This window comes from Anomalospiza imberbis, chromosome 15 (genome assembly GCF_031753505.1).
Source record: "Anomalospiza imberbis isolate Cuckoo-Finch-1a 21T00152 chromosome 15, ASM3175350v1, whole genome shotgun sequence".
Lineage (NCBI taxonomy): Eukaryota > Metazoa > Chordata > Aves > Passeriformes > Viduidae > Anomalospiza > Anomalospiza imberbis.
This window is the reverse complement of record NC_089695.1, coordinates 8186880-8446215: the sequence shown is the minus strand read 5'-3', so window position 1 is coordinate 8446215 and position 259336 is coordinate 8186880. Positions and strand designations below refer to the sequence as shown.

At 42.0% G+C, this 259336-nt stretch overlaps 2 protein-coding genes and 3 long non-coding RNA genes across 28 annotated transcripts; 3 read left to right on the top strand and 2 right to left on the bottom strand.

The window, feature by feature from the left end:
- Positions 1 to 53717: 53717 nt before the first annotated feature.
- LOC137482995 (uncharacterized) lies at positions 53718 to 57216 on the top strand. Its single transcript, XR_011004303.1, has 2 exons — positions 53718 to 54811; positions 54878 to 57216. It is a non-coding gene; the product is annotated as an uncharacterized lncRNA (long non-coding RNA).
- Positions 57217 to 57616: 400 nt separating this feature from the next.
- RAPGEF6 (Rap guanine nucleotide exchange factor 6) lies at positions 57617 to 181172 on the bottom strand. Of its 21 annotated transcripts, none has more exons than XM_068205708.1 (31): positions 180930 to 181172; positions 152075 to 152145; positions 151403 to 151459; positions 150405 to 150488; positions 138477 to 138546; positions 132820 to 132963; positions 102138 to 102269; positions 95291 to 95474; positions 94332 to 94468; positions 93673 to 93831; positions 93303 to 93455; positions 92608 to 92772; positions 91620 to 91727; positions 91070 to 91273; positions 90281 to 90389; positions 88339 to 88582; positions 87590 to 87747; positions 86443 to 86457; positions 83545 to 83785; positions 82130 to 82513; positions 79738 to 79949; positions 78716 to 78839; positions 76329 to 76352; positions 73457 to 73677; positions 71219 to 71410; positions 69812 to 69946; positions 68350 to 68463; positions 66099 to 66324; positions 63815 to 64326; positions 60590 to 60901; positions 57617 to 58864 (listed from the first exon to the last, which is right to left on the bottom strand). In XM_068205708.1, the coding sequence occupies exons 3-31, from the start codon at positions 151453 to 151455 to the stop codon at positions 58839 to 58841; spliced, it is 4842 nt and encodes a 1613-aa protein (XP_068061809.1). In that variant the 5' UTR covers positions 151456 to 151459; positions 152075 to 152145; positions 180930 to 181172; the 3' UTR covers positions 57617 to 58838. The 21 variants fall into 21 exon arrangements, 19 of the variants coding, with proteins under 19 accessions (XP_068061809.1, XP_068061799.1, XP_068061803.1 ...); XM_068205698.1 differs by lacking the exon at positions 180930 to 181172 and adding an exon at positions 177241 to 177379; XM_068205702.1 differs by lacking the exon at positions 180930 to 181172 and adding an exon at positions 162551 to 162677.
- Positions 141917 to 144799, top strand: LOC137482997 (uncharacterized). The gene is made up of 2 exons (XR_011004305.1): positions 141917 to 142289; positions 144619 to 144799. It is a non-coding gene; the product is annotated as an uncharacterized lncRNA (long non-coding RNA).
- An 8403-nt stretch (positions 181173 to 189575) lies between the features above and the next one.
- LOC137482994 (uncharacterized) lies at positions 189576 to 195121 on the top strand. The gene is made up of 2 exons (XR_011004302.1): positions 189576 to 189616; positions 189716 to 195121. It is a non-coding gene; the product is annotated as an uncharacterized lncRNA (long non-coding RNA).
- FNIP1 (folliculin interacting protein 1) lies at positions 192572 to 257201 on the bottom strand. Of its 4 annotated transcripts, none has more exons than XM_068205718.1 (18): positions 256992 to 257201; positions 230012 to 230138; positions 221374 to 221517; positions 217067 to 217167; positions 216743 to 216817; positions 216157 to 216248; positions 213617 to 213700; positions 212552 to 212623; positions 211589 to 211724; positions 210855 to 211056; positions 210386 to 210471; positions 204092 to 204238; positions 202002 to 202171; positions 199270 to 200695; positions 198747 to 198915; positions 197066 to 197263; positions 196619 to 196734; positions 192572 to 195803 (listed from the first exon to the last, which is right to left on the bottom strand). In XM_068205718.1, exons 1-18 carry the CDS (start codon positions 257078 to 257080, stop codon positions 195725 to 195727), a joined length of 3513 nt encoding a protein of 1170 aa, XP_068061819.1. In that variant the 5' UTR covers positions 257081 to 257201; the 3' UTR covers positions 192572 to 195724. The 4 variants fall into 4 exon arrangements, with proteins under 4 accessions (XP_068061819.1, XP_068061820.1, XP_068061822.1 ...); XM_068205719.1 differs by lacking the exon at positions 256992 to 257201 and adding an exon at positions 256540 to 256975; XM_068205721.1 differs by lacking the exon at positions 256992 to 257201 and adding an exon at positions 236675 to 237064.
- Between the last annotated feature and the right edge of the window lie 2135 nt (positions 257202 to 259336).

The window sequence follows — 259336 nt, the reverse complement described above, 5'->3', positions numbered from 1 at the left end:
CAGCTATTTCCAAAGAAGCCTGCAAAACTCCTAAGAGTTATCCCCTGCTCCTGTAACAAATTCATATCTATTTGCAAAAACAAGCTCAGAGAGCTGCCTAGTTCAGATTTCAGGCTTTTCTGTACACTGCTCAATTGTTACAGCAAGCCTTTCAAGAGAGAAGGAAACTAAATATGGAATAAAAGATGTGAGAGATATAAAATTCATACGGTTGACTGAAATCAGATCATGGTACCTAAATTGCTTTTTTAATGCTGCTGTGGGTGTTTACAATCATCTTTACAAGACACACAAAAAAAGCACCACTCAGGTGGGTTACCATTGAAAGTTTGACCTACTCTATCTTGTCATTAGCACCAACACTACTAAAAAATATTGTACCAGCCACCCCAATATTATTGCACTTCAGAAGTGTATTTGAAAAGTAGTTTACATGACAATCAAGCATCCATTTCAGGCCAAGTGAATGCAATGAATAAGGAAATACAAGGAAACGTTAGCTGGCACTAACAGTAATAACAGAATTACTTTGGCCACATTAGTTTAGAATGAATTGAAATAGAATAAAATATTCAATGGCTACATAGATATTACTTGAGAATAAAATGGGGGGAAGCATGAAAGTCTGTAATCCCAGTTAATTTTATTTTTAAATAGCAAAATTACTAGCTCAGGTGCCCACACATTGCTGGTATCTCAAGCCTATAAAATTTACTGTAGGAACTGTAGGAAACCAGTCTCTGATTCAAAGCACCTCAGCCCAAGATAGAACCCCAAGGTATAATGCTCAAACCTAAACCCATTCACATTCATTCCACATGAGCTGAGCACTTGTTCACATTGCAGTGATTTTTAAGGGGAATTTAGATACAGGCTTCAGCACTTTGCTGAATCAGCTCTTAGCAGATCTTCTGGACTTCCAGTCTGTAGTGTCAAATCCAAGAAAGGGTTTATGCAGTATCTACAATGTCTAAGTGCAAAGAAGGGACTAGGGGATTTGGTATCTGAATCCTGTGGGGCTCGTCTGGGAGCCATCACCATGCCGTGCCCATAGCCCCAGCCCTGGGTGCTCTGCTGCTGCTGCCCAGCTGCTCCTCAGCATTTAGTACCTCTTTAAATTCTTCTGTTGAGCCAGAAGATCCTGAGAAGGAACAAGTAAATATTTAATCTACTGTCTGAGTTTTAACAGGTAGTTCTGGGGAGAGCTATTGAATTTTTATTACGAAAGATGATTTGTGCTCTGACTACCAGAGTGTGGTTCTCACACAGGGATGTTCAGAAAAGCAGACTCTCCCCAGAAATACTCAAATTACCAACATTTCAACTAGGTTTTTAATGACTCTTTTCTGAACTGAGGGGACTTTGTCAGTATTCATGCAGTGGACCTGTCGAGGAAGCTGCAATAGTATCACTGCCTTTTCAAAGCCAGGAATGAAGTTGATTTGCACCGTTCAGTCACCAATAGCAATATCAAATACAGTTTAATCAATAGTAGCTGACAGCACTGGAATAGCTTTGGTAAGGCAGACGTGCAGCCCAGCACAGGCTCTGTCAGAGCATCGGTTATCAGCACAGCCTGTGCTGCGCTCCCGCCGGCTCAGCCTCAGCCACATTAACCTTCCAAAGGACAGAGGAGAAGAGACTCCAGACTGAACTTCCTAATTTTTAATTAAGTTAATTCTTCAGGTTACTTTAATTGAGTAATTTGTATTTAATTTCCTGTTCAAGGGGGAGAAAGGATCAGGAGAAACAGATGTTGCCCCCTGCAGTCTGTAGAACAAAGAGAGCCATGAAAACTCATCTGTCCATCTGACTGCTTTTTTTATTAAGTAACACAGATGCTGAGAAGGTGGAGAGAACTGAGGCAAAACGTTAACTTCTGCTTTGGGTTTTTTCCTCATTCTGCTTTGTAATAACTAAGATGGAAAGTAAAGTAGTAAACCTGCTTTCTCTTTCAGCCTTTGAATACACAACAAATATCTGGTTTGTCTTTTTTTCTGACATAAAAGAGAAGTGCAGCTAGGGGCTTTTTGCAATAACACACTGATTTTTCTGAAGAATGTTTAAGCAAAGTTTTATTTATGTGTGTAATCTGTACAGGATGCGTGTTTCTGTTTCTTGTAGAAGTTCAAAGTCATAGCAGCTAAAAAAGGTGCAGAAAAGATTTAATACAGACTGACATAAACGTAAGTTTTGGTCACGCTATTTGAAAACTTGTCAAATGGTGTAGTATTGTTATGTATCCTCTGTGTAGCTCTGTAGGGGTTGCAAATGCAGAAAAATGCCTTGGGTTGCAAAGCAGAAGGAACAGGAATGCTTCTTCATGAGAAACGGAGGAAAGAGAGCGGAAATTCCTCAGATCAGTTTGGTTTTAGCCATTTTGTCAGATTTGTCAAACACAATAATATTCAAAGGATGTGGAATTCTGTAGAAACATATATAGAGGTTGCATGGGGAATGGCCTCTTCTGAACATGAAAATCTATTAATCTATTTCTACAGCCCTCTGGCCGTGATCAAATGAGTTTAAGGTGGTACAAATGGGATTGCAGGAGCTGTCCTTTGATTTCAAGTCCAGTCACTGTGTAATGATGGCAGCTGAGAGCCTGAAGGCTCAGCCTAGAGGGACCATTGGGGGCTGATCCTGCAGCAGAGAAGCCTTGGCCATCATTTTGGGTCAGCTCTGTGTCACTCTCCCAGCTTTGCTCAGAGCTTCCCTGCTCCAATTTCTTCACCAACTCAGCCATGTCTGGTTTAGAGACTGCTGTCAGCAAATTTGGCTTAAACCCTCAAGATCACAAAATCACCTGGTTGGAAAAGGACTTGAGGATCATCAAGTCCAAACACTAATATCTCTTTACTGAACCATTTTCACTGAAAATATTCTGACTGCACTTTTACAGCTAGAGGGCATGTCAATCCTACACCTTGTCTATGTAAAGATCTTTTTATCTACTTGGATTTCACCAGTCTGAGAGCAGAGTGAGCTATACTTACCCCCAGCTCCAGGGGATCAGGGATGCTCAGACCCAGAGGTTTGCAGTGGATTTTCTGGTGAGAAAGAGGAGAATACACCTGGAGGCGCAGTCTGCAGGCATTAAAGAGAAGGAGAAAAGTCATAACCTTGCCCTGGGAAAGTGTGCAAGCATCATATTTTTAGGGAAGAGATTGTTCTGCTGGAAGAAAATGATGCTGTTTTCTTCAATAAAAAATGTATTTCAAATTACTAAAATATGTGAACCCTTCCCTTATATTCCACTAGCTTCAAACCATAAAAATTTATAGCTGAAGCCAACTCCACATCAAGCTGATGCTGGTAAAGGAGACTAGACCATGACTTGTTATGTAAATAAGCCCATAAAAGTCTTGAGATTTTACATGAAAATCAGATCTGCAACAACAATTCTGCCTTAGCTCTCTGGATTGTTTAATTTGTATGTACATGATTATGCAGCGTTTTTATACAGAGAAGGCAGTTTACAAACCTTTAAGTGATCAATCAGTTAAATAAATAAAGCATCTCTGGTGATGCTGTACTAACTCTTTAGGCAGTGCCTCATCCTTCTGTCATTAACATAATCAGCTTGAATAATGTTTTCACAGCAATTACCACCAGTGGGTCAATGTCTGCTATTAGCAACCTTTCCTCCATGGATCATGAGCATAATAAAGCATGACAGCCCCAGAAGACACTGGGTGTCAGAAGACTTTCTCTAGTACCAGTGCCAGGCTGCTTTAATGTGCCACATTTAGGGACGATAGATTGTCAAGGATCACTCAGTGCAACAACGATTTGCAGTCTCAGTGGGAGTTTTCTTGTTTTGAGAAGTTCAGCAAGTGTTATAAATCTGTAAATTATATCAGACGTAAGAGGAAACCACATATGCAAAAGTGGTTTGGCACAAATAAAAGTTGTCCCTGCTCAGAAATGGCTTTTTCAAACTGGCTTTTCTCTCCTCGAGTTGTTACCTCTTGGCATTAGGTCACATGGGGTATAGCTGGCACCAGCATTCAGGCTTTAAAGCAGCTTGTTGCAGAAGAAATGCCAGTAAAGTGTTTTTGAAAAAGCAGTACTTGGTCACTAAACTTAATTAAAAGCAATGTGCTTTAAGCCTTACACCCCAAGGTTACCTGAGGATTCTGGAGGTTAATTGCTATTGTTACTGTATTACTTTCCAAACTCAGATTTTTCATGCCTTGTATGCTATAAATGCTGCAAAGTCAGGTTAGAGAACTCTACACATAACACATGCATCTTGCTAATTCAAATACAGCAAAGTGATCTACAGACGTTCAACAGCTTCCAGTAGCTGGGAAACGCGTGTCATAGATTGGTGGAACAGATATTGCAGACTTCATGCCAGACCTCAGGGGACATGAGGGCAAGTGTGGGAGCAGAATCCATCTGTCAGTCCCAATGAGCACTCCAGAGTTCTCCCTGGTCCAGCAGAAAGGTGTCAGAGCAATGGGGTGACTGGAAAATGTAACACTTACATCCAGCCTAGCGGTTCAGATTGGTGACTGGGTGCTTCACAGTAATGTCCTCCCTTCTTTCCAGCATCAGCCCTTGCAGAGTGAAGCCATCAGCTCCTCCAGGTTGGGAAAGGGATCTGGGGCTTTCTGCAGGTGAAAGGATTGCAAGAGCCAGCTCAGCCTGCATGGTGAACAATACTTCCTTGGTAGTAATGTCAGATTTCCTGAAATGTGATTCTACTGAATAAGCTGAGGAAACAAACAAACAAAACAAAACAAAACAAAACAAAACAAAAAAACAAAAAAAAAATAAAAAAATACAAGCTCCTACAAGCACATGAGTAATATCTGAAGTCTTGATTTGAAAATAGATTTTGCCTTATTTTTAAAATTCTTTTCTACTGCCATTTTGAAGTAAAAACCATGCAAGTCTCGTGTTTGGTATTATGATATACAGTAAATTATTGTATTTGGTCTGCAGAATTTAACATGATTGGTGTGATCAGGAATTTGAAAAGCAAACCCCACCTCTGTCTCCTCTTCTTGGAAATATTTCAGCTATTCCCAGTTTCAATTATTTTCAATTCCACCAGTGTGATCAGTATGTTTAAAATTCAATCAGCCTTCTCATTTAAAATATTTCATGTGTGTCTCACACTAACAATCAACAACAGTCCCGAATTTAACATCTGTTCCTAATAGCAAAGAGGTTTAATTTGAGAAATGAAAAAAAAAATAGAACGTAATTACTAGGCATTCAATCACAATGAATAATGTGTTTGCTACCAGCATTCTGTTCTGTCAGCAAAAACTCTGGAAAGGCAAAGCAGCAGAAAAGTGGAATTGCTGGAAACTGGGGGGGAAAACATCAAAATACTCAAATGGGAGAAAGATGCTGTTGTGCCTTCCCTGTGGATCACCCCAGGGAGCACAGGGGTGGCTGCTGGGAGATGCACACTAGCCAGTTTGTGAGCACCAGTGATGCTCTGCTGTCTTCATCTCTTCACACCATCCCTCTGCCCTGCTTGACTTCTGAAAACAGGATGGATTTGTCACCACAGGTGGGTACAATGGGTGATGCCATGCCCAGCCTTGTTTGTGTCTGTGTCCCCCACAACCATGTTTGAAAAACCACTAACAGATATTCATTTTACAAATTTACAATAATATTTATTTCATCTGGTTTGTTTCCTGTTACTCAGGTTGAATACTAGGAAAAATTTAATCACAGAAAGCATCGGAACAGACTCCACAGGGAAGTGTCACCATCCCTGGAAATGTTCAAAAAATTAGTAGATGTGGCACATACTCTCTCCTGCAAATATTACTGATACCATTTTCACTGAAAACAAAAAATGTCAGTAATTCCAGCTCATTGGATTGTACCCAGAAAAAAAAAAAAAAACATATTTTATAAAAGCATGTTCAGAGGATTCACTATATATTGAAGAGGAAGAGCAAATTAGAGAAGAAAACTTCATAGAATTAAAGACTATTCTGAGTTGGAATGGATCCACAAAGATCATCAAGTCCAACTATTAAGTGAATGGCCTATATGGAGATTAAACCCACAACCTTGGTGATTTCATCACAAGGCTCTATTTGGGACACCTTCCAAATTATTGCCATTCTACTGGTGTCAGATTAAAGCAGTGAGCTGTCAGATTGATTTGAAGTATCTAGAAGTAACATTTTTTTTCCCCAAAATTATGTTTTGTTGAGTTTAACACAGGCATCTTTTGTTCATCCCTTAGAAATACAGAAATGAGATCACATATTACTTCAATCCTAAGAATTAGGGCTTAGGAGGTGACACAAGAGTGACTGAATTCTCTCTGTGACTGAACACATTTGGTAATTCACACTCAATAAGAATCCATCTTTGATATTAATATAAATTTTTATATATTGGCATTAATAGCCTAAATCCCCTGCAATGCTGTCATCAGGCAAGGCTGTCCCTGGCCCGGCTATTGTCTCCAAGTACACCTGGAAATGGAGTAAGCCATCAATGTAGAGATACTGACATTTTTCCAATACTGCTTGGATCTACATTTTAGCACATTTTCAGACATGGGAAAAGAAATGGAAAAAAAACAACAACTATTTTGAAAAAATTGTGACGTAGAAAATATATGTTTATTTCTTTTTGCCTCAGTAGTAGAAATGTACTTCACTACTCATCTTTTTGGGCAATGCTCCATTCAGTTCATAATTTAGATGCATGATTTTGTACTTTGGATGTGCTCAGTTAGATGCACAACACAATTTTAATTATTTCAAAATTATTTAAATGGAATAATAAATCTAGTGTTTGATGTAACATGGCTGCCTGACCCAAAGAAATATGTGGGTAATTATCATGTTTCCCGAGTGGATTTTTTGTTCCTCAAATCAGTCACTAATTAGCAGCCCCATTCCCAATGATGACTCAGAGTAACTATGATGTTTTGCTGCATTGTTTTGGACAAGAATAAAATAATCCTCTTAATGAAAATAAATTCACAGATTTTTTCTCTTAGGCCAAAATGCAAATGTAGTTGGTCTGATGGTTATGAGCATAAAAAACAGGGTGACTTAAAAAATATAAATGTTAGGATCTTGCAGCACTTATTTTCTAAACAGGAAAACTTGGTATCAACCCTTGGTACAGGCAGTGTGGGCAGACTCAGGAGAGACACCACATTCTCTTCCCGATGGAAAACCAGGGTACCCAGCCTGAGCTGCTCCACACTGCAGAGAGCTACGCTGGGCTTATTTGTCAATAATGAAACAGTTATCTTTGAATTAATGTTATCTTTGAAAGTATCTGCAATTCCATTATCATTGCAGAGCACTTAACAAGGTCACAATGAAGGGAGGTAAATGTAGATCAGTCTAGTAATGAAAGGGTCTAGCCATGAATGAGGACTTTTGGTTAGAAGAGGAAAGATCAGTGTGCCTTAGGGATGCTTTTAAAACTTTTCTGTATAATAATTCCTGTGTGCTGCACCACCATTCCAAATCCCATTTTCACATTGTAGCTCAACCTTCTAACATCCATTGTTAGGCAGCAACGTCCTCTTTAAAGGCCAACAACCTAAATTAATAATAACCAGCAGTAATAGTGTTGATTTATCATCTCTGGAGCTATATTTTTCACATGTGTCTAGTAAAACTTTGAGCAATCTCCTCAATCTGGACACTTTTGCTCTTGATGCTGTTACCCAAGTGCAGGCTTCAGCTGCTCTCAGGGCTCTAATCCATGTTTTATCTTTGACTGCTCTGGGAAAATTAAATAAAAAATAGGTTGCTGAGGCATGGAAAAAGGATAAAGAGAGCCAAGAAAAAGACATGAAACAAAAACTCTGTCCCAAATCCTGCTTCATTTCATAAATCCTTGATTATATGTGGAGAGGGTGATATAACGTCAGAAAAATTTCCTCAGACTTTTATGGCATTTCAGATAAAAACAAACATTCCTTCTCACTTTCCTTTTAGTCTGAATATTGCTTCTTTATTTACTGCATGTGCTTTTTAAAAAAATACTGCTTTACCTACATGCTATGGCATACCTGCATATTATTTTTTCATTCTTTAATTGCTTTGTATAAATTTGTGTGTAAACACAAAAAGAAAGGGGAAGAACTGCTCTGCACACAGTCCTGCCTCTTTATCCTGGGCTTCCCGTATTGTTAAATTGAAAATGTTAAAAAGTGCTTAATGAAAATAAATATACATTAGGCATTACCTTCAAATAACTGCCATTTATGCATGAGTGCGTGTATGTGTGTGTGTGTGTATAAACACACACATATATATCTGTGTGTGTCTGTGTGTAAATGACAAGCTTACCTGTCTACATACAAAGAATAATGTATCCTAACTACAGACTCTTTAGGGGAAAACTTTTCCAAATCATAACAAGCAAATCATTTTCATAAAACCTGGAGATATTATCTTCTGTGACAACCTGGAGCAGTTTGCAATGACACATAGGTAATTCCTTCTAGGGAACTGCACCACCAAAACCAGCACAGATATTCCCAGTTTGGCTGCTTAACCCAGGGAAGAACTAACCAAGGGATATGAAAAAAATCATTGTGGCTAAGGTTGTTTTGCTGGAATTTCACAGGATACCTCCTCCCTGGAAGGATCCCTCATTCAGCTTGGATGGGTTTTGGAGCAACCTGGTCTAGCAGAAGGTGTCCCTATCCAAGGCAAAGGGACTGGAACAAGACAAGCTTGAAGCGTCTTCCAACCCAAACCATTCTGTGATTCTATTAAATACATGATTATAAATGTCTCCCAAAACAAATTCCCCTTATTTCTTTTAGGTTTACTGCTTGTCTTTAAGGGTAAGAGAGCATGACCTAATTACAGCAGCAATTACCAGCTGTTTTAATGACAGTTTTAAAGACTAAGTGGAGGGAAATGAAAAGGTTAATTTTGTAACTATTGACCATAAGCTGGTTTTCTGAAGATTCCTCTATGAAGCTGTCCCTGGCTGGCAGTGAAGGCTGTGAGCTCCTGCACCCTGTCCCCACTCAGCCTGGACCTTAAAACCAAACCACTGCCCCTGGCCCAAAATTACCACTGCTGCAGAGGACAGCACTGCCCCAGTACATGCTCCACATCTCTTTGCTATTCCACACCTTTTTTGAGTGCTTTCAGGTAGCAGTGAGTTGTGCTGATCTTTCTCTTATCAGCAGTCACCAGGACTTTGGATGGTAACTTTGAATTAGCACAATGAGTAATTTCACTGGTCCTTTGGAATAGTTTTCAGCAAAAGCTGCTGTATGAAATTATTCCTTTGCCACTGCTGTCAGCAGTTCTTTTATTTGCCATGATTTTTCTGTGCTTTATTCCCAGCCTTAACATTGACCTTTAACTCACCAGTTCCATTCTATCCTTTCCAGAGTCCCCAGAAATCCCCATTACTCTGGAGTGTGGGTGCTGTGTGACAGCAGGATCCTCTGCTCTCACTTCCCAGCTCCTGGGCTTTAGGTCAAGTCTGATTTTTGCATGTCTGCATACACCAGAAGTACTGATCCATGGGAGCAGCTGATCATCCCTGCAGGACTGCAGGAAAATGCTCCCAGAGTGTAAAGGAGAGATTGGAAATCTGGACGTGCACAAAATCATAGAATCGTGGGATCTCCTGAGTTGGAAGGGTTCCACAAGGATGGTTGAGTCAAGCTCTTGGCCCAGCACAGAACCCCAAGGCACACCACCCTGTGCCTGAGAGCATTGTCCAAATGCTCCTTGAGCTCTGTCAGGCTTGCTGCTGTGACCCCTGCCCTGGGGAGCCTGTTCCAGTTTCCCAGCTTCCCTCTGGGGGAAGAAGGTTTTCCTAATATCCAGCCTGACACAGCTTCATGCCATTGCCTCAGGAACACGAATGCCATATAGACAACATTCAAATCTTTACAATGGCAAACGCAAGCTGGGGAACTCAGCTTGGTCCAGTCCTGCCCCTCAGGGCATCCTGTCTCAGCTGGTGCAAGAGGCCCTGGTCAGACAGACAATTCCAGCAGCACTGATTGCTGCAAGCACACCCACATGTCCACACCACCATTTAAATGAGTTTATCAAACACATTCACGTTCAGTTCCCACCTTGCCTGGGCTCCATGATTGTGCCAGTGCTTTGTGGTTAGAAGATTTATAAAAAGGTATTAAATTGTTTCTATTTATAAAATAATTTTCAATGAGATTATAGATTCCTGGCTTGGATTGACTGCAAATTCACCATTCTGTGACTTGATTAAAATGCATTATGAAGGGAAGATGGCAGGAAGGTAGCCTGCATTTCGAGGCAGAAAAAAAGCATCCAGCTTGCCCTGCTGAATGTCCTTTGAGCAGAGTCGTTGCTTTAGCAGACAACTGCATCTTTGCTGCATGCTCAGATAAGCCCAGCTCCAGAATGCCACATTTTCCATTCCACATTTCCATTTAAAATTCCTGTTTCACATGTTTTTCTGAGACCAGTTACTTGCAATCTGGATCTTAATGCAAATATTTAAAGCTTAAGACAGAACCAGGAACAGCTAGTTTGAGAACTGACAAAGCATTAGAAAGCCTTTTTTCTTCCCAAGTTACCATTTCACATTTGATTCAGCACAGTAAGTATTTGTGTACAGGCCCCTGTCTGTCTGCTCATTGATGAAAATAAGGACAAAAAGAGCAAACAGCTGAAATAAATTTCACACAAAAATGCAACTTTTTAGTGAATGAGAACACTCCCCAGTGCTCAGCCACAGAGGACTGTGGGTACCAGGGAGGGCTGAGCTGCAGGTGAAGGCTGCAGTGACCCCCAGATTGCCCAGGGACCAGTGGGACATGGGAAAGTGGGACAGGGCAGAAAAGCACAGGAGCATCACCACCAAATATTTTCAAATTTTTGTGTGTGTATATATTTTATATACACAAAATAATTTGTTGCCATATGGATATCTAATCTTCCTGGAATCTGTAAATATAACATTTCAGATATATAAGAATTTCAAGAGGATATTCTTGTGCTGTATTTTCTATTTCACCCTCCCTTGCAGAGTTAATGGCAAAATGTCCTTAATGTCCCTTTATGGGGATAACCAGAGAGATGTACCATAGCAAATCTACCTCTAATAAAATGAAATGTTTGAATTGAATTAAATGAGATTCTGTTGATATCTTTTGGTGGAAAATCAACCTCTTTATTCTTAAATTGACCTATCCTTTAGTCTCTGAACACCTAATTGTTAATTCCTGGGTGTCTGCTAATAGATTTGAAACGTGAATGGTAATTGGAATGGTTTAAATTCCTTCACATTGATTTTTTTTTAAGTCCTTACTAGCTTCTTGACCGTAGCTGTGCCAGTGTGTGTGTGAATGTGTGTATGTGTGTGTGTCCTCTGCAGATATGTGCACACACACAAGTGCCGTGGAATTTGTACCCGTAAATACACAAGACCCAGCCTGGAAATGGCAAAGTCACAATGATGTTCATTCAGCCAGTGCTACATTTCTGTTTGGTGATTATATTCTCCAGGTCTGTCAGAAAAATGTCTAAATATTATGTTTTCTTGGCATTCAACATTTAAAAATCTGTCAGACTCTAATTTTTACTGGCCTGTATGTGATTGTAGCATGACAGGGGCTGTGTTATAGGAGATGGGAAGCTGAGCCACTTGAGCTTATTCTGAGGCTGTGATTTGGGGTTGGTAGCATCTATAATAAGTATCCAGTGCTGTACTTTATCTTCTTATATTTTAACCCCTAGTGCTAAAATGTCACTTGCTTCTGAGCTGTCTCTAGCTCCAACAAAGCAGTACCTTTGCCATGTGATTATTTCTCCCCTTCAACTCAATCAGATCTTGCTAAATAAATCATTAGAAAAATGACTTTAACATTCCAGTCATACCCATCTCCTCATCTGGTTTCAGTAATGCCATCTAGGTGAAATTTATGCTCAGTGTAATAAATCCAGAGAGTTTCCTTCCATGATTAATTCTCCACCTGATATTTTGATTTGGTGTTAATTCTGCTTCCTCTTTTCCTCCTGCTGGTTTGTCACTGGGGTTGACCACAGGGCCAGTAGTAAACAAGCCCTTGCATTGGAGCTGCCCACGGGGGTGGCTGCCCACTCCTGTGCCCTGCTCACTCTGTCACTGCCCTTCCCCAGACAACACCAGGTCAGGGATCCCACCACTACAGATGCAATTTCTTCTCCCTTTCCAATACTTGAAGTGTTGCCTCCAAGAAGGAGCTTCCAGTCTATTCTCTCCTCTGTTCATTCCCTGCATGGCATATTTTAATTCATATTTTAAATAGCTACCTCTTCACAGAAAGACAGAAATCATGTATTACAAAGGCTCCTAGCAACACTGGTACCTCTCAGACCTACACACACACAGAAACAGTGGGTTTATCTCTGTGCAGTGGTGCATGAGAAATATTTCTCTGCTCAAATGAAGAGATACAGCTGAAAACCAAAAGATATAAAAAAGGTAGCTCTTCTAACACCCAGTGAGATAACAACAGTGTCATTCATGCTAACAGATATATTGGAAGGATTTGAAAAAAATCCCACAATTTGTCTCTTCTTCCGACAAACAGAATGCTCATCATCAGTTGCAGCTGTGGGTAGTGCCATGACTGTGGTCTAGACCTCAGCACCATGTGCAGAGGCCAGTTACCCCAATGTGGTATTGCACCTTCAGAGTGAAAACAGCTTCCCTCTGTTTCTCACTGTACGGCACAATCAGCTGCAAAAACCTTAACTGTTCCATATTGGTCATGTTGGTGATAATTTGCAGGAAACCTTTAAACAAAAGTGCTCCTGTACTTTCTGAGCATTATCCTCCATGTACATGAAGATACACTGCAGATCTTTCCAGCCATGGCTCCATCCATGAATCCAATATTAACTGAAGGTTCAAACAATCCCTGTTTTAAATGCCCCCTTTTTAACACTGATCTTAGCAGTCACTAGGAGTCTGACATCTCACACTATGCATCACCATAGCAAAACAGGATGGGACAAGTCAGTTCCCTCCATCTGGGATTCATGAGGCAGATGGATGGACCATTGCTGTTTAGTAATTTCTGGGCAAAATTTGTTATAAATCTTCCACAGCAATGAGGGGAGAGCAGCTTTCAGACAGGGATCTCCACATCTCTTCAGCCACACTTAGCAGCATGTGAGGTGAGAAAACAGACATATTTTAAACTGATCCCAGACCATGTGCTTCAGGAAATATCTTTTTCCCTGGAAATCTTAGAATCATTGAATGGTTTGGATTGGAAGGATCCTTAAAGTTCATCCAGTGCCAACCCCATTGCCATGGGCAGGGACACCTTCCACTGTCCCAGGTTGCTCGAAGCCCCACCCATCTTGGCCTTGGACACTTCCAGAGATGGGCAGCCACAGCTGCTCTGGGCAGCCTGTGCCAGGCCTCCCCACCCTCACAAGGAAGAGTTTCTTCTCCATATCTAACTTAAATCTCTCCTCTGTCACTTTGAAGCCATTCCCCCTTGTTTTGTCACTACATGTCCTTGTAAAAAAAAAAAATGCAGTCATGGTTCTCTGGGGGTGCTGAGATCCTGGTGGGGTTTCATTTCCCCCTCCTGGGGCCAGCACACAGCCCTGAGCTGGCCCAGTGTGTTCATATGTCATCCAGATAATTTTGACACCAAACCGAAGGCAAGTTCAGTCTCACACTGAAGCCACGCATAATGTACAGTGCATCACATTTTGAAGGATAAAATCTTCATACCCATTGGTTTTAACTAAAAATACTGTGAGTGGGTTTCCTGCATCATACTGAATTAGTCCTTGCAGGTCTGCTGCCAAAGCCTTTCTGTAATCAAACAAGGTTTAAAGAAACCAAATTAGTGTCTCCATCACTGGAAATAGGAACATTTCTATGCACTCAATTTTGTCTCACTCAAGGCATGCTAAATAATTTTTATTAGATGATCAGCAGGCAGTAATATTTTGATGCTCTGATGCTACTAAAATAAAGACATCACAAAAAGCACACTGTACAATTTTTATCTTGAGAAAATCTAATGCAGTATGCCACTTCAAATTTTAGTTAAGTGGTCTTACATCAAAAAGAACAGTTGGTATTTTGCTCTGCATGGCAGAAGCAATCTTCCAGGTACAACCTTCCCCAGCTGCACTTCACTCTTACCTTTTTAAATATAGTGTTATAAGACAAATATTAGTACAAAGAGCTTTAAAATCTTGAAAGTTTAGACTCTTGGGGAATACAGCAGCCCCTGAAGACACTAAGCATCACCAGGACGAAGAGCAGAACAGACCTTCTTGCTGTGTCAACAAGTATTTTAAATCCTTGTTGAAAAGCTGCACAATTACATTATGAGGGAAAGTATCTGAAGAAGTAAATACTCTCTGATTTCCCCTGGTACAAGGGCACGCTACCTGTGAGTTGCTGAGACATTTCAAAATTACTTTGCAATTCAGGCAGGAGCTGATGAACAGCCCATGACATGTAATGAGGAAAAAAAATCACCAATTTGAGAGCTGGAAAACCTTCCGGTGGGAAAATGTTCTTTTCCTGTTATCTTACAAATGATCCCTCACAATGAGGGAGTTAAAGAAGATGGCCCAGGACACACATGCAGCTTGTAGCAGTGCCCTTCTGTTGCTGAGAGATTATCTATATCAAGCAAAAAATATTAAAGTAACAATTCCCTGGACTCTAGGGAAGAACACTTCATCTCACTTTACTTGGAAAGAGAAATCTTCTCTTATGCCATAGCTCAATTATAGAGAGAGGTCAGAGACACAATGGTAAGAAGGACAGAGGGGAAGGAAGGGGAAGGGAAAGGTCACAGTGTTCATGGGATGAATCCATGTCTTAATACTAAAGAGTTCTTCCAGATGGGTATTTTGTCACAGACCTTTCTTCCTGCTCATAATGAGAGAAAATAAAGTTGTGGCTGACCAGTTAATACTGCTGGGGCAGGGATACCATTACAGAAATAAAATCCAAACACAAAAAACCCAACCTGATGGCCAACTAAAACCTAATACCTACTAGTATTGCTGTCAAAAACAGCTACTAGAGCTAAAAAGGAATGGAGATTTATGTTGTTAATCACTTTGCTAACTGCCCTTCACTCCTCTACAGTGAGGCAGCAATACTGCTCCTTGCAAAAGTCACATGGAAGCAGCTAACCTCACCTGAATCATCATTTTTGGTGATTTAGCTGCCCTTAATATAAGAAAATTAAATTAAGTTAAATACAAACATCTAACACAGCAGGATAAGAATCAATTTTGCTTTAAAATGATTACACAAATCTGGTACTGAGCTTATATAAGCAAAACTTTTACCAAGTTCTGCACTTTTCCTTCTCAGCCCTACCCCTGTGAGGATTTGTGCCTCCCTACCCACTCACAGTCCCATAGTTGGGCCAGGGTGATGGATCCAGGTCCCTGGGGTGCCCCGAGTACCAGGGACAGGCACAGACCTGCCCAGGAAACTTGGAAGCATTCATGCAAAGACATTTCTGAAGCCAAGTATATGCAGCAAATTTTTCTTCCAAGGGTTATGGTCAATCAAGGAATAAGGGGTTGCCAGGAGCCTGGCACATCCCTTCTGCACTCAAAGAAATATCTTGACATTAAACAGCCACAAGAAAATCTATACAGATTTGAGAAATTATTTAAAGCTAACCAATGCTTTTAAAAGCAACTTTTCTTGGTAGACTATTCACACACAATAAGTAAGATGGGATTTGTCAAAAAAATTGTGCACTCAACAGAAGCTGCTGAAGCTCCACAGGTTACCAAGCTGTTTTTAGGCTCCTAAGGATGCTTTATGAATATTTCTCTAAGCTGCCAGCTTTCCAAGCAGCTGTACTAGAGCATTGTCCCACTAGATGAGAGATTAAATTACACAGTGTGTTTAGATAATAAGGATTGGGATCATTTATATGAAACAAACAAGACAAATATTTAAACAAATAAACAGTCTGTGGCTTTATGAAAAGATGATGACTGCATAATGAATTCTTAGCAGGCACTGCAAATTCCTGCATGGTTTGAGCCTATGTTTTCAGAGTGTGACATTTTAAAAAAGAGGAGAAAAAGTACTGGGGTAAAGCTCAGAAGATTGCCTTTCATGATGTTGGTGCCTTGGTACTGCAAGCAGCCAAGGTGACTTGATGGGTACTTGGGAAAACTCCTACCCTGTTCCTCAGCATTGTCCAGGCACCTGCATCCCACATTGCTTACCAGAAGGGAAAGGCTTCCCACATCCTGAGGAACTCAGAGGCCAAATGCTGAAACACACCCAGCATTACAGCTAGAATATCTCCTCTCCTATCTTTCACTTTCTCATCCTCCTGAAATACTGACATTAATGACTTTGCAAAGTCTGCCCAAGCATTCTCCTCTAAAACTTCCACTTGAAGACTCCCCTTTTCCTCAGCCACTTCCACATGACCCAGTCGCTGGGACAGTAAGCCCCATTTTGATCTGAAATGCTTCATATTAATAATGCCATATGTTACATTTGATAGTCTCTAACTGATTCTCTGACTTCCATGGGGCGAAAACTTCTGGCAGTGTTATTGGCTTTGCCTTTTTGATTAACTGCTCTAGCAGGCAGTGAAATCCCCAGCAGAAGTGGATGCTCCTGGGGGAATTTTTCAAAGGTTAGATCCTCTCATGTTGATGCAACGTTTTTGTCATTATTCCAGAAGACAGATTAATCACTTAGGCCTATATCCTCATCACAGTAGGGGAAAAAAAGTCAGGTGCTTAAAAAAGGTTCAAGCATTTAAATACACTTCACGAATTTAGTCCCTGGTAATCAAGCACTGGAAGAGGGAGAACAGCAAGGGGGAAAAATGAGACAAAAGAACAGACAGACATTCATTGCAAGACCAAAGAGAATGAAGCAATATGGCATCAGGAATGGAAAACCTCACTGGTGAGAGGTAAGAGACCATTTCTTTTTCTTAAGAAGGAAATAGAGACTAGGACAGAGTACTGGCCCTTGAAATGCAGTAAAAAGTCATAATTCACAGCTTTTGAGGACACTGAAGCTAAGGCCTAAGTCACTCACAGATGACTTCTATATGCTATATTTCCAAACAGGTCCATAACTTCTCCAAAACACATAATACTGTACTGTATTCCTATTGCCGAGGAAAAACACACGGGCCAAGAAAAAAATTCACACTGGCCAGTAACTTTGAATTTTCTCCATGTCTTCACTCTACACTTGAGGCTGAAATCTGTCACAGGTAGTGAAACCTCATTGATTCAAACCTTAAGTAACATCCCTGAGATGGACAGGGAGGGAATAGGTATCTTGGAACAGATTCTCTTTGCCAAACATACCTCTCCACCCTAGGCTATAGTGTCCAAAAGGTGTTTATCCTTCTTACCTCCTGCTGTCAAAGGGCAACCCGCCCTTTCCTTCACTCCCTGCTCCACAAGGCCAGGTGGGGGAGTCCATCTCCTTCCTCCAGTTCCCTTCCAACCCAACTCTGGGTCATGCTCAAGGTCTGCTGTGCAGAGCAGCCCCAGCCTCCTTGTCTCTTTGAGGGCAGCCTGCTCCCCTAAGAAGTTTATCTTTCATCATACTGAATGATGCCAGCTCAGAAACTGTGTGAATTTGTATTTTGGCAGGTGAAGTATATTTCCTTGTTGCTGAATCATGGTGGAGCTCATCTGCTCAAATCAGCTCCCAGATTGTTTACATCCCTGTGACAGAGTCCTGTTCATCATGAAGTCACTATCAGGTCTGATTATCATGGTCAAATGACTTCAGGCCTCCATGTGAATTCCAGATGAATGAGCAGAGCTGCTCTCATGGGGCTTGCAGGCTGCACTGGTTCAAGGCCATGTACAATTCCTTAAATACCATTGCTTTATCCACCCCTATTCTCAGTTTTGTTGCACAACTCTTTGTTCAAATTACATTTGGCTGAAAAAACATATTCCAGTTCATGCACAAAAATGCTCAAGGTGTCATCCTGTAATAAGCTAAACTGCAGAATTACTAAGGTTGGAAAAGACCTCCATGATCATGAAGTCCAACCTTTGACCTAACACTCCCATGTCCACTAAATCATACTGCAAAGTATCCCATCTATTTGTATTTTGAACACAAGGGAGAAAGCAAGAGGAGAAAGAAAGCAAGAGGAGAAAGAAAGCAAGAGGAGAAAGAAAGCAAGAGGAGAAAGAAAGCAAGAGGAGAAAGCAAGCAAGAGGAGAAAGCAAGAGGAGAAAGCAAGAGGAGAAAGCAAGAGGAGAAAGCAAGAGGAGAAAGCAAGAGGAGAAAGCAAGAGGAGAAAGCTTCTCTTCAATGACACAGCTCAGAATGGCATTGCTGAGGAAGGAAGGCTTTTGCACTGCTCTCACATATATATGAAGACACAGAAGGGTAGTTGCTTTTGTAAAGTAACTAAAATCGCAAGAAAAATGTTGGGACTTTGCTTAAGTTCCCGTATTTTAATTATATCACATAACAAAGCTGACATGATTTGTCTTCTTTCCAGACATTATAGCAGTAGCCAGAAATTTAAACCAAATCATTCAGTACTTGTCAGATTAGTGTAAAACCTTTCCTAATATGCAGGACAGAACAAGCTTAAAATTAATAAAAACAAATGGGAGGTTGTACAAAGCTGCACTTAGAAAATATATTTAGTGTTTAAAGGGCTGATACAGTCTCTATTGAAATGTTCTTAATAACTTCATTAGATGTTGCATCAAACTCTTGGACTACAGTGAGACTGTGCAAAAATGGACACAAAAGAGCAGCTCAGCTGTCTCTGATGACTGCTCAGAACGGACTGCCTGGCATATTATGGGAAAATGTACATTTTAGGAGAATTGATAAATCTTTTCAATTTATAGATTAGTTCCTAAAAAGAAGAATTTATCACATTCAATTGAAAATTAAAATCTTAGTACCTTTTCATCCGAAGAAATGAGAAAATGCATTTGCTCTTTATTCTGCAAATCTCCTTATTTCAGGAGGCAGTACTTTTTAAGTGCTGCTGTACATTTGTCATGGTGAAGGCATTTCTTTTTCAACTTCCCAAGTATATGCTCTTCTTTCTCCTATTGTCCTGGGGATATTTTGTACTGGGTACAAGGGGAAATGCATTTCCACTCTTCCCTGAGGAACTGAAGGTATTTTACTTCAATAGCTAATCCTTTCCCTTCCTAAAGCACACTTTGTCCCTGTATAGACTTTCACTCTAATATGCAGAATTTAGAGAGCAGAATCTGTCCATCACCATGGTGAGAAAATTTCAAGCCAAGAGTCACCCCATGTACAACGACACTTAAAGATTTAATCGTGAAACACAGCCAAGTATTCAGACTAACTAATGATTTATTTGCTTAAAAATGCTCAAGAGATGTTGAATTTATTCTTGATATTCCCCCATAGATAATATGTAAACATGGCATGCATAGTCAATGTTCAAGCCTTAATATTTGGACTGTCAGTTAGTTACATAAATCATGCAATGTTACTGCTTTTCCTTCATGATATATGTCACTAAGCAACAAATCATGAATTCAAACATTAAAATTATTGCATTCTGCCCTTTCTGCAGGAATAAGGGATCTCAGTTCAGCAGGAAGTCATGGGTCATGCTGTCCTGAAGGCAGAGAATCAGAGAAAATTGTCAACTCAAAATCCAAATGATACTGCTTGTTCTGGATTAGAATTTACATAATGAGCATTATTGTCCTGGCAAGGTTCAATTTCTCATTTATTCAAAAAAAAAAAAAAAAATTTATTCAAAATACCAAGAATAGGGTCCAGCCGGAATTTTGATGAAGATGCAGAAAGACCTACTTGACCATGGCGGACACTCATTGCTGGTTGTAAATTTCCAGAACATCTATAGAATTTGTAATAATTACTGTAGTTAGTTGTGATCAAAATGGAATGTGGTAACACAAAGAGCTGGAAAAGCAGGGTGAAATGACAAGATTTCTTCAAAATGGCTAGAAGAGATATGTGTCATTTAAAACAATAATTGAAGACTTTTAAGAGAAAAAATGGCAGAATAACCTTAGAGTAAGAGGTATTAAGATACTAAAGGGAGTAACCTTTAAAGCCTGCCTACAAAACAGATCCCTGAAGTCCTGAATCATAATAGTAGAGGAAAGGAAGCATTGAAATACATGAACATTACCTCAAAAATTTCCCAGAGATGGGGAGGCGAGCAGAAGTTTCTTGCTAAAATATTCATTTCTGAACTTCTAAGTAGCATGGAGTGCAAGAGGAAAGGAGAAGAGAAGGATAATAGGAGGGGAAATAAATCTCTTCCTTTAAATAAATTTAGTGGTGTAGCGATAGGGGTAGGATAACACTCAATTACATCTGAATGGATAACACAGGCCAGGATATTATCTGCAGTTTTCTTAAAATCTCCTCTGAAATACAGCTTTAACACTTCTTTCTGCAACAGCAGTTTGCTCCCTAACTGTGCCATTTCCCACAGCACTCCACTGCTCAGGTTAACCCTCAGGAAAATGGGTTTTATGGTACAGCACAGAAAAAAAAAAAAAAAAAAAGTAGTTTAATTCCAGGGAGAAATTGAAGTAGTGAATAGGGTGGCAGGAGTCCTGAGCTGGTTAATTTGGGGAAAATTATATGAACCACTTGTGTAAAACTGCAGGGATCCATCAGTAACACACATAAGCTGCAGCTGCTGTTAACCAGACAGAAGAGACAGAGGGCATTGCAGGAAGACCTACCTAAAAAATCAGCTATTTGCTTTCACCTGCTTTGTGCAGCCCTTGTGAGGCTGATAAACTATTCACTGTTATGCAACAGCAGGTTGTAAGTGTAATCTTGCAAATCAGCACACCTCAAGTTGTCTGGCCCAGACAGGTTACAACTCCTGGCTGCTCCAGTTTGCTGCCATGGTCTAAAATCCATGAGACCCACCACCACAGGGATGAAGAAATGGGTGACCCAGTGACATTTTGGAGCTGTTTGATTTGAATTTGCCACACATTCACTTCAGTGAATGCCCCATGGAAGGGTTACACCTCCTGAATCTCTCATCTTGCTTCATGTTCACTTCTCCTTCTGCAGTTGCTGCCCAGATACTGGACTGAGACTGTTTTATGTGATATAGTAACATATTGCCAAACATGGGATACAGAATAGATGGAGATTAGTTCTATTTTTTCTGGCAAACTTCCTACTGGTGCTTAATTAACAATATTATAACAGTTAATCACTTGGTGGCTCCTACCTCCACATACTTTCTCAGTGACACGAGGGCACACGACAGGGGTGAGTGGCTGTGCCATGTCTGCTTGCAATAATCCCTCACTTCATGAAGGGCTCTAGTGCCATTAATTGGGTTAATTGGGTTCAGAGTTGTTGCCAATCCAGACATCTGTGCTCAGCTGCTGACACTTAAGAAGAAAAAAGAAGCTGAACACAAGTTTCTTGAAATTTTGATGATGAGAAACTTGCCCCCAGACAGCTTTTACATCCCAAAGGATTCCTGGAGAGACAGAGGGTGTACAGGGGAGGGCCCTCCTTTCTGGAAAGATGTTCTGAGTTTCAGAAGTTATCTCCAGAAACACAGTTTCCAGAATATGAACCCTTAATTTCTTACAACAGATGTGGGAAAAAATCTAGTTAAATAGGACTAGAAATGTAAATGTGGTTTGGCAAAGGGAAAATGCCAAGGGAATTATTTTAGCCAGCAAAACATTTATTTTCAAGTAATCTTCAATACTGGAGATATCTCAATTCTTCTGTAGTGACTTTCTCAGAAAAAAAAAATGCTGGGAAGAAGAAGTTATTGCTTTCTGGCTTGGAAAGAAAGGAATGCTATCACCTTCTTCCCAGAGGAGGCAGGCATAGGCTGAGGAAGATTTAATGTCTGTGGGTAACAGAAGAGTTACAGGTAAATGGTAATTTAACATCATACATGCATTGAATTAGACAGCATTTTCTAAAAACTCACAACTAGAAAGATTTTTATGAGTGAAATTGAGAGGTTTGGGCTTTTACTTTCCCCATAGCTAAAATTTAATGTATAACTGTTCTCGGTGATTGACATTACATTTGAGATGAGGGTTTTGTTTAGGGTTTTTTATGTACTCTAGAGACTGACACTGAGTTATTTCATGGGATTAGTGATTTAAGTGATGTGAGCAGGTTGGTTGTCAAGATCAGCAGAAGCTAAAGCAGAGAAGCATTTGCTAACTGCAGAAATTTCAGATTATGTAGTCAGCCAGAGCAGCTTATTAAATGTATAATAAGATAAGGAAGCTTACAAAAGGAATCAAAATTCCATAACACAGGCAAGCAAAGTTCCCAAGTACCAACATATTCCTTTGAGACTCTGAGGTGACATAAGATTATTATAAAATATTTAGTGAACAAATTTCTGATCGAACACATGAGTAGAGAAAAAAAGAGTTTAGTGCAGTGTGGTTTTCTGAGAAGAATTTCACAGTCTGACTTAACCACTCCAATCATTGCGGCGCTGCCAACCTGCGGGTGTTGGAATCAGGTTCTTGTCTTTCACTGCAGGCCATGTTTTCCAGTCCCTAAAGTTTCATCATTTGAATCTGTACATTACTTCTGGAGAGCTTTTTTGGCTTTTTGCTATCTCCTATACTTAAATCTTCCCAGCATCAAAATATTCCCATTTTAATCAGACCCTGCTTCGATTTCAGACATGATCCTCCTGAGTTTGCCCTGCAGACCTTTCTCTCTGCATCTGTTCTCACTGAGAAATCTGAGCACTCCTGCCTGCAGCCTACACCTTTCATTTGATGGGTTGCTACCGACCTGCAATGTAAAATAATAATGGTTCTGGCAGTTCTTAATCTGTGGACTTCTACAAAACACATATGTTCACCTGCACCATCTTCCTACAAATGCACCACTTCCAGTAGAGTCAGACTTTGGCTGGATGGTACTTACATGCTGTGTCCCCAGAGCAGCACAGATCTTGATCTCCAGAAAGCTCTGTGTGCTGGTTAAATACAGGGTGTGTGGGTGGGTGATGGAAATCTCAGCAGAGAGTGGAAAACAATTAAAAACAGCTGCAGCCAAGTGAGTGCTGTACCAAGGGCAGCTTCATCAAGGTTATCAGCTGGAGGGGTTCTTGCTGTCAGGCAAGAGACTCCTCATTTCCACCAGGTTACCAACCTCCCCTTGCTTCTCCAACCCAACTTTACATCTGTTATTGAGTCCTGCTGCATTCTGATCACGCTTTACCATTATAAAGTGAGTGTTGCTCCTGCCTCCCAAACTCCTCCCACCTATTTGAGAGCACAAGGCAAAATTCTACAGAGGATAGCAATGACATTTGGGTTGTGCCATCCTCTGGGGAGGTGAATCATTAAGTTCAACCTTTGACGAAATACCACTTTTCCCACTAAACCATATCACAAATTGTCATCTCTACTCCTTTTTTGGACACTTGTAGGAATGGTGACTCCTCTTTTTTTCCTGGGAAGCTTGTTCCAATGCTTAATCAGTCTTTCAGCATAGAAATTTTTCCTAATATCCAGCCTGAACTGCCACTCCCAAATGATTTTGCTGTGACTTCTGCCAGCACAGGGGTCAGAGGGCACACAATCAACACAATGTGCCACCAAAGCTGTGGGAGCAAGGCAAACAGGGCAGCACAGCACACGAGCAGCAGGGGGAAATGCGAAGCATGAAACTTGCATGGTGCATTAGCAAAACTTGGGTCTCTGCCTCCACTCCATTCCTTAAATACCTTTCAAAATTCCATCCCTAATGAAATTCAGGTGCTGAAATTGATGAGGGTCTGCAAGCAAAATGAAAACAGTACTTTAGCCCAGACTTCATAGCATTGTGCTTATTAGGCAGTTTTCTGATTTGGGGACATAGCAGCTGTCTCAGAGGGTGTTTGACCATTTTTCTCCGATAGCAAGGAAAAAGTTTTTTCATTTCCTTTTGTGGAGAAACATATACAAGCTAGGCAAGAGGAAGGTGTCTGCTCATGTAAAATGTAGGAAGATATAATGGAAGTTTCACAATACCCTTTCAAAGTACCTTAACACACATCAGGCAGACTATTTCAGCTGCCGAATTCATTCCACATTTCCCTGCTTTCTGTTCAAAACTTGTGAAATATGGTGGTTTTATTATTGAGGCACTGTCATTTATAGGTATGGCTTCAGTCATTCGTTTAGCAAAAAAACTCTTTGTCCTGCCAAAGAGAATAATTTAATCTCTGTCCAGTTGGGTAATATCTATTGATGCTGTTTGGCTGCAGCTGAAACTCGGGGCAGAGCATGCCACTCATCTTTTACTTTCATCTTATTCCTTCCAACCCATAAACTGAAACAAATTATTTTAAATTAAACACCCTAAAGAGCTCATTCATTGGCAGAAACTGGAAGAAAATCTTGCTTTTGCACAGGAGACATTGTCCCAGAAGGGAAGTAGTAAAAAGAGACCTTTACTATTCAATTATAGACCTGCTCACATGCCAACAAAGGCACTGCAAAATTCTGTCCTGGATTTCATTGGGAAAGGTGTGACTAAGTGCCTCAGGGTGCAGCAAATATAATATAGACTTCCTTGTTGGGGCCTTGAATTCAAGCCAGATCAGGTCTTACTGCAGTGAAATAGTAGAGATTTTATCATAAAATACACACTACACCCTCTCCCTGGATTTATAGGGCATTTCAAAGAAATCTTACACATGCTGGATTGTAATGATGGTGAATTTTCATCGCCTTGCTCCAGATCCTCAGGTTTGGATTGGAATGCCAGCAGGAGCATCACAGGAACAAGAGACAGGCTTTGGCTTGCTTCTCCAGAGGGTTTGTCTTTCCACAAACATAGTGGACTACACACATGATTAAAAAAAAAAAAAAATCCTACATTTGGTTTAAGCTGAAAAGAGAAAAAAAATATTTGGGTTAACAATTTTTTGCTCCTCCTGGCTGCAAACTCTCTACTGAGGAAAAAGTACGTTCAGAGGGTAGTGAATTAGTTGGAAAGGGCAGATTCTGACCTGATAAAATTGGCGTGGCTATTTAGAGAGCAAGATTTCATTAGAGTTGCTATAGCAATTGGAACAGTTTGACAAAACCTAATGAATGATTATGACAGAAATAGAGAAAGCTATAAGCTGTCAAAAGCTACAGGAACAGAAGCTTCACAGGTTTCTGAGCAAAACCTCTCTGGAAGTACCCTGATCTCCCTGGAAGATACCACTCATTTCAAACAGTTCTCCAGGGTATTCATTGAGCACTGACAGCAATAGAAAACCAAGTGCCCTCTCCACTGCAGAGTTCCTCATGGATTTTCTTCTCTGAGAGGCACACTTGCTTATTAAGTGCTTTATTATATAAAAGTACTTGGCACTTGTGTGGCACCACTCATCCCAGGGCACTGGGAAGCTCCTCCTGATGCTGCATTAACCTTATCCAAGAGGTACTAGACAGTCCTGGCTGAGTAAACATGAAAGGAACTTTCCAGGAACCAAGCAGGGAAGCACATGATGGCCAGAGCTCCCAGAGCCCAAACAAACCTCAGGCTCATGAGCAGGGGGGACCTGCAGAGCACCCCCACATGAGGTGCCCCTATGGCAAGCAGTTGCTGCAAAATATCTTCTGGGTTCAGCTGAGCTCCTGCTGCACTGTGTTGCCTCTCCAAGGCATAAATCAAAGGTACTGTCTGGGGGGGCTGTTCTCTACTCAAACTCTGCATGACGCCAGAAGGGTTTTCAGGGGCTCCATATACATACATACATACATATATATACACATATACACACCTTTATTCCAACAAATAATTCCCAGCACAACTTCTCTCACTGGGTTTTCCCTCAGGTCTGAGACTGAGAAAAAATTGCCTTCAGGTCAACAAAACAAGTCTTAAAAAATTCTCACCCAAAATAGAATGCACCCGGCTGGTCCATGCATCACAAGAGCGAGGAGGAAGCAGGGTTCCTGTCTCACCTCCAGTTGCCAGCCCCTTCTTTCTTTTGCTCTGCCCTTATGGTCAGAGCCCTCATTTCCAAAGGTATCTGCAGACCTACAGACCTTTAGCCAGCTCTTTGAAGGAGGACAGCACTGTTTTTAGGTTGTTGGACGTGTTGAGTGGTGACACTTGGACTGACCTGCTCCATCACTGTTCAGAGCTTCATCACAGGATGGATCTTCAAATGACAGATATTCACCTGTAGCAGGAGCTGAAACAATTTTTTTCTTTGTTAGAGATGTCTGAATAGTGTTTTTACAGCATAAAAATCTAAACCAACAACAAAACCTGTCCTTTAAATAGTCTGACTGATATTAATGGAGTTAAATGTAACAGAATTTGATTCTGGGCTTTTTAAAGCTGCTAACCCTAGAAGAGTCCCCAAAGCCTCATAGGATTGCCCAAGGATATTTTAAATTATGACTTGAATTAAAAATAATTTTTTTCCCAATTTTGTCAGAACTGGGCATTCAGATCCTGGGCCAGCCAAGCCCCAGGGAGCCATGAGGGATGGCCAGAACAAAGCAGCACAGCAGAGAACATGTAGAGCTTCACTCTGCTATAGGAAGTAGCAGATAAATCATGTTTTATGTTTTCCAAACATTTCTGCTAACAGCTGTATATATTAATTTTCTCTGTTTGTTCAGATGTATCAGTCTGATGGCGAGTGTTTGAAACATGCCTAAGCATCAAAAAAAAAAAAAATTGACATTACCTTTGTTACTGACAGAAAAACTACAAAATATTTAACACATCGGAGGCCTTGATATGTTGGGGCAGTGTACTAATTGTGCTGTGGTGACTCTCATGCCTGAAAAATTACCCTCAGAGTGCTTTAGTCAGACAGGCACAAAAGCAGAGTGTTGGTTCTCTGGTGTCAGTGCAGAGGGCACAGAGGGCACAGTACACTTGCCTATTAACTGATTGCTGTGTTAGACCTCGTTTGCTCAGCATTGCAGTTGATGCCCCACTTGCACCACAGCCATTAGTCAGGTGCTGTGTCTGTGCTGGGTTGGAGTTTGTCAAGGGCCTGGAGTGACAGGGCAAGGGGGAATGGCTTCAAAGTGACAGGGGGCAGGGTTACATTAGAGATTAGGAAGAAATTCGTCCCTGTGAAGGTGGGGAGGCCCTGGCACAGGCTGCCCAGAGAAGCTGTGGTTGCCCCATCCCTGGAAGTGTCCAAGACCCAAGGACAGGTTGGAAGGGGCTTGGAGCAAGCTGGGATAGTGGAAGGTGTCTCTGCCCACAGCAGGGCATTGGAATTAGATACATTTTAAGGTCCTTTCCAACCCAATCTGTTATCTGATTCTATGTCTGTTTACCCCAGAAAAGGACAAATACAGACTTATATTCAGACGCATGAGCTTTTAAATCTCCCTCCAGAAAGTTTTTCTAAAAGTTAACCCTAGTAACACTGGTTATTTCTCTTTGTCATATCAGATAGGTAATCCCCTATCAGGTTCAAGTCCTCAGTCTTAATTCTGCACACGGCATTTCCACTTAGCATTTAGACTAAAGACTCAGCACTGATAGAGGGATTAGACATTTTATATTGCCATGGTTCATATTCTAATATATTTGAGCTCAGAAAGTGATTTCCTTTGCACACTTTTGTGTTGCTGCCTTTCAGTTTCAGTGTAAGCTGCTCAGTACTTGCACAAAGAGATGGGGAAATGGCATTTTCCACCCAACGTGAGCATACACTGTGCTCTTGAGCAGGAAATGGAGAAGAAAAGACACACCTTTTGCATTATGCATTCAGCTTCAGTGGCCACTGCAAGCACATGCAGGTGTAGGAGGGAGCTCCTACCACTTCTTTATCTGTTTGTCTTGCAATTGGTCCAGCATGGCTCACCAGGGGGTGCCACTTTGGAAGTGACAACTGATAATTTCTGGTTTAAAACTCAAATCTGCTTTGTTCAAAAGGAAGGTGATAACCACAAAAGAGGTCCATAATCTAATCATTTATACAGAAAGAGACTTAATTCATGCAAGAGCATGAACAAGCCTTAAAGATGAGAATATAAAATTATAGTGGTGTGCAAATGGAGAGAGTTGTACGCTGATGATCTGCAACATTTTATACAGAGAGATTACAGTTTGGTTATCAATTATAATAACCTGCCTTTCTGAATTAAAATTTTTGCACAATTATTACCAAGAAAATAGAAAGATAATAATCACAGCACATTCCAAACACTTGTCTTCATTTTCCTTGCTGCAGTCACTTGCTAGGCTTTTCTCTCTGCTTCCCTAACATCCACTCCTACACTTTCCATCTCTTTGGGGTCACTGTGGAGTAGCTGACTACAATATGTTTGGCACAGTCTGAAGTAACAGGGGTCACAACATTCGACTGTCATTTTCTTAAAATTTAAAAACAGCCTAAAAATAAGAAGTAGCAGCATTTGGGGAAGTTTTCAACATATGGCCACATGAACACATTTTAAGCATATGGGCCATCACATTCAAGATGTGTTGAAGCCCATCTAGTGATCCCCAGTCAAATATTACGTAAGATGAAGGACATAGATGCCTTTTTCAGTCTCATGACTAGTCTATGGGCCCTTCATCTGCAAAAGAAAGATTATAATTCATCCTCACTTAAAGGGTATTCATTCAGTTATTGCCTGGGAATTTGTACAATAAGAAATTCACCTTTGGGATTTGTCATCTTTGGTTCTTGTACTAAATAATATCCTTTTGCAGCTAAAGAAAAAAAAGGACCTATCAAAACATGTATTTAAAATATGTATTTAACTTCATTCAGGACATGTAGGTGAGCTGGCTCATCAATCCTCTCTTAAAAATGAAAGCAATAGTAATTATTGTTGATTATATTATCCCAGTGGGAGGCAGAAATAAACCTGAATGGAGAAACTTAAATCACAACTTGCAATTTACTAAAACAAAACAGAACCAGAAAGAAATATATTCTATTTCTCTAGAAATATCCAATGTAAAAATTGCAACTGTGACAATTCATAACGATAAAGAAATAACTGATGATTGTAGATCTTTTGTGATGCTAAAAATATTTTATATAAAGCTGGAACATTTTTTCCTCTAAGAACTAAACAGCTTCCTTTTGTCTTAGGTATTAGAGTGAATCAAGAAAAATTTTTCTTTGAACAATTGAACTAGTAGGTAGGTTATAAGAGCATACCCCTGCCTCTTTCCTGTAAGTTAATCCAAATAAAGATGTTCATGTTAACTGACACAACAGATACTTACCAAGAGAGCTGCAAGAAGCCAGGCTAGCAGTGTCAATTCATTATCATTTGTAGGTTATTAATAACTAACTAAGAGAGGCTGCTTAGCCTTAACATTTCTGTTACTGACTTCAAAATAGAGAGATTTTCCCTTTTAGTGTCACTCCATTCCCCTTTCATTTTGCCTTTGTCCTAGGACTTGCCATCTGCACCTGGCAGCATCCTCTACTGCAGTGGATATTATCTTATCCTTGCCCTTCAGCTCAGCTCGGCTCCAAGTGCTCTCTATGATCACTTCAGAAATGTCAGCTGTGGTGTTTATGTCAGATCTAGTCAATCAAGGGAGGGAACAAAATTCTGAGTTTCTCCAGAAGCACACTGAGATGCACTTCTGGAAACCTGATTCTGCCCAGAAAATACTCATAAACTGGTTCCAAAATCTGACTGTGGGAAGAGCAGTTGTGCAGTCTCCCTCACTGGAGATCTTGCAGAACCATCTGGCTGCAATCCTGTGCAGTGTGCCCCAGGGTGGCCCTGCCTGAGCAGGGAGGCTGAACCAGCTGACCCTGCTGTGCTCCCTTCCAACCCCACCCAGCCTGTGTTTCTGTGAGTATGCTTCTGTGGGGTGGATAAAACTGGGCTCCCCTCCTGGGCATCAGAAAAAATACTGGAGGGGGATTGAGGGCAGTGACCAGGAGTTTAGAAGAAAAATGTGAGAAAGAGAGAAAAGAAGGCATTTTTAAAAGGAAACATCATCATGTTGGAAGGAACCTAGTGCTCCAAGGGTAGCAATCCCTTTGCAAGCATCTCCCTCTGCAAGCACCTCCTATATATCCACACCAGCCTTAGAAATGGAAGAATCTTTCAGCAAATAGCTATTTCTGCCAGGTTATCTTCCCCTAGGAGAACAGCTGGGGCTTGATAGACTTCACTGAGCTTTTGCTTTACAAGGTTCATTAACACTTACAGAGAGTGCATAAAAGTTTGTGTTTCACCTCTGACAACCTGCTCATGGGCATTGCTGGTCCCTGCCAGGCTGGGAGGAGGAAAGAGCTGGGCTGGCAGCTGAAGGCTCCTCAGTGCTCCCATGAAACAGGACAAACAGCACAGACAGTCTGGGATGCACACCTGGGCTCTCCAGCACCACTCGAAGGACAAAGTGAATCCAGAGATTGTCTTAAGAGCAAGAGAAAAGGTGAAAGGTCAGTTGGATAGTGAGATAAACATTAGGCAACATTCAAAATAAATAAGGAGGGAGAAAGCACAAGAAGCAGCAGCACCTTGAAACAGATTGCCATGGTAGAAGCAATGTTTAGGGAGAAACAGCGTAAGGAATTGTTGGTCAGAGCTCTGTGGTGTTCCCTTTATCAGCAATGTTATCCAGCCCATTCCTGAACTCCAAGACCTTTGATTTATCTTCAGTTTTAAGCCATCTCTTGGGAATCACTCTGGCTGGGCAGCATGTGTCTGGCACAGCCAGGCATTCCCGTTTGCTTTCTGCCTGCATAGCTGAAGCTCCTCATTCGTGGGACCATCAGCATCACCCCAGGAGAGCAGGTTTCACGTGTGCCAGGTCCCTGTAGCCACAGTCCAGCTGTGGGTCTTGTTCTGGGTCTTGCTCTGTGTCACTAAAGGGCCCTGCAGGCCCAGCCCTCTCCTCACACACACAGAGGGGCTGCTGACTGATCTCCATGTCCAGTGCGCTACCCTTGTGAAAGAGATGAGACGTGTTTTATCCCTTGGCCCTTAATGCAATGAAATGCATTGTGCTCTCAGATTGAAATCTGAGCCCTGGCTGAATGTACACTTGTTATTTTTGTCTGCTTATTTAGCCTGTCATTCTCTCATCCACTGACTTTCTTTTATCCTACCCACCGTGTGTGTAAGAGGCAGGCTTGGCTGAAGGGCATTTACGCAGGATCTGCCAGGCTTATTTAAGCCCAGCCCCTCAGTATGTCCTTGGCCAGCAGCTTTCAGGGGTCTCTGCAACGTCCCCATCACAGCCCTGTGCAGAGCCAGGCACAGGGGAACTCCCCCTCCATCCCAGGCACTGAGTCCCTGGCTTGTGTCAACATGCAAGGGGAAGATTAATATGCAGAGGAGACACTTATAAGGGTAACATGGAAACTATCAAAGTCAGTGGTACTGTTCTTTCGCAGCAGAAGTCTCCACTGTGGAGAGGCTGGGAAAAAGAAGCAAAGGATGTGTTGCTTAGTAAAGGAAATTCTTTAGAAAGTCAGATTTAATTGAAGTCCTTGGAAGCCCTTAATTTTTGAGAAGTGGGCCACATATTCCTAACACTGAAAACAAAGAGCTATGTAGTGGAAGCACGAAATACAAAAGTCAAAAAAAGGACTGTAATATATAGTGAGTGCAAGTAGCTGTAGAGTTCATTGGTAAAGCAGAACCAGAAGGATGTTTTTCTCTGGGAGCACCTTTTCCAGATTGCCTGATTGATCTGATAATTATAATTTAAACAGCTACAGCTTCTGGACATTACTACAATTCACATTAAGTGATTTGAACACCACATGGTTCACAAATAAATCTAAAATACTCACCTGGACTACGACAAATTTGTTTGTGAATAAAACACAACAAAGAAAACACCTAAGGCAGGAAAGCCACAGAGTGCTGGAGAATAAGAAAGACCCTTCTGGCCTCAGGGTTTCCATGTTACAAAGTAATTGTTGGCCAAATTATAGCCAACTTGGAACCACTTTGGTTAAAGCATTGGAAAGAGTTTTTGCTTCTGCAGGCAGCAGTCCTGGGGAGACACATTGGCTTGCACACCATTAGTTTCACACCATCCCTGGTACAATCAAAATTGGATTCTCATATCATTAGTTAGATTATTAAGATTAATGAGTACACCTGAGTGATGAAGAAAAGCAAGGATGGCTACCCCAGCCATTCCCAAAACATTTGCCTGCCCATGATGGAACCAGATTTTGGGTGTGGCACAGCTGGATTTCACCCAGTGCACACTTCCTACAGCTGATCTTTTTCTATTGTCATCTATATTCAGAGCAATTTATCCCTCGTCACCCTATTACTACCACTTTTTGGACTTTTGGCACCTTGAGGCAATGAAGTTTTCCATGTGCCAACCAAAACAGTGCCCAGCTTGGCTGTCCTCCAGCCTTTAACATAACACAGAGGAGTTTAATAAATATCAACAGCTTTCGGCAAAACACCACCACCCACAAATGCCCAGTGATTCTCTCTGCAGACAAACACAAACAAAAACCTTTATGGCAGGACAAACCACATTCTTTATTCTTTGAATGTGCTTCATATTATAAATCACCCATGAGGGTGATAAATGTGCACTTGAAACAAACTACATACACTGTTCAACAGGGGTGTTCAGCATAACAAAGCTGCCAGAGGGCAGCTGAGCTAAAATAAGTGTATTGCTCTTATTGACATTTTTGGGGTCTAGATGAGTGTGCAGCAGGCAGATTTCCCAACCCACCATGTGGTTTCTGCTTTACCCTGAAAAGTCTTCCTGCCACATTGACCAGAAGAAGTGCAGAGGGCAAAGGGCTGGGCAAGTGCCAGGCAGGTACATCCCAACAGCCAGGTGGTGGGATGGGGTTGTGTTTGGCACACAGACTGGTTCCAGGCAGTTAGTGACACTTGTCATTCTGTCACACCAACTCCCTTCCTAACACCTTCATCTCATTATCAGGAAGGTTATGTTTTACAGACAGGATCATTATCTGATTTTGTCAGCTGCTATTTGATTTCTGGGTTCTGTTCCAGCGAGATTTTTCTTATAACAATGACTTTGTTAATGGACATCCCCCTGTGCTGCCCATTTATAACACCTTTCCTGTTATACCTCCTAGATGAGATCTGGCACTCACCACAAACATTGTTGAATTAAACCTCAGCTGTAAAGTAAGCAAGCCTTATTATACCCAATTTTACAGTTGGGTAAACTTACATACTGGAGACATTTAAATTACTTTCCACAGCATTATAGAAAGAGCCAGGGAAAGCAGAGAGCCTAGAAAAGTCCAGCTCTCAGTCACCCGCTGCAGGCTCCACTTTGAGAAAACAAAGTTATTAAGCATGTGTTTAATGTTAAGCTTATGAACAAGGGGGCATTAACCCATTACAAAGCTTGCTTCCATCAACATGCCAAAAACCTGCTGCCAGCCAGCAACAACAGGATATTAATCATGTCTTCCACTGTCTCCATGGTCTGAAGGCAGCATATTTATCATTTTGCAACAGCAGGATGGGCCATTTGCAGCTTGTGACACAAAGTGGAGGAAAAGCACACTGAGTCAGGGGACATTTGGGGCCCATTTGACCCCAAAACTTACAGGAAAGCTATAGTAAAGCAAGCAAAGTAATAAAAAGTGATGCTGTTGTCAGAAGCAGGATGGAGTGTTTTGCAAAATCCACAAGTCTCTTATAGAGATGCCAGTGATCCCAGGTCTGCTTTCCTTTAGAAGCATCAGCATCAGTCTCCAAAGATGAGCTAATTGGTGTAGACATCAACAGAGTCAACCACTCAGAGGGGACATGCCCATGGTGGCCTTTGACATTCTACCAGCCAGGGGGTGCCAGGGACCCTGGTGGAGCCCAGCCTGAACCTGCAGCAGAGGACAGAGACTCACCTCCATACTGCTCACATTACCAGACTATTAAAGCCACATTTTTTCATTTTTCTCCTTTCTTGGTTACTCGACTGTCTGCAAACAGGTACATTTTCCCTTCTCAGTGACCAATTGATCCTCTCAGTTTCATTCCACCATGCTGCCATTGCCTTTTTCACATCACAGGTCACAGAGGCTGCAATTACCTTACAAACATTGGATTGCCACTGCTGGCAGAATAAAGCAGAAGGAGCTGGTGGTGGGAGGTTTTATTCAGTAATAACCAAGGCAAATGAGTAACTCCAGAGAGAATTTCACCAAATGCAAGTGATGCAGTGGAGAGAGGATGGGTTTTGTGGTGTAATATGTGATTTTCAGGGTTTGGACGGCAGAGCCTGGTTTAGAAAATCAGCTGAGGAAAACAGTCTGCAGTGAAAAACAAAACTGAAATTACTGCAAGCCCACAAAATGGAGTCACTGCTGTATTTGGAAGCTCCTTGAGTCGGGAAATTGTTTTCAGCTTAACCTGGAATTTGCCATCAAGCAACACACATGGAGCTCTACTCTCACGCCTTATTTTAGCAATAATTAATAACTCGAGAAATTGGGGAAAAAAAAACTAACTTAGCACTAAGAGAAGGGAGGCCAATGTACAGTTGGGAGTAGGAACAGCAGGCCTGAGTAGAAAGGGGTTTGGATTACCAATTCTTAAAATCATCCTTCAAGATGTCCCTTCCACACCAGGCCCCAAGGCAACCTCTTATCTGTAATACCTTCAAAAAGAGGTTGTGGCCCAGGAGCAGCTTTTCTTCCCCTCCAGCACTAGCTTGTTTCTTCCCCCTCACCCCACCCTACCTTACTTTTTCTGTCCTGAGGGTTTTATTCTTCCAGAGGAAAAAGAAAAGGGCAAGACAAATCCTGGCTGCCTTCCAGGAAGTTCTAGTCATTTCAACTTCATCCTGAGATTTAGACCCTAAAATGAGTTATAAATAGAGCGATTTTACACTGCTTAATGGAGGCTTGTACAAGGCAGAGTGGGAATTCCAGGTCTCCTGCCAGATGGGACAATAGCCTTAGAGGTGCCATGCATTTCATAACTTGGGGAAAATTCATTTGAGATTCCTTATCAGTAAATTCAAGGTGCCCACAAGCCAGAGTCCTCTCACTCCAGAATAAGCCCAAAATCCATTCACTGACCTTTAGGGAGGGAGAGAGGGAAGGAGGGAAAGAGCAAGGAGCAACCAGGTCATGGAGATAACTCTGGGACTCTGCAGATGGGCTGTCGTGAACGCCCCCCCTTTTTTTAACTAAACCCAAATGTAGATGGATAAAGGATTCTGATGCAAACACCTGTACAGGACTTGAGCCCTCCCTTCTCTTTCCATAACAGTACCTGAGCTGGGTCTAACATCTCCAGAATGTCACAGAGCAGGACCACGTGGGATAAGCAAGGACACTACAATGTTTTAAAGAGAGCTGCATCTTTTGTCTGAAGCACTCACTATTCTCATAAACTTCTGCCAGATCTGCAACCCTAGGACTTCAGAAACAATCATGCCTAAGTTATTGAGCCAAGGACAGCTGCCCATCAGGTGGGACTGGCTCCTTTTGTCCCTGTTTCAGCAGCAGATGAGGAAGGACAAGCACCAGCACACTTCTTGCTCACCAAAACACCCGGGGAGAACTCTCCATCCTCACTCCAGATGGTATTGCATCCCACAAAGTTGTGATATTAAAACTTTCTCAGTGCATGTCACACAGAGGTAGAGGAATGAGCTGTGTTTTATCACATGAACTTAACAGCCAGAAAAATCCAGCACGTGTCGGTACCTCTGTAATTTCATGCCCTCTCTGGTTTCCACAGCATATGGTCTGATGGTGCTATTCCATTTGCTTTCCCTGGGAGAGCAGTTTAAAATGGAGAGAAATAGCATGGTACATTTGAGTTTATGGGGTATCAAAAGGGCTATAGTGGATGGTAGCCAAGGCACCAAAGTGAATTATTTATAGTGCAATTGCACTTTCTTCTAAGCTACCCTTCAGATGGGTCAGGCCTTGGACACTCATATTAAGGTCTTGTTAAATTAAAATAAGATAAGATGTATACAACAATGCAGATACACCAGTTTTACATTAAATTATGCTCAAGTAAAATTCCTTCAAAGTAGCACTCTGTGAATGACATTACTTGGTTCTTGGGTTAGAGGAAGAGACATTTTTTACATAAACCTCCCCTCATCTAATTTTATTGCCTTTTTTGTGTGGGATTTCCTAGTGTATCATGACCTCTACATTTTCAAAATGATGACACAAAGCAGACTTCCTTTCTTTGCACAGTAAGACTGAATAGAAGAGTTTGCCTGAGGATATTGTTGAGCTCAGGTACCAACTAGGTCCATGCAAACCTTATTTGCACAGAAAAATGGCACCAGTTCTGCACTGCAGAGCACTGCAGTGATTTGCTGCATCACTTTTATGTTGTTGTGACATAGTCCTTGTGGTCTGCAGGAAAAGGCATTAGCCTTCCCAGCCTGCCAGTGAAGTTTTTAGCTACAGGAATTCTCCCCAAAGCAATGTAAAATCCAGACACTGCACAGTATCCTGCAGAGCCCTCTTTTGTTCTGGGTAGAGTTTGACCTAGCAAGATGAAAGAAAATCAAAACCTAAAAAACTAAGAAATTAATCAGGGCTCTGTGTGACAAAGGTACTACAGAGAAGGGAACAGAATAAACCCCTAAGCACAGTCAGGATACAACTCTCCAGGAAACACAAATACTAAAGATTTACTTCTTAATCCACATTTTCTATCCAATTATGGCTCCTAACAGCTTGTCTTGCAGCCTGCAGGCAGGTGTTTCAGGTCCTTTCTTTGGGGTGCAGTTTCATGGTTAGAAGAGATGAGATTGCATGGTCAGATTCTGGAGCAGGCTGGAAATCACAGAATCACAGATTGATTGGGGTTGGAAGGTACATTAAAGCTCATCCAGTTCCAACCCCCTGTCATGGACAGTTACAACTTTCACTGAACCATGTTGCTCCAAGTCCCCTCCAGCATGGCTTTGAACCTTTCCAGGGATAGGGCAAGCACAGTTTCTCTGGCAACCTGTGCCACCACTCTTACAGGGAAGAATTTCTTTCTAATATCCAGCATAAACCTAAACCTCTCAGTTTACAGCCATTTCCCCTTGTCCTGTCACTCCATGCCTTTATTAAACATCCCTCTCCAGACTCCCTGGCACCCAGCACAAGCCCCCTCCCCAGCTGTGCATTCTCAGCCCAGAGGATGTGAGCAGGACGTTGGTCACCTGGGCTCTGGCACTGTGGGAAGGTGGCACCAGTGCTCCCAGTGCTGGGCACTCCTCTCTGCCTTGGCTAAAAGCAGGCTGAGCAGAAATACAGTCTCAGCAGAAAACTAATGAGTACATATTTTTATGAGACTCAATAGCCCTTTAATTGATTTTATTGCAATTTATGGCATTTGCATAATGATGTGAGTCAGTATGAAGACAGTGAAGCAGGAGGTTATAAAAAGCATTCCAGAGTCTTGTTCTCAGGAAGCTGAGTCCAATCCCCACATTTTAACATTTCAGTTCTCTTAATTTTGGTAACGTAGCAGTTTTGCATAACCTTCTGAAGGAAGCAGCAGCATTCTGACATGCTGACTAGCAATAGCATCTGATTGTGCTACCTAGGAAACACCTGATATCAAGTGATTGAATTAAATCTCTAAGTACACAATTTTTAAAACCCCAATATTCAAACAAAGAAATCAAATCTATGTGGTTAAATCCCGCTATCAAGGATTTCTCAATCAAGCTAGCAATCTTACTTAGTTAATAGTCACAGAAGAGATACCCCTTGTTTAGGCCAGCTCATTGCATTGCTCCTTTTTCCTTTGTTTTCCGCCTTGAGGTGGTGTCACTGTCTCACTCCAGACAATCCATGTGCCCTCACTGCTACTCCAGCTGTCCAGAGCACAAGGTGCAGAGATGATTCACAGATGATAATTTCAATGCAATCCAAGGTTTTGTTAGCTGCAATTCTGTAGATTAAAGAATTTGTGTGTTGAATCAACACAATGGGGTTCCATGGGAATGGAAGACTTGCAGGTAATAAATATAAGATGATCATAATTATTAGAGGGTTCTGTCCAGCACTGATGCACAGCAGTTGAGATCTATAACTGCATCAAAAGTGGTGCTCAGTAAACAAAGTTTGGCCAGCTTCATGCAAAATGCCTGTACATATGGAAGCAGTTGCAGACACCTCGTCCAGCAGTATGTTCTATCTTGGCAAAAAACAAACACTTCTCCAGGGATCAGTTTCCCTGACACATTGCAATCCACTGGCTTCATTCCATTCACTACCAACAGGACTAAACCAGGAGATTTTACTTGCTCTCCTAATAGACTCCAGCAAAGTGAACTGTTGGAGTGACAATTCAAATTATAAAAACATGCTTTTAAAAACTTGTAATTAAGGCTTGTTAACTAACTTTTGAAAGCAATTAGGATACCATTTAGCAGAAAACATTACATTGTCATTGCCATTATTATTATTGTTATTACTACTATATTATTATTAGTAGAGCCTCCTGCTTTTCTCAGGATAGAGCTCTGAGCAGCCTGGTCTAGTGGAAAGTGCCAGTGCCCATGGCAGGGGAGCTGCATGATCTTGAAGGCACCTTCCAATACCAAACCATTCCATGATTCTAGGATAGCTGGAAGGACATACAAAAAAGCAGTCAGTAACCCATGGTTTGCTCTAATAGCAAAATAACCCATTCTCACTTTGCTTGGCTCTGCAATGGCACCAGCTGTGCAGCAAGAAGTTGTCAAAAACCACAGAGTGGGACTCATGATGTCCATGGGTAAGAAAGTGGGGCAGTAGGAGATCACAGCCCTCCCTGGGAGGAGGAGTGGGGAGCAGCAGAGCCCAGCAGTGACCCCCAGCTCCAGCAGCCCCCTGGGAAACCCCCAGGCAAAGCACAAGCAGGGCTCAAGGTGTGGTGTGGGGTCACAACCCAGCCACTCCTGCAGGCTCTCAGGGCTGGGGCAGAGCCACAAACTGGGCAGGGTTTGTGCTGGGCCAGCTCGGCCACTCCTGCTCTTGCAGCTCCATATGATCAAACTCTTACCCAAATACAGTTGCCATCTTAATTAATTACAGAAATTGAGTAAAGACCAGAACTAATACCAGTCAATACTTGGACATTCTTTCAACTGGCAGTCCAAAACCACTTTCAATTCAATAATCCTCACAGCAGTTGTGTGATCTAAATGGGTTTCATTGCACTCCTTTTACAGATGAAAAAGGCAAGGACAATAAAAGAAAGTCACAACCTCCCACAAGCCCGACTTCAGGTCATTTGGCAAGGAAGGCAGCTGGGGTAGAAAGCAGAAACCCTGACCAAGAGAGAGGGAAAATCCAACCCATAGATCTGAGATGGAGATTTTCTCCTTCCTGCCCCTCAGAGGGGACAAGAGGCTCAAGTCATTATATGCTACAGTTGGGGGTGCATGTACTCTGCAAGATTAAATTTCATCTACAGATGGTCTAGACAAAAAAACACTCAGCTAATTTTAGCTTAGACAGAATCTCATGTGTGTATCTGGGGGAATAAAATTAGATGCACTTTACATACTTTCTAAATTATCAAGAAGATCATCCTCCATAAATAAATATCAGCCAAAACCTAATCTTATGCTCAATACAAGGCAGTATTTAGGGTTTTTTTCCATGAAATATCACAAGTAACAAAAAATCTGTATCTGTTTTTGTACATCTACAGACATTTACATCAGAGTACTTTTTGTCTATCTTTGTAAAATCCCATTATCGCACAGTAATGTGTCCCGAGTACCTTTTATGGATTATTTTTCTGCTTTCCCAATTCTGTTAAATAATTAGTGGTAATTGCCCTAAGCAAATGGTCACCCAGCAATCCAGTACTGTCAGTAAGCAATTTGTGCTTTTGAGATGTCCTTGTCTTCATGTTTGTGTCAGTGATGCCCAGAAGAGGACACCTAAAATGAATATAAGGGCTCCTGGGATGGGGACCAAACCATTCTATGATTCCATTATTCTATAAAACTTTTCAAGCCTGTGCCTTGGAGAAAAACAAAAAAAAGTAATGTTTAAGGCTATCAAGTCTTTATGCCATTCCACACAGTGCAAAAAATGCAGGCTTACCTGTAACAGCTCTTGTCTGGGATTTTATTTTTATTATGGGCAAGGATCTCCAGGTTCAGTCTCAGGAGTCAGCAGGTGTGACTGGCAAGTACAGCCTGTTTCACTCCAGACAAAAGGCAATTTGCATCTTTGACACAGTGGTTTGCAGAATAATGATCTTGTTTACGATATTCAGCACCTTTCATATGAAGTTCTTTGCAGAAAAACAAAACCCAGTATTTTAAGTTCTTTGCAAACAGTAACTTAAAATGTGTGGACATTTTACCTTCCAGGGGGTAAAAAGCTGGTTTGACTCCTTCAGACAAAGCTGCAAAAAGTGATGATGACTCTGCTTTTATGATATGACTCTGCTATTGTGAGGCCACATTGTGACTCATGCTCCCAGGAAGATTTTTTGAATAATTAATATTTTATTATTTATTAATTAATATTTATTAATTCTTGCATACTATCAGTTACTTCATGACCTCTTTTTCCAGGGCTACAGACTCTCCACTCCACACAACACTGTTTAAGGGTTTACTAAAATGTAATTATTAGTACTTATATAGCCTGGATGTTCAGCACTGCCATGTGCTGCTCTGATTTATGTTTTGACCCTTCAGGTCTCCAGAGATGAAAATCAAAACCTTCTAAATCACCTGCATAAATTACTGTCTTTGTAATAAAAATGTGACTAATATAATTCTAGTCAATTCTGAAAATTCTGAAGAATTGCTTGAGGTACTGCTTCTGGATAAAAATAAATGTTCAAACAATTTCATATTTGAGCATAGGGATATCTTTGTGATGTATCATCCTGGTTCCACATAATCATGAAGTAAAACTAAATTATATTTTAAAATACTCTTATTTCTCATGTATGTAAAAGTCTCATCACTCATGCATGCACGATCCCTGTAATTGCAGAATTGGCACGGTAGCATTGCTGTTTTGACAGGAGATTCTAAGCAATTTTTCATTCTTAGATTTTTTTTTTTTTTTTTTTTGGTGGGGTGGGGAGTACAAACTTATTAACACATTTTACATTGCTTCCAGCAACATTCAAAATATTCAGAAACAAGTAAAGGCAGAGCTCCTCAGCACTGCTGTTGCTTTCACCAAAGTGGAGATGCCAAGGTGGGAATGAGCTAGACTAAGGACAACCAACCCAGCAGACCTCAACCTGCTCAGACCTCTGAGTAAAGCCACTGTAATGCTGGTCAAGACAAATAAAAAACAGCCTCCCCTTTCACCCCCCAGAAATAAGGAGGTAGCAAGGCCCTGAACAGCTGCCCTTGCACCCACTCAAACATCCTCAACCCCAGGGCCAGCATAGAAGGGTGCCAGGATTTGGGCATGTGTCACTTGGATACAGTGATCCCTCTAGTCAAACCACCCATCTGGATTGGTATTACCAACAGCAGCCCATCAGGCACAGAAAGTGAGCATTACTCCATGGTGACAAGTATTTTACAGCTATATGTCCAATCTCTCTTTTGGATTTCTGTAATATCTTATCAAAATAAATATGTCATTTCTGTGCAGGATCATATAAACACTCTCCACTCTGTCTTCCTGAGAAGCTGACAGGCTATATTTGACTCTCAGTTATCTAGATAAACAGATTGCTAATATAACCAGTGGATGCGAAAATATTCCAAAAGCCATGTTTAACAAAAGGGTGAAATTGTTTGACCCAAACAATTCCCAATGCATTACTGCTGATAGAAATATTTTCTTTTTCATTTATGCTAAGGCCTCTTGCCTTTGCATAAATGAAAAAACAACTGCAACAAAAGCCCTTAAAATACATTAAAAAAAAATTGCATATCTCCATAAATTACTTTCTCACTAACATGAGCAATTTTGACCTCAGCATATGTTTGAGACGTTCTGCTTCTCATTTTAGGAGCTGCTCACATCTAGGAGCTCCGGTTTTAGCTGAAGTTTGATGTGCCAGATCAGGCTCCAGCTCACGCAGCATTAAGAGGGAGATTTGCAGAAGTATTTAGGTGCCTAAAAATGAAGACAGGCACCTCATGGGATTTGAAATTAATGCAAACGAGGTTATTTTTGTCAACCTCTTTAAGAATGCATTTGGGCTTTGCAACAGCCAGTGGCACAAGTGACATCTCTGTGACATTCCAGCCCCTACCCTTGGCTGTGTGCTTGTGTCTGTGTGTCCAGCTGGTCCTCTGACCACATGGCTTGGCAACAAAGTGGGAAAACATGAGCGTGACCCATATCCAGCAGTCATCCAGCTTTACCTTCTCTACAGGAGGTGACCAGAGAGGCCACTACCCCTGTAAAATAGAAACCCTTGAAGATGCGCCTTGCACACACAGATCATCAGCTACACAAGGTACTTCACTCACAGAATCACAGAATGGTTTTGGTTGGAAAGGGCCTTAAAGACCACTTCATTCCAGCCCTCCTTCCATGGGCAGGACACCTTCCACTAGACCAGGTTGCTCAGGTGTTCTGTGGTTTGATGACACGTTAATCTCTTGACCAATACTGGAACTCCTTTCACTTCATCCAAAGACATGCAGACAGCTTTTAGCCTGTCAAGATAGAGCAGAACACTGGCTTTCTTTTCCATCATCCCTGACCTGCTACTTCACACTCCTGCCAGCCAGCACAGACTTCACTTGAAGTGAGCCATACAGAAGGTGACTCCAGTGGGGCAGAAGTACTGAAAATCCCACTGCAGCTTCATGTGTGAATCAGCTCTGAGAAGAGCCTGACCAAGTCTTCAGCAGGAATTATGTCTTTGTGTGGCAAACATAAAAACAATCACTACTTACTCATGGTCCCTTTATCAGTTTGTGTATCAACAACGCATAAATCCTCCACTGCCCTTCCACTCCAGCGGGCATTGTCAATCACAATCAGCTAAAAAGAATGAGATGTATTTCACATGTATTAATGAGATCTATTTCACACGTATTAATCTCATTTATTTCACGCCAGATCTGTTCCCTGCCCTCTGTGCCCAAAACCAACCTCAAAATATCTGCTTTAGGAGATGTCTGTGTCTGCAACTCAAAGCCCTTCTCCCTTTTCTAATTGCTGACAGCAGGTCTGTGCCCAGTCCAGGTCTGTGCCAAACAGCTCCGAGTTTGCATTGCAATCAGCTGGTCAAGGGATCTTTATTTCTGTTTTATCTTCCTCACAATGTGTGCCACAGTCTAGAGACAGAAGACGGGCAGGAGGAGCTCTGCATCCCAATCAGGGCTGACACACAGCACCTGTGTGCAGGGAATCCTGAGCATGGGAAGCAGGACATGCGAAGTGTGATTAACCTTCCCTTTCCCTACCCCGCAGCCTCCACAGAGGCAGATTTGCACATTCTTAATTTTAATTAATAAAATCAATATGCATGCACTCACACATGTGCCACTGCAAATTAGCTTTCAAGAAAAAAAAAAAAGGAAAAAGAAAAATCTGTGACACTCTTCCACACGAATGGATTATTGGAAAATATTTTCACTGGCTGGTGTTTCTCTGAATTTATGAGACCTCCCAAGATATTTGGCTGAAATGTTCAAGTTCAGCATGGACAGTTCAATTCCAGATTTATGTTTAGTAAATGTTCTGGTGTTTTAAAAGCTAAAACCAAAAGATCTCAGGATTACATTACAGGGCAGCATTTAAGTGAAAACACAGTTTTTACTAGTGCCTTTTTTTTTTTTTTTTTGCCATTGTAGTGAGTATTCTGTATGAAGGGTTTTTGTCCTTGGCTTAATAATATTTAATAAACCATAATGTCACTAATTTGCCTAGGCTTTTAAATGAGGCTGCTCTGAAAAGCTCTGTTCCTTTATTCCTGCATTTTCTTAATGAAATGAACTTTGTTCTCATCCTTTTGTCTTTGCTGGGGTCTGCTGTTCTGCTATTCTTGATCTTTTCAGCCTATTTGATAAGCTGCAATATAGACACTGCCAGATGAAATGTATGCTGCATTATCACCTCCAATTAAGCAGCTGGGCTAAGTGACCTCACCAGGGAACAGGAGTCTCTTCTGATCACTCAACCCAGTGTTACTACTCCCTTCTGCTTTAAATTTTCATTTCTTGGGCTGTATCAGGCAGTTATAGGGACTTTATGAGACAAAAATACTGCCATTGGTTATCCCAGCCACAGTGAGGAAAGCCATGCCATGTCACAGCTGCTTCTCCAGGGAATGCAGGCAACCAGAATATCCCAGTGCTCCCCAGACACTCGGAGGACCCTGCTCCAGACAGACACGATGTCGTGATTATTTCCCTCAGAAGAAGGGCAGCCAAAGTGCAGCATCAAAGACAAGTAACATACCATGATCGAGTGTCTAAATCCTATGCTGACCCTAAATAATTCATCCCGCTGGGTGGCCAGAGGTGAGGTGCTGTGGGACCCGTGCTCAGCTCTGGCGCAGACTCCTGCCTTTTGCTGAGAGGAAGGAACCTTTTACACTGACCTGAGGATCAGAACCTTCACCTGCAGCAAGACCTAGAGTCTGCCTTAGCTAATACCTGAATTGCTTTAAGCTGAGGACTCTCAGGGCCGTGCTCCCACCTGGGGGAGCCCCTGAATGCACCCTGAGCTTTGCTCTCCTGTTCTCGGGGATGGCAGCACTGCCATCTGGTCCCACATCTGATCCCTCTCCCACAGCCTGCAGCTTCCATTCTTTAATATTAACAGGGAGCTTAAATATTCCAAGGATTTTTTTTTTTTTTTTTTTGTAAAATTTATAAAATGCTGGTTGAAGTACCATTCATGCTGAAAAGCTGCCTCTCTCTATCAAGGCCTCTTGGACTAAACACAACAATATAACAAACATTGGCCATTAACAATAGAGAAAAAGTCTTCCTCTGTGTTATCATTCATCAGGATGATGTGTTATTAGTTTATAGATATATATTTTTTAGCTGAGGTTTTTTTTGGCAGCAATTTGGCCTTCAAAATAATGGACTGTGCTGCATGTAAAGCCTCAGAAAAATAGTGGTTTTGAAAGAAGTTCAACAGTGAATGAATCTGATTTAGAGAGGAATTTCCTTTAAAGTGAAATAGAAAAATAGTGCCATCTTTTGGTCTGAGCAGCTCTGCCAGCATCATGGCTGAGGGCAAAGAGCCCAAAACCACTGGCCACATCAACAGCTGGATTTAGCTCTTGTTATTACTGTCTCTGAAATTCTTATTTTTACTTAAAACCACAATAAATTCTGGGTTTAGTATACATGCAAAGGAAAGAATGTTTACCCTGGAGGTCAGGGCTCCTATTTGTAGCCCTGCTATGCCTAGCTGCATCCATACTTACACCTTATACTCACAGTTTTGCCCTGGGGTCTCAATTACCTGATATTCCAGCTGTAAACTGAAAGGGCAGATGCCATCAGCACTCCTGCCCCTCCTTCCTCCATGCAAGGAAACAGCTTTGGGGGATTTAAAACTGCTGATTTCCAACCCTAGTTTGACAAATTGCCAGGTTAATTCTGGAGCAGGAATCTGAAAATCAGGGGAGAGAATTTGAGCCTCAACTAGTTCTACATTCAGTTGTAGACTGATTAAGGATAGTATTAGCTCAATAATCAACTACATAAAAGGGTTACACTCCCCCACACAACATGCCACACCAGCATATTTTGCATTCCTCTCATAAGGATGAATGTAGCTTTTAATCAGTATTTTTGTCTATACATCACCTTTTCCTTTCTGATCTCACAAATGAGAATTCTCTAGGGCTTTTCCTTTTATTTTACAAAACTGACTTACTGGAACAATTTGGTAAATGTTTCGTTGTGCTGAGAAAAGGAACCACCTTGCAGATCTTTCTCCAGAAAAAAATGAACATTACTCTATACCACTGCATCTCAAAATGTTATTTTTCTTTCCTAGGGCCATAGAGAAAACAATATTCTAGTTTTGTTCCAAATATCTCAAGTTTATTTGACACAGAAAATACCATCCATGAGCCAGGACCCAGACATGTCCTGCAATTAAGATCTCGAGTTATTGACTTTCCATTGACATCGGGAAGTCTATTAAATGCTGCTGTGGGCAATATGTATTTGACATTGTACAGGTGCACAACACACTGGCAAAGCATCCAAATGAATGACAAAACCCCACAGAGCTGCTCAAACCCCCTCAGGCTACCAGAGCAGGACAAGGCTACATCTTGATTATTCAGCAAAGGCTGCTGGTGGTAGGGATGGAGAAAACCTTTGTTCACAGGCAAATGACATCCATTAAAATGCTGCAACATGTCAAACAAATACCTATGTATTGAATTATAGAGGTATACATTTAGATAGAGCTTGAAGACAAAACAACAAGGACACAAGTCAACCTGTAAAGTCAACAACAGAGTAATTTCAGCTGCTGAGCTCAGTAGTGACACTCACATTCCATGGGGAAAACAGAGACATTCTATCACCATTTCACTACCCAAACTTCCCTTTTTATGCAGGCTTTTATTATGTTGTTTCTTAGGGCATCAGGGTTAGTTTGGCTTTTTGGTTCAGTATTTTCTTTTTCCTTCTACACAGATAAGCCCATACAGGGAGTTTCCTCTGACCTTGGAGACATTACGAGTAGCTTAGCAATCATCTCGGATTTTATTCAGGCTTTAAAAGTGAGCAGGAGTGTTTGCACAGACTTCACTGGGATTCAGAGTCAGCTTCTGAAATGTTTTTCCTATAAAGACTCTAATGACATTGTGCTGGTTTTACTACTGCTACACTAAACCTTCTCACAAGTGACACCAGACTTTTCTGTCTGTAATGACTGTCGTCTGCCAGCTCTACTCAATGCCTGATTATCTTGCTTAACTTTCACTTCCCAGCAATTAGCAAAAGCAATATTAAAATTCCTCCCTAGGCATTTGCTTCCCAAAGCCAAACATTTGATGCTTTAAAACCACTGGTAGTTTTTAAAAGAACAGCAATCAGAGTAACTGAAATGGAAAAGGAGGAAGAGGAACCCTAGGCTGTAACAATAATTTAACCATTTCAGGTACAGCAATTTTATTTGTTCTTTGAAGAGAATATGTTCAAAATTTACATTTCTTTAAATATCTTTCAGAAGAGGCAGAAGAGGGTTTAAGAAGCAGTTACATTGGATTAAATGCAAGACCTGGAATAAAATCATGAAGAACACCCCTGTAAGCTCTACATCTTTGTGCCACAGGATCTTTGAGCTCGACTCACCGCACATATGGATTTCAGGAACATGAGCAAAAAAAGGTGTTTCTTCTGGGAGATGAAAAAAATCACAGATAGAGATTAAACATTATTCTGTTGCATAGCAAATATTATCAGCCTAAGTGGAAAAGGAGTTTCCTGTGGATCCTGGCCATAAGGCAAGCAAATTCCCTGCTGCTCACAATGGATACTGCAATGTACAAGGATTGCATGCTCTATCCAGGGCTTCTTCCTCTGGGAGTTTAGGAACCTCAATTCCTATTGGACTGGAAGTGTCCCTGCCTATGGCAGGCTGTTAGAACCTGGTGATCTGTAAGGTCTCTTCCAACCCAAATCTTTCTACATTCCAGTCCTTCCTACAGCTGGTACATGGGCAAAGTGACCAGATACGGCACTTTGGTGGAAACTGGTCCCAGCTCCCATGTCCATTCCCCAGCAGCTGGCAAGTCCAAGTGTTAACATTTCCTTTTCACCTTTCAAAGAGGCCACACATTCTTCCACAGCACTTTGTATTCACGCTTATAGCCCTGACACAGTGATGGAGCTCTGCAATTCAGGCCCTGGTGTTCTTCGATCCCTTGCAATACACAAAACAGCAGTGTCGGGCTTAATGCTATTTCCAAGCACTCAAGCTGCCTGTCACTGAGTTATTGATCTGAAGAACTCAAGCTGGCCACACATCATTTGCCCAGTGAAAAGCCTGGCTGGCTATTGACACTCCCCACACGCAGTCCCAGCAGCCAGCAGTGACAGAGTGGCAACCCCTGCCTGGCACACAGCTGCTCACAGGGCAGAACCAACCCAAAACTAAAATCAGTGGCAGCACCACAGGCAGATCTGGGTTAACAGGCACCGTGGGGTGTCCCCTGCAGTCACTTTGCTAGTTTGACAGGATTAGATGAAACATATAATGACACCTCCAAGTCATCCATGTTGACATAACTTCTGTAAACACCTGGTCCCAAACTGCTGGCACACAAACCACATCAATGAACTTCTTGATCTGCCAGTTCAGCCATCTGTGAAATAATAATTCAGATTTTAAAAAATTAACTCAGCACATTTCTAGTCCTCCCCACCTTTGCTGGTCAGCAGTGGGTTCTCCAGCAGCATCACTGGCCCTTGTGGATTGGCCTGGTGCCACACAGCATTCCCCTCCCATGGAGTAAAAAGTCCTCCAAATAAAACACACCCTGTGGGGATTGACACACAGTGACTCTGCTTATGCCAGCCAAGCAAAGCCAGTTCATTACACCAGTTTACCAGTATTTATAGGTCACTACGTTTGTACAAAAATTTTCCACTCAGACCCCCTTGTCCCACTCCCCTTTAGAAACACAATCTTCTTCTAATCCCTCTTATGCTAATAATGTCCTTGTTAAACTCTTTCCCCATCTTTCCCCTATCTCTTCTCTCATTGGAGCAGTCACCATCACCAGACATGATGTCTTCACTTCTGTTCTTGCCTTGAGTTAATCTCTCCCTCAGCTTTCACTGCACCAGGGCCAAAAGGTTGGCAGCACTGTCCAGCTCAGTTTCTGTAGCTGCCTGATGTCTCACAGCACCCCACAGCTCCAGGGCTGTGCTGCACATTTAATGCCCCATGAGGGCCCAGCTCACACCTTCCAGGGTGACGTTCATGCATTCAAACAACCCAAGGTACCCAAGTGCAGGTGCCAGTGCTGCCATCCCTCTTCCCAGGGCTCTCATCAGCACAGGGCAACTCCCTCTGGCCACAGGTGATGTTTCTACATGGCAGGAAAGGGCACAGGTAGCAGAAGCATCAGCTACTAAATCTCTTGGTTCATATTTTCTCTAGGCTGGTGGAGAAGAGCTGTGACCAAACTGAATCTTTTTAATTGGCAATTTTCAACTGACCATGTTTCTGCACTTCTGAAAACCCCACCAAAGGCCTGGTTTTCAAACTGTATAATTTCCTGACAATTAAGTTACTTTTAATAACTGCTTTAGTCAGGAAGGTCTCTACAGCATAGCAAAGGTTTTACAGCAAAGTCAGGAGATGAAACACCATCCTCCTCATCCCACTGTGAGGAGATCTGCAATGGAACAAACTCCTCCAGAGACATGGCAGCAGGAATCCAACACCTTCCCTAGCTTCTGCTGCTGCTTTAGTTTTTAAAACCTTCCTTTACTGATGAAACAAGGTACTCGATCACCAGCAGTTTTCTCCCACCTGTTAGTGGCAGTGTTGTTCAATTAAGCCAGGGCAGAGGTGTGTCCCTGGTAATGGACACCACCAAGGGAGCCCAGGTAAAGTCACAGGTTCACATCACACACCACATTTGCATGTCCTTGGTTACTTATTAGTTTTTCTTGATGTGAAACATCTCATTGAAAAAAAAAAAAAATACGGCCTTGTTTAGAAATCACACCTCCAATTACATTTAATTACTATTGCTGTAAAATGGATGGTGACTTCTACTAAATTTAATTACTTCCCTCTGCAGACAGTGAAGGCCAATAGCCATGGTGTCTGCCAGGCTGGTTGACAAGAGGCACAGCCAGGGCAGCCACATGATGATATGGGCGAGGGAAAGGAGCACATAGGAGATGACAACCTGTGCAGGGGGCACAAAGCCTGCCCAGGCACCATAGCCCAGCACAAAGCTGCAGAGGCAAGAAGAGCTCTCAGCATCCCACCATGAGATAGCTGGGAAATCAACAGCAAATCCACCTGAACAGCACCCATGAGGACCTGGGGGTGCTGCAGCTCCCCAAAACCTCTGAAACCTTTTTTGCCTGCAGGAGCAGCCTGGGAATCCCACACTGGATGGCACCTGCACAGCATCTCCCATATAAAGCTCATAAAATTCATCTTATTCTACCCCTCGCCATGGCCAAGGACACCTTCCACTATCCCAGGTTGCTCCAAGCCCTGTCCAACCTGGCTTTGGACACTTCCAGAGATGAGGCAGCCACAGCTTCTCTGGGCGACCTGCGCCACACCACCCTTGCAGGCAAGAATTCCTTCCTAATAGCAGGACCTTCATCACTCCTTTGGTCCTCCAAGCAGAAGCCTACCCCAAGTCCTTCCCCCATACCAGCTTCACTACCAACACTGAAAATAAAATGAGAAAAAGGAGGGGAGCTATCACATTGCAGCCAAGCACTAGTGCTGTATTTACCCAAAAATACAATACACTGAGGTGAAGACAAGGTGTGCTCTCAATCCTGGGCGAGCAGGTCATGAAAGCCTCCATCAACCCCTGACATGCTGCAAGAGTTTTTCCTACATAAAACACTGTCACCTTCCTGCAAGGGCCATCTTCCTCTGGAGCCATGAGTTTTGCCATGTAGTAGCATCCTGCTGAGCAGCCAGCTGGAGATCTGCTGCTCCAAACACACTGTCCTCAGGATCATCACTCTGTGGAGTTGTTCAACCCAAGTTCATGTTTACATAAATAAGTTTGAATTTATAATAAACTTGATGGTGCCTAACTGATAGATATAAAAATGAGCCAGTTATGTAGCACTCTGCTCTGATCCTAAACAGATGTTTGAGGATATAAAATTATGTTGTGAGCTTTGAAATTGCATACACAATTACAACTTTCATTTTTATTGCTACCCCTAAATGTTAAATGCAACTATATCTACATTGGAAGTTCACTTACTACCATATTTCTCCCTCTCTCCAAACCAGGACTGACTTGCAGCACTGTGACACCAGTAATTATTCTCCTCTTCTGAAAAATGCAGGGGAATGAACAGAAATTTTTGTGGAGCCCATTTAACATTCATCTTGTACAAACAACTTGGTTCTTCCTTCATTTCCAGGAGTGTTGGCTCTCTCAGACAAATAAAAGTCTTCAGGGCAGTACCTTGGGGAAAGATATTGTGCTTTTCTGTTGATGGGCTGTGGGAATTCAGCTTCAGGAGCCAGCAGCTCAGTGCTGATGAGAGCCAGGAGCAGGTTAAATCAATATAGGTCTTCATTTCCTTCACTTTTCTTTTTTTTTTTTTTTTTTAAGAATTCTTTTTATAGTTTGTGTTTTCAAGGTTTTCGTAGCAACAAGAGCTGCTTTACATACTCCCCCCCACCCCAAAATGTCATCAGTTCATGTCATCACGTGCCTCCCAGACCTGGATCTACAGGAAAGATAAAAATACTGCAAATTCTGCGTCAAACCACAAGAGCTGATGCTACAGCCTGAAAGCACATAGCACAAACACCACAGACTTGAAGTACTCCTCCTGAATTAAGGTTGGATAAGGAGAAATGCATTTACTCCATCCTCAAAAGTGCAGGAATTCAACCCAGAGGGAAGAATGGTGCAGGGACAGGTTTTAGTCCTCCTGGTGCTCAGACATGGTCTCTCCAGCACATTTTACCCTCTTAATAAATGATGAGTGGCTGAAAGCACTGACTGACCCTGCCTGCAGAGTGCTCCTGGCAAGTCCCCAGGTGGTGGGGACACCTGTGGTGGCTGTGACCCTGCTGCTGCCAGTGCAGTTCTTGCCTTCTTCCTTGTGGCAAAAAAAAAAAAAAAAAAAAAAAAAAAAAAAAAAAAAAAAAAAAAAAAATCATGTTTCCAGCAGGCAGCACCTGCTGGGCAAGAAATCTTCTGTGGAGGGAGAGAGAATTCATCTCTCTTTTCATATTTACTTTGGAGGGACAATTCTCAACTTCTTCATGAGCAAATAACACATGGCACTACTGCAGTCTACCTCTTCCCAATGAAATCAGATTGATACTGACTCTCCAGCAGAAAATCAAGAAAAGCCTTGGCTGAGTGCCCCCAGGGAATACACTCAAGTTTAGGTCAGCACCTATTTGATGCACTGAGTGCAGCTTCAGAAGCCCTCAAGCACAGGGAATATGAAGCTCTGCCAAAGCAAAAAGCTTCCACCACTCCAACAGTGCCAGGTCTAACCCAAATGCTTGGACATGGAATGCGAGGATGGGAAGTGATGCTGCACATCGTGTGCAGGATTTTCACCATCTGGAAAGAGAAGGGGAAAGAGAAGCCCAAAATCCAAGTAACGCATTAAGTGGATTGCTCACTAATGACACTGCTTCTCCTCCATTTGATTTTACACAAGGAGTTGCTGGCTGCAGTCAGGCCATCCTGGCACTACACCTCACAACACAATCTGAGAGCTACTTGCTGCCTTCCCATACTGTCCCACCAGCTGCTGATGCTTCTGCACAGGAAGAAACGCTTCACTGCCTCCCTCTGGCACAGCGGATGGAGAGCAGTGGAGAAAAGGACACGGCTTCCCCAAGGCAGGATAAGTGTCATGGATGAAATCCAGGCACATGAAGGAGAAACCAGGACCAGGTACCAGCAGCCTTGGAAAGTCCTAAATGCAAAGTGACCTGCTAAGACCCAGGTCCTCCTGCACCGCATGGCTCCACATTGTCCCTGCAGACATTGCCAAGGGGCCCAGGGCAGCCCAGGGCCGGAGAGCAACAAGTGAAGGCCGGAATGTCCCCAGTGCCACCTGTGCCACCTGCCAGGGCGCTGGGTACTGGCTGAGCATGGCAGCCACAGCGAGCACAGCCCCTGCAAAGCCTGCACGAAACCAGGGGCTGTGCTGGCCTCTTGTGGCAGCTCTGCTCCTTTACCCTTCTTCAAACAGAACGGAGGTTTTCAGAAGTTAAAAAAAAAAAAAAATTCAAACCCTTATCACCTCCCAGAAACTGCTGTAATTCAAAGATTCCCGGGAACAAAGCCAGGCTGGGTTTAAAGAAGGTTCTGAGAACAAGGTGGGGGTGGACGGGCTGTGATCAACCTGGCTGGTGGAAGGCATCCTTGCACATGGCAGAGGGCTGGAACCGGGTGAGGGTTAAGGACCCTTCCCACCCAAACGATTCTAGGATTTTATGATCCTGTGATTCTAAAACTGAAAATCCCACTGGAGTGAGTAAAATAGTGAAGTTAAAACTCAACTCTTACCTGAGCAGCAGAGGTGCAGCCACATCCCCACATACAGCACAGGGAAAGGGGCTGCACAGCGAGGAAGGGAGAAAAATGCCATGTGCACTGGGGAGCAAAGGACAAGAAGCTGCAGACTCTGCTTGCCAGCAAAGAACCCATTACATAAATGCCCTGTCCATTAAAAAAAAAAGTCCTTTCCCATAAAGTTCCCTCATAGCTTAGCTTTAGTGTTATCGGTACACGAACAGAGGGGAAATGCAGTCAGAAGTGGCCCTGCCAGCCAGGGCAGGGGGGCCCAGCACAGCCCCTGCTCCCCTTGCCCATCCCACCCTCAGCACCACACTGGGGTGCCTGGGGGCCAAAGGCCCTCTGCGAAAGTAAGAGTGGGGAAAAGAATTATTTTAGTATTTTCAGCTGAGAGGCTCCACCCTCAGTGCCAGCACACACCTCCATCTGTATGTGTTGCACAGGGTGTGGGCCTGGAGGCACCACACGCCTCCCAAGGGCCTCAGGCTCTCTCTGGTCTCTGCCAGCTGATGCTGAGGCAGCAGCCACAGCACCTGGGGAAAGGGAAAAGATCATAGAATTACAGAATGGCTTGGGTGGGAAAGGACCTTTCAAGGTCATCTAGTTCACTGCTGCCATGGGCAGGGACACCTTTCACTGTCCCAGGTTGCTCCAAGCCCCATCCAACCTGGCCTTGAACACTTCCATGGATGGGGCAGCCACAGCTGCTCTGGGCACCCTGTGCCAGGGCCTCCCCACCCTCACAGGCAAGAATTACTTCCTAAAATTGAAACCAATCCTGCCCTCCTTCAGATTAAAGCCATTTCCCCTTGTCCAGAATCCCTCTCCAGCTCTCTTGGAGCCCTTTTAGACACTGAAAGGGGCTCTTAAGTCTCCACCGATCCTTTTCTTCTTCAGTCTGAGTAACTCCACCTGTCTGAGCCCGTTTTTACAGAAAAGCTGCTCCAGCCCTCTGAACATCACATGTCTGTATTGTCCTCACTGTCTTCACTGTGAAGACACAACAAAATCACTCAGTGGTGGCTCCTCTTTGATCCCGGGGTCAGCATCATTCCCACCAGGCTCTTCCCAGCTCTCTACCACCTCAGCTCCATCCTCCACTGGCTGCCAGAAAACAGCTGCTGAAAACAATTAAATACATGTTGATTGTTTATTGATTCCAACATATTAATAGATTGGATAATAAACAGTACTTTTAAACATTCTCTTAACCAAAAATATAACAAATATTTACAATCACTCAGTAAAAATACAAAAAGCATACAGAGGCACTGTCTTTCTAAAAGACATAAGTGTAAGAGGTATCAAAAAATAGGAGACAAACATTGCTTGTTACAGAATACTTTACAATCACTGACTTGTGCAGTACAATTGCTATTGGAATATCATTACATCTGTGCAGTTTTGCCAATATGCTCCATATTTAGAATTTAATTAATACCAAGCTAAACTGCATTCCAGGTATATCAGAAATAAAGATAAAACAATAAAAAGCACAACAGAAGCAAAAGCTGGGTTGGGAATTCAAGATAGATTACCCTCTATACAAGCGTTCTAAAATATAATGTGTAAAGCTTTTCTAAAGAGAGAGTATCCCTTTTTTCTTTTCTTTTTGCAAAGGCAGTGGTAAGCTTATCCTTCAAATATTCTGATGTTTTATAAAAACTTAAATTACAGGGTTGTATTTCCACTGTTGCCTGCAGTAAAATTACTCAGGACATGATGAAAGATTTTGGAAGAGCCCTGTCAGGGTGTTCACAGGCCCCTCTACAAGTGGCATCACTTCAGCCCCTGGGGACACCCTCTGCCTCTGGCAGGTGCAGACAGCCCCCAGCACAGCCCATCCAAGCAATGGGCTCTGACCACCTTCCAGTGAAGCACCACTCACCTGGCATCACAGATCTGCTGAGCTGGGGGGGACTCATCAGGATCATCAAGTCCAGCTCCTGGCCCTGCACAGCACCATCCCCAACAATCCCACCCTGTGCCTGAGAGCCTTGTCCAAACACTTCTTGAGCTCTGCCAGGCTGCTGCTGTGACCACTGCCCTGGGGAGCTGTTCCAGTGCCCAACCACCCTCTGGGTGAAATACCTTTTCCTAATACTCAACCTAAACCTCCCCTTCAGGCTTCACAGCTTCAGGCCATTCCCTGGTGACCTGTCACTGGTCATGAGAGCGGAGAGATCAGTGCTGCCCCTCAGGAGGATGTTGTAGATTGCAATGAGGTCTCTCTCCCCTCAGTCTCCTTTTCTCCAGGCTAAACAGACCAAGTGCCCTCAGCCATTCCTCATAAGGCTTCCCCACTCCAGACCCTTCCCCATCCTCGTGGCCTCCCTTGGATGCTCTCATGTCTTTTTCATATCATGGTGCCCAAAAATCACACACAGGACTGAAGATGAGGCCACACCTACAAACTTATCTGAGTAAAGGCAAAAGGAAGGAGCCAGGAAAGTCCCACACTGGCCATTGTTGGCAAACACTCAAAATTTGTCCACGTTGCAAAAATGTGAACTGCACACATTCACAGCCATTATCATTTCATTTTTTTGTGTGCTTGGGAAATGAACCTGATGCTCACAGGCTCAGTGATCTCATTTTCCCCTTTCTGCAACTGGAGAGGCCAATTCAATTTTACCAAACTACACCGCTTTCTCAGTAATTATTTGGAAGTTTAAGATTTATAACAAAATACTGTGTGCTTAAATCACAGAAATCTGAAATGCATCTTTCACCAACAAGTAAGAAGAAAACAACGAGCAGGAAGTGAGCAAACCCAGGTATGGCAGTGGAAGAACATGACATGAGGCACCTTAACTGTTTATCAGCATCAGAGCCCAAGTTAGAAGAACCTAACAGAGGTACTGAGTCAGGGATCTGTGGTCCAGAAAACATCATTTCAACAAAGCCGTGTACAACAGCTACTAACCACCATATTGCTTCTGTCTGAATTACCAAAAAAAGGGATAATGTCTCTTCAAACCCACACCAGACACTCTACATTTGGCTATTGGCCCCAATCAATGTGATCGGTTGAGTTAAAAACAAACAAAAACCCCAGCAAGGAGCAGCAGAGAAGCCACATTGTGCGAGGCAGGAGTAGCAGGAGTAGCTCATCTGTCCATCATTTATGCATTATTTATGTACGCCAGCTGTGTTGGCTATTAGGAAAATATTATTAGTGAGACTTTCACTCATTCCAGAACTTTTCAGTGTCTGCCAAGCCCTGTGGAACAGACGGATGCTGCTGATGTCCAAACACTACCAAACACCATGTTTGGATAGGTGATTAATGCAGCTGCTCTTGCTGACTGCCAGGAGACCCCAACCCTGCTCCCCACAGGGGCTTCCCTGCATCCTCAAAGGCAGCACTATTGGGTTTTGGGGTAAAAGGAAGCCACTTTAGTAACCCCCATCCCCTATACTTTTGTTCAACAGGCTGGAATAAGCTGCAGCTCCCTACCAGGGCCAAGGAACCGTATGGTTTCATTCACCTGGCACAATGCAGAGGATTTCTGGTTTCCAGAAATCAAAAACCTCTGGTTTCAAAGCAGAAGTTAACAAAGCCTCTGGTTTCCACACAGAAGTTAACAAGCAACTACAGCTGACAATAGGATGGCAGGACCTGGATTTACATCCCACAGGAATATCAGTTCAAGAGTTCTATTACCAATATTGCATGTGCTGAAAACACTCACTCTGCCCTGCATTGCTTTGACACATTAATCTTTAGTCATTAAGGCCTGTGCAGGTTCACTATAAGCATTAAGGCCTTAAGAAAGCAAAATGCATGTATTACGCCATACCTCAAGTGGATTTTAATGTATTTTTTCAACTATTTGCTTCTCTGATACTTGTGCCAAAAATTCATACAGCCAACCAGTGAGTCATAAATTAGGCATCCTCTTCCTCAGCATCACTGTTCATTTACACCTTCCCAATTCCATTGGTGACAGGTACATTCCAGGCAATGCTGAACCTGGAACTGCTCTGAAGGCAGACACAGGCTGGGTCATTCTCATCCACCTGGCTGCATCAGCCCCTAGCTACTATGGAGAAAGCACATCAAAGGCTTTGGGTTGTTTTTGGTACTTGTGGCATTTTCCAAAAATGTTGCATTCACCTTGCACCCCTGCACACATATAGGTAAAAAAAAGAACCTTAAAGCTCTCCACAACTATGGATATAGAAATCAGTTTTGAGGCACTGTAAAAATGACAAACATCATCTTTCTAGCTTAGGCTGTAAACATCACAACAAAGATTTACAATTAAATGCTTAAATACATATTCACACATTCATGTCTGATTTTAACACTAGAATGGGGTGTCATGTATGGAAAGAAGGAAGGGAAGAAGGAAGGGAAGAAGGCGAAAGAAAAGAACCTGCAGGCATTTCCAGTTCTACCCCTCTGCACTCTGGCTGGCTAAAAGTAAAATCAAAGAAGCAATTATTTTGACCATAGTCAAACTAGAGGATCATGGGTTAATACTGGCTGGCTGTAAGTCAAAACTCTCATTGACATCAACAACACCAGGATTTTTAATTAGGATTTCAAAAAAAGTAATTTGAGATAATCTGTATTTTCCAGATAAAAACAACAGGGTTTTTTAACCCATCATAAAATGCATTATGTTCTTCTATAAGCACTGTGTCATTTATTATTCAGTTTCACATATTTTATTGTGAAATGTAGGTGATAGCTAATTCTTTTATTATTTTTTTCAAAGATAACCTTTGCACCTAAACCCTGTGCAACTCTGGGAAAAGGCCAGGACATGAGATGATCTTAAAAACCACAACACACAGCTGAGTTTTGAGTTTTAGAACATGCTTTGCATGTTGAACTCTGCAAGGCAAAACCTGGTTAAAACGTTTTTGGGAAAGCTTCAGATCTCCCCAGATGCTCCCCCCTTAAGCTAAGGCTTCCACATTGCAAACATTCCTTAACAGGGTAGGAGAGCACCAACTGTTGCCTTAGTTGGCTGGCAGCTAAAACAATTTCTAAAATCCTTGGACAGGTTTCTGCTGTGTCCATGTGGGAGGGGAGCAGCAGGAGTGCTGCCTTGACAGACACTGCTCTGCAGGGCATTGGGCTCTACTCATATTAAATCTAAACCCACTCTAAAATCTATACATTTCTGCACCCGTTTCTATTTTCTGTGTTTATTTCGAGAGCACAACAGTTGATGTGTAGCTAATTTACTGTCACATTGACTAAACATTTATATTAGCCAACCAGAGCACTCCCAATGCACATAAAGGAAACTCCCATTTAAAAATATTAAATTAATAAATTATTTTCAGATATTTCAGCAACATCCTTTGCTTTTGCTGACATTTTGATATAATTTTTTTTTGAAGTTCATAAAATAACACTCTCAGAGTTCTAACGGTCATGTAGAAAATATCGACAATGGAAACTACCAAAGGATTATATGGTATCATACAGAAAAATGCTCCCAAGTTTCAAGTGGTGCTGACAACTGGTCCTCCCCAATGCACGAAGCTCGGTCCATCTCTGGGTACCCATGTTGGTACCCAGGCAGTCAGCACATTCCTTGAACAGGATTTTCTATTTCATGTGTAGAAACAGCTTCTTAGGTGGTGGTGGCAGAGTGAAGGAAGGTGTGAAGAGGTGATCCAACCCGTTCCATCTCATCTGGGACAGAGGCAAGGTCTGAGGGCAGTAGCAGCAAGTTGTCAGCAGTCCTAACAGAACCACGAGACCTTCTCCCACATCCTTTGTGTTGTGAGTGGTTCATATTAATAGCCCAAGGGTTAAACTGCTGATACTTGTTCATCTTCTGCAAAACAAGATAAAGAAATAGGCAGTTATTCCACCAGTCCCCACTTCAGGCAGACAGGGCACACACCAGCACCCAGTGAGGTGATAACAGTGAGACTATGACAGCTTCAGCCCTTCAGCAGCATGTTTTCACTGTCTTTATCATTGATCACTACACACTCCATATCACCATTTATCAGATCCTCAGGCAGTCACAGAATGGTTTGGGTTGGAAGGGACTTCAAAAGCATCTCATTCCAACTCCATGCCATAGGCAGGGACACCATCCAGGTTGCTCCAAGCCCCATCCAGCCTGGACTTGTGCACTTCCAGGGATGGGGCACCCACAGCTTCTGCAGTCTGAGGTATGACGGTCATACGATAAAGACATATTGAAAAACAGAAAATCCTAGAGCCTCCAAAAATTATCAGCATGCAGCTCCCAGTATGCCAAAAGCTATGGATTTGGGAAAAAAGCCAGCAAATTTCCATGCAGTGAGCATTTTATCCCAAATAAAATTAACCAAGCACTTCAAAAATAGTAAAATAGGTGCTTCTAAAAGTGTACAGTTAAATTTAGCTTAAAAAAAATTTGATTAAAAATGTTTGAAGCAATGACTTCCTTATTTTTACATCAAAAGCACAACAGAATTAATGCCAGGCAATTTTATGTTTACTGTAAGTTTGAATTGCAGTACTAATACATATTTTAACTACTGCTTACACATTTTGAAGGGCCAAGATATACTTCTTTTGTATCCGAAATTGTTTTAATCTAAATACAGGCTCATTTTAAAATCAGACTGAAATGGAAGGAAATGATCACAACATTCTAACAAAAAGAGAGTTCACCAGCAAAAGGTACAAAAGATCACATCGGTGCACAGAAATTAAATCAGCAGATAAACAGTTAAGTAGAAATTCCCCTGACCTGAAGTTAGCTTTGACACAATATAAGAGCAGTCTTTATTGGAAAATCCTCTCACATTTTGGTCACCCTACAAATGCCATGCTTGGCAGCACTGGCTGTTGCTTCAAACAAGATCATGAAAAATGAACTGGAAGAGACACTGTCAGGCCAAGATAGGCAGAGAACACAGGTTTCATCAAATGCACTCTCCATAAGAACAGAAGTTCACTATTATTTTGTTCAATATTTTGAAACTCGATCTCCAAAAATATCTCCTGAGGCATAAGGCAGCTCAATGCCAGTACACCTGAATACAAATGAAATAAGTTCACTCCACCAAATCCAAATCACTGATTTTAGACCATGACCCTGATGCCAGCCAAACGACTGGGACACCATTTAATCAGCCCAGGGAGGCTAGAGTTTTTCCACATGTAGCCTGTCAGTGTCCCATCACTGTTTAGGAGGGGAACGATTTTAAAGAAAAAAAACCAAAATCTACATGCTCTTAAGTGTGTCAGTCAGCTGTACTTTAGGAGATTTTATATGCATATTTTTGTATATTTATTTATTTACATATTCTTTGAGTTTGTTTGGTGCCAACATGCTTTTTCTAAGGGGAAGGCGTTCTTCTTTGCTTTGAACATGTATGTACATGCACACAGCTATGCATGACACACAGAGCCACGCATGTGCATACAGCCATACAAACACAACTGTGTATTCAGAGATTAATCTGCTTTTAATCTCCAAGGATGAGCCAAGAGAAAGCCCAGAACACTGCTGTGAAGTGCACCCTGCACAGCCCCGCTCCCGAACCAGGTGTTCACCTACCATCCTCTTCACTATCTGCGTCAGGCAACTCTGCTACTCTGGGGCTGGACGGCTGCCGGCCGTGCCACTGAGGCATCCTCGAGGAGACACAGGCCACCGCGTCACTACCGAGAGCAGCTGCTGGAAGTCTAGAGAGGTCACTGTGCAGCATCTTTGACCTCTGCACTGCCACACTATAGTCTGGAGGTTTGAGGTGTGGGTGGTGGGGCGATCCTTCTTTAATGTCCGCTAAAGAAATCCCCATATATCCCGGAGGGGTGGGCGGTGGCTCCCTATACCTATCGTCCTTCTTAGGTGAGGTGACACAGTACACTGGGCACAAGAAATAAGCAATGGAAATGTTAAAGAAGAAAAAGAAAGGAAACAAAACGTTAAAAAATCATGAAATGTTACAATGGCAAAACAGAAACTGATAACAAAATGCAAATGCAGAAACACTGGTTATAACGACAGCAGCAGGTATTTATGCCTTCATTTCTATTTTCTATTTATTTTAAGAAGTCAGAGTAACAAGAGAATCCATAAACTCCCTAAGTGAGATGTCAATTGAGTGGAAAGAGGACTCTAAGCTTGTCTGCATTCAGACTGCAATTAACACCTTTTATTCCAGTCCCTGCTCCTGTGGCCTTCCTGCACCAGGGGATGCTCTGGAGCTCTCCAGCAGGATGGAGAAGCAGCACAGCCAAGTCTGCTGCCACTGTTACAGGCTGGGAGACTGAAACAGAAGGAATTAAGGCAACCAGCCCAGAGTTACTTCAAGCAGCATGCTGGTGGTTTGACAGTAAGAACTGCTGGTTGACTTCCAACACCCATTTCATCGCCCAAAAGAGGTCAGTTGCTTAACACAAATTCATTATAATAAAACATCACCATATCAACTGATGTGTATAAAGACATGAAACCATCCAGCCATGCCATAGGAAGAAATAAAATAGCATCATTTAAAGTTTATCCTATTAAGGCAGACTGTGTATTGAGCCTGCATTAATTATTTTACATTTTCCCAGAATGAATAATGGCTTATCACACCCATACTTCTGATTTCTTACTTTTTCCCTTGGTTTTTGTTTTGTTTTCTTTTATATCCTTATCTTAAACTATGTTCTCTGTTTACAAGTGAGAAAAAACCAGGAACAGTTATTGGAACAGCCTTTGGAAGGGCTGCATTACCCCTTGTGCAGTCATGAAAAGGCCATAGTCAATGTTATTTGTTTGCAATGTCCATGCCTCATAATTCATCTTCTCCCTTCCTGCCCTGTTCAGCAGTAGTTCAAGTCACAGAGGCTCTCAACCCAAAATATAACTCTTTTAGGTTGCCTCCCCTCCTCCCACCCCAGGTCTGGGGCTTATGTGCATGTTAAATTGGGCTTTTTTCCATGGACATGTTGCAACAGGGGAATTTCAAAGCCAGGGTAATTTTTTAAATCTCTTAGTTAAGTGAATTTGCATTCTTCCTGTGGATCCATTTTAAATAGTGCATGTTCATTAGTTTCATTTATTTCAGCAAATGTAATAGTTTCTTGTCTTAGAAGAATGTGAAGGGATGAAAAATAAAGGAGTGTTTCTTATTGTGTTGTAGACTTATGAGATTCCAGGTTTTGGTATCAGGAACACAAGCTGGTTCATACTTGATGGCCTCAGCTCATGCTTGGGCTGACAGTAAAACAACCAAAATCAAATTCAGTCAGTCTGGGGTTTAGCAGATACACGTGGGTACAGGCAGAGATTTATACTATTTAATTACAGGATTTCTTTTCATTTAACTAGCACTGAATGAGGTCTCTGTGAAAAAGCAGGGGAAGTGAAGAGGATCTGCTCTTCCCTGGAGGGATGGGGAAGGGCTGGGTCCTCACCTCACCTTCAGTTTTGGTTGGATTTGCAGGAGGAATGACAAGGGTGGGTATGCTCTCCTTCAAAGGAGAAAGCTTCAGGCTACCTAGAGCTCACCTTTAGTCTACTGTAGCAATGCAAGTATAATGTGTCCCTTTGTTAAGCTCCAATTCGTAGTATTTTACAAATGGTGAAATAAAGTGAAGATATCTTTGGCACACTGTGTGATGGCAAGCAGCTAATGGATTTGCATTTGCAAACCTGCAATTACATCCACCCTTATCAGATCTTTCCTTGAGTAGACACACTCATGTCCAGCACTCTGTGAGTGCTCCTCACAGCTACATGGTGCAGAATGGAAAGAGAATTAAAGGAAGGCAAGTGCTGTCAGTAAAGACAGCATGTACTGAACAGTGAGCCTGCCATCTCCTCATACAGCCCAGACACTCATGAACAGCTCTGAAAGGCTGCAAGGGCAGAGCACAGGCACAGCAATGAGCTGGGAGCAAATTTTCTGCAAGGCTCCACCACAACTTCTTTTCCAAAACCAAGAAGGAGGAACACAATCCAAGACCTCCGCCCTACGTGCAATGTTTATTCAGGCAATTACCTTTGATAACAAACCCCTCCAGCAATCCACTCAATAATTAAACTGCATTTCAGCTGCACCCTTGCCTCACAGTCTTAGAAAGCTTTGCATTCCATGTTTTATCTTGCTACTAACCCAGTTCCTTTAATTCTGGCTACTGAACTCACTAGGACGGGGGAAGAACATCTTGCTTGATAGAACTATGCATATTTCAAAGAACGTTTTTGATTTTTTCTTCTTTCATAAGTAGCCAAACTGCAGCCATATAATCAAATAAATGGCATCTTAAAATAGCAAAGACAGGAAAGGAATCTGCTTTGCCCTTGAGCTTTCGGAGCCCAAAGCCCTGTGGATGAAAGGTGCCCCAGCTCCAAGAGAGCCAGGTGAGCTCCACACTACTCTGCAGTCATGCCTTTCCTCTGGGTTCCTGGGAAGTCTGTATTATAAGGAGTATGGGATCATTGACCCCTGTCAAAAGAATAACTACAGCCATGAGTATACCTACAAAATCATTCAAAAAAGCAAAATAGCATACTACAGAAAATAACTGCCTGACATTCTCCTGAAGAGAGCTTTCCTGCAGACCCATGAAGTGATGGGGAAGTGCACTTGTTTAGTATCTTGATATTCCTAATGCAAAAGAAGGTGGCTTGAAAACACACTGTGTAGTGCTCTGGTTACAACCACGTGCGAAGCTGAATTCAACATGCCAGGCAGCCCCAGACCTGTTGATGTCATTTCTTAACAACTTAGTACGAAATGAAAAACAGATGTAGCAGCTTCCACGAGCTGTTGGCTTGGCTTACCTATCAGGCCTTTTTCTGTACTCGAAGTAACAGTTTTGTAAGTTGTATCAGCGCCTGGTTTAGAGTCCAAAGCCTCCGTCTGCTCCGCCGTGGAGTTCTCCAGCCCCCTCCGCTTAATTGTCCCATAGTTTGTCTCGTAAGTGTCTGACAGGGAGCTGGAGGATGCCCAGCTCTGCCGAGACTGGTCGAGCTCCACGCTGGCTTTCGACTGCCTGTTGGCTTTGGAGAAGGCTTCGGAATACAAATAACCTTCCTCAGAGTAACAGTTTGTGGGCTCCACTTCAGCTATAGGTCCGTCCAGCTGGGTGTGACGGTAAGAACTGAGGAGATCCCAGCTCTTCTGGTTTGGGATATTCTGGAAATTGTCATGAGAACTACTTGAGCATGAAGTCCAGCTTCCCCGGCCGCTGTCTGCTGCCTCTACCGTGATGTGCTCATGGGAGATCTCCTCGCTGCTCATGGAAGATGTGAATGCCATCCCTCTGATCAGAGCAGGCCTAGTGATGGACCAGCTACATTGGAAAACAACAGAAATGGGGAAAAAGACACTTGTAAGCTTTTACAATAAGAGCAACCTACTCAGAGCCAACTCTGGGTTTGTATCAGGTGAGCAGCAAGCTCAAGGCACGAGGGAGCACTGTCAAGAGACACTGTTACTCCCAAATCATTACTGCACCCAGCAGCAAGGAAGTTATTCCCAAGTTTGCAACATGCATTTCCAGGTTGCACCCCAGTTCCCTAAGTCTGGCCCACAGAAGCTCTGCTCTACCAATCACAGAAACATTGCCTTACAGAAAGCAGAGGAGTAAGTTACCTCTTACATTTAGTCTGCTACCAACTTTTTCTTTACATTTATAAACTAAAACAAAAATAAATATATAGAATAAAATCCAACCCCTTCACTGGCAGCAACATCAAGTTGTTCAGACAGAGTGGAAGCAGCTGAATTTCAAGAACATCTGGAAATACTGGGCATAAGTAACATTTGTGGGAACAATATGGAGGGACAGATTCTGAAACGCAAAGTCCAAAATGTCTTTTTTAAAGAAATGTCTGCTGAAAGCTCTAACTGCACAATTAAGGGGGGAAAAATAAAGCCAAGTTTGTATGAATTTAGAATAGAGGAAGATAGGATTGCTAGACATTATTCAAGTCTCCCAACTATTTCTGGTTGTGTTAACAAATGCATGGGCAGCACAACATTAAAATTCAACACCCTCCCTCAGCAGTTTACTGACATGTTGTGAAATCAAGGAACGTTTTTTAGGTTATATGCAAGCAAGGGGTTTTATTTCCTTCCTTTTCTATTTTGTTAAGTCCTAAGATAAACTCCACTTTCTTCCCTCACAACTTATTGAAACTCAGGAATAAAGGAACAACCACAAAACATGAACTCAGTGTATATTATGCCTTCAAGAAAGGGAATTATTTTCTTTAATGAAGCACATCTTTAAATTCCCAATTTAATCCTATGAAATAAACTGAATTACTCATTTTTTTCCATCCCTGGAAGTGTTCAAGGCCAGTTTGGATGGGGTTGGAAGCACCCTGATCCCTGCCTAGAGAAGGGGGGTTGGATCAAGATGATCTTTAAGGTCCACTGCCACCCAAAGCATTCTATGATTCCATGGTCTGGAAAAATTAGAAATGTAAGGAGCATCTCTCATTTAGCTGAATCCATGACAGCTGAGGACAAACAATGCTATCTCAAGATATATTAGGAGATGTTACTTCCTATGGATCAAGGTGCTACGTCTAGCAAGAAAAATCCAAAAACTTCCAGTTCAAAGCATCATTTCAGCACGCATTCTCATTGCACTGAATTAACAAGACCTCTTGTGTGGAAACTGTCAGAAAGTCAGTGGCAGAAAGCTGCCAGTCTGCCTAAGCAACAAATGATAATTAGAAAAATCCTTACAAATCACATTAGAGCACGTTAAGTAACTGGCACTGCTGACTCGGAGAGAATTGATCATATCCTGCTGTTCTTTTGCTGTCTCTCACCACGGCATTAATTTGCTAAGCATCATCCTGGCTTTTAACAAGCTTCTAGTCTCCTGCAAGAAAAATCCAGCTAAACCTCACCAATGGGAACAAGCTGTTGTCTCCCCAAGTAATACTGTAAGCTTCTTATGGAAACAGGCTCCCACACAGCAGCCAGTGCTCCAGCTTCCAGCAGAAGCTTAATAACCACAGTGGAGTGCACAACTGTGTCCTGGCCAAAGCTTCCTCACCCCTTCTGACAGCAGAACACCAAGCCCCAGCGGAAGCAGCTGCACCTTACCCTGGGCAGGGCTGGCCGTAATCTGTCAGTGCCTGAGGATGCTCCTTCCTCTCTGCCCCGCCTGAATCCACCACGATGAGGGACTGGGACAAACTCCTCTCGTCCTGCAGTGCTGCTGACATGGAGTCCACGGAGCAGTTGCTCACGATGCTGGAGCGGGATGAAATCTCACTGTGACTGGAGTCTGAGAAGTTGTCGGATTTAGTGGAAGGTATGAGGGCATAGCCTAAGTACAGGAGAGGAGAGGAGAGGAGAGGAGAATGTCTCGATCAACATACGACAACCAAGTATTGACTCACACATTTCAGAGAGGATATTTAGGACAAAAGCAACCAAACCCTGTTTGCATACAATCAGTCCACTGAGGATTTTAGGGTACTAAAGCTTTTAACATCTATCAGCATCTAGCACTGATTTACTAATGCAAGTCCAGGAACACCAATAACCCACCTACAACTCCACTACTCTACAGAGCAGCAGCTTTAACCTGCTCAACCAGAATCAGCAGCCTACTGCATCACAACTGGGCAGGCAGATCAGATCTTTCCAATTCTGCAAGTGCTGACTCCTTCAGTAAAAATGCAGCACACTTCCCACTATCCCTCTGCCATACTGCCGTGCAAGACTCAAAAAAAGATTCTGGCAGTGGAGGAGGAGATGCTGACTAAGGTGAAAGACAGCTATGAGCACTCAGGGATTAGCCATATGATCCATTTCAGTTTTATTGTCTGCTCCAAAACTAACAGAGAAGGAAGCAAAGGCAGGAAGTACAACCTTGGCAGGAGCTGGACCAGACTCCAGTGTTGTTCCCACAGAAGGGAAGCAACTGAAGACCCCACCAGACTCAGAGCATAATGTCTAATACATTTTTTTTTTCTCTGCTTGGCTTACCCTCAAATAACTTCTTTCAGACACAAATAAGGTATACACCCCTATATATCTAACACCTCAGACAAACTTTTTTTTTCCCCTAAATTTCTGCACTTGCGCCTTTTAGTGGGACTGCCGCATATTTACATTGATTAGGTGAAGAAGTGAAATGACAAGACAGTGTAAAAGCCAGTGATACACACAACCTAATACAGAAGATGGATGCCCTTAAATGCATAAACAATACAGAGATGATACAGTATGACATGTGGAGACACTGGCATACAGCCACTGAGCATAATGCTCATAATTTGAGATTTCACAGCTTAACTTTGATTATTTTGTAAGATTTTAAGAGCAAATATGAGCAGTAAATATCAATATTATCAAGCTATAGAACTGAACCTTAAAATGTACTTAAGAGCAGCCTTTTTAAGATTAAATTTCAGTTTCCTTTCATTTGGCAATAACTAATATTTCATATTCTTTACACTTTTAGGGACTTTTTAAATTGACCCAACTACACTGCAGTAAGAAATGTCCTCACAATGTTCCAACTATCTGGAGAACAAAGGGCCTCTTCTTCATTAAAGAAATTAACTCTATCTGAAAGCTGAGCTATAAAATAACAGCACATGTGTATGAACAGACTAAGTATTCGCTGGGCTGAAAAGGACAGCAGAAGATGTGACCAATGGAATACACACCAATGCTGGCAGTGAGCATTCCACTGACACCATCTCAGGGCCTCTTTAATTAACAAATGCTGCAGAACTTACTTGTTTCACTGGCATTTGTGACACACTGAGTAACTGAACTGACACTGTACCTGTTCCTTGATTCTCTAAACTTCACATTATTGTCTTCACTGCACTGTAAGGGTGATTAGCTATAGAGAACTGACACAAACATCTGTAAGGGAAGCACATTAAACATCTTAAACATGTAAATGGATAACGCTGAAATAACTCAGATAAACTCAGGATATTGGACGCAACATGGATATCAGTCTTCCTTCTAAAAATACACTATATAGTCTTTCTCCTTCTTCTAGGCCTTGTGCATAGGCAGAAGGATATGTACACACTGCTGTTGGTACAGATACTTGCTGTACTCAGAATATCAATGTCCTTGTCCTTCTGGTTTCCACTGCTTTCTAAGGCTTCAGTGGGCTCTGCTTCCCTTTTTGCAACAAAAGCTGTTCTTTCCCTGGAGAAGCTTCTTTCCCTAAGTCTTCTAAACTGGAATCCCTTTATTTTTGTAGGTTCAAGCTCAGCTTCTGCCTTTCTACTCTCTTCCTCTCTGTCCATCTTTGCACTTTTCTCAGAACTCTTTCCAGCTTGGCAAATCTTCTGAATTTGCTTTTGTAAATAAGCCCCACCTATTCCATAGCTGCGCTGTCCACTGTTCTTGTTGCTGGTTTCACTGGCCAGTGATGAGGAAGAGCCAGAGAGATTCATCTGACTGCAGTTATCCGACCTTTGGATGTTGCCAACTACAATGAAGTAGACACAGACAGATGTTGATAGATGATGAGATAAATAACAACAAAAACAACATCCTAATTGAAAATCCTTTTTTCTTCAATCCTATTTTGTATATCACTTGGGTATAGCTCAAAAGAAAATGAAATCTAAGATTAAGTGGAATGTGTTCATGCCTAAAATTATGTCTTTCAGCTGTCTGTGAAGCACCTAATTTTAGATCAATGAGCTGTTAGCACAACACATACAACAAAGTACAGATCACCTCAATCAAATGAGAGCAGTGCTGAAAGTAAGGTGAATTAATGAAACAATCCCTAAGAAACAAAACAGTATTTTCAAAGAACCAGGAAAAAGTTAACAAAAATAACATATTTATAAGCAATGCTCAGTGGAGCAAGATTTGGCAACCCAAGTATTTAAGCTTTTTATGCTGTGTTTAAGTAAAATAAGTGGCATTCTCCTAAAGGAAACAGGATCTTGTGAAGGCAGAAGTGGATGGACCAGCCTGATCTCCCACTGAGAGGGGTGAGAAGATGCAGCAGGTCACTGTGCCATGCCATGCCAAGGCCGTGGCTTTGGGCTGTCAGTGAGTCAAAGCAGCACAGAAGGGAGGGAGAGAGGCCTTACGCCATCCAACACCAACCACCCGCGCTGGCTACTGAGAGGTGTTAAGAGATTTCAAATGAATTTCCATCCAAGGTTGACTAATGATGAAGTGATGCAGGTCTTTTAAGATGAAGACATCAAAAATAAAGGGATTCTCAGGGCATCATGAGAGACAGGGATGTATACAAAGCCCTGTGCACAAGAACAAAAAATATGAACAGCGACTCGAGGATGCAGATGGATCCACTACTTCTGCAGCAACCTAAACCACCTGTCCTGGAGAACTATGACACCATTCCATCTCCAGCTCTATCTAATCACCTGGTATTCCAACTGCCTTGAGCAAGACCAGAAATTATCTCAATAGCTGCAGTTTCTGTCCAATACTGTCATCTTCAAGAAATCCCTAAGTTTGAGAATCCCATTCATTTAAGTGGCCACCTAAATCTGAACTGGCATGATGGCAGGTGTCAGCACTTCAGATCTATTGGGAATTCTGCCAAAAGTACTTAGGCAGTATTTTAAGAAAACAACTGTTCCCCCTTTTTTTAAATACTAAGTGATTTAAAGGTCCAAAATATACAAATACATTGGAAAATCATGTCTATTCATAGAAAAACGTGATTCTATTCTTGACATGAATATTCTAAATTACTATTTCTCTTACATGCCATTACCAACAAATATTCCTGCCACTGCCCACCCTGGTTTAGGCTCCAGTTCCTGGGACTGATGCTGCCACACACGTACCTTTGCGTGGGGAGCCCTGAGGAGAAGCAGGTGGGCTGGAGTGCAAAGAAGATGCCATGGACATAGTGTCTTCTGTTTGTTTCTTACTACTTACTTCCTCAGACAAGCTTAATGACTTCTGTGGAGAGCCTGTACCTATGAAAACAATGGGATCAGTTACTGCATATTATTCTTCTTTTGAATTACTGATTTCTGTTTAAACTACAAATAAGCACCATGTTGAACAATCAGAATATTCAGCAGAGAGGAGCAGATGGTCAGAGAATTCTGCATGTGGAGGCAGTCTCCATTTAAATTTAGATCAGATCAGCTGTGGCCACTGCTACTGCTGGCTGCTCATCTCAACTGTGTTGAAACACCCATATCCCAACAGGAACCACTGCAATGGATACATTCATTGTAGTTTTGGCAAAGGACTATGTAAAAAAAAAAAATCTGGGTGCAATATAAACCTTGGAGGAAATCTTTGTCCATGGCCCTGTTGGGACTGTTAAAAACCATGTGTGTCAGAGCTACCAGGTCAGTTCAAGATCTTCACAAGCAGGAGTTCTTAAATCAATGCTCACGGGCACTATCCACAGCTTGGCCAGTTTAGCCAAACCAGCGTCCCACACACGGTTTGGTGTTTCTTACTCGCTCATTAGACCATCCTGCAGAGGACTCAGTGCTGAGGAGGTATTTCAATTTCTTGCTAATTGTTAGATCAGCATGGACCACCACACACAAATGAAGAAAAACCTCTGAGAACAAAGTTTCCGGAACTTACCAAACTGCACAGGCTTTTCAGAGGAGAACTGAAATAAATACTAACTAGAAACAGTATTTTATATGCTGTAATATACTGTTTTCTAAAGCTATTTTAAATTATGTTGATGCCTGATATAAAATAATTTCATATCAGTTATTGACTTCATTTAATAACCCACAACTGCAGCTTTCAAATGATACAACAGTTATGTAAATAGTAGAAAATATTTTTAATAAAGAATATACTGCTTTGCAACTAGCAAATTTAGAGACAAAAATATTATGTTCACTAGAGCAACTAATAATATATGTTGCTCCATTTGACCATAATGTTATTAAAATGGTGTCCCAGAGGTTAAAATATTAAATGTCTGTGATTCGTTTCAATTATTTCACCCAAATATATTAGACTTCATGGAGCAAGAGCGTTTTTGGAGAGAGCACCTCACCATTAACTGTTTTAAGGAAAGTTATAAAAGACTGTGCAAATGACTAAGCACGCTCTCTTAAAACAGCAATATGTATCAGCTGTTTTAAAATGAATTAATTTAATGAAGCACAGCAGTATCTCACATAAACCACTCAGCTACAAAAGAGCTCCTCCCTCCTGCTTACTTACATCTTTAAACATCCCCAGCCAGGTGAACCGAAGATACTCACTGAATGTGACATGATCCTTTGTCAATCCCTTTTTCCTGCTGGGGTACAAATTCACAGTTGGGACCTGAAGAACTTGACTCATTCGGTTTTGTTGATGCTGATGGGCTTTTGTGGTTTGGCCGATTGATCGCATGGGCACTGGAGACATTTCAGAGGATTTCCCTCCTCTTCTCTCACTTAAATTCTTTGTCACTGTTAGGGAAAAACTGCACATAAATATCGAGCACTCTCAATTGAAGGATTATTGCAGTACCACTGCAGACAAAGGAGCCACTCTATAAAGAAGATAAACTGTATTTTAAACCATTTCCAGTCCAAACATTACGATCCTATCACACTGAAGATGATGTGTGAAGGGCTTTAAAAAAAAGCCCTAAATTCTTGAAAGTGCCATAGCGGTACTTAATCAAAAGATCAAAAGATGTTGTTTATTTCCACCACAAGCCTGTATTTTAAATGTTTGCATGCAAGGTGCAATTGTATAACAGCACTTCTTTCAAAATCAGGTGGTTTTGCAACTGGCATCAAATGTTTCACTAGGTGGCACAAGTGATTTACAGCACAGGGCACTGCTTCAGCTTCTGCTTTAATCACACAGCAATTCACAGACTGCTCCTCATCTGATTTCTCCTTAAATTCTGTTGGAAAACTCTGGATTGCAGTGTCACTACTGCTCATTCCTACCACAAGCAAGGGCAGAAGCTTATGACTGAGGTAAGAAATGGGGGAGCTGAACCCCTGAATGTGGGTAATCCAACCAAGTGCAGAGACATGTCCCTGGACAGGTCAGTGCTCTCACTGCACCAGACCTAAAACCACGAGGGGCTGGCAGCTCCCTCATGCCACACATCACTCCTCTATTCTTTCTCCCAGCTCTGTAATGAGGATCATCTCAACTGAATCTACTGCCTGTGGGTTTTGGGGCTTAGGGCTTTATCCCCAGTTTTTTAAAATGCTGCTTTTAATAATATGCCAATCTACTATATATTTATTTGTGTATCCACTTAAACTTCATTTTCCTCTCTGATGTTTAAGAAAATATGGACCTGATTTGCCTAACTACATGAAGTAGAACAGTCAGTATATAGTCCCTGTTTTTACTTTCAAATATCTATGGCTAGCACCATGCATATAAGATTTTAATTTTTTTTTTAAACAAATAAAAAACAATCTGATAACATTTATGTTTTTCTCTTGGCCCTGCTACCTATGATTGCACATAGGTCATCTATAAAGAGTTCAAACATGAAGGATTTAACGTTTTTTAAACGGGAGTTAAATGTGGCCATTTCCAGATTTCCTGCTTCAGTCTTCAGTGCTACTTAAAAGTAAAAGCTACAAGGAAATTTGCATGAGACGGCATCTTAGGGAATAATAAGGATTTGCATTCTTAATATTGGATAACAGCAATTATTTGCTGTTAAAATTTTAATCTTCAAGATGCCATCTCCTAGTCATGCTTTGAACTTACCTCATCAGAGATTAAACATTATTTGAAGACAAAAAAAGCCTTAAAATTCTATATTTGGACAAAAAAAAATAAGCAGGATACATAATTTTGTTTAGCATGGTTGTTGCTCATCTATTTTGAAACAAATCTGCCTTTCAAGAAAGTGAAAACTGCTTGAGTATCTAAATAAAACACAATTATAACTTCTCATTTCTCAATAAGAATTTACTGAACTGTGCAAGACAGCAGTTCAGACAACAGTTTGTTTGACAAGAGCTCAAATTATGAGAGCTGTCCTGCTGTAGTCCTCAATTTGTGACTGTCAAGCCATGTCAAACTCATCAGTCAATATTGACCTAACTTCTCCTCAACAATCTTCATTTATTCTAAGGTGTAATCCATTGCAGTTTCTATATTGATTTTATCTCTTTTCATTTCTTGCTGTTCATATGGTAAAGACTACTTTTATCCTTCCTAGTTCTGTGCAAGGACAGCAGGGCACCAGCAGAGCTGATGTGCTAATGGATTTCCTGCCACACTGATGGAAAGACACACAGCTTTAGGAACTAAAGGTCAAAATAAAAAATATCACAGAAGTTTTTGAGCTCAACCAAAACATGAACACACATGCTGTCCTGCTGAAGCTCTCAGTACATGAACTGACAAAACAACCCTTACTACAGTATCTTCTCCTCGGAGGGAAAGTTTAAAAGAGTATTTTTAGAGAAGGAACAACGTTTTTGATAAATGCTATAGATCATGCTGCTGTTCTAGCTCACTGTACTTACAAGTGCTGTATGCAGGCTCACACTGAAGTGACAGTATTTGGATCTTCTCTTCGTCTGTCTCTACACTGAGGTTGGACAGGTACTGCTTCACCTTCCTCGCCATCTGGGCATCCTCGTAGAGCTTCTTGGCGTTCAGGAGCGAGCTGCGGCGGGCACGTTTCTTGTGAGCACCTCCCTGCACATCCAGCATGTTGGAGTTCATGCTGCCCTGGCTCAGAGACCTACGAGAGAAAACATCAAAGCACTAAAGGTTCAGTTCTCAACAGCAACAAAGAGCTACAGCAGCATAGGCCAAAGCAGATTAATACCAATAATCTTCAGTTAGGGCTAGTGCATGCTGATGCAAATGAGTTAAAAAAGATGAACAGCATTAAAACAACACTTGTCTTAACATATCTGGGGAAATTGAGAGCAGCAATTTGAGCCTAGAACAGGACTGCCTATGGAAGTGTGGAGCTGGGAAGAACAAGGGGCAGTGCTGCGTGTGGAACTCATTCAGCTCCACTAACAAAACCCCAGGCTTGTGCTGCAGGACCCGCAGCTGACGAGAAAAAATAGTCTCAAGTTGTGCCAGGAGAGGTTTAAATTGGACATTAGGAAAAACTTCTTCATGGAAAGGGTTGTCAAGACCTGGAAAAGCCTGCCCAGGACAGAGGTGGTGTCAGCATCCCTGGAAGTTTTCAAAAAACACATGTTTAAGGCTCTTGAGGACACGGTTTAGAGGTCAACATGGTGGTGGTGTTGGGTCGATGGTTGGATTTCATGATCTCAGAGGTCTTTTCCAACCTTAACAGCTCAATGAATTCAACTGTAGATTCTGAAAGTGGACAAACATGGTAACTTTGGTGATTTAAGGAACTGGGTACCCACTGTGTGCATCAGGCTTACACAGAAACTTCCTGCACTTAGCTGAGCACAGAAGTGAGTGACCACTGCAATCCTCTTAGAAAACTGAGCTTCTCTTAATGGTTAAACAAGGGGCAAATTTTGTTAAATGTACAAAGTGCATTTGATTACACACTTAACTTCTTTCTTCAATTAACTAAAAAAATTCACAGAAGAGCAGCTCATTAAAAAAACGTATCCCAAGAAAGGTGAGGAAGGCAGTGATGATATACATACACCCAGACTTGTATCTATGAAAGAGGATGCTCCTCAATACTCCTAATTTTGAGCTCTGAAATCTATCAGTAACTGAAGCAAAAACAAATAATACTGTACTTGTTAAAGAACGTGAGTTACTCTCCCAGACAGTCACTCCTATTCACACTGGAAGAGTGACCAAACAACTGATCAGGGTATAGTTTATACACAGTCACCTCTGTTTCAACTGCCAGAAGTCCCTCAGCCACACCAGTTCTGATGAATTTTTAAATAAACGGAGATCACAGTATAAGTCACACGTAAATTCTAATGGAAAATGTCAAAGTTGTTCAAGGCTGGGTTTGTGTGGGGATTTTTAAATATTCAGATGAATATTTTTAAAGCTACATGTAGACATTTATCAAGATCTCGTGTGTTTACAGAATCACAAGTGGCAGAATAAACAACATGAGGCACAGAAGAGCCATAATGGCCAAAGGAGTTGGAATGAAACATGTTGTTAGAGGAAATCCAAGGAATCAAGTAATCTGAGCTTAGAAAATAAATGTTGGAAAACAGCTGACTACAATATTTTCAGACATGTTAAATAAATCATTCTGAGTGAAAATATAAGCTTAAAAACTCTCAGCAATTTATAGCTTAATTAAATAAAAGAGAGATGTTATTGGAGACAAGGAGCAGCAAAAGGCATGACGGAGTGTTCACAGCTATTCAAACCAAAGGGACACTCCTGTCTCTTGATAAGGACAAAGCTATTCTACAATGATCGGGAAATTATGATTATTTTTAATGACAGAAATATTTTATTATTTATGTACACACTTTCCAGACTTTCAGGTCTGGATTTGACTTTTTAAGGCAATTTAATTCTATTTCCTTTAACAATTATTTTTCCTTATTCCCTTGTGTTCACAGTAATTCCAAGGGTTAGAAATTACAGTGGCTCCATGGGCCCTGGCTATTTCTCCCCATGAGCTGCCTTGTGAGCTGTTGATTACTGAACACCAAATGCTGCCAGCCAAGGGCATCCACACCAGCATCAGGGACCAGTATCCAAACCTGCTAAGCCCAGTAGGACCAGCCCAAGTCCTGCCACTGTCCCCATCGCTGCTATGCAAAGGCACACAGGTAACACAGAACACATAAAATATGGCTACAATGTCAGTCTTACAATCACTGCCCTGGGCCAGGCAGGAATTTCCCTGGCCAACATCAGAACTCTCATCTTTAGTCATTCCATGATCCAGACCTCACACAACCAACAATCCCAGTAGGATCAATGAGGATTTTGGTGCAGGAAATGTGAGACATATTTTAAACATACGCTAAAAATAAATACTTTGAAGGTTGCCTGAAGACAAATTTCAGGGAGGAAATTACTACATCATTACCACAATTCAAAGTGTTCTTATAGTTGAAAATGCAGAATGGCTTCAATTTTTCTGTAACATGTTAAAAGGCAAGTTACTTATTACATTTACTTCCCACAATATTTTGCCTTCCAATATAACTGCACAGCAAGGTTTTTTTTAATGCACAAAGCCAAAACTCAAACAACTTATCTACTACAGAAAAGCAACTCAGAGTCCTTATAGCTGCAGTAAAATGTTGGCTGTAACCCCTTACTCCTGTTTTCAAAAAAAACATGTATTGCAGGGTTAATAAAATGCATGCTATATTTCAGATGCATGCACTAACGAGGAGGATGCAGTATGTTAAGAGTTGCATAATCTTTATTTATCTTAGTTGCATTCAGCTCTACACTTACCCCAAACTTCTCCACCTCTTCTTCCTGTAAGCAAGAGCCATATACATTGAAGCATGTATTTGAACAGAAAAGCACAGGAAAAAAATAAAACAGTTGAGAGTCAGGAAGGAAAGATGTAGACAGGAAAGAACAGAAAAGAAAAATCTCTATACAGCCACATTCTTCTCAAACAATAACACAATGTTTTCATGAAATGCAGGGGCAAGACTTGACAAATACTTTAATATCTATCAGTTTTTTGTTTAACCTATGAATTGAAAAATTCAAATTTGCATTAATTTATTTTCTGTAAGTCAAATTCAAATTTGATGAAGTGCAACTCATTCATATTGCAGAAAATGGGATTAATTTATTCTTTGCCTGTTGAAAGTGTATGAAAAATCATCACTATCAATATTCAAGTTTATGATACTGTTTTCTCTTGACTGTTGGCTGGAAAACAAGCCAGTTGCCAAATACACCTTGAAAGCCTAGACGCTCTCAGTAATTGGTAATGACCTTGTGAGCAAGTCTCATGTTACCACTAATACACATCTTTCTTGTTGCTTTTTCATCTTCAAAAGCATTTATTTGATGCTTCATAACACAAACTGAGAGATCAAACGTGAGAGACAATGAAAATTAATATAAATGACATGAAAACATGGAATTATTTTCTTTTAATCTTTGGCACTATCTCTAATATTAGATGCCTAAGCAGTTTATGGCAGTGTGTGTAATTTAAATTACAGTCATTAAAATGTGTTCTGTAATTCTGAAAAACATACTAAAGGCAACTATTTACTGTTAAATTTATTTAATGATTAGACTTCAAGAGGTCTTAGGAAGTGCATGGGCCATCAGGGAAATTTATTTATAGACTAACTTCAGCTGTGAATGCTAAAGTTTCTGAAAAGCAATCACAACTTCTCAGTAACTGACTTTTCAATTTTATACTAAAATTGAAATCTTACCAATTCCAATCCAACTACATGAAAGTGAATCTCCACTTGAAACAAAATAACATTAACAAGGATCTGTTATTTTTGGCTCAGACTGGGCCATTTTTAGAGTCACAGAATCACAGAACAGTTCATGTTAGGAGGGACCCTGAAGTTCATCCCCTTACATCCCCCTGTACACCTTCCACTAGACCAGGCTGCTCAGAGCCCCTTCCAGGCTGGCTTTAAATGCTTGCACTTGGAAAAAAAAAATCTTTCCTGATAGCCAGCCTTGCAAACAAAAACCGGGCAGAATTGATGATCCTCTGTGAATCCTGACCACTGGGATACCACAGGGAACCAAATCTCCATGCTCTGTAAAGGCTCCCCATCCTGCATGCCCCATTTCCTTCCACTGCACAGACGTAACTGAATTCACACATCACAGAGAATCACAACTGCACAGGCAACTGGAATTTCCAGTGGATGAAGCACACTTCACCCAAAACTGTCCAGTGTGTCTCCTACTTGCACTACTCCCACCAGGGGTGTTCAGAGAGTTCTCTTCTGCTGGGGTGCACACAGGTATGGGCAGCTCAGGAGAGTATTTTGTCATTTTCTGAAGTCAGAGCCACGTGGCTACTCAGCCATGACCCAACTCCCCACCCAGACTGCACCCTGGGGGGGCTTGTCTGGCCCATCAGTTTGAGGCAGACAGTGCAAGGAGCAAGGCCACCCCCCACCCCACAGACACCCACAGGGTCAGGACCCTGTATGGACACAACAGAGCCACTGATGCTTTCAGTTCAGCCAGTGGGAAGAAAACAGATGCAGGAAATAATTCATTTCCACTAAATAAAATCTGGAGCTAATCAGCACCAGATTAGGAGTTACATTGCTTTTATTCTGCACTTTGTTAACACCAAGCCTGGTGATATTCAGCATCAAGATAAAAAGAAAAAAATAAGAAAAATAAGCCAAGAAAACACCCTCCACCTGCTGAAGCCTGAACATATCAAACATTATGTAGGTGGAACAAGCTGTGCTTAGAACAAATTAAAAATATTTAGTTTGAACTTAATATGTTATCAGTGGTGTTTTGTTTTGAAACAGCATTTCAGATCTATACATCAGTGATTTAGGTGCTTTTTATCTCTCTCTCATATCTAAATAATGTACCCTGTAATATTATACCTCTCTCAAAACTCTACTGACACTAACATTTTATTTGGCAGAAATATGTATCATTAAAATTAGAACTTATTCTTCTGTGCTTTTTAAAGGCAATAAATTGGTTTATTAGACATTCAAAGCAGGTCTGGGAAGTATCAATTGTTTTGCCATAATTTGATAAAGGCTGTGGTTTGATGGTAGATGTCAATGATGAGGTACACCATGAAATACCAACGTGCTGATGCACACAGAGACCCAGATCCCCCCACACTGAGACCCCTTCCCATTGCACACCTTTGTCTGAACATCACAGCTGGATCCATGTTTGCAGAGGTCATTCGGACAACTTGGCGGATTTCTTTGGCAATCATGCGGAGTTTCTCAAAATTTACCAGGCCATCCACTTTAGAATCATTGCCTGCATAATTGAAACACACACATAAGGAAAAAAAAAGGAGTAATAAATATTTCTGAACAGCCACTGTTCAGAAATATTCTTCTGCTTCTAGTTCTTCCCTTGTTACCCTTCTCCCTTCCCTGTCCCCCAGTCAACAGAATTTTTTTTAATTAAAGTAGCAAGAAAAGAGGATGTTCTCTCAAAACACTAATGGAATCAAACCCACTTGGACTAGCCTATATTCTTTTATTAATCGAGTTCTAAAGTAACAAGTATAAGTAGGAGGAAAAAGGAACAAGTGAACTATGCCCAAATCCATTTGTACAATGTTAAAATAATAGAAATACAGAATTCACATTAATAACATTCACATTAGGAAAAAAGTTCAAATAGTTTTGAACCATCACAACCAAGAATTAAGCATATTTGGAAATGGTTCACCTCAACCAGTTGTGAACAGGACTTTGTATAAACGGAACAAAATGGAAACATTTAAACAAAATCCCTTGAAAATGTTGAAAGCAAGAGTAGGAGGTGTATCACTGTGTGCATGCCACAACATGGAATGAAAACCTGGAAACATTACAGCAACAAGTTTTTTTAAGAGAAAATATTTGAAGTAGTGTAGCTACCAGACAGCACACTCACCTACGCTTCCACCCTAAACCTTAGGACAGCTGAGGAGGATTACAGCATTGCTTTCACAATATTAAAAATATACGTTTTATTTTTAATTTTTGTCTAGGACCAGTCTCTTCCATTAGGCATTCCCAGTTCTATTTTATTTTACTCCTATAAAGGATCCCTCAAAAGCATCCTACTGGTGGCAGCTTCATTAGACACGTGGACCCACAGAGCACTGAAGAAAGGGCTGAAGTACATTCAATGCTTCATTTATCTCCTCTCTGTTTGACATTACCTTCATGCAGAAATGTGATATCTTTCTTGACAACAGGGAAAAGTGGGATAATTGGAGGCTGCATGCTCTGGCTGCTGAGGATGTTGCGATATTTTGCCATGTTTCGAGATGGATCAAAAAGATCTTGAAGGTCTCTGAGGTGCTTTTCATACTTGCTGGGTAACTTTTCCCAAGTGCCTCTGAGACGAGCTACCGGTGCAAGATTTAACCCACTGCAAAGCAGAAATGTTTCACTGTTAGCTGTGAGTGGAATTATTACCTTTCAGAAGGAAGTGAAGGGTTGGGGGTGGTTGTTTTAAGGATTAAAAACAGCTTTCCCAAGGTTAACGGTGAAGCTGGGTGAATATGAGGCATCAAGTTCATCACAATAACCCTCTACTGTTTAAACAGGACTGGTAAAAACCATGACTACTCAAGGTACAAACTTCAAATTACTGCCAAAATAATATCTCTGTAATACGGGACTGAAATCTGTTTAAGAATCCTGTAAAATTGTATGCCAGGGTAAAAAAAAAAATTGGTAAAAGATGCATGAGGTGAACTATGGATTGCACAGAAAATGAGAACAGTGCAAGAGCTCATCCCAAGCAGAAGTGGCAAGACTTTAGAAAGAAATTCTTCCTTATGAGGGTGGTGAGACCCCAGCACAAGTTGCCCGGAGAGGCTCCATCCCTAAAGGGCTCAGGGACAGGCTGGATGGGGCTTGGAGCAACCTGGTGTAGTGAAAGGTGTTCCAGCCCATAGCAGGGGGTAGGAGTGAGATTTTCTTTAAGGTCTCTTCCAACCCAAACCATTCTTTGATTCTCTGACTTCAGAGCTTCAGACAAGATCATTTGTAAATGAACAACTGACTGGGAACTGGAAGCAGCAGATATGCTAAAACTTATCACTGTGCCCTCATTCCCACTAAGTAAAAATATACCCCGAATTATCTGCATGCAAAAACACCCCATTAAATAAAAACATTAAATAAATTAAATCCACCCTCCCTATAATAATTTGTCACCACCTATGCTCAAGGAATTCTGCAATAATTGCAAAGTCCTCACCTTTGTGGAACTGGAAAGGGATGTGCTCCAGCACTGCTTAGCAAATCCAGAGCCACACTATCACTGAATTTGCTATTCTCAGTTTTTTTTTTTCAAAATCTTATTTTGTATTTGGGTTAATTTTTAGACAAATTTCTCTCCATGCTATGCCAAACAAAGCCTTCTTTGACATGAAAAAAAATCAAACATATGCCAGCCCACAGCTCCTCTTTTCCATGCTACATTAGGATTGTTATCTTCCTATTTCATGAGACATATGGCACCAAACTGCTGTGCAGGACAAGGCAAGAAAGAGAACCCCTGTGCCATATGCTAACAAAAAATATTCTTCTGGAAATAACAGTAAAACAAAATCTAACTTATTTGCCTTTTTCTTTTTCCCAGACAAAAGATCACTTGATTGGACTTAGTTGAGAAGCAGAAAGAGAAATTTCCTTACCTACAAAAAACTATGAAAAATTAGGGAGTAGAATATGAAAATTAGAATCAGTATCCATGTGTGTATTCCTGCATAATGAGCAGCCAAAGTCTCGATGACTGTCCAGTACCCTTCACAGAAATTCATTAATTCTTTAATGACTAACTACAAGCCAATACATTTGATGAACTGGTTAGACATGGAAGAAAATATTTTAAAATGGTGTTTTCAATAATGCTGCTGGGATACAGCACAAATCCAGATCTTTGTCTGATGAATCACAGCGTCTTTTTTTTCCTACACTAAAGGCTGGGTGTAAGATAATTGCAAATACAGGAAATGATGAACTCATGCTGTTAAAGCAGCAGCATTCAGTATAAATCAGAAGAGAAAGCTTAAATGTGCAACTGAAGAGGGGAAAAAAATAGAAAAGCAAGCAGATGACAGGAAAGAATGAGAAGGAAAATGAAACCAAAACAAGACTGATTTGAGGAAGTCCTTACAATGCAAGGAAGAAATAAAGTAATCTCATCATCACATATATGACTTGGTGCACCCTGGAAAAATAACAATGACTGACAAAAAGAAGGGAAATTGGGTGTCAAAGTCACAGCAAATGACACAGTGCTCAGGCAGGTTTCTGCAGTTCATCAATCAAACAGTGCTTTGTACCCATCTTCTCTTTTCCTGCAAGGTTCCAGTGAAAAAGAGACTGTCACAGCCAGCACCGCAACCGGACTGAAATGCTGAGGTGACAGTGCAGAGGCTCTGGTGACAATCCACCTCTGACCAGGCTGGCTTTGGAAAACCACCCAGCCCCAGCTGCAGTCTGCTCAGGATATTCCCATTTCTTTCCTTTCTGTTTGGATTACCAGAATTGCCTGTGACAGCACCAATTAGATCTGAGGAATGGGAAGTATTTTACCTTATCACCGCAAACATGGAATTGAAGTTCTTGCATTCTCGACAGTGGAGAGCAATTTTAATGAAATGCTTAATAATCTTCATTCTTTTGAGTTGGTTGGGTTCTGCTAAAATTTCCATGGCAACCCAGAAGGTCTCTTGATTTATGACATCCTCAAACTGTTTCAGGTGAGCATTCCCTGTTTTGGAGTCCAGCTTGTACAGGTCATCAATGTATTCCGTTGGCTCGATGTTGCGGAATAATTCAAAGTCCCGCATGGAAAGCTGAGTGGCCACCTCAATGGTGCTCAGCTGGAGGAGGGAAATTTGGCTCTCTCGGAGTAGCTCTTGAGCATCCTCATCTGAGCATAAGGTTTCTGTTTCCATATTGTTTTTCAGATAATACCTGAAGAATAATTGAGTAACAACAACACATTAGAGATGTTCTTCAGAGGGTTTGTGAACACAAAAGAAGTTGAAATATACCAATCACTCTGAGCATTACAGAGACAAGAAGGGACAACATAACCTTGTACTTCAGTTGTGTAAAATAGCACCATTACTTAAGTAAATAAACATTTCAAAAGCTCTGTGTTAATATTTTTACACTGTACTCTAATATGCTGTAGTGTTCACCTTTTCCATTTGTAAATTCAGCAGTGAAAATAGCATTTCAAAAACACACTAGTTCTGAGAAATCGCCTGTTAATGTATTTCTACATTTCTTACACAAATTTTGTGTGTTTTTTTTTCCATAAATTTACTGTGGCACGCTAATATTTGCATGGGGCACAGAGTATTTAGGAAATGAAAATATATCTGGAAAATTCATTCCATGGTCCCAGGTAAATCGCTTTCAGATACACAAAAATTTATTACTAATAAATTCCCTCTGTTGCCTAGCAAAGACATCTACAGAATATTTTCGTTTAATAAACTTTCTTCTGGTATGGGTCAGGTCATCAGATAAAACCAAAGCACTTAACAATTCAGAAACATTCAGAACAGTTTACTTAAAAATGGAAGAATTTATCTCAGGTTAGTATCAGTTCACTGCAGCATGACACTGAGAAAGAAATTAATTGTATTCTTTAATCCTCAAGTACACGCGAGAAGTGTCAAAACAAATACAACCTTTTTCTCCAAGTGTAAACCACTATATACATTATCCTGATCTGCTAAATTTAGCTGCCTTCAAGCCAGCTTGCTGTAGATTTAGGGAGGGATTTTTGGGTGCAGAAGAGGAAGGTGATCCAAAGAACAGAGGCAAGTGTAAGTTACTGGCATTTACTTGCTTGTGCTTCCAACAGATACCCGTCCATTTTAATTAAAACACCTCTCCCTGATGTAAGGCTTAATTATCGTGGCAATCTTTTCCAACATACAGTTTCAATCCTGAAAGCCAAATAAAACCCAAGCGAAACAAGGAACATTTACCGTCCATTGAGCTGAATCCTGTCAGCCAGCTTGGAGAACTGATCCGGGAGGCGCCGCTGTTTGATGACCCCCTCGGGGCTGACGGACACCTCGCACAGGGAGTAAGTCTCAGGGGCTCCTGTCAGGTTGAACTCATGGACAGCGTGGCTCACCACCTCCTTTGCTGTAGTGTCTTTGCTGATGATGATGTAACAGCTCTGCTGATCTGCTTTGAAAACTCGTATCACTTGATCTGGAATATCTAAAAAAAGAGTGTAACACCTTTAATGTGTGAAGTACTTTTCCACTGAAAAGACACAAGGTCACTTGGAGAGATATTTTACAAGGGCGTGTGATAGAACAAGGTTGAACTGGCTAAAGCTGAAGGAGGGAAGGTTTAATTGGATATTAGGGTCAAATTCTTCCCTGTGAGGTGGGTGAGGCCCTGGCACAGGCTGCCCAAAGAGGCTGTGAATTCTCCATCCATGGAGGTGCTCAACACCAGGCTGGATGGGGCTTGGAGCACCTGGTCTAGTGGAAGGCAGGGGGTGGAACGAGATGATCTTATTGCAAGCCAAACCATTCTGTGATTCTATGATTTACTGTCCCATTTGATCATCAGGAAACAAAAACAACCAGCTTCTGGGGAAAAAAAAAACTGCTTAAAAAGTATTTTAAATACTCTGGGTTTTTCTTCATCTTTGTAAGGAAAAAAGAAGACTCTTCTCTCTGCTCTTCTTCTAACTCAATTACTCTACCATCCCATGACCCCAGCCAAAGTACAAGACATGCAGGTATGTAACTAGACTGTGCACCGTTCCTCCACAGCGTGTCTTAAAAACTTTGGCAGCATCATTCCTTCTTTGGCTCTCTTGTGTCTGTGAGAGCCAGATCCACACATGTGCCAGGGCACTCTTCCCAGGGATGGGAAGCCACCACGTATGGATGGATGGGCTTGGGGTGGAAGGATGTGAAGAGGAAAGGAGATTTGGTTGCTCCCAGAACTAGCCGCGAGCTTTTACCCTCACTCTTTCCCCTGAAGGAACTAAGTTGCTGCCAGCAGTTAATTCTTTGGCTGGTGTACTTATTTATAGCACATTTTATGTATTATAAATGCATTAGAGAAGAGCTTTATCTGAGGCAGCCTACAGCAGGAAATAAGTATCTACAGAAACGTGTTTAATTCACAGCTTGATGATTGCAAATAACTTGATCTATTAGCTCTTACAGAAAGTTTGATTTTCAAAATAAAACAGATTTTTAAAAAATTGTCAGGAGTCAAAATGCACAGTAATTTCAAGCACAGGGAAGCCCAGATTTTCCCTTCCCTGAAGACTAAAACTTCACAACTTCTCGGCAGACCTGAGAAGGTGGGAGGATGTTGCTGAGCCCTCAGCCAAGGCTTCAGAGTCTGACGCTCTCCAAAACCACACCAGAGGCAGATGTGCCGTAACTGCTGCATCAGAGATCTCCAGCGAGGGCAGGAAAGGGCTGTCATTAAAGCTACAGCCTCCCAAAGAGGCCTGCCCTTCTCTCACTGCTATTTGTCCAGCCCTTAAGTGCCAAAACTGTGGACTGGGACATGACCTGCCCTGGAGCACCAGGGGTGACCAGGTGTCCCTCTGCCCAAGGGGAACCAGCCCAGGGAGTCATCCTGCTGGGCAGAGCATCCAGGTCCTTCAGGCACTCCCAGCAGCAGCTCTCTGAGCTGCTAAAACTACAGTTTTAGATGCTGCTCACCCTACTGACTATACATTGATTTCCCTCCATCAAAATCCACTGCTTAAGAAGGCAACAAAGATCTCTGGGGGCAGTGACCTTGGGGTTACTTTTTCTTGCATCAGGATTTATATGTGTTATGGGCACAAGTAGAAGGAATTTCAAGGTAAAAAGCAAGCAGGTAATCTATGATCCAGCACCAAAGGTCCCACCCATTGGAAAAAAGAAAGGCTCAACATCAGCTGTAAATAAATTTTATGATGGAAGAAAACATGGGTTAAAAAAATTCCAGTTGAAAGCTAATTCCTCTAGCAGTTTCATAATTATGATTAAAACATCATCAGGACATTCTCATCAGAAGCTGGGTTCTAGCTGAATATGAAGTTCAATATATATGTGAATAGGGACAATATAAACAAGAAGTATTTTGTACTTTATTTCAGAGTGAAAGTGGTGGAAATGACATATTGCATAATTAGAGAAGTGCCTGTCATAAAAGTGATAATGAAGAAACATAAGAAGGGAAAGATCTATACTTTGGTATCAACATACCTAAAAACAAGAACAAACTCAAGGTGTAAAACTGAAATTTAATTGGGGAGAAAAAAGTAAAAAAGAACAAACAAACCAATAAACAAACAAAAAAAAACAAACCCATGCAAACAAAACAATGTAACTTGTGACAGATAAGGGAAAAATTACAGGCACATTTCTGTCTTCATAGTCTTTGCTTTTAAGCAGGCAAACATAAATTATTAAATTAAAAATTTTATGCATTATTCAGCTCATTTTGACAATACAAAGCACATTTCAAGTTGCCATGCATAGAATTTTAGTTATGAAGTACAACAGAAGAACAAACTAAATCTCAAACTGTTATCCTCTGAAACTTCAGTTCTGTGAAAGAGATATAAGCAACTTCATCCCTTTAAAGCAAGGCCACAGAGAAGCAGAGGAACCTGCAAGAAGTCATTCAGTGTGCTGGGGGCAGAAATGGGAATAAAATGCAGATCTGGGCCTCAGCACAGCACTGTGCCTGTATAGGAACCTATGGATTTGTTTTAAGGAAAATTACAGAGCACAAGGCTATCCAATGACCTACAGTAATAACTATGTCAGTGCAACATCTGATAGTGTTAAATTTACAGGCAAGCCATGCAATATTAAGGTCTGCAGGATGCTTTACATGAGGATACTTACAGTAAAACCCAACAGCTGCAGACAGGAGAAAAAGAAAAAAAATCGTATCAACACAAAATCAAGATTGAGATGCTTACAAAACTTACCAAGTGTACACTGTCAGAAATAACTTGGTTTTCTCTGACATTCAAACTGGCAGCATATTTGTTATAGCAAGCTTAAAGTAAAGCTAAGTGAGGCAGCTGAAGATGTCCCTGCCCATGGCAGGGGGGTTGGAATAGATGACCATTAAAGGTCCTTTCCAACACAAACCATTCTGTGATTCTATCCAAGATGAACTAGTTACCACCTTTTCATATTAAGCAGTAACTTGTATAGTATGAAATAAAAATTTTTAGAAAAACATGTAGCTCTCATGCAGACAGCAAGGATCTGAAATTGCAGCAAAAAGGGAACTTTTTTGGTATGGGTATTTATGCACCTGATAGGATATATCTGTGCACATCCCTTTTAAAGGGGAAATCTGCAAGTTTATGTAAACGTAAGTCACAGTCACAAAACACTTTACAGAATATGTCATTATGTACAGAACTTACACTTAAAATACAGAAAAAAAAATTCTGACTGAACATGTTTACAGGCAGCTGCATATTGCAACAAATGCCTCCTGCAGCCACTCCAAAAACTGGATTCCTACAGCAACAGCAATGAAAGCCCAGACCACATATCTCAAAACATTTTTTAGGATTTTAGACATACTGTTGAGTATACATAATGTTTGTAAAACAAGAAACATGAACATCACTGTGCCGGTACCAAGGCAGTCCTATTCTCTCCATACTCCTTGAAATATAAACTGTCAGATAGAAGGATGGACAAGTCAAAGCACCGAGGAGAGATGGCAAAGGAGACAGGGGCAAACAAAGGCTATCTCCTTCCACCAGAGCCAAGTAAATTAAAGGCTCTCAGAAGTGGCAAAATTCATTTCTTTATAAAAAATAAGTAAGTCTCACATTACCTAAAAAAGTAGGCAAGAGAGGTTCAGGCAGTGTGGATTTTCAGGACCTCTCCAGTTTGGACCTGTTAGGCCCACAGGATGCACAGGCAACTGCACTCAGCACCAGTGATGCGAGTACAGTTGCAATATTCCCCCTGACCCAGCTGCCTTGCTAACCATCCTGTAAATCAACCTCAAGCTGCCATTTACCTGAAGGGTTAGAGAAATCCAGAATGCTGGTTGTGGGCTGCAGCAGGTCAGGACTACTAGATGAAAGGGTGCCTGGAATGGGCATGATGGCCAGGCTGTGCCGGCACTGCCGTGTCCCCACGATGCTGTCATCCTGTGACTGGCTCACGCTGCCATCACTGCAAAACAGTTCTGCTTCAGTTATCTGCATTAAACTCCTCCTATTCACCTTGGGATGAATGATACTAAGAATAATAATGGTATTCAGCTGTTTTAACTACATGCTGTAGACAGGCTTCAAAACAAGATGGGGAAAAAGATTTGAAAGTGTTCATCAGGAGAGAAAAGATATTTGGTCTTGTTCTGCATTCATGGGGCAGGTGCCATGATTTTTTTAAAAATAGAAGCAACATGGACATAAATGACTAGAAATGCTAAGCAATTGGTATCTCTTAATGGCCTGAGGCTGAAAGAGGGTAGGTTTTAGGTAGATGTTAGGGAGAAGTTCCTCCCTGTGAGGGTGGTGAGGCCCTGGGACAGGATGCCCAGAGCAGCTGTGGCTGCCCCATGCCTGGAAGTGTTCAAGGCCAGGCTGGATGGGCCTTGGAACAATGTGGTCTAGTGGAAGGTGCCATGGGAGGGGCTGGAATGGGATAGTCTTTAAGTTATTTAAGTTCCCTCTCAACCCAATCCCTTTCCAACCATTCTATGATTAAAGTATCACAACCTAATAAGGATTCATTACTTTTTGACAAAAGAGTCTGACAAACCTGAACAGTTTTGGAGGCAAGATGCTGAAACGCGTCTTGTCTAAAATTTTCCTGATTCTGTTTCTTCCACCAGATACAGTGTTTGCTTTCATTTTCTTGTTTCCTTTTTCACGAGGAAACATCTGTTCCACATCTCCAGGCATATCTGGGATAGAATAACGGTTGTTTTTCTTTTCTGCAATTTTTGGAATATGTGGAATTCCATTCTTCTCCTGTCCTATCCTACAGAGCAGCTCCTTGAACACTGTAAGAGAAGATACAGTTGTTGTGAGTAACCTTTGCACACTCAGAACTTCACAATGAATTCTTCTTTTTCCCTCAAACCTTTTGCTTCTCATGTCCCAGAGAGAATAAACACTGCATTCAGGGCAATAATCAGAATGCATTTATTGGCTCTTTTGTTTGCATCTTTTAGGTAATGGAGTGCACATGCCTCTTCAAGAGTAACTGCAACACAGACTGATAATTTCCCAAACTGTCTTTGCCTCTACTAACACTACTGAACAGGAGCTGCATCAGATTTCCTATTGCATGTATGAAACTAAGCTAGTCTATAACCCACACTGACATTCTCCAAGCTAGAATTCCATGGAAATAATAGGGGTTTTGTTCTGTTTCTTTCCACATATATAAGGTGGAAAAAAAAGTTCAAATTGTCTTGTCAACAACAATTACTTCTTTAAAGATCCTCTAAAAATCGTTTGAAAACCTTTCAAGTCAGAAATTCAGTATTTTCTATTGAAATACTGAATTCAATTTCTATTGAGGTACTGGAAGAACGAAGAACTGAAAACAAAGCAAATTAATCAGATTGGCCCTATGAGGAAAATAACCAAAATTTTCTGGGCAGAAAGACCAATTAAATGGTAAATTTCCATTGTATAATAAAAGCTAAGGCTACAAGCTCTCAAAGTATAGATTTGAACAGAACAACAGGAATTGCTCATAGTCAGAAACTTAACACTCAATTAAAAAGTCAGGAAAGTAAGTATCACTGTTGAAAAAAAGCTTCAAGATATTAATTCATTAAAATTTATCAGAGAAATCATCTTGAAATTCTATCAGCTAGCAGGAGGAGATTAGAACCTATCACTGTCTCAGTTATAGAGATGCTTCATTTCATGTCATTTCACATTAGTCTGGACTACTGGTGACTCTGGTTGCTTCAAGCTTTTTTTGCATTATGCCAATAAGTAACTGCTGAGGGATTGAACCTTTTTAGCTGCACAGTGATAAACATAGTATAATAATGAAAAGAAAATCAATAGTGAGCAAGGGCAGGTAACTGGAGGAAGGAAATAGGAGAAGAAAACCATCAGAAGATATGGGTACAACTATGGAGGAAGGAGCTATCCTGTGTACAGTCTCCTTCTTTCTGTAGCTCTTGTTATTCTGTTGCCTGAACAAGATTATGGAAAAAGAACAGATGATTTGCCTGAGATTTTAAAGAGGTATTTAGGTGTTTATATTCATGATGACAATTAAAAACCAACATTTATATGCCATACCACTTTTTATATCCCCTTTTCAATTATAAAGGTAATTTATCCTCTCATTCTTACAGCCATTAAAAAAAGTTTTACAAAATCCCAGTCTTACATTTTTGCTGTTTCTTGGCAAAAATATTTTGGTCCAGATCCCCTGGCTTTGTTTCAGCCCCACTGCATGGAGGGACACTAAATCAGCTTAAACAGTCATCTGAGGGTTTCTCAGGGAGTTGAAGAGCTGCCTGTGCTGGCTCTGTGCCACTCAACATGCAGCCCTTGGCACATGAGAACTGATCCAAGCAAACAGAGGCACAATGAGGGGACTTCTGCACAACTTCCCACCTCAAGAGCAAGTTGGAAAAAATAAAGGTGGAACCCTATTGCACTTATAAAGCCAGAAGGAGTGGAGGTTTTCCTTCACACATAAAAATATATAATATATAAAGTCTACTCACCAAAAATGTTTGTTTTTACAGTAATGGAGAGATGTGTGTTATTCTTTAAGATTTCCAGAGCTTTTACAAAGGTAATATTCTCAAAATTCTGTCCATTTACTTCCATTATCTTTAAGAAATAAAAATTGAGACTATTAGGAAAGCATCTGTCTGACAGACTTACAAATACAAAGGTGATAATACAGGCACAGTAAGAACTTCCCAGAAATTACCATATCAGCTTTACAGCAGCTACAGAATGAAAACATTCCATGTAAAATAAATATTTTCATCATGTCAGAGAAGTTATATCCTGTATATAAATCAGGACTTCCATTTTTACTTGAAAAATGCTTTATTTTCTATGATAACATGACATTCTTGCAATTAATTAGAAATGGTGGCTCATGAGCCACAGAACTAATATCACTTCAAAAGCTGGATTTTCACTGAGTGTGACCTGTCACTGTTTCACCTACCTCAGTGAGCTGGGATCAAACACATCAGGTGAGAATCAATCCCACAGAACAATCAGATGGTTTCAATGTAACCATATCTCCAATCAGAAAGTTTCAAAAAATAACCATAACTTGGTTTCTTTTCCAATTCTGTTTTTGGTATATTTAAATATTTTATATATTTTGAACACTATTTAATAGAAACCCATTTAACAGACAAAAATGGAAGCTGAGCTGTGGCATTCCCACACTTGCCAGTGGTTTGGTTTCAGTACACGGCATAACATTTCTGTTGAGAACAGCCAAGAGGTGGGTGAAGCAGAATATTTTAAATTAACTTAATTGTTTTTACCTGATCACCACGCTTAAGTCCAGCTTCTGCGGCTTTACTGCCTATCTCCACAGTCTCTACAAAAATACCAAACCCCTTGTCACTGCCTCCAAGAAGGCTGAAGAACAGGGGAGAATCTCTGGAAGGTTTTTGCAGGGTGATTTGTCTCCATTTCGCTTTGGCAGCACAGGCAATATTCAGCAATCTGAGATGGCCTTTCATTTTCTGTAACGCAGAAGACACAAAATGCAGTGCAATGTTTATCAGAAAAGGAAAAACAATTATGAAAAATACCCTGAGTGCCAGAAAATAGATTTTTGATGCCAGATTTTCAGATCTTTCTAAATAAACCTTGTCCTCTTTTGCAGAAATGCAAAAACTCCCAGGTGAGTGCCATAGGTATTACTTTATATGGCCTTTATATCTAATTTATACTTAAGAACAAATATGTCCCACGTTAAAAGCCACCTGTTAACTGTTACACTTAGAGACTACAGCTGTTAGGCACTGATAACACTTGAAAACTGAAGTATGTAGTACTAGAAAATGTGATGTTCTTTTTTGCTCCTACCGTATCTTCCAAGTTCTTTTCAAATTCTTCCAGGAATCGAGTCATGGCAGGATCTCCTTCAAAGTCATTAAAATGATTGTTCACCCACAGTAACACTACTCTGGTAACCTGTAAAAACAAAATAAATTATGTGTGTGCGTGTGTATATATATATATATATATACATATAAAGGTACCTATGGTTCTTCTCCCATGAGCTTTAATCCATAAACACAGAGGAATACTTGGATGTGGCAGAAGAATATAAAACAGATTACTGTACCTGATAGGAAAAACACATTTGCACTTGAAATCATCTTCTTTTTCCCTTTACCTAAAAAATATTGGCTACATCACCCAGTACCTACTGGCGCATAAATTCATCTTCAGCTAAGCCTTCCTGACACTGTTTATGAAAATTACCTTCTAAAGCATCCTAATGATTTCTTTAAATGAAGTTCTAGTTGTGATAATAAAAACTTTCTTCTAAGAAATTTTAGTCAAGTCTTCAGACTGCTTCTGTAGGTGCTACAGAGTCACTACTTTTCATGACAGTCTGATAACTATATTATCCACCTATATTATAAAAAATAATCTAAGTCTATAGCAGTTTCTCTTCTAAAATTATACCATTTCTGCCTTTGTTTGATGACACAGTTCTCTTTATCTTTCCTTTTATTAAAAACCAGTAGTTGCCAAAATGAAAAGCATGGGAAGAATAAAGAAGAGAAGCAGCAACCACCGCAGACCGTGCACAACTTCCTATACAAAACTTGTAGTGTTTTGACAGTATGTTGGACTTCCTCAGCTCAAGGCTAGAACACATAAAAACACTGGCTAAGAATCAACAAATTGGCATGATGCAAGTTCCAGACTATCAAGGTTTTTCATGAATGTGGACCCAGTTAGAGAAAAACCTAGTTTTATTTATCCTAGCTTGCAGCAATACAAAAAGGGATCAATTTAAATATATTTTCACCAGAAATATTAATCTCAGACTCCAACCAACCTTATCCCTGAGGCTGTCCACTGTGAACCATTCCAAAAGTTTATTTCCAACTTCCAAGGGACTTGTTAGAAATGTTCTGTACGTTAAAAGAAAATCTTCAATGTAGGTTGGATCCACAATAGAATGTTCCTCTATTAAGTGCATGATGAGTCTCTCGGGTGTTGCCTTAAAAAAGCAAATGAAAAAAATAACTGATATCTCTCATCACTACCTCTCCCTAAAGAGTAATTCAACAGAAACCCACGTGACCAGTATAATCCCTTTAGAAAGTTCATTTATGGCCAACTCAGCAGAAAACACACCAACGTGTTTAAATCAGATCCTCCTGCTTCTCTCAGCCCTGACATTTGCATAGGTAACACCTGGCTAAAATAATTAGTAACATCCCTTAATTTTAATTTTTAGTAAGCCGATTAAGTTCCTCTTTCAGATTACAAAAAAATGGTCATAAATACTCCAAAGGGTGCTTCCAATACAAAATTCAATGTATGTGTTGATCAGGTTACAATGTATGTAACTTTATTAAAGGAGAAATGGAAGTAAATTTGGTATATGATACACATTCCTTCCAATCAAGTTTTTTGAGCTGACACAGACAAAACTGAGTATGTATACTAGATTCAAACTGAAATTGTATTTATTTACTAATAAATAAAATTTTACTAGATTAATGGAAAGCATAGAAAGAAATGCACCTTGATAACTATGTGTCCTTTTCTGGTTCCACTGCGATCCAGTTCCCTGTGCTCCTTTACCATCACAATTTCTCCTTCTTCCTCCACTTTGTGAGTGTTTTTTTCCACATGGTTCAGAATCCTCCAGTAGTCTTGCTGGGCTATACACACAAACTGCCCCCAAGGAGAACAACAGTGATTAAAACATCTAAAATATGAATGTATCCCCATCTCCAGGCTTAACAACCCAAACTCTCCCAGTCTCTCTCCACAGCAGAAGGACTCCAGCTCTCAGAGCACCTTTTATAGCCTTCTCTGGACCCGTTCCAATCTGTTTTCTTTTATTAGATGCTTAAAAATAAGAGATCCTTATATAGAATTGCAACCTTACCTGACAATCATCTACTTTGGTTCTGACCACTCCATTCATGTACTGTTTGTCCAGTGAGGGAGTAATCCCAAAACTATTTCCCATACAGAGACTCTCACTCTTCCCATCAGGATAGCTGATTTCTACTGTGCCATTTAAAATAACATACCAAGAATCAAGCTAGAAAAAGCAAAAAAAAAAAAAAAATTTGAAAAGTGAAGCTAATTTAACAACTTTTGTAAGCTCTTATCTCAGAAAGGCTCATTCTTGTAGCCTCCAGTTTGTTGTCACCACATCTCTGCAACATTTAATTCACCAAACTGCACTGTAAGACAAGAGATGGGAGACTGAAACAGGAATGTTTTTCAGCTTTCTTCATTCACTTCAGAACTGATTCTAAAGGGAGAAATACTGATTAACAGATTGCTTTCTTAGTAAGAAGGCTAATTGCCATGATATATTTGTACCATTTAGTGAGAATGAGCATTCTTTCTCTGGGTACCCATTTAGTCACTACCAGAGATGAGTCTACCTCACCCCTTCTTGGAGGGATGAACAGCAAATGCCATTCCAGATGTCTTGATCCAAGCAGGAAGAGACATTTCAGGACAGTGATTCAGGGCACCTATGGTGGGAGCCTGACTACTGATTTAAAACTTCTTCTGGGAGCAGGGACTTACTTCCTGGCCGTCTTCAAGTATGATGGCTCCTGCTTGCTCTACGACTTCAAATATCATCACTGAGCACAGTTCTCTCCTCACAGACATGGTCATGTTCGCAAAGGCAGGGAGCTGATGCATGAATTCCAGTAATTGTTCTGTTGGACAAAGGAAACATTGGTATGGTGACTGCAAGGCTCAGGGTTTCCAAGGCCTCCTTACCCTTCACAAGTGTATTAAATTTCAGTTAAATTCATTTGAAATTGTTCAGTGGTGTTACACTTCCCATTAGTGCCTTTGTGCACTTTGTCATCAACAGCCAGAACTCAGCTCCACAGCCTTGCTGGTGTTCTGATTGACTCTCAGAGCAGCAGTCTAGCTAAGAGTAAAAGCACTTCAGCTTCAAACATTTAGAAAAATTAAAAATACCCCTAGGTGCAGTAATTATAAGCTAGAAAGGAGCATGAAATGATTTTCCACTGTTCAGAGACACAATCTGAAGTACAGCAGAAAGCAAATTTTGCTATTGAAATTCATGCCAATTTCTAGTTAAACACTGCAGTAAATTATCTTCATGTTAACTGTTTTGCAGCTTACAGTTAAGTATACCTATATTCAGTAATAGTAAGTTCTCTTTGCTATTTAATAACTACTTCAACAGTTTCAGGCAGTCAGAATTACCTTGCTACATGTCCCATTACATCAATGCATACAATGACTGTAAAACCTCACATCTTGAGCATCACAGAGACTGTTGTTCAAAATACTTCAATTCTCAGAACAAATACTCTCTCAGATAGCAAGAGGAGAAGAAGACATCATTCAGTCAAGAGTATCAACAGAGCAAAGTGAGACATCATTCAATTATTAAGAAAAACACTGAACATTAACTCATTAAACAGTTTTTGGCTATGCTTCTCATACAGATGTTATATGAAGTAGCCCTATGTAAATTTTACTACTGTATTTTTCCTCCTCACCAATGTCATCATCAGTTTTATCTGCAGGCTCTTTCTCAAGGCACTCTCGGACAACATCTCGCCCTAGAAGTGGATCAGAAGTTCTGTCAATATCTTCATCCTCCTCCTCTTCTTCATCTTCAGAGTCTACAGGTGCTTCTGGAAGACCCACTAAATCAACATCTCCCATCTCACTTTCTGTAGCCTACAAAGAAAACATCAATCAGACAGAGAGTTCAGTGTCCTCAGTTCAATGATTTATGGCCTGAGGTAGCTAATAAAAAAAAAAATTAAATTCTGTGACCAACAAGTCTAACTAGAATCTCTAAAAGCTCCCTTTCTGAACACTGAGGAAAACATGCTGAAATCTACTAGAGTCTCATTTTACGGCATTTATTCTCTCTTTCTTGTGAATTCATGTGACCTTGTTTTTTCACCATTTGAGTCTATAGTATTAGCAAAATAATAATACAGTTTAGTAATATCATTGGTTAACCAATGCCTGTGGACACATTTCTACTGTCAGCAATAGACGGCAACGTAGACATCACCCTGAGCAGATAAACAAGACAATGGCCAAAGAGAACAAAATACCAGTAACAAAAAGCAGAATCACATAGGAATCATTTGCACTCACTCCTTATGTACAGTTTAAATGATGTAATGGCATGAAAATAAATTTCCAAACAGATGGAAGGGGGAAAAAAATAGTTTCAAATTCTCAGCTTCTACAGAGTAGTTGTTCAGTCACTGTTTTTTAAAGCTTAAGCCAGAATGCAAATCATTTTTCTGTTTAAATTCAGAAATTTGAACAACAAGATGTGTCACTGAAAAGTATAAGGCAATTATATAGAAACTTGCAGAAAATTGAATTTGTTTTCAAAAGAGCAGATTTACAACACTCACTTTCACTTTGAAGAAATCCTTGAGATTTTACAAAAACACTGAGCTAAGGCATCAAGTACCCTGCATGTTCACAAGAAATCCAAAATAAAGGATGAATTTGAACACTGTAATGGGGCAGGGCACAGCTTCTCTAGACAACCTGTACCAGTGTCTCAAAACCCTCACAGGCAAGATTTTCCTCCCTGTACCCAAGTTACATCTACCTTTTGTCCTTGTCACTACAGGACACGTTAAAAAGTCTTTCTAATAAATCTGCTTTAAGTATTGACAGAGTGCACTAAGGTATCCCTGAGGCTTTAATCCCTTTTCTCCAGTCTCTGGGGGCTTCACATGACTGCCACGACTGCCAGATGGGGAGTGCACCCACAGTTCCATCAGCCGAGTCCCTCAGGACCCTGCCGTGCCCTGCCTTGGGTCCCATGGACTTGTGCATGTTCAGATCCTCAGATGCTCTCAAACACGACCTTCTCTTCCCATGGCAAGGACTTTGTTCCCCTTGTCCCTGTCTTGATGTTCAGAGTGTGGAGAGATGGGGGAAGAGCAACCTGTGAAAACTGAGACAAAAACTGCTGAGTGCCTAAGCCCTCTCCATGTCATCAGTTCTCCTGCCTTATTTACTGGGGGAGTGAAGCACAATTTCTATCTGGTTTTTTGGGGTTTTGGTTTTTTTTGACTAATGTACCTGTAAGAAGCCCTTCTGGTTTTTGTCACATCCCTTGCCAAATCCAACTCCAACTGAGCCTTACCCTTCCTGATCCCGACCCTACATTAGGGCAGCGTTCCTATATTCCTCCCAGGACACTTGTCCCTGATTCCACTATGCATTTTCTGCTTGTGCTTCATTTTCACCAGAAGGTCCTTACTTGGTCACTTCTCTCCTGCTCTTATAGCCTCACATAAAACAATATTCATTTTAAGTGATTTAATCTCACCAGACTGCACTGGCTCCATCTCCCTACACACTCCATGCTGATGTGAGCCCCAATACCTGCACAGAGGAACAGCTTTGTCATCCTACACCAGAAGAAAAATACTGAGGTTTAAATATAATCTTGGGCCTTGGAGCTTGTCCTCATTTTGATAATTAGCCAGCAAACCTAATAAATAAAGCTTAAACAATTTTTTAAAATCAACTTCTTTCAGAGAAGGATAACAATATAGAGAGGGTTAAATCTGTTTTACATTACATCACTTTATTGGCTTCTGTAGCTCACATTAACAGTTTTGGAATTAAGCCCAAGCGCAAATTGTACTTGGAGAGTCTCAGCAGCACATGATCAGTACAGCATTTATTCGAGGACTTTTCTAGCATTTCTTCATCTAAACAGCCATAATTCATACCAGCTTCTCCATGCTATGACAAACAGCAGCACCAATCCTCACTTTGATACACCCATGCTAAACCAGAAAAACTGAGGCTACAGGTTCTGCCAAATTTTTTATATCCTATATAGGAAAATAGACAAATCACCTCCTTTCTTGATAAATAAGTTACGTTTTGATCAAACTATGGAATAGGAGCAGGTCCTCCAACTGTGTTTCAAAGGTTCTTTGCAGATGGTGACAGAATGCTGGCAGGTCAGTGCTGGAAGAACAAGAAGGATTTCACTCCTAAAGCCATCTGCAGAGGTAGCTGCTCATCCCAACCACAATGCTCCAGCTGTTTCCATTATCAAATATAAAAATCAATCCTAACACAAACATTTGTGAACTACTGATGTACAAAATGAAACCTGAAGCTGCAATCCTCAAATCTCACACAGATATGGATTTCCAGAATCAGGTCCATGACACAAGGGTATCTACTGAAATACACATCCTTGATAAATATTTTATAGATAATCTGTTTTAATATCAAAGCCTTAACCACAATTGGAATTGCCGGACAATGATGTTGCTGCCCACAAAGAGTACACACTCCCAAAGTGATAAATGAAGGATTTTGAAAGAAGTGAAAGGAGAGAGAACTGACAGAAATAAACAGGTAGGAGAAAATTTATGCAAACTGCTTGGTCACTAAGAGAAGATGATTGCCAGGTATTGATACAAGAAACTCAATTCTGAGAGTAGAGGTGAGACCCTATCCAACCACATCTAAAGAGACAACCTGGATTCCCTGTGGGACTGTGGCTGGGCACCTTAGACCCTGTCCCATGAAAGGGCAAAGAAAGATGTTTTTCCTGTGTAATACCTGTTCAGTTCTTTTTCCCTGAGGACCCCTGTAACAGGTCAAAGCAGCTGTACAAGGCTGCTTTTCAACTGCTGTATGTACAACCAAACAGCTTCCCCTACTTCCAGCTGAAGACCATAGTTCTGAAATTAAATGTACTTTCAGAAAGGGATTGAAAGAAAAAGAGTATTTTTTTTAAATCCCCTTCAAGCAAGAAGTTACTTTAAAGATTGTAGTGAATAATTTACTTTTTCTTTCTATAATTAAAAAAGGTCTGCAGCACAGCAGAAAGACACCTGCTCTGCAGCATTCCAAGCTGGCATTTACAACACACACATTTGGACATTTTGATGTCTGTGTTTCAGACACCAAAACACTGAAATCTCTAACAGGGAATAGCAACAGTACAGGACAAGAAAGAAAACCATAAATTTTCATCACTTTTTGCAACTAACTCAGGATTTAACACAATGTCTCCACAGCAGAGCTTACAGGCGGGAATCTTCTTCTGCTGATCTCACCTTAAGCATTACGCTCATCATTTCCTGTTTAACTGGAAATGGGCTTTATTCTGGAGTGAGAGGCAGCTGGAACAAGTGAAACTTCATTTCGACACTATTCATGAATGCAGTGTACACAGATGAAGAGAAAATCTTTACATATATTAATAAAACATTGTTTCATTCTTTGGTCCTACCATTCGAATCATGTTTTCCAATTCTAAAATGAAATTTGTACTACTTACTGTAAAAATTAATGGTAAGATACCATTAATTCAAAAGGTCATTTCAAGCCTACATTAATCAAAATTATTCAGAATATTAGTGACATTAATGATATTTCAAAAGAGTTTGGCATGTGAAGCTTGGCGTGATACATATGAAGCTGACTGCAAAAGCAAAGCATCATTTTCCAAACACTTTATGAAAAGCTGTATTTTGCTGTACCAAAAATGCTTTCAATCACTGATTCAATACATCACACTCAAAATGTAGCTTTATTACATACCAAAGATATTCTCTACCTTCATAATGTGTCGAATATTTGGGGGAAAACACTTTTTCTTTTTTGTGATTTCAAAATCTATCTATATTGATGTGTTGCTGCAATATAGTGCTGTGTTAAATACTGTACAATGGCATTATTACACAACATCTATCTATTACTAAGCAATATCTAGTGATCACTTATAGATTTGTGACAAACAGTAAGAGAATTCTCACCCACCAACTGATACAGCTACTGCAATAAATCCATAAAATACATAAATGCACATAAATACGTATTTTATCAGGTTACTATTTGCACATTAGACATATGAGAATGAGATACTAAAAATTCACTAAAAAATTAAGGGGGAGAAAATCACTGTGGGGTGTTGAGGATTTTCCCCCCTCATGCCATGTCTGTAGCATGTCTTCTCTTCACCCACAGCTTATCAAATGCTTGATTCGCTAATGCTATCTCTCACAGTTAATGTCACTGTGGCTCTGATCATACATGGCTGTACAATTATCTTGCAAGATCTCACTCATCAGTGATGAACAGTGGTGACCTGCCTCAGCATCAACTTGGCCAGCCAGGAATTCTCTAACAAATGTCCTTATTTCCTTCAGGATGCAAAACCACACAGGTAAATGCCACTGAAAAGGAAATTCTTACCTGAAAAGTCCTAACTCCTAAAAATTAATACAAAATCTGTAGTCATTTTCACATTAATTATTCCTTAGTGTACAAAATACCTAGCACCACAGTTTATTTGCTACAGTGCATAAATATGTTACTCCATCATTTATTTTATTTGTATAATTTTTATTTGTTTAGCAATTATGCTTTTTTGTCACTTATGGATGAGTAGATATAAGGCAACTACCAACACAAGATAAAGAGTATTCACTTATTACAAGATACCACTGCTAGAGTGATATCTTTGTTATCAATAATATATTTTAAGTGCTTTTCACTTAGAGCAACCTCTCCAAACTACTCAGGCAGGCAACTCAAGCACCATGCTGTTATGGCCTTGCAGTGCCTTCTCAAGTGCCAGTGCCCGTGCAGCTGTGGGATCTGTGACACGCTCAGCCCTAACTCTAGGCCTAATGGCAGCTTGTCCTGGGGCTGAGGTCCCCATCACCATGGCTGGTCCAGATCAGGAAGATGCAGGAGCAGCAATGTTGTGGTCCTGCTGCAATCACCTTGGCTGGCCTTTTCCAGCCCCAGTGCTCCTGGAGCTGTAGGCTCTTGGACTCCCTCAACCCCAACCCTAACACTGACCCTAACCCTAACCCTAACCAACATTATGGGTTTTCCAGATCAGAAAGATGTAGCAGCAGCAATGCTGGGACCCTGCCAGGATTGCCCTGGCCGGCCTTTTCCAGCCCCAGTGCTCCTGGAGCTGTAGGCTCTTGGACTCTCTCAACCCCAGCACCAAGTGCAGCTTAGCACTGGGCCAGAGGTGCACAGCTCAGAAGTGTGGAGCTGGCAATGGTGGCACGCTGCTGTGATGCCCTTGCAATGCAGTTCAAGTGCCAGTGTCCCTGGAGCTGCAAGCTCTTTGACTCTCCCAACCCTAACCCTAGCCCCAGCACCACGGCTGGTCCAGATCAGAAGGATGCAGCAGCAGCAGCAGCAATGCTGTGGCCCTGCCATGATCTCCCTGGCAGGCCTCTTCCAGCCCCAGTGCTCCTGGAGCTGTAGGCTCTTGGACTTTCTCAACCCTAACCCTAACCTAACATTAATTCTGATGTAGTCTTGATTCAGAAAATTTTTAAAAAAGAGTAAAAATAATCAAGATACAAAACACCATCTTCCAGCACATCCTCTCAGAAATAAGAGAATTCATGGAGCATCTTGGAGAGACTCTCTCAGGGATGCCAGCTACTCCTGATCTAGCTGGCAGCAAGCAAATCTAAAGAAGTAGTAAGATTATAGATTAAATAGGACAAAAATGCAGAGACACTTTTAGTGTTCTAAAGTAATTTTTGCTTTAATGTCTTATTTTTCAAGTTCCCTAGGCAATATATTGCTGTACATAGGTATCAATAATTTGTTTCCAGTATAGAAATAGTATCCAGACAGCACCTAAGGAAAAGGAACAGGTGTCTAAAATCAAGTTACACCTACACCATGCTCAACAACTGCTGTATACTCTGTATTGTGGTCAGACTGCAACTTGGAAGTGGAAAAGCTGTGATCAATACTGATCAAAACAAATCCAAGCTAAGCCCCCTCATTAATCAGAGCATAAACACCCATGAAATGAGCTCTGCGATTTGACACAAGACAGGTAACTTATTAAGTGTATTATCAGTAAACAAATGAAGCTATCTGTGGCTTTCAGCCAACTTCTGCTCTCAGGAAGCCACACTAGAATTTCCACAGTCAATTAGTGCAAAGTGGGTTCATTACCACACTTTTGTTTGCAGAACTGAACATCTGCTATTAGCAATAAATATAAATAATCAAGGACGGTATTGGAAACACCAGGCTGATTTTGAGAGATTTGTTCCATTTCAGAAAGGAAAATGATACCATGAATCAACAAATGTTACTTTTAAAAGCCACAGCATGCTTGGTGGTACAGAAAGATGTGAAAAGAAAGAAAAAGAGCTTTACAAGCAGCAGTTTGTTGCATTTCTGTGTCTGTGGGAGTGATGAGCCCCATGGGCTGCGCAGGGATAGGTCGAAGCATCAAGAGAGTTTTACCCAGACTTGGATAAAGGGTACCTCTTCCTGTTTATGGAATAGTTTTAACATCAAGGAAGGAAAACTATGAAACCAAAGCAGTCTTACCTGATAAATATCAGACAGGCTGCTGCTCCCAGAGTCACTGGCAATGCTACATCCTGACTGGCTTGAAGGGACATGCGTCACCTGGGGATGAGGATTGTCCGTGAGATGCATCTTGGTAAGGTCAGCTGGAAGCTGGAAATAAAATTAATTTGGGGAAAGGCAGGAAAAAGAAAGGAAAATAAGATGTGTAAGTCTGATTTGAAGACAAAGTTTTTCATAAAACTTTTGTTACACATTTAGATTTGTATCTGAATTGCTGGATTATTGAATCAAAATCAAATGGAATTTGAACCTGTAACTTGACATACATTTTGAGAAAAAGCTAGTTTAGACTAAGCTGACCCAATCACACTTCACATTTCATAAAACTGATGGAAAACAATGCCCCTTTTTATACAACAAAGGACTGGTATATTTACAGCTAAGTGACATACCCCAAGATAACAAATATATGATGCTGGCCAAACACCACACAGTATTTAACCTTAGCTGACATTGCAATCCATTATGAAGAAGCAGCATTGCTCCTTATAAGTTCAATTTATGCACCTTAGTTCAGGAATAACCTTTAGAAAATACCAGTGTAGAACAAAAAGGAATGTAATATAAATAAAACATTTGGTCTGTAAAGGGCTTTAAATTTTCTTTAAAGTAATGAGTACACAGAAAGAATATTATGCATTTTGGCCACAGCTATGCACAACAACACCCCTATTTTATAAATCTATCTGTAAATGAACACACATGCAGATATCTAAATTTGAGTGCATTATTCAAGTTCACAAACATATTCTTTCTACTGAAAAAAAACAGCAGTAGCTTTTAAAGACTTAGAACTGCATGGGATACTGTCAAATGAACAGTCCTTTAATTCAGCTGCTTGTTTTTTTTTTGTCACATATTTTTAAAAAAATATTAAACTATTAAATTTTAATATTTATTTTTTTAATTATACTCAACTATATGAAAATCACATTGTATCAAGGAATCATAGATTCTCTATGTGCTTTTCTCATTTTTAAATTATACAAGTTATATACTGTTTCCTAAAAAAAAAAAAGTTCTGATGTAGAAAAAGTCCAAAACTAGTCCAATAGCATCAACTGTTGTCATCAAAATGAAAAGATTTCTTCTGTAAAACAAACCAAATTCCACACAATCATGTCAGCTACTAGATATTCAGTCCTACAAATTAAAGGACAGTACTGGAAAATACTCTTGAGCTGGTATTAACTTTATAAATACTGAGTAAACTTAAGAGAAGTGATAAACAGGTTTTGATTTACCATCACAATTCCATGTCCATTATCTGAAGAACACACAAGAGAAGCACTTCACCAAACACTAGTTCACATATTTTCTGAAAATGTAGATGGCACCACAGGTCTTGCCAAACCTTCTCCATCCCCAGGGAAAAACTTGTTGAGACCCTCTGACAAATGCAACATAATTTTACTACCAAAACTGTGATAAGGAACATGAGGGATCTTGCATCCCTTGCAACTCCCAAAGACATCCTCACTGGCAGTCACTACTCAAACACAACAATCCATATGGGCTATGAAAGAAAACATTACTCTTCCTCACTATCCTAATTTTTGCTTTATTCTAGCCTTGTTTTTTCCTAACAAAAGCAAGTATAAAATACCCAACCTGTAAAATTCATATCTATGGTCACATGAAAAGGAGAAAGTGTTAAAATCAAAAGGTTGCTAAAATCCCACCAAAAAACCCCATTCAAGCAGTAAAGGGAAGAAAGGGGGTTGGCAGAATGAGGGTTAGGGAACTTAAGTTGTGGTGAACTTGATCTAAATACAAAGGAAACATAACACTTTCAAGCCTATGTTTAGGCTCCAGAAAAAGTTTTACAGGCTGAAAATAACTATTTTCAGGATTTGAGAACAACAAAAAGGTCAAAGCACTCGAGTGACAAAATTCAATCCAGTGTCCGACAGGCAGCCTCTCAGTCAGCACAGGGGAGGAGCTGATTTACACCAAGATGTAACCTCTCAACTGCAACAACGAGCAAGAGCGAAGCTGAGATTTGATTCTGGTCTGGAGCACGGGCTGGTTACTCCTGGCACCCCAATGGCACACTGCCTACAGAACCCATGGCTGTGCCCCACACAGAAGAGCACTCTGCAGGCTCTGCTCCCAGCAGGCACGGGGCAGGAAGCATCACCTCCTCCTCCTGGAGCCTCGCACCCCTGCAGATGGGGTCAGGCACGGACATTTCACCGATGACACCTGCGCTGTGGGTGGAGGAGGTTCTGTGCTGTGGCAGCACTCGGGGGGCAGCCTGTGCTGCAGGGTGACCCTGGAGCACCCTGCAGTGCCCCCAGCCACGCTCCCAGAGCCACAACCCAACAGGTCAGAGCATCACTTCCCAGGGAGGTCACATCCCCCAGCACTCTGGCACTCGCTGCCAAATGGACAGGGCAAGGCAGCTGGCAGCTCCTGAAGGCAGTGGAAGTGAAAATCCAGGAGTTTTAGGAAATTACAGAACAAATCAGCCCACATAGATTCACTGGCTCTGGCTTAAAGACCACAGGTTTGCTGCAAACTCTTCAGGCTGTCCCCACCTTTATAACCTACCTATTCCAACAAACAGCTCTGACTTCAGCTTCAATCTTTTTGTCCATGATCAAATCCAATGCTGACTGTGGTAACACAGACATAAGGAAATCTAATTTAAGCTCCCTTCTATCCAGATTCTCAAACCTTCAAAACAGCTCCAGTAAAAGAGTGAGCAGGACCAAGAGCAGAACCAATGCTGCAGGATTTCCCAGGAGAACAATGGCAGGTGCTGCTCTTTACCAACAACTGGTGCTGTTAAATCCTGTTCTGGCTCAGACATCCCAGCACCCACACGTATGCACTGCCACATACAGATTGTCTTCTCTAATTTATTTGAGATTTTAAGATTCTTGTGATGAACACTGTTTTCCATACCTACACGGAGAAGTGAGGCTCCATCTGGTCTAGTGGAAGGTGTCCCTGCCCAAGGGGGACCCAAAGAGGAGCTTTTGGGTCCCTCCCAACACAAACCCTTCTGTGATTCTGTAATTCTAAGTACTGATGAAACAAGACATGGCTCTCAAAATAAACAGGTTGTGCATATATTTTGTGTGTCATTTTCATTAAAACCCACTGATGATCAAAGCACTGCCAGCTTTCCCAAAGGAGTATTTCTAGACAACTAATTAATCAAAACTGCTCTTCAATCCCCTCACCAGGACTCCCTTTCACTTCCATCACCTATGAAGCACATGGGTATGTATGATGCTTCTGCTGGACTTTGCAATATATTCTTGCAAAAAACATTTAATGCAAGTTAGATGCAAGGAAACATTGCAGTATCTCTTTAAATTTGAGAGAGAGACAAGGTTTATTTGAGACAAGTGACCTTTAAAGTACTGCTTGCCACTCTACTCAATCTCCCAAAATAAATCACAGCTTCTGTCTTTTGTATGCCATTTTTATTACCCAAAGTGATTGTTCTTTCTTGCAGAGCTCACCAGGCAGCAAGATACAGAGAGGATGTTTCTGTACCAACATGACAGCGGACACAGGAAGCTCTTGCTGGTTGTGGCTGGGAAGTTGCTGCAAGTGACATAAAATTGTCTTAACTATTGGTGACTATGACATTTTTTTCTGAAACTTAGAAACTCTTGTTACAAGAGCATCAGTATCTTGAAAAATCCTGTGCTGGGAAACAAGGTCCACATAGCAATGTTCAATTATGCCCGTATTAGATGCTTTTGGATGCAGATGTTTAGTTTTCAGTATCTTCTGGCTAACTATGTGCCCCAGCACCCCCAGACAGAAAAACCACAAACATCCACAACATTCTGATAAACACTCCAACAGACTACTTAGTTGCCACTATAAACCACAACAATTTCATTTTTTCACAAGGGATAATCTGGAATTGTAATATGAGTGCATCTGACATGCTGGCACAGCCTGTCCCTGTATCAGTGCCAGCACATCCTTGTGACTGACCTTTCCCTACAAAGGGATATTTAAGAACAAACCCCCCGTTGGAATGCCACACTGCAATTCAGAACTGTACCAGAAAGAATGTTAAGAAAATAGAAGTTACCGTCGGCACAGCCACCTACAGCTCTGCACCCCCTCTGAGTCAGGAAAACACAGCTGGTGATTACACCAAAAAATCCTGGATCAACAGGGAATTTTTAAAGCAATATTGCAAACTGCAAGAGGAAAAAGGAGAGAAAAAAAGACTAAATCCTTCAGAAGCTCATCCAAAAGGTAGTATCAGCCTGCCATGCCACACCAACCCAGAAGCACCAGCAGCCTGGACCTGTTTTTGTTAAAGCAATTTGAAATTTTGGAAGAGGGTTCACAGGCTGATCCCATCCAGTTTGCCAGGACACAGCCACAGCTGGGAAACAGTCACCTCAGCAGGAAAGAGAGAAGGTGGCTGGAGAGGACATGGGAGTGTAAAAGGCAGCACTGAGTAACATTTATTTAAAAATGAGATGCACAAAATACTGAACTCTCCCCAGACCAGCCTTGAAAACCTGAGGTGAAGACTCCAAAAGCCCACCAGGAGTTTGGCTTTTTCCATCTCTTTCATGGGTGCAGCCATGTAGCACCAATGCAAGGGGAAGCAGCACTCCTGCTGCCAAACCAGAGAAACCTCAAAAAACTCTGCAAGCTCCAAACCTGTCCTTTCTCCTATTACATAATACAAAGCTTACTTTAAAGGAGCATTTTATTTTATTATTTTTGTTCAGTTGGTTTTTTAACAGACATCAGGACTTCTTGGTTTTATACAGAATTACTGACTTTCTAAAAGTAGTTTGGTAACAAGAGCAGAATAATGATGTGATGGTTTCTCCCTGAGAGAGCTGACGTTTCCCACTGTTCTCCAGCAAGAACAGTATAAAGTTGAACAAAGGTGAGTACAAGGTTGTGTATCTACACCAAGTCTCGTGTCGGTAATTTTGAAATTAATTGGAGTGTAAGCTCTGATCCATAGCACAACTCATAGGCCAGAAGACCAAGGACACTGTGTCTGCAGTGACATTTACTTCCCACGTAAACACCATTTACTCTCAGCAGTGAAGTCACACAGAATACTTGGGAATTAAATTAAAACCTAATTTTGCTATAACAGACTATCAAGATTGCACATGCTCTGTCCAGCAGAGCAAATGACGTGACCTTTGACGAGATGACCGCCCATCAACTCATCTGAAAAGGACACTGAAAGTGATGGTCAGCCTGAGGACAACCTCCCTTCATGTGCTCCTTATGAAGGGTTTGCTAAAAATAAAGGCTATAGAAAGCCATTACAGTGTTTAAATAGAGAGAAAGGTAACCACAGAAGTCACAAGTTAAGTTTTGTCACAGACTGGCCAAACGGAGACATTTTTCTTTTCTATTTCCCTTTTTTTTTTCACTGAAAGGAATCAGTAGAACCTCTTTTGGCAGAAACCATGCTCTTCATCCTCTATTTCCATAGTGATTTACTTTAGGATTTGTTGATATCTTTGCCCTGAGGAAAAGCTACGTTTGTGCCTTTGTGCTACAACTTTTGAAAGTAAGTATCAGTGTTTACTGTTACACTTTGGATAATCAAAATACACATGCTGAAAAGGCACAGGCAATATGAATTTGCAAAATAGTCTTGACAGAGGGACACAAGACCTATGAATTATCTTTTCCCATGTGTAAAATCTTCATCACTGTGTTTTAACCTGCAGTAAATTGTATATTTATCTAACATGTTCAGAAAGATCCCACAATAATGACCGTGGCCAAAGGACTCATCATGAGGATAAAAACTAATAAAGGAAGCACAACCCACTGAACTCTTCTGGTCCATTCCAAATTCAAATTAATGGAAAGAAAATGGGCAATAAAGAATCAAAAGTCTTGCCCCTTTTTAATACTCCTTGATAGCAAAGTTTTTTATCAGTTTTTCTAGGAGCCCATATGGATGTTTACAACCAATCAATGCAGTCTGGACACAGCAGAAGCATCAGCCTCTGAGAGAACAGTCTGTCCTTTTCCAGGCTGTATAAGCAAATTTTCTGTCCTTGGTTTTACAGACTGTCAGTAACCTTCTACCTTATTTGCTTTTCTGAAGTTCCCTGAAATGCTGCCAGCAAGACTAATATTCAGAAACAACACAGGAGTTATTTTCCATAAAACACCCGAGGACGAGCACAGAGCAGCCCTGCGGTGTCAGGGCACGCATACAGCTGCTGGGTCACTGTAAAACCCCCAACTCAGCCACCTCACTGTGAAAACCAGCTCTACAAGACAAACAGTCCCAATTTTAAGGCACATTTATTGAGAATTTTGTTTATTGAAGTTTTCCATTAAGAGGTTTTTGCTGTTGTAAGCTGGAACCTACTAACACATGCTCGGAGCATTAACTGTGATGACACTGGGTAACCTCTGAGCCTTAGGAAACACTCCTGCTCAGCCTCCATCATACCCAAATGGTTTGAGGACAACAATTTTCCTTTCTCAGATGACACAGAAAGCCTGGTCTGTCACAAGAAGCCAGTTAAAAAAAAATCAAGTATGTTTACCTTAAGTCTTAAAAATTAAACCAAACTGTCAAACTAAAAAGACCACATAATCAAAGAACTGAACAGGACCCCAGCCCTCTGAAACAGGACTTCTCCAGCTCCCACCTCTCCCCTTTCAGTGACCATATCTTCCAGTCCCTTCAAACATCTTTTTTTTAATATATATCCTTGATTCAACACCTTTCATACCTTTAATATTGAACTAGATCTTCAGCAAATTCTACATTCCACCATCTTATCGGCAAGTTGCTTTGATGGTCTCACTACATGCTTCTGTTTCCATTATCAGCTTGTTCATTTACACAGGATAACTAATTTATTTAATTCATCCTACTTTTCCTTTGTACAACCTACTGAAGCAGGAGCAGCACTTGTCACTCCCACTGACAGCAGTCTCTCACCTGCAATCCTTTCTGCTCTCCTCCATCCCATTTGTTCCATCTAAGAAATGAAAAAGGAACAAGCCTCTTGAGTGGTTTTTCTTGGCATCAGTAAATTATTTTAATCATCTCATATATCCTGCCAGTAAATCAACAAGAAACCACTAAAACCCACGACTTCTCTGAAGTTATTCTGTAGAATTTTCAGTAATATTTTTCACAAGGATTTGTATAAATTAACTCTGCTTTATATTAATCTTTTACATACAAGCCACAATTCTCCTCCAGTTCAAAATACACTTCGAGCTGTGTTAATGGGAGAGGAGAAAGTTGCTTCTCTGAGATACAAAGAGAGGCCATTTAGGTGTCCACAGAGAGACTAAGATGAGCCCAGCTGAATTACCCATGCTGACATCAGTCTGCAGACTTAATGCAAACAAAAACATTTCCTCCTTGAAGACCACAGATGGTTCACCAGTGGCACAAAAACAGATTTCTTCAGCTTTTTAAAAAGCACCAATGATGTCTGGGGAGTGAGGTTTTTGTTGTTCTTAAGACTAAGTGATGGCTCAAGGTTTTTACCCAACAGCTCCAGATAAAATCCTGTGCCCTTCAATAACATAATGCAAAAAAACTCAGTGCCTATCCAACTACACAAACTTCATGACAATATTTATTTCAATGTTTTAATTCACTATCTACAGCATCTACTCCTGGTTTTATCAATACTACACACATGAAACTCAAAGAAATAAGGACCAAGTTGATATCATCATGGCAGCATTGCAGTGCCTCAAAAACTATTCCCGAAGCCTTCCTAAAATATCTCCAGGCTTACAATAAGTTTAAAAAAAGCACACATAACACACAAAAACCATCTGGAAGAATTAATAATCCCTAGAGGCTGTTTATTGCCTCTCGTAGTCAAGAGCTTTTTGGTCTTTGTGGCTCCTATAGCACATAGAAATTAAAATTCTCTGAAGTATTACATTTCCTTAGTTACAATAAGGTGACATGAGGACAGAATTTCAAACTATATTCTGGTGTTGCCTTAAACCACACATGTAATGCAATTTTAATTTGGTTTTCATATCTCTAAATTATACATTACTACTATGCCTTAACTCACGATAATGCTAAGTGTCTGACACGCAAACATCTCAGCTCTGGAGAAGAAGTGGGTCTGAAAATTCACCCACAAAAAACTGTACCAGTATTGATGGGAGCTCCATTATAAAGGGAATATCCATCAAGTAAACATAATTGATGGTTGCAAAAAATGAAGATCAACTCTTCTCTGGTCCATTCACAAGTAACATTTTCAGAAACGTCAACACTTGTATTTTTGTTATTTTGAATATGGAACAGGAATGTTCAAAAATACTTATTTTACTCCAAGTTCTATTCTTTGTCCTTGCCACTGAAAATTAATACAATAGTAAGAAGTGCCTTGTGTAAATAATTACAGTAGAAAACTAAGTGTGACAGTGACTAGTGATGCTCCGAGTTCTACAAGGAGCCCAGAAACTCCAGCAGCCACCAGCAGCCTGACATTTGGGAACTCTCATCCTAAGCAGGGCACATAAAATTCCACATCTACATCGACCTTCATTGACTAAATAATTTATCAACTGCTAGCTGCACAGATTGGTAAAATACAGCAGGATGACAATCCCTCTTTACGCATCCTCAGGCTGCTACAGCCCCACGTCACAGTGCTGACATGCAGGCACAGTCAGCTCCGGGGATGCACCGAGCAGGGCTCCAAGGACACGGGAGCACGGCGAGGCTGGCAGCACCACCTCCGAGCCAGGAGCTGTGTAAAGAGGCCCTCGGATACCGTACGTGCAAAAACACCCAAAGGAGCACCAGTCTTCCACTGGCGCTTCCGCGTTTTCTTTCTGTATTTATCAAGAAAATGCATTCATGGAAGCGAGAGGGGCAGAAGAGGGTGGTCCTGACCTAGGCTGTAGCTGTAAGAATTCTAACAAAGCAGGTTTAAACCAAAGTCCAGGAGGAAATAAATGAACAGATAGGTGTTTATTTGCATATTAAGAGCCAATTTCCCATAAAAACAATACTTCAGGAAAAGGCTTTTTCTGTTGAAAAGTAGAACAATGTGTACTTGCACTTAACTTTAACATATTATACACCAGAGTATAAGAAAATCCAAGTTTTCTGGAGTAAATGGCCATATAGCTCATAATAAACCACTTTTATCTTAAACTGTCAGGCAAAAAAATGCATTTAGAAGTTTTACAAAAAGTATCCTACAAGTGGTTACAGAAAACAGAGTTAAAACTTGCATCTAAGTGTAAGAAAATTTGTCATTTGTCAGTCCAAGTCCTCACTCTCCAAGTGCTCAGGGATCATAGTACTAAGGCACCAAGAGACTGTGCTCCTACAAATAACATGGAAAATCAAAGCAATCCTTCTGAGCAGTGGATGAAGAGGAAAAGTATCAGAAAATATAGGGTAGGAGAGACCATGAATATGCTAAGGAGCTGGCTGAAACTCCAAAAATTCCAAAGAGGGCTAAACCATGCAATGCAAAGTTCCAAAGAGGGAAGGGAACCATGAGGAGCCAGGAGAAGAGCTCAGAGAGCAACCACACTGAGGGATGACAGGGCCAAGCTCTGCGATGCTGAAAGCTGGGCTGGAGCTACAGGCACAGACAGACTGGTGGGAAAGGCAGGTCCAAGGGGAAGAGAAAGACCTTATCAAAACTGACTGAAAAAATAAAGCAAAGGATCAGTTACTCTATTTGCTCTAAAAACATTTCAAATTCATACTACTGGGGCTACTTTCCATGTAGGCACGTTAGCAAAGATAAGGATGACATCGAAGCAAATCAAGGACACACTATCAAAGCTCTGTTTTTCTTCTGAGGAACTGAAATGAAATCTTTAATTGCATGAAGGTTTCAACTCAAGATCCTGAAGATCAAACTGATGCCCTTTGGAATTAGAAGATGAGGTTACACTGATTTTAGTTATAAATAACCAAAAATTGTATCACATGCCTCTGAGACAACAACAGAAATAGGAATGGGACTGAAAATGTATTCCAAGTCTTCTGCTCTAACCCAAACACAAACTCTTACAGAGCAAATGTATCATTATTACGCTTCACATTATTAGATTTTTATCTAAATAGCAGAAAGAGAAAAGCACAGAAGCCTAGAGAAAATAAATATTACCGTCTACTGCCATAAGATAAGTTTCACATGCACCTGGGATCTTGAATTAAACTATTTTGCTTCAGGAAAAAAAATTTAAAAGCTTAAATGTTAATTCAAAAACTCTTATTTTCTATAAAAAGTACATTATCTCAAAAAGCATCCATTTTAAATATCCTCTATAGAAACATTATCCAATCACTCCATATTCCCCCCATCAGACCCTCATGCTTCACAAACACAGTTAACTGTGGGTACATTCCAGGCTTGGAAAATTCTTAAGATGTGCATAAAATTCCTATTACAGAAGAACCCTGTACATCTAAATCGTTCCGTTTAGAGCTCTCCTTCATAGTGACCTCATAGCACAGTTACAGTTAAGAGTCCAATACCACAAAGTGCATCTCAGACAACTGAACAAAGCAAGTTATGATCAGAATTACAAAGACAACCAAAATCTTGCTGAGATTCTTGTGAATTATTTTTTTTTTTAAATACTGCACTGGCATCACAGGAGTTTTGTTTAATGTAAGTTGAATGTCTCTTGTCCTTGCCAACAGAACCAGCCTGTGGAAACAGATCTCCACCAACGCAATGCAAAGTCCTCTATCCTCCCTCATCCTCTTCCAGAGCCACAGTGGCTCGACAGCTGGCACGGCTTTGATCACTGCTCACCACACTCCTCGTTGCTTATCATCCTCACCACGTTTCCTTACAAGTGCCTGCATCTATTTATCTCATCTTCCACAGTCTATCATTCCAGGAAGGGCACAGTCCTCAGGGCAGAGACCATCCCTTACAAGGGGCAGTTCTGCCCTGCTGCTGGTTCCTCCAGAGGCAAACAGCCATCATCTCCTCCTGCCAAGGAGAGGGTGATCTCTCTCGGACATGTTTCCAATTATCAGCAGTCCTCAGAAATACGCTGACCTCCACAAGAACCTGCCTGAAAGGGCACTGCAGATGCACGTTCACTGTTCTCTCCCTCTGTTCATCCTCCTTTTACAGCTCTTGATGCAGGCATATGGAATGCATTGATTGCTTTACACAAGTCTACTCTGCACCTTTACTTTCAAAAACCAAAAGCCATGGAGTCTCTGGGGGATGAGGCTGAGTGCAGCCCAAACCAGTGTGTGCTATGGGAACTGCTGTGGACCAGTACTCAGAGACACCTTGTACTTGGAGAATGTCTTCCAGGTGTCCTAACGCTGGCTTCTGCTCCTCCACAGCCACAGCAATTAACCTCCCTAGGCTAAGGTTAACCTTCAGAAGTGTTCTACCTTCACAAAACCTACCTTTATGATTAGTCATAAGAAATATGACTTCATCTTGCTCTGATTCAATCCATGGATCATGACACTGTCACATCCAGAACAGCTGTAATTACAACTGAGTCAACAGCCCATTTTCAGACTACTGTCCTACACCAGTTTAAAAGCAACTGATTAAAACAATTCTGGCACAGATCTACATAAATCTAAGTTCTAGTTTCAAAACACAAAATACTTGGCATTTTTAAGTTAAACTTGAAACTTACATATTTAACTTACCTATTTAAAATTCTGACATGACTTATTTTGCTGTATTATGTATTATTATAAAACACTTGTCATAGAAACAGATTCTTAGTACAAAGCTCAGCTAAAACCAAAATGGCACAAACTCAGATCTGATTCAGCTCATCAGTTTGTGTAATCCAATTCACACTTCTCCTCAGAGTTACCAAACAATATGAACAGATCCCTTCAAAAGTTTGAGGGGGCTGTAGGAGTTTTGGGGGACTTGTGAGTTTTTTCAGAACGGAATAAAAGTGCTTTATCTTTGTGGCTTTAAAGGTAAAGAACTGTTAACTATGGACTAGAATGCAAAATCGGTTTTCATAAGCCATTAGGAAAAAAAAGAAAGAGAAAACAAACTTTCCCCTTCCTAACATTTCATACAATTTCATTTATGAATAGTAACTGAGTGAATAAATGGCTTGGCTGGCAGAGCAGCAATCCACTGGATATTGTCCACAGAGCTGACACAGGGGTCAAAGAACTTTTTTTTATGATGTTATTATTTCACCCTTATGAAGCCCTTATTTGAGCACAGGCTTTTTTGTGGTTTCTCACTTCAGCCCAAACTCTGTGGAGACTGTAATCCCAGCTGAAGTACCAAGGTGACTAAAGCATTCCCAGTTTTTAAGCAGTATTACAACATTCAAACCTCCTTAATAAGGGCAGTGCAGGTAAGTCAAGCTTAAGTAAACTCAGCCTTTCATAATTAATGTCTGCAGAGTAGGAAGGGAAGAAAGAGTCTACATGTACACTGGGGCATGGATCATAACACAAACAGGCCAGGATTGGCCAGCAGGAACTCCAAGGTGAGGAGCTGCAATTACCTGTGTGAGCACACAGTGCCCAGCCATTCTCCAAGACCACAAGTACCTGCAGCTCCACTCCACCTGATGATGGGGCGGACTCAGCACACGTGAAACAGCCAAAATTCAGCCACACACCCACCCACACATCTCCACGCTGGTTTTGGCATCCACACAGGGAAACCCCACAGCCCAGAGCTTTCACTCCCCTATTTACCATGAGCTTCCCTTTATATCACACCAGACATTAAAACCAAACAGGGAAAATCAGCCTGGACAGGGAGTCCACACACCCAGCTGGCTTCTCCCTGTGCCTTTACACACCATCATGTCATTGAGACTCTAAACTTCTTGGGACCAAAGTCAAGAGCCATCTCCTGCTCCAAAGTCAATGCTGTGTCTCGCACTGCCAGGAGCACAAGGCTTTTGCCCACTGCCTCCAAACACCAGAAAGTTGAGTAGTCGTTTTTCTACCCAGTAAATACAAAATTATAATAAAGGAACAATAATAAATATCTGCCTGGCCCCAGATTTATAAGGCAATTCCTGTGTCTTAGGTGACTACTTCTTGGTAGTAGCCTTATTAAAATACCAGAAACTCAGCTAATCTTCTGACTGAGCACACCAAATAGTAACAGTCTCATAAATATTGTATTTTTAATTTTTTTAAAGGCTTTTATCTCAAGGTGGGTTTGCTCGAACGTTCTAGCTTTCATTATGCCACTTAAAAGAAACACCCTTCCCTCCCCAGTTTCACAGAAATACTGCATTCTCAGACACAAAAAATAACTGGAGTCCTTTAAAGCTAATTGTAATTACATAGTTCAGCTAAATAATTAACCAATTCCATGCTGCTGCACAAAGGAAACAAGCAGTACAGCTCCACATAGCTTGAAAATTAAAACATCAGTGGGTTTGGATACTAGTATTCTCAAGTTAGCAAAATATGCCAGCAGTTATAAAAATGTTACACTGCAATAATATTTATAGGTTTCATATACACTTCATGTTTATAGGCTAAAAAACAAGCTTAGCACATTTCATAAGCAAATGGCATTATTTTTATACTTGCTGGTAATTTTTGAGCTATTGGTACATAAAACAATTCCATGATTTCTAGGTCCCCCCTTCCCGTTTAGAAATGATTCTACAAAAATAGTTCATGCACAGCAAGGATTCCAGTACCTTCAACCCAGCATGCTGCTGGGATGAGAAGGGAACATTCAGCTAGCACCAGGGCTGTCAATACATGTCACAGAAATGCAGCAGAGACAAAATCTTACTTACTTTGGAGGCCCAGGGCTGTAGGCAGTTGGCGTAACATCGAACAAGAAAAGCCATTTCTTAGGCTGGGGAAAGAAAGTTTCCTTTCTCAAATAAAAGCCACAGGGGGAAAAAATGAGAAAAATCCCTTCTGCTTTCTCTTTAAAAATCATAAAGCAGCAATGTACATATATGCAACTTCTCAGGCTTGGATTTCACACTGAATTCGATTACAGCTTCCACTAGATCTGAGGAGTTTTCAGTATTGCAGGGAGTTAGCAGCAGCAGCAATTCCTATAAAAATGTTCCAGTTTTAACAAGCACATAAATTCAAATCAAAATGTTTCCTAGCTTCTCAAATACAAATATCCATACGCTTCTCCAGGCAAGAGGCATACACCCAAAAAGTGCTGCTTAAATTGAATTAATTCAGAAATGGATTAGAACTGCAGGTTAAAGCAACAATACATTAAAAAGCAAGGTATGAATTCTTCTAATTTCTTTTTTCTCTTCTAAAATGCTTTTACAAGTGGCTTATCTTCGGGTCCACTTTTCAGAAACTTCATACTAATACTGTAGATGAAATTTTGCAAAGGTTCTTCAGCATCTTAGGCGATCCAGGAATCCCACACCCTGGGATATTAAAGTTTCTTCTTTATACTCATGTCCATCATAAATGCAGAAATTGAATTCGCATCCGTACTGTAGCTCCAGGATATATGCTCTAACAGGTTTGCACTGTGGAATGTATTAAAAGCCTCTGCAATACAAACCCTTTTCTCTTTTGCCCCCCCCCCTCCTTTTTTTTTAATGCCGTTTACAACTCTGCAGTGTCGCTTAGTATTCTAATGCATCAGTCAGATAGCACGACTAATCCACGCCTAGCTTTTCCAATTAAAACATTTCTGTAATGCCAAACAAAACAGGACGTCCATAGCTACAGCAAGGCTGACTGCTGGAGTCCTGATTCCTACTATCTTTGCCTGCTTCTCAGCAGCTCCCTCAGGAGAAGCTCCCATCGATTGGATGCTCCGCAGCAAGATGAAATATCTAATAAGGAGGAAAGAGAGTGGGAGGGGAACGGAGCTAAAAGGATGACATCACCTGTATAGAAAGCCTTTAGAAACTGCATTAGATCAATTGGCTACTGGATCTGCAGATGCAGCCAACAGAGCATCTTTATTGACCTAATATAAACACACATATCAGTACAACTGCTCAGCAAACACCCTGCTTCCACATCAGCTTTTATATCATTTTATATCTATTCAGGGATATGCTGGAACTCTGATTATTCTCCTTTTTCTAATTTTTTTAAATTAATCACATGTATCTACTAACACTTTCAGCAGCCTTTAGGTGGATTATTTTTCATCTCTGCATTTAAAATTTTTAAAAAGTAAAATAAATATCTGCAGCCATTCACATGCACACAGACACATGCATCATCAGCTCACAATAAAAAAATTTTGCTTTTATATATGTGTCACACTAGAGACTCAATATTTTTATCTCATCCTACACAATACAGAGATTTTATCCAGAATGAGAAGTAAATTTCTTATTGAAAAGTGAGATTTATAATTCTCGTAGTTTTAATGATTTTGGTACACTTTTTAAAAGTTTTGGAGGGTGGGGTTTTTTTCCCTGCTCAGTCAAGACCAATTCTGTTTCCAACCCAAATTGCCTTAATTCTGCAGTCGTCAATTTAGTTCTATAATCTCTTTTTGCAACTAAAAACTGATATATTTGAAAGGAGCTTAAAGTCTTGGATGGCAGCCCAGTATGCTGGAGAGATGCTCCAAGGAAGGATCTCTGAGATCCCACACCTTTGAGCCGGGTCTGCCGTGATGCTTTCGGTTCCTAGAAGGCAAATGACTTCTGCTACTGCGCAAGGGAGGAAAGGAGGGAGGAGACAGGCAAGGGGACAGAGGGTGCTGGTTCTGTTAAAGCCATTATTTTGGTCTCTGGGTAATTTACTTCATCTGCAAGAAGGGGCACTCACTGTTACTGTTATCCTCTTTTTGGAAAGAATTTTTGTCGCCACATCAGACTTGAGGGTACTGCTCTGAATCAAAACTAGCCCATGATGGCTGTACCTCCTGTGCACAAATGGAGCTGCCAAGGGGGACCTGCTGGTAGTGAGGGCCAAAATCGCCCTTTTTGTCTTGTCTGCTTGCTTATTTTTGAGTATTGAATCAGGCAGTTTGAGCAATCCACAGAAAGCTACTGTGCCAAGGGACATGTAGAAGGAGATTCTCACATCTCCGAACCCAAGTTGTACCAACAGGGCACCACTCTCCATCTCACACCAATAGCTCCTCAGCAGTTATCCAGGAGCTGACTTCTGCCCAGTATATAGCCCAAATTATCACAGAAACATACACTATCTGGAGTTGAAAGAGACATACAAGGGTCACCAAGTCTAACACTTAGGATGCACCTTAACCAAGAAAGACCTTCCCCTGGTGCCTTCCAAAACAATTGTAAAAGGAAAAAATTGGCATCAATGTCTGAATTTACTTAACCTCTTATCAAACAACAAAAATAATAAATGCAACTAGGGTTCAAAAATATTACTTGGTTTAATTTGTATTTAAACATAAAGGATAATCTGAACTTCAATCCTGGGCTTGCAAAATTTGCAAACACAAAGTCTATTGGATTTTTAAAAGCTGAAAGCATTCTAACTACTTTAGATTTTTACAAAGCACTACACATCTACAGAAATAGCTGTTTCTTTTACTGCTTTTTCAATACTAAACAATAGGCTGGATATGTGAGCTTCATCTTACACACAACTGTATTGCCTCTTTTCTAATAACTCATAAAATTGTATTTAGAAGCATCTTAAACTTCTATAATGCTACAGTGATAAATCCTCAGCAGCAATGAACACCCAAATACTTCCATGTGGTGTTACCTGCATTATGGTTAGCATAATCACAATTTGTATGAAGGAGAAAAGAACCCGTGCAGCTGAAAGAGTCCTCTCCCTGCCTGCCTGCCCCTGATAGCTCTCCGGGCAGATCTCCACCTCCCAGATTCATCCTGCTGCATTGTGCGGCAAACCCGATCCAGCACAGATTTTGGCGCAGATGCCATATTTTACAACTACTGTAAACACCAGCTCAATAATGGGAACGAAATTCTATTTCCTCCTGGTTTTGCCTTTAAGTGCAGATGACATCATCCCTGTGGCTGTGCCGCCAATGAGCACGGCGGCAGCGGGGGTCCCGGGGGGCTGCAGCCCACGCTGCGCAGCCCTGCACGCCCAGCCCCGGCTGGGGGGGAAACCTGACCTACTTCCACACCCCGGCTTTTGGGGCATCCCCCCACTCCGTTCTGCTTTCACTCATTTATTTCTTTATTTTAACACATGCCTCTCTGCAGCCCCAGCTCCCTGCAGTACAGGGCTGTAAGTTTTTTATAAATCATGTGTTTAATGACAAATCTCAAAACTAGAGCAACTATGAGATGAAAAAAAATCTGATACAAAGGCTTGGTAGTGATCACAACTGAAATACTTGAGAAAAGCTGAAGCATTGAGCAGAATCACAAACAGAAAATCACCATTCACATTTTAAGCCAGAATCCAAGTTTAAAGATGATCTTAAAGAAAAAATAGTATACAATCTCTGTAGTAAAGGGAGTCTTTGTTCCTTAACACTGGTTTGTTTCCATGCTGAAATAGCACTCCATAGATTTCTCTGCATCATTCTCTTTATCCTCCCATAATGCTACCTGAATCCTCCAGACTGTTAACCAAATCTGCACGTTCTAATTGTCTAACAAGAGTAAGTCACTGAAAAATGGGATGTTTTTAAAAGGATAGTAAAGCCTTTCATAATTTAAATGCACATTCAGTTAGGCAGGATTAGAGTCTTCCCTTATTTAAGGACACCACAAATGCAAGCCCTGCAGAGGCGGGAAGCACCGGCAGCCGCTGGCAGAAGGTACCCCCACAAGCAGCAGGACTTTTTCCTGATCAATCAGAGGAAGAAAAGCCCATTGTGCAATTCCAGCAGGGAGGACGGTGATGGTGACGGTCTCAAAGCCATCACGGCCCTGGCTGACAAGGCAGGAGCTGCCGGCCGAGGGGCCTGGGGCGTCGAGGTGGGCTTCAGGACTTCTGTCCTTTTGTCCTCAGAGGCAGGCGGCCCTGGCACACTGTCCCTGCTGTGCTCAGACACGAGCAGGCACCTTCACTTGCCCCCCCATTTCCAGGGCAGCAGCTCCAGTCTCATCCTGACTCCAAGCCCATGGTGGGGGCTGGGGAAGGCAGCTGCTGCTCAGAAGGCGATCTGTCATTGCACACACTCAGGCAAAGATGTTTCAGGCTAAAATAATTCATTTTAATAGAGTTTTCCAAGTGGAAATTGCCAAACATAGCAGCATAATGCAGAAATATTTTAGCATTAAGGGCACCTGCATCAAGAGGTTATTTCCATAGATTTGAGTACTTTACATCTTTTTGGACAGACAGGCAATGGGGAGAGCAAGGGTGCAGAAGGCAGAGCCTGCTGCACACCCTGCCATGCTAGCACAGCTCGCTGGATTCGGTGTCACTGCCATGCTGTTCTCCCCACCTCTGAACTTCAACACCAAAACCAACTCATTGTATTGTCGTGGCATGGCCAGCCCCTCACTAGGGCTTCTCAGGAAAAAAGGAAAGAACATACAACCTCCACCCTGTTCCTGACTCTTTAGGAAGGGGAGGCAGGGAAAGCAGCACCACAAGCTCCTGTTCCCCTTCAGGGCGACATTCCGTGGTGCCATTGCATCCTTACATGTGTCGCTTTCCACGGTAGCACTCACTAAAAGGCTGTAGAAAAATCCTACCCCAAGATCTGTAGGACTCATAAGTAGTATGAAAACATGATCCATCCTAAGGGAAGGAGCGAGGGAGAGCAGGGGGAGAGCGGGAGGGGGAGGGCAGAGACTGTCATCATTCCTTAAGTGATGTAAGCTTCTAAATATAGCACCAGCAACACAGGAGGAACAATAAAAAGGCACCATGGATTGAATTTCTCCACTGCTTTCACACTACCCCGACTCTTTTTTCAGCTGCTGTGTTAAGCAGGGAAAGGTTATCCTCTATTTAAAATGATTCAGATTTATATGGTTTATAATATGTTTATAAATTACAGCCCTCTCCTGCAGCTCTGTCTCGCTTACACACTCTGCAGAGCCGGGCAGAGCATGATCCGCATCACAAACAGGGATGACGGCACTGGTGGGGAAGGGGGAAGCCCCCTTTGCTATGGACTCACACAAATAAAGTTCCTTTCAACGGTTTGAACTGAGATGATTCATACCACGCTCCTCCCTTCCTTCCTGGCATCTCATTTTGGCAAGGGGTGGGGAAGCCTGGGAAGGTCTGCAACCCAAAGATCCCTGTGGTGAAAAGGTGTGGATCCCAACCCCAAAAAGGTGAGTCTGGGGGACTGAATCCCCTCAGAGACACAGAAAGGACAAAATAGCTAATATCCCACAGCAAAATTTCCCAAACACATTTAGGATTTGGCTCACTAAACATAACCTCAATCTAATCTCATATCTAGATTCTTTGGAGACAACACCTCCCAAACCTAACATGGACCTGGCTGTGATTTCTTCAGCTGACAGTGGGAAGCTAGGTGGAGTCTCCCATTTGCAAAGCCCATAAAGGTGCATATATGTTTTTCTCATTCTGCAAAAGTTGATACAAAAACCCATACAAAATACCACTTTTTCTTCCCTCAGTTATTCAAAACAGCATCTCAGATTAAACCAAGTAGATTAAGGCTATTTAAAACATAAGGTACTACCATATCTTTCACAAGAAAAAGGCTTCTGATTAAACGACCTTGAGAATAATGCATTAAGTCTACAGATGAGGTTAAAAAAAATCATGAAAATGCCACTTCCAGTATTTCTTTTGTCTTTTTGCTTGAGGCTTAACACTAAACTGGAAGCCTGCAAGTAGGAAAAGGGGGGGGGTTTGACTCCTACCACAATTTCTGTCCTAAGCAAGGGTAGTTTAGAACAGTCCACTCCCATTTATTAGTGGTCCATGCATTCAGTTTGAAGAGTGGAGGAGTCCCACCCTGACAGGCCTGCCTGTGCTCAGGCACAAATTCACGCAAACAGCTCGGCCGGCCCCGGACCCAGGCTGGGACCAGCCGGGCTCAGCGCTATCTGAGTTCTGTAACAGAGTGAACAGGGAATAATGGGGAGGGTACCGGGCACTCAGGGTCTGCAGATCCCAAGATCTCGATCCCCAGACCAGCCATGGTGGGGAAACCCAGCACAGACCCTACAGCAGCTCTGCAAATCTTCTATCATCAGATGGAGCACCGCAGTACAGCAATTTATAAACTTTTTCATTTTCTAGTAAAATCCAGCCTTTATCGCCTTTAAAAATGCAAAAATGAGTATGCTCAGAGATAGTTTTCCCCAGCATTTGGGGTCCTCCCTCGACTGAGGGCAAAACAGCAGGAAAACCCCAGCTATTGTCACCCAATCTGAGAAAATGATCTAACAGATAAAGCAAGGGGTAAGCCAGAAGCCCTACCTGCACTCCAAGCTGACAAACCACAACTGCTAACCAAACTTTAAAGGAAACAAAATCAAAATCATAAAGACAATAGACAATTGTGGCTATTTTACCTTCAACTAGAAACTTCATCATAAGAACTTCATCACATAAGAACAAAACCCATTAATACTCAGCAACAAAAAGCAAGTCTGACTTGCAAGAACAAGGTTAGGAACAATGACAAGATATAGTGATGGTCCCATTTAGTCTAGTATTTTATCTGTCAGACATATCACTATTAAGAAAGATGCCACATACCAAATATAAAACTACAAATGCTGCTAAATGTCATTAGATAGTAATCAGTTCTATGCCAAAACCAAAGATACTTATGTCACTATTCTCTCATACATGCAGTGGTTTTCATGCCAAGTTTTTCCAAGGAAAACAGAGCATCCAAATGCTTAGAATTATGCACTGACATTTCCTGATGGTGACTTTTATTGAATATTGCTCAAGATATTCTCTATCTCTAAACTGGTCCATGAGGCTTACAAAGAACACGACTGAGTTGATGTGAATTTCCATATTCTAAATTAGAAATCCATTTTACCTTGAACACAAAGTTGAAGACAACACCGTCACAGCCCTTCAAAGAAATCCTTCAGTGCTATGTGACATTCAACCCAACAACTCCAAAGTACAACTTTACAAGGCTAACATACAAAATAACCCTTCACAGGACTACTTCTCTCTAAGGCAGGAGAAAGCTAAACCTATGTGAAAGGTTGAGTTGGCTACAAGTGAGACTACAACCAGGCTGTTACATTTGAGTAGAGCATATTGGACAGAAGCAGCCCAGATGGAAGACACAAGATAAAAAACAGATCCATGGATGCTCCCTTCTCCCTGCACACAGGGAGACCAGCTTGCTGGCTACTACCCTGTCAGATTTCCCTACAAGAAGCCACACAATATGTCATTTCAAGAGATTGAAACAATAATGTTAAAAAGGATCAGAAAAGGAACTGCAAGCTCATACACAAAAGATTTTTAAGTTTCCAAAAGAAACAAAACATCTCTCTGGTGCAGAGCATCTTTTAACATCAACCCCCAAGTGACACAACGCAGTTATGAGCAGTGGGCACAACCCTCACACATCATTCTCCATCGAGTTTGCATAAGAGCTTGCTTATAAAGAATTAATGACTTTGGAACTGCCACCCAAACCCTTAGGGTCCATCAAAACAGAGATTAACTCCCTGAACATGCTACATAAAATATTTTCTCAGGCATTTTCCAAGGAACTGAGTTAATTTCTACGATGGTGTAAATCCATCTATGTGGTACAAGGAGAAAGAAACAAGTAACTGGTTATTGTGTGGAGAGCTGTCTTAGGTTGCAATGCAAGATGTAACCAAAAGTATGTATTCTATTACCATCTGTTGAATCTGTTCTTTATGTCTTCCATGACCCATCCTCCCTCTGGGAAGTTGTCTTCTGTCAATGGGCCACTGAGTGTCACTGCATGGCTGATAAAATGACATCATCCCACTAGGAGATGCTTCACCCAGGGGGAGGAGCCAAGCATTCCTACCTGGATAAAATCAGAGATACAGAACACCACAGGCAGCTTGTTCCCACTGGATTCCCAGATGAAGACCAGACCCATCTACTGGGTCCTTCAGAGGACCTTCAGAGGAAAACTACACCCTTCTATAGCACCACTGCTCCAACAGAACCACACCTGTCACTCCAGGAGGCCCATTCAATGTGGCTGCTACCAACACCCTGACCCACAGGGTGTCAGGCTGTATTCTGATTCCGTCAGTGTTTTTGTATTACTCCATTTTATTTTAATTTTCCTATTAAATTGTAGTTCTGTAGTTGGGATCTCCCACTGGTTTGCTTTCAAACCAGCACTGTGACTGAATTTTTCAGTGACTCAATTTTTACTTCTTGTAGTGGCAATTTGCAAAATATTTACAAGTTTTGAAAGGTTTTTCTGCCACAATTGTACATCCCTCCTACAGCACTCTCACAATCAGCTGAGGTCAAGGTTTGAGCAACTCTCCAGATTGATGCAGTCAAGAGAGCAGGATGGTTTCCCTGCAAAGGACTGTGCTCTGGATCTGCTTCCAAACAGTTGCAAGCTTTCTGGTGAAAGTGCTCACCAGGTAAAAAGACTGACAGACTGCAAGTAGGAAATTAGGGTAAAAATATCTACAAGTTTTTCTTGAATTACCACAAACAAGTGCAGCTCTGCTTCTCTGCTGAGCAAAGTTGGGGGGGGGGGCAACACACAAACCTGCTGTGGGTTCAGGGGGCCCATCATCAACCCAGTACGGAGGGAGGGAGGGAGCAGATGTGCAGCTGACTGCTAAATTTACTCGAGATGGAAAAAGGTTCAAAAACAAGTCTTTGAGTCAAGAATCGTATGGAACAGGTTGTGAGGGATCTTAAAGCTCACCTCCTTCCAACCCTTCTGCCACAGGCAGGGACACTTTCCACTAGACCAGGTTGCTCCAAGCCTTGTTCAACCTGGCCTTGAAGAGCAGAGAAGATGGGTTCTATTACCAACCTCAGAGTGTAGCCCTCCCTAGCAGCAGAAAGATGCCACATTCCAACACTGTGGCATCACCCCCCACCACAGGCTCCAGGGCTATGAGAAGGGCTGTAAACTACTGCCAGCAGCCAGATTTCAGTAAGTACAGGTGCTTGCTTAAAATAAACCCTCCCGAGTTTCAGTCTGATGTAGTTTCATTTGTGCCTCACTCTTAACTGCTGTTGCACAGCTGCACATGTCACCTCCAAACTGAGGTGATTCCTGTAAATCAGTTTACATATAAAGTCCATAAAATCTTTAGGGAAACTCCTGAATATAAGGTCTGAAAAACAACCACCTTCATTATGGATAAACTGGGGATGACATGTTGCATTACATTGTTAGTTTTATAAAAAAATTAATTGGAAAAACACAGATTTTAACCAAAGGACAGTATTTTCATCAAGTATTTTCGTACTTTCTCTGAGCCTATTCAAGTCATTACTCACTTGAAACTCCAAGTGCTCATTAATTGGATTGGGAAACACCAGTGGTCTGTGGAAATTCCTAGGAAGATTTTTAATGCACAGCACACTTTGAGGATTGGTGTTTTGCTAATGACCACCATAACCAGCGGCAGACTTTCAAGGAGCCCTTGAAAGTAACACTGCTGACAAAATGAGCAGACAAAATCAATATGTAAAATGAAGTATGAGAGAACATGCATTTAGCAATTTTCCCCTTGCTTACAAAAGCAGAGGGAAGGGCCCGAGGACACCTCGGCAGACCAGGGCGAGTTCAAGATGCCGAGCAGAGGTTCCATGCTGGATGCCAGTGGGACCCTGCCAGAGGCTGTTTCCAGCTCCACCAGTGAAGCAGTAAAATCATACAATCACAGTATCATTAAGGCTGGAGAACATCTCCAGGATGAGGAAGTTCAACCATCAATCCAGCACCACCAGCATGTTCACCACTATACCACGCCCTCACTGCCATACCAACAGATTTTTTTAACACTTCCAGAGATGGTGATTCCACCACTGCCTTGGGCAGCCTGTTTCAATGCTTTACAACCCTTTCTATGAAGAGATTTTTCCTATTAGCCAACCTAAACACATTCCCTGTCTCAACCTGCCACTGTTTTCACTCATCCCATCACTTGTTACCTGGGAGAACTGATCAACCCTCATGTGTTCCAGCCTCCTGTCAGGGAGTTAGTTGTAGAGGGTGGTAAAGTCCTTTCTGAGCCTCCTTTGCTCCAGGCTGAGCCCTGCCAGCTCCCTCAGCCGCTGCTCATCAAGACTCATGCTGCAGACCCTTCCCCAGGTGTCTGGCCTGGGAAGCAGACACCTCTACACCATTTGTTAACAGAGCTGCTTAACCACTACCTGAGTCACAGCCTCTTCCCCCGCCCCCAAAGCCCAGCCTAACAGTATTTTTCCTTTGCAGAAAGCAGGGGGCTCCATCCATGTACATCTCCTCTCCTCAACAGACAGCGCCAGATCCACACCCACGTGTCCTTTGTGCACAGCCCACAACAAACCAAACCCGCAGGGGCCCACACAGGAAGTGAACACACTGCAGATGCTGCTTCTGCTGATCTCAGAAGTGAGAAACGCATCAAATCGTAGGAGTTTAGAAGAGCTGCAAACAGGGACAGCATACAGAGACTTTCCCAGGGTGCTGTCCAGCACAGGATGCCTGGCTAACAAAGGCACATGCTCTGAACCTGAGCACATGCCTGCTCCTGAGCACCTGAGAGCTGGGATCCCACCTAGGCCATGCAAAATTAAAGATTGAGACTAGAGAAAAAACAGCATCAGGAAGAAGCAACCTGCATTATCTCTCTGTATCACACAACACCTCTAGAGAGATAATGACAACATTAATTTCTGTATCCTTTAAGTCCACTGCAAGACCCATGGATTTCAGCAAGACCTGAATTTTCTTTTCATTCACAGAATGGTTTGCGTTGGAAGGGACCTTAGAAAATAACCAATCCCAAGGCCCCTGCCATGGGCAGGGACACCTTCCATTATCCCAGGTTGCTCCAAGCCCCATCAAACAAGGCCTTGAACACTTCCAGGGATGGGGCAGACACAGCTTCTCTGGGCAACCTGTGCCAGGGCCTCACCAACCTTAGAGTAAAGAATTTCTTCCTATTACCAATCTAAACCGAGTCTTTCTGTCAGCCAGAAGCCATCCTCCCTTGTCCTATCACCCCAAGCCCTTGTCCAAAGTTCCTCTCCAGCTCTCTTGGGATCCCCTTTAGGCAGTGAAAGGTGCTCTATGGTCTCCCCAGAGCCTTCTCTTTTCCAGGCTGAATAGCCCCAACTCTCTCAGCCTGACATTAGTTAGTAAAGTTAAAATTCTGTCAAGTATTTTTTAAAAGAGTCAATAAGAGGAAGTGTGGACACAAACACAATAAAAAGCAATGAGCCGCAAAGAGAATCTTCCTCCAGCTCAAGAACTAGTCATTTCAGCCACTCACAAGATCAGCCACAGCCTCATCACAATTAACTGATATTCCAAATAAACAGAAGCCAAGAATACTGTGTCCAGGTTTAACAACAGGCAGCTGGAGACATGTTCTAAGTCAGTCTTACTTGATTTATATCAATAAAAGATACCATATCAGCAAATTTACCTGGTAGTTAAAAGTAGATTATAAAAGAGCCAGTGTTTTATAGCATTTAAAAAGAAAAGGATTGGTGATGGTAAAGCACCTAATGGGTTTGATCCAATATATTGAAATGTGACTTAATTCCCTCCAATTATGAGATCTCCCATTTTACCTCCAGCCTCTGACAGGATTACATTAAGTAATGATCAAAGAACAAGAAACTTGCCACTCAAGCAGTCTGCAGCGACAGACTTCTCTGAAGATAAATGCCTCTACAAGGCTCCAGGACAAATTTTACTTAATGCAAATATTAAGATACTGTCCATAAAATGCAGTATTACAATAAATCTTTTAAATGTCATCATCCTCTTACAGTAGTTTAAAAAAATTGCATCTCTGAGGAAGTGGATTACTACTTAAGTTTGGTACTAATTTCTTTATTCTGCTCTACAGCTGAAAAATTCAGTATGCTGTCACAACTCCACAGAAATAGGCATTGGATCATATATGCACTATTTTTAGAGCTACAAATATTCTTTATTTGAAAAAAATATCACGGAGACTTCTCAAAAATGTATGTGGCTAATAAATGCATAATCACAGAATGGCTTGGGTTAGAAGGGATTTTAAGGATCATCTTGTTCCAACCCTCCAAGGCAGGGACATCTTCCACTAGACCAGGCTGCTCCAAGCCCCATCTAACCTGGCCTTGAACACTTCCAGGGATGGGGAGTCCACAGCCTCAAATTACTGACAATAAACATAAATTAGAAAAATTTTACTGAAATGAAAAAATATTTGAGTTTACAGGTTTGAGTCACATAGAAATTTGTACTGGATTATTAAACCCTGTTTGGAATTGAGCACTGTCAGAAATATAAATGCAAAACTTACTATCTCAGGTTTTATTTTTTAACTGTGATGATAAATAACTGAACTATTTACTTTCCTATTACTTGATCCAAGATCAAAACAGCAATTTATTTTTAAAAAGCACCAGAACTATAATTATTTTTTTTTAAAGCATTACCATTAAGAAGTCACTTGCAGTTATTCTGGCTGCAGTTTTGCAAGTTCCTACTGCATGAGCACAGAAGTTTGGGATACAGTTTAACAGAGATGATCACAATTACCTCTTTCTTTTGTACTTAAAAAACATGGTGGTATTATTACTTTCTTCTTTTGTAATCATAAAACATGGTTGCATTATTGATTGGGTTGAGAAGCAGACTAAGAATAGAAATGACTCACTCGTCTCCATTGTGACACTGCCCTGCTGCAATGACCCCAGCTCCTGGCTGGATGCTTATCACCACCAAGACATGCAATCATGCTAACAAATCAGATCTGAAGCAAGAGCTGGCATAATTAACACCAATGGCACATTTCTTCCTAATCCACTCATTCTTAGCAAGAGCTTTTGCCAAATGTGTCCAGCCTCACTTTCTCCCCCTCAGTCAGGACGTTACTGTGGGGGTGATGTGCAAGATGCAGAATTAGTAAGTGACAAAAATGGAAAAGGCCAGAAATGCCCAGGGATGAAGAGATCTGATGTAATTATGGGATGCTCAGTCCTACCCCAGGCAGACTGACAGCCACACATTCTCGGGCTGCCGCCGTGGCCACGGCCTCACACGTGACCCACGGCGACAGAGCCACGTCCTCCAGCCCTTCACAGGCAGCAGGGCTATTGTGTACTCTGAAAAAACATTGGTAAATGTTTTGCCAAATACACAATTGCCTTTGGGATCTGGCTGGCCTGCTGTTCTGTAGAAGGGAAAATCCCCAGTGCCAGCAGAACATCAACACAGCTTGGGTGCACTCTGGATCTGGAGGAGAGCCCAGCCTGCTCACCAACGCACCAGAGCAGTGCTGGCATCCCCTGCACAGGGGCTGCAAGAGCAAAGGCACACACTGGGCACTTTGAAGACAGAGACAGAAACAAGCCTGTTCACTCTGAGAAAAAAGAAAGAGCACTGCCAGCCTCTGTTCACCGCGTTTACCTGGGCAGAAAACAAGCAACTACAAATAGTTAATTCTGCAGACAACCAATGCTCTTGTGAAATAACACTGTTCTACCAACCGCAAAAAAGGAATCTAAATGGTAAACACCTTCACCAAAGAAACCAACCAGATGATCCATTTTTAACATTAGCTCATTCGAGGGAAGGCAGGGAGGGAAGAAATTTAAGATACCCACAATAATTTGAATGCCAACGATCCTGAATGTCAACTATCCACTTAAATCAAGAACTAGAACTCTTTTACTTAATTAAGAGGCATAAGAGAAAAGAAGAGCTTCAAGGATAGTAACAATAATTTAAAATATTATTTAAAGTATCTGCATATAAATCTTGGTTTTGTGTCCAATCAGGTATTTTTACAGAACAAGTTCCAGCACTAACAAGAAGTACTCCACATGAGAAGTAGATTTTAGCTCATGTCACAACCCAATAGGTAATGTTCTACAAAACATGGATCAACCTTCATCATAAATATAATCACAGTATGTTTAATGTGCAGAGATTTACATTCTAAGGAGTTAATGGAGATTGCACAGATAATTCCCCTTAAAAGCAAACCAAAGAAACCTAATATTTAAGGAAAAATTCCTAGCTAGGTTAAAAAAATACTGAATTTCAGTACCTAAAGGATCTGAGTTTTCTTTAGAAAGCAGAAAACTACTTGCTTATCAGGGATTAGGCATGTGAAAACTTAAATGGTGTCATACTGAGTATTCCAGTATCAACCACAGGAGATGGACTAGAGTCCATGTGGAGGCTGGAAAGCTCCAAGCCCTCCCCAGGCACACAGGACTCACAAAAGCTCCATGAGGCTGCACTCAGCATCTGTCACAGAGCACTCAGCAACGGGCTGGAGAGTGAAATACAACTCTGTGCTCATTCATTAGCATTATGCCAGACAGGAAATCTGCTGGAGAGTTTGTAAACACTTTGCCCACTCCGGCAGAAACCTTATTGCAAGTTCCTGTACAATGGAAGTTTGACTTACCCTTCTCCTTATCCTGATCCCCTGCCTATAGCAGAGGGGTGGAATTAGATGATCTTTAAGGCCCCATCCAACTCAAACCATTCTATGATCCTACCCTTCTCTCATGGGCTACATAAAGGGCGACACCATGAAATCTGTTTTTCAAGATCACTGGGAACCAATGTATGAGCACATTCATATAGGCATGGAACTAACCATACCTAAAATAAATGTATTACTTTACTAGTTTATAATGGAATATGAAAAAATATAGGCACCAAACTTCTCCTTACTTGTCACACAGGCAGCTTGTTACCATGTTTTGATTCCTTAGTCATCTGTTGAGTTACGAATTATTTTTTGCTACCTTAAGAACTCAGAGTATGACACTTTCCAATTAGAAGCTTACAGTCTACAAAGCAAGGATTGGTATTTCAATTCAGACTGCTGAAAACCCAAAATCCTGGAGATTTGGAACCAGAGAGGTGGTTGTTTAGTCCTTGCCACTTAGGACTCACTCATCTAGGAAAACAGTGTTACAGGACTCTTCTTATATATTCCTAATTAACAGACATAAAAACAGATTTGAGAATGTGTTAAGAAGTTTATACCATTTTCCATCAAACACCTCATACATATATATATATTTTTTTAATATATATGTTTGTGTGTGTATATATATTTTTTTTTCCCCACAAATCTGAGGAAGCCACCAGGTTTGCAGCAAGCAACTACAGGCACAGGTGCCCTGTATTGTTTGGTAACAATGAAATAAATCAACACAAAGAAAAACAGACCAACTTGAAGAATCATCTTAATGAGGACATGATCTGTTGACTAACCACAGTCCTGTGAGTGTATCACACTGACTCCTTGCAGCAATAACTGACAGCCCCTGAAATCATTCAGGAAGCCGTGAAACTTGGTCTTTCCCAGAACAAAGATGCCAAGTCCCTTCTCACGCACCCCTCCAGGCAAGCTGCATAGGTAGCACCAGCATCAGCTGTTCCTGGGATTCTCCTACTCTTAGCAATGAAACTTGAGAATTATTAGCTGTGTGCTTATTCACTGTCACAAACACCAAAGAGACAGAGATAGGTTCTGTCTTACACAGATTGGAATTTAATTCCTAATAAAACTTTATGCACACCCGCCCAGAGTGTGAGGGTCCAACATCTCATTTCTTCAATAACTAATTCAATGTCTTACTAATGATAAAATCCAACATATGTGACAGTTCTAGAAATGAGATGGCAGAGGATGTTAAACTTCAAGCAGCATATTCTCTTCCTGTCACAGACACAGTAATGCTGTGCAAGGCCTAAAATTACCACCTGCGACCCAACTGCTACCAACATACAGAAAAAACATCAGTTTATATAAGTTATAAGCTCATATCTGACTGTACACCTCAGATATTTTGAAGCATATCAACTGAGAATCTACCTCTGTTGGGGAAATGAAAAGGATAAATTGGTTTTTTGTCTTCTAAGCATGAATGCTATTCCAGGCTTGTACTTCAACATTAGTACTGGTTTTAAACTTTGATTTTCAAAGCAGATCAAATTATCTAGAACAATTATTTTCAATCAGATTATTTGTCTAGATCACATATATCCTGTTACCAAGCAGGAAGTTTGAAAATAATGGTGAATAAAAACCTTCACATACACCTTGCAGCCCTGAAACCACAGAGGTACATGCCTCCACACAGTGCAGAGTTTAAAGTCTCTGCTGCTCTTTAAGACTAGATCAGTTGTTACTCTTTTTGATGTTTGAACTACCACTACACTATTTTTAAGCAAGTAACCACAACCAAGTACAAGAGCATTAATGCTGTATTGATCTGCATTTGCAATTAACACAGCTCAAAGGCACCGTTCAAATATATTAAGGAAAAAAAAGAAGCCCATCAATTTCTACATCTTACCAAAAGAACACAGGTAAACCAACAAAAAATGAAGAAAGACCATTTCTTGTCCAGTGAGCGTGTTAAGATTTATTTATAGTGCTCAGCTGAAGATCCCTAAACCAAAAAAAACCCATCTTTTCAAATTACTACCTTCACTTCCACCTATGGCATTCCAGTCCAAACCACTTCACTGCCCCTCAACACTAAAGAAGTGTTCCCAAAAACAGCAAGCATGGACTATTTCACTTCACCAGTTTTGTCACCAAAAGAGAATTCCAGCCAGCCACGCAGAGACCACGATGCCGAGGAGAGAGATGGGCCAGGGCAGGGCAGACTCACCGACATGTAGCTGCTGGAATCCACGTTGTCCGTGATGGTCTGACGCTCACCCCTCTGGTTGATCTTCCTGTACCTCCGACGGGACTGCCGGAGCGGCACTTCTCTTTGCAAGATGTTTTCCTCATTGTCTTTGGAGTTCTCCACCTGAAACACACGTTCGGGCTCCTGGTTAAACATCCAGTTCTTCCATAGCACTGAGAGCCGACAGAGCCGTATGAAGCTCATGGGGAAGGAACAAACATAAGTTCAGGGCAGCTAAACTTTGCTGGAGTAAACGACCGTGGTTGTTTCAGAGAACCACTGCTGCAGATCTCAGAAGTGCCTTATTACAATGAGCTGAGGCCACAGTTTCCTTCCGGGAAACAGTGCATTTAAAAAAAAAAAAAAAAATTAAAAAGGCACACATATCCTCTAAACAATGTCACTCATCAGCAGAAACTCTTCTGCACCCACATGTATCATGAAGGAGTTCCAGGCACTGTTCATTTCAAGCTTATCTTCAACACAGAAGTTACCTTTTTTGTGTATTTACAATCCAGCAAAAAAATTGCATTATATCCTATTTTTAGCAGCGTGATTTTTAAAAGCATAATTTATTTCTAGTACCAGTCATAGCTAAACAACTTCAAATATTCCAGCTTTTTATAAATAGCTACTTCACCTATGTCACACTGCCTCCTAATCACTTTCAGTGGATTATGGAGAAATGGCTGGAACTTATTCATAACTCGATGTTAAGGATTATCTCTGACTAAACATTAAAAATTAGGTAAATGTATCTGTTTAGTAAAAGCTAACATGAAATCTTTTATCTCAATAGCTACAATACTTGTTTTCTATAAAAAGCAGTCTCATCCTTTCTCATTTCCTTTTGATGTTTTGGAAAAATATCTCACAGCAGGAAGCAGGACAGACATGTATGCGAATAGGCTGCAGCAGGCAAGAAGTTTCTCTACAATATTTTCTGTGTAGAAATTTTTACTGTCTTCAATGGCTTATTTTTAACTTTTTTTCTCCAAATTTCATTGGAAAATCCTAAACATTAAGGCTATACTACTGGAACAGGAGAAGAACCTCTGTGTGGTCTTACACAGCTCTCACTTCACATACTCAAGTAAATTACCTTAAAATTAAAATCCAAAAGATACAAAGAAATGAAACACAGAAAGACTTAACAGACAGAAACAAGAAAGTGACCAAACTAACACCATCACAAAAGTAAGATCACATCTACCTTCCAAATCACCTTTCCCAAACACCTATGGTCTGTCTGAGGTCAAAGGAAGGTGCAAGCAGCTGAGCTTGTCTTGTGGGTTATTTTTTATTCCATAGAGAAATCATACATTAATAACATGGGTTAAAGATACAACAGTTAGAAAAGCTAGAAGAGTGAAGCTCACGCAATAATCAAAAAAAGAAATCAGAAAAGCTGAGTTGAAAAAGGGATAACCACACTTTTCACCATAATTTTACCACCTCTTTGCAAAGGAACAGGACAACAACCAAAGATATCTGTTTGCAGCACGGCAGTAAGCACAATGGTGTAAAGGTGTAAAGAATACAGTGGATGCAGGCAGAAACACAAAAAGAAACAAAAAAGTATTTTTAAACAGGCCATCCAGTATCATCAAAAATGTACTAAGATTATTGATATAGAAGCCTTTCTTCATGTAGCATAAATATGGATTTCTAGCTAGAAACAATGTTGCTCTCAAATTGTACACAAGTCCTCCAGTAAAAAGGATTTTTGGATTTGCACAGTTATTAATTAAATAACTAGAACTGTGCTGATTTAATTTTAAATGTTTGTATGTGAGCTTCTTCAATAAATGCATTATCATTTTTCCTGTATTCAGTCTTACAAAATCATAGAAACCAAAATAAGCAGCGAACTTCTCCAACAGAACAGATTAACCTGGACCTGAGAAACTGCTGAGGTGGACAAAGACTTTCAATACAGATAACCCTTATTATCAAGAAGCCCCAAACTGAACAGGTATTTTTAAGGCTAAATGAAAACAAACTCTCAGTGACAGAAGAAATTATTCTTATTTCACAATTCTAACTGCTAAGACGTAAGCATTAAATTATTTGATAGCACTAAGTCAGAACAAACAAGTGGCGGAAAATGAGACCACCTGCTTCCTTTGGTTAGTGAACTGCTGTTGACAAAAGCAACATGGAAATCAGAAACCAGGAAAGGCCTCCACACCACAGAGCTTCCAGGTTAGTACCACCGGCACGAGCAGAGAGTCCAGCTGACCACCAGCTTGTCAACACTTATGATTTACAAGAACTATTTTTGATGTTCTGTGCATCAACAGGATAGGCACACCTGGGTACCTCACTCAGCCCTGCTTTCACCTGGTTAAAACTAAAAATTCCTGTTGGCAGAGAGGTGTCACCACACCCCTGTGGAGGAATTCAGCTTCTCTGTGGGTGCTGTGGGCCGGATGCTGGCGTGGGAGCAAAGGGAGGACAGATTCCCTGGGCCACTGCAGAGCCAGGAGAGCCCGGCTGCCATCAAGTCAGATGGAGACACCGTCCCACAGACTGCTTCCTGTTATTTCATTTTCAATACCGAATCATAGAATTGTTAAGGTTGGAAAAGGACTCAGCCATCATCATGTCCAATCATGTCCCTCGCCCTGCCAGGCCCACCACTAAACTAGGTCCCCAAGTGCTACATCTACACATCCATGAAATCCTTCCAGGAATGGTGGCTCCACCCCTGCCCTGGGCAGCCTGTGCCAGGCCTTGACCCTTCCCATGAAGAAAATTTCCCTAATATCCAATCTAAACCATAGGATTGTCGTGTTTCACTCTGCAGTCCAAACCAGCAATGAAATATTTTCCACCTGCACGTATCACACTGCTCTTCTGAAATCTTACCCTTAGATCTGAAGAAGAAAATGAAAGCACCAAGGAACAACAGTAATGACACTTCAACATACTTCAGTGACACTTCAACATATGCTGCAATTCTGGGCCATCTTCTTAAATGATAAATGGGGCTATTATTAATTCAATAGATTGCTCAGCCTCCAAAAATATGAGTTACAATGCCCATTCACACACTATCTGTTATCCTCATTAACTTAAGCTGACCACATTTTATAGCCTTTAAAATGGGTCCATTCCCAGAGGATTCCCACTACAAAACTGATTTACATTCTAAAATGACAGGAGAGAAGGAAAAAAAAATTCAAAAAAATCAGTCACCAGCAGGAAATGACAGAGATCTTTAACTCCATTAAAGCAGCTACCTAATTATTTTGCTTGAATTATGTATTAAATCTCATTAGTATGTTGCAAATTAAAAACTAGAGAAAATAAAAGAATTAAGAGAAATTAATAAGAGTTAATCAGGGAACTAAAACTCAAGTACACCTTATGTCAGTGAAGATCATTAGCAAGGTGCATGCCACCACACTGATGCTTTTTTCTCACACTATTTGAAGCGCTTCCTAGAAAATACAGCCAATAGCACCTTTAGCTACATTTACCTGTAAAATATGACAATAAATATAATGAGGAAACTACTCTGCACTTTTAATTCTCTCATTTTCCTGCTGGAAAATTATACTGAAGTTCCAGAGAAGGATATAAGATACTTTCAAGTGCCTCTATACTCTCACTGGCATTTAATCACAATTACAGACAATTCAGGAGATTTTAAACAGAGCAAACAGCTGTCTGGGCTGTGCCTTTGTCTCCAGGAACACCCAGCAGTGTGTGAGGCTGCTGACATGGCCAATGCTGGCTTCCCCAGCTACTGTGATACTGTGCTTCCCTGAAAACACCCATCACAGTTGTGCCTGCTCAAGTTACACACACAACACTAGTTTCTTCCATAAATATTTCAACAGGGTCAGTTTCCCTCTTGAAGCACACATTGCACAGAAGCTCCTCTTTTATTTCCATCTCTTTTTTTTTATTTTATTATTTTTATTTCTATATTGCAATGGTGATGTGACCAAAGAAGGACGTAGGTATTTCCTAAGATTTCCTTTGCCCACGAAATATTTCTCACGCAAACTTACAAATGTACGTGCAGTGAGTCAAGTCACCAGCCAGACCAGGCTGGTCTAGTCTTCCACTAGGTTGCTCCAGCCCCATCCAAGTTCCAGGCATGGGGCAGCCACAGCTTCTCTGGGCAGCCTGTGCCAGGGCCTCAGCATCCTCACAGGGAAGAATTTCTCTCTAATACCTCATAAAAGATATGACTGGATAAGTGAGCGTTCCTCACTCTGCTACAGGAGCACTGAGGAGCAAGACTCAGCTCAGCCAGGCACTGCACTCAGGCACACTGAGCATACCACATGCTCAGTTCAGCCACCAGATCCTTGGCAGCTGCAATTAAAAAGTAGAAATGCAAAGCAGCAAATGCAAACCAGGGGGCCTGGGGCACTCCCATGACATGGCTGTACACATTGCCACCCCAACAGTCCTGTGGCATCCCTCCAGGCACAAATCTCCTCCCCAGAACTCCAGCTTAGAGAAGAGACTGGACAATTAGGAATAAAACAAATTAACTGTTTCACACCAGAGCATGAAGACAGGTTTCTTGCACTCTTAACCTGCACTTCATGGCAGACTGTAGCTTGAAATACGTGCTGCAGCACAGAGCATATTCCTGATGCTATCAGAGCCCAGGAGCAGAGTCAGACTGACATTGCACAGAGCAAACTGCACAAAGGACAGCAAGTGCACTTGGTACAGGACACTGCTGACATCCCTGCTGGTAATGCACTGTGAGAAACAAATATTTTATGGAAGCTGAGTATTTACATGCTCAGTAAGAGAAACTGTCAAATATTAGTTTTAATGTTACCATATCTAGATCTAGGGCAGCTAAATCAATAGCAGTCTGGAGATGGGAGTCTGATTAACAGGCATGTGGGTTCTGAGCACAACAAACAGCTTTGTTCCTGTTCCATTAAAAACATCTAAGGTGAAAGTTGGAAGAGATCTGCCTGTGTCCCCAGGCACACTGCTGGGATCCAGTGTCGGTGTTCACTATGGAAAAGCAATCCTAATATTGCAACTGCTCACAGCATGTGTACAACAACCTGGGAAGGACTAAGCTACACTCTCTAAGCACGTATACATGCATCTATATATGCACTTGGCAGTACCAATAAGTGTTCTGAAGAAGCAGAAGGAATCCTGGACATTAAGGATGGTGACAAATCCTACCCTTCAAGCTTGGCTAAGCACTCTCATGTTTCTTCTCCTACCTACAAGCCTTCACACCATGTGGCCCTGCAAAGGCTTGGAGGAAGAACTCTTTTCCACCCAGACATGACCAATAAAAGCCATGAAATGGGGAATGGGGGTGTAAATAAAATACTCAAGACAGAAGGCTGCCACAGCCTGACTCAGGAATGCTCAGCTCAGCCGTGACTGTTAGGCTTTTGAAACTCAAGTAAGCATAATTTTAGAAAGAATGACCTAATCATCATCATCATTCACCCATCTAGATTAAATTTACATAGCTACTGCTGTTATGAGAGGAGCCATAGGTATAATTGAAATCAAGGCAATTTTACTGCAATTTCATAGAATACTTTACAATAAGCTTTCTGCTGTAAAAGAGAAAGAATTTGCTGAAACCAGCAATAGATTTAAATACATATGAAAAAAATATGCCTTACCACAATCATTTCTGAAGGTTCCAATATGATACATTCGCATCCTCGCTTTCCTCCAGACTGCTTGCCAAAACTAGAGTGGGATGGGAAAAAAGCAAACAAAAAGGAATGAGATGAACAGCCTATTTTACCTTTTCAGTAACAAAAATGATTGGCAATGGTCCATGTTTTTAAAAAACAAAAAAAGAACAAAGAAAAATTTATGAAAACTATTGTATGAAAAATGCTAATTAGATAGTATCATTACCATAATATTTTAATTTATTCAGTATCCCTCATCACAGCCTGCTATGTGAAGTCCAAATATAAAGAATGTTCTTTTGTAAAATCATTATTACTTGCCGATACTCACAACCACTTATAATACATTTCAGTTCTGACAAGAAAACCTTAGTACATTTTAATTAAACATTAAACGGGCCTTATAAAAACAAATATACATAAATTCCAAAGACTCCAATATACTACTCAGCACGGAGCATCTTTAATGAGAACTCCCTCAACTCTATGTCACCCCTTCATCCTCCCACCACAGGGGACAGAGAACCTCTTTTCTCACATTGAGCCTTAACTTGTGACCTCTGTCTTTATGTTGCTACTTGTACCATCACAAGGACTGGGTCATGGTGATGAGTTCTGCTTCAGAAGTATGGAAGAACACAAATGTAACAAAGCATGATGGGCAGTGTAAGACAGCAGCTGAGGAAAGCAGCTAAAAACAACCTGATGTGCTTTAGCTCATCAACTCTAACAGCAGGCTTCCCTCAGGACACCGAACAACAGAGGTGACTTTAGAGAAATCGCCTCTGGGGAAGGCACCATCCAACCAAATCTGAGGATGCTGGAGCTACCAGCGAAAGAGGACTGAGCTAGACACTGCCGGGGGATGTGTGGGGTGTGTTACAGACCAATAACCTCTCAAATCAATCCATTTGTCACTGTAGTGGTACCTGGAATTGAATATATCTGGCTTTGCACATTGAGTAAGCTTGTCTTCACTCCTGACCCATCAGCCCGAGGTGGGAATGCTTGAACCTACTCACTCCCTGGGCACGAGGGAAAGTGATTCCACAACCCCAGCACATAAAACAAACTCCTTGATGAGCAGCACAGTGGCTGGATTAGCAGTTCAGTGGTTGCAGCTGCCATGTTACAAACTCAGACTGTCAACATCTATCACGTTTTAGCACCTACCAGCAGGTGAGATAACTGAAGAACTGGTTAATGCAAAGCAGGGAGTAATGTGAGAATTAGAAGGAAGTTAAGACAAGAGTGGAGACAAACCCTTAAAAAATGGATCAGCTCTAGCTGATCCCCGAGTCCCTTTTCCACTGGGTGATTTGCTGTTTTCACTGAGGTTATGTTTAAAAAGTACATCTGAAACTCCAGCCATGCAAGATTTGAGTTACATACATGCTCATCGTGATGGCAGAGATCCATTGACACCACCACTTCTTTATACAGAACGCTTAAAAAGACTCGTGGTTATAAACAACACTCCAAAACTTCTGTGGGATATCTGCAACTATGGGAAAACAATTTAAGGAACTAAACTGAAGCTAAAAGACTAACTAAACTAAACTAGGCTGAAGAAGGGGAGGTTTCGATTAGATATTAGGAGGAAATTCTTCCCTGTGAGGGTGGAAAGGCCTGGCACAGGGTGCCCAGAGAAGCTGTGGCTGTCCCATCCCTGGGGTTCAAGGCCAGGGTGGATGGGGCTTGGAGCAACCTGGGATTCTGGAAGGTGTCCCTGCCCATGGCAGGTGGGTGGAACCAAGTGAGCATAAATATCCTTTCCATCACAAATCAATCTGTGATTCTCCTGAAACTGTGAAGTTTCTCAAGGGAAGCTTCAGATGATTGCAACAAAGAAATTATCAGTGTAACCCAGCTGGATAAAGAATTACAATTAATAGGAGCACAGCAGCTTCTACTGTCAAGTTTTGATTTTGCCAATGGTCTACTGAAGGAAAAGAAAAAAATATTTAATTACATGACTGCAATATAGTCATAAACGACATGACAACTAAAACTTTCTCACCCAGACCAGACAAGCACAAGTCTCACACAGAAAACTGGCATTTTCACACATTTATAGTAAGAAACCCAGAGTTCAAATTTTCATGCCTTCTTTCATGCTTTGTCCACACAGCATGTGATCCAGTCATGAGAGTCTTGTGTTTTTGCAACACATAAAAATAATGGCTAAACTACTCTCACTCTTACAGCTGTTAATTCAGTTCAGAAAATACAGAACTCCCATTTTTAATGTCAGCTCCAACACTGAGGTGAACTGAAATCCATGTAAGGATTTCTCTACAAACTAAAAACCAAATTGATATCAACTTTGCCACGGGATAATTTTTAATTTAAAGAAAAAAAAAAGTTAAATAACTTACAATTCTGTTCCTTATAGCAGAAAATGAAAGACAAGAGATTTTTTTTTCCAAAAACACCAAAATTATAAAGGAATTATGCGCAACTGGAAGTTTCAGGTTTTGCACCTTTTTAAATCCAGAAATAATCATTATGAGTTTTATGACAAATGACTACTATTGCTACATCCCCTGCAGTTAGGAAAAAGCACCAATTTCCTGTTGCAGGTTGTTCAAGCAAAGTATTTTTGTCATGTAACAAGATTTTATCAAACTCCTGGAGGTCAAGGAGGAGTTATTTTCTTTTTTGTTTTGCTTTTCATAAACACATTCCTCAAATTCAGCCACTGTCCAGCCTCCCTCTGCTGATGTTGCAGCATTTGCTAATTAACTAATCACTAATGAGGACAAGAATGGTGCTTGGAACAAAGGTCACGGTCTGGCCCTACCATTTCTGCTCCATCAGGCACTTTACAACAACCAAACACTTGGAAAAGGATCAGGTTCCAAAGACAAAACCCACCCAGCTAATCCTAAAGAATAAATCACTCATATTAACAAGTCAATAGGTCAAGTTCCATTATTTCCTGGTACACACCATCGTGGATGGTTTATTGATTATTCCACAGCAGAGCTCCTTCCAAAGGAGGAGGCCGCATATGGTTTTTCCCCAGCCATAACTACCACTGTGTCTTGAAAATACCAACTTTTAACATTCTTAATTAACATACACAACATGTTTTAGAAACATGGGTTTTAAATTTCTTAATGACTTCTTACATATTTTTCCTCCAGAATACAAATATTTAGCTTCTCTATCAGTTAAGAGGTTTGCTGACATCAATATACTTCACTAATCTGCCAATTATAATCAAGACTTCAGAACAACATTCATTCCTAAATGTTTGTAAATGGAAAAGGTTCAGTTGAACAAAACTTTGAAAATGGAGGAGAGAAAAGCCACTTGGGAAACAAGAGCAAACTTTGACATGGAACATTCTTTAAAAGAAGGAACATTTCTGTGCCAGTAAACTACTTGTAGAAGTCTTTAGCTGGTGATTAAAGACCCACCCAAATCTGAACCATGCTGTTTCTCAAAAGAGAGAGCTCTAGAAAGAACATGTAATTCTGGAAGAGATGGGGCAATCTCATCTCTTGGCTCTAAAAGACAACTTTGCTGCGGCATCAAGAACACACGGTGCTGTTTGCAGGAGCTGTTATTACTCAGTCTTTCTGGTTACCCAAGCTGGCACCACAGACATCCTTTCCCAGGGTCAGGTTTGCTTCCTGGAAAGGTCCAATCCAAGAAGCCCCTTTCAGTACTTCTGCTTACCAACCATCACAGCAGCTTCCCCAACCAAAAGCACATCTCAAAAACACTACATCCTCCTGATGTCACATGTGGCAAGACACGTAAGAAAATTGGGAAAGACTCACTAAGGTACAGCACATAACACATGCTTTAGTGCTTTAAGCAGAGAGGGGAAAATTATCTAATTAAAATTTTAAATTAACACTGAAAGTGTAAGAAAACATGAAACTAATGTAAATTAAGCTCTACTTACAATTTAAAAAAATTGTCAAAGGACATACTACCACTGGTATAACCATTAAATTTTTAAATGATTGAACAATTTAAATGGCATTGTTAACACAAGTGTGATTTAAATATGTCTTAATGTCATTCTATAGCTTGCTACTGCAGGAAACCTAGAAAAAGATCAGTACTATAAAGCTGCACTACATTTTTTTTATTATTTTATTGTATGCTCCCGTCACTTAATATTCATGTATTTCATCTGCATCATTAATTTTCACACAGTCACTCAATGGTCTGCAATGCTGACATGGGAAAAAAATGTCTCCATATACCAGAGGCAGCTTTGTTTATCCTTGATTTATGGATGCCTCATTTGCAAGAAATTGTGTTTTCCTTCTAATTCACTGCTACTCATAATTAAAAATGCTTAAGCAGTTGCATAATCTGAGAAAAGAATGTAATTTAAACAGGCATGATATCCCATACCAACAACTAATGGGTGTTCAGGCCATGGGATCAGAGTGGAGCTACCAAAATGTAAAAGCCCAGGACTGTAGATAACAGCTCTCAGCCAGGCTGGACAGGGCTTGGAGAAACCTGGTCTAGTGAAGTGTCCCTGCCCATGGCAGTGGGCTGGAACTGGATGAGCTTTAAGGCCCCTTCCAACTCAAACCAGTCTGTGATTCTGGGACATTCCTTGGTTCATCTGTCCCTTTTCCGCGGGGTGATTTGCTCAACTCTCTGCAACTGCAGAGTACCTTAGAAGTGCAGGCACCTGAGAATGCGCCTGACTGCACTGATACAGGGAACAGAATAAAATTAATCACTGGAGGGAGCCTGCTGTATCTGAGAATACCCCCATTTCACACTCATGCTCACTCCCCAGAACAGGAAGGTGTTAAAAATTTCTTTAAGGTACTGGACCTTTTATGACAAACCTTACTTTTATAAAGTAAATTATTAGAAACTCCTCCAACAAAACATATTTTGAACACAGCCCTTGAAACAGGATGAGCACAAACACAGCTTTCTGAACACAAATGTTTTGAAAATTCTCATATCCAGCTGTTGCACAAGGTATTTGGTGATGAAATACATCTGGAATGGCAAAACTGACGAATTTAAGCAATAGCCATTACATTTTACTCAAACATTTCCTGATATCAATATGCTCAAGTTTTTCAATACTGATAGCTTCTCATTCTTCATTACTCAGAATATCATACACACATTAAAGGTAAAAACACAGCCTGTCCTGAAGAGCTTTCAGCCTACAAACAGATGGAGACTGAGACTTTCTTATTATTTGTTTCAACACTAATCAGCAAGCATCTTCAAATTTACAATATTCTACTACATCCTGAAACAATATTTTCAGATATTTCAGACATCAAAGCTATCAATGGCAGGATGTCAGGCACTTCACGTTCTGTATTTTCCAGGAACTGTAAAATCATAACATTATCCTGTCTGTGCAAATTGGTGTCAATAATGCACAGTTATCTGTGACTGTCAATAAAGCTACCTGCAGGAGTTTTACTGCAGGAATGCTCAGTACTGTATTACATGTAGAATGGGGCCAGGGCCCTGACATACCAGTTTATCAAGATAACAAGAAAGAGTTTGCAGGTATTTTGTTTTTATGAATATACCTGTCTCTCAAACCGCCTGTCTGTCTGTCAGGCAGCTTTTAGGTACATAATGATGAAGATAAATTGTACTGCCACTGCAAAGTGCATCCCATGACCCCACTCATCCAGTAACCGGGATGCATTTCTTCCATGCAAAAAGATTTTGGACAGAAGGGCACAACTGGGCCTGGAAGAGACAAGATGCATAAGGAATAAATATGTTGTTTGGTTGGTTGTTTAACAGATAAAAATGTGATTTTGTGCAAGTATAGGGGGCTGCAAGGGCATATAGTGCCAGGACAAGGGAGAATGGTTCTAAGCTGACTTAAGTAGGTTTAGATGAGATATTAGGAAGAAATTATTTACTAAAGGGTGGGGAGACCCTAGCACAGGTTGCCAGAGAAGCTGTGGCTGCCCCATCCCTGGAAGTGTCCAAGGCCAGGTTGAGTAGGGCTTGGAGCAACCTGGGATTCTGGAAGGTGTTCCGGCTCATGACAGAGGGTTGAAATGAGATAAGCTTTAAGGTCCCTTCCAACCAAAACCATTCTGTTTTCATAGCAGAAAAGCTATGAAAAGCATTTCTTTTCCTGTCCTTGCAGAGTACCTCTTGTGGAGAACAGTTGTTCCAGCAAACCCCTGGATATCAACTGCAAAGTTGCTGTTGGTCAGATCTAAGATAAAATGCATTCTGTTACCAATAAATGTACCACACAAGCATAATAATGGCTGGAATAGCCGTCAGTACTATTAAACACCAATCTAATTGCTCTAAAAATGTAATTTAATACTTAAATTTATTTGTCATTGTTTGGGAAATAACACTGGGGGAAAACTCATGAAGTTACTCAACAGGCATTAACAGCCACAGTGACTGTGGATAGAAAAGTCAGGATCTGCCCTTCCTGCATTGCAGTCATGACAAAGGAGTATACTCAACATCAAAATCCTCATAGGAATAACCTGTTTTTCTGGGCATCTCCATGGAGCTCTCAATTGCACTAGATTTGTCTCAGCCCAGCCATGACCTAAGAATGGGGCTGGTTGGTGGGCATTGCCTGAGGCTTGCAGGTGCATCAGGAGGCCTCACAGCAACTGCTGAGCAGCCCCAAATGTCTCTATTTGTGAAACAGAACAAGGAGATGGGAAAAAACATAACAGACCAAAAGTATCAGCAAATGCAAGTGGCAGAGTTTGCAAGATATCACATGCTGTGCAAGTCCTGAGCTCTTCAAAGTAACTTCATTAGAAAAATATTATAATAGTTAACTCCATCAGGAAATGGTTTAAAGGAAACCAGACACCACAAGATACATGGCTGAATGCAAAACACCTATTTCAATTAATGCTTAGTCATCAAAACCTATTTCTGCATTAGCTCTCAATAACAACATTTAGCAGGTTTATCTCTTAAGCCTGCTGAAGTTCTAATTGGAAACTATTTTGGAGGCTATATAATATGCTACTCAATTTGCAGGCTGCAAGCTCAAGATCTCTGCATTAATTACTTTATACTCCGAACATGATGACCCTTTGAAGAAGCCTGTGTCTCACCTACCACTTTCTGTGCAGCTTTCCAGCTGTTCCAGATCATGGAATTGCAAAGTCTTAGTAAAATTGTATTATAGTTATAAACAAACCATACATGACCCCTTCTTTCTAATTCCCTTTCTCTTGCACTTAAATTTAGCCAACAAAAAACTCTGTGGCACAATCAGCATCCCTTGCAGTCCATAAAATTTCTAAAGGATAGCTGCTGTAAGGAACCATGAATAGACCAAAAGGAAATTACTGGTGCAGGGAAATATGGACAAGATTATTCAGCCATATAGTTGTGACAGGTCTGAACACAGTCTTTCTTAATTTTTTTACTTTCTTAGAAATTTAGTCTATATCAAACAAGATGCACCATGTACTCTTAGTCTGCAACACCTTCCCAGCCCTTACTCAACATCAGCAAGCCCAACACACTTAGGGAGACCAGGACACAGCTTCTCCCTGGTGTGCTGCCTCTTCTCATCCACATTCCCTTTTCCCTCAGAGAATTTTCATGCCAGCACTAGCTCTGCCAGAAGAATTTAAATCTGAACAACTCCATCTGAATTAATTAGTTTTACAAATACATTTTTTGGTAGCATTCCCAAGTTGTTGCTTCACTTACTGGCTGTCAGACAATGCTACAAGTTACAGCCACCATTTAACAGAAACATCCAAGGAAAACATCACCTCATCCAGAGCCACAGATGCACTGAATACCCACTGCTTTTATCCTGTGCTGAGTACTAAATCTCTCAGACTTGATAAGGACAGGGATGTAAGCCTGAAGCTCCCTTTAAGAGAACAGAGACAATAATCCACAAGAGTTAGCTGGGAAGAGCTTTCCAGTGTGAAGCAAACACACACTCAGAGTATTGTATTGTGACTGCAATATTTAGAGTCACACAGTAAGAGACTTAAATCCCAATTATGGCAACAATTACCACAATTCAGAACCTTATTGGCAACTGCCAGTTTGTCAGAAATTAGGTTTACTGTATGGCAGCAGTGTACTGGCACACATGCATCCAGACCATGGAAGCTGAGGGAGGAAAAAGATTATTCACACTCCAGACACTGGGACTGGGATGGAGAGGGGAAAGAGGAAGAGCAGAGTTTGAGGAGCACTGGGACAGAGCTTGGATACAGCAGGTGCTGTCTAAGAAGAAGCAGTATTAAAGTTAAACCTGAAAAGGAAGGATCAGGGGACAAAAAGACCAGTATACCTTGCACTGCCAGCAGCTGGGAGTACAGGAGCTCTGAGCCACTGGTTTACTTTTGCAACAAATGATACAAATTCACAAGTATTTGCAGAAAACAGCACTACGGCTTCAGAAACACAACTGATCTGACTTTAGATAGTGCATTTGAGGTATAAATATGTTTGAGAACAAAGTTACATACATCAGAATTTAAATTATGGCATTTTGTTAATCTTTAAATTCTTCAAATTGCAAATCTTTAATCTCACATTCTTACTTTTCAACACTGACAGTCCTATAGAAGCACAGTATTTTCTGTGCTTCTGGCACTTCACACAGAATAGATGTAAACACTACTAACAGTCACTATTAAGTCACAGTCAGTTGCAAAATAAAAATACTGTTATTCACAAATACTAATACAAAACAAGCTAAAATAATTTCAACCCAAGCTGAGCTGAAAGATGCAAAACTGGAGTTCCTCTTTCATTATGACCATTTTCTTGATCTAAGCATTTGGGTCTTTTACTAAAGAAAAGAGAAATGGCTAATTGAGTCATTGATGCATCTACAACTCCCATGAAAAGATACCACACAACCACAAGGCCATTTTAAGTAAAGCAATTGTTTGTAACCAAGAAATGCACTACATGAGTAGAACAGTGATTCCAAGTTTCTCCACTTGAGAGATTTTGGAAGGACAGGGAAAAGAGAAGCATTTGTTTTAGTAAGACTACATCTTGAATGTTTCAAGAGTTTGTATTTTTCCCTGGGAGGTTCAATTCTCACAGCTGTAGGAGGCTGTCAGCCACATAATTGGCTTCAAAAGTTCCTCCAGGTCCTTGATATATCTCCTATGGCTAATCTTGCTGTGAGTAATCTCCTCCAAATATCCTGTTCACATGATTTATCTTCATTAGCAAGCAAGGTTAACACAAAACCTCTTTAACTTGCTGATATGATTTTCCTTCCACAAATCCGTCAATCCTGTTCTTTTATTCCGGCCATCACTTTCATCTTAGAAGCAAATTCTTCTCCTCCAGTGCCAAATCTATTAACAAATCCATTCTCCAGGCAACAGGGTAATCAAGATTATGCCACCTTTGTACCTGGTATTACTGACTGATGTGCATCTTACCTTAAAAATCTTGCAGGGCTTCTCTCATCATGAGCATCAGTGTCAGAATATTGAATAGATTTATTGTGCCTGGATGCAAGTTTTACTCCTCCAATTTTTAAACCAATTTCTGAATTACAACTTGAATACAAGTTCATCAAGTCAATTAAAAAGCCCTTTTCAAAGCACAGTGAGCCCCAGCTTCCATTCTTACTCATTCAAAAATGTAGACAAAGTTAATAAAGCAGTAACAGCCTATCTCCTTATGTTTTCAAGGGGCTAAGCCTCTTTCAGGTTGGATTCAACAGAATTTTTTATTTCAAAGAGTTCTGCAGGAAAAAAATAAAGTTTCCCAAAACTCTGATAGACAGTGGATGAAAGGTGGCAGGCAAAAAGCAGGATAGCATCTTTTCCAGGTTAAGTTTACGGCTGTCTACTACAGTCTCCTCCTATCCATCAAGGCAATCACAGGGCAGATGACAGAAAAAGGACAAGTATTGTGAGGATATACCATCAAACAGTTATTAAACCATAACCACCTTCCAGTGGCTACGATTATTTATGGAGACTGCAAGGATCTCACTAACAATCAATTGTAACAGCAGCTTCCTATGTAACTGTTATTATATAATTAATGCTGGGCAGTTAGTTTCTAGTGCAACGCTGAATTTTGATAAATGATTGCATAGATAGAGCAGTATCCCACACAGCATACTCTCCCATTTCACAAACATATTACAGGTCCAGGATCATATGCACATCAGGCAAGGAGAACGTGGCAGCAAGTTATCTTTGTTTTCTGTGATACAGAATAGCTCTGTAATACCTGAGGCAATGAGAATAAATGCAATATTGTGCTTTCCTACAGATGTGTAGTTAAGCTTCTGTTCAGAATGACTCACATTCTGAACTTGGTTGGGGACAAAGAATAAAGAGTGACATTAAGTATTACTTCAAATGTAATTAAAATGCTGCTAATTATAATTATGAAAGAATACTACTAACTTTTCCATGGCACTATTTCATATGAAATTAGCCTGTGTCTGGTGACTGCAGTTTCCTCAACTACGAATGTGACAGATAAGGTATTCCAAACAGGGAAAGTAACTGAAGTTTATCCCACTCTACTGAAGAAAAAAAACCCATTCTATTTAATGCACAAACATGACTGTATTTCAAACAAAATGGAAGTGAGCTAAATGTCCTAGACTCCTATCAGGAGTCCATTCTCTTCCTTTCCACATGATCTCACCACGTAAGGAGGCAGAATATCTCAGGAACCACCCTTTATAGGCTGTAACCTGCCAGAGCTCCATCTAACAGATGACCCTTTCACCACCCTCATTACCCATAATAAATGTAGCTGTAATCTTGTGAATTAACTATAACAGGTCTACTTTGCCTTTTTTTTTTTTTTTAAGGCACAAGAAACCTTACAAGCAATGGTGCTTGTAAGTGACTTACTCCAGGTTTTGCAAAACAATCATTTTAGAGAGTTTTTATGTAAATACCAGCATGTCATGTCCTCACTTCTGGTACTCCTGAACTTATAATTGACTCATCATAGTATGATTTTGGTTGAAAGGGACCTTAAAGCACATCTTGTCCCACCACCCTACCATAAGCAAAGACACTTTCCACTAGACAAGACTGCCCCAAGCCCCATCAAATTGGCTTTGAACACTTTCAGGGATGGGGCAGCCACAGCTCCTCTGGACAATTTTATTCAAGGACCTTCTGTCACTCAAGGAGCTTTAAGTGTTTGATATCCAGGCTACAATTGACTGAGGTGAAAAATTCAGTCCTATATGTTCTTACTAGTACCTACTATGAAATTCAAGTATACAGAAATGTATGTAAGCTGGAGCTGGCCTTAAGTCTATCCACTCATGGTCAGCTCATGCTGAGTCAAGTGAAACAGTGAAATAAAAATGACTGATGTACAAGGTCAAGCAGAGTGCTACTCTGGGTACTCAGGGCATTACTAGCCCAAGTTCAGCTCAAGTCTGATACTGTGCTGCAGTGAAAGCATGTCAGCACTCACTGTCTCAACCCCGGGACACAGCCGGGCTCCTGGCACAAGCTCTCCACTGCTGATGCTGCTGGCCCCTTCTTGCTTCTCATAAAAATCATATGTGCCACTAAATACAGCCTCTGACCAAATGGCAAAAGCTGTGTGATCTGCAGTCGTATTTTTGTGACAGGGAACTCCATCAAGAACAGCCACACAGCACAAATTATCCAAAGAGACCCCAAGGTAGTAAGCTGACTACAAATTCTCTTACAAACTTAAAAAGCCAAACTAGATTGAATGCAGTATTACATAAAGAAATTTCAACATGCAGAAAAAGTGGGCGAAAATTTAAATTGAATTAGCTGAACATTTCTTTCACTATCAAACTTTAGAAAAAACAAAATTATGAAATTACTTTAAAATTCTTTTAAAATTACAGTAACAGAAATACATAGGAAGCATTAAAAAAAAAAAAAAGCTTGCCTTAAATAACAACAATAACTCAATTATTGTACCTACCTGCAAGGTGGCAAAAACATCGAATCCTTCATGAGCACAGATCCAGAAAGCAGGATATACCAGCATCTTGCAATAGTTTCTGAGCTGTAAGAGAAGAAATCACTGATAAGTACTTCTCCTTACAGCACCTTAGAATTATGTTATCCAAAATATTATTGTAGTAAGATAATGATTTATCATTCTAACAGTTCAATATAAGAACCTGGGAACTACAACTGGACCAGGATTTTTTTTTAATATTCAAATAAGGAATGTTTCTTATACTTTACACTTTGACATTTACCTCAGCTTAAAAATTTACTTTATTAAAATGAAATTTCAAGTAAAAGCATTTTATTCCAGTGAAATTATACATAAAGGCTATAAATACAGGACAGGACACAACCCCACACACAGATATTGACCTGCTGCTGGAGCAGGTGTGTGTCACACACACCCACCACACCAACTAGCAGGTGGCATCGCATTTCAACTCGGGTGTGCTGGGTCTATACAGAAAGCTAGAACTACCTATGAGATGATAAATATGCCATAAGCAATGCTAAAATATGAGGGAAATAAAAGCATATTTGCCTCCCAGGAAGAACCTAGAGAACCGTAAGCTAAAATACCAATTTTCACAATGTAAAGTGATGGTGTTTGAGCTCCAGCCCTCTCCAGTACAGGGTGCTCTGTGCAGGCAGTGCCAGCTCCAGGGATACAGTGCCACCTACTGAGCTCAGTGCCACCAGACTGCAGAGGGGACACTGCCTGCCTTGTCACCTGGTGTCACTGACACACACATACACCCCTCTCTGCGCTCCCTGGGAGCCAGGCTGGAAGGTCATGGGCACCTCTCAAACATCAACACTGCACTACTGCTACAACCACCTCTGCCAAAGCTTTTAACCAATGATTGACAATGACTGAAAAGCAAATGGCATATATATAACAACATGCAGAACATTGGGTTTGCCCACGTTTCTGCTGAAGAACTCCAGCAAGTGCTGTGTACTCACCAAAAGAGAACTTGGTTGCCCTTGTACCTCTCATAGCGGGCACTTGACGACATTATTCTGAGGGAAGAGGAAGAGAAGTTTAAATTCAATTTTAATCCCCAAAGATCATTATACATTAATCACTGCATTTCAGTAGAATCACTTTCAGGCACTAAGACCTCAAATTCAACTTTTTTTTTTTTTCCCTAAACAAAAGATGTGCTTAACTGGAAAATTCAAATTATTATGGTGTTCTTCATTATCCAAATAGATAATATATAGCATGTTTTCCAAGTGTTTAAATCACTCCCACACATTGGAATTACCCATAGCAACAGAACTGAAGGGACTAAAATACTTCTAAAGCACTTTTTGTGCTTTGATGGCCTTCCATTTTATGGATTCTGAGACCATCAGAATGTCTGAAGCATTAAAAAGCTTTTGTAATCTGAGTTAAGACAGGGCACTGTCTACATAGTCCCTTGTAGGCAAATGGGAGTAAACTCTGCCTTCCCTCTTAGAAGAGCTAATTAGTTTAGATTCTGTGCCACATTATGGCAGTGACTTAACTCAGCAATGGATTTGGCCAATGCTCTGCCACCTCAAACTGCAGGCAGACAAAAGCTCTGCTTATCTCCACAAAATGTCATAGATGTAAGTGTGCTAAAAAACACAAACTGCAGAGTACTTCACCTTAGCTGATGTTCCCTGAAATGTGATAGTATGTCCAGCCCATGAAGGAAAGAATAGATAGTATTCAAGTCCTAAAAAAAAACCAAAACAAACACATAAGCAAATTCATTCACATCTAATCACTCAGCATTACTTTTCAGATTCTGCACTAAGTTACATAGGATTACACAAAGCCCAGACTAATAGATAGGTCAGGACACACACAGACTTGAAGAATCCTGTCTACACTTGAGCTGTGGCAGTGAAAAGAGTTAAGTGCAACTGATGCATGAACACTGACCTGAAAAAAAAAGATTTATTAAAAATATCTCTGAAAATATTATTTATGTGAATGGATACAGCAGCAAGCAACACGTGGAATAAGATAAATAGACAAAACGCCTGTTCACCCAAGGTCAAAAATTGTTGAAACCTTCTAAGATCTCTTCAAAGAAGGATTTTTTCAAAACCAGTGAAAAACCTAAGCCACTATATAGTGTGCAGAGAACCACCGGAGTACCTTTTCATAGCAAAGGGGTTATATTTGAAGGGGAAAAACTCTTTCATGTCCACCTCAGACCTAGCTGGCAGGCCCACTACAAACTACACCATCCTACTGCTTCTCTTGCTCAGCCCAGTCCAAGTCTGGAGGAACATCAAAAAGTATTCCAAAATACTCTTTGGCAAAGATGAAAGCAATAAAGCTTCAGCGGTCTCTCACTCCTGCTACCACTAGTCAATATCACACCAGAGTCATTCACTAGCAACCACAGAAACAAAAGTATTAAAACATGAAGATTATTTCGCTTCATAAACTGAACTTTACACAGAAGTTGTAATTAGGAGATACAGCTGTTTAAACCTCTCACCAGACAGAATCCTCTTCAGTCACAAAAATATCTGTGCTGATGGTGCAGACCACATGGCAGGGAACAGCTCAGTAGGGCTATTCATCCCTTAATTTACTGTCCTGAACAGGTGGGCTGTTAGAGCCAAATACACACACAACAAAATCATTATATACCACAGGGCAGGCTCTCCAGCTTGGCCTTGGAAGGTATGTTCTGAATTTTCAAGTGCTGCATTTATCCAATGTTTACATAAGATAAATCAATATGAATGCTGGCCTCAGAATTTACAATGGATTTACTTCAGAAAAGTTCTTTGGCTTCATAGTCCATGTTTAGCAGTATAACTGTTCTGGACTGTTGTATCAAATGAAAGGTCAGATGTAATTGCAGACCATGTAAAACCAATAAAACTCTGATTTTTTTTTTTAAATGTCATTACCAAATCCCATTAAAATTAAACAGAAGGCCTGAATTTGTAGCACATTTACAAAGCACTCTTTTCACACAGTGCAATCTCATTTTAATCATCCAAGCTGCCACAAACATGTTTTTGTTTGTGAAACCATCCAGGAGCACTAGCTATGGATAGACTCCAAACAGACCACAGCCTGGCAGAGGTGGGCACCTGGCAGCCAAAGGGTCATTTCAGATAACCAACAGGTCCATTACTGAGCTTTTCCTGTTTCTGAGCAGGGAACTGCCTCAACTTCTCCACCTGAAAGCATCAGGCACAGAAATGCAGCAACTATATACTCAGGCCATACAGTGGCTTAATAGTTAGTAATATCTGACTCCCAGGCCAAAAGAGGGATACTCACAACTCCTGTGAAAGTTGGGCAGCCAGTAGAGAATCAGTATTTGGTATTAAAATTAAAGCTGGGCAGCCAGTAGAGAATCAGTATTTGGTATTAAAATTAAAGCTGACATTCATTGTGTCTATATAGGTTTTCCTACATTTTCCAGTACTTTTTTAACTGGGACTAAGATATAACAGAGTATCTTGACAACGTTTTAGAGAAACAGTTCTGTAGTTATGAGTTACAGAAAACTGTAAGCAGAACAAGAGTCTATGTTCCCCTTTTAATTACAAAGTTTTTAACTTCTGCATATGAAAAATGACCACATCCTGACTTGTAAATTATTCTGTGCAATTCCCCAGAATGCAGCCCCTCTGCAAGTTCGCTCAGCCTGGACTGACTCCTGCACTCCACCTGCAGCACACAGGACTGCTGTACTGATCCACTGAAGAGCTTGATGAACAAACAGTTGTACATTTAAGAGATAAACATTTGCTTAAAGGGATACATGTCTGGAAAGCATCCCCCAACTCCAACCTCATCTGTGGAGATGAGCAGCAGCAGCAGCAGAGGGAACAGCTGAGCAGAGCACAGCACAGGGAAGGCAAAGGTTCCTATTCCCTCACCCACCAGAAGGCATTCAACCTACACTGCCCACTACTACTGCTCTAATGTTGATAAATAACAAACTACATGATAAATGTAATTCACTACCCAGCCAGGTGATGCATCAACAAGCTAAACACATTGGCTACTTGCACAGCAGTTTCTATAAGTGGTTTTAAATCAGGATCTGTAATGCTTTCCCTAAAAATACCTGACTCTTAAAGCAAGCCCCTCTCCCAGTCATGCAGAGAAGGTGATGCTGGGTGCCACTGAGCAAAAGAACTAACTCAGCAACCTCCTGGGAAGGGCTGTGAGGTGCCTCTTTCTGCCAGTACCTCAAAGGTACCCATCCAATCTGATTTCCATGTCTTGGTAGAAAGCCTTTTTTGCTTGTTTAAATAGATGCAGTAAGGTAGAATTCCTCCTCTCTCTCACATGCCACTTCAGATTCTAACACGGGACGGTACAGTACACGTGGTGTGTATATCCCAGTTTTTCCCAATAAAATTAAAATTACCATTACCTATGGAAATCAGTCATAGCTTGTGAATTCTTCTTCATACTTCCAACTCATTTCAGCCTTAAAATAGCACTGAAATTACCTTTCACATACTATATAGAGTCTCTTCTGTATTTCTGCCAGCAAGGAACATCGATTAGTCCGAGGGTGGCCGGACACGGGCAGGGGCTGTGGCCACCTCGTGGACAGAGGCTGAAGTCCAGCTGCACCATGCTCCCAAAAATCCTCCTCCAACAGAGCTGAAAGCATTTATTTGTCTAACTCAAAGTTTACAATCGTTTCTAGTATAATTTTCAGTTTTATTTTTAAAAACGTTTATTTCACCGCAGCAGTTCTAAATAGTGGACAAGCACATATCCTCAGTACAAAAGGTAGAGATCATTTTCACAGATACTTTCTCATACTCACTACAAAAAGTGATGCCAAAGGGCAACATTCAGCATCATATCAGCAGAACACAAAACATTTGCCAGAATTTTACAGCCCCTTTCCATATCCTTCCTTATAATCTCTTTACTTACTTTTTTCTGTCAAAATCCAACTGAGACATAACTATTGATGAAAGACAATTCCTCCACATGCTCTAAGCTAAGAACAAGGTCAGTATGAATTTATTTTGCAATCTTTTTCTTCAGAGCTTTTAATCAGCTGAAACAATAGCTGAAACTGAAGCACAGGCTCTACCTGCAAATGCTGTGCCCACAACAGATTCTTCAGTCTTTGACAGAAAACAGCCTTGACTAAGGTTATTTACAGAGAAAGCAACTCACATTATCTATTCAACTTGCTAAAACTGCAGCTCCAGCAACTCAAGGGAACGTGGGAAACTGTGCAAAGAGTAATCAGGCAGTTGTTAATCCTGTGAGAAAGGAGATTTTCTATAGCATAGAGAGGAAACATGAACACCGCGGCCGCAGTGATCCTGCACCAAGCTGCCCGGGACGGATCACTCCTTGCCTCCAGTTCTCACAGCAGATGTGTTTAAAAAAAGCAGAGGACATCTGTGTCTCCAAATTCTTCCCATGACAGAATACACTGTATGAAACAGCGTGGGCTTCAGCAGCAGTGCAGAAACCAGGGGATGGCTCTGTGGATGGCGCTGTTAGCACAAAAGTGTGGTCACCAGCAGCCTCAGCTTCTTTCAGCACCGGTTTTTATCAGCTCCAGCACTCACAGGCTTCCTGCAAAAAGCTTAACCAGCTGCTCAGCCAAAGGTGGCATAAAAACACAGAGATTTTGGTAACAAGAACGTTATATAAATATATATTCTTTTATGCTAACATCCTCATCCCAGTACAGTTAGAAGTGACCACCTGAATACCCAGACCACTTCTCATTTCCCTGCCAGATGCTAACTCTGAGAGATACAATAAGAGGGGAAAATAAAAGAAGCATCAAGTAAAAACTCACTACACAAAAGTAAAGCCACCAGCTAACTACCACCATCACCCACTTATCCCAACACATTTCTTTGAAAAAATTCACTCTTTTTTTTTTTTCAAGGATAGTGAAATATTAATTTCTTCATTGTTAAGATGTAACTTTTTAAAAATAAAGAAGTAAGTACAGTCAGTCAGAAAAATCATCAGAAAAATATAATCCAAACTCAAAGTTGCTGAGGAAGTGGTGGTCACCCTTAAGTTTCGTTATTGCCATCTTTTCAAAATATGACCAAGATCTGGATGTTTCTGAACAAGCACCAGCGGTGCAGCAACACCACTGATGAGCAAAATTTGCAAGTAGGTATCATTTCCTCTTGCTTCACCCTCTTCTCATCCAATCTCTGGCCTTTAATCCAAGAAGCATCTTTACAAATTGGAACTGAGGTTCCAGTGGAACAACAGTGGTCTCGAACATGGAGTTCTGACCACAAAGTTTCCCAACCAACAATGACTCCAGCCAGCACAGCTGTAATTCCCATGACCTGCACCCAGATGCTTTAAGTCCACGACAAGGTCCAAGACAAATCTTCCTGCAGTGTTAAAAGCGGGAGGTAAAAGGGGCTAAAAGGGGTAAAAGCAGTAAAAAGAACCCCACAAAAAAACACCAAAACTCCCCCCCAAAAAAACAATAAAAAATGAAAACAAAACAAAAAGCAAACAAATAAAAAGCAGCTCTGAAACAAGGATGGAATGACTGCATCAAAAGCAACTTTGCCCCTCAAAACACAAAACTGATGCTTCACTTTATGTGACCCCAGCCAGGTGTTCCAGTAACATATTATTATTACTATTATTATTAAACACTAAACAGGAAATCTGGTCTATTTCTAAGGAAAATAAATTGTTCTGAAATGACCTCATAGTTGTAAATTCTGATTCATGTCACACAGAGACAACCTCAGTAACTGCAGTCAGGTATTAGGGATGCTGAGGAAGTGATAAATCCCCACAGACTGCTCTGAGCACTGCCTGCCATGCTGTGCCCTTCGTGCCAGCAGGCAGAGCCAGCCCAGTTCCGGAACAGCTGCATGCAGCCCGGCACTGGCCAGGGGACAGCTGCTCACTGCACTCAGGGATGCTCCCAAATCCCAGCGAGCCCGCGCCTCGCAGATCCCCTAGATCCACCCCGAACCTGAAACAAGGGGTCCCAAAGAAAGCAGACTGGCACGTGTTATTCGGTCAGTCTGGAGTTTTGCTCAGGGAATGAGAAAAGAGCAGAAACCTGCACCAGGGCACCAGCACTTCAAAGCTGCATGTAAAACCAGCTGTGTCAGCAAGCTCCAGACAGATTGCTCCCACATGCAAACCTGTCCCAAAGAGCTGCACAAAACCTGTCTCTCAATCCACCCCAAACATATTAAATTCCTCTTGCAAGAACATATGCTTGGCTCACTCAAGGCTCCCCACAGCCAGCCCACGCAGGCTGCCGAGCCACCCAGGATTCCCTGGGTCACACACAAGAACCTGCTTCTACACAAGCACAAAGGATGACTGACGGGATTTTGCTTCCGTTCCTGTTCCAAGCTAAGGCAGCTGGCAGGGTGCATATTTCATGTATTTCTGAGCAAACAGAATATTAGTATTTTCTGAAGATATGTTAGCGATCCAGTCATGTGAATGAGAATATACTTTAAAAGAAACAGACACACATTTCTGTCTTTGAACCAACAGTTAAATGATATGGCAACAGCTTCCCAAACTCCAATGGCATTCAAAAAGACCATCAGGTACGAAATCCTCCAGGGAAGGAAGCTGCATGGTTGAAAGGTACCTTCCTGTTTGTGTGCTGCTTAGCTTCTTCTCCCTTTTCAGTGCTCTGAGCAGAAACAAGGCTGGAAACAAACTCCAGCACAATCAAGCACTCATTTGGTTTCAGCACGAGGATTTTAATAGCCTCTCGGACAGTGTCTGAATTTCTCTGTATTAAAGTTATTTAAAGTGCCTAGATTTCAGTAAAGCAAACAGAGGTGATTCTTGGAGCACAGAGCACAAGCTGTGTAAGCTCTAAGTGGGAGGCTCCCTCTAGCCCAATGCCATTACTTGCTTCTCAGTGATTCAGCAGGCTCCTTATACAGATTGAATGCAGCTTTTATTAGGAATCCTGTCAGGCTCAATAAAGACTTTGTCACCCTTGGGGGGTGGGGGGTGTAGCAGAAGAGAGGAAATGTTACTCAGCACGGTTTATGGTTTTCATTGCTTCCCTTCCTGTTGCTTCATCGAAGGCTGGAATCCGCGCTGTTTCCTTTAGTTTCTGTTTAAGGCCAATTTAAAAATAGTACTCCCAAATTCTTTCCTGATACTGTAATACCAGAAATAAAAACACAGAAACATGTTGTAGTTCTCTGATCCATATTTTACACATTCAGATATCTACAGAGCAAATTCACCAGCTTTAGGGATGTTGGTTCAAGGAGCCCACCCTACACACTGTCAGCTATCCCCCGAAACTTGTGTGAGGAACAGAAAAAAATCCACTTAGACATGTGTAACAGAGTATACAGCTCCTAAACTAAAAAAAAGATGATGACATGAACTGGAAAGCAACTCTTCCATCTTATCGTATTTACTCTCCTTGTTCAGTGGCATAGACATTGGACTTCAATAAAAATGCAAGTGATGCAATAAAATGTCAGCTCAGGGCTCTTCACTTAAAGTAACAATTCCCTTTAAAGTAGCCTCCTACTTAGCTGGAGGCCACTTAGAAACAAAAATAAAAACTAAATACAAGCACTGAGACACTATTAGGGAAGAGAAAGGACAGATTAGTCAGTCAGACAAAAGAAAATTTTATGAATGAAGGACATTAAAGTACGATGCAGAGAATGGCAGAGTTTAACCAGCACATCTGAGGAATTAAGCATCATTCAATGCAGGAAACACCACTAATTCAAAAAGCCTAATTAAAGAACCTTTCAGAGAACATAACAGCAAACTCCTGCATGATCTTATGTCACTGCCTGAGACTGCACACAGTAACATTTGTATACAACAAACTGGTTCAACTACTTCAGAGCTATATTCCATTATTCAGAAAAAATGGCATATATTTGATAAAGAAGCTGAACAGTTTCAAATGACCAAGAACTTGAATTCTTTGATTCATGGACTTTCAGATGTCCCCAGACTCCTGGAGCCTATGTCCATCAGACAACTATGGATCCTATCTTGACTATGATAGAACACTCCTCCCTAAACTCTTAACTTCCCATTTAGCTATTCAAATGACACATACTTGTTTTTCCAAATGAGGAAGTGTCAGTCTAGTTATTTAACTTTACACTATATACTGTATGTACCTATACACAGGAGAAAAGAGATTAACAGAGACTTTATTTCACTCTCGTAAACCCAGGAAGCTATTCCCACTGACAGCATCTGTTAATAACAGTATAGCCACAAACAGAAAACTAAAATCTGGCTCTTATTTTTGCAGATAGTAAGGAGCATCATTTGCACACTTGGATTTTTATCTTATTTTTTGTGAAAATGTAGTAAGTCCCTCAATGGGGCAAATAGGGGCTTCCTTATAATGGGGCTTCCTTATATATTATTTTCTGTTATTTCATTATAACATGCACATGGCTACAGGCACAGACTTGCACTCCTAAGAATCAAACTATCCTTAAGAAAACTTGGAAAAGCCAGACCTTTAAATATAGACTCGAGAGCCACTATCATAGCTTTTTGATGGACTGAAAATATCTCAATTCAGTGGCATACTTCTAAGAGCAAAATAAAAGAACTGAAGTCTTTCCACATGAAAATAAAACAAAAAGCTTCTCTACTCACCAATCACTCCCCACACCCAATCCAGATAAACACCTTCCACCTCAGAACCCTGGATTATGTTGATATAGTACTTTGGCAGAAAGAAAAACATCTAAAGGAATGAGGGAGGGGAAATTTTATATTATTTCTACTGCTGTTTCATCAGAGAGTCAGCATTTTTGGAACCCTGACTTTGCCAGAGAAAAAAACTTCCTTTGGAAAAGCTGATTTTGCAGAGTGAAATAGCAAGGGCCCTGAACTGGAGAGACAGAACAACAAATGTCACTGCTTCAAAGCAAGAAGTTCATGGAGAGTTTTGAGTATCTGAAGCACCACTCAACCCTTTCCACAGCTAAGAATAAAAGCACAGCTATGAAAAAGTGCCTTCAACTAAAACACTACCACAAAGTTCCCAGACACACATTACTTAATTTTAAAATATCTTTCAGACTTAAATGCTGATAATAGAAAGTTGCCTCAAAAACCCATTTTTGAGTTGTAAAACTTGAGTTTTCAAGTTCCTGAAGTTCATCAGGATGGGAAGCACAGAATATACAAAATTATCCCTATCAAAGACCAAGACTTTATACCAAATATTTTTAAATAGTACAAAGATGGTAAAATCAGCCTCCTAACCCAGGCTTTTGAAAAATCACCTAAAATCCACCAAAAAAATAGGTGGCTTCTAGTTCAATCAACACTTTCTTAGTCAAGCAGCTGACCAATTGTCAGAATTACCTACCTCCCTTCCAGAGGACAAGCATCCATCAAATAGCAATATTTCAGTTAAAACCTTTTGGTCAAAACTCCAAAAACATCAGCTCCTCTGATTCACGAAGAAACTCCCTGCTCTTTTCAGAGGAAAGTGTCAACATCTGAAATTTCTTTTTAAGAAAAGAAGGGATTGTCGTAGGAAAGGTCAGAACTCTGAAATATTTAGGAAAAAAAAAGGTACATTCTTATTAAATAAAAAATTCTTATTAATTTAATAATTCTTATTAAATAAGAAATTTGTTACAAGAACCTGGGCATGAGGAGAGAGAAGGTGGAGGATGAAATCCAGAGGTCAGTTCTGTGCCTATCCATCACGACAACTTGGGGAGTGAGGCTGGGTGCAGCTCAGACATGTTAAACATCTGAGCTGTTACTTACACATGACTTTGCTCTTACTGCAGAAAATGCTCTAGCTCTTGTTCTCCTTCCTCCCTCTTGGACTAGCAACTGCTGGTTCATATTTAACACATAAACACTCCATTGTCAATGTTTTCATTGTGCTCTGCCCAATGTGTCTTTGCAGCAAGTAAATGTTATAACTGAGCTCTCACTACAGCTCAACAGGAATCACACAGAGAAGGACTGACACACACAATAACAGCACTTTACTGGAGCTTTTTTCCATCCTATTCATCATCAGAATTTCATACAAATGGGTAAGAATATTGTTATTTTTCTAATGGCGCATTTATTATTTTTTCTGTGCGTAATTTCTTACTTCTTTGTGAATTCAAGCAAGCAAAGATCACATCTGTCCGGAAATTAAGTCCTGCTAAATAAATAATAGAGAAGGCAAAATGAGATCTTCATCAATATTGTAATTTAAATTACCCACTCAGTATCTAGGTAAGGGAGAGGAATAAAACTCTGTTAACTGCCCAGAACTGTTTTGCTGCATCAGTAAAATAAGAAGAAAATTATGAGATTTTAACTGAGAATAAAATATCGCACAAATGTAATGCTCTCCTACAGTTTTTTTTCAACAAAGCCACTGAAAGAAAAAAGAAAATCAACCTCCAGCTACTTAATTCCCATAATAATGTTATTATGAACTGTGAAGGAATTCCTGTAGTGGACAGCAGTAATACGTTCACCAGTAATTCCTTCTGCATCCTGGTATTAGGACACCCAAGCGCTAGCAAATAGATCAATTCAAGAAAGCTACTGCAATGTATAGGAGGCAGTATTTCTTAGAGAGTCTAAATTATCTAAATATAGATTCCCACAATACCTCAACTACTTCAACATCCTTTCACATGTTGAGAAAGGTTACCATGCCTGTGTTCATTGTGTCCATACAGTGGCAAACATACTTACATCCCTCATCAAAGAAAGGGATTAATCACTAGCTCTTTGCATCTTTGCTCAGAGCAAAGAATTAGCCAGATTTACCTCACTGCAACATTTGAATGTAAACCTCCGCAGCAGAACTCTAGGAACTGATACTCTGCCACTTTAACATCTACTTTTGCATTTCTCAGCAATACCTGTGCCATAAACCACAAAGAAGCTTACAGATCCAAACTGAGGAGTCATATATATATATATATATATATGTGCATATTCACCTAGCTAGATTAACAGGTTTCAAGTTTGAAATCAAATCAAATGTCAGAGGTACAGATACCTGTGCACTTCGCTGGTCATTACATTGATCACTGATGCATAATGTTACAATGGGAATAATTCTAATTGAGAAAATTAACAACTTCAACATTAGGAGGAACAAACAAGCATACCATTAAGAGACTGAATCAATCATAAGATAACACTGTGAGTCAGGAATTTCTAGTTCCAAATCCTGCAGCCTACCCACCAGGTACCCAGCTTCACAACACACTTCATGACTAACATCCACAGAACGACAGCCAAGATGCCAAGGAACTGTCTCCTCCACCTCCACACTAAATCAAACAGGTACTAATTGAGAACACGTGAGACATGGGCTCCTTCAGCTGGGTTGTAGTATATGAGTTGAGATGGAAACCTCTCCTCCAATGAGCCATTCGATCCTTAGGCAGACCAAAAACTTCAGAGGTTACAATCAGCCTTGACTACAACACCAAAACAAGTCAATTCTACCATCTTTCTTATTCCTGGGAAACCATGATTAACTCTATTTGTAATGCACCACACCAGAGCTTCCTCCAACCTCTTGCTCTTCCAGTGTTAACCAACCACAGCCTCTATGGAGGTACAAACTCCCTTTTAAGCAAATCAAGGGTCTCACCTAAAAAGAAGACTTCTGTTTTAAGAGAGCAAGACTATCATTATTTACTGAAGATGAAAAAAAAAAAAGCAATGCAATGCCTTCCTTTAATATTCCAACTTTTGACTCATCAGCTCACATTATAGAGATGATCCACACATGGTGATGAAAGGCAATGTCTGGACACAGCAGCAGAATGCTGTAATAAATATTACACCACCACAGCCTCTGGACAGTCATGCCTGTGCCTGCAGTCATGGAGAACACACACTCTGGATCGCAGTCCCCCCAAGTACAGGAGAAACAGAAGGATCCAGTACTGCAGCTCAGACATTTTACATAATTACACTGAACATTAAGAGACATCTCTGTTGTGTGTTTTCTTGAAAGCTGTGCATTTAGGGTCTCAGCCTCTCACTCAGGCAGCTGTCCACTGCAGTACTTACCAAGTACACGCAGTCCAAGTCTTGGAAGGAAAGGAAGACCTGTTATCTAAGGCTTCTCACTTTATTATGTTAGCATTCACAACCATTAAAGCTATGTAATTATATTTCATATAAAAATACATTTTAAAAAAATATTCTACTAGAGTCAAACTAGAGCTTGGGAAAAATCAAAGCAACATTACTGTTCACCATACGAAACACTGAAGTCCATGACTCCAGATTTTAACAGAGCCAGATCTGCTGCATTTGAGAGACCTAAACTAAGCTCAAGGGAAATTCTCCGTTTTTCTTAAAAACATGGCTGTACTCAGCTCTGATAGGTTATGAAGCACCTGTTAACTACAGGTCTGCTATACTCCATAATTACCTCCTACCTAAAGTGAACAGAGGGGAAACAAAACAGAAAAGTTCCTCACTCCAGCTGTGGACTTCACCAGGAAATGTACCCCAATGGCTCAGGAATCAGGCTGAAATTGTGGGCCACGTATGCATGATGAAACATCTTTTCTAATGATCACACCAGCTGGATGATACCCTTTAATCCTTGTGTGAATTGCATGTCAGTTGGGAAGAACAAGAACAAGAGACTTTGACAACCATCTCTGAAGTCACCTATAATGGCATCTGTAGAGGAGTTTGCTGAAGGAAGTCTTCCCATCCAACAGAAGGGAAGCAGTAAATATGTTTGACAGAAGGTCAGCAGTCTAACATAGGACTGCTGGTTTCCTTCCTAATTCAAATGGGAAACAGGAACAGAAACATCTTCTGCAACAGTTGGAAAGAACAGTTTTACTCAGCCACATCAACACAGCCTACTGGAGGCTGGACATGGTACAAAGAACCCTGAAAATGTAGGCTCAAGTAAATCAGATTTAAGTAGAATAAGCTCCCCACAGTATCTGGTGACCATTGGAATGCACAACCCTTTGTGACAGGAGCATCATAAAGCTCCCAAAATTGAAATGCAACAAAATCAACACCATCACCTTTCAACACTAAACCCGTGATACGGTTTACAAGGACAGACCTCACTCCTCAGCTTCTTCAAATACAAACTGCCAAAGTGAAAAACATTACAACATCTCTGGAACTCTCTCTTCACAGGAATTCATATTTGGCCAAAAGGAACTGTATGTGCCTTCAATGGAACACATCACCACAAGAATTCCTTCCCTCCAGACCAACAGGACCATCATTCGAGGCTCATTAATGATCAGTCTTTGAAGGACAGACTGCTTATATGTCAATGCTAAACAAGCACAAAAGATTACAAAGAGATAATCCCTTAAGGCAGTTATTTTTGTTCTATTCATCAAGAATTTGCTACACTCTTGACATGCTAAAAGCTAACTAATTAGCAGAGCTAAGGAACCTCAAGAAACCAGATGCAGAATGCTAACTAATTTGTGCATGCTTCCCTCAACTCAGGGTATTTCCAAAATACTGCATTGAAATGCTCAAAAGAGGAAGAAGGCTATATCACAGTATCATCAAACAAAGGAAATCTCTCTGTATTTTAAGCCTGAAGCCATTGAAACCAGAAGACCTCCAAGTTTTAAAAACAGCTTGTCTGGCAATACTAACATGAGCAGAGTTCTGCTACAGCATTATCAGGTCTCTTATAAGGAGGGCATCAGAGCTCTGAACAGACTTTATCAAGCTAATCTCAATGCACTTCTCAATGTAAACTCATTTTTGCACATGCCTGGCAAAGTGTTTTGCACTTCCCTGCACACTGGAAGTTGATCTGGAATGGTCTTGAGAAGTGTGCAGCTTCTTTGCCAGTGACAGGTGACCTGTTAATGCCAAGGGACTCATTTCCATCTGAAGACTGCCAGCTTTTTACACTCTTGGGATGGGAGCATCAGCCATTTCACACCAGGGTTATCAGACAGCCATGGAGCAAACAGCAGCAGTATGATCAGTGCCCTCAGCAGCACAGCACAGATGTCAGACAGCTGCTTGCAGGTGTTTGGCTTCCTCCCCCGCGCTCCTCAGAAGTGGGGCTGTCCACAAGTGGACAAAACCTGGGCACAGGCACCTCAGTTTCCTCTCACAGCAGACATTCACACAAGTTCTGTAAGGCTACTACTCTCCTACAATTCATTTTCACTGCAGACAGATATCCAGCTCTCCTTACACAACGTGACACAAGAAACAGTCTTGTTAAAATAAACATTACAGAAAAACTCCTCTCTGAAGCTTATACAAAGTAAGTTTGGGTATACTACCTGAAGAGGTTTTATTTTTAAAATCTTTTTTTTTATACTTACCTTTTTATTCACTACACTGTTTTGTAGCTTTAATACTGCTTCTATGAGGAATTTAACACCTACACATCTTGACTGTTTATGCTCCAACCTTTGCATTTTTGGAGAACAAAAGCAGAAAAGAAATGTGGGTTTTTTTCCATTTGGCAACTTTTCTGAATGCCAAGTATACTTGCAGTTCTCTCCCACCTCCTTCCACACCCTTTTCTGGCCCTTTCTCACTATTCTAGTGTCTCCAAGAAGTTCCTATTGCAAGGTCAGTAACAAGGCAGTAGGCTCATATTCTAGGTCAGATTAAGCATTGTTAAAACACGCCTTTACTATCTAACCAGTCCCTGAATTAAGTTTTTTAAATTCAGATACTACAATAAGAAATAGGTTGGTAGAAAAACATTGCATTACATATTTAAACTTTAATTCTTAAGTGAAAACTTTCAGTGAAATTATCACTCCACAGACAAAACTAAGCGCATGACCCCACTTCATGGGGTAAAGTATATAGTAAAGGAAGTAAGTTCCAATAAAAAAATTCCAAGACTTCACCATAATTTCTGGTTTTACTCTTAGAGCTATCACAGCTGTCACTAAAATGAAAAAACAGTTTTTCAGGAACAGTAAAAGCAAGGATAGGAAAAGTAATCTTGCAACAATAACATTTCTCATGGTCCTGAGAAGGTCACAGGGAACAGCTAGCCTAATACACACTAACTCCACTTGCTCCTTTAACAGGATTTATATGAAGCAGAAGTCGTATTACCTTCTGGAAAGAACCACAGCAATCCAATCTGGGGAAGTTACAGGTATGAGATTACCTGTCCCCAGCTTTCCGTGTCTGCAAGCTGGGGACACAGAGGGAACGCTGCAGGCACCACCTGCCTGCTGGCACCGCCTGCGGCTCGCAAGGTCCCCACAGCTGGTCTGGAGCACCGTCTTCTGTGACGGCAATGGACACAAATTTGAGTCATTTTTCTACCCCCTACCAGCTGAATTTACTGCCACCCTACCATCACAGTTTAGAGAATTAGGCCTTGAAATATCTGACCAATACTAACATATGACCTAGTCTGCACAATCACATCTGCTGAGCCCGAAATCCTGCATTTAATATGAAGATAATCACGAAGCAATCTGCTGTGATCTCTGGTTTTTAGTTACAATTACTTTGGCCAATAGCTTGAAAAATATCTCTAAATACTGTATGTGTAAGTTTCTAATATGCCCTGAACCACACAGTGAAAACAATGAGTTTGTTTTACAATCACCTCTCCAACATAAAAGCCTTGTTGACAAATATATCATCAGTCCAGAAAACCCCAGAACTACTGAGTGAACCTTCTAAAGACCTCCTTGGAACAAAATATAAACAAAAAGAACACAAAGTATGTGCAGCCCTCTCAGGGCATCCTAACATCGCCCTGAAAGCTTGAACAGAGACAGGGGCTGCACACCCAACACCCTAAGGCAGATGCACGACAGCATCAGACACCAAACTTTCTGAACAAGAAAAAGGAAAAGGGATGGAGATTTGAAGAAGACTTTGTGCTTTGAGAATAATTTCACAGGCAGATTAGGAACTTGATGTATTCTAGAAATGTCTGGTTAAATATTCTGACCTACACTCACACCAGATTCTCAAATTCCTTCAACCAACAGGCACAACGCTAATGAAATCTGTGCTTGAAAATCACTCTGTTTTAGGATTGTAACAGCAGGAGAAGCTTCAAAAAAGAAAACAAAAAAGCAGTAAGAGATCAAGCCACACCTGGACAACAGTGTTTTCAGACACTACACATACCAGACTCTGGACTGATTGAATGACACAAGCTCTTCTCCTACGTAACAAGCGACAGGACAAGAGAAAATTACCTCAAACTGCACCAGAGGACATTTAGCTTGGATATTAGGAAAACTTTTTCATGGAAAGAGCTGTCAAGCATTGGAACAGACTGCTCAGGGTGGTGTAAGAGTCACCATCCCTGGAAGTTTTTAAAAAAAACATGTGGATAAGGCACTCAAGGACATGGATTAATGGTGAACACGTGGTGGTGCTGGGTTGACGGTTGGACTTGGTCTTGGAGGTCTTTTCAAACCTTAATGATTCTGTGATTCTGTAATCACAGAAGAGCATTTCCTTTAGGCTGAGGACCACTCTCCCAGAGGGAAGATGTCTGCCATCACTCATCAGGGAAAATTCCTCCCCCAGGTCTGAGAGCAGAATTCCTACAAGCACGCTCTGACCTATCTCGCTGCAGAACCACCAACACATACAGATCATGATCATCTTCTTTCCTCTCATACAAGAGTCATACACATAAGAGTGCCTTAGAATATAATTTCCTTTAGAATCCTTACTGTACATGTATCTTGGAGAAAAGATACCTAAAAATTATATACCCAAGGTGTGCAGCAGGCACCCACACATAAAAAGGCGCATATACGAGTCACAGACAGCAAGAGACACTAACACACAAATTACAAAGACAAAATGTTTTGTTACCACTTTTGTGTGGCCCTACCTCCTTCAGATGAACCCCAACCTGCAGAGGCAAGTTAGATTAGGCAACAGCCTCTGACTTTTTTGTGTAACTACACACAATAGATACAGCATAACCATTATGCTTAAGTAAGACATTCAGATTCAACAATTCCACCAAGACTTACACACAAGAAACACTGGAAGCCACCAGCTGTACTCATCAGTCCCACTCACTCTTGGGGTGGTCCAGTGCAGAGACAAGAATTGTGTTCAATGATCTTTGTGGATCCCTTTCAACTCAGGATGTTTTTGGACTCTAATACAATTCCTCAAGCTCTCCAAGGTTAATTTGTAGCTCTTTCTCAGCTAGACCCACTGCACTCACATTTCTTCATGTAAACTGGACAAGCACTGGGAATGGGTGCACCTCATATTTAAAAAGGCTGAGCCAGTGTTTTAAGATATCCACTCGCTTGTATCCCGTAACAGAACCACATTCCTGCTCACCGCTTCATTTCAATCAATCAGAATTGGAAATTACATGCAGGAGACAAACAAGAATGGTGGAACAGCTTTTTACCTTGTCATGTGTGACTCACTACACACAAACTCTCAACTTTCTGCAAACAATGCCAATATACATGAGCCATTGTCCACAGGGTTATTAGTGCACTGTAATTTCATCTTCTCTTTAATACATCCATGTTCTGGCGAGCAGAGTGAAACATGCAGGAATAAAGGGCCAGTGTAGATATCTTAGAATAACCCTTCCAATTCTGTGCAGAGAACCAAACAGCATCACTTGTCACAGACACAAAACATCTGTACACTTCTGCTCTTACAAGGTGAGGCACTGGAACGTGGACGCCCCATCTCTAGAAGTGTTAAAGACCAGGTGGGACAGGGCTTGGAGCAGCCTGGTCCAGTGGAAGGTGTCCCAGCCCACGGCAGGGGGCTGGAAAAGGATGGTCTTTCAGACCCCTTCCAATCCAAACCATTCTGTGATTCTGTGACAAAGAGGTGAGAGACTCCACTGCACAAGGTATCAGTATCAGCACAAGGAGAGGCTAAAGCCTGCCAGCATTCTCCCCAGAGGGTGCCAAAATGTTTGGCTTAGAGACACAGCTCCAAGTGACCCCTACAAACAAAAACCCCAAGGTCTGCCCTTACCAGGGAAAGCAGCAGCAACACAGTCCCAAGGACCCCCCACAGACTCACATTTAAAGAAGGTATTTCAGAAACCAACATGACCCCAACCAGATTTCACAACACTGCTCCAAGCCAGTTACAGGGACACTTACAGTGTCCCATTACAGAACAATGCCCATGACTTGACACTGCAATGATGGAAGCACCATCACTGAAGAACCAGTGAAGAAGCCCTGATCATCCCTCAGCTGCCAGGGAGATCAGATACCACAAAGTCACAGCTAACAGATGGAACAACTGTATGCGTGTTCCACCTACACCAGGTGATAAACAATGAATGTTCAGCCTAATTTTCTTCTCAGATTTTTTATTAAAAGTTTACTTTCTCTGGCATTTTGTTTTTTGTGGGTTTGGTTTTGACTTCCTTTTTTTTTTTAAACAGCTGTGGTTCACAATGATCTTCCAAAAATAATTAACAAATTATATATACCTACTCCAAGGCTACTTAAACATCACAATGTTTCCCTGTCTCTGTCACAGTTTGTTTTAATCCTTTCACTCCTGCCCAGATTTTCCTTTCCAAAACACTGCTTAACATCCTTACCCACAAAACAGGTTAAGATGGACACAGACTCTAAAAATCAAAAAATTCACCCATCCCAAAACATTCATGCTGATTTTCTCTACTTGTTTAATACTGCATTTTTTTTTGAAAAAGGAAACTTTGTTAGACAGAATTTATGAAAAATCTGTTTGTCAACAGTCACTTCAATAAAACCAGTAAATGCAGTCAAAGCTAAAACAGTGCCCTGAAACCTGATTTACTTCATTGGAACCACAAATCTCTATTTGACTGAAGTCAACAGGCTTTACTGTTAAGAAGGCTGGAAAAAATATTTATTTCTGAGAACTACAGGCAAAGTTTCCTTGCAGGTATTCCAGCCAGATAATACCTGCAGAACAGCCAAACCAGATCCCTCCTCTGTGAACAAGGTACCTTGTCCAAGCTTAGCACACTCTTCTTTGCGTCTCTGAGACATAAATAATCCAAAGATTAATATGAGCAACACCTTCAGGCTTGCTGATGAAAGCACAACAACAACAAACTCAAAAAAATGTTCAGACACAGGCAAAAAACATTCCTAAGACAGATACTGAAGTACATATAGCTGAATATTCACATACGTTAACATTTGTTAAAACTGGTAGGAGTTCCAATATTGTATTTTGGTGCATTTGCAACAACAGATGAATTTTATTTTTTATGTTCAACTAATTTAGGGCTGATTTCAGCTTCAGAAAGTGTGTTGTACTTAAGGTTCCAAGTAGTAATAATGTGAATTATTTGGATAATGATACGTGCCAGGTTGTTGAGTACCTCTGGCCAAGAATTCGACTGTATGCCACAAGCACAGAACTGTGTCCACATGGCAATGAAAACATAAAATAACCAAACACGACTGATTTTTAAATAAGACTTTGTGAATTCCAAATCAATCCTGTGATCAGTCACAGATTAAAGATGCTAACTGAGGTTAATTTCAATTATTCAGAGAAGAGATTTGACCCTGCCCAGTCTTGAGGAAGGGGACACCACATTTTATCTGCACTGGCTTCCCAGGGATGTTTAGGAAGGCTGAACAACTACTGCCAACACGCACTGATTGGTATTTATCAGAACTTTTGGAATAAAAGATATATTTTATCTGTCAAAGAACATCACTCTTGATGACCTCAGAAAACAAGGTACATACACAAAGTTTATGAAAGTGAATTATCAAGCATTTATTGAAGTAATACAAGTTTGCATGCTTGGCTTTTTTATTACAGGAAAACCACAGGTCTAATTGAGATGAAGACTCATGATACTACACTGTGTTAAAAAACAAAATAAGAGACAACTACCCACCTAAAGCACAAGACAAAATAGAGGAAAATCTAAGCACTAAAAACTTCCTAACTCATCAAGCTGGCAGCTGAAGAGACGCTGTTTTCCCAAAGTTTTGAGGCTTGTTGGACAATCCTCCAGGATTTTCAATGCTGTATTTACCATGAGCTTAAATACATTAATTTAATGAGCAGCTGGGAAAAAAATGTGGTTTTGTTTTACCTTCAACTGAAAGCTATGTGGCAGGGAAGCACAGGAAGAGGAGAGAAGGTTCATGACTGTTTCATTAAAAGTAATAAGAATTTCAACTTCATTAACACAGAAACTATAGTCTGTTGTGAATAAGACTGAATTAAGAACTGTCAGCCAGCACTGTGATACTCAATGTGCCACTCCTCATGGACCTCTGTTCTGAACTTTGGTTTTAGTAGGTGGCTATAAAAAAGCTTTACAACACATTTCATTTAAAGAGACTAATCTAATACTTAAGAAAAAGTCACAAGTCTAGGTCTTTCCTAGTTCTAGCAAGATGCTGATGGAATATGGTGTCAATGACATGCATGCACTCCCAGTCTTTCTCTGAAGTTGCAGTTACTCAACATTTTTGTCCATTAATCAATTTTTGTGCACTTGATTTCTCAATCATATTGAACATAAATAAAATTCTAATTGTTGCCTTCACAGAACTACTTATAAATTATTCATATTACAAGGTTTTATGTTTTTCTAACTGTAAAAGATAATTGTTGCCCTATGAGTGCAGAAAGGCAATCTGCACAGGGTACACAGGGACCCAGGAGGGAACTCATTAGCAGCAAATTGCAGGCACATCAGTATGTGCTCCTATCCCTTTGGTTATCATCACTGATAACTAATTTTTCCACTTAGAGGTCTTTTCCAGCTCCCCAGCACAGTCACTCGCCAAGATCAGCTCAAGTCTCTGCATGGTGAGATGAAAGTCATGTAGCACTGGTCGGCGCATCTCTGATCAAAGTTCCAGGAGGTTCTCTGGCAAAGACACCAAAGCACAAAGACACAGAACAATCTCAAGGATTTTACAACAGCAGGCTGCTGCTCATCTTCAGTTTGAGCTCCAGAACTGGTAACTGCATGACAAAGTCTTACAAAGTGTCACCTATAAAAAAAACAGATCACAAAAAATTGGGAATGAAAGTGTAAGATAGAGGTTAGGTAGTAGAAAATTATGGCAGAAGTCAGGTGTCCATCACTCCTCTGTCCCTGTTTTAGGGGCCCACATACAAACAGTAAGGTGCTTTTATTAAATAAAAAACAGCATCTGCAACTTCATTTAACACAAATTTCTTTTGGCTTTACAGTAACTGCAAGCATCTCCACTTTTGTGGTGACTTTACAATTCTAATTACTTTCAGTGGCTATCCAAAGCCAACACCTTGACACAGTTACATTCCTAAAAGCTCACCTCAGATTCTAGAAACAATAGAGTTCTACAGTGGTTAATCCCATTTCACCTACTGAGTTTACAGAAAATTATTAAAAGGATGAAAAAACCCACTTCAAAATACCAGTTATTTCTGGAAACAAGAAGCAGATGTTCTCCTCTGTTTGGCTCAGCTGTGCTACAGTACAAGAGTGCCTTTGTTATGTTGTCAACAATAATTTACTTTATTTATTACAGCTATTTCATAATGCCTATCAATGTACTATTTGTGTATGATTTACATTCACACAGATCTATTTTTCTACATCTAAGCCATCAAGAAGCATCACATACATGCTCCAAACAGCAGACCCTGTCATGACACAATTCTGCAAATTAGGTTTTTTCCTCTTTCCACTAATAAAAAGGGAACAGGAAGAGAAGAAAGAATTAGTATTGCCAAATGAAGTCGAATTAACATTAATCAAGAATTACTGCAAAAAGACAAAGTTAGGAAAATACAAGAGCTGAGAGTATAAAAATAAACTCCAATTCTTTGAAGTCAAATAAAAGCAAAGCTTTCTGAGCCACAGTAAAGTGGCTCAGAAAGTAAACACTGTCTAGAACAAAGTCATGAAGAACTAAAAAGATACTATATTGGGAAGAGGTTCCATTAAAAATGGAAGAGAGTCTGCTCACAGGAGGGGAGAAGAAGGAAAGAAAGAAAAAGGAGCACAATCATTTGCTGCTTGGCCCTATCAACCACTGAGTCCTTATCTGTGGCAGCATGAACAACTCCCCTAAAGACCAACATCAGAGCCTTTGTATGGATCTGATAAGAAATTCTGGGCCTCAAAAAAATTAAATATTTAATGAGAGCACACACATGGTGGCATAAGCATTCATCCTTCCCTTCTACTGCTTTGAACTAAAGATTCTCTCCTATTAAAATATTCCCAAATTACTAATTCAATATCCCCACCTGTGACAAGAAACACTGCACAGTAAATCCCATATTCCCAAGCAAAAACTGGAGGATCTGCATGTATATACACTCAGAGATTTACCATCACATAGGCATCTGCATAACATTGGGAGAAAAATGCATATATTAAAATATTAAACAAGTGTAAGAAATCCTATTGTTTAAGTAGAGGTATGATTTTTTTTAAGTATCCAACTACTGCCAGAGTTTCCTCCCTCTGACAAGACAGGAGGGATGATCTGTTAGGATAATCTATCATCAAAACTAATATCTGAGAGATCACTCACAAATTCTGCACTTTCAAGCCATACCTGAGAGACAGGTACACAGATTTATTTCCAGTGTCAGCACAGGGGCACAGGCCACCAGGGAACCAGCAAGGCAGACATTTGACTAAACGGGACTCACTCAAATCCCAGAGCAGCATCTGCTACATACACGGGCATCAGTCCACTAGGAAACGTTCTGGAACTCTGTCCACATGAGAAGTCACTTCCATCTCACATGAACAATATGCACTTCCAGTGATGCACCAAAAGAGAGGAAAGGGAGCAAAATATTTGCCAGCCTTCAGTAGTTCCAAAATAGATTTTAAACAGAGTAACACAACAGAAATTACATAAAAATGTATGCATAATTAAATTTTTACTACAATCCCTAAAAAATCATCAAAATAATTCCCCCTGGCAAAATAAATTGAAGATTATTACACATGAATTATTTGAGCAACAACAACTAAAAAAAAAAAAATCAAGTGTGTACATGCCTAATATGCATAACTTATACACTTTAACAATTAGCAAACATTGGAATGTTACCACAACACTGAAAACTTGCCCTAACACAGATTTTTCCAAACAAAAATATTTGTAGCATCAGGAACTAAAACATTTACTTGAGCAAGATAGTGAGATAAATTTCAAAATAAGTCAATTATAAAAAATTTTTACTATCTCCCTGCTTAGTTGTGTAGGGAGATTTTAATTTTCTTAGACATTAAAACAAATCATATGGATAATTGTACTACTTGTAAGCAAAATCTGGCATGTGGAGTGTTTATCTGTATTTTTCCAGAGGCTGCACAGATGACAGGAATGAAGCACCAGATCATACTACTGATCAGCACAGCCCCAACCCTGTAATTTGTAATAAATACCCAGGTAAATTGCTCATATAAACTGCAGGATCAGAAACAGAGATGGGGGCAGAAAAGGACTGCAAGTGGTTGGAACTCCAGTGGATGAGCAGCTTTGGCTTATCCCAAGATACCAATGGTGGCTCGGGGAATTCGAGGGGGTTCCTGTACAGAAACGCAGTCAAAGGGCACGAGCAGCCCCGAGCAGCTGATTTCGTGTGGGAGGAACTGATGATACCTTCCCACCAGAGTAGGAGGGGAGAAATGAAGCCACACACACGTTAGTCTGTGTACAACTGGATACTTCAAGACAGGAGTCACCAGATTGTTCATCCTGTGCAGGGACACCCGAAATTTGGGTCTGATCCTAATGGCTGCGCTAAACAGGTTTCAGCTTCCCTGCCCCGAGTCTTGCAGCCTACAGAGGAAAGAGGACAAGTCAGGATGGTGAGAATAAATAAATTAAATAAATAAATGAATAAACAACATTGCAATTGTTTTCTCCAGTTCGCTCACCACCCTATCCATCTGTCCTCGCATCGCGGAGCAGATATTGGGAAAATCTGTCAGTGTGACTGTGACAGGGGCTTCCATGCTTTGTACCTGAGCAGGTAACACAGATCCAGACCGGGGACCCCCAGGCTGACCCTGCTGTCAAATCAGGGAAAGGCTTCTCTTTCTAAAAGTATGTAAACAAAAGTATCCTAACAAAACAAAAGGGCCTTGACTCTAAGTATCTACTCAGCAACAGGGAGCAAGAACCGAGGACCCAATCCTGCCAAGTTTTAAGTACATGTTTAACTTTAATCACAAGTAGCCTCACTGTGCAGTGTCTCTAAAATTAGCCTGCCAAAACAGGACCAAATTAACATGGGAATTTGGATTTTTTAATCATTTTAGCAGTAGTACTACTTAGCAAAGATTAGATTTTTTTTTCCACAATTAAGATACCCTGGCAAATTCAAACCTGCACACAACACGGATGTCACTCTCAATGGAAACCTACCCAAATGCTCACAAACCCACAAGCAGTCAGTCATTGTGACATCTGACAGTTTAACACTACAAGGTTAAGCAAAATAATTATTTTAAGGTAGTTTTAGCCAAAATAAGGTGACAACCATAAGGAATTCCATGACGGCTGCTGGGGGGAAAATTGGGGATGCCCAAGAAAAAAGAACAAAAAGCCCTACACAGCCACAGAGGCTGGTACAGCAAGCAGGAGCAGTGGTGAGCAGAGGTTCTGGGCCAAGCCAGATTACCTGTTCCCCAGAGTCCAAGCCATGACGAGCCAGCACGGAATGCCAACTCCTGAATGACACTTCTGTGATGAACCCAGTTGCCCAACACTGCAAGCCACATTAGCTAAGGAATTTTGCTCACTGAAGACTCCAACTGAAGAGAAAGAAAGCTGTGAAGCAAGAGGGGAGTGCTAAAAATAAGGAAAAACGAATGAACACTGAGACTGCCTCATTTAGAGACACGAGGAGGAATGTGCCAGATATCCCAAAGCAAGTAACCATTGGGACTGAACATCTGTATTTCACTCACTCAGCCGGCTTGAAAGGGAAGCAGGGACTCTGTCCTGCTAGGATGAACTCCGGAGCAGCCTCTGAGCAGCTCTCTAAGTAGCCCTTCCATAATTAACTTATAAGGAAGACCAGGCAGGACATTCTGCTCTCCATAAAATACCAAGGGAGAACAGATGTTTCCCAATCTGCACGGGAAAAACTCAAGAGTGTATCAATTTATAGCACTAATTCTTGAGCACATTAAAAAAAAAAAAATCACAGCAAGGGAAACAAATGAAGGAAGGCAAAGGGTAAGTAAGCAAACAAACTCCAATCAGACCTTCAACAAATGCAAATGATATCAAACCCATTTCATTATTAAGATAATGCTCCATGACATTACCATTCCCAGGAACACATGGCTGATTACAGAGTAGCTTGTGGGGAAGGGACAGGGAAGGCAGTTAATTGGAAAATGTGTTTTATTGTAGCATACTAGCCTCACACATTTCTACACTCCCACTCACTGCAGAAACATCTTTATGAAGTCTGGGCAGCATAATTAGTTTGGTTTTGTTTAAATCTGCATCACTGTACAGGTAAGCAAAGCCTTTCAGCTCCCTAACTTTTCCCATAAGTTTTGCATCCCTGAAATATGCATCATTTTACTTTTCGGTGATCTACTTCTTGTTGTTCTTCCTCCTACAGCTGGCCCGAAGTACTTCAAGAAGAGCCTTGTGCCTGTACCCAGCGTGTTACTGGGCGTTTAAACCACTGCTGGTCCCGAGGGCCAACTTCGGAGAGAAATAAATAAATAACCGAGCTCCAAACAGAAGTCTGTGCGCCAGCCCGGTCTGTGTGCGCACCGCGGATCCCGCGCTGTCGGAACACGGATTTACGCAAAGGAAAAGTGAGAAAGTAAATAAAAGGAGCCGCTGGGAAGGAGCCGGAGCCGCCTTACCTCCGGAGTACGCTCCGCGGGCTTCTTCCGCAGCGCCTGTTTGATCCTGGGCTCCACCGGGGCGCTCATCCTCCAGCCCGGCGCCCCCCGCCCCGCGGCGCCTCGGGAGCGGCTGGCGGGGCGCTGCCGCGGGGCGCGCCGCGCTCACAGCGGCGCGGCCCGCCGGGGCTCCTGCCCGGGCTGCGCCGCCCTCCGGGCCCGCGGGGGACGCACCCCGAAACGTTCCCCGCGCCGGGGCCCGGGCGGGGAGCGGACCGGGGGAGGCCGGGGCGGGAGCGGGGCCGGGCGCGGTGCCCGCCGCCGGGCTGGCTGCTCACCAGGCGGGCGGCGCTCGGGGCGCCTCGGGCTCAGCAGCGGCGGCGGCGGCGCTCGGGGCGGGCGGCGGCGGCTCCCGGCGCGTTCCCGGGGCGGCCGGCGCCGCTCCCCATCGCGGCGCGAGCGCTCCGTGCGCGAAGTTACCGGCCCGAGCGGGACTCCCCGCGCGCTCGGCCCCCGCGGCTCCGCCCTCCGCGCCCGCACAAAGCGATGCGGACGGGCGAGTTGTTCCGCCGCGCGGCGCCAGAGGGTCCGGAGAGAAACCCCACGGCCGGGTACGAGCCCGCGTCTCCCCTGAACACGCCGGGAGCCGCCGCCGCCCCCGCCCGGACCCCCCCGCCCCGGTCACCCGCCGCGCATCCCCCGGTATAGAAAAGCGCGAGAGCGGGCGCTTTAACCCAGAAATCAGCAAGAAGAGCGAGGGGCGGGGCGGCGGGGGAGTGGGCGGGGCCGATCCTAGCCCCGCCCCCGGGCGCCGCGGCGCGAGCAGGGGGCGGGGCCGGCGGGCGGCGCAGGCTCGCGAGGGTTGGGAGCGGCCGCGCCGGGCCCGCGGGAGCGCCGAGAGCCCGGAGCCCCGGCAGCGTGGCTGTTGTGCTGCCCGCGCACCCGACAGGAGGCGTGTTCTCCAGCAGCTACAGCCAGAAGAAAGCCTTTTCTGCAGCCTTGCGATCACAGTGTCCGTGAGCCGGCCTCACAGCAGGCCCGGTGTCATGGCACCGCTCCCCCTGAGTTTGCGTGCGTTGTCCCTTTCCCTCCCCCTGCACTCCAGAGAATGTTGATTCTGCTCCGTGATTCCTGAGCTTCTCCAAGCCTTCGCCTTAGGTCGCTTCTGGAGGAGTGGCCCCATGCTCGCGGTGCCCACTGAGGCCTCTCGGGTGTGTTCCGCTGCCCCGCCCGGACTCGCCGGAGAGAGCTCGGCATTGAATACAAACGAGGAGTGAGTAAGGAAACCAGTGAGGAGAGCGGTTCTACAGCTCGGGCGGCCTGTGGCGATCTACAGACTTCTTCCAAGCCCTGCACTGCTGGCCCCGACGGCTGCTCGGGGACAACAGGAAGCAGCCACTTAGCAAACACACATCGCAAGATTTTCCTTCCTGCTCGAAGTCCGATTCTGTAAATTTATGAGATCAAAGCTTTGCTGGCATACCACTTGTGTTTGTCCTTTTGCTTTTTCCTCTTTCCTTCCTAATAACCAAGAGTGTTTTTGTTCCTGCCCTTTCTCCAGCTAACCTTTCCCGTTCTCTTTATCACTTGCCCTTTATGGCACAATTACCTTTGTTGTGCTCAAGGACTTGATTGTCCCTTCTACGTTGTTTTATAATATTTCTACAGTTTTCTTCCCAAAAAAAAAAAAAAGTAGAGGAAATACGATGTTTCCTCCAGTGTAGACTGTTCTGATGCTGTGCTGGTATCACCGCAGGCACAATAACCATGGGATGGACAGCCAGGATCTAAAGAAAAGCTACTCTTAACATCACAGGCATTACACTGCATGCATAACAGAGAGGATATGGGATGCTCTGACAGGAAAAACGCAGGTTTCAGTCTCATAATACCCATCACAACTCATTTTCATTCTTTTTTTTTCCTTCTCTTTGAACTTCTGTTGTAAATGTAAGATTTCCAAATATCAGGTCTGTTATTTTTCCAAAGGTCAGAAGTTTGTACTAGTTATTTGGCAGAACATGTTATCGTCTTTCAACTTTAGTACATAAAATATTGTTTCCAGTGGTGTGGGAATCTGCAGAGATTCCCTGCCAGGAACCAAGTGGAAAAGATAGGGAGAAAAAGTCCTCCTGAGTAACTACGGAGAAGAAAATAAGTGAAGCATGAATCCTTCTCTATTAGGAGATTCTTTTTTTCTCTCTTTTTTTTTTTAATCAGAGATGTAATAGTAAATCAAGAGCTTTACCAGCTCAGTTTATTTTTAAAGATTGTGTAAAAATTAGTCAATACTCTCCAGGTGCAGGTGACTGGGAAAAAAATTAACTAACAACTAGCAAGAAAACCCCAGATTTTGGTGAGATCTACGCAGTCACAGTTCTCATGGATCTGAAATAAGCCCTATTCTTGGTTTTTAGAAGGGAACTCATTTTACCACCTATTCCAGCTGTTCAGCATTCCTACAACGAACATAACACAGAAATGGACACTCACCGTGGAAATAAAGTTAGTGGCCTAAAAATTCCTTTTTCCTTGGCACACAAATTCCCATCCTGAACACCAGCCTACAGCCAGGCACAGGAGCAGTGAGGGAGCCACAAGTATTCCATGGGAAACAAAGCTGCCATTCCAATTTAATTGCTTGGCTCACCTGACCCATGAAACAAGACTTCCCTCACTCCAAAAGTACCTGAATTTGGATAGGTAATGGCTCTAATAGCTGCAATTATTTCAGGGGCTATTTCAGCCGTAGGGTTTATTTTCCCAGATATCTGGAGAACAATGGAAACGAGTGTCATGATCCTCACTGCTTGCTGGTGTTACGGCCAATGTCTCCACGTGGTAAAGCTTACATGGTTAAACACAATTAAAAAGCTTTCACGAGTGAGTAATTTCAGGGCTGGCATTAAGGGAAGTGGCCAAGCAGGATGCCCGTTGTCCATGTAGAGGGGAAAATTTGCTTCCCCTTTATCTGGATTGTATCCCTGCACAAGTAAAGCATCATCACTAACTGCAAAGTTTTTAAATTGAACATTAACAGTATCTGTATCATGTAAGAATCAGAGGTGCTTTGCTATTAATATGGATGAGTTGCAGTCTCAGGAGATGAGATGTTTCTGCTTCAAGCATCTGTGAATTTGGGAAGACCAGCTGAGTTAAGGAGTACATCTCCTCCCAGTATGTTCCCTCAATTGTTCTGCTTTGCTGACACTCCCAAAGATGCCTTTTAATGTAACGCCTTTTACCACCATGTGCACATCCCAGATTCCTCAGGGTAAAACTAAACTTCCTCACGCTCCCACAGGAAAAGACTCATAATCATCATGCAGTGAAATATTTTTAACTTTTATTTTTATGTACTCTATGTATTTAGTGTCCTGTGAGTTCTATTACAGCCTGGCAATTTCCTTCCTCTCATTCTCCTGTTAGGCAGTTAGGCTATTGGTTTTAATTTCTTAGCTTTGGAAAAAAATAATCCCTTTGGACATTCATGTACATCTTTGGCAACAACTGCTAGCTAAGTGGTTAACATACCACAAGGAGGATACACAAAATAATTCTCTGCCTGACTAGAGGAAAACAAAATATTCTGGGATGCCCAGTGGGTAGAACCTCTTCAGACAGAGGTACCTTCTATACTTATTCTGATGATGTACTTCCTGAAAAACTGCGGAGGCAAAGGATTCATTAGGAATTTTGTAAGAGCTCACCTTTTGCAGGAAAGTTACATTTTTGCAAATGGCACAACACTGCTCAGGTAGCTACCTAAGAACACTGATCTCTTGGCTTTGACAGCATTTTGTAGCTCAGAATTTCCATTTCTAAAATTAAAAGTGAAATACCAAGTTATTTTTGAAAAATCAAGAGCAAGAATGAAATGGTCTGAATACTGGAACTACTTTTCCCCACTGTGCATATTTCCAGAGCTTCAGTTCAAAGGATAATGGTAAAAGTAGAAAAGAAGAAACAGAACTGTGAGATCATTATCTTTCTACTGTGATATTATTAGTTTAATATTTTGTTTTTTAAAATGAAACCCCCATCTTTAATCTCTTTAACTCAAGACTAACATGGCTTTCCTTCTAAAAAAAAATCTAGTGCTGATTTTCCTGAAGGGCTTTCATTCCACATATAGATTTTTCCTGAAGAGTAGAAGCCATGTACACATAAGCAATTGCAGATCTCCTTGTGACAGTCAAACATTTATTTTTCAGTCTTTGTCAACAATACAGAAACAAATGGGGAGCCTCACGCCTTTTAAATGTGGGGATGGACCACTTTCTCTACTTATGTTTTACCTTCAGTGGCAATTTTCCTTCTTTTCATGTTCACTGTCACACATCTGTGGTGGCCTCTAACATGCTGAGTGCTGATGTGAATAAACTGGGTATTGAGACTGTGAGCCTTAAGACTGAAAGATTTTAAGATTATATTAACATGCAAAGAGAGGGAATGACATGCCCCAGCTACTCCCAAGAGCAGCCTGAGCCATAGCTCAGCTGGAGGCAGTAATCATTTCCTAAGTCTTAGTCCCAATTGAAGGACACATCTCTCAGCTGAGGGCAATTTGTGGGGTGTCCACAGGGAAGGCTTCATGGAGGACAGGTGGAAATTCTGAAGTAACAAATATTTTGTGCTTGAGGATGCACAGTGTGTTGGGAATATGTCACCCTGACCTTTGTGTCACATAATCCTTGGCCAGTGCTTATGGAGTCCTGGTTCCCAAGTCAGGAACAATCTGAAAAGGAAGTGAATTGGGTTATTTGCTATTCATTTACTAAGGTTTCTGTGAACACAAAGACAGGCATTGATGCACCCTCTGAAGGTTGCCAGTGAGGACAGTGGAAGCTGTTTGTGTTGAAAGAACACTGGCTGGCTGTGACACTGACATGTATGTTCTCATCTTTCTCATTTCCCTTCCTTGTCCGTATGGGAAGGAGGACATTCCTCTCCCTTGCCACTGCTGAGTGACTTGAAAGGGTCCATCCAGGGCCTGCCACAACCCTGATGGAATTATCAAGCCCTGATAAATGTGAGTGAGTGGGATGAGGAAAATAAGGACTCCTGCCAAATCACTGGAGCATCCAAACTGCCTAAGGCATGGTGCAGTGTATGACATTATCAACAGTGTCTGACAGAATAAGAACTGAAAAAAAAAAAAAACATTCAGAATATTTACAAAATAACATTTAGACCCCAGCTGCTTTGCTCCAAGCCAGGAGTTGGTGGCTTGCTACACACTCCACAATGGAACAACTCTGTCTGAAACAGACTCTTGTATCAAGCTTTTTGTGTGTCTTCTGCCGCTTTATTTTTACTACACACAACCTACAGATATGTGATTCCAGTCCCAGCACTTTGTTGACAAAACCCAAAAGAGCATATGGACCTGTCTAGATATTAGAGGTGTCCAAAAGCAGTATACAGATATCCATGCTCAAGCTTGAAAAAAATAAAGATGGGGGTGGCGGGGGAAGACCTGCCCTGACAGTAGGCAATCTGGAGTCTGGTGACTGCTTCATTTACATGTTCTTTGTTGCTAAAATCAGGTTACAGCTTCAAGTGAAAGATTTTCTTCATTTGTCGTCGGAAACAGATGCCAAAAACCATTAGAAAGTGGAAGGTGGGTAAAAGAATGGGCTGGACACAGATTAAGATGAAGACTTAAGTAACAAAAAGAAAGAGCAATCTTGGCATGGGAAACTCTTCAACAGTAATTTGGTATCAGTTATCTTATTCCCATTAATTTTTTCCGGAATGTAAAAAGTTGTACAACTAAAAGCTGCAAGAAGATTTCACAAACAGTGAGGATTTCGTCTGTGACCTGTTATAACCCAGAGAGAACATGCAATGGGATTTGTATTTTTCTACTGAGTAGCTATTTTCAGAGGCAAAAAGCCAAACACTTGCATAACTCAATGTGACCATTCTGTGTATCTGTGGCATTTATTACTGGACAACACTTTGACCGACAATGTAGAGCTGGTAAAAGCATGGGGCATGCCTACAGAGAGCAGCCAGTTTAAATATGATAAAAATTAGAGTAAATAGGATCTCAGTCCTTCCCCTTTTTTTAAGTAAATTGAGTAATTCTCTGAGCATGTGAAAAAATAATAAAAAACTTCTCTTCTGCCAAGGAACAGGCCAACGGTCTAGACTTTCTCTTAACTGGAAATCATCTAGATTAAGAAACTCTGAATAAACGCCTGACAGGCAATTTCACTGTTTTATGTAATCAAATACACTCTACTTATTTGTGAAATCCTACGAGAAATATTACAGCATTTGAATCAAGACCAAGGCTGGGAAAGACCTGCATTTCTTACTGTTCTCTTGCTGCTGATGTTAAGATTCTTTGCAACCACGAGCTTTGCTATAGTATCTTAGACCACAGTGCCAATTCAGCCAGCATCAGATCAGCTTTCCGTTGTTTGCAGACATTTGTTGTGTTTGTAGGAAGATACAGGTCTCTGTGTTTGTGTTTTTGTGCCTGTGTATAAACTATAATTTGATTACGAAGAAATGCTGCACAGTTTAGTAGAATCAGTCCAGGTCTGGGAGCCAGGAATTCTCGGTGAAGTCATTGCAATGTTATGAAATTCAGAATTCCCTGTATCATCCTCTGGTTTTAGTCACATTTCGATGCTGTCAGTCTGATTTTTTTGATGAAGTGGGGATAAACAACTCCTGCTGACATGAGTTAGCAAGAGCTCAGTTCCTCCATGCTCTTAAACTGGGTTCCCTCACCTTGAAGCACTCGCTGTCAGGAGTGGTTGCTTTTATCATCTGTCTTTGCAGGATGTCATGCATCCTTATGATTCCTTATGATTTCTTCGTATTTTAGTGACCCTACAGAGCTAATGACATGTTTAGTTCCCCCATCCAAGCACAACCATATGGATGAGATGATATCAGGAAACTCATTGAAACCATTACATCTCAGTCATGCAGAATTTCCAGAAAGTTCCTGTTTTCAGCATTCAGTTTTAGTCTTCAAATGCAGAAGCATACAGCCTGCTCACATGATGACAGCAGCATAACAGGACAAACTGTCTTCTGCAGACAAAATCCTAGCTATTTTTAACTTTAGAAAGATCTGCAGATGACTCTTCTCCCACTCAATGTGGTTTTCCTCCCTTCCTTCTAGAGACCTTGCCCTTGGTAACGTACAATAATTCTGTGTCAAGGGATATTGATTCCTAACAGTGTCCCAAGCCTGTGATGGCCTCTTCCAACCACCCAGAAGCTCTCCTGTATCAGATAGCTGAGATGCTCCTGCTCAGACTTTTTTACCTTCATGCTTCAGAAAGTTGGGATATCTAGGGAGATGTCTGTCCTTCCTCAGCTGCAAGGGAGGGACACAAGTGTGTAACCAGAGGAACAGCCTCACCAGGGCAAAGCAGGTGCTGAAGGTACAGCATCAGACAGAGCCAGCAGAGTTAGACTCTTCCTGGAAGACCTGCTTACTTGTCCATACACCAAATTGGGAGGAACCCTCACAGCAAACCCCATAATCCCACCCTGAGGGGCTGCAGCTGGGATTTCACCCAGGAGGGAAGGCTGTGTCCAAAGTACAGCAACTCCTGGAGTACGTGAATCTGAATCTGCGGGGAGGGTAAATGTGAAGGGAGAGGGACGTGATACTTGATGCTGTGCTTTTTCAGTAGATGGTTGTACTCATTTTTTAAAAATGCTAAAAGCACAACTAAACCTTGAATGAAAGGAAGCATTGTGTATGGAGCACAGGAAGAATTTCCTTTACTGTAACTCATAAGGAGAAAAGGAAATAAAAGCAGAGCAGCAGTTAGATGAAGGTCAGATGATTGTATGAATCAGAGGGTGATGCAAGTTATCGAGTGCACAGCTGAGTGCTCCGCCCAATAAAACAGATGTCACCAAGTACACAAATACCACTTACCTATCCCTGCTTACCTCCATGGAAATAGTCTTCTTCCTCAGAGAGAGAGGACTGAGTTTTTTTTAGGAAAATATTTATTAGGTAGGATAGCAGTGATGACATTAAGGCAGATGCAATTTCTTAAGATTTTTAGGCATTTCACTCCATGTAGGTGAAAGCTGAGACACAGGCACTGCTCAGTCCTAAACACTGAAGAGGTGATAGAGGCTGCTGTCAGGGTATTTCCAGAGCTGTGTCTGGAAATGTATTTGCAATTTCCATTAAAAAGGGAAACACAATGAAATTCCTGCAGTGGCCTGCTTGGTCTATAGGAAGCACACTGACTTCCAGAAAAACCCTGACACCAAAAACAATCTTGTCAAGGTAACATGATTGCTGCATATGAAGTGACTCCACAAGTGGAACCAGGAACCTTTGACTTTTTTAGAAAGCTGAGTGGAGCTGCCCTCTAAGTGCCCTTACATCCCCTCTATTTGCTACTTTGTGAACCATCATTGGGTCTCACGCTAGGAGGGTATTAAAATAGTGCTGTGCTTTTGAAGAAGGCACCAAGAGAAATGGAAACAGTTTGTGGGTTTGCAGTTAAGGAGACCCTGAGCAGGAACCACCCCAGAGCTTTTTCAAGTTGTGGTCTAAAGATGGATGTGCACACATGTGGTAAAGAATCTGCAATCAAAATTGGCAAGAAGAGTATTGCAGTAAGAAACTGAGAGCAGAGCTCACCCTTGGGCCCAGGGTGGGAATCATCAGTAAAGCCATGTCCTGGGGTCTGGCAAGACTGTGAGTGGAGACAGGTGTCAGGGACACCCTTGGGACACCTGGAGGTGCAGTGATGGTGGTCCAGCAGATGAAGCTGTCAGTAACTTATACAATAACAATGTAACAGAATGGTTTGGGTTAGAAGGAACCTTTAGAGGTCATCTTCTTCCAGCCCTCTGCCATGGGCAGGGACAACTTTCACCAGACCAGGTTACTCAAAGCCCCATCCAACCTCACCTTGAACACTTCCAGGGATGGGGCAGGCACAGCTTTTCTGGGCATCTTGTGCCAGCGCCTCACCACCCTCACTGCAGAAAACTTCTTCCTTCTATCTAACCTAAATCGACCCCCTTTTCATTTAAAACCATTTTAAACACCATGAGCACGGAGGGGGTGAGGTTTCTGTTGCAGAGTGTTTCCCTCACTGAGATAATGAGACCACCACATGCTCCAGCAATGCTGCTCTGCTGCCTCTTTAGTTGACAGCCTGAACAGGAAATAGCCAGATCACACCTAATGAGCTTTCATGCTGTGACTGTAAGTGCTGAAGGCAGAGGACAGACACTTCTGATGGAAGACATTTCCTCCAAACCTGCCTCTCTTGTTCACATCCTGAAAAAGTGGGAATTCACCCCATATTTCAGAGACTAATGACTTGCACTGCACAAACCCTGCATGGGCTCCAGCAGAGCCTGTGATTCCTGCACTGGAAGGATGAGCTGCTGTAGAAGCTTGCGATCCAGTGGGGTCAGCATCTTCCCAGCCAGCCAACCTGGGGAAAAAAGCAGACAAGGAGGCAAAGGTCAACCTCAAAATATCTGAAAAGTTGTGTTTAGGTTAAGGATTACTTTCTCCTGAAAAATGTGTGTCTGAATTCACAGCTGTGAAGAGCTGCAGTTGTCAGGAGCAATGGGGATTCTTACCAGCCCAAAACAGAGCCCTTGATTTTAATACTAAATCAGATCAAGTCTACAGTTCTTAAAAAACTGTGTTTCCATGGGAAGGGCCTGCTTTTCACTAACCTGTAATTAAAGAAATAGTTTGGAGAGTTAAGCTGTGTTTTGAAAAATAAATTCTCCTTCAGGCTGATGGCTTTTACAGCCTAACCAGCCTCAGAACAATGTCATGTGAAATGACAGAGATCAAGACCTTTAGTTAAATTGTACAAGAAAAACAGCTTTGGCGAATAAAGTGCATGATCATTAATTATTGCAGCACAGGGAACACAGCTGTAATTTTTTTGTTTGCCCAGAATATCTCCCAGAAATTTTATGAGTCTTATTGTTAATACAAGAAAACAGGAGCCCTTATTTTTTCATGTGTTTTGGCAGTGATCAAAATTAGAAAAGATTTCTAGTTACAGCTGCTATTAATATATCTACTCCTTGAAAATGTGGTAGTTAATTTCTTAGGATTCAGTGCACTCAATAAGCTATTCAAAACTATAATTGTTCATGGCTGTAATTTTGAAGTAATTATAGAAATAACTATAGAAGAAATGCTGAACACAGTCTTTCCAACACATTGAAGTTCTCCAAAGTGAAAAGCATCCCTGTCAGGAAAATCAAGCACACAATCCCACTGTTACCCTCTGCCCTAAAGTCACTGTTTATAGACACCTTTGTAGCATAGGGACTTCTTGCCATTGCAACACCAAAGGCCCCAAATGAGGGTGTTTGCTCAGGAGACATCCCACCAGTAGCCCTGTGTCAGCACTGGATGACCCCAAGGGACTTGGGGTCACCCCTGCACAGACTTGGGCTTTGCCTCCAGGCGCCTTCGCCACTGCACTCTCTGCTGGCTCCAGGCTGTTTATAAACCACTTTTCTTTTGGTGACATTAGTGAAAATATTCTAGAAATTAATTTGATTAGCCAAGAAAACTAAATTAATGAGCCTTTGGAAAGTAAGATGCTAATTTCTCAAGGAAATGTTCTCACACTTCTTCCTCAGCCCAGCTACATGCACTTCCATAAGAAACACTGCCTTCATTTTCAATGCCACTTTAAGGAAAATGTTTGTTTTCCATTAAAAGAAAACAAACTCCATCTTCAGCTCTCCCACCTGGCCCCAGCACTGCCACCAGTGACCAGAGGTGCAACTTCAGCCCATCCTGCCCATGCAGGAAATAGCGATGAGAGCAGCATTGGTTGCGATTGCTCCAGCACAGCAGAGCCACCCACAGAGAGCCATCTGCACGACCCCCCATTCCTCCCTAGTGCTTTTCCATAAGAATAAAGCAGGGCCTGTCCAACCAGTGGAATCACAGCTCATCTTAAGGAGTTAACAAAGAAGGAAAAGCAAGTTCCAGATTAAACAGACACTCTGGTTAGTGCTAGAAACTGAACAACGGGAGCAGGCAAAAGCACAGTGGTCGGAGAGAGCTTCAGTCTCAGCATTTTAGAAAGCACAGGATAGATGAAAGTTTCAAACGAAAAAACACCAGCAATTAAACAATGTCTTTATGGGCTAAAAGGCAGCAGCCCAGGGATGGCCCTGATCTCTGGCACTGCAGCACCGCAGGGCTCCCCTGGCCCCCGTGACTCGGGCCAGAGGAAGGGGCTCCCTCCCGTTCAAACAAGGTTCTGTTTTTTTAAAGTGAAAAAGATGCGCCAGAGCAGGACACTTCCATCCTGCCACCCCTGGCTCGTTCTTCCTTAAAATTTTTCTTGGTCTATAATTTCATTTCTGAGAAGCTTTATCTAGAGAAAAACTGTTACCAAAGGGGCTGGGTTGCAGGTCCTTAAGGAAAACAACGCCAAACTGAAAGCACAAAGGTGCAGTGAGAGGTGAATCACAGCAGAAGTCCCCACCAGCACTCGGACTGGGCGCTCCTCTCGCAGCCGGGGCCTGGCCAAAGCTGGGGCATAGGCAGAGCAGCTGTGTCATAAGAAAAAGGCATCTGCTTATCGCCGGTGCTGCTTTGGAAATCTGGGACGCGCCTGCGGCCCAAATACTTCCTTTGGGATGGTGCAATAAGGACTGCCGGCTGGGCCGGAATGGCTCCTCCGTGCGGCCCGGCAGCACAGCTCTGCCCCGCAGTCACGGTCGCTCGCCCTCGCTGGTGTCTGAGCACCCAGACAGCTGCCTGGCTGTACTGCAGGGCTCCGAGATGGAGCTCTGGGGAAACCTGGCCTAGAAACAAAGCGAGTCCTCCGCCCGAGTCCGTCCCGGCAGGAAGCAGCCCCGCGGCCGGGCTCGCCCCGCGAACCACCTGGGCCGGTTGTTCCGCCCGCAGCGCATCGCGGCACTCCCTGGGTGCCGATGGGACCCGGGGCACGAACTGCCCTGCCCACAGCTACGGCCAGCGCGGGCATTGCTCAACGCACCGAGGCTTTGAGCAACAGGAGCGGGCAGAGGCAGCGCCCAGGCGCTGGCGTTCCGCTGACGCGCGCTGAGGGCAAGGGAAGGGCTCGTGTCACCGCCGTGCCCGCTGAGGTCATGCCGGACGCAGGCCGCGCTGCCGGGTGCCTCACCACCAACCACTCCCGAGTGCTTTAGGCAGCCTTTCCTTATCACTGGCATCCCAAACCGCCGGACCAGCTACCTGCTGCCACCTGCCTTTCTCCTGCACCTTCTTGTACCGTAACCACCAGCCACAGGCGTTAAGAGCTCTCTGGGCCCTGCTGCAGCTGGTTCTCAGGAGCTCAGGCACTGATCCCCACCCTCGGAGCAGATGTCTTAAGTTCTAGCTGGGAACAAACAGCTGGAACACACAGAGGTTTAGAAATCAAATTCTGCCGCTGTACAAATATTTTTGGTAATGAAAATAAACAAATACATGGGAGTAACATGCTGCTTCCTGCTACTATGCTTCTAGGAGGAGACAAGCTGCCAGAGAGCCTGAGCAAGACCCAAGTGGGCGACATGTAGGTGATGGCTCACATGAAGCTGTTCATTTCCAGAGGCCACACAACTGCCCAGCCTTGCAGGCTAGCAGGTATTGCTGAGGCAGAAAATGCTGCCCAGCAGCAGTCCCTCGGTAGAAGGAGATTCACAGCACCTCTCTTACACATAACCCCTCACTCCAGCTCTTCCACCAGGTTCATGTGGGGACCCACAGCCCCATGGCATGCTCCACGCTGGCACCTTCCATGCCAGTTGGGGCAGGAGCTCTCACTCCTGTTCCTCGCTGCTGAGCTGCCTGTGCTGTAATGTCTGTTCAGGAAAATTAACCACCCCTTTGGGAGAGCTACCAGGCACATTGGGCACAGATGATTTACCTTCCAGCTCCTCTGCCAGAGGACTCTCAAAGCAAAGCTGCTGCTGCTGGGGAATCAGGTTCTGCTCCAAAAGCCTGGACAGACCCCATAGGATTTGAACTTGTGGTTCTTTGGCAGTCAAAACAGAAAAGTGCTGCTTCCAGTAAAGAAGCATCTGCAGCCAGCATCAGCAATACTTTCTAAAACCTGAAGCACTGGTGTATTTAGATCTGCCTGCAGCAACAACAAAGATGATTTTGTACAGGGGGAAGACAAGAAGGCTGCCGGGGTGGTGTGCAAAGCCTGTAACTGCTCCTGTACCACAAAATAAATGAAGGGATGGCTGGAACAGAATGTGCACGCTGCAGCACATAAACAGAGATGTTCCTTGCAGCACAGAGACTCAGAAGTCATGTGTATCTCCAGGCTCTCTGCTTACTTTTACCTCCAACTACAAGGCCACTACTTTTTAACAATAAATGTTTAAGAGAGAAGAAAGCAACAGGAGCTCAGCAAAGAGCTGTTAAGAGCTCTGTGCTTTTGTGCAACAAACTCATCAAGCTGCTTCCCACCCCTGGATCCAGAAATTGCCCTGTGGTTACTCTGCTCTAAGCCACACAGAAAATAATCATATCCTCCTCTGCAGACCCCTGGGAATAATGTGGGAGATGAGAGACGCCATGGTACTCATGTGCCTGTGGCTTCCTTCCTGTCTTTGCCTCAGCTAAGTGAATTGGCTTTCGCCTTTGCTTCAGGAAAATTAAGGGAATTACAGAAAAGGAGTAACAATACATTAAAAATATTGTCTAGCAAGTACTATGTCCCAGTCTAGTTGGAAAGTTGAAAAGGAAATCAATTCTGGGCATTAACATCAGCATTTTCTGGATGCTGCAGTGATTACACTGCTGAATTTACTGCTCACATCATCGCTGCCAAACACCCACACAGACACATGACTCCAGCTACTCTTGCCATCCCCATCAGGAGGACACCTCATGACCATCTACTCTGGTAACACAAAATTCTCTGCCCTCTGTCAGGTGCACTCAGCCCAAGAAGCCCCGCAGGAGGTCTGACAGTGCACAGTGCACATGTCAGTGTTCCATGGCAGAGCTCCCAGCTAAAGCCGAGCATCTCCTGCTGCAGACTGCTGGAGCTGCCAGCTCAACACCTTCAGTGCTGCTGTGGGGCTGCAGGCTCTGCCTTGTGAATCCATCATGGAACAGAACACCAGGCCAGCAATAACCCTCTGTGTTATCAGTATAAAGGGCAAGGGGTCCTGTGTTAATTGCTTTTGTTGACTCACCCACACGGAGCACTGAGCCATTGAGACAGTGTTACTTGGGATGCCAACAGAGAAGGCAGAGCCAGAGCAATTCATCCTGTGCACAGGGAAAACTCACAGTGGTGTTACAGGACCAGTTTAAGCAACCAAGAGTCAGTTGTGGCCTTCACTCCTCTGAGAGAGGACAAATTCCATTCTTCCAAACACTCCCATCACAGGCATCCTTTTACAGGATTGGCAGGTGCAAGTGGAAATCCTAGAAGGCTCCTGTGCTGTCTGGCTGTGCTGAATGTGGGACCCACAGTGTTCCCTGCCCCGCAGCTGGTCACTGCAGGACGGGGCTCGGGGACCTCGGGGACATGAACCTCAGCTCGTCCCTCAGCTCATCCTGCACCTCGCATGTGGCACCTGGGCAGGTAGTACCAGGGCAGGAAACCATGTAGCATTTATGCAGAAGAAAATAGAAGATTTTCAAAATAGGAGATGCAGCTGCTTCGGGCAAAGGTTTCTGTCTTCTGCTTGTCCTTTTTCCATTCTTTGGGAACACAGGACCTTATTTAACCCAGATGCTTTAAAGCCTCATTTGTACACTCTGCTACATCTTCCTAATTGTTTTTCCTGTTGTATGATTATTACTTCACTTTTCTTGGCAGCACTGCTATCACAATTTGAGCTTAGATTCAATAAAACTTTACGAAGATTCCTCAATAACTTTCATTCCTGTGCAGCAGCCCAGAGAGACAGAGAAGGGATTGTACTCAGGCAGATGGGCACAAATACAGTGATAAACACAATGACAAACACCTGTGTGACAAACTTCTTTGCAGGTCACTTCAGGAATGAATGTATGAACCAGTGGAAGACAATGGCTTTCTGCTTATGTTTGTTCACCTCACACAAAGTCAAGCATCAGTACAGAGGATCAGGACCTCCCTCCCATCTCAATATTGCCTTCTGGGGGCCAACAACATTCACAGCTGAAGGGACAGCAAGTTCAATTACAAAGTCCTGTTTGAAACAATTAATTCCTTATGAGATCCCAAATTCAAATGGCTGCAGCGCTGCGAAGTGCCAGAATCAAAGTCCCAAAAAGGGGAGCTGAGAGGAGACAGGTGTCAAATGTGAGATGGTTCACTCACCCACAGACTCATAGCACATGTCAAAAAAGGCACACAAAAGGTACCAGAACTAAACTGACATACTGTATTTATTGCACAAATTTCCCCTAAAATTGGGAATGGTTATTATAATACAAGTGCACATCTTGGGAAATATATACAAAAACAGAAGAGAGAACAAGTATGTACATTTTACCCAGCATTTTACAAGTACCACCATCTAAATAATTTAGAGAAAGCAAAAAATTGTCACAAAACATCTCTAAGAACTAATAGGAAAAACATATGCAAGGTGGAAAATCTGTTCTTTTAAACAGTTTTTTGTTCTTAGCAGCCCAGTGTTTGCCAATTGCAACAAAATCAAATCTGCTAATTTGTGTGCCTAGTATAATTAGGTTTCAGCCAGAAAATTAAGACATGTTAATAATGGAGATTGGGAGTAATGGAAAAAAACAAATCAAACATTAGTTTTCTATTCACATACAAGAATAGTGATATATTTTAAAAAGTCAATTCTATATCCTGTAAAAATCCCTTTTCGTATTTAACAAACAGACAGACGTACCACATTGTTCACGTACCCAAAAAGTTAACTCACAGGAAAACTTCCCATCACACAAGGGTTTTGGTTGTGTTCTGCCCACAATACTGCCGAGAGGTGGAGAGGGTGCTGCCATGCCAGGAGGGACTGGCACTGTGGGAGGATGAGGAGGTAGCTGCATCCATGGCTGGCCCGTCAGGGACTGACTGAGCACATCACTAATGCCATTACTGGCTGGTGTTGGGCAGAGGGCAGCAGAGAAGGTGCCACTCAACAGCCACCTCCTTCTCCTCGCACGGCAATACTCACTGCAAGCTGTGCAAGGGCCTTTCTGGACAGTCAAACCCATTTCAAAGTGACCCCAATAATTTGTGCAATAAAGGCTCAAATGAGGACCGGTATTCTCCTGTAACGATCATTATGAGCACAGTCCTGGGGGGTGCCAGGGTGAGGGTGGAGCTGCCCAGCTCTCTGGGCACGTGCTGTGGATGAACTCACCCATGGAACCTCCCAAGGCACAGGCAGGAACCCTCCTCTGCCAGCCCCAGCAGCACAGACACCGCCAGGTCACTGCTGCCAGTCTATGCACAACGTGGTATCCCAGCTACTGCCTACACCACATATCCTAGCAAAGAGTTAAACATCCACGTTCTGAGTGCAATCCTATATTTCATTAGAAATGTGTTTACACAACTGGGCCCCTGTTTTGTGCTCATTCCAAAAGCCAGATGTAATATAATTGTGTGGCAAGCAAAAGGACATTTGAAAAATGGGAGAAACAAATCCTTGGATCACATATTAAACACAAGGTTTTCCCCTGCAGCAGTCAGCATTAGATTTTATATACAAAAGAGTTTCCAATGACACTGCCTGTATTAATGTTGGGGTCACTTCCTGATGAAGACTCAGTCCTACATGGAAGGGAGAGGTGGGTTTGCCACGTAGATCTCCCTGGAAAAGAGTTTTAGGTGACAGATTTTAAGTAGTACTGAAAAACTACTCCAGGTGAATCCTGGCCCCAGAGAAGGAAGGGAGGAGAACTGTCGCTGACAGAAGTGGGGCAGGGATATCTCCTATTGTTTTCAAGTTTGTCAAATGGTTAAAATAGATTTGTACTTAAAGTAACTCTGCAAACAACAATAGCAGGCGTGCTGTACTATTGAAAAGATGATTACAAAATGACGTATTTATAGAAATTTTATAGAGTTTAGCGACCAAGTGAATACGTGTCTCCTACTTGTGTGGATAATCCATGAATTTCAATACACTAAACCTAACAGATGAAAACAGAAACTAAAAATCAGCAACATTAATTGGCTGCTAGGACAAATATGCGAAGCAAAGCCTAGAATGAAGTGTCCAGTTAAACTGAGGTAGTAGAGCCTTCAAAAACATAATCCACCTCCCACTGTCTATTTACATTACTTACACCAGGTTGGGTCCATCAGCTACTCGTACAGCTGTTGTATATACAATGACAAACCAGTGATGGCTGAGTAAAAGAGAAATGCTGAGAATAAAATAAACAACATTTCCTGCTGGTAGTTACACGAGTGAGTAGAAAAGGGATTAGAGTCATCTGCAGCAAGGATGTATTTGTCAAAAAATAATTTGGATATTACTACACTATGGTGTAATCAATGTTCACTTTTTTTGTAGAACGGTTTTAAAAAATGTATCAATTAGTTACCTGAGCAATTAAGGGTAATAGTCTACTTGTTTTGTCCCCAATGCTTTGGTACAATTATTTCTAGTTCATTATTTCAATAGCTGACTGACTGCTGTAAAAAGAATATGATGGTCCAAGATTTTACAGATCATAAAAAAGTTAGAGGTAATTGTCATGTCATTCTGGGGAACCCACAGGGAAATTTCAGCCAACGTTCTCTTTAGATTATTTTTGTTTTTAACATTTTTGATTACGTTGACGAAGAAAAGCATCATCTAGTATAAAGCAACATTTAAACATTACAAACATTTAATACTGGTTACAGCATCCAACCAAGAATCTCCATTGCTAGTTTGTCTGCTGGCCTCTTCCTCCGTTCTCCCTGTTGCCCTCTGTCCCCCACTATTTCCTCTTCCCAGGAGAAAGATGATAAATAAATTCTGTAGCTGACTGTCATTAATAAGCTTCTTACAAAAAAATCCAGGCCTCTGCCCCATTCTTCCTCTGGGAAGTATTCAGAATTGGACTATGACGTGAAAAAGTAGAAGTTGTTTACAAATCATTGCTGCTTGAGAATTACAGATCCTAACGTGATCCTCATCAGCTGCAGCCTGGCTGAAGGCAGCTGCTCTCTTGTTCAGTTTATAAGGGGCGATGGCATCACGTATTTCTCAGAGCAGTTCTTCCTCCATTTATAAGTCTCAGTCAGCCATTGTGGCAGAAACTGCTAAAAAAATGCATCTCTTCAGCTTTGCTAAAATCTCCACTTTTCTGTGGCGGAAATCTTGGGCTTACTCAGTTTTCCTTTCTCCTTTCTTTATCCTTTTTTTTAAATCGCTACGTGGGAGAAGAGAAGTCTCCAACTGTTTGCACACCATGCAGTCATATACGGAGGTGCTGCAAGCTCAACAAGCAGTTTGTTTTACTTGCTGCAAAGAGAAAGGAGCCAGAACAAGTTGTCTTCCACTTTGTTTCCAGAGAGGCAAAAAGTCAAAGTCTGTGGCCTCTGGCATTTTAAAGCAGGATCTGGGCAACATACGGAGAGTGAGTGCTCGCTACAGCTGCCAGCAAGGGGAGGTCACTGGATTCAATCCTGAAAGGAAGCAGAAGAGTCATGTTTAATCCAACCTGAAATGTCACTAGGCTGAACACGTGTCAGAATCCACACCGCCTGCTCGAGCCCCAGCACTTGCACTTGGGCTGTGGGCTACACACTGCAGCTGCCAGATTGCTCCTCCCAGCCCTCCAGATGTGCCTGCTCCCACAGTGTCAGCACTGCCTCAGCTCCCACCTGTCTGCTGGGTTTTTAACAGGGCAAACAAACTGGTGAGGAAGCAGATGGGGGAAGGAAAATTCCTGCCTAACTTCAGAGTAAAGGGAATAATAGCTGGGGGACACAGTTCAGGAGCAGAGGACCAGCTAAAGCTGCCACGTCCAGCACAACACATGCTCTGTGTGCCCTCCTGCTCACACTGCACTCCTCTGCAGGAAAACGTACTCAGAGCCTTCCTATAAACACCCCTTAAATAGCTCCTGTGCCCATGCCCCACACCCACAGAGAGGTATTATGTGCCTTACATGACACAGAGAGTGTTTCCTGCCATGTAGGGAAAGTCACCCTGGAGGAATCAGGTGCCCCATGCTGTTCAGTGACGACTGACCAACTAAGAAGGGAGTTTGATAAGCTCCGGAGTGCTGAGCCCATCTTCCTGCCCGCAGGGAAGACTGAAAGGCTGGGGGATCCTTGTGATTGAGCAATGCCTAAGGAGAAGCCTGAAGCCATGGGTAACTTAGGAGTTCCAGTCCCATTTAGGAATCCATTTCGCCGTGCTTAGGAACAAGCCCAGGCAGAGGATGTGGCACCAGGACACCCAGGGTAGCACTGCTGGGAGAAGTTTGTGACCATACCCCAGCACCACGCCCAGCTCCTTGACATGGACTCTCATCTGGCCCTTGAGATACTCAGACAGCATCTTGCTTTTGAAGTAGAGCTCCTGCAGCCGATCTTCCAGGTGCATCACACACTAAAAAAAGCAAAGGGAGTTGTGTCAGGGAGAAAACAGAACCAAACCAGAAAGCACACATCCCACACCCCTGTTCTGTGGCCGTGTCTGGGTGAGATATTCTCTGGCAAGACTTTCATTTTTGAGCAGAAGCCTTTGATTACATGTTAAATCAAAAATAATGAGGTAGCTGTTTTGATTAGAGTGGCATTTCAATAGGCATCACAAACAGCTACACCAGAAGTTGCACTGGCTATGAATACAAACACCAGGCAGAGCCCTATGTATCTCTAACCGTGAAGTTAAGGGGTGCTTGAAAACCATTGCCCCCGTGATTTCCATTTAGACTTACAAAGTTTGGAGATAAATTATGCTTGTAAAGCTGAAGAGTGGAATGAAGCAGGTTGGAGACGAGACTGGAGACTAACACTTCTTTTCCTAGTTTATTCTCAATCATTCGCCTCTGGCTACTGGCCACTTGCACCGTCCATTTGTCCGTGTCTGCAATAATGCAGACAGCTTCTGCAATGGGCTCGTCCAGAACAGGGTGCTAGGAACAAAAAATGAAGAGCAGATCCCCAAGAATGACAAATGACAGCAGTCTTTTCACAAAACTTTTCACAGAAATATCCATCCTGCGTATTAGGATAGCCATTGCTGGATAGCAGGATAGCATCCCAGACACTGCTTCACCTAAAATACATCTGCCCACATTGCATTCCATCCATGAAACCAGCGGGGGCTTGTGAGCAAGGCACAGTCTTAGAAGGATAGTGGCTATTTTATCTTTTCTTACAGGCTTTAAAGCATGTCACTAGCTGACAGTTACATCTTTTTGGTATTTGATATAAAGAGTTCTGACATATCTAAAGTGTATTTTAAACTTCTAAAACTGAAAGCACCAAAAATCCAACTTGCTGTTTAGCACGGCTGTGTTAACGAGGTCTGGTCTTCCTTCACAAGAGGCCAGCAGAGGGAGATAGGAACCAAGTCTGTGCCTTGCCATTCCCCTCTGCTGGTGTTCCACCTCTCCAAAGCCACGAAAAAGGGTTCAAAAAAGAGAGTACTTGGAAACCCAGTGTCCTTCCCTAATAAATTTTCTGGGCTGAACTGTTAGCAAATATCTGCTTCCAGGGAGTCAGCAAGGGCATGCGGAGAAGGGCTACAGGTCTAATGCACATTGTTGAAGTGAGAAGTAGAGAAAAGGGGACTTTTTGGAAGGTCTCAGGAAAGTGGCTGCTCACCAGTATGTTTTTCCTTATTCTCTGGGGAATAAAGTAGATGGAGCAGATGTCACACTTTCAGTGACAGCCTGCTTTCTACTTCTTTCCTGGTAAAAGGGGGAGGAAATACCACACTTCCTAGTCATGCCCCAGTTCATCTAGGGAAAAAAACTGCTGTGGAGGAGAGATGATCTCCAACATGTCAGAAGAACAAGTTCCCTTCAGACCATTATCTTTACACTGGTTTCTCCTTTTCCAATGAGGACAGTGCTATTGGACACACGGATTACCATCCTAAAGAAGGAGCAATGTCTCCAAAAAACTGAGCATTCGTGATGGAGAACACATTCTGCTGCACAAGCAGCAGCACATTGGTCAGACATTGCAGGGACAAAGGAGGGAGCAATGAGAGCTTCTGCACCACTGCAGAAGGACTCTGTGACCAGGAAGAGAGGCACAGCCTCAGCATATGGGCTTGTTTAACATCATTCCATCCTGTGGGGACACAACCATCAGCTGCCAAGCCTACAGGAGACGATGCAGCTCAGCACTGAGATCCATCTTCCCAGGGCACAAGCCTCCCAGCTGGCTTCAGTGGGAGTCTGATCTTTCATGCTCCAAATTGCAGTGAAATATCCATGTTTTTCAGATACATTAATTGAGAGCAGAGAAAAATTGGTAACCTGGGACTGGAGAAATCTGACAGGAGCTGTGATAGGAAATATTTCCACTTCCAGCAGGTTTGTACTTTCACAAACATTTATCTTTCCCTACTGTGAGAAATACATTTACCAAATATAGCTTAATTACCTGCACAGCATGAGACAAATCTGACACCAAACAGTGCCTCAGCTTTTCATCACTTCCTATTCCTTGCAAAACAAAGTCAGGGACATAAGAGGAACAGTAGCCTCCTAGTAAGGATCTTCCAAAATTGGCAATACTGGGCTGGACAGAGTTGACTTCAACTAATTTTGACCTGCAAGAAAGGCATATCAAAGAGATGTACAACAGTAAACAGCAAATTCAGCTTACATAGGTTGCATTTCTACTTTTTTCATATCTCTTCTAACTTGAAGTCAAGCATTTTTAAAAAAGGTTACAGTCAGCTTTTGCAGTCAGCTTATGGAAGCAGAGAATACAAGCCAAGATCACAATACACCATTAGTATTTTTTTCCAGACAACTGATCTCTCAATATTCCTCAACAACCAGCAAGCTCAAGAGACACTTTTCCAACCCCTGATGCCAAGTTAGGCTACAGCCCTCCAAATACGTGACATGAGAAGAGCTTCCATCTTTTTTAGGCTCTGTTAGTGCTGAACAGTACTTACCCAGGGAAGGGAATCTCATATTCCTCTGCCCAGTCCTCTTGCTCTCCTCCATAATAGTTACTACCCAGTCTAGTTAGATCATGGCCTGTATCCTCACTCTCACTGTCACCCAGGGCACTGTCTGAACTCTCATTTCTTGGAATGTCCCAATCAATTCCTGGGGCCACTTTTTTCTCTACATTTTCCCTGTCCCCATGGGGGACGCGAATAGAGATTTTCTCTCTTTGGTCCTGCTCATTAAAGCAGTTTTTGTAGGTCTCTTGTCGAACAGAGTCCATAAATTTACAAAATTCACTAGGTGGTTTGCAAGCCTTTGTACACAGCTTTGTAGAAAATTCTAAGCTACTGTTGTGAGCAAGAAGGTTTGCAGCTGCTTGCCCTGGAATATCATCAGTAGTCTGGGTTTCAACTGAACTGTCATCGGTGAAATATTCATCAAACAGACTCATGCTCTCAGCACTGTATGGGTTTGAGTTCCAGCTCTGATGCTCGCTAGCAACTTGAGGAAAGGGTTCAGCTGTCCCACAGTCTCTATTTTGGTCCTCAACAGTTTGTTTAGCTTCACAGTTCTGATCAGCAGACACTCCTGCCTCCGCTGCTGGCGGGCTGTGATGCCTGGCAATTTGTTCCACTACTGCCTGACTCCTCAGTTCAATGTCTGAATCAGGTGACATGGAATCTCCGATGAGGAAAGTCACCTTTGTCTGAGCCTCGGCAGCGCTGCATGGAAACGTGTCCATGAAGAGCTTATCAGGTGGCTTCTTCTCCACAGCAATGCCGGGTGTCCTTGTCCCACCTCCCGCCTGGCTGCCTGGCTCCAGCACATCCTCACTCCTCCATGTGCTGGCTGTTGGCTCCAAACAAGGTTCTGTCCCCACACATTTCTCGGGTGAAGCTGACCCTGTGCACACCACAGTCTCTAGTTTGGTGTCCAGGCAGGGCCTTGGCTGTGTCACATCCACGGCATCTTCCTGGCCATCCTCAGGAACGATGGTTCTGTTCTCATCTGAAGAAGATTCCAGATCTACCTTAGGAGTGCTTTGCATGTCTTCTCTCTCTTGCTGTGCAACACCTTCTATGTTCTGTGCGAGGGAAATGGGACATTTGCAATATTTACAGCTGCAGTTGGGAGCTCTCATCTCTTCAGACTCGGTGGGTAGCAAGTTGCCCCTGTTCTTGTGCATTGTGACAAGCACATACTCAGACTCTTCCACTTCTCCTTTCTCCAGCGTGGTAGTGATAACAGTGCCAGGCATGACAATGGCCTCATCTTCCCCATTTTCCAGAAGGTGTGTCTCTTGAAGTTCAGAGCATCTGATGAAGTAAGTGAGGAAATAAAGCAGCCTCTGGACCAGGTCATGTCTTTTGCCAACCACGACTGTTTTCGCTAATCTCACAGGTGATCCGATGGCCCCATAAAGGTCACCTAGGACAGGAAATTAAACACACAATTACTTGGCATCTTTGCAATAATTTATTCCTCTAACAGCCAGCTTTTGGGCCGCTTTTCAAAGACCAGGTCTACAAGAGAGAAATACTAAAGCAGTAGAGTTACAACAGCTATGCTGTATTTTGTTTTCAGTAAGAGAATTCCAAAGATGCTGTTGGTATGATCTGTAAGGTGAGCCACTGGTCAGGGGGACATCTGATCTCACACATCAGGGAGCATTCACACCACCTCACTCTGGCTTTGGAGGCTTATCTCCTATGATCCTTATACAGCCATGGGAGAGAGGAGACATCTGTGCCAAATTACCCTAGAGAGTCTGGAAAGTGGGCTGGACTTTTACCCACAAGAGAAAGATGTAAAAGAAATAAACCTATGCCAGGAATGAGGACAAAAAGTGACCATGGCAGGTGCGTGGCTGAAGCCAACCTCCTTCTCTTCCTTGAGTTCTGCTATGGGTTGGATGGGGTGTTCTGGCTGTACTCGAGTCACCTGGTCAAGTGCCTGTGCCTGTGTGTTCTGGAGGTATTAGGGCACTGCATGACTGCAGGGCTGAGGGGACAAGGAGTCCTCTTGAAAGCCACCCTAACCACAGTGGGTCCCTCAAGCCACATGAGGCCTGAAATCAAGTTTTCTTGCCAACACCCTGGCCGTTCCTACCTGTACAATAATAGGACAACATCACAAAACCTTCCTTCCGTTCCCTGACCAAATTCTATGACTGAGTGTGTGTGCAGAGCAGGACAATCTGACCTCCCCTGCTCTTCTGCACATCAGACGGTATGACCAGCTACACCACTGACTGAGCTCTGAGACCTTCCCTGGGGGTTGCCAAGCTTTGACTTCCTGTTCTTCTTCACTCTGTTGTATTAAAAGCATGTTCACTTCTGATCAAAAGATGAGATTTCTTGGTTTTCTCATTCCAGAACGAGGTTTAGTGATAGTGGCACCCCAAAACATAAAAGCAGATTTTCCATATAGGAGGAGGAGGACCAGAGGAGGCCTGGAATCCTCCACCAGCACCAGAGCAGGGGACCTTAAGGGACCCAGAATAGAGGACTAAAGAGGGCTTTACTTTTTGGCTAACATTTTTTAATGGATAATGCCTTAAAAACTTAGAGCATAAAAAATCACAGTGACCACCTCTAAGATTGAAACACGCTTTTGTCTCATTTTGTATTAAAAATAAATAACCTGGGAGGGGAGTAAGCAGCATCATAAACCCCACCTCATGCACTCCCCTTTATATAAAGCTGCTGGGGGTTTAGAGGTATTTGCCACGTACCGAGCTGAGCCCACAGCGGGTTGTAGGGATGAGTTTTGGCCAGCATGTCCACACTCTGGGAAGAATGCTTCTCCAGGAAGATTCTTATTGGTGGCTGGCCATTGGGCATGACAGTGGGGACCCAGGCCAGGTGGTTAGTCAGCACTGCAGTCAGCAAAGCTGGTAAAAACCTGAAAGCAAAATGTTCAACATGTTTTTTCTTTTTCCAGATATACACTCAAGATGTTAAACTGACAGCAGCTCTAGTCTGTATGGATCAAGATTAAAGAAACAGCCTGACAAAATCAGCAGAGATCATCCCTTCAGTCTTGGTTCATTGTGGAGAGAAAGGGTGGCTGGACCCCCCCTCCCACCCTGGCAAAGCTCTTTTTAGAACACACATTTAAAGTAAAATGAAATATTTCAGCTTTGTGGCATCTCTCTCACTCTGTTTGGCAATAATTATAAGACTTTCTATTTTGCAAGTTTTATGTTGTAAAACATCTCAAAACCAATTTATTTCATTCACTATAAGAAAGCAGTGCCACTGTGTGGCCCCTGTACTCCAAGGAGATCCCAAACCCCTAAGACTCGTGACTATGGATTAGAAGGAAGACTACTGCTACCAAACCTGTAAAATAGCTGGGTGCTGTGTTCTTTCACCTACCTTTTGTGCAATTTCAGCCTATATGGCTGCTCCTTTTCAAAAATAACCCCCCCAAAGTTCTGTAGCTCAGCCAGAGAAGCTGTGTTCTTATGCTGGCAAAACAGTTTTCACTAGCTAAGCAATTAAGGTGAAAAAACTTCCTGAAGAATATGAACTATCTGATTTACTGCAATGACAGAGCATAGTTTCTGCTCTGTGGAGCTTTCCCAGTCAGTTTTCCTGGCAGGAGCTTGGCCCAGGAGGCTCCACACACCAACACATAGTGCTGGTCGCCACAGTGGCTCACATGTGGGTAGGAAAAGAGCCAAATGTCTCAAAGTAGTATTATTTGAATAATTTACAAGCATCAGGAACCCCACAGCTTCCATGCAGACACACTAGTGACAGCCAAAGGAGGAGAGGAGATTTAAAACTAGATTGGGAAGGATCAAGAGCTTAATTTTTCTCTGGTTTCCATCACTCAAAATCTTATTATACTTAAAATAAAGAAAACAAACCCAAATAAATGGCTATTTAAATGTAACCAACATGTGCAGGACTCAGAATGGCAGGGATCAAAGGAGACAATCCCAGCAAAGACCCTCCAGGAAGCAGGAACTGATCTTAAGAAAATACATCTGCACCCCTCACAACTCCCTGCAGGTTCTCCCATTGCCCTGGGGCAGGAGCAGGCAGACCACAGTGACCACTGCCACAGTGACCACTGCCACCTTCCCCTCAGGGGAGAGAAGAGAGGACAAAGGTGGTGGCAGAGCTGGAGGATGGGAGCAGCAGCCCCTTCCCACCCTGCAGGGAGCAGTGCCCCTGACCAAACATCTCATCTGCTAGTGCCATTCCCACCCAACCTAGGTTTGTGCTCTTTTTAGGACTTTAATGGAGATAAGCCCTTTAAAACTTCCCCCACTCATATGCCCTGGGGAAAGAGGATAAAGTATTGACAAAAGAGTAGATTTATCAGATTCTCCCCAGTTTATCAGGAACTCTTTCTTTCTCTGTTGTCAGCATCTGCTCACAGCTGGGGCCTGAGCCAGAGAGGTGAGTGAGCACTACAGAGCACAGCAGTTCTTTAGTGGCAATTTAAAATGATTTAAGGTTTGAGAGCAATTTGTGGTCTGACAGTATTACACACACAGCTCTTCCTGAATGTATAATCCTGCTCATCATATGATAGCTGATTCTGAAAGATGAGTTAATGCATTTTGTAAGGTATCTTCACCCCTTTCCAGACATACACACACACCACACACTTCCTATGGACATGTTTCAGATGTTCAGCCTCCATCAAGATTTAGAGGATTGTGAGGAAGCAGGAATTTATTGAGATAATTTCTTAGATGGCCTTTTGATTCTTTGATTATCAGGATTTTAACAACTGATTTAAAAACTGGTTTGAAATAAAAAGGCACAATCACATATATAATTTAGAAACTAAAATCCACCATACTGATTTTTAGAAGCATTTTCCATCAAGAAAGTGAACTCCTTCATGAAGCGATGGCACAGCTGGTTTTTCTCTGGTGTCCCTGACATCATGGTGAGCCAGACAGGCTCCCCAATCCGTGGCATCGTGTAGAGATTGCAAATAGTTGTTCTAGAAAACAAAACCAAAAAATCCAGGAGGTTAAAGGAAAAAAAGCAAACAAAAAAACCAACCAAAAAACCCAACAACCCTCAAAAAACCCAACCAAACAAAAAACCCTGAACAACAATGAAAAGTAGAAATCCCAGCTTAAAAGAATTCTGTGCAACATTTAGATCATCTATCATTTCTATCAGAAACAAAATTTCTCTTCAGCAACCATTATCCAAACCATGTTGTTCATTAAATAGTACAAATTCAGCCTTTACCTCGGAGAGCTCAACCTCACAGGCTCCTCCTGCATCCACCTGACCTGATCCCAAACACAGCAACATTCCCTGTCACAAGTCAAGAGCTGCTCTGCTCTGAATGAAGGAGGAATGGATCATTTCTTCTTGCTGCTAACTCCCTGCTTGTTCTTCATTTCATTTAAAACAAACTTCTGCTTTATTTATGACTAGGACAAGATTGTATGTATCTGACTTATAAAAATACTTTAACTTCCTCCTTACTTTAAAAACTTGGTGTATCTCCAGGCTAAACCTATGAAGTGTGGGTGTGTAGAGCAGGGAACCAATTCACATCTTTAGCTTTAAACAGAGAGTATGAGAGTCAAAGTCACCCTGTGGCTGTACCTATTACACACTCACCACATCCTTTTGACTCTACAGAGGACAGTAAATGTACGATGAAAAATTTACTCTGCAGTAAAATACCAGATTAAAATACCTCAGATTACTGTTAAACTGCTCTAAAATATAAACAAGTTATAGTTTAGTTTACATAATTACATTATGACACTATGGGAAGCTGTATTTTTAACACAGTAAAAATGTAAGACTGAAAAAACCCAAAAGGACATGGGAAATGACTGATCAATTCAGGTTTCTCCCTGCCTAATGCACTACTTTTCCTAGGCAAAGTATTTTTGTTTTAAAAGGTAAAGATATACATTACCCCGTTATCCCTAGCACCACCCCTGATTTATGAAGATCTTATATCTTCTTTTTTATAGATATAAAAACTTCAGAACTTCTATCTTATATATCTTCTCTGGATATCGTGGTCTCAGAATTTACAGACACTTTCAGAAGCAAAGCTGTGCACACCAGGCAGGCACACACACTGAACAGCAGCTGGCAAATCTTCCCTGGTTGAGTGTTTAAAGTGAAACTCCCAGGAAGTGAGAGCTGCACGTCAGCAGCAGCACAGCACATCCCGCCCTGGGGCTCCCCGGGGAGGAGGGAGTCACCCCAGTTACTGGGCACAGGAGCAGCTGGGTGGTGAGCCCACAGCTGCTCCCCAAAGGGCAGCAAAGGTGACTGAGGTCACTGCTCCAGAAGGAAGAAGGTGAGGGGGCAGTGGCATTCTCTGCCTTACTTTTCCTACCAATTTTTATCAATTACAAAATCCATTCCCTGTGCTCACAACAGTCAAAATCAACCCTGTCTTCTTCAAAGGTTACTTTCAAATCCTCCACTGCCAGAAGCATGATGAGAGCACCACAAAAGAGTCAGTGTGCTGGAGAGGGGGACAGCTGAGTTACCTCTGCACTCCCCAGTCCCCAGAGGCTTTGCTGTCTGCTGGGTCACTTTGGAGCAGCCTCAGCAGCTGCTCCATGTTACCCTCGGCTGCGGGTCCTGTCCTGGGAGGAAAGCCCAGCCTGGTGACAGACCTGGGCACAAGTCCTGCCACCTAGAGTGGGGCACATAGCCAGGGACACCAGCCCTGCCTCTGGGGCACCAGAGGGTCTCCAGCAGCACAGAGTCGTGGGGTACTGGGAGTTCATTCCTCTGCAGGGGGCAAGCTAGGACTAGGAAAGCTTTCTGTTCACAGCCCAGTAACTGGAGCGCATGTTAAAGATAACAAAAAAGAAAAAAAAAAAAAAAAAAAAAAAAAAGAAACCTCAAGTCCAAGGATTTCAAACTCAAGGAGTTTCAAAGCTCAAAACAAATATGAAAACTTACACCCCCCAGACACAGCTGACCTGAGAAGATGAAGATAAACAGCACAACTTAACGTAAAATACAGCTTATTTCTCCATCCTATGCAAACTAACCCAAGGCAAGCCTCTTGTAGCTCAGCTGTTTTGAAAAAACAAACTACTTCTATACTAAAACCAACATATTAAAATACTTGTTTTCGTTGAAAAGATAGCCTGAGTCTTGTGATTCGTTATTTACTATTCTGGTAACCCTGGCTGCATCTGCAGCTGATAGTGTTTCCTCCGAGCCAGATCAGATTGCCCTGGCCCGTGGCCAGCAGGCATGTGACTGCAGTACAGGGAACCCTCCAGCCAGCGAAGGCAGCAATGGCACGGAGACCAAGGGCAAGGATTAACTGCTTCCCAGCTCTTCAAACACCCAGGGAAGGGCTCTCCTGCCAGATAGCAAACGGCAAAAACGAAAACAAAACAAAAAACCGACACCGAGAAACCTTCCTCAAACACTACAGAAAAGTTAACTGGATTTTAAAAATAACAATCATTAAAAACCCACTTGGCCCCTCTCCTCTTGGCCATCTGCAGCAGCACCCCCTCCCCTCCCTCCCCTCACACACTCCAGCATGTGAGGGAAAGCTCAGTTAATGAGAGACTCTGCTCTTTTGAGGGTTCCAGTACATTTAAATTGGTTTATATTTGGAAACGCCGCGGGGAGGCTGAACTCCAGCCTGGAGCCTCCAGGCACCTTGGCCCCAGCAATGCAGCATCGAGCACAGGGGCACAGGAGCCCCTCAGGAAACACCTTCACATCTCACAGCGTTTGAGAGCCAGTGAAGCCCAGCCTGGCCAAGCAAAAAGGAAGCTCTGAGCCAAGCCCAGCCCAATTCCTCTGGGGTCTGCCTGTCCTGTGGGCACAGGTGGCACCAAGGTGAGCAGCCCGGCTCCCACAGACTCCACAGCACAGCTGCTCCCTGCTTCACCCTCACCCACGTACACCCCACAACCACCCTCCATTTCAGTGCCAATTTTCAGTACCAATCCGAGACATCTTTCCCTGGTGCTGCACAAACCAAATGAGCCACACAGCTCCTCATGGATGAAAGCATCCCGCTGCAGCCCCCTTCCTCCCCAAGGAAAACACACTGACCCTCAGCACTGTGCCCACACAGCTGCTCTGCTATTCAGAAGCCACAACATAACAGCAAAGAAAGAAAATAATCAGTGGTTTATAAAGCTTAATTCACATACATTTGTTTCCTATCCCCACTCCTTCCTTCCAAAGATGATTTTTTCCTTAAAAAGGAACAGCAGAACAAAGGCAATCCCCACTGCGGGGAATGCAGGAGCGGGGCTCCCCCACAACTCAGAGCCCGTGCTGGCACCACTGAGCACAACGCACCACTCAGCTCACAGCAGCATAAGCTGCTTAAAAATTACTGGCAGAAAATGGGATCAAATCTGTCTGCCAGAGAGCAGAGAGGTGTTTCCCCAGGCCCTGCGATCAGGGTTTCCTTGCCAGCCTGCGTTTGTGCCACACAGGTATTAGTCACATGCATAATCTGTGTTATCAATGTGCTGCATTGGCCTCAGGGACTGGGGAGCCAAAATGTTTATGCAAGTACAGTAGCTTATTTCGTAAGTCATGTGTCTGCACAGCTGACATCCACAGAGAGTTCTAAGCCTCTAAGTCAAGTGTTAATAGCTAAACCCATCAGTGCTTTAGAAAATTAAAAATTGCTGTAAAGTGACTAATGATGCAAAGGTAGGCCTGGAGCTGGGCACCAAACTGATGGCAAATTTATCAACAGCCTCCATTTGCAGGAGCAGCCTGGGCCTTCGAGAGAAGGCAGCTTTGTTCTCCAGCTTTGATCCAGCTCCCTTTTTGCAGGCAGTGGAATGACCTACAGCCACAGCCCCTTCCTGCAGAGAGGACTCTGGGGTGGCACGCTACCTTCCCTGATCAGCAGGGCAGCACATCCCCCATGCCCACTGATCTGAGGTTATTCTGATCAGCAGATGAGTGCACATCAGCTATTCTTGAGCACCTCTGAAAATCTGGGGGGTTTAAAGAAAAACAAACAAAAAAAATATTCGCCTTACAACGACTAGACTGCAATGAGTTAAACCAGCAACAGGATTACATTTTAGAATCATCAACCCACTGAAGTCAGCACCCTTCTTCCCTCCAGCACAATTTGCTAAGAGGACAGCAATCAACACAAGTCTCAGGTTCACCAAAGGACTCTCCTCCTGACTTCCCCGTGACTTCAGTGGGAAAGCAGACACCTAAAGAGATAATAGTGTCCTAAATGGGTTTGCTGAACCTGTGCCAAAGCATCTTTGCATCCAGCCTTTGGTATTTAAATATACCTCTCTCTTCTTACCAGACACATCCTGCATTGCTTTGAAAAGCAAGGGGGTCTTGCATGTCACAGAAATGAGGGTGACACATGCTCTTGCATCTCACAGGGGCACAAGGACCCTGCCTCAACTGGGGGCACCAGATGTTGCCCACCTCTGAATGCAATCCCTTAAAAAACCCCAGCAAAACCCTAAATTGCCAAAGGGTGCTGCCCCAGGAAATTAGTTTCTATGAAATTAAACTGGATTTAATTAACTTCATTACACTATTAAAGAGCAATATTTATATCACCATGGAAACCTCTGCATAGAACTGGTGGTTACATGCTCCAAGTGCTGGTTATGCAATGGCCATGTCATGGGAACGATCCCAGCTCCTGATGTGCAGTGAGTGCCAATCTGCCTGTGTCTGCTGGGACAGTGCTTTCTTCCTGAGCCTGACCACAGCAGCCTTCCTCACCCCATCCCAGTTCAGCACTGCTGAGTGTCCCTCCAGGAGGAAAAGCCAGCACAGGCTATCTGGCCTCTGTTTTCAGGGTTTTTTTTCCTGCTTTTGACTTGGGATAGGCACCCCTCCCCAGTCCTCTGGAACTTTTTAACTTGGAAGGACAAAGGAGAATGGGCAAAGTCTGCTGCATATATCTTGAGGGGGAATGTTTTGGGGGGAAGGTTTGGAAAACAGCTGGGGAGCTGGTATTAACAGAGGGTGGGAAGGCATAGAAATGGCTCAGGGAGAGACCTGGGAGGAGAGACAGGGCAGAGCTGTGGGAGTGGAGGAATCATTGTGGCTGCTCCGAGTTGCTGAACTTGTCTCAGGCCCCTGGGCTGGATCAGTGGCTCCCAGCAGTCATGAGCTCCCTCTGCTCCCTCTCTTGGCACAGCTTATCCCATCCACCTCTCACCACAGGCCCACGTGCTCCCTCTTTTCTGCCTTCTGTCCCTACAGGACATATCCTCTGCCCTTCCTTGTGACTGCCTGGAGGTGAGCTTCTAAAAAAATTTAAAATACACTGTGCCTTCATCCTGTAGCACCACCTAATCCATGGCATTCAGGTAAGAAGTGGAATTGTGGAAAAATAAGTGAGCCCTCAGAATCAGAATCAGCCCCTTCTCTGTTCAGTAAAATACATCCTGATGTCAGAAATTTCTTTTTATAACATCAGAGAGCTGTCTTCAATAATGTCTCTAAAAAGTAGCTCTACAGTGGTTGTAAAAGGAAGCACCCTGCCACTCCCATCTGAGAGGAGATGAATCACTCGAAACAGACGGATTTCATCTTAACTCCTTTCCCCATGACTTCAACTATGGAAAGAAAATACAGCTAAATGCCAGGGAAGTGCTTATCTGTGTTACTTTGTATAATAACTGTTGAACAGAGAGGCTCTGCAGGTACCAATAGCCAGAGATTACAGCACTGCATTTGACTGTGGGAAAAGACAGTTCTCCCTCTTCCTAGCTGTTTTTCTGAAATGCCTTTAGAGCACAGCTTAGAGAGGGGTCAGCTTTGCACTAGAGGAGGATTTCCCTAACAGGGCTTTTCAATGCTTTTCTCCCTCTCAACAGGCCACAAAAGACCATTTAAGAGGTCACTGGGAGCTTCCTTATCACCTAAAGCACAGAAAACCCTGAACATCTGTGTCCTGTTCACACAGGCCTGATGGACACGCACACTTGGAAAAATCCAAAACCTCAGACATATTAGGATGGCTTGGTATCACCAGTCCTTTGCTGTCCTAACTTTTGCAGAAGACTTTAGACATTTTAAGTTACTTATCCTGCACTAAGAAGATCCTTCTAAAACAGGCTCAAGTGCTTTTGAAGAAAGAGACAGAAAGGACAGGAGACATAGAGCTCACCTGAACTCATTCAGGGCATCCACAATTCTGTTATATGCCAAACTCCGCTGGCTGGCATCAGCTGATCTCCGACTCATTTTCATGGCCTTGAAAACAATCATTAAACAGATAAGTAACAGAGCTACGGAAGCACAGAAAGTGGAAAACCAAGTCATGTGTTTGACTTTATCTTTTGTTCAACTGGTCATGCAAATAATGTTTTTTAAGTGATAAAGTGACAGTCCAAGTGCCAACTTTCCCATCTGAGTGAAGACAGGTGAGGCACATTTGCAGCTTCTGCCTCTTTTGTGCTTTTCACCATTCAAGCCATAAAAGGGGTCCAAGTTTTAACTGCGGTGATGCAATTCCCACACCCAACATCAAGTTGATCCCACTTTTGTAACTAGCAACAGGAGTTAGAAATTAATCTGACAGGGCTGAGAGAACATACAGCAGTACAAGTGCAAGAAGCCAAAGCAACTGTGTTTACCTGTTCTATTGCACTCTTCAGTTTGTTCATGTGACTCTCAAAAAGAGGGAAGTGTGAAAAAAAGAACTCGTTAAATTTGTTGTTTTCATCTTCATCTCTTGAGAGTGAAAAAATAACTCCAATTGCTATCTTTTTCTTCCTAACAATTCCTGGGTTTGGACCAGAGCTGTCATCTGACAAGTTGAAGCTTTCATCCATGGACCTTAGAGCATGAACAAAAGGGAAAGTTAATGTAATCCACTGCTTAAAGTTGTACCTTGGTTTCCTGTGTGATTCAGTTCTTGAACATTTAACTTCAACAAATACCTTTTGCTTGAATGTGCTGTCAAATCATCATCTTTGATAACAACCCCTTCGTGATTTTTTATAAACAACTATTAATTGATTCTGCAATCACAAAACTCTGGAACCAGATTCAAAGTGTTCACAGGATCAGAATATGGTATTCTAGTTCTCTCTCATTCCTGCCAAGAATTTGTGTTTTGAGTACAATTTTAGGGCTTCTTGTCCTCAAAAATACAGCCTACAGATTTACATGTTGCTGAAGGTTTTCCAGTTAGTGAAAAAACAATGAACACCATGAGGAACACAGAGACTAAAAAAGATCAGCCTGACTTACACCTCTGTAAATACCCCACTGAAAGCATCAGCAGGAGCAGCTGTACATATGCAAGGGCAGAATCAGGCTGACAATGGTGTATGGGCAGCAAGCAGCACTTCCATCCCCAGCTCACCATCGAGGGAAGACCCCGTTCTCCAAGCTGGTGGTCTGGCTGCGACGCCAACGCCGCTGGTAGCTGCTGGCACAGCTCTTGTTGAACGAGGAGCCCGGAGATGGAAACGGAGTGATGAGCAGACTGCTAAGAGATGCTGCAAGAACAAGAGGAATAAAAACCTCTCCAGAAAAAAAGAGCATTTAGAATGTAACACCAGCAACTAAATGAAGTCCCTTAAGATATACTGGTGCTGCTTCTCAAGTGCCTTCTCTTTTGCTTATCTATGTTTCTAATATAAAAATAACCAGTTTATAATGACATTAACAAGCCATACAAGCACAACAAGGGTGGGACAGTCCTGCTGATTTACATAATAGGTAATGCACAGGATGCACCTTGCTCAGCAACCTGAGTATCAGGAAATAAATTCCTTGTGGAAAGGAGTAATGTTGATCACATCCTTTAACAGCCTTTACAATCCTAGCCCAAGTGTCCAACATCCTGAATTTGGAGGGAAGAAAGGGGTGTTGTTGAGGCCAATTCACGTTTTAACATTACCATCACAGGAACACAGAATCACAGAATGATTTGGGTTGGAAGGGATCTGAAAGCTCATCTCATTCCATCCCCTGCCATGGGCAGGGACACCTTTCACTAGACCAGGTTTCTCTAAGCCCCATCCAACCTGGTCTCCTGGATTTGGAAAGGAGATGACAGCAAGTATTGTTTAGAAGTGCTGCAAGCTCATTCAATATTTAATCTGCCTTGCTTATTCACAGCAATAATAAAAGACACTGCTGTCAGGTTACTGGGAGGTGCCCTCAACACCTGCACCATCTGGACCTGTACAGAGAGGTGTCATTAATGTCACAGAGCAAACCTGAACAATCCCATTTCAGCACTACTTCATGATGTGCAGAGATCCCGTGACAAATGAATATTTTTGGAGTTTACAGGGTTAACACATGGAACTGCCATTACCAGATCTTGCTATACCGCTGTCTCTGTCCTCATTCTGCTCCCTCCCAGGCATATCCATAGGGTTGCTGTGAACTGTAAAACAAGGAATACCAATTAGCAGGGGAATGTACAGTTCCTTTCTTGTTTGCAGATCTCCACGTAATTAATGAAACAAAAACATGCTCATTAATTCAGATCAACAGCACTGCACAAGGCCATCACCAATAAAGGCTGCTTAGCTGAACAAACCAAAACACTTACCTGAGAAGCCTGTATTAGTTTTTCTCAAATCCATACACCTATTTTAGTGCAAATGAAAACCAGGACTTTGTTTCTTTCCATAGAGAGTTTTCAATAAAATTTTATTGTACCAAGAGGATGTTGGTCACATTTGTAGTACTTAGTGAATAGGCAAAAACCCACCAAAACTCAAAATAAACACAACTTCATTCCCATACTTTCTCAAGTATTATATATGTATTTTTAAAGACATTTTGAATGCTGTCTTTAAGAAATTGATACTTTTAAGTTGTGAACAGTGCATTGGTTGTTCAACTAAGCTGTAAGCTGTCCAGATTCACAGTCTGCATATAGACAAGATCAAAGGTGTGTCAGGCTCAACAGTCTTTAGATGTGATATATTTTACAAATATGTGTGTGAAATAAAGCTACTCAGCCATGGAAATAAGATCCAGCCACTAAAAGCAAGAAATGTCCATTTTGAATGAATCTAATTTCGCTCTAATTTTTTCAGTTTGGCTGAAACCAATCCAGATCGAAATAGCTTGACATCATTGTGAAATATTATCCCCATAAATATTAAATCCATATTTAAATATTTAGGTTTCCAAAACAACATAACACAGACAATCCCAAAGAGGACTATTAAATGCCTGCTGTCCTCTGGGGATTTAAGGAATGTATCTGGAAAAGTAAGGGAGCAAACACCACTGTCCATTTTTTCTTTTTTTTTTTTTTTTTTTTTTTAAATATGAGATCTTATTTGCATGGCTAAACTACAAATCCACACAGTTTGTCACCCCAGCTAGACTAGCCCCACAGCACAGCACACAGCACACAGCAAACCTGCAAAGAAAGAGGCGCTCCGGATGAGGCGGAGCGGACCTTGCTCTGAGAATGCCCGCCTGGGGCTGCAAAGCTGGGAAAGACCTACATGGCAAAACGTAAAATACACATCAGAGAATGAGGTTAGTAAAGCAGAACAGTCCATAGGGAGGGGGCCAGGGCAGGGAGAAGGTTTGAGCCAACATAAATGCAGAGTAACACAGGCAGGAGAACAGCTCTGAGGCTTTACCAGAACACTGCTAAGAGGATGAGTCTCACAGCTGGCCTATACAGTATTTATAGATTAAAATAATAGACCCAGCTTTCCACTGTCTCCTATACAAGGATGGGGTTTCTCAAAAGGGCTTTTTAAAATTTTTTTATTTTAAGGTTGAAAAATGATTAATTTATGCAGGCTCAAAGCCTAACTTGACCACAAACAGGAGATTCATCACAGAGTATAATGTTTGTTTTAACATCCACACTGCTGGGGTGCCTGGGAACACTGCTTCTGAAGAGAAGGAGGAAGGGGGACAAAGAAGGCAGGAATTCTTCTTAGTAGAACCAACAGAAAATTATTGGCTGAAGTAGTTCTGAGAATAGTCAGTACATAAGTTGAATGAAATGATCACACAGAAAATAAATGTTAGCAGTCCCAGTAGTTCATTTTAAAGGTAATACTGGATTACAGATATACCAAGGAAACAGTGTATTTACTGTGCACAGAGCCAGAAAAAACACAAGTATTTTTAAAGAGTTAATTGCCAGTCCCTCTCCTATATTTGAAGTCAATGCTCACTCAAAGTTTTCTGATTATACAAAACATGAAGGCTGCACCTCAAAGCTCCCTTCCATTCTCTCAGGCCTCCAGTCATTAAAGGGAACACATGACCAGGGCTGCTTTGGTTTTTTTTTTAGCCAGCACTTCTGAAAAAAGCACCTTGTAAATAGTTCCCAGCCAAAACACATAGATCCTCCTCCTGTCACAGGTGAGTCAGGAGCAGTCTCTGCTGCTGAGCACAGTTCTTAGAAATGCTGCAGTTACAGATTAACTCCTCTCCCTACTTTACCTAGGGTTCCCTCTGTGCTCAAAAGGGAACTGTAAACAAACACTGTTGAAAACTTGTGCAGCTCAATCACAAAGAAAACTTCAGCATCCTCTTCTTGCTGGCAACCTTGTGCCTCTTGCCACACACCCTTGCTTCGAGGTGCCCATACCTCCTGCTCAGTTCTTGGGGCAGTCACCAGAGTCTCCTGTCAGCTGGACACAGGTGAACGGTGGCACTGGCTACACCTGAATCACTCCATGCCTAAGAGCTGCATTATCTGAACTGGAACTTGCAGTTTAGATCACTCTAATGCTACAGCAAACTTCTGCCAGGCACAAGCCACAGCAAACCCTAACAATAGATGAAGGTGATCTCCTGTCTCTTAGATCAGGCACCACATTCACTGTGAAAATCACAACTGAAGTCTGAAAGGACTGTGGGAAATGAATTTGTAGGTTGTAAGGTTCTTAGAACCTTAATTGGTTTATCTTACAAATGGACTACTGCAAATTATTTTAATGAGGTATACAGCTCATGAGCTTGAGAAGCATTTAAGCCTGTGCTTGGGCACAGTCTTAGCAAAGTCAAAGTGAAGGAAAGCAGTAAACACCCCTAAAATCTAGAACCACATCAGAGTCAGAAACCCATTTAAGAAAACACAGCCATCAAATATATTCCTTACTTTCGACCCTATAAAAGCATATTTTACATAGAGCAATAACCTGGAAAGCAATTGTGAAAATAAGCCCCTTATTCCACCTACAACAGACATTTGCTTGGAAAGTCAATGATCAAATGAAGGGAAAGGGAGGATGTGCTGTAGAGCCATGGATCAGGCTGCTTACACTGGACAACCAAGCACTGAAGTCCAGTCCTATCAGCTCAACTGCTTCCAAGAGGAAAAGCCAAGACCTTTGTTATCTAATGTTCACGGAGCCTTCACCCACAGCTCTTCTAGGGAAGCTGAGAACTTAGGATGCCAGATGGTTTCTCAAGACTGCTTAGCTCCCATGGTCAGCCAGAGGAGAGAACACAAAGATATTCTGTCTAATCTGATGCAAAGCTCCAGTGCTGCTGTGCAAGGTTAACTGAGACTCGTACAGGACACGCGGCTACAAGTGCTCAAGTGGGCAGAGTACAGAGCAGAACGAGAATTATTAACAAAAATAAAACCAGGGAACTGAGCCAGGCAGAATCAGTCCCGCCTGATCAGAGATAAGCTGTTCAGGAATTTCTACAGAATGTTATTTTTCAACATTTTCTGTATTTGAACTTAAGTATATATAAATATTTCTATTATGTACTTTATATACACATATGCAGCTGTGTATACTGAATGACTGCTAATTCCCTGAACAGTCCAATTTATTCTCCTCCAAGCTCCATCAGCATTAATTTTCTGTTACATCTTTAGCTTTTTAAAAATTTGATTCTATTTAAAATATTTGCATATTCTAGAATCTATGATCACTCAATTAAAGATATCAGCAAATAAAATCTTTTTGCAATTACCTATATTCCCAAGAAGTCCATTCATAATTGTACTGTGGTCAGGCTTTAATGTATTGCTGTCTTGATTAATGAACTCAAGACTGTCCTGCAACCTATAGCAAACATAAAACATACAACAAAACCAATGATTTGCATTTCAGTAGAATGGAGAGATAGTTCATTATAGCCAAAATGTAACAGACAAGGTAAGAACACAGGCTTCTACTAGAAAAAGCTTTCACAGCCTAAGCCACATCCTCAGGTGGGTCACTTAATAACAGAAAACTAAACATGGAACGCTCTGAAGCCAGATATTTTTGTGACACCTTTTTCTCCCTCTTGGACTGAATCCCCAAGGTTGCAGGTAGGTACTTTTGTACCTTAGAACATCAAGCTTCACCGTATCAGCATGGAAGGAATGGTTCATTCATTCCCTTAGAGCCAGCTGAGGTGAAGACAACCATGAGGGAAAGGTGAGGACACCACTGACACGGTGTAGCAAGGAGTTATTTTTTCAGAGAAAGCATCTGGAGGGTCCAAAGAAAGTCCTGTGTGTTCTTACATTCATCTGCTTCTGTGCAATAGCTACAAAGTGTAGTGCACTCACGTGTTCAGACTGCCGTAGATGCTGCTTCCCGTGCGAGCTGTGAACACCTTGCTGAGCATGAGCTGGGGAGGGGAGCTGGGGCACAGGAGGGAAGATGTCAGTTAGACAGTGCCAAGACAGGCTTTGCCTTCCATTCCACAGCCCTCCAGATTTTATCAACCTTAACGCAACATAACAGCCTTTTATTTCAAAAATGACATCAGACTGACTTTAAAGCAAACACAGAAATCCATTTTACTCTGCTCTTGTGCCATTCAATTCATTGTTTATCAGCACTAAGGAGCGAGTCTTCTGAAAACACCTGCAGCAAAAAGTTAATCTTACCGGATCTGATGAATTTTCAATGTGGAGCCCTTGTAGCTCATGGCCACAGAGCCAAACATCATCTCTCCAAGCATGTTGGCATCTGAGGAGCACCGAGAACCCTGCAAAAAATCAAACCCACCAACATTTGGTTTTAAGCATTTTAGAGGCACACTTCTACTAAGGCAACACACAAGAGAGAAAAGATTCCTTATTTAAAAGATAAATATGCAAAATATCTTGCTGGAACACTGCTGAACATGCAAAATTGAACAGTTTAATCAAGATAATGCTAGCAGAGAAAGTGATCTTCACACTGGCTGTGAGCTCAACCACTAAATCCATGCAACAAACCAAACCCACCTAGGTGAGAGAAAGCCGATTCCAACAGCACTGAGCCGGGGGAATAAACTTTTAAGAATGTGTTAACACAGCTCACTGAATTATGCCTAAACCTTGTTCCTGCTTGACAAGAAGAATCAGCAGTTCACTGGAGATGTTAGACTGTACAATGGAGCCAAATTGGACCAATGTTGTTTACTTGACAAAGACTGATTCATAACTTATCCATGGATGATATTTTATATGGGATGAATCGCTCCCTGATGCTTCTGTGTTGGCACCAGGAAAAAGCTGCAGCATCACGGTGCCAGGCTAAAGGGGTGCAATTCCTGCCTCTCTGGTGACAGGAGCTTGCTGCAAGGCACACAGGCTAAATACCAAGGAGCAAAGTCACTATGCTGCATCATTGGCTAGGACCAATTCTGCAAACAAAACCCTAAAATTAAAAAATTACTCAGGGCAATCAACTGGAGACAACTGCTCTGCAGACAGACTTATTTGTGTGTTTTCAGTGACTGTGATTACTGCCCCTTTCTCCAGGGCTGTTTCACTCTAGGCCAGCAGAGTAGAAGTGCTGGGTCTCCACTTGCACCTTGCCCTGAAAAATTTAAAATGTGGTGATCACTCACTGATAGAGCTCAGCCAGTTCTCAGGTGAGGAGGTTTGGCACTGTGCTAAAGAGCAACACGTTTACTTCAAAGTGTATGATAGCACGTAATTACTCCATTCCTTGGAGCAATCCTTCTAAAAGATCCCTTAAACCACTCACAGAAACAACTCTGCTGGAAGATGCTCAGTGCATCTCCATATTCCTTATCCAAGCTCTGAACAACCAGTATCCTGAATAACCATGTATTCTACACAGGACTGAAATACAGAATGCCAGAATGGGTTGGGTTGGAAGGGACCTTGAAGCTCATCCAGTTCCAGCCCCTGCCATAGGCAGGAACACCTTCCACTATCCAGGTTGCTCCAAGCCCAGTCCAGCTTGGCCTTGAACATTCCCAGGGGTAGGGCAGCCACAGCTTCTCTGGGCAACCTGTGTCAGTGTCAGACAGTGAGCCTGGAGCACAACCAAGGACAGGGTGTCCCCACCATAGACCACTACAGGGAGCAAGAATAGCTGTGAACATCCCACCCAGTGTTCCTGCTCACCCCAGCCTGCAGAACAAGGGCAGGAACAAAGAAATTCTCATCAGCCAAAAGGCAACACGCTTACAACATTCCTCAATTTTTAGTTCTTTTCAAGGACTCTCAATTAAGCTGATGATACCTTTAACAGCCATACTTTTAACCTCTGAAATCTATCCCTGCAAGGAGAGGGGATGACTGAAAGCAGAAACCACAACTGTAAAAATGAGGGTACAACTCCAAGGTTTGTAAGTGTTCAATGACAGGGCAAAAGCAGATCATTAGCTGGGCCTCAGTGAAATTTCCATCTCTGCCTCCCAGGGCATCCTACTGCTCAGGTGCACTGTAGGCAGTACTAGAAAAACCAGAATTTAAAACCAGTCAGTATGACCCAGCAGCTCCAAGGAAATCTCAGCATAGATGTTAATGACTCCAGGAAATAATAGGTTTGCCAGCATCACAAAATCCTGTCTTAAGAACACTGCAAATTACTACAGTCTCACACTATGATTGTTGTTTTTAAATCTGTTGCAGATCTCCAAATGAAGGACACAATTCTGATTAAATGTCAAGTTCTTGATAGTGGGTTTTGATTTCAACTTTCTGCTGTTGTGAAAATACAATTCTAAAGCTCAGTAAAAATACTTTTAAGTATTGATTTTCTTTGTCAGACAACCAAATTAAAGTGAAAATCAGCTGCTTTCAAATTTAATTATAGGGGTTTCCCTTTCCTCTGAAAGACAGACAAGCCCTGCTGAAGGCAAAGAGTGTGATAAGATGAGCCCATGGCCTGTTCAGTCTGGCATTTCCTCTACAATTAATAACAGTAATTTTACCATGTATAACCAAAGACACATATTTAATGCATTTAGTATGGAAACACTGTTACAACTCAGCTCTTTGGGCCTCTAAGGCTGCAAAACACAGGTCACTCAAGACCAAAGCAGAGTACAACCAGCTGGGGAAAGGGGTTAAATATTAAAAACTCAAACAAAAGGTAGCCAAGGAGCATCTGGCAAAAAGGGCACAACCTGCAGCACTGACAGCCTGGACACAAACCAACTCCTCAGGTCACAGTTTAGAGCTCCCATAAAAAGTGAACATAAAATAGCCACAAGTGTTTGTGATTGCACATGAGCGTTTTAGAGCATATTTGCATGATTTGGAAATTACACTTCTGAACATATTTACAGCTTTTAATATTCCCTTTACTGTACATAATGTCCTATCAATAACTAAGTATATCTGTAAATTAAAAAGGTAATAAGGAAATAAATGTTAAATATGGGACATAATTACAAATATGGAACCCTGGAACAAATCCTCTGTATTTCACCTTGCTCATATATAATCAAAGTGTATTTAAACAAGAAAACATAAAGCAGTATTTTAAAAATCCCATAGTATTACATTATTTGAACTTCCATTTTATAGCCTTAAAAAAATATGCAAGAGAATTTATAAATACTGCAAATCCAGTAAGTAACCTCTGAGGTTACAGATACAGCAGTTGGAACATAGAAAATGCCAGGCTGAGTGAAGTCTGGACAAATTTACTCTGGCCCTTCTGCATACCCGATACTAAATTTTATTGCACATTAAACAACTCTTGTATTTTTGTCTCTCTGCTCACTTGCTGGGTAAGCCTGGAAGGATTCTGATGAATGCAGAAGATAATTCACAATAAATATGCTGTGGAAGACCAACTCCAGCTGAAAGTGTGTGGCACAGTCACACAGACACTGTGATTTCAGTTCAACTCAGTAACATTTTGAGTGAGTGATACACATGAAGAAAGGCAGACTTCAAAAGGAAAACTTTCCACAGCTTTAAAATATGCTCTCATGCCAAACACTAAAATTTATTTTCTTTAGTAACGTTGAGCATTGTTTGCATAGAGCCTGCTCTGGAGGAGAGCCAGTTTCTGGGTAGTGGAGGGCATGGTTTTTCTTGGGCACACAGTGCACAAAGGAGGTTGCTTTGTGCTGGAAGGGAGCTGCTGACAGAAACGTCTCTTCCTTTCATAACCGCAGTTAAATGCCCTGCCAGGAAGGGAGGAACGGAAAACAGATCTTCAGCCACCTTACCCAAGCTGTGGAAAAGAGTGTGATGAGACAGAGAAAACAAGAATACACAGCTTGCCAAATATAGCAGGAGTTAACGTGACAGTAGGAAAGTCAGCACTGGAAGGTTCTTCAATTCTATCTACAGGAGATTAAGACATCAGTAGTATTGTACTCCAGAGCAGGTTGTGGAGATAGCAGCTTCCCTCAAACACACAATTACTTCATTACAAAGAGTGAAAAGGGCTTAGTTCTATTTTAGGGTGGCTTAATATAAAACACTTGTGATCTGTGGAAGGAGAGATGACAAAAATATATCCGTGTCAGATGACTCTAGCTTTTCTCATGGCCAAAATCTCTTCTATAAAATGGAACTCAAGTGCACCAAATCCCTTAAAAAGCTGTTACACAGACTATCCCTACAGACAATGTGTCTCTCTGTTGTTTCCCTGGAATTTGACAAGAAAATAGACTACTTCATCTACACCAAGATATTTGTACCTAGTCTGATCACACCAAATGAGTGTTATCACCTGCGTCACAAAATGGAACAAATGCCCTGGAGAAATCACTGCCATTCAAGACATCCCAAGAGAACCAGCTGGCTGGTTTTAGACTTGATAATACCCAAAGCTACAGTGTTAAACATTCCTGAGTCATAACCAAGGTCTTGGTTCTGACTGAAAACTGCTCTCCACTGCCAGCCTCTCATTTCAAGTACTTTAAAAGAGTCGTGCCTCATCTGCTGTTAGGATTTGACATGCATTATGGAGAGACAAAAAAGTGACTCACCTGGTATTTTGGGCATTGTTCTTTTGGATCAGAGAATGAGGAGGATGAATTGATTGAACTATCCAAGGAAGAAGAGCTGTCCCCTCCAGGCTTTAGTTGGCAACATTTCCCAAAAACTCTCACTTGAGCATCACTGCAGAGTTTCTGAAATAAAGACAACACATGTGACACACTAAGACCCACAACCTGAAATGACTGTTAGTATCATTGTACTTACCTGTTTAAGTAAGATATTTAACAGCTGAAAGGCTTATGCCCCAGGAAACAGGTAATAACAATATATAACCATATCTCTTGCAGCCTGGCTGTCCAAAGGAAAGCTGAGCTCTTTTACTTCCAATTAGCAAGAAGCCAACAGGTCACTACAACTCCATCTTCTTAAGTAGACTTTTTTAGACCCAGGATTAGGAGAGAGGCTGGTACCAAAGCATTTAAAGGAAGGATGGCAATGTCCACCTTACTCCCTGTGCCTGCCGGAGTGGAGATGACACAGGAGTGGAGCAGCTCACAATTAATTATCAAGCAAGAATAACACAGAATTCAGGAGATTCATGTTACAAGGGCAAGTGGAGAGTAAAGATCCTGTCTTCCACAGATCTCTCCCTAACTGTGTCTAAGCCCCCTAGTCTTTCTCAAGAGTGGCACAGAGATGACACATTCCTTATGTTTTCTGTATGAGGGAATTGTGAGGTGGAAAATGGACAATGCTGAGAAACACAGTGTTACAGAGAAGGCAGAAAAGATTTGCAAAATTATGGAGAATCAATCCAAAAGGTAAATTCTGATAGAGATTCAGACAGGAAGCAGAGCAGAGAAGAGAGTTTAGAGGGCCCAGATGGAGCTGGAACTGATGTACGGGATGGGCAGGATCTGTGTCCACTCTACACACAGAGAATTTTCAGTCACTGGCATGGGAGATGCTTCACTATGTTTCACTCACTATTTAAAAGCATTTGTAATTCCCCTTGAGAATCCCAGCAGCATCCCGAGCAGAATCAGCATCCACCAAGTTAATGCAGTTTACACAGCATTGGCGTTGCCAACCCTCTTCACCTAAAGATCTCAATGTATTTTTCACACACTCGTTACACTTCAGCACACCCCCGTAAGGTTGGCATTATTTACATCTCCTGGTAGGCAGCACTAGGAGACAGAAATAGTCCCCACTGCTCAAAATTCCACACTAACTCTGCCCTAAGACTTCCTTAATTACCATTTCCTACACAATCACCAAACCAGTAAGAGCAAGCTGGAAGCAAACCCCGCTGAAAGTAAGGTTTAAGGGACAAATGGGAACACAGAAGTGCTGTTATATATCGCAGCTTCATCTCTGGACTCACAGCTCCTTGCCACAAGCTTCCCCTTCATCCAAAAACATGGCCATGTCTCAATTCTTAAGGAAAAGGCATTAAGAAAACTGTGAAACAGCCAAGGCACACATTAGTAACTCCAAGATTGCTCAATAATTAGCAATAGCTGTTGGAAAAAAATGACTGGCCTTACTGCTGTGGAGGGATGGGAGTCTCCATGCCTCTGTCCTAGGTTGTCCACATCACTTTTTTAGGGACAGGTGACTTAAATTTGGCCCTAACTGTGGGTGAGATTTAGCAAAGCAGCAGCAAATAGCCAGGATTATAAAGCCCCATGTGGCAGCCTTCACTGCTGCTCCCTCAGAGAGCTGCTGCCACAGAAAGCCTCAAGGAAAAATGTGCAGAGAAATTAGTAACTCCGAGGCAGAGGGGAGGGCAGCGTTCACTTTCCCCCAGCCCTGTCAGCTTTCCTGACACACAGCAGTGTCCTCTCCTTTCGACACAGTGGAGAGCTCCTTGAAATCCTGCAATATGTAAATTTGCTAATGGCTACTGAGGATCTGTGGCTTGAGCACAGTGCACAATGGCTGGAACATGTGAACGATCATCATATGACTTCAGTAGGAGCTCGTGAACTAGAATTGCATTTTATCTCTGACACAAACAACAATGTCCTAGGCTAGGCAAGCATCATGTGATAAAACCACATACAATCCACAGGGTTACAGCAGCTTTTGCAGGCAAACCACATTTCAGCTTGCATTTTCCATCAGATGTTGAAAGTTCCTTCTAAAATGTTACAATTATAACTAAGCTTCCTTGAGACTGTAGAAATGCATTTAGTGACTTTAACAGAGAAAAATTCTGTGCATTAAAAAGAATAGGCTGAGTTTGCAAATCAATTACTTTTACATAATTTTTTTCTCATTATCACTGCATTCTTCTGCACAGCAGCTTTTCCCAGATCCACTGGGTGGTCGGGTAACTTGCAGTAATAGTTGCCTAATTTAAACAGCAAACCAGGAAAATGGCCGGCTGGTCTTTGCAGTGAAGTTTAATGAACCAAAACTCCTGCAAGGAGTCTTTAAATGAGGTGAGAATCTTTCAGCTCCCACTTTTCAGAACCTTGTGAACAGTAAATCCCTCCTAAAATGCAGATCACTGATGAATTTTGGTGTTTTCTCTTTCACAAAATTAGCATGTGTTTAAGACGAACTCCTTGACAATGAGATCAAGTACTTGCAGTGACCCTCTCCCCTGCAATTTCTGACTTCAAATGTCAATGAAATTTTAGATCCTACAAATCTCAAGATATTATCCATCAAAGGAGTGGGATTACTTGCATCCCCATGTAATATTCCAAAGATGTTCAAGCCAGGTTTCCAAAAATAAAAAAGTAACCTAATTATTTAAGAACTGTACAAGGGAATGTTTCAAAGCTGTGAATTTTCTTCCCAATTAGACATAGTTGCATCAAATCCAATCCCTGGGCAGGGTGGTGCTGGAGTGCTCTGAAATGCCCATTTTTGCTGGAGAGCAGAACATCTGCTGGAAGGATGCCGCCGGCAGCTCCACTCCTGGCTGCCACCCTGCTCTCCCTGCTGGGGTCACACTCTGTTCTCTCCCTGCCAGCTCACTGCAGATACCACCCAGCTCCAAAGACTTCTGGCAGTCCCAGTTCTGACATTAGAGGTCATCGTTTGCTGAAAGTCTTGGAGACCTATCAGGTAGCTCTGAAGAAAAAGTAAAATGTCTTTATAGGGTACAGGGTACAAAGTCGTTTTCTTCCTCAGTTCCTCTTCTGGAGTCTCTTTTCTCCACATCTGTCAGCAGAGACTTTTAACTCTTTGACACAAATTCTCTATTCTCACAGCAAGTGGGAAAAACATGCCCAGTGCTGTGAATAGGAAGAGGAATTTCTGCTGGCCAGGTTTTGCTTTGGGGATAACAAGAAAGTTGAAAGGAGCCTGGTGTGTTGAACTAAATCAAAGTCTGTGTAGGTGTGTTAGGGCTGTGAGTGAGTGACAGAAGGGAAAAGAAATGTCATCGTATGCTTTACTCTTTTTTACCTCTGCAACAGCAGGTGCTCAAATACCACTGTGCTGGCAGTAACAGAGAAATCTCTATTTCCAAGCAAAGTTGCTACTCTTCAAGAGCTCTGTTCCTCATTTTCAAAACAGGCTTTCCAGAATTAAAAAAAAAAATCAAAACAGATAAATTAACTCTTTTGCTGTATTAATATGAGTTGGTCTGTATGTGCAATGAAATGTATGCATCCACCTATCACATGGGAGTAACCTGAACAGGCACTCATTCCTCCCCTTCAAGTGCTCATGTAAAAATCCAGGTATCTTTCTTAAAATGCAGCTGCCAAATGCTGCAATCTTCATTTCTACAGTTGTCGAGTTCCTCTGTTACTCAGAGGTCAGTGAAAGAAGCCAAAACAACCCCGTGCTCCCTTACTCCACTAGTATTTTTCCATGTCTGTTTAGAGAGAATAAGCTGAGCTAAGAAGGTGGGACTTGATCTCCGTGCTTACAGCTTTATCCATCTGCTCCGCTTCACTCACTGAAACCTGTCCTGAGAGCCAGACAGAGTCCAGAGTCTCCATTTCACACAACTCACCTAAAAGCAAAAAGCTCACTATCCAATTACTAATCCCTCAAAGCAATTTGCTGTTCAACATTTATCCAGTGCTGAAGTATATTAGAACACGTGGCTAATCCTGGCTTGTTTCAAACAGCATGCCATTTCTCTACTTTGGGATAAATGTGACATTCAGAGTAAAAGAAATTGCTGCTGAAGGAGATCAAGTATCATATGACCTTTTACTGAAATTATTCAAAGATAAAGAAAACTAGTGGAAGAGGTGAACTTTCCATTCTCCAAATTGAACTTCACTATTGCACCTCTACATCTCAAATTCTGCACCCCAGGTCTCTCATTTCTTCAGAAAACCAAAACAAATGCGATTTCTGAAAACTTTCTTCTGCCTCTATGTCCTGGCTACAAGTCACTGCCCTTCTCCAATTCCTTGTCTTTCCCCTTTCCTACCACATACCCAAACTCTAGATCTCTGCTCAGCACGGTGCAGTTTGGGTCCTTCCTTTTTTTCCTCCCTTCTCTTCCTCATGCTCCCTTGACAACCCTCCTTCCTCCCTGAACTTAAACCTTCCTCTAGGCTGATCTTTAAACTTAGGAAATCTTTCAGCTCTTACATGTCCCATCAGCACCTCTCTCCAGCCAGATCCCCAGTGTTAACCACTCTCTTGTCATAAATCCCCACTCGACAAAACAGAAAGGAAAATGAGCATTAGAATGAGACAGTTAATCCCTGTCTCTGAACTCACTTTGCCTGCTCCAAGGAAGCCATGATCCAAGGTTCCCCTTTTCAGCTTCTTCTTTACTTCACTCCCCACTCCTCCCTCGTGGCACCATTCCTGTGGCATCCTTATCCCAATCAATTACCAGCCCTTGAAGGCAAACTCCTCATACTTCAGCTGGCCTTTGCACAGTGGCAGTTATGGGGACATAATTCCTGCACCACACAGTAAAACACAAGCCAGCCTTAGCGTGAGCTGAGTATGGATGCAGTGTCAAGGTTGGGAAGCCAAGCAAGCACAGGCAAAGGCAGAGCTGAGGCTGACAGCCCAGCACTGGCTGGGCCACCTGGCTGCTGCACCTTAAGCAGGAAAAGGAGCTGCTTGTTGTGCTTGTTTGAAATTCAAAGGAGGCCTGGTGCCACAGTTTTTTGGGGAGCACACCTGTGTTCACACACAGCTCCTGGCTCGGGAACTCAGTATAGCCCACAGCACAGGGAGGAGAGCGGGGCTGATGGCACCTGGGAGCAGACAGCAGGAGAGGAGGTGTCAGAGCAAAAGGAGCAGACGAGCACAGAACAGAGTCTAACAGCAGAAACCAGTCATAGGTTGTGACATTATCACCTGCACACCAAGTAACAGAGTCTCATTAGAAATGAGATACTTACTGCTATAAGGAATAAAAAAAATAACTCTCTAGAGGAGACAGTGGCTCAAACCCACAAGCTTGGGTTCTTTGGAGAAAGAACCAAAGAACCCCCACAGAAGTTCTCTGATACCCAAAAATCCAAGGGATGTGGATGCTTGGGTGGGGACAGAGGCTGTTCAGTAAAGCCACCAGTAATGCCTCTTCCTCATGCCACACGCTGCCACACGCTGCCCTGGTACATTCAGCGTGCAAATGGCTGTTCTGATGCATTTGCTCATGACCTAGTGCCACAGGGCTGGAAGGGGCAGCAACTCTCCTTCTGGGATACCCTGGCAGAACTCAGACACACAATTTTCTGATGCTCCGGAGACAGCAGCCTTTCCCCTCTGCTTCCAGAGCCCAGCTGATCAATAGCCCATCCCCTGGAAAGCTGGGGAAGGACCTCTCCTGCTTAGCACCAAAAAAGGTATAGGACTCACAAAGGGGATCTCTCTGCCTCCCACATGGACGTGCCCACAGCTGCCTGAGGCAGATCTCCGCCTGGCACAGCCTTGGGCCAACATTCCCGGTGTTGGGAATGGCCCCAGCCCTCCTCCTCCTCCATCACCAGGCTGCTGCTCAGCTCCCCTCACCAAGTTTAACTCTAGCGAGGCTGGGGGAATCATGATTTCTCCCGAGCAATTAAAATATTCTCATGGCCACGCTGCAAACTCTTGACTGCCTTCAGCGTCCTGCTGTGCAAAACTCTCCACAAATACTTGTCTACTTAATATTTACCTTTACTGAAGTCATGAAGAGGCTGAATTAATATCCAATGAAAACAAAAGGTCCTTCTTTGTGTTATAGCCACATTTCCCTCACGGGTAAGATAAACCTAGTAATGCTTTACTAATGAGAGCCCATCTTGGTGTGAGCACAAACTCAGCAGTTTTCACTGATCAAAAACGCACAGCTTACTGTTTTATGTCTTGAAACATCTGTGTCTGAAAACATTTTCTCTTAAATTTTATGACCACACTCTCCCTCACAGAATTCAAATGCCTGAGCCATGTTCAACCTCAGCCCACCACACACAACTTTTAACATATATAAAGATTATACATATAAAACAGACCAAAATACATCTCACCTTGCTGCAGGCATACAACTCTTAAATTATAATTGCTTTCATGTCTGATAAACAGCAGAAAATGGGAACTGAAGAGCACAGCACCATAAAGCAAAGTGAAACCCTCTTGATTCTCTGTGTTAGACTGCTCTGACTTGAACCAGAACACTCTGGCCACTGCCAGCCACTCTTGCAAATGTCTCCCCGGTGTTATTTGTAATCCAGAGGTGTAAGTCCCATTAGGAAATGGGGGGTGAGGGGGAAGAGATGCAGAAAGCCTTGCACAAAAAGTGGGGTGCTGAACAGATACCCTTTCAGAACAGAGAGTGCCCAGCCCACACATAGCTGGCTGCAAAAGGGCAAGAGTGCCTTGGAATGTGCTTAGAGCCAAGATCTGGCTTTGTATAGGCAGGGTGTGTCTTTGCTAATGAAAACCATGATAAAGAGCCCGAGAAAGGAACAATGCAATTCCTCGAAAATGGCCAGTACATCCTGCTCACGGCACAAACCCACATTGAGCTCAGATCAAGCCCAGCCGAAGACTCTCCTGCACGTTTTCACCTGCAAACTTTTGTTTTATGAGAAAAGTTTTGCCTGACGTGACATTATCTGAATGCTGGAGTAAGCTGGTACATGGCAAGCAAATGTTTCAATATATCCACTTTCAAAGGATCCTAATACTATGAAAAACAAATGTATCAAGTTCCTACAGATGACTTCTGGGTATTTCAAATGTCCTGGAAAGAGTTTTCCTCCACTAGTCTCTCATGGAGATGATGACTACAGCTGTTTCCCTCCCCTTTAGCAAAGAAAAAGGGAAGATTAATATGGAACCATATCAGCTCCATTATCAGCCATTTATCCTGTTGCTGTTGAGATGCCACAGCCAATGAGCTTTCTGAAGTAACCCAAAACAGTGAAGTTTGCAAGTTCAGTGGGCAAGTACACAACTATCTTAAAGAGGTTTTAGACTTTCAAGAAATTAATTTAAATCTGGCAAGAGGATTTATACTGTAAGTTATTTTTATTAATGAAGTAACAGTGGTAAGTACAGCCAGCAATTCATACCAATAAACCACTTCTAAAGATCTCCTGACTTTAAAAACCTGTTTTCCTGGCAAGAACATCAGGAAGAACAGGAACTAATAGAACCATTCTAAGAGGTTTACATAAAAAAGAAAGATGCATTTTTTAACATTTGTGAAACTTGTTTATTTCACAAATTCTCTATAAAAACTAGGAAACTGGGCTCTTGATTCATGGCTATAAAAGCACTGGAGTAAGCAATGGAGAAGCCTGGAAGTTCGTGCCTGGTAAGACACAGACTCCAGAGGTTTGGATATTGGACACAACACTTGAGACCAAGGTTAAGAGCACCAGGCTGGCAACAGGCTGGAAGAGTTTGGAAAGCTGGATGAAAAATCTTCTTGCTGTACTCCAATACCCAACAGGAAAACCAGGGCTTGGGAGTAATGTGTTATTTTGTGTATTCCTGCTTACAGAAGGACCTGCAGAAGTCCTATAGGTAAAAGCAACTGGAATCATTAATTTCAAGTCACACCGTGCTTTCTGCTTGCAGAGCTTAAAATTATTTGTGAATGTTTTTAGAAATGGTGAAAAGGAAGCTCAAAGCAGTGAAATAAGTTGTCCAGCCTCACACCATCATTTTCAGTAGCACTATGTGCAGAAATTAATCTTCTATCCAGAGCCCTTAGAAGGAAGTATCCTCATCTGACCGCATCCATTTCAGTTTCAATTAATAGATTACCACACAAATCATGCCAAAAGGAAAAACAAGAGTTTTCAAGTAACTTTGCATGAAAAAAAACTGTCAGCAAAGCATACAAACAACAATTGACAAAGTTAAGCAAACAGAACACAAGTGGACACAGGGCTGGGGAGACCTTCTGATTAAGAATGCAGACCCCACCATGACACAAAACTAGATCACTAAATCCCAGTTCAGGCTCTGTTTCAACCCCCAGCATTGCTTGCTGCAACCCCAAGAAGGAAGCCTTCTCACTGAAAGAGCAGAAAGTAGATAAATCCCAGAATAAAGAGATCACTATAGTATTTAAAGCTGGTAAGAGCTGAAACCTGAATAATTTGCAACTTAGCAGGCATTTAAATCCAGCCCTGCATATAACCAACATTTAAATGCCAATGTGAATAAAACAGAACATATGCAATTTATCAACTTGGCCATTTGAAAAAATACAACTATAAACATGTAAATTAACAAAATACTCACCGACACTGAAACATCCTCTATTTTTCTTTTAGCACTGGAATCAAATAAGACATTCCGTCCTCTTCTTTCACAGTCCTGATACACGATCAGTCGGATCTGGCTTGGGTCAAACTCCGGCAGAGGCCAGCTTTAATTGAAAAAGAAAAGAGCAGAAGGATCAATTACCACAACTCTTTATTACACTGCTCTTTTTACATTACCTGTATATACAATTTGATTAAAACAGAGTCCAGCAAATTCAATGCCATTTCATCAAACTCTTTGATCCTGTAGCCAGAACTACGGCCTTTGTTTTCTTTTCTTTCCCCTACATGTGCCAAATTACACTGTCATTAACTGCACCATTCCTCTACAACTGCACAAAATGATGTGTGCAGCATTAATAGATCTTGTGCTCTGTCTTGTGATGTTTTCAAGTTCCAGCTATCTAAAATCAACGTCACAGAACTCAGCTTTTGTGTTTAAAGACACAAAAAAACCCCAAGATGAATAATCACAGGGTGGTTTGAGAGAATCACCTGGTTCTCTCCACATAAGCCACTGTGACTCAAGGGCATGGTCAGCAAACCACACAAAACAGTCCTAACGCACCTATTCCCAAACTGATTTCCAAGGGAAGCAGCTTTCCTGAAGCCTCAGAACCTTCCCTAGTGTCACTAATTCAGAGAAGGTCTCAAAGGGAGAACTTGCAGGGATCAGGTGTGGAAACCATTCCGTAAACTTCTCTTTAAGGGTGTTTTGTAGTCACCATATTGAATTTTCACTTTAAAAAACCAGCCATCACTCTAAAGCCCAGCAAGCATTGTCATCTTTTGGCTTGGGAATCCATTTTCACTGACACCATCTCAATTCTTGGAAGATAGGAAACAAGATACCTGCTGTATCCATGAAACCACCAGGGATTATCTTTCAGCTGGTTTACAAGCCATTTCCTAGATCAAGTGAAATTCTGTCTTCCTTATTATTGGCTTTTAGGCAAGCAGTGTTAGCATGAACTTCAAGAAGCCAGAAACAAGGCACTGGAACTTTCCAAACATTAATGAAGGATACAGATTCCCAGTCTACAATAATCTGTACATGCATTTCAGCAAAACAACACCCATAACATGGGTTAAACCTGACATGTTAGACTCCAAGACAACAGTAAAATTTCCTCTCTAACTCAGCACCCAAAGGGTTTCTTGCTCTGTACCCACATTTTATGTGACCAACAAGTTCTGTAACAGCAGAAAATCCATTTGATCACCAAAGCCATCATCACCTATCAGAAGCTTTTAAGGCTCCTCAGTATAGATACACAAGTTTTACAGCTAGTGTAGTCCCAGTGAGGTGAAACTAAGCACCAAGACACAGTTATACATTCTCCTGAGATGGAATCTATTTCCTAATCTGCCCATCCCCATCATTTAGCAACAAGAGAGAAAAACAGAAGCTGCAGAGAAGATGGTGTGTAACAAATGTCCAAATCAACTTATTACAAGAGAGAAAACCTTGAGCAACTTCAGCTGAAATAACTTCATGTCTGGATTTGGGGGCAAAGAGCCACGTACACTCTCATTTGGGCACCTAAAGCCAAGTGTTACCTGCAGCATGAAATGCCCACATGAAATGCAGATACCAAACTGAGCAAATTCGGTACCAAAACCCAAGCACAGTGACAAACTCAGAGCCAAGCTTACACTTACTGGAGACTCTCCTAATTAGCCCCATCTTGCATTTCAGAAAATGTAAGAAAAAGCCCCTAGTTTGACATATGCCTGGGGTATTACCAATTGAGAGGCACAAAAGGCACTAAAGCTGGGGATGGCAACTGCTAAGAGCTTGACTTTGGCTAGAAGTGAGGAGGACCACTGGATAAACTGGCTTCCTGGAGGAACAGCCTCCATATATTAAAGTGAAAACAGTGGAAGTCCAGAAACAAACATTTTTTCCAGTTAGGCCAAGGTGGTTCCTATAAAGAAACTGTGTGACAATAACAATGTCTTGCTTGCCAAAAGGGTGCTATTGCTTGCTCCACCCTTGCAATGCGTTTGAATTTCCTTCACATCAGACAAAAGCATGTCTTCCATTACCTAGTACGTTTGATATTTGACTTTGAAATTACTGGCAAAGAAGGCAATAGCTGTTCCAGATCTTAGGAAAGTCTACTTATAAAAAGCTCCAAGAGCAGATTACACACTAAGAAGAGAGAAAGCTAAATATAAAACTCTTGCTGTATTCAGAAACATATTTGATGAAAGTAACAAGAACTTGTTTACTTCTCAGCTTCTTCACATGACATTTTAACTTTCTCTAGACAAGCATTTAGTAGCTATTATCCATCATAATTTGTGATAATTCCAAAGAAGCGCTATCTCTGTTACATAATAGCATCCTTAAGCACATTTCAGCCTTGCAAAAACATTCCCTGGCAATAGCAGGCCACTTCCCAAACCAGAAGAGCCTTTTAGAGAGCTGGGGGAAAGTTCATTCAGACAGACAGTAAACAGAAGGCAGCCTGGCACCTCCAGCTCACCCCCACCAGTGAGGGGGAAGCAGGACACAGAGCTCTGCTTTTGTTGTTAGCAGATTTAAAATACCGTTAAGCTTGATATCTGAATAGATTATCCCCAGAAACATAAAATTCCTGCATGCAAGAGGCATTCTCAAAACAAATACAACAGGGCAGCACTCCAGCGCTCCTCTTCAGGCAGACGAAAACTGACCTAGATCTTCTGAATATAATTAGTTCTGTTTATAAACGGAAACTAACTTTGACATTTAACTGATGTTTTCTTAAGATTCCTACAGGAAAACCAGGAGACATAGAATCAAATGTTCTAACAATGATAATGAAAGGTGAGTCTCCATTTCCTACACTGCTCTGGAAATGACAGTTTCTTAATGAGGACTTTTTCCCGCATGACCTATCTGCCACTCTTTGATCTTTCCTTGAAACTTATTAGATCTAAAGAAAAACCCCAAAATGAACCAAGGGCAAAAAAACCCCAAGAAAACCCCAAATACCTTTCACCAGTAGAAGTGTTTGTGATTTTGTCACACAGTGCTGTGAGATTGGGCACAGAGCAAGAGAAAAATTGGTGACAAATTCCTTCTGAGCAGGACTCTGCTCCTGTGGAGATCTCCACTACACAACTGGGGATTGCTCTAGAATGAGATGTTCAAAAATACCTATATGGAGTGGAAATCCGTTGACATATAAATACTGTATGGGATGTTTTAGAAACAAAACCCAGCTCTCACACCACGACAGACTGGTTGAGGTTGGAAGGGTCTTCTGGAGGGCATCTGATTCAATGCCCCTGCACAGACACTCACACAAGTACAGAGTGCAAAAGAAAAGGAATTATTTGGGAGAGAAAGGGAAAATTTCCTATGATTAATGATGGAATTATTAGAAACTAGCAACAATGAGACCAAGATCTGAAAAATGGTATTTTAATGCATATTCACACTTAAGCCCTACTGTTGTTCAGCTCTTCCCTTTTTTCATCTTTTCTGCTTTTCTGCCTTTTTTTACCTTCGGTCACCAGGAATATTACCTGTAGCTTACAAATCCATTTCATGCCTCCTGACACCTCTACTGTAGAGTTTCATAGCAATCCAGAATTCCAACTGCTCTCTAAGGATGAATTTGCTTGTGTTCCTGGAGTTTACTACCACCATCAATGTTTCTCAGCAAGAACTGAATGGCTGTAAATTGGTATTATTTCACTCTGTGCAAGTTTTAATAGATGACACAACAGACACAGAAATCCTTTGTTACCACTCCAACAATTAAAATACAGTATTTTCCCCTGTAATTGAATCCTAGTACATTCCTTCCTCCTCATTCCCACCTAAAACATGAACAACACTTCTTCATTACATTAAAGGTTTAGCTTAGTATTATCTTCCCTCCTGGCTGAGACTACTTTTAAAACTGTTTATATTAACATGGCTTAGATAGTATCTGGTTACCTTTTAATAAAAACAGATACTTTAGAAATCTAAAGTAAAGCAACTGAAGCAAAATTATCAAGATATTAAGCAGGTAAGAACTGGAAAAGAGTTTTCTAAAAAGTAAGGCTGCTCATAACCAGAATAGGACTAAACATGTAAAAAGTAAGTTGAAACTATCAGTCAAACTATTGTTTTCCTACATCATGTTACCCATAGTTATAAAAATTGCCTGGTGATGAATCACTTGGAACTATTTTTAAATGCATCTACGCAAATGATATTTATAGTTTATGCTAGCTTATCTGTTCTGCATGGTTTACATGTTAGCACCTTTTTAAAGGGTGACAGGAACAGCCCGGCAGAGCAGACGGGCCCACCTTGTCCCATGCTCCCCTCGCAGGCTCTGGCAGAAGGTAACATCTTCCTTCACTCCTGCTAGATGAGCATCAGAACAGAGGCACAGGGATTCCAGAGCTTATCTCCAGCACCTGTGGCTGATTCTCCAGGTATTATCTTTGCTGCAGCAGTGCTTAGACCCAGACAACTTCTACTACACAAGCCTTTGACAGAGGCTGCATCTGCCATGAAGAGCTAACATTGTAAATATGAGACTGTTCCACTGAGTGCACTGGGATTTCAGATTATCTCCACGTTCCATGGAGATGTACAGCCACATCAAAGCACACTCACCTGTACCTACACAGCCCAGTATATGGGATCCTGCAGTTACTTTGCTACAGGGAAGGGTGATCAAGTCCAGAACGAAGTCCAACCATCCTATCATACTCCCCTCAGCCCTGAGATGACTTTTCCAACCAGGAATGCCCTTCTCCTGCCCAAATGCCTCTGCGGATTACTATTACCTCTTACTAGATTTTTTCTTTTGGCTTTGAGAAGATACAACAAAAATTGAGAATACAGGATTAATGGGGAGGGTCTTGTACATACTTTAATACCTTCCTACTGTATTTCAGTAACTCACTTATTATTTGACCATTACTGCACAAAACAGCTGCACAGACCATTCTGAAATATCACAACTAATTCGGAAACAATGAAAACAGAACTGTAATGTGTATTAATGATGCCTACAGCTTTGGAAGACCATCTCCTCTTAGAGGCATGGGCAGGTTATTTATTTCTTTAAAAACAGCACCTGAAACACAAAAGAACTTACTCAGGATTCACAAGACAAGGATGATCCAGGCTGCATGGCTGATTTGCAAAGCTGGCATTTCAAGAGAGAGATTCTGTTTAAGTGCTGGTGACATAACACAACCATAAGGCTGCAAGGAGGAAGAAAGTTCCCTAAAGTAGAGAAACTACGGGGCCTATACTTAGAAAAAAAATTGCAAGACATTTGTCTTTACAAGAGCTGAGGTCATGTCAGGGCTGTGTGACTGTGGTGGTGAGCACTTGCTGATTCTGCAGAGAAAAGCAGCGTTGGTGCCTCGGCCAGGGCAGGCAGGGAGCCCTGGAGGCTGGATTGCGAAGGAGCTCGCCCAGCGCCCCGGGTGACGCTGCCCTCTGCCACGGTGACCTCAGCTGGGCTTTCACAGAAGTCACAGGACCTGGGTTCTGGGTAGCATGGAAGAACAGACAGACGGTGGATCATCTCAGGGACAAGTACCCTTGACTGCCTGCAGTGGTGACATGTTTCAGGTTTGTCCCATGGAAATAATGTTTCTTTCAAATACAAAAGCCCCCTGCTTTTCACCTCTTGAAAGAGGGTGACATGTCCACAGGCACTGCAGCACTGTGGAGGTCAGCTCCCTGCTCCATCTCTAAGTCAGTCTCATTATTTACCAGCTTAGCAATCCTCACCTGGAATAGATGCACTTCTTGAGCTCCAGGAAACTTGTGCTGCTTATACTAAGTACATATTGTACACCAGGAACAAAGTACATCAGCCAGGTATTTCACAGGTACAACAAACTTGGACCTGAACTTCAACTGCCTGCCAAGCCCCTTGGCTCTGTCCAATTCTTTATCTGTATATGAAGCTGACTTTAGTTTGTTTTCTTTTATTCTCCCTTCTAATGAGAGTCACTTGACTCTCATTAAGATACCTAATTTATACTCTAAAGTCTAATACGTGAGCCAGATGCTTTTCCACAAGCGAAAACACATAACATTGACAGGTTAGGTGCAGCCTAGTCAACACAGTAATCATAATCTGGACTATTACACTGAAAATAAATGGGAGGGAAGATTTTCTTAAAGCTGTGTAGTACGTTGAATAACTTCGCAATTCACACACCTTGCAGAATTTACAATCACCGTTAATAATTTCATAAAATATTTTTGGGACTACTTCACTTATGCCATTTCAAAAAGTACCTGTTCAGGTTTTAGCTGATTTAGGTACATGTATGCATGCAAATATAGGCATATACACACACACAAGTTTCATGCTCTCTTGAAATATTTTTAATTAAAAGCAGACACAAATGAGACACAGCTCCTTTCAGGTAAATTCACTAGCACTGAACAAAATTACATTATTCAAGCAGAGTGCACTTCCCTTTGCAAAGTTACAAGACAGAACCAATTCAGGCAAAAAAAAAATTTGCATCCTTTTAGCATAAAATTATAGTGAGAATCATAAAAAAAAAATCTCTAGAGGATTCACATCTCTGGAAAAGAAATACTTTCATCACAGGGAAAATAATAAGCTTTCAAATAATCAAAATTATCTCAAGAACTGTGCAGTGACCATACCTGGGAAGCATCTTTGTCCCCCGAGCAGTTCCACTTTTCAAAATCCCTATAAACTCCTGTTGTGCCTGGCTGCCAACTCAGGTTAATAATAGCAATGAGCCATATTCATCCAAAACCACAAGACTGTCAGGTGACATATCAAGAGGTCTGAATTTAACTCAAACAAAAGACTCTCCATGCTGCAATGCAAAGCCTTAATCCTAGCAACAGGAGCACAGAAACCACCTTAAGGACAGCAGTGTCGGGGTTTGCACCCGGCCGCGTTTGCGCTGCCCCGGAGTTTCATAACCCAAATCCTGCCCCACAGTTCTGCACAGCCTGGGATTTCTGCTCGAGGAAAGAGCGCCCGTCTTCTCCGCTCCTTCGTCTCTTCCAGCGCTTGCTGCAGAGACGACCGGCGTCATTCGGGGGGAGCCAAGCGCTGCCCTGTCAGTGCCATCCACCCGCCGGCTGTCCGCCACCGCGCTCCCGGCTCGGGCTCATGACCCGCGGCCGCCGGGGGGAACTCAGCCCGCTCGGCGAGGAACGGGGGGGCGAAGCAGGGCGGCCTCCTCGGCGGCGGCACCCGCAGCCCTCACAGCGCCGGGAGCGGCGCGGTGCTGCCGGCGGAGGCCGGGCGCGCGGGTGGCCGAGCCCGCGCTGACAGCCATCATGTGACACAGCTGTCACCGCGGGCCACCCGCGGCCGCCGGCCCCGGCGGCACCCCGCGCTCCGGGCCTCCCTCCGCAGCGGCTCGGAGCGCTCCTGCAGGCAGGGGCTCGGCGGGGAAGGGGAACGACGAGCCCCCGGCCGCCCCCGCTCGCTGCTGCCTCTGCGGCGCGACTCCCGCATTCCGCCCGGTGCCGCTCCCCCTCCCCGCTCCGAACAAAGGGCGCACTGTGCGCTCAGCGAGGGCTCATTAATATTACACGGCAAGGAGCGGGCATATGCAAGATAACTGGATGGCCACAGACGGGAAAAAAATTAAATACTCCAAATAATGCGCTGAAAGAAAACCCGACCAAGCCTGGTGGCTGTAAACAAGGTTACTGACTGTGCTCCGGCGGTAACCCGGGTCATGCTAGCAAGGGTACCCAGACATCACAACAGCAAAGTGCGTTTTAACAAACATCAAATAGCAAAGAACTGTTTGACAAGCTTTTATCGCTAAACTGTGGGGGAGGAACGAGACAGACAGGGAAGTGAAGAAGGAATTGGGCGTTCAAAAATGCGATGCACACTTAAAGCCACCTAGTCTTGTCACAGGCATCGGTGGGGCTAATCACTCGTACTACTAATTCTGTATGATCTTCAGGTAAAACTCAGGTAATACGTGATGTTAGAAGGCTACAGCATCATAGTTCCTACTTTGTGTTTTTCCCCCCAGTGTCTGAAAACCTACAAGTTTTGCCAATATTTTAAATACATAAGCGGCAAAAATAGATTTATCATCAGGATCTCCCGTTCCACTGCATCCCACAACCCAATGATACTGATGGTTCCCCTGTATCACAGAGTGGCTGAACTGGTGCACCTGTTCAGGGACTTTCATTCCAAGACCATACAATGCCAAGAGGACAAATGTTGCTGGTCCTTTGGAATGGATTCCAAAGCAGAACACAAAGCTCCCTGTTCTGCCACACATCTCATGGGTTAAGCTCAGGGAGAAATCCTTAATCTCTTGCCACTACAATGGTTTTGTTGCCGTTTTATAGGATGGTAATATTTTTATGTTTGGTGCTGGACAAGTATTTTGACATAAAAGCAGCAAACTAAAGAGAGATAAAACCATTATCTTTTGTTACCATGCTTTACAGGAAGTTTCTCATTTAGAAATGAAGAATTGAGGCCCTGATGCCACAAACGCATACGTTATAGACTTGGCTTTTCATATATGACTAGTGCTAGGGAATTCAGTGGAATTACTCACATGAGCAAAACTGGGCATGTGCTGGTTACAAGATCCTGCCTTTACAGCTTAAAATGCCAAACTTTAGGAGACAAAAGCAGTAAAATCTGACCATTCCTAGCTACCTTCTTTATCTAGTGAAGGAATGTGCAGTGCACAGTAACTTCCTTTACCTGTGTGGCAAAGGCACCACTCTCTAAAGGTTACTGATGTCAAAAGTGACCTTTTTTTCTTAGATATGCAATGCTGAGAAGTGCCTCGTATTATGTAAACATTTATTTACAGGAGTAACATCTAAGGTTTCCATTTTACATCAGGGTAACCTGATGCGTATTAAAAGAAGTGCTTTGAAAGCTGACCCAGCCTCCATCCAACAACTGACCAGGAAAAATACTGGAAGGAATTTCTCTGCAAATAGACACAGACTCAAATTGTACAGAGAGTAAACAGTGCTATCAGTGAATATTTATTGCTTAAGGAAGGAATTCAGATATTCAATGTTTGTTTATACACACTGCCACCACTCCCATATCCAAGAAAACACGGGAGCATCTTTAACATGAGATTTGCACCATCCTCTTTAGGTGTATATCCAGGCCTCTCTTTGAAAGGGTGAAGGCTTTCCTTTTTTTTGTGTCTAAAATTTGAGTTTGAAAAACGAAACTGGCAATATTACTCGGCTTCAGAAAAACACTCAAGCTCAAAAAACTGAAGTTATCAATCTCCTGCAATAGCCCATCACCAGCCAGGGAGATATTTCAGTATGCATGCACATCCACCCAGCTGCAGATGGGAAAGATGTGGGTGATGGTGCTCAACCACATCCAGCAGCCCAGAGCCCAGTGGACCCTCTGCAGACCCCCATGCCCAGCTGGGGGGGGACATGTTCTGAAACACACAGAAACCAAAACAACCCTCAAAACCAAACAGCACCAAAAATAACCACTTCCTTCACTGCAGACAAAGGCATTTCTGAAGACACTTAAAACCAATGCAAAGGCTCATATGCACCTTTTGAGTATAAATAATCTGATTTTAAACCAAGCAGACAACAGAGTTTGCTCCAACCACAGGCTAGAGTAATGAAATAATTAATTTTCGGTCTTCACTGCCTTAACAAGTTTTTTCAGTCTTTCCTCTAAAGAAAGGCTTCCCTCACACATGTTGTAAACGCACACAACAAAGAGCCAGTGAGTGAGCCAAGAAATATTTATTACTTAGTAATGTACGAAGGTAGGAGCTGGAAGCCACACTAGATGAAAAGAAAGAAAACGAATTAGGATCCTATTTGAAATCTGACTAGAAATACTTGGATACCATTTTTCTACAAAATACTTGCCTTAGTAGGATTGCCACTGAGCTAGACTTCTAAAAAAATGTGCTTTCTGTGCATTTTTGTATCCCTGCAAAAACAAAAAAAATTCTCACTGCTGGAGAGGAAGAGTGCAGATGTTAAAGCATGAACCTTCCATACATACCTGGAGCATGTACACAAACCTGCACACACAAACATAAGCCCAGCCAAAGGTCAGCAAGAGCCCAAAGAGAAAAATCACTGCAAGCAGCCCCCTGGAGTTTCAAAACCTGAGCCCTCTATTCTTTAAAAGAAACCAGATTGTTAAATGCTGAAAAAAGTGCCTTTGATATGAGATTAAAAAAACAAATCAGCAAGTTTATAAACTCTTCATACACAGGATTCTCACTACCAGCACAAGGTCTCATGACTGGAATAAACTGTCTCTACCAGCATTGTAAAGGAGCATCAGCAACTACAAATCTGCCTATGAGCACTCTTGGAGGGTAAGACATGAAACAATTATCTCTTTTAAGAACCTGGAGACCTCAGCAGATTGCCTATCTACTGCTGTAATTTTTCACATCCTGATAAAAATGCTGAAAATAACAATAACTATCAAAGTGAAAATCTGATGCATGGTTAGGCTACTGAAACATTGGTATTCAATTTGTATCGCATTTCCAGTTGCAATCTAGTATAAAACACCAAACAAACCTCCATAATACCAACTGGTACTGCAAGACAACAGGGCATTTTCCTCCTGCCAAACAGTTATTTTATTGTGCACACTCGGATGTGCAGAGCAGACTCTTCTGCTGTAGCTAGTAAAAATTAAGTGTAAATAGCTGAGTGTTGTGTGTATTTAATGAAAAGTTGGGGAGAAAAAAAGTTCCATTACAAATTGCTTTTGATGAACACAGTTGGAAATAGCATAGTTGTTGGAAATAAAGACTCTGCTAAAATCACCCAGAATTATGTAATGCAGCAGAGGAGGGTTATGGGGGGCAGTCTGTGTTCCCTTCTTTGTGCCGTGCAGCTCTGGAGATGTCACGAGAGGTTCAACAATCCTTAAATCCACACACAAAACTAACCTGACAAAATCAAGCTCACAAGCTCGGATTTATCAACTGCAAAGTCTGCTTAGGGAACTTAATGGTAAATTGATGCTTTTTATTTTGGAAACTGTGAATATCAATAGATGAGATAATGAAAAGACAAACAAGAGTCAAGGTTGACTGCAAGACCTTTCTGGTCATGAAAATGAAGACATCTTAGAGGAATCACTAAGGCTCCACTATTGTTATCAACACCAATATTAATAATAATAAAAAACCCTTGAAAGATTCCTGATGGAATAAGGGTACTTTGGTTGAATACTTCTAACATTTTCAATTTTTTAATAGACAAATATTGAATTTTCTGTATTTATCTTCAGCTTAAATTGTCTTTAAGGCTTTTATTTTCAAGCACGTCTCAGAAACCATAAGGACTATGGCAGTTTTATTCTTTTGCACTGCTGAAAACTGAGATTTTCAATATATTACTTCAGGAGACATTAAAAGAAAAGCTGCAAGGTGCATAACCGAACTGCCGGTGTGCTCTAGCTGTGCCTGACATGTCAGCTGATTCTTGCACCAAGCAAACACATCTAAATAAGCTCTTTTTTTAAATCAGACAGATACATCTAAAAATAAATACGTTTTTAAAGGCTAAAAGACTAGCATGTAAACAGCTGCAATTTTTTTATGTCATGCTTTTTAACCTGTGAGCTGTACCAGGGTGGGTGATGCTGTGCCAAGGGTACCAGGATATAGTGGGTCCCTGCCAGGGCATCAGCCCAGAGCCTGCTTTTTCACCTTGAAACCCCCTGGCCTGGCTGCAGGTAGCCAGGATACCTCCAGCCTGGAGATGCCACTCCATGCAGTGCCCAAACCACTGGTACCTCCAGTGCCAGCACATGACAGCCACCAAACCTCTGGCTGCAGGCACTGCACCTGCTGCACAGCCCTGCGCGCGACCCGCGAGCCTCTGCTGTGTCGGGGTGCAGGGAGACATCTGCTTGTGCTGATTAAAACATCCTGCAGTACTCGTTTTGTGAGTTTTATAAGGGGAAAAAATATGGTCTTGGTGGTGAAAGTCATCCAGCGCAGGCAAGGCAGCATGGGGCTTGGAGCATTCCTTGGCAGTAAGCCACGGTCCTGTAATTGATTAAGGTGGCTGCAGTTGTGACCGAGTGATAATTGAGAGCCTAATAAATCTCCACACAAGTATTTGTCACTCAGAGATGGAAAGCAATTGTTATGGACCTTCATAACAAGCCACAAGTGGTAAAATTACAGCTAATATTAAAAATACCAAGAAAGCCCACAGATCACTCCCAACTTCCTTGCCCAACGTTCCCATTCTCAGTTAAATTTCCAGGAGTGTCAAATAGACAAGGCTTTCAGGCTTTAAGCTAAATCATCCCCAGCACAAACTCAAATCACTCCAATTCCTCAAGATTATGTTGAGAACTCCCTGGTCTTCCTTCCCCCTACCCCAGATCTCATTTATCTGCATAGGCAGCATTGCTTTAGCCGAGGTCTACATTGCTATTCTTTTCTCTGGGAAAAAAAAAAAAAAAAGAAAAAGAAAAAAAAAAAAAAGGCAGATCCACAGCTGTTCGGGGTTGCTTGGAAAAGGAGGAAGACAGAGGTAAGTAGTTATTCTCCAAAGATTCACAGGGATCAGTGCCTGAACAGCATTTTACTCTGTCCCTCATGTGACTTTAATTAGGTGTTGATTCACTCAGTCATGAGACACAAGGAAAAAGGGCTGCAAGCCCCAACGTCAAAGTAATGCCTGTTCTGCCAGTTTCTGTATTAGCAAAGCACAAAGGGGACATCCAGTTCTGAGAAGCAAAACTTGTGTTTTCTTGCCCATAAACCAATCCATCACATCATTTCAACCTTTCCATGTCGAAAAAAAAAGGAAAAAAAGACACATGTATTATTTCAGAGAAAGATGCTTGTGAATTCCCTGATTATTCTCGCCTGTAAGAGCCAGGACCAGTGCATATGTCCACAGGGTGAGGTCCCTGGCCAGGCTCTGAAGCCCTGAGAGCAGAGTGTCTCCTTCCATCTGGTAATCCTGGTCCAAGCTGCTTCAGGATATCAGGGTTCCTTCTAGGGTTTGTTTGTTTGCTTTTGGAAAAAGAATACAAGCTATTTTTCTGTGGCTTTATTCCTGTTGTTAAGTGAATTTCTTGGCCTCCTTAGCACCAAAAAGCTTTTCTGTTATGGGGTCTGGTTTCCATAGCAACAGGCTTTAAAAATATCAAAGAAATTTTCAGGACATGGTAAACCAATTTCACAAACTGTGTATGTTTGTACTAAGTTCAAACAAGGTTTGACGTAGGGATAATCCCAAGATGCTGCTCTCAGCCCAAAGCCCGGGGGTGTAGAGGACTACAGCGAACTTCAGCTTGCTATGTTACCAGGTCATTTATCAAGACAGTCACATAAAAGTAATAGATGATGATCATTTTTCCCATGCAGGTGACATTTAAGCTCAATATGTCACTGAAATGCATTAAATGCCAAAAGCTTTTTTCCTGACAAATACAACCCCCTAAACCTTTGATTTTAAACATCGTGTGTTTGTAGTCTCATCCTCCTCGTTCATGTAGATTTCACAACTTACTTAAAACAAATGCCTAGTGCTAGACACATCAGTGGGTTCACTGGGAGCAGTCAAACCACTTCCAGACTTACAGCACATGCCCAAGCACAGCGCTGACTCAGCCTTATTGCCCCCATCAGCTCTCACCAGAACCCCATCTCAGTTACACAGGAACAACTGCAAACTAAAGACAGAGGATGATTATACAAGCAAGTATAAGAAATTCATACCTATGGAATGAAATCCCAGGCTGCCCTATCTGTCTGTGATGCTCATTAATATCAACACCCCACAAGTCCTAATGATTGATACTCCCCATGAATCAACAACTGCCTGACACCAGTGTTGTCACTTGCCATCTAAGCATCCTCCAATACCTTCAAATGTCTGATGTGGCCCAATTCTGCAATCTTTCTGCACACAAAGTGGTTACCTGCTGCCATAAACCCAGATGACTTTGACCCATCCCTTTAGTTAACCCTCAAAACCCCTAAATGTCAAGTACATTGCATTTCAAAACTATTGCCAGGCTCTGAACCAGAAACAATTAGGAATGATTTCAGAGATCTGCCAAATAACACTACTGAATATTTAGATGAACTGGGTCTATCCCACAGCTGCTTTTCAGGAGGGAAGACTTTTCCAACTTGGCTCCAATCCATGCACTGAACATCCCTCCCTTACTGGCTCCACAAGTCAAACAGGCCCCTATTTAACTTGCAAAAGGGATGAGATCTTGATTTGCGCAGAGATTGCAAGAGCCCCAAGACTACTGTGAGGAACCTAGACTGCTTAATTCTCCAAGGCAAGAATCATGCTGCTCAACTGTTTTCCAAATTAAGCATGTAAAGGTGACCTGAAACTATTTCAGGTAGATTTATATAGAGCAGACACTAAAGACATTGGTTGACTTCACTTTTATGTAACTCATAAGGACATGAGGACAAATAAAAATCAGATGTTTGAACAAGCCACAACTTCATTCATATTGGAAAAAAATATATAGACTATCAGAATATTGGAGCAGCCTGGCACCTTCAAGCAAATGCACCTTAACTGTGAGGTCTTAAATGCTTTGATTACCCAAAGCAGAAGAACATATAAAAATGAATTTAGCTATCAGTTAAGGCCTGCTCAACCTTTAAACCAAGCTTAACAAAGTGCTCTACTGGGTTTGCTCCATTGTGCTTTGCTCACTGCTGCAAGGAGCTCTGTACCCTCAGGCTTTCTGCCATCCCCTTCAGTTTTCTAAGTCTCATTACATGCTCAAGGTTTTGGGTTTCCAAGAATGGTAGGAATGGAAAATACAGGATAGGACTGGCCACTGCCCAAGCTCTTCAATACAATCATCCATCTAAAGGGATTTTCCACAGCAGAAAGACTGAACTGGTCAAGTATTACTGAGAGCCCCACATGACAGATACATGGCAGCTTCGAGCATCAGCTGAACATAGCCCTTACATGCCTCAGAGCTTTTCTTACTGCTAAAATCTGTCTGTGATAAAGAAAACTGCAGGTTCAGCTCAACATGCCCTCCCTGGGTATCAGTACTGGAACTCGCTCCAAACACACACCTTCCTTATCACGGGACTGAGCTGGAACACACAGTCCAAACCAGCTCTGCCTGACCGAATCAACAGAATCACTTGATAAAACCTACGTTGTTCTACTGGGAGAGGCTGTACTTAATCAAGATATATATGTATATTTAGTGTACGTTCAATAAACCCCTCTTTGCTGGTAGTAACCAAATTGATGCAAACATAATTCCGGACACTCCCAGCCACCACAGCTTGCCAGCAGCTTTCAGTCTGTCCACCTGAGCATCCTTAAAATGTGGAACCCAAAGAAGCCTAGCGCTGCAGGTAACCTGCTGTGAACCAGCCACAGCAACACACAAAGCTATTTATTCCACTGCATCAAGGGGAAAGAACGGCTCAAGTGCTGGACAGCAATAGCTGTCAATGCCACCAGGACATTTTGGACTGGGTTGTTTTATCGTGGTCTTTCTAAAGGAGCTGTTGGCAAAGTAATTGCTCCCTTTGCTTTTTGTTTCCCTTTCCCCTTTTCCTGCTCATGCACATCACTTGATGTGACACAACAGTAACCCCAAACAGGATGCACGCCTCTGCTTGTGGCAGGAGGAGGAAGGGACACCACGGCACCCAGGGGAACCCTTCAGAGAGGAGAGGCAGCACTGCAGGCCTCAGAAGAAACTAAGAAGAGAGCAGAAGAATAGAAGGAAAAGCAAGATGGGCTTTAATTCTCTTCTTCTACCGTGTATGAGTGCATGTGAGTAAATACAAGTTCCCAAAGCAGAGCACCAAACAGGAAGAGTGACAATGAGGAAGAACACTAGAAGTAACAGAAAATCCCAAGCAAAATGAATCACAGTATCACTACAGCTGGAAAACTCCAAGATCATCAAGTCCAACCTTTGGCCAAATACCACCATGCCCACAAAACCACTACACCCTGCAAATTGTATGTATGTAACCACAGCAGCATCACACATCTGCTTCCCACTACACTGGCACATGTACCTTTGTAACCATCTGACCACAGGGCAACTCCAAAATACTTACATTTATACAGCATCTATCAGCCACCAAAATCACAAAAATCCTAGCAACATGGTTCTGATCCATGAAGCAGCTGGGGGAAACACCAAAGTCCTTCTCTCACAGACAGCAGCTGAGCAAAGCAGGCAGGTTTCTGCTTTGTGGTAACCTGATTACTGTGAGTTGAGACAGGTGCTCCACACTCAGAGCCATGACAGCAAATGAAAGCACCTGGGTATATTTTCAAATATACAGATATGTGTATTTTGTCTGACACAGACAAATATATACGTACATGACACAGATCTAACAGTGAGGTCTTTCCTGCTCTTGTGATCTGTTTTCTCCCAGCATGAATATCCTTCAGCAAAGATCAAGGCTTTGGCACTGAAAGCCTTCAAACCCTAGTGAGGATGCTGAGGACTTCATAGAACTGGGCCACTTGGTATTAGCTTTAATGCTTAAGTTTCTCTTTAATTTTTATATAAAAACCAATTTCTTGTCAAATTCCCCATTTCCTCTATATTTTCTTCTCCTCCGTCTTCTCAGTCCATACAGATGAGAACAATTGCCATTACTGAATCTTACATTATTTTGCATGGGTTTCTTCTCCAGTGTGGGCATAGACTAATGTCACTCCCTGAGTGCAATTCAGCTGATTTCTCCTGCTAGCTACTAATAGAAAAGACCAGTATTTAAATGAGTATATACTAAACCCAGGTGCAGAAAAACCCTACAAAATCCCAAACAAACAAGCAAAAGCCCATACGTAATACCTGGTGTCTTATCTTCTGACTCCAATGTGAGAAAAAAGCCTTACACAACACACAAACATAAGCTACCTAGCAGTTTCTGAGCATGCTTCAATTGAAAAAGAAAATCTGATTACACATTTTAAAGTAGCTACATATTCAGGCCAATCAAAATTTTTCATTTGCTGATAACTGCAGAAAAGATACTATGGATAAAAAAACCCTACTAAAATTTAAAGAAAGTAAAATAAATTAGTCTTATTACAAAGTGATATTTTTGCTTACCTGAAAAAAGTTTGATAAATACTTCTTTACACAAGGATAAAATAAAGTATAAAGAAAGTAAAGTTGCTTTGATTTGTTGTTTTTTTTTTTTTTTTTACCTCTACCCTTTTTTATTATGTCTGTTTTGGAGAAAAAAAAAGAGGTCAGCAGTTCATGATTAGCATCTCTTGTATGACTAGTAAATATATCCAGTTAAGAAACCATTATGCTCCTTTTCAGAGCTTCTTAGTACTCCATGCTGAGTACTCCATTTCTACTGAGCAAGTAGAGTAATTTCCAGTAACTCACAGCAGCTGAAATACGTTTAAGTACTGAAAAAACTAACCACTTTTTTCTGTCTGACTATTTAAGTTCTATGTCAGTTTGGGCTGCCTTTAAATAGAAACACAGTTAGTACTGTAAGCCAATTCACTGTCCTGACATTTGAGGCATTTAAGTCTGTCTTAAGGGGTAATACTGTTATTTTTCCTGTAGGAACAAGAAAATTCTGGCAGACTTCTTCCCTAGCAGCTTCTCAGATGTTCAGATAATGCCATTCAACTAGAACAAGCTTCTGAGAAGGGGCTCCCCCCAAGCTCCACAGCCTGTTCCCTGAACACCCAACCACACAGCTTATCATCTGCACCCATTCTTCATTAACACCTGAACTAACACAGTTTTTCACTACAAATTTCTGGTATCAAGTTTCATGAAAAGGAGTAAACAAACCATTCAGCCAACTCTCCAAATGGCAAGAACATTTTCTAGGTAAGGCTTCACGGGGGCAGCGTGGGGAGAGTGCAAAAATACTCGACAAGAATCTCATTCATTTCCCACTGAACTGCTCACACGTGCTTCCTTCTGCCTGACTGGAGTCTTCCATAATTACCCACAAACATGACAAACTAAGTGCTGTGTGTGCTTTAATACTCATCAGAAAGCAAAATAATTTAGCTAACAGAGGTTTTGATATTCTGGTATTCACAGTAGTCCAGGATTGGCCTTTCTTGAGGTCACATTACAGCTGTTCCCTGCAAACTATGCAGGGCAAACAATGGAACCACATGACCCCTGTCTTCCTCCAACATGCCCATATTCTGGCTGTCCCCAGGGACACAGCCACTGGACACAGGAATGGACAAAGTGCAGCCAGCTCAGAGCTGCACGGGTCCTGACGGGCAGGAGACACCCAACAGCACCCACAGCATTTTCACTAAAGTGAGAGAAACTCAGCTCACTCAAACTTCTGTTCTCACATTCTCCACCAGACACGACAGAAATCAATCAAAAGGTTTAGAAATTACTGAGGGGAGTGCAAGGCCAAGCACTGCAATGTGTGAGCCACCACTTCTGTAGCTCCTGAGGCTAAAATAAAACAAAATAAGAAGGCATATAGCAAAGTAACAGTTCCTTTGGGCAATGCTCTAACGATTTACCTTCTCTGTCTTTGAGTGGGAAATGACACAGGAACTGTGGTGAAGATACTGCTCTGGCTTAAACAGGCACAAGGCCAGGACCTAAAGTCAGGGCTGAACTGCATTTGAAGTTTCTTCATTTATCTACTAAAACAGATGGAAGAGAACTGTAATTTGGCTCCTGTTTCTTCTCAGCGCTATATCACACAAACTGAAAGAGTAGAAGGTTTCTGGTACTATTACAAATTTTATGTTTTGCTGACATTTTAGCTGGAGGAAGGGAAAAAACATTTGAAGGCACTGAGAGTGAGGCAACACAGATCTGGAGGGGCATGAAACACCATGAATGTGCAGGGCATGATCAGTGCCCAGAGTAAAGGAAATGTGACTGCTTCTGTGGCGCATTTTACTCATTTTAGACAAAAATAACTAGTGGATGTTGTGGAACAATCCTGGAGAAACAGAGCAGGATCAGTGGTGTGTGATGGATCATTCCCATGCCTGAAGCTCACTGCTGTCAGCAGGGGCTGTTGCAGGTTCACACTTGGGTACAGACAACCACTGGGCACTGTTGGGCTGTTGATGTGGGCAGGGGGTACCTACAGCCAGGATTGCTGCTACTGACACTGGCACCACTGCAGAATCCTCCACCTCTACAAAATGGGCTCTTTCAAGGCCAGAGTTCCAAAGACAGATAATACACAAGAGCTGGAAGATAACTACATTATCAACACAAAAGCATCAGACAAGACTGTTTAATTGCTTGATAAGTGCTATGAAATTAGAAAAGACAAAAAACTTTATTACAAGCACATTTTCTTGCAGATGCATCTCACATACATGCACTGTTAATACTCTGTATGTAGCTCATGGAGTATTTCATGCTGCAATTCACATGTTTGAACAAGCTTCTCTGCAATGCATTGTGTTCTGAATAGTATCTCCAGAAGCTATCAGTTTCAGAGAAGAAAAAGATTGTTTAAGGAAATGTGCAGAATTAACAAGTAAAAGCTTCGGTTGAGCACTAAGCAACATTGTTAACCATGCATTGTTGTAAAAATAAATAAATTCTTTTCAATACAAAGACTACATAATAACCACTCACATGTCTAAGAAGCGGAACATAATTGTATTGTGTGTATTGGGCAGGTACTGTTAGAAATTAATGACTGAATGTAGCACTTGTGATCACATTCCTTAGGCACAACAGAATCAAATGAATTTTGTGCAGATACATTTCCCATATGTGAATATTTCCCATATATGAATTCTGCTACTACTCACTGTAAGGTGGAGCAGCCGGTGCATTAACTAACTGATTACTAATTAATAAAATTATTTCCTGTTTTTAGTGGGTATAACTTTTTTCCTCCAGCAGATATTTTACAGATTAAGGTTCTCTATCTAACACCACAAATGCAAAATTTTTCAAGTCCTCAGAGACAAATTCTGCTCTTGGCTGATTCTGGAAGCCCAGCACAACCACTCTGTGGACTCACTGATGCAACTGAGCTTTGCATTTTTCCTAACATTACTCACAAACATGTGATCCTGCAGACATCCAGCTCCAGATGTAGCACTGGGAGGGAACACAACCACTGAGCATGAATCCACTGCATGCATTACTTTCCACTTGTAAAACTGCTGAAGTGGTCACCTAGAGCATTCAGCCAAAATTACAAAACAAGTTGCAGGCTCCAAGTCACACTGGTCCAGTTTATTCCAGAACAGAAGCTTGGATTCATCCAAGCTGTCACCATGAGCATAAGCTAACTCGAAGCATAACAGAGCATACACAGAGCAAGGCATAAAGCCCTTTGAAAATACAAGGGCAATCTATCAGTCAACCAGATGAGCTGACCATCCCAAGTCAGCAAGGTTTGTAACATGAGACACATAAACACACCCTCTGTCACCTGAAAACAAATGGTGGAATTGTTTCAGAAAAGGACAAGACACTGCAGTGCACAAGCAGATACATACACCCCATGCTTTTGGTACATCCTCATGCCTCACGACCCCACCTGGAGTAGGAGAGGGAAGAAACAGAACCCAAGCGTTTGTAGAAACACCTTCTTACAACCTTGCCAGTGTAACCCAAGTGTGAAGCATTTCCACTTGAGTATATCTGTACCTACATGATTCACTCACCCCAAGCTCTCCTGAAAAGGATTTCTAATTTAGAGGAAGGAGCTGAAATGCAGGAAGGGGAACCAAGAAAGTGACTGTTCCAAAGGCTGCTCAGTGAGACAGGAGACTGCAGCTATCCCCAGACAACCCAGGCCATCCCACAGGGAGGAAGCGATGCCGCAGGCTGGGAGGAAGCCGAGTGCGCACTGACAGTGCTGACCTCGTGATGGCCAGGACGGGCAGGGCAGCCTCGTGATGCCAAATGCTCAAGACACCACGAGCTCCCAGCCACCACAGGATATGCCAGGAGGAAAGGCAATAAGGGTGACTCTTCACCTGCTAGTTCATTTTGTAATGAGCTTTACCTCCATCTAACAAAGGAGAGAAAAAATGAGCACAGAGCTTTCTCACTCCACCATCGTCTTCCCCGTTCTGCTGGTGATGGGAAGAAGCCAATGTGAAGCAAGGGCTAGGCAGAGGTCCCACCAGGGCAGGCAAACACCTTCCAAGGCACAAAGCCAGGCAGACACAAGCACCCCAACAGTTTTCAAATTATTTCATCTTTCTCTCCACTCACATGCACCTAGCATGCTGGGAATAAAAATCCAAATTAATTCCTTCAGATCTGGTGACATATAAGTAAACAATCACTGGATGGACTGCTAACCCTCTGATTATCAGCTCCTTCAGTCACTGTACAGATCCAGCTTGCAACATTGTTTTGTTCAGAGCTAGCACCTAATTTTCAAGGACATGCTGGGTGTTTTAGGAACACCACATTCCTACCTGGAGAAGCACTTAGGATACCTAGAGAATGGTGGCAAGGAAGGCTTGGAGAGTGCCCCTTTCAGAAGAAATTACCAAAACTATCTCCAAGCTCCAGAGGTGCTCAGTGGAATCTTGTCACTTGTATGTCTGTTTCCAAGATGAAAACTGACTTTAAGCACTGGAAGGTATATAAAAACTTACATGACAGGAAATGCAAAACAGATTCTGGCAAAAAGAAGTACTTTAGAAAACAGCAGTATATTTCAAAACACAAGCCAAAGTCATCATAGCACAGAGAAAACTGTGCATAAATCAAAGTGAAGTATTTATTAGAACTTGGTGCACTCAAGCTAATGAATGCAACCAAAAAGCCAAAACCATACTCTTCCAGAGATTACAAAAGAGATGGATTTTTATAAAAAAGCAAAACTTAAAAGGACATTAAAGGGCAGAAATTACCTCAATAAAAGCACAGTAACATTTCAGATGTTTAAGAATTTGAGTAATCTTAAAAATTATGGAACAAAAACTTTTTAAATTCATCAGATAACTGGAAGAGATAAAAAGCTGGATCTATTACAAAATGAGGTCCAGCTAATGCTCTTTTGGAAGAAAGACTTTGAGGTGGTGAAATTCCAGGAGTTTTACAAATATTGACAAAAATCCTCACAGAACACCAGAAATGAACAAACATCAAAACATGCTGTTTCATTAACAACAGGTTTTGGTCAGGCTGGTCTGATGCACTGCTGAGGAACAACTTTAAAAAGCCTTGTGCAGAACTATTAGGGTCAGGAATTTGCTGGCTGCATTGCTCCCAAGAACTGACACAATTTGGCAAGAGATCCGCTTTCCTGGGCTCAGCCAAGCTGTACACAAAGCTACCTGCTCTGAGAAAAAAGTTCTCTGGGTAAAACTTCTGACTGGAAATACCAATCTAAAGACAACTTTCATGTTCCTCCTTCACCATACTCCAGCCTCCACTTTTAAAAGCTGCAGTAGTCTCTGGCTACACATTAATAAATGTCTCTGAGTCTCTTTGCACTTTATTTCAAGAAATTAGCCTCTGGTTCAAGAAGCAATTATGCTTTTGTAAGAAAGCACGTACCATTTTTACTGTGCAAGAACAATAGCTCTGCAGAAGAAATGGCTCATGAAGCATCTTTGTATCAAGCTACCCATTTACAACTCTATGTTTATTGTAATTCCCTTGATGAATGCCACTGCCAAAAACTATGTGAAAGGAAACAAATCTCAGGACACCATTTAAAGTCACTGCCACAGAGAACAGAAAGAGTCTGGGCTGATGGGGAATGCTTGCCTCAACAGATTTCAGGAAATACTACTTTGCAGTCAGCCTGAGGCCAGTCCTGTCTCAGGAACCTGGCAAACTATTCTCTCAATAAAGGAGCAGCACATAGAAGCAGCAGAAGACCCCAAGAAAGCACATATCCAGGACAACCAAAAATGGCTTTTGCTATCACAAAGTACATCTAAAATTATTTTTTCCTGTATCTCTCAGCTTGAAAAACAGCACTCCTTCTCAAAAATACCAAGATAACCAAAGCAAAGCCCTAAAGGAAGAATGTGCCCAATGATACCCCACACCATTGGTAAGACTTGAAACTGGAAGGGGTTCTGTCAAGCTTGAACAATCACCACACAGCTGTACCTCTACAACAGGTGCTTTAACAAGAGCAAAAAAGAGTTTGCAAACATCAGTGGAATGCCCCTCGGGGTGAGATGGTTCTTTAGAGTTGCCTAGATTAAAATAAAGAGACACTGAAGCTTTTATTGAGCTGTAGTGTAAAAAGAACTCCTGATTAATAATCCCTCTGTCTTCCAGCTAGGCAGGCAGGATGTCTAGAGACAGAAGGGAACAAGTATTTGAACTTTATACATGAGATGCAAAAAATTCCCACTGAGCTCCCTCCTACATGGAGCCCCAAAATGTACAAGTCCCATAGCTCAGTGTTACAAGACAATCCCTCTCCCTGTGCCACATGCTAACAGCGCCCCAAGTCCAATCAGGATCCCAACACACTCTCCTGCAGAAGCCCTGCTGCAGTCCTTGCAGCTGTATTTACCATTGGAAATACTGCCCACACATCCTGAGGAGGACATAAAGCCTCAGCCCTCCTGGTAATTTACTGAGCTTCAGGCTCAATCTACTGAGCCCATTTTGAAGAACAAAAAGCTGGTTGAGTTTTCAGTGACTTACCAGCTTCCTTTTCTCCAGAGGGCTGAAGTAGATCCCTGGAAAGCCAGGAAAGCCAGAGCAGCTGGAAATCACTATCTGTAGCAGTCAGTAATGTAAAAGTGCAGTGGAATGTTTTGGGTGCCCATCTAATATACAGCAGAAATGCATGGCTGCTTCTGCTTGAGGAAGTTTTTGTAAGATTATTTCCATCTTACTGGAACAGGATTTATTTATTTACTATTTTAAAGTGTATCTCCATTTTAGATACATACAGCTTACAGCTCATGTGAACACCTTCATGTATTTTTACAATAGGAATATTTGATTATAAAATTCTAGAAAACCACTTACCTGAGATTTTATTTTCCTAATAACTGTAATAGCCTGAGCCTGGGCTGAGCTCTCCTGTCACCAGCAGCGGTCTGTGCCAGATGCTACAATATGGCCAAGAGATCCTATTTATAGTAAGAATTACCCTCAGGGAAAATCCACTCACATGAGTATTATTTGCAGTAGACAGCAGGTACTCTACATCTTGGAATATAAGGGCTTAACTTTTCCCCCCAGAATACTTGCAGGTGTTTCTGTGTTTCTTGTAAACAGATTTTACCACTAAAATTTGAATATTCTTGCTTACCATGTGAATGTCAAGCTGCAGCAAGAGAGTTCAGGCTAAGGGCCAAATCTGCTAAATGCCCTGAATTAAATGGAAGAGGCAAAAAACTAACAAGCAGTGGATCTACTGTGATTTCCTAAAGTTTCTTCTGTAAAATAAACTGCATATACATATATGTTAAAAAATTATATAAATGGCACCTCAGGAAATATTTTACAGTTGCTAACTTACTGATCCCATTACTAAACCTCTTAACTTCTCCAGCACCTAGTCCCGAAGGGTTTTACAGTGTCTGGCTAGACTTAGGCTCACAAAATTTCACACACCCACAGCACAGAGAGAGATTCTTGGCAGGAAATTAAAAAAAAAAAAAAAAAAAAAAAAGGAAAGCAAAATTAAAACCCACCACAAACAAATCAACAACTAAATAAAATGCTTCCCCTGAAAAGTATTGTTTTATTTTTGAAGCAGTGTAAGGTCAGATAAATAGACCTGGTGAATTTTCACAATAAGCCTGATGGAAATGTAAAATAGTAAAAAATAGTAAATGTGATAGTAAAAAAAAAAGAGTGGCAAAATCATCCTTAAATGTTCTGCTATAGTAATGTCATTGCCAGAGTAATTGGGTTCTTCTCTCCAAGTACATATTATTCACAAAATATAGTAGAGAATTATGCATTTTTATGGTTGTTCTATACAGTCTTCTCAATAAGAGACCTGCGTTTTCAAAGTGAAGACAGACAGAAATAACAGCGCTCAGAATATTTGGGAAATGCTCTGTTATTTAGACTGTAAACAGCTATAATGTATCAATCCATAAAACAACACCTTGCCCCAGCGGAATTGATGAGGCTGGTGCATTCAGCTTCACTGGAACCAGCAACAGTCTAAACTCTAAAGTGCTTATTCCCTGTCTCCCAAGACTCAGCTGTCATAAATATCAGTCCTTATTTTGTGTATTATCTGAAACTTTCACCAGGAATTGATAATCCTAACAAGTTGTGATCTTAGCTACAAACTTAAGCCTCATTTGTAAAACGAAAACAGCCATTAGACAATGTGCCTAGAGAGCATCTGTATTGATCTTCAAAAATACTACTTGGCTCTCCTAAGTCAGAGCTGGATCTCCCACCCTCCCCAGAGCCTCATCAGCCTTTCCCTGCAAATTATACCTGTGGGTCCACTAAAAAAAACCCAACTGCAAATCCACCAGTTACTAGTGGACAATTCATATCACAAAGTGAAACAGCGCTATAAATTTCAGACCCAACTTGGCACAGAAGGATACAGGTGACGAGGGAAGCGCACACCTTGCCAAGTACTCGCTCTCCTTTCAACACAGGTGCGATTCCCACATTTCTGCCCCAGGTCTGCACTGCAGCTGTTGCATGAACCACCAGTCTCTAGACAAACCCATCACTAAGGCAAGGCAAAAGGCACGACAACTATCCAGAGCAGTCTTAGTACCCTTTCCCTTCCCCACCAAGGGCTCTGGTCCACTATTAAGATGATTTGGAAAATAAGATGACATTGACATCCTTAAAACATTTCGTTTCTTAGAAAAAATAAATTTTAAAAAAGGATTCACTCCACAGTGAGTATCAGAGAGGTGTGGAAGCAGTTACAGATCAGTGTCTTCAAAAGTTGTGTGAGCTCCAGGTAATGTCCAGGAGCATGTCTTGACTCCTTGAGGACTCACAGACCAACCAATAGTTTTTGAAAACCCTTGTGCTTAGATAACTGCAGATACACTGTTATCCATCTAAACTGCTAAATACTGCAGCCAAAACGAGTATCCCACCACAGAAAATTAAGCCCATCAGTCAGAGATGTCCCTTTACAGAGCAACCCAAGGGTTGATAATTTGTAAATTTCAAGGCAGCGGGTGGGAGGAGAGCTTCAGCACACTGTTAGAAGTGCTTCAAGAAGCCCGTAACTCTTACTAATGAAGCAGATTTTATTTCCATCCAGGTGGCAAACCGCATTTAAAACGATATTGAAGGTTCTCTCTTTGCCAGGACGCAGACACGGCACGGCTTTCGAGCCTGACCATTATTCACGCGTGGAACAGCACAAAAGCTGCCTGTTTCCAAGCAGAGCAGCCCGCGGAAGCCCCGGGCGAGCCCCAGGCCCCGCAGAGCACCGAACGCAGCCTCTTCCCGCCCCGGCCCCCCCGGCCCCTCGGGCTGCCCCGGGGCCCCTGCCCTGCTCCCCGCGTTGAGCTTGGCCTCGCTCGGCCGATCCAGTGCTGCTAGGGTCAGAGCACGACGATTTTCACTACAAGCCCCTCTCCTCTCTTCGCCAAAACTTCACGTTTTCTCCCCGTTCCTGGGGCTGCTCCCTGGGGACCTGCCCGCCTGTCGCCCTCCCCCGGCCCGCAGCATCCCCGGAGGGGCCCGCGGGGACCGGGGCCTCGCACACGCCGGGGAAGGGGAGGCAGCCGCGGGCTGGGGGCGAGGCACGGCCCGGCGCTGGGAGCGGCGGCCCCGGGGGGAGGCAGCCGAGCGGAGGCACCGCAGCGGCCCCGACGTGGCGGTCCCGGGGGGCTCCCGCCCCGCGCCCGCCGGAGGGGCCCGGCCGGGGCGGCCCCGGGGCTCCCGCGGAGGACGGATCCCCCGGGGCTGGGGGGAGCGAGGCACGTCGCCGTGGAGCTGCAGATGGGGCAGAGAAAGGTCTGCCAGCCCCCGCGTCCTCCGGGCGGCGGAGGGAGCGAAGAACTCGGAGAAGTTTGGGGCAGGGTAGGAGCGCGACCCCGTCCCGGTTACCTGAAGACACAGTCGTCGCGGGCGTCCCTGGCCGGGGAGATCAGGCCGTGCTTCTTGTTGAAGAGCTTCTGGAAGAGGGTGGGCGGCATTTTGGGGCGCTGCCGCTGCCCCCGCCGCCGAGGCGCTGGGCTCCGCGCAGCGCCGTCCCTTCGCCGCGGCTAGTTCCGCCCGCCCCGCTCCATTCGGTGTCACAGTCATATGACAGAAATTAGTCACCCGGCGCTGCCAGGAGGGGAGGAGGGAGCGAGGGGAGGGACGGAGGGAGCGGGGGCCGGCCGGCGGGCGGGGCGGGCCCCGTGGGGCGGCCCCAAGTGGAGAGCGGAGCCCGGCAGAGCCCGCGGGAAGCGCCGAGCCCGGGGGGAGTGCGGGGTTCCTCCCTTTCATCCCGCAGCGTGTGCGGGAAAAGCGCCCGCTCCCGGCGGAGCTCAGCTGGGGGCAGGGCCGAGGAATGCCCCGGGGGCGGCGAGAACGCGCCGCTGTTGTGTTTTCCTTCTTCGGACGGAAGTTAAAGGCAGGAGCCCCAGGAAGGCGAGAGGAGGTCACGATCGTGGCATCAGATCCTTCTCGTGGCTGTACCCAGCGCCTTCGGGACTCGGCGTGCAGGGGTGAACCAGAGAAAGGTGACGTCTTTTACCCCAAACCTCGAAAACCCAGCTCCCTCCCGCTCTCTTTCCAGGTACAAGAAGCGATTCTCCCACAGCTGGAGCAAAACCGCTCAGCTCAGACGCACTGGAGTCAAAACCTACAGGGAACGTGGAACGTGTGTAGTTGATGGCAGAGGAAGCCATCATTACAGGTAAAACATCCATCCACAAAAGAGTATTCAGGACATAAAGCCCAGCAACTGACTCCAAAACAAATAAATAAAAAAAAAGGTGTGATAGGTTTTTTAAAATCATAAGGATCCACGCCTTTTCACAAAACTCTTTATTAGTAATACCTAAATGAAATAGAAACACTGGTAACAGCAAACAGTCTCCTTCAGTGTCTCACTGTTCAGATACAACCCTGCTAGGAAGTTTAATTAAGGACTAACAAAACTGACTGACTCATCTGCTTTCCCTGGAAAATGGAATTAAACAACATATGATGTAAGATTAAATTAAGCATTATTATTTTAAGGCATAATTTAGCAGATGTCTAACATATCTACAGAATGATTCTTCACAATCACCTGTCTGTAGGAACTTCGTTTTCCATCTACCAGGAGTTGTAGACAATTCCAACACCAAACAGCAATTAATGTTTAAATGCATCTTTTCCCCCTTGCTCTGTACAGAAGACACACGTGGCTGCCACAGAATTATACATGACGAATCTTTACATCCTTTCACCATGTAGAAACCGCCTGGCTTCAAGAGGAGCACATAAATACAGTCTCAAAGATAAAAAGTCCTCAGGGAACAAAACGACAGAATTTTGGCCAGGGTATGTAACTCAGTTTTCAGCAGTTTCACAACTTAGAGCAATGAAGATTTCACTAAGATCAAGTGCATTGCAATTCAGGCTGCTGGAGTCCCTTTAAATATAAGTGAACTTATGTGTACATTCAGCATATTTTGATCTGGGCCCAGACATCTCTTCTGTGTCTAAAGATTATGAACCAAACCACAACCATCTGCATGTAAGGCTTTACCCTCCACTGACCTGTACATGTACCCTTGTAGTGCTCCCACCAGCTCTGAGTACTTGGAGCCAAAGTCTCCTAAAAGTGCACTTCAGATAACAAGAATAACTGAACAGTGTTAATGAAAAACCTCTTACAGATTTATGTATAATACATTTACTCAACATGCATCTGCCATGCACAATTCCTGCTGATAAAGGATTATCAGAGTTCTTGCATGGACTGACTCGCTGGAATCAATTCCATTCAAGCCATTAAGACTTCATCATGTCTGGGATGTGACAGAGTAGCCCTGGTGACACTGAACAGATTCTTCTCCTGAATCACTGCACAAATAACCTCCTCAGTCCTACCCATTAACTGGCCATGACCCATAACCTTTATCTACCAATATGGAGGAGCCAGTTCCCACTCTGAATGAAATTTCATGTAGTGATTTTTCAGCTGAAAACCAAACTATGGGAAAATGCCTTTCCTTTGAGAACAGCAGAACAAGGGTAGGGATTGTTGCAGCCTCAAAATGAATTTCCTTCCCTGGGGCAAAGAGCTAGGCTGGTAATTAATTACACTTTCTCTAAGAGTCAGACAAAAGATGATAAGAAGCAGTGCTTTCATAACTGAAGGGAAGGACAATAGATTGTGGTTGGTGATATTTCTGTCCTCCTATACAGCCTCATCACATCAAGAAAAACAAAGGCAAACCCCAGCAATATTCAGG

Coding starts and splice junctions, on each gene's coding strand:
- RAPGEF6 (XM_068205698.1), bottom strand. CDS start 177,309: ATGAGCGCCCCGGTGGAGCCCAGGATCAAACAGGCGCTGCGGAAGAAG. Junction 102,270..132,819: donor ATTCCAGCAGCTACATGTCG/GTGAGTCTGCCC, acceptor TTTTATTTCCAG/CTTCCAGCTGACCTTACCAA. Junction 69,947..71,218: donor AAAGGATCATGTCACATTCA/GTGAGTATCTTC, acceptor TTGTTTTCATAG/GTACAGGCTCTCCACAGAAG.
- FNIP1 (XM_068205718.1), bottom strand. CDS start 257,080: ATGCCGCCCACCCTCTTCCAGAAGCTCTTCAACAAGAAGCACGGCCTG. Junction 217,168..221,373: donor AACAATGCCCAAAATACCAG/GTGAGTCACTTT, acceptor GATTTTTTGCAG/GGTTCTCGGTGCTCCTCAGA. Junction 211,725..212,551: donor CAGCGGTATAGCAAGATCTG/GTAATGGCAGTT, acceptor TTGTTCTTGCAG/CATCTCTTAGCAGTCTGCTC.